General features: G+C 35.9%; 3 protein-coding genes across 5 annotated transcripts; 2 read left to right on the top strand and 1 right to left on the bottom strand.

The window, feature by feature from the left end:
* Positions 1–44,161: 44,161 nt before the first annotated feature.
* On the top strand, positions 44,162–103,442 carry PAN3 (Poly(A) specific ribonuclease subunit PAN3). Its single transcript, XM_081727951.1, has 13 exons — positions 44,162–44,557; positions 57,907–57,995; positions 60,342–60,437; positions 61,702–62,016; positions 65,490–65,742; positions 68,037–68,195; positions 72,450–72,566; positions 75,220–75,384; positions 78,672–78,889; positions 83,555–83,694; positions 86,706–86,900; positions 88,868–89,030; positions 97,346–103,442. Exons 1-13 carry the CDS (start codon positions 44,341–44,343, stop codon positions 97,469–97,471), a joined length of 2,253 nt encoding a protein of 750 aa, XP_081584077.1. The 5' UTR covers positions 44,162–44,340; the 3' UTR covers positions 97,472–103,442.
* Positions 103,443–121,278: 17,836 nt separating this feature from the next.
* Positions 121,279–144,186, bottom strand: LOC145662408 (uncharacterized). Of its 3 annotated transcripts, none has more exons than XM_081727949.1 (4): positions 143,713–144,186; positions 134,738–135,171; positions 126,315–126,407; positions 121,283–123,911 (listed from the first exon to the last, which is right to left on the bottom strand). In XM_081727949.1, exons 2-3 carry the CDS (start codon positions 135,131–135,133, stop codon positions 126,336–126,338), a joined length of 468 nt encoding a protein of 155 aa, XP_081584075.1. In that variant the 5' UTR covers positions 135,134–135,171; positions 143,713–144,186; the 3' UTR covers positions 121,283–123,911; positions 126,315–126,335. The 3 variants fall into 3 exon arrangements, with proteins under 3 accessions (XP_081584076.1, XP_081584075.1, XP_081584074.1); XM_081727948.1 differs by having other exon boundaries at positions 121,285–123,911; positions 143,946–144,185; XM_081727950.1 differs by lacking the exon at positions 143,713–144,186 and having other exon boundaries at positions 121,279–123,911.
* A 98-nt stretch (positions 144,187–144,284) lies between these two features.
* Nup205 (nuclear pore complex protein Nup205) lies at positions 144,285–270,747 on the top strand. The gene is made up of 34 exons (XM_081727946.1): positions 144,285–144,441; positions 149,150–149,307; positions 159,333–159,501; positions 162,696–162,914; positions 164,972–165,152; positions 166,449–166,585; positions 170,407–170,583; positions 174,628–174,731; positions 176,846–176,968; positions 179,949–180,119; positions 182,222–182,415; positions 183,397–183,533; positions 189,387–189,625; positions 191,024–191,233; positions 194,424–194,603; positions 197,699–197,946; positions 206,856–207,042; positions 208,295–208,457; positions 211,861–212,106; positions 213,187–213,399; positions 215,239–215,363; positions 225,980–226,126; positions 227,833–228,015; positions 233,849–234,080; positions 235,839–236,098; positions 238,954–239,145; positions 243,458–243,576; positions 248,087–248,225; positions 253,664–253,796; positions 255,654–255,962; positions 258,076–258,242; positions 260,303–260,516; positions 265,102–265,217; positions 270,242–270,747. Exons 1-34 carry the CDS (start codon positions 144,423–144,425, stop codon positions 270,323–270,325), a joined length of 5,895 nt encoding a protein of 1,964 aa, XP_081584072.1. The 5' UTR covers positions 144,285–144,422; the 3' UTR covers positions 270,326–270,747.
* Positions 270,748–274,431: the final 3,684 nt, after the last annotated feature.

The raw sequence follows: 274,431 nt of genomic DNA, 5'->3' as shown, positions 1-274,431 counted from the left end.
TCAGAATGAACGTAAAAGACCTTACGTAACAGTGCTGTATACTACTGGATTTTGAAAAATGAAATATTTGAGTTTTACGTCCCACGTTTATTCCGTCTAGACTAAAGAGAGCGGTGATGATGAGACATGAATGAAATGGCGGAATGAAGAAAGTGGGAGAACCCCAAGAAAACACACACACGGTGTTTGTCCACCACAAATTCCACTTGGCGCGAGTTATGATCGAACCAGGGATTCCACGCACCAGAGGTAAACGCTCTCTACCACTGAGCCTCCACGATCCGTACTGGATTCTGAGTTACTATATTTTGTGAGAGTTTAAAGCATTGTGTATCACTTTTAAGAAATAGATGCATTATTATGTAAGCCAATTAACTTTGTCGTGTCTGCATTTACGGATAAACAAAAAAAAAAAAAGTTACCCTCTGGTTTTCAGATCTGATGTTCAAATGGAGAATAGAACAATTGTTTTCATTTGTTAAATTTTTTAAAAGATTCCAAATCTTTAATACGTACGGAAAGAGAAATAAATATTTCGTGCTAAAGGTCTCAGCTTAAAGATCAACAATAGAATATCAAATATATTCACACAAAAGTAACAATATATTAGATAGAAAAAGAAAAAAATCACAGCAACGAGAAACTTCGAAGGACTCAACTGACGATAACGTGCAGAAGTAACAATACTTGAAACGAGTAAGTAAAACATAAATAAACTCTTGAGTATTATTGGTTACCACAGCTATATACATATATTTGTTGCAACAATTGAAAGCTTTTATTATTACCAAAAGGTGCAAAATGCATTTTAATGTCAGTGCACAGTTAATTCTTCCGTCAAAAGTACCATTTATCCAGAGCCCTATGTTGGTTAAAAAAAAGAGGGGAGGGATTACTGTTGTGGCTATATTCTTGTTAAATATAGTTGTGGTTTCTTAGAGGTTATTGAATTTTAATATGTCTCCAAGGAACTTTTCATCGTGATTGAATTACCTTTAGTAAAAATGAAAACAGTTGACAATATTGCATTGATTTACATAAAATTGTAATGCTAAAAGTATTTTCCCGCTTTATTTAGAAAATACTATGAACAAAACTGCGGAGTTACTATAAGATCGTCCTACACTATGGGGGAGGAGGGGGTTAGTACTGCTATTCTGGTTATCATCAGACAGAAAACATTTGGAATATATATATAGTATTTGGTCAAGTGTTTAAATAAATGTACGCGGATTTTGCAACAACTTTTTAGAATTGATATTCGTAGAGTAATAAAAATTTCAAATTTAGTGTATTTGTAGTCGTATATTTGATGGACGTGGAAATAACACACACAATGCAAGAGGGATGGCGAAGTTGGAAGAAAATATGTGGAATTCCGTGTGGTTGCAGAATCACAGTAAAAAATAAAGGGATAATTTACAAAACAATGGGTTGCCCAGGAATGATGTACAGAGCATAAACATGGCCAGTAAAGAAACCACGGGGAAAAAGGTTAAATGTTACCGAAATGAGACTGCGCTGGTTATGTAAGGTAACAACACAGGAGTGAAAGAGTAAGGGGAATAGCCAAGGTAATAGAGATATCCAAGAAAGACAACTGCAATGGCATGGCGATCTAATGAGAGGAACAAATGACTACGTGTATGGTCAGAAAGAGTGATAGCAATGGAAGTGAATGGCAAGAGAAATAAAGGAAGACCGAGAAGGAAATGGTTAAGAATGACTTCACTGAGAAGGGTCTAACAGGAAAATAATTCCGGGACAGGGCTTTGTGGAGAAGACTCATCAGAGACGTCAACTCCACATAAGTCGGAAAAGACTGAAAGGAAGGAATTTCTTATACTTTATGAGTGTTTCTGACCGTACAAGTTTTAAGTATATTCAGACCAGTACATGTGAAAAACTACGGAAAGCAGCATCAGTTACGCAATCATCATGGAGTTGAGTACAGACAATTTCGTACTACGATCAATAATTTCATAGTGAGGATAGAAGTCCGAAACATCTGTGACAGAAACTCCAGCTTCAAAAGCAACAATTTATAACTGGTTTGGAAAATTGCATAATAGAGAATGTTCGCTACATATCCGACCATTTTCGATTTGGTGCTGCCACCTGGGGTATCATGCTGGAATTATAGGTTTGGTGGCGGAGCAGTGTTGTGTCTGACCTTGAAGGTGCATAAGTGTTATTAAATGGCGCCGAAAATGAACAGGTATTGGGAGGGTTACGTAATGTCCCTTTTCCATGTTGTTTTCGTACGTACCCATTTTGAAACAATATCGGGAGAATGGGTTAACACTCAGGGTGACTACTGCGAAAGCTATCGTGGCCTGTTGTATACAACAGGCTCCCACTGCGAAACATACCCACGAAAACCACCAGAACGTCTGTAAGCAAAGTGACACCCGAAGTGCTAAGGGGAATAAGTCGATTGACGTGCCCCCCACGCAAGGTAGTATGGGCCACAAATTCCACCTCACACCATCAACTGTAAAAAAAAAAAAAAAAAAAAAAAAAATTCTCACGCGACTCGGGTTGAATTCTGTACGGAAGACTCGTGTACACTACCTGCTACCGTGTTACATTGCCGAACATAAGACGAACTGCAGGAAACTGTATGAAAAGTACCTGGCCTGTTCCAAATGGAAGAAAGTTGTTGCAATGATGAATCATATGTCTATCTCACTGCTGGTGGTCACATTCGGGCGATCACATACCGTGATATTGACGGCATGGGGCGCAGCAACTTTGTTCATCAGTGCAGGGAAAGTTCCCCTCGTGACCTTAATGTTGTTACGGGATTCGGATATGAGAGTAAGTTGATGATACGCAAGGGGGTCAAAAACGTGAAGATGAATGCAAAATACTTTCAAGAATCCATTCTGATACCTATGTATCAGAGAGGCATCCCACACTTCTATGGAATGGGCGCGAACCAGGTGATGATCCATATGCACAAGGCTTCGAGTCTTACCGCCATAACATCACTATGTTTTTATCACGACAAGACAGAGGAATTAGGAATTCGTGTCATTCCGTTAAAAGACATTCCTATGAAAAGACCTGATGCCAGTCCAATGGATTTATACGCATTTGGACTGTTGAAACTACGTTTTCAATATCGCCGCCAACACACCCTCGATGGTCTATGGCAAGCTTGCAGGGAAGAGTGGGACAGAATTACCATGCCTGTCCTGCACCGGAGCTTGCTGCAATGTAAACTGCAACGCCATGTGATAGTACACAATGTTGGGGGTTCAATAAAACATGATCGGTGGTCGCAGCGTGATATTTCTTAAGGCGAATACCCGTCAAAATTGAGCGAACAACCTTCTGTAGTAGGTGTTATGTCTAAATGGATGGCCTGTAAGGACAATAAGCCTTGAAAATACTGTTTATGAAAAGTTAATGAGAAAAATATCGAAGATGAAGCTATCAAAAGTTAGAATAAGAACTAAGTATTTGATATATAGCATTAAAACGATATTATATGAGCATTTGAAGATGTTAAAAAGAACCTACGCGTTGGATTTGCATCTCTTCAGAGGCCACAAAATAAGATGCAAGTTTGTGTTAGACAAGACTTAATGTCGGAAAATCACAACTTCTGTTATCGCAATTTATGAAATTTCCGCTTTGATCCCCACCTTCATGCCTGATAGCAAACTGCAACTACAGGTACTTCTCTCAATTAGCCCAATTTGGCACAATGTTACTACTTTCTATTCACAGAAGTTGAAGAAAGAATCACAGGGATCAAATTGAGTAGTGACTAGGGAGATGTTACAAATTTTCAGTTCAGAAATCAACAATGTATGTGTCTAGGGGACTGGAAAGACTGCTTCAGACGCTAGTTTACAAAGGATGTATAAATTATTACTGTATCCACATCAGCTTTAATGAGATTCGGACAAATGTATTGTTCAAAACCTTGGCTCTTTTACAAACTTCTGGAGACTATTCCTAAGCCCAAATTATTGATACATAGGCTGAAGAAGTAATGGAATCACTGCTATAATTCTTACCTGGTTTTATTGTCGAAGTAAATACCAGCTACATTGTTCTCCCTCTAATCGACCACCATGTCCATTACTTGCTGCGTCTGTAGCAGGTGTCCATCGTCAGCATTACTATCTTTAATGATATTTGGCAGGGACCGCCCTATGGCTTCTCTGATCTCTTAATGCTTCTCGCAAAGTGATTTTTTCATCTTCGCGAAGCGATCGTAATCTCATGTCCTGATAACATGGCCAATGTCCGAGTACTCCCGTCAGTTACGTAGCTCTTTCAGAGCATTAGTTGGTATGATATCTAGCATTATTATTCAAGATAGGCATCTTTGCTAGAAAATTGTAGTAGCAGGGTGCATGGACCGTCTGCCCGCAACGTACAGTGGTGCAGGATTAGTATGCCAGAATGAACATTACCTTTATATTTCTACCTTGGCGCAGGACGCACTGTCTTTGGACTGGATTGCGGCTTCAAGCGTGGTTTATACAGCTGAGTCCAGGTTTCACCCATAGTAACGACCCGTTCAAAGAAGTCATTTCCACCTGCTAGTGATGCAGCAAATCCTGTGTAATTGCATACCGGTGTCATTTTTTGCACCTTGGCGATTTGTTGAGGTATTCACCACGCCACACTTTTGCACAACCCAAAATGTTGTGCAGGATGGGAAATACAGTTTTGTGTCATACGCCTACTTCCACGGCTTGCTCATACGTTGTCCGTCGACATTCCATCTGTAACAGGGAAGAAAGAAGTTGAATTATATGGTTGTCAGTTTGGGGCCCTAAATGGCATCCATGCCTTCCCGAAACACTTTTATGCATGGTGGCACTGTTAGATGCGACGAAGGTTTCAATGATGTTCATCTTACCTTTGGGACTACGTATAACTTAAGCAAAAATAAAACCTACCTAATCAAACACTTATTATTTCTGACCTGTAGTCGTCCCCCTGGTGTAGTGGCAAACACATAGTCCCGGGTACGATTCTCGGTATGCAAAATTAATTTCACAATCATATACGTGTCTCCTCTAGCTTAAAGGGATTACCCGTGGTACCTTAAACTACCAAAAATTTCATTTAATTTTCATACTAATCAGTGTTACAGTTTTTGATATATCTGATAAAAGCAATAATATATTACCGAAATTGTAACACAGTGATAAGTGTTTGTTTTAGCCAAATTTTAGTTCTATTTAAGGCAAAGGGTTCGTTACCATACGCTTTACGCAGTTCCTGAAAACAGTCCTGTGCATTTTGACCACGTACCACTACAATTTTGATGCAAATATGTTATTCCACTTTCGTGAACATCTCATCAGGGCTCTTGAACTCTCGTTAGGTCGCTTAAAATCTCGGCCTCTACTTCACGATTCTACAGTATTTGACTGAATAAGATCCAACCGTTCCCATTCGTCTAGATATTCGGTAAACTACTGAATACCTTGGCTATCTGATTCATTTCTCGTGCATGTCAGAATGGTTCCCGCTATTTTATATACTGCCTATATGCATAAAGTGTAATAAACGTAGATCGAGCAAGAGGTTTCTGGAATATGTTAAATAAAGACGTAGATTTATTTCTAGTTTGCTAGTGTTGGCAACACTTTAGAGTTTCCACAGATGTGGAAAATCAGTGAAATGGATTGTGGTCAAGGAACTGAGGTAAGGAAAGAAATAATCAGAGAAATTTACTAAAGTTGCTTTTTACGTATAAGAAATTAAGAGTATTACAACAGGCAAGTAGGTAAGGAAAGCATATTAATAAAGAAATATCTCGTAAAACGTAAAACTGAGTGAGTTGTCTGTATTAAACTGAAAACTAATTAAACACCCAAGTTACGTCAAAGTAATGTGGAGGTAAACTGAAAGTCAATGTTCGAAGTGGAAAAAAAGCAGAGGCGGTATGTTTTATTATGATTTTGACTCGACATACTGTCTATCTAATTGTTAAAATGCAATGAGGATATGTTGTCTAAAAGATTGCATTTCTATTTCCATAATGAATCAGAACCATGGGAGAACTTTTCGTAGCTACGAGCAGAGTATGGCTTTGCCTCCGCCTGCAACATTCTGCGAATAATAATAAAAATTATCCACATATGTTATATTATAGAGAATTATACACGAAAATGCTCTTAAACGGATCTATATATATATGACTTCCCACTCGACTGAGGTATTCCAGACCCGCGGGAGGATTTTATCCAATTATTAAATAGACGCAAAAATACGTTTCAATGAAAGTACATAAGCTCCATCAATTTGATGTTCTTGACACACCAAACAATGACAGAACACTTAAACAAAATAAGATATTTTTATTTCATAAACTATATTTTTCTTGTAGTTATGTATTTCTTTACCTTTGTAGACAAAATGAGTTCCGGCGAACTCATAACAATATTTTCCGACTTCAGTTTAAACGAATCGCTTCATACACTGTCTTTTGTTGGATTGGGCCCATGAGTGATTTCTTTCTGTCATGTGATCTTCGCAACCAACACAAGTTTTTGCGTAGGAGCAAGGAGTAAACTTCTTTGTAGACAACTCTTTTTAAAAACAAAAGATAGGAAAAATATAAGGAAAATGTTTTTTTAACTTAGAAATTATTTCTACATAATAAATACAATCTTTTACGTGCAAAACAATTCTTCAGTTACTGTGTACAAAAATTGATTTGTTAAAGGTATATTAGCATCCACTTTCCAATGACAGTATGTCTTCATCGCTGAAAAACCAGAGGCGGTGTGAAATACCACCGTATACCGTCTCACTTCGACCACTGCAGTGACATACTAACAGCCAGTTAAATGACTCAATAACAAAGAAAGCCAGAAAGCAATAGTGTGCTCCTTTTGTTGGAAGCATCCAGAATTCAAATCATAATTCCATATCGATTCTATAACACTTCAGAAAGAAAGGATTAATGTGTTTAGTCCAAATTCTATTTATGTAAGTGATAAATCAAAAAATTGTGGAAAGTCATGAAAATATGGCTTATTTTATCACATAGAAAAACTACCGTTAAAAGGAGGTTTTCTATTCACAAGTCTGTACTCAGAAATCACACTTGAACAAACTTGACTATTATGTCAATGACGTGTACATAATACTAGGCACTAGGAACACATAGACAGAAATTAGAACTTGAATAACAAGCCTAAAACACAGAAAAGAGAAATTACAAACTGAGGTACAACATATTCGAGAAAAGAAGAAATAAATGAGAAACAAGTTCGGGATTGTTAATAAAGTGCATGAATTTCGAAAGAAAATTAATCATTGATAATAATAAAGTACATGAACTTCGAAAGAAAATTAAGCATTGATAATGAAATGCGTGAACTTCGCAAAACAAAAAAAAAAAAAATTAAGCATTGATAAAGTGCGTCAATTTCGAAAGAAAATTAACCAGAACTGCTATGTGTGTTTTATGCATATGGCATGTTTGCAAATTGTTGTAGTGTGTATGCAATCCATGAAGCAAATGATATTAAACAAATTGTTGTATTTAGAAAAATACAGTTAGGAGAGGTATAATTGGTTAGAAGGGAAAGAGAAGGGCGACAAAAATAGTGTGTCAGTGTAAGTAAACTTAGAAGTCAAAGAAATAAAATTAGATAATTGTAGAAACCCTGAACAAGTCATGCGTATGAGCTGATATATACGAGATACTTGTCTTAAAAAAAAAAAAAAAAAAAAAAAAAAAAAAAAAAAACATACATTATTTTCCATTATTTTACGAACGTATCTGTTGTTAGCAACAACTCCTTGTTAAATTAAAGTACGACGTATAATTTCTTTATTGTTATTTACACAGAAGGAGGAAAAAGTAAAAACACTATTTGTAAGAAATGATTTATTTATAATGCTTATCTACAATGAGAATATAACCTTGTTTGAATAACTTACATTGAAACAACATTACTCAACTATACTTTTGACTAATTACAACAATATTCTTTCAAGTAATGTCTGCCATGCGGCAGTGTCATGTCGGACAAAATCGAATACCGAGTTAAGATTAGGTTCGTCCATCTCCAAGGAAAATTGGAGCAATCGATGAGCAACGAGGTGACAGTTGTGTATGATGAGGAGTACCTGTCTTAAGACACAGTAAAACGCTGGAAGACAGAATTCAAATGTGATCGCACAAGTTTACAGGGTCACCCAAGGGAAGGTCTACCTTGACTACAAACCCAAGCGTGATGGCGAAAGTTGAGCAGCTGGTCCCTAAAGATAGACATTGTGACTATTAATTGTTTAACTAGGGAGGATCCGTCCATACCATGCTACATGACATTCTGCACATGAACAAACTGACATGGTCATGTTGTTCGTGTTGTGAATTAATTACTTATGAAAAAGGACTACGTTACGGGATGCTCTGAAAGCAAAGAGACGGGGTTTGCTCTCGAAAAATGTTGCTTTTAGCGGACAGTGAAGCGGCACGCCGAACAGCAGAAACTCTCTTTTGAGCGCCAATGTGGTTACGAACTTTTGCTCCACCAAACATGTTCATCTGATCTCTCTGTCCGATTACTTCCTCTGTTCAAATATGAAAAAGCGTTTGCGATGTTAGGTTTTGCGGATGATGAGGTCATTAAAGCTGTAAAACCTGGTTTGCTTCCAACTCCTCAGACCTATTTTGCGTATGCTTAATGGACTGGTTTTTACAGGTCGTCTTGAATTAAACATAGATGTGAGAAATGTAAGGCAATACGAGGTGAATATGTCGAGAAGGACTCGGTCGGAGACCAAATTGCAGATCCCTAGCTCTATTATAGTAAAGGCAAGAATTTTTCGCCTTACCTCGTATATTATACAGATAGCACCTCCATGTGCATTTACACAAAACTTCTCAAGTTTTCCCGTGGTGACATTCAATCGAAAAGCCTTTTCCGGCCAGCCATCCTGAGTGAGGTATTTCCAAGGGTTTCCTCATTCACACCAGGCAAATGCCGGGTTGGTACCTTGCATAAATATTGCAGGCCTCTTTCTTCCTTCCCCACTCCCCTGGGCAGTGGCGTCGGAAGTATTTTTCAGCTGGGTGGCAAACTGTTGTCTTGAAAATAGACACTGGAATGTAACATAGGTAAGATAATACGAATATATGTTTGTAATGTAAAAATAATTTGATTTGATTGGTTAATAATAATAATAATAATAATAATAATAATAATAATAATAATAATAGTAATAATAATAGTAATAATAATATTAATAATAATAATATAATGAAGTTGTAATCAGTTTCATTAGAGTGAAATTTCCATCTATGAGAGGCATCTTAGTTTACATCTTTAGATTAATTAATCCCGTGTCAGTTTTGTGCTGGATTTTGGTCTGGTGCAGAAATTTTCAACCACTGAAATCAGAATTAAAAACATATAAAATTGTAAAATTTGTACTGCTCACAATGACTATTTGTAAGTACATTTTTTTTACCATTTTATATACTGGTATATATTTTTTAACTGTATTGGACGTGGTCACACGGACACTATTAAAGAATCTTAAAGTTACTTAAATCGCTTGGAAACGAGGGAATTAAAATTATATTTTTTAAAATTCTGTTCTAGTGTTGCAGTACACTTTAATATTAGAAGTTGCTATTTAGAACTACAAACTTTGTAGTACTTTGTAGTAGAAAGTAACTTGAACATTATAAAACAATCTACATAATTAAGTAAAAAAAATAAGAAAACAATATTTTTTCTACCTACTTGACTTCGTGCCAGAAGTGGAAAAATGGAAATGTCACTAAAGACTTAATAAAATTTATATAGAAAATTCAATTACACTAATTATCCAGAGTTATTTGTGTTTTTTACTACACTTACTTCAGTATATCCAGTTTGTTATTACATTCACCTCTCTTCCTAATCTCATTATATTCACTTCACTTCACACTAATAATAAGGTACGACACAATTAATAAGGAATAATTCAGTTTATATTGAATGTTAAGTGCTATTTTGTAATTTAAATAATTGGTTATGTAACGCATAACATTTTCACTTACGTAATTCTACATTTATTTCTTTTCAAAATTGACCAAAAGTATCTTTTCTTTCGCTTGTCTTTGATATTAATTCTCTTGCAATGGTGTTTAAATCTAAGTCTGGTCGCTACACATGTGCAACAACAGCAGATGAGCCAATCTTTCCTGCGTCATGGACGTCCTCAAATATGTCTTTAGACGACGCAAATAGCTGAATGATCTTTCGCAAATGCTCAAGAAGCTGGCATTGTGAGAACGAAAGTCCCTAGACGAAGAACTTGATCGAGAAGGCTGCGAACAGTTGGGGTTTCAGCACTAATAGATTTAATTTTCTGGTGGTCGTCAGCGACTCAGTAGTCATCAAAATAGGTGGAAGCAGCCTGAGCTGAGCTCATAATCTATCCAGGTTAAAATCTGACGCATGAACTCCCAATTCCTGCTTCAAATAATCTCTTGAGAGAGGCCCACCAGCACATATAGCTCCTTCACAAAGTATCTTCTAGAGTTTTATGAGTTGTTTGAGGCCTGGCTAATTGAAGCGACGCTGCACTTCATTCAACAAAAAAGTCAATGATTTCGAAGTACATTTTTTAAGATCTGATACAGGTTCTAGGGTACGTGCTATAGAAGGAGTATTAGTCTGCTCCAACCTAATTGGTGTTCTGTTTCACCTTGATGAAGGGGGCAATTTTAAGTGTAGTCTGTTTGCATTTTCCTTTGCTTCCTTATAGATGTTTTCAAATGCACTGTCCGTTCGTAGGTTTCTCAGAGTATCCTCTAGATAGAATTGCTGCTGATCTTTTAGTTCCAGAAGCAGAAGCTTCAGAATTTTTAAGCACTTTCGCCAGTTGTCCACAAGGTACAAAAACACGTATACTGACTATCAGAGAAAATATCATTCCGAATTTGTTCATTTTTTTCAAATACCCTTTTAGGATTACTTTTTTTTTTTTTTTTTTTTTTTTTTATCATCATTTGGACCACTTGTACTACTGATGATTCTTTTCCAACATGATTTAAATTCGTTTGTAGTAGATTATAATCTGCTTAGAGATTTTCGCCTAACATACCAGCGAGTAGGACAAAGAGGCAGCAAATGTTTAGGATTACTTTCGTTGATAGTTTTACAGGGTTCAAGAACAATGTCGGCGTATGTTGTCTATCGTTTTGCAGAATCCAGGTTGATGCTTCAAACGTCTTTCACTATAGCCCGTACGTCACACAAAGATTCCCATTTTCGTGCTACTTCCTGCAATGGAAGATCTAATGCATGATTGTTACAATGAATGTATACAGCTTTCGGATGTTGAGTCGAAATTATCTTCTGCACACTATTCACTCGTCCTGACATAATAGCAGCACCATCATGACACTATTCGCGTATATTTTCTGCATTCAAGTCAAGTTTCGTTAGAATATCTTTGATCGTGATTTTTGTTTGTGTCATGTGATCATTCCCATAAATATTTTGTTGGGTTTGATGAATCAGAGTCAATTCAACTGTTCTTTCTTTGAAATATCAGTTGTGGAGTCGGCAATGATTGCATAAAATGGAGACTCTTTTAACTTCTGCTACCAAGTCTCTCTATATTGCATGTCTCATAATCTTTAAAATTTCATTCTTTTAATCAGCACTAAGCCAATTAACCCGTCGATTAATCCATTGATTGAGAACGGGCACATCCATTTTTCTTTCAGCCAGGAGCGACATCAAATTATCCGTACTATGCAAATGTCCACTGATTGCTTCACCACTGCGAGCTAAATATCTAAGACTACTAGTTATTATAAGCAGTGACTGCCTTCCTTATTCTTGTTTACGAATTTGGTCTGAAAGGAGAGCTGAAACAGGTGTTCTGTTTCTGCACTGATATCTTAACCTTTCACTACCACTGGGACATATGTGTCTCACGATACATTCTCAGAGGACCCGTAGTAATTTACCGCATGTTATTGCTATGAATCGATGTTCCACTAGTAAAGAGAAGCCTGCAAATGGTTCACAGTATTGTTATGAACATTATCAAATAGACAGTAGTGGAAGTGAACGTGAACAATGAAAGTGAGGAACAATGTGCTAGTGATAAAGCAGTGGTTGCATGTACTATTATTTGGGAAAGGATGCCGAAATGTAAAATATTTGTAATCATAAATACGACCTAATTTTTATTTTACTTTATTTATTTATTTATTATTTTTTTACAATATACATATCATAATTGAAAATACAAGATGATCATTCATGTCACTACCACTGGGACATATAGGTCCCACAGTGGGATACATAATGTCCCATCCTTTCCACGTCGAAAAACGAAACGGTGGATTTTTTTTTTTTTTTTTTAAATATTTATATGGTTGAAAACAACTTAAAGTAGTTATATAATAATGTTTTTCACTCCGAAAAAAAATGGTAGCGAAAGGGTTAAATGAACGGAACGACAATGGAGTTCGCATTTTTCATGTGCTCTGAATTATTAATCCTACCTTATACATTTTTCCTCCTCACTATAAAACTTACTGCACTCTGCATATTGTTTGTAAGAATATTAATTTAACTTTATGGAAAATGTATTTAGTTCCTAAATGTCTTGTTACTCATTTAAACTGTTATATTTTTCAAACTTTAAAATGTTGCTCGACGATTCGTTTCATATTGCAGACTTACGATTACTTAAACAACAATTTTTAAAGAATTTACAGTGTTTTGAGAATATACATCAATGGAAATAAAGAAAATTTTCAATTCTTTTTCCTAACTCTTTCTAACATGGGGGAAGAAAAAGCGCCCGGTCCCTTGTTTCAAAGAGAAAGATGAATCTGGAATAGATAATTTTTTCACATTACCATAAAAAGCAAAATTTAGTTCTTATAATCAGTGTTGTGCGATGTTTCTACAGCCTGAAAGTGAGGGGGCAAAAGTATTTTGGCCCCTCTGAAAATTTCAGGAGGGGCAACTGCCCCCTTGCCCCCCCCCCCGGTTCGGGCGCCCCTGCCCCTGGGTAGTGTGATCGCCGAGGGACATCATCTCTCAGACGTGATGAGCTTAAAAGGCCATAGATGCCGGTAATGCCAAGAAATTCTTGATCCTTTAAAAAAAAAAAACCTGAAAAAATCTTTCGAATTTAATAATTTTCACTAAATGTGGAAACATCAAAATTGAAAAAAAGAAATCATTTTGTTTAAACGTTATATCGGTTTGCTTTGAAATTTTCCACATACAGTGCGAAATACTGTTATTTTTGTGTTATGCATAAAGCAATCCAATAAATGTTAAAGAGAGAAAAATAAAACAGAATCTGCTATAGTTTTCAGAAATTTTACTTGTAGAGTAATGAAGTTTTATATCAAAGATTTTATGAATGTCAGAAACTTATTCAGTACGTACATGTTCATGAGCTGTGTATGTTAAAGAGTTCAAATATATTCTCTAGTGGAAAGGCATATCTAGACAATGATCGCATGTGAAATTTTGTAAATACGTGGGTCGTTCAAGATATAAGTTTCCCGAAGCTGTAAAATATTTATTTTTTAACGTACATTTGTAAACTATACATACATATGTAAATGGGTTCTTCCTCACTTCTCCACATAATCCCCATTGAGATTTAGGCATTTGTCTCATCGTTGCACCAATTTGTCCAAACCCTTTTCAAAAAGTCAAGGCTCTGGCTATTTAGCACTTTCCTCATATTCTGCTTCACTTCTTCATCAAAATCAGGGCTCTGGCTATTTAGCACTTTCCTCATATTCTGCTTCACTTCTTCATCAAAATCAGGGCTCTGGCTATTTAGCACTTTCCTCATATTCTGCTTCACTTCGAGCTCCTCCGTGGCTAAGCGGTTAGCGTACGCGCCTTTGGCGTGGGAGACCCGGGTTCGATTCCCGGCGGGAGCTCATGTGGTTCGGATTCCACGTTAATCAGTAGGTCCACGTCTCATATAGCCTCGCTGCTGAAAGGGACGCTAAACTAACAACAACTCAACAACTCTGCTTCACTTCTTCATCAAAATCAGGGCTCTGGCTATTTAGCACTTTCCTCATATTCTGCTTCACTTCTACATCAAAATCAGGGCTCTGGCTATTTAGCACTTTCCTCATATTCCGCTTCACTTCATCAAAATCAGGGCTCTGGCTACTTAGCACTTCCCTCATATTCTGCTTCACTTCTTCATCAAAATCAGGGATCTGGCTATTTAGCACTTTCCTCACATTCCGCTTCACTTCTTCATTTGTTTCGAAACGTTCACCTTGCAATGCAGACTTCAACACCGGAAAAAGATGGAAGTAACTCGGGGCTAAATTGAAGCTGTATAGAGAGTGAGGCAGCTGTTCCCACCCTGATTCTTCAATTTTGTGTCTTGTTTGCTTGCTGAGTGGAGGTAGGCGTTATCATCAAGAACAAGAGAGCAGGTCCTTTATGTCGAATTGCGTTTCCCGGAATAAGAGTTCAGGTTCAACATATGCGAGCTGGTCTTCTGTCTACTGGTGATAAAGAAGTGAATCAGAATGTAAGGAGAGTGATAAATAGCCAGAGCCTTGATTTCTTTGCAAAGAGTTTGGACAAATTGATGCAACGGTGAGATCCATCTGCACATATATGTATAGTTTACAAATGTACCGGTATCTTAAAAATAAATTTTTTACACCTTAGAGAAACTTATCTCTTGAACGACCTACGTAGTAATAGTTTCAAACATTAAAACTATAATTCAGATATCTATAAATTTGAAAATGCCCTATCTATACTATTTCGGTAACTGATTGAAACTTATATAAAGTAGTTATTATTTGTTTAAAGAATTTGTTGGTATTGCGGACATAATTGGATGAGTAAACGCAATATGCACAGGCTGATAGAATCTAATAAGTATCTATGTTACCTAGGGTAATATCAGGAAGTAATTATACTTCAATCAAGCTGTTTCAGTGTGTGCTGACATTTTTGTCGATGATTACTAAATGTTTCTAAACTGCATCCATAAGTGAAAATTCCTGCCTTCCTATAAAACTTTTCTGAGAGAAAAAGTAAATCACTTTACTTTCTGAAAAAAGTAACGATCTCAGCTTCATGAAAAAAGTAGGAACCACATTGTATAGGTTTACTGCTATTTTAATTCATTGTCCTTACCTCTTTTCTATTGTCCACCAGCACATATTGATGTTAACTGAAAATCAAAAGTTTTATATAAATTTCGTTGTTCTCAGAGATTTTTGTGTTTAAGTTAAATGAATTAGTTTTGTGGAAACACGTACCAATTATTATTCAGGAAGGGCAACAAGTTAAAACAATGATAAGCCTGTAAATCGTACATGATACTTTTTCCTACGAAACCGAGTTTTTTGCAGTTTTGAATCTATTCTTTTTTCTCTCGGAGAAGTTCCACACGAGGGCAGCTTCATCTTCATATATAGATCCAATTTAGTAATATTAAGAGGTTACCGACAAAAGTTTCAGCGTACATTGAAACTGTTTGATTGAAGTTAAATTACTTCGTGATGAGAGATAAAACTGATCATCATGTATTCTATAATCTCTATCAACAAATATCTTTACGAATGTTCAAATATGGACCATCTTGTCTCCTATCTTACAAGAACTATCTATCTTCTATTTATCTTATAGGCTACAACAAGAATCATCTAAATAATGTCATATAGTGCGATTATTTCCTCGCATGCTTTCATCAGAATTTTAATTACAACTATCGCTTTGTGTGCAAACTCGCAAGAAGCGAATGTATCACCCTTGTCTGCATTAGACACTAAGCTCCAGAGTATGAAGAGTGAGTACCCTAATCAACCAAAGAAGACGTGGCAAACACTGAAACATTATCTAAGTCCTGTGGTTCAGGAACGAACTACCAGGGTTACAATTATATTGCTAGTCTCAAATAAGACCGGAGTCACTACATCTTCTAGTTTTGCCTTGCGACTTCAGGACTTAGTCCAAGAACTGTTGTGCACTCCTATTATGAGGAAAGGTGCTCTAAGTATGGAAAATTTTACCGGTACAAATTCAGGTGTTAGACTGTATCGTCGTGTTAAGAAGTACTTAATATCTCAGAAAGTCTTGACCGTAATATATATTGAATATCTAAAGCCAGCTACACTTCATACAGCTCTGAAAAGATTAAACTCAATAATGAACAAACTCGTGAATTCTGTTCTACTTGTACCTGTGGTAATAAAAAGTCATGAAATCCAATCTCTACAGGATGACGAAGAAGTTTATTCCTATATGAAGAAGAAGTATTTGACAGAAGTGCCTCAGAATCTTCTTATTTCTTTAGCTAATCATGTGAAAGTAGTATCGATTGCGATCATTCAAGAAAAATCTAAAGAGAAATCACAAGTTCATAATATTTTCTTTAAATATAGTAGACAGCATAAAGTAGGCCAGCCCGAAAGATACTGGACAGAACTTGAAAGAGGTGAAACGCATCATGATCATAAAGAGTCCAGTCGTAACTTGCAAGAAAAGAGTCATGTTGTTTCAAGAATGTCTCGACAATTTGCTAACTTCGATTACTGTGTGAATATGACTCAACTAGAAAACAGAGAAACATCTAAGAAGATGAAATCTCAAGATATACCCTTAAAACAAAGTGAAAATAACTATGAAGTCAACGCACTACTTTCTTCATTCCTAAGAAAATCTTCCAAAGATGTAAAAAGCAAAGATTTGTTCCTTCAAGATGGAAAGAAAAGTATAACCAAACACGAGAACTCTTTAAGAAATGAATCCAAACGCAAAGAAAGTCATAATGTAAATAAAAGGAGACTATTCAAGAAAAAAATTCTAAAACGAAAGAGACCAAAGCTTGCAAAATTCCAACCAGTGATTACAAACGAAGAAGATAATACTAACAAGGGACATACGTGCTCTATCGATTCAAAAAATACTGATAAATTGTTACCTGATGTTTTCGTGACCAATATGTTGCGGAAGGATATTACTAAAAAGAAAAGTGTCAACGCATTACAAAATCTTGCTTATTACAGGAAACGAGGCCTAAAGAAAGATAATCAGAAAATCAAAAATAATAGAAAGAAAAAATTAAACACATTTGAAACTGCAATAATAGCACAAAACAGACAACGAAAACGGCTAAAGCGCAATCAAATTTTAGAACAACAATATGACCAGGAAACTCCATCTTTTTGCAAGAGACAATTTTCTTCACTATGTGTAAGTAACGGACAAGAAAATGGTAATTTCTTGGATGACAATTCAATTAACGGGTCATTCCAAATTAAATCTATCAGTACAGTAATAAGGAAAAACTCACGAAGAAATCCGAACGCATCCAGAGTACAAATCTTTGCAGCTAGATCTGTATTACCTCATGGAAATATCATGAATAACAACGTTAGTAAATTCAGACACGAAATGTCACATTCAAGTAGTACTCGATATAAAAGCTCAGCCTTTCATCAACGTCCTAAACGGAATATATCCATAACATATGTAGATACAGTTCCGAAAGTGAAGAAGGTGAATAACTTTCACATGAAACGACGAATTGATAAGAGAGAAGTGAAAGTGCGAGAAGAAATAACAGAAAATACTTCACTGATATCTAAAACTTTAAGACACAAATCTACATACGATTGGTTACATTCACAAGTTTTATCTCAAAATGGCAATTCATCTAGAGGTAGTTCCATGATCAATCGAATTAAACAAAATTCTTTCAGGAGTGAACTCTACAAAGTCAAACACACGAGAAAGTTTCTTCCAGAAGCAGGTCACAAGACAGAGCTATATGATGGAAAGAGACGAAAAAATTCGGGTTTATTTCATGGTTCCATAATACATAAGTCTTTTCACAGAGGTGATCATCCACAAGGAATGAGGAATAATATACTCTCTAGAATTCTTCTACACGACATAAAAGCCAGAATCAAACCACAAGATCAATTCTCAAAAATTGAAAGAAGCACAAGCATGAATAATATTATTGTTAATGGAAATTTGAACTCGAGAAAACGTAGAATGTTTCTAAACAAACGGAATCTAAGCAAACTCAATCTCTATTGGCAACGGGAATCCGTACTGCACAGTCCAAAAGTGAAAAATCAAATAAAGAAATTAGGAATTGAACAAAATAATAAATATTTTTTAGAAGTTCGTCGCAGAAAGAGGAAACGAAGTAATTTGTCTCAAACAGAAATTAAACAATTAAGAGCCAATAATCCCCCTGAGATTCGTAAACTATTCAGAGATCTATTTGTAGAAGGAAAAGACAAAGATAATGACTTTAAAACGGGAAGTACTCAAGTTTTCTATCTGCAAAACCAACAAAAATGCAAAGTGCTTAGGGAAAGTTGTTTCTTATCAACTGAAAATAAAGTGGATAATAGATCACTTATACGAAGTCGACATAAGGAAATAAATCAACATGATGTTTTCCAACGTAAAGAAGAGTCATATGTACTGAATAGTAAAACAACACCTTTCGTTTCCTTCGACTTGGAAACACGTAATGCTATAGAAAGAATTCAAAATAGGATATCACATTCAGATACTAATGACTTGGAACGGATCTCTGTTTTTGACGAATCACCAGTCCTTCTAGGTGGATCAGTAGTACCCAGAGAATCGCTTAAAGTGAAATTTATTTCTCAAATTGGTCAACGAAATGTAGATTATGATAAACGATTGAAGATTAAAAATAATAATGCAATTAATCAATCACCAACTTCATATTCGTACAATTCAGAGAAAAAGAACGAAGAAAATGGATATTACTTTAATCAATTTTATAGAAAAATTCCTTCATATAATTTAGATAAGAAGAGTGACAGTATATCAAAAAGATTCATTGGAAAGGAGAAGTTTAGTAGACGGAAGATCTTGTTTACAAAGCCAAGTCGCAACATGAGAAAGAATTTTTTCTGGAACCAAGATCTGAACAAATTTTATTTGAATCGACGAAACAGGTATAAAAAGAAAGCAAATAAATTTTCATTGCCTAACATTCAAAATACGATTAAATATACCTTCAACAAACTTGGCCAGAATTCGTTCATTCAATCAAAGAAACAGCACAGTAATTTGAGAGATAGAATATCTACGAAAAAACCTCCCATCAGAAATCCTCATTTACCAATGATTTTGGAGCGCGGTGCGTTCTTTGAAGACGGTACGCCAATACTGTTAGCAGGATCCATTGTGCCTAGAGAGTTAATCAAAATAGGAATTTATCAGGGTTGTCAACTAAGAATTGGACATCGACTAGTGCGAGTTTTAAATACTCGTGACTGCATTACAAGGCTTTCTCCTAATATTGAACACAGAAGTAATAACTTCGTGACTAAAAGGCAGGACGACATTTTGGAAGACAAATATTTTAATAAAATGTTATTTCACATAAGACGGTCAAAATCAAAAGTACTAGATTATGCAGTACCAAAATATTCCAAAATGTCTGACAAAAGAACATGTAACATAAATGAACACAAAATAACAACCAAGCATATAAAATCCAAAACAGTGAAAGAAAATACCAACGATGAGGAATATGGGAGTTTATTATCAAAATCGCATAGTGTAAGTTCTACTCCTACTTTAGGACATTTAGAGCAACTTACAACTTCTATATCTGAAGTCTCTTCCATGTTAAGTCCAATTAACCGTAAGAATAAAATAAGAAATCGAAAGAAACTAATTAAATTCAAATCGCATAATCGAACAACGGAATCTAATACAGATCGAACTAATGTGTGCCATGGTGGTGAAACATACACCTCAACAGTGTCAAACGAAAAGTGTGTGAATGCGAAAAGCAAAGTTTTAAGTTTTGATTACAGAGTTCCACTGAAAAGTTTTATTAATACATCTTCCACGTCTTCGTATGCTACGCTACCTTTATCGCGATCAGATGACAAGTGGCAAACTTCTGTAGATACTTATAATATAACAACAAAGAAAACAAATGTAACTGATAGTTTAACCTCCAATCCAATTGTTATAATTATAAGAAAGGTATTAACATCCACACGAACAAAGGAACTTGCATTGAGAAATAGTGCTACCTCAGAATTAAGTATATTTAAGAAAAAGTTTCCTTCTTTTGCCTTTATTAATACCACTACTTCCAAAGCAACTACTATTACTACGACTTCAGTTGCTACCAGTAAATCCAGAAGAAGAAGAAGAACCACCAAACGTAACATAATTACATTTCCATCCGCAACAAGTAGTGCAGAAGTACTTATTGTTGTAATGCCGGACGCTAGTAAAAAGCTTAAAACATCTGCAAGATCTGTGTCTCCTTGAAGGTTTGCTTTGTAAATATGTATATATGAATATGCAATACAAGTAGTCTAATCAGCAAGCAATTTTCTTATTTAAGTTAAAATGTGTTACTGGACACTGTTATCGTTCTCTGCAATTTCTACCAATTTAATCTCTTTAATAAAATACAATATAGATCGTTTTTTATATGCTCTTAGGGACAGCACATTTGTATTTAATAACACATTATCTGCAGGTATAATCAGAAAAATATAAAGCTTAGGCCACCTGTATGGTATATCGTACATTTATCATGGAATTGGTATCGTGGCGGACATAAGTGCTTTACCAGTTAATGGTCACTGCTTTGACACCAAATGCAGAGTATGAGAATTAAATCTGTCATATCTGTAGTTTGGTGTGGAGAAGAAACAAAACTGTGAGCCAAAGTTTAAGAACAACTCGTTATTAACATAAACTATGCCAAAGATTACTGACTTTTATCATCATAAGAGACATACGAAGGAAGTTTGGAAACAAAGAAAAATAACGTTGAAACTTCTAAGTGGAGGCAAAGAAACTTAACTTAAACACACTAAAGACGAATCCTCTAGCACGTAGGGATCGTAGTTCAGTGGTCAAGGCGCTTGATCAGTAATCTGGAGGTCCTCCGATCCGAATCACGATGTATTTATTTACTTTAGAACTTTTGGTGGCGATTGGTTAGTGATGACACATTTTATTACCTTAAGATATGAATATTTGGATGTTTCAATATTTGAATTATCAAATCGTCAGTAATAATAATAATAATAATAATAATAATAATAATAATAATAATCTATATATATAATAAAAGAGAACGCACAAAATCCTTTGTCCGCTCATCACGCTAATACGGCTGAACCGATTTCTTTCATTTTTGGGGGGTTGTTAGGATTTGGACCCTAGATGGTTTTTATCATATCACTTTAATTTTCAATTACCAGTGTCTTGAGATAATTGACCAATCAGGTGTCAATACGTACAAAAAATCCTTTGTCCGCTCATCACGCTAATACGGCTGAACCGATTTCTTTCATTTTTGGGGGGTTGTTAGGATGTGGACCCTAGATGGTTTTTATCATATCACTTTAATTTTCAATTACCAGTGTCTTGAGATAATTGACCATTCAGGTGTCCATACGTACAAATCCTTTGTTATTAGTTCATCATAGGTATAAAAATAAACGTATTTATATGCAACCCGCATGACCCTGTGACTCGGCGGGTTAACATAACTGACAGGCGCTATAAATCACTTGAAAGCGAAAAAGTAAAAATTATCTAAGTAACAAAGTTTATTGCGTTCCGGGATGACCGCAGCGAAGCGGGGCGGGTTGGGGTGACCGCAGCGAAGCGGGGCGGGTTAACATAAATGACAGGCGATATAATGTTAACATTAGTGCAATCTTCTATGGTTTTTATCATATCACTTGAAAGCGAAAAAGTAAAAATTATCTAAGTAACAAAGTTTATTGCGTTCCGGGGTGACCGCAGCGAAGCGGGGTGAACGCTGCTAGTAATAATAATAATAATAATAATAATAATAATAAATATTTTTATTAATTAATATTAAATATTAATTAATAATAATAATTAAAATTTATTACTATTATCTCGTAAAATATGAAAAGTTAAGAGCTCATCATCACTCTGGTCATACTATTCAAGCAGAAACGTGACATCTGGCAAGAATATTCCGGTTTTGTTTAGTGTTGCCCACGAAAAGAGGAATTTCTCATCTCGTTTCTAAAACAAAACAATATCGAGACGAAAATTAAATTTTAAATTTGAGACAGGAAAAGGCTAACTCAAATTATCGTCTAGCTTTGGAGATAAGACTCGAGACAAGACGAAAAGTATCGTAAAAATTTCTCTCTTATCTCGATTCTCGAAATAGTATATGTCCATTCTTTAATTAACAATTCTCTGTAGATTGAATCTTATATCCTATTTTGTTACTTTGTATTTCGGAGCTTATCGAATTATGGTCTGTATAGGTATTTTTGAAGTAAAGCTTTCTTACTTCTTTCTGCATATCTTAGCAATTAGTTCATTATATGCCTTACTTTTCAGTGATATACAGTTATTTTTATTAAGTTACCTTTTCTTAAAACGTAAGTAGAATACTTTCTACATTAAACTTTAGTGAAACGTTTTCGTGTACTATTTGGGTTAGTTGCAGGGATATACGCAGATGTGGGTCCTGGAGTTCCCGACCTCTTCCCCAAATTCCGACTTTTCTGTAAGTTTTGCTTAATTTTAAGACAACTTAAAAATTTTAATACACTTATTATTATTATTATTATTATTATTATTATTATTATTATTATTATTATTATTATTATTATTATTATTATTATTATTATTATTATTATTATTATTATTATTATTATTATTACTGAAGATGTGATAATGCAAATATTGAAACATGCAAATATTCAAATATCTTAAGATAATAGAACGTGTGATATCGCCTGTGAATCGCCACCAAAAATTCTAAAGTATATATATATATATATTTACACGTGTTTCCGATCTGAGAACCTCCGAATTACTGGTCGAACGCATTGTCCACTGAACCATGTTTTTTTTTTGGGGGGATAAGAATTATATGGTACCGCCATGCTAAAAAAAATGTCGTATACTGTAACTCGCATTTTTCGCATTTATTCCATTTTCGTTACGTTTATGGATAAAATAAAGTTATTAGTCAGTGGAGATAATAGAAAGCAATCCATCTATGGTGATATTTCCAAAAAATATATATAATAAAATAATCAAACAAGAAATAAAATTATGCTCGGTTTTGTGCATCATGGCAATCATGCTTTCGAGGGATTTTTACTGGAGAAGAGCACGATTGCGAAGGGAATTTGACAATTTGCAGTAAAGAAGTTGGATCAAGGAACTGGAAAGTGGAGTAAAATATTGCATTTATTTTTTAAAACCTAGTCTCTAGATTGTATGCCAACTATAAATTAGCTTCTGTAACCAAGATGTCGTACGCAAATATGAAAAAAACCTGGAAAACTTTTCTTGAGGTTGGAAATGACACGCGTCATGGCTAGAAAAGCTAATATGTTAATAAAAAGATAACAAATATACAGTAGTCTTCGTGACAAGGTGAGTAGAATGACGGACTAGAATTTCTTCTACTATTTTGATATTAAATCGAATCCCATCCCATCCTCTCCTTTTTTTAGAAAATACTTTAGGAACTGTATAATTTTAATATTAATAAGAGACGAAACAATATAATAAGGAAATAGCATTGATATTTTTCTTTAATCGATGTGTTTGTCCAGGATTATAGTATGATTGCTAACAGTGGTTTCTTTTCAGTTTATGTACTTGTATGCTTACTCCTCCCCTCTCCTTTATCGCACAGCAGGCCAACTTCAATTCACTTCGGATTTGTGTAAGTCAATAACAGAAGAAAAGATACGCGGCTTGCAACCTTTCCAATCTTAGCATCAAACATGACCTGTTCACAGCGAGTGAAATAGAAAAGCTTGGTGTCATGAAAAAAAGAAAAGCTTAAGTCAAATTATTGTTCCTGTTTTTTTTTTTTTTTTTTTTTTTTAAGAATATTAAGTTTTTGGATGATAAACACAAGTCAAGAAATGCAATCACAAGTCCGTGTAAGGAATAAAGAATGCTTAATTTGAACAAAAATAACATGCAGGTCAAGGTGCGTGGAACACGAATACTTCCAAAGGATAGCATGGGTATGGTCGATAATCATACCATTCTTCTAAAATATACAGTAGCGTGAAAAACTGATATTAAAATGATACAGCAAACAGGCATAAGCCATTTTTCTATCATGACGACACATTAAACGTAACTCATTAAATTTTGGGGATTACAGATTATCACCTTACTTGTCGGTGTAGGCCTATTCATTTTCACATTCGAGTGACGAAAGTAGAAAGTATGGTGATAGTGATAAAAATGGAACTCGAGATTTCAATCAATTCAAGGTTCATGGTCCCTACATATCGAAAAAAAAATATTTTTCGATATCTGACCATCTGTCGGTTTGTCACGCTTTTACATGCACTCAATTAGAGTCCATACCGTTCAACGTATCTGGAACAAATTCTAAACATAAGGCTATTATAATATATCGTTTCCAAGTTTCCTTTGACACCTAAAAAAAGGGTAGTTTACTGAAGGATGAAAATTTAAGATAAATTTTCTCAAAAACAGCTGTAACGATTTTGTTTCTATTTTATAAATAAGTATCTTATTAACAACCCTACACAGTAGTATGAATCATTGCTCCGAAAGATACAAACGGTTAAATTTACTGTATGAAGTAAATTCTTTTCGCACAATTTTCTCAATCTTATTTAATAAATAAATATGTCACTAATAGCCTAACAATACGGCATAACTCATTCGTCATGTAAACAATCAAAAGGGGTAGTTTATTCTTAATGTGAGATTTCCCCATTAACGCCTCAGGCAATTTTGTTCATATTTCGTAAAGAAATATTTCATTAATAACCTAACGATACTACATAACTCGTTGGTCCAGAAAAAATCCAAGAGGGGTTTTCTCAAGAGGTAAATTTTTGACAATTTTCTCTAATAACTGAGAATGATTTGTTCATATTTCAGTAATAAATATTTCAGTGGTAACCTTACAATATGGCATAACTTGCTTGTCCCGAAAAAAAAAATCCGTAAGAGGTAGTTTACTTTGAGGGTGATGTGCTTAAAAGTGACTCGAGCTACTTGGTTCATATTTCATATATAAGTGTTAATAAATAATTTACAATATGGCATAGATCGTTTATCCTCAAAATTACAGATAGAGTAGTTTACTTTTGGAGGAAGATTTTCCCGATGATCTTCTCAAAGACAACTCAGAAGATGTTTGTTGTTCATATTTCATAAATAAATTTTACATAATAAGCTAATGATATGTATAATTCCATCGACTTGAAAATTCAGAAAGGATATATTACTTTTGGGAGTAAGTTTTACCCTGCGATTTCTCAACTACTTAGGCGATTTTGTTTTTATTTCATAAATAAATGATTTATGAAAACACTAGCATCAAATCATAACTTGTTTGTTCTGAAAATAACCACAAGCGGTAGTTTATTCTTGGGGGTGACTTTTTTTTGAAGATTTTCTCAAATTACTGACACTTTTGTTCATAATTCACAAACGTTTATTTCTTTAATATTTCTAATATATGGCATAAGTTATTTCTAACAAAAATATGCTATTTTTTTGGCGTAAAGTTTCTTCGAACAAAGTTGTCGAAAAAACATTATTTTATTCGTATTTCCCAAATAAATGTTTCAGTAATAGCTGCTGCCTAGCATGATTCAGTTTAAGAAATTCGAGCTGGAAAGTTTAGTGCATTTGGTCCGTACCCTTTCTTAAATATATTTTTAAATGTTACATCTAATCGCAATTTTCCCAACAAAATCGATTTTTTTTAAAAAAAAATGTGCCTTATTGTGGCCAAGTGGTTCAAGTGTATTGGTCCTGGATTTGATTCCCGGTGAGAGCTAGTGTATTTTCATCCAACGTTAAGGTACAGGTGACATGTCGGTGCAAAAAGGGTGTTTAAATGAGCCTAACTAATCTGATCAATCATACAAACAAGTTATACAACGTTATGAAAATATTTTAAAAAGTTAATATTTGGGTAGGTGCTACTGAAATGTCCAACCAATTCCAAAGGTAAACAAATGAAAAATACAATATCAAGTTAATCAGTGGACTCTAGGTAAAGCTACTCTATTAAAAGTGATTGAGATAACAAAAAATCTTGTAATCGCTGGGAGACATGTTAGTAGAATATAATGGATGAGAGAGAGTTTAATACTGCAAATCATGCATAGTCTGCACCTTCGTTTGGAGGCGAGTATTTAGGTGCTTATATAGGCGTGCATTGATGGGAACATTAGAACACAATGTCTGCTGAACATTGCTGGGGGTTTGCGGACAGGTTTGCAGTGCGTTTCACGAGGTTCGATATTGTAACGATGTTAGCGAACGCCTGAGCCTTCACTGAACACTACAAGTTAAATTCGTGCTTAATTAAAACTTTACTTGTTTAAATTTAAGAAATGTATAATAATAATAATAATAATAATAATAATAATAATAATAATAATAATAATAATAATAATAATAATAATAATAATAATAATAATAATAATAATAATAATAAACAGAAAACGAAACTCACGACTTTGGGGTGATGTGTGTTCAGCACATCGACTTCCTTTGATGTTGGTCCTAGCTTTCTAGACCGTATGCAGTTATTCTCGGTAGAAAATACAAGAAAATAGACTTTTCTTCCACTATTAAAGTAAATAATTTTACTCGTTCCTCAATGTGATCCTTGTGTCTGCTTAACTGTATACAGAAGCTGATCTATGGAAGAATTGTTGATAATAATAATAAATAAAGCAAACTCAACAAATATTATTGTAAATAATAGCTAAAAGTTTGTGTCACGTTGTTCACTTCGCTGGCCACACCAGTGTGCCGCGTTACACCAGTTGCGGCACACTGGAATGTATAAAGTATGGCTTTCTCATTTTCCCAACTATTTCAACAGCTCCTATTGAAATGGATCTGTAATAATACATTGTTCCTGTCATCAACAATAACATGTATTGTTCCATTCTTTGTGGTGGACAAACATGTGCGTGAGTTTCCTCGGGGTTCCCCCGTTTCCTCCCACTTTCTTCATTCCACCATTTCATTTATTTCTCATCATCACCGTCTCCTTTAGCCTAGGCGGCAAACCGTAGGACGTAAAACTTAAAGATTTTGTTTCATTTCTAAAACAATTCTACTATCTCTTTAAATTCTACAGTAGAATTAATGTACAATAATTGTCCAAAGATGCCATATAGTAACAATCGATGAATCCCATTGTGGCGGCACGATGATCTACTTGTTCAAAGTTGCCGACCTTTTGCCGAGGCGGCAAGCGGTAGAAAATCGTAAAATAAAATGCTCTTTGCCGATTGATGCCGACCGTTAGAGTCGGCAAAACAATCGGAAGGGCCTCTTTCCGACTCCTTATACCGACCTCTTTCCGACGGCGGCGCCGACGCATTTAATGCTCATTTCCGGCTTTTTGCCGACTGCTCGGTAAGGCAACTATTCGTCGCGGTCGAAAATCGCGCGGAAAGACGCCGGTGTCCGGCGCCGGCAATCCGACCGCGGCATCTGGTCGGCATGGACAAATTGTCCGACTATAGGCGGCAGGTCCTACTGGGGTATTGCCCAACAATAACAGGCTGTACAACATTACACCTATTAAAGTGAAACTGATATTTTAAATCGCCATAAAGCCTTTCATTACGACAGTACTAAGGGATCAGCACGCGCTATGGTTAAAGATACAATAACCTAAAATTATTATTAACTATTATACTTTAATTTTAATGGAATACCGTGAAAACTCCGGATTGTAATTGTAATAATGTGTCCCCTTGATTTGGGATCGTATGAGTCTTACGGCCTCGGGCAAGGTACTGATAACAATTATAACAAATATGTTGAAGTGGTCTCTTGGGACAAAAATTAAGTATGACTAACTCACCAGAGGATGATATACCCATTGGCGTAGAACAATTTCCAGTGAAGGAGCAGGTCTGATGGAAATCACGATAAGAGATATGTACCCTTGAAATGTGATTTGCCCGAATGTTTCCTTCTCATGTAAGTGGAGAAGGACTTAAACTCTGTTGCTTTCAATATACGGAGAAAGTATCGAACTCGCAAATGATTAGTTACATAAAACGTTCTAAGCAACATCATGTAGTATAGTCTTCATTTCTAGGTTGTCACTTTTGTTTTAGCACAGAAAGGAATAAAATAGAAAATGTTTAGTTTTAATGCATACAGAGTTTGTTTTGTGTTTGTATGTGTTTGACCCTTCACACAGGTAGTACGTACACAGAAAAAGAGTGAAAGAAGAAGAAAGAATACCAGCAGGCTGTCTTTGTGAGATTATAACTCAAACAACATATGACTACCAAAAAGTGTTGTCCTAGTTGAAAGACTAAAGGCCACATCATTGTCAAGGTTTTAGCACTGAAGTATGTGGGATTCTCCCACGAACTGTTCAATGTTGGTTACAGCAGTATCGAGAGACAGGGGAAACTGTGCGCCGTCCTGAAGTGGGATAAAGCGTATTACCTCTTCTAAAGAAGATCAGACGCTTGTGAGGACTGCTGTAGAAAGACCATTCCTCACTTCCAGACAATTGAGGCAAACAGCAAGGTTTCCTGCATCTCGCCATAACGCGAGGAGGCTGCTAATCTCTTTGCAAGGAGGGCGGCAGTCAAAGAGTCCTGTCGGAAGGACACATTCAACGGCGTCTTGCATTTGGTCAAGAAAATGTTAGCTGTGACTGAAGGTTGTCATCTTCAGTAACAAGTGCACATTTTCTTCTTCGAATGATGGTCCCGTTATTGTGTGTCGCTCAAATTGAACGAGATATGATTCATGATGCGTTTATCAAAGAAGATTCTCTGATAGGGTATCTGTGTCCGCTTGGGGATTTATCTTCTCTCATGGACTTGGGTTACCTCATCGTGTAGAGGGGAGATTAACAGCTGTGCAATATCTACGCATCCTTCAGGAAATAATGCAGCCAGCTATTTGCATCCTCTACCCAGATGAAGTAATGCGTTTCCAACATGATAGATATCCGATCCATATGTCTCGATTGGTTCAAGGATGGCTTTCTGGTGAAGAACATCTTAATGTCCTAGATTGGCTTCCCAGAGGAACTGATATGAACCCAATCGAGAGCATGTTGTCTGAAGTCAAGAGAATAATGAGAGATATGTGCCTCTCACCGCAGTGCTTAAAGTGACATCAGATGAGGTGACGGTATGGAACAAATATGACCACTTAAAGCAGTAATTTTGACAGAACCCTAAAGAGCATCTCTACTCCTGACAGTTTTGCACCATTTTTGACATGAAAAATCTATAGAAAGAGAGAGAGACAGAGAGAGAGAGAGAGAGAGAGAGAGAGAGAGAGAATGAATGAGGACTAATATGTAAATGTTTTACTTCCCACTATCATCAGCCTAACAGAAATAAATATTTATAAAATTAGTATTCAATGAATATTGTTCTTCCATTGTATTCCATTGTATTGTATATGTATTCCATTCAATAATATGGAAACTTGTAATATTGCTAATCATCACAATATTGGATAAACAATTACCAGCACATAATACAAATCTAATGAACAGAAACATGTATTGTGCAGCCGGTTTACGATAAAATAAAAGAAAAAGAAAAAATGCAATTCACTGTTGTGACAGCGATACAACACTTTAATGCAATTTCAACTAAAGAACTTCGTGACAGCTTACACAGCCAAGCAGGCCCGAAACCAGCCACACAAGTTTGGGGGCTATGAACATGTTAGGGGGGCCAAGTCATCAAACATGATCTTACAAATATCTAAATTATGTTTTTTGTATTAAAGTCTAGAGGAGCCACGAAAATTTAGGGGGTCAGACCCAGGCCCGTATTCAGGGGGGTCTAGGCCCCCCTTAAGTTTTTATTGGCCCCTCCTAAAATTTTCACGGTAGGCTTACAAGTGAACTATAAATGGTGATGAACTATAATGTGGTTGAATCGGGCCCCCCAAACTTAAACCACCACCCCTAAATTTTTGGGCTGGCTACGGGCCTGGCCTGGTCTGGCCTCCCTCTCCTTGCGGGCCTGCAGCCAAGAGTATACGAGACAATTAACCAACTGAATGAAGTTAAAAGGAAAGTTTTTCAATAGCCAAATATAAAACTATAAAAGGTAAGAGGCTTGCAAGGCTTAGGCTTACTATTGTTGAACCAGCTTTTAGACTTCTGCCACCAAACTGATTATTGAGCAATAGTGATTACGAAGTGGGGAGAGGGAAGCAGAGGCGGTACGCTTTCCAAAGATTTTGCTTGAGCATATCGGCGATCTAAATGTGGAAGAACACGGATGGTACGTTTACAATATGTTACGTCGCATTTACAATAACATAGTGATCCAACACTCCCTTTAAGTGGATCTAAACAAGAAAACAAGAAAACACATACACTATCGCTCAAAAGTTTTCGAACACCCCGCATTTTTGTAAGTATTTACTGTAATCCTATTACGTATTTTGGCACGAGAAATTTACCACCTTGCATCAGATATACTGCCTAAAGCAGCGTTTCCCAACCGGTGTGCCGCGGCACACTGGTGTGCCGCGAATGGGCCGCTGGTGTGCCGCGAGAAAATCGAAACAAATTATTAATTCTATACGAACCAAATTGCAAGACAGGGGAAAATGTATATTTATATTTCACATTACTATGAACCTCTACTATAAATCTACAATTTTAAATTTCATACTGTGTTACTTTTCTGTACATTTTTAATGTTGAAAAACGTATTTATCATTGTCATGACCATTATTACTTCTTTATTGTTGCAGACTATTTCGTAACTTGAAATTTTAACATATCATTCAATAAATTCAACAAAGCAAGCATGCATACAAATTACCTACATTTGTGTTTTAAAAGTATAGGAGATTTGTTTATTTGTTCGTTATTTAGTGATCTTCCCTTTTAGTTAGAGGTTAGATACAGTTTTCGAAAGAGAATGTGGATTTTTAAAAACCCGAGTCCTATATTTCATTGCTATTGTTTTCTATTTTAAAATTAGAATGAAAAATAAGTATAATGATTTAGCACGGGGGGAAATCAGTGATCGAGCTTTCTTCTCTGTAAGAAGGAAATTAGTAATCACATTAAAATACCACGGTAATTATATATATATATATATATATATATATATATATATATATATATATATATAGATAGATAGATAGATAGATAGATAGATAGATATAGATATAGATATAGATATATAGATATATAGATATAGATATATAGATATGGGTGCCGCGAGAATTCAAGTTACACCTGTAGTGTGCCGCAAGTTGAAAAAGGTTGGGAAACGCTGGCCTAAAGCATAGAATTTGACAACAGTTAAATTGAGGTCTGAGAGATACTGCAGATGATAGGCGTATGTCACATCGGTCCTTAAGATAAGTCTACGAATTGGAAAGGTCTCGATCTTGACCTCAGAAAAAGAACCATCCCGGCATACACCTGATACGACTGAGGAAAACCAGAAAAACTTCACTCAGGATGGGTGGTCTGAGCAGGGATCGTGCCCATGCTCGGATTATCCAAATGTTGTGTTGTAGGTATTATAGCCTATATATCATATTTGGTAGGTCTATAAGACAAGTACACAAAAAGTTACATAACATTCTTAAGATAATTAAAATATAAAACAGCAGAAATACCAGAATTTTACGTAGTACAAACATAATTATCGAACTTGACTTATTCATTATGAGGTCTATGTTTGTAAATTGCTGTAATAGGCTATAATATCTTCTTATTTTAACTTTTGGAGTAGCTATAATATCTTTTAACTTGGAATAAGTATGTTTACTAGCTACAACCAATAATAAAAATAATAGAACGAAACATTCGGGGAATCAAATTACGTGCGATAAATAAAGTAAAAAAAAAAACTATATAAAAGAAAAAGTTCAAACATACTGGGTTAGCGTGTTTTAAGGCGTCTAAATTTTGATTACTTTGCAGAACAATGGCCACAAACATATTTTCTCCACCTTTCACGGAAGACACATAGTGGGATTATCTTTTACAAACTGGGCATTTTAACCAATCTCCCTCCCCTGTACTGAGCGACTACAATTTACCACAATGTCCGCTTTCCTCATCATCGTCAACATCATCAGTAGGATCACTTAAACTGTCACTACTTTCGTTCAAGTTTTTCACTGACTCTTCGGATTAACTATCTAATTTGTAGTAGTGTGAAGTCCTTTTCTTTGGCTGTTTCGATTGGATTTTGTTGGGTGGGGCTTAGAAAGCTAAACAACTCTTTAATTACTTGCAATGATGAGGTAAAAGCCCGTTGTAATGAAGTAGAGGCAGCTTCTAAATCGTTTTTGTGCGGAGTACTCGTAAGTACTTTTTCCAACCTGGCTTTCGACTACGTGTGCTGCGATGCTGTGGCTGTAGTTGTGGTGGCGAACTCACTACTTCAATCGGTACTGTCGTGCTATTCTTTTCACTTAGCACTGTAGACGACACGGCAGTTGGGACATTTAAACCAATAATTAATCTGTGAAAGTTTTATTCGAATTGGTTCATGCGTTATCGCGAGACACACAGACGCACACAAACATATATCCATATACAGGGTGTCCATAAAGTCTGGGCAAATAGGGAATTCTAGTAATTTGTTTTTATTTTTCCAGATTTAATGATGACTGACTAAAGTAGAACGAGTCGAGTTGGTACTCTTAAGTGGACGAAAAGGATGATCGTATCGCAAAATTGCGCAAGAATTTAACCTTCGACACCCTCATTGTCAACCTATTTGTTTTACTGCCGTCGGGAAATTAATCACCAAGACTAATGAAACAGGCAGTATGTTGGACAAACCCCGTTCCGTGCTAGGACCTTTCTTCTTTGATGAACATATAACTAGTGAGACTTATCTAAACATGATGAGAGACAAACTGATGTCTCAAATTGAGCGTTTGAGTGAGGGACTTCCAGACTGGTTTCAGCAGGATGGGGCCCCTGCACATTTTGCTGCAGTTGTTAGAGATTGGTTGAATGACAATTTCCCTCACTGGATTGGGAGAAGAGGTCATGTGAAGTGGTCCCCTTGTTCGCCAGACCTTTCTCCACTTGTTTTCTTTTTCTGAATATGCTGAAAGAGAAAGTTTATTCGATGAAGATTAGAAATTTAAATCACCTGACAGAACGCATTACCAGTCGGTGTGCTGAAATCGACGGCAATTCAGACTTATTCCATCGAGTTCACTTTAATCTTGCAAAGCGCATAAAATTATGCACTGAACAACACGGAAATAATGTAGAAAATATTATTAATTTACATTAAACTGACTAAATTGTGCTTTTCCCCATGTATCCAGACTTTATGGACACCCTGTAGACAGATAACACTAATGCGAAACATTTCGACTAGGAGATTTCCCTGATGCTCGGTCTAAAATAATGTCAGGTCTAATATAACTTATAATTCAGTTATTCTTCTTCACTTCTAGTTCACATACGTATGAACCTATTTAGGAATATTCCATATTAGGATCCTGCTGGTATTCCATATTAGAAAAATGGCCATTTTGGATAGTTATCTTCCTACACACACTTACGTGATTCTCTGTGTACTGAATCTTTATGCCCTTATGTTACACTATATATGTAATCTAAATATCACAAACTCAACAATAATACATGCCTCTTTGCGTATATTCAGCAGCCTGGAAATGGTCGTCCGAAAAATTCAAGTTCTTCAAAAAACTATTCTGCAACGAAAGGAAATGTTATGTTATTGTTCGGCAGCAAACCACTCATGCGCAGACTGAGGGTGTCACTGTGTACAAGTTTACGTAAAGTCTATTCGGTGGCAGCACATAGCAGACAAAATAGACTAGTATTTCATATTAGGAACGTATTCCATATATGGCGCACCCACCCTATATATATATATAAACAACACTGTAGAAGGTGAGTGACAATTGAAAGTGAAAACAGCTTTCCAAATTTTGCAATACCTTATAGATATGTTGGCTTTAAAAAAGTTAAAAACGCCATTCTTTGAAAAATGTTTACGACGGTCAATATACATCATTCTCTGCTCAATTGTCGCTCAGTGGAAGCGTATATGTAATGCTCGTCGTTACTATTTTAACAAGCAACAATGGAGCATATGAAACCATCGTAAGCATTATTCAAAGTAGGGTATTTTTGGTGTTTTAAACGTTAGCATATCAAATTTTTGGCACTATATTGACCCTCTATGTCTGCACTTTCTAAACAAAACTAATATCTTGTCTCGCCTTCCACACTTTTGTTTATACTATGCAATATCTATTGAATTGTCTTTTTTGGTTTCAATTTTAATAATTATGATTTGATATATCATCTGCAGTACCTCTCAGACCTCGATTCAACTGTCGTCAATTTAATGCTATAGGCACGAGTACTTCTCTTGCAGGGCGGTAAAGTTCTCGTGCCAAAATAATAGGATCACAGTAGATGCTTACAAATACCCGGAGTGTTCGCGACTTTTGAGCAGTACTGTATATGCTCATATGCTTTTTCGTCTAGTTTTCAAGGTTTTGTAGGCACTCTCGTCTCGTCTCGGCTCTAGTATCTAGTATTTAATGATTCTTTCCAATCTCATTTCCATTTTCAAAAGCTTATTCTGGTCTCGTCTCGTCGTCAACACTAATTTTCTTATAATTGTAAACTCAGAAGTCCAGACAATGTGAAAAGAATAATTTTGAACACCACTTATCCAAGCTTTGGAATTTTTGTATAATGTTTTAAAAAAATGACCAAAGCGTACATTATTTATTAAAAAGTATATGTTTTGGTCAGAATTCGTTTTTTTACTTTATACAAATAATTTTAAATTAAAAAAAAATTACCATGTTCAGATCCAGGTTAAACGTTTTAGTCGGGTGGTACGGTAGTTAGAATTTTTTGAGGGGGTGGTGAAATTGCTCGCACAAATGTTGAGAAAAATCAAGAGCACAAATCCTGCAACTTGAATAGGGTGATAGGAAACTGTTATTTACTTTCGTAGCAGCAGCAACGAAATCCTTGATAGTACAAACATATTTGTCGACTTAATGCTGAAGTCGTACTTATTTCTATGTGTAAAATCGGTTTTTTCTACACACAAAATTACAATTTACATTTGTTATTTTTACTGGTATGCCATACCGGCCGATTTTCTAACTTTGGGATGCATAACCGGCTCATACCGGCTCACTTTAAGCACTGCCTCACCGCGTCCAATCACACAAGACGTACTGAGGGAGTTATTATTAGAAAACACTTGTGAAGAATTGGCAGAAAGCCGTAACTAGGAATGCAATGGATGTACCCGATTGCAATGAAATGAGCTGAGCGAGGTTAAACTACGTAATCATTCCTGGCCATTATGCAATAATAATTGCCATTTTTAATTGTTGACAAAAAAATCGCGTGAAAACTTTTTCCTCATGTTAAGTCTATGCAAGCGTTTTTCGGTAATTATTCCTCGATGGTGCATCGGATTTTTGATTTCGACCTATGTTGTCACTCAGCACGACATACTCTATCAGCGTGCTAAGTTTGGTTGAGATCGGCCAAACGGTCTAGGAGGAAGCGTTTTTCGGTGATTATTCCTCGATGGTACATCGGATTTTTGATTTCGACCTATGTTGTCACTCAGCACGACATACTCTATCAGCGTGCTAAGTTTGGTTGAGATCGGCCAAACGGTCTAGGAGGAGTTCGCGGACAACCAAACGGCTAACCCGAGTATAAGAGCTTCGCTTCGCTCAGCTCAATTATATCAAAAAGTTTCATACTGTAATTGAGGCAGAAGTACGTTGGACTTCATACTGAACTCTCCGGGACAATTAATCAGCCATTTTAAGGGCTAAAATTTAAATTTCAAAATGTTAAATTAGAACAGAAATAATCATGAATCCGTTATTCTAAATAATGTTAGGTAAAAAAGATTTTTTTTTTTAAAATTCTGAGAGTGGATTCGAACTACTGAACTTTAGCTTGAAATACTTGTATCTTTCCGCTACTCCACATCCCATTCCCAACATAAATCACTTGGAAGGGAAGATTAAAAAGCAGAAACTTAAGTAGAATAATTCCTGTGATTTTTAACATTGTAGATAAACAATAGTACTGTAATAGGATCAGAGTCGGTCTGGTTAAGTTGAGGGCCCTTGGCGCGGATCCTTAAAGGTCCCCATATATATAAAATTATGTATGTATATAAACTTAACACGTCAGTTGCAATACATGATACGTGACAAGACAAAATCATATTTTCTGTATTCAATAAATATGTAGTGCAAAACAATCGCAAAAAAAGTTACAATAATACTCAGACAATCAAACGTAATCGTGAAGTTAATTCAGTTACTTTGACAGTTTTTTACGCAGTTCTTCACTTGATGAGGCAATCAAATCAATTACTTTTTCTTTGTCTACATTCTGAAATATATTTCTCTATAAACATCACGTTCATTTTCCAGGGGCAATCTGGAGAGGGGAGTTGGGTAGTATACTGTATATGAACGATGTACGCATGTGACAACAGATGAAAGTGCATAAGCTCAAGGGGAAGTTACGGACTAGAGGGGGCCGTTGCTGAGTACGACGTTTTACTGGCTCACGAGGCCGTACTGATATGAGCAAGGGAAGCCCGCTTTCGGAAAGACAAACTTAGGCTTCCGCAATCTTTTTGATAGGAAGATTCAAGAAAGCACCTGCGATCGCGAAAATTCGACCAAGGCCTACAAGTCCTGCGCCTCGTGATCCCTGCGGGGCCCCTCGGGCCTCAGATCATCCTTGGCGATCACCAAGTAGCCAATGTGGCCAGTCCGACACTGAATAGGATTATTCTTTTTTCATCTTAGAAAAGGAAACTCAATAAGGGGCAGAGTTAATGAAGAAAAATTTACAGAATTGTCGAATATTCAATGCAGTTCTGATTAATGAACTAAGACATGTTTAAAATATACTGGGAGTGACAGAGTCTTTACTCTATGGAAATATCGAAAGAGATACGTTAATGGTGTTGCAAACTGTTAGAAGTGAAAAATTTAAGAAAGTCTCTAAAACTCTGAAATCACAGATGCAAATTGATCGATTGTTAAGTAAAACTCCAAAATCTGACTAAAGCAAAAAATGTATTAATAATCTGTGTAACATTTTCAGGGATATCATTGTCACATCAAAACGACGATAGAAATAAATCATGTATATAGTTGAATTCACAGTTCTGGAATATCAGCAATTACTTTGCTACATGTAAATTTTAGGATTTTTTAAAAATAAGGCGTTAGATTTATTTATTTATTTGTTCATTAGCTTCTTTCCTCACACGTGAAACAGATTGTAATCGGCCAAGTATGTTTTGGAGAAATGGGGAGTATCTTTTGACTTCGATTGCTGAATAATCCATTTAGAATCAAGTCAAATCAAAACTGCCCCACGGGTATAGATAGGAAAAGTGAGGCAATCGCTCCAAGCTCCATTTGGGTTCAAAATATTTTGCGATAAACCATTGTTTTGTAAGATTTTTTTTTTTCGATGGAATACTATTAATTTCGAAAATTGTACTCATTATGTAATATCCTATCAAGGATTTGAAAAAAATAAATCAAAGTTCGCATAAAGAAAATATCTCATGTTTAATATCGAAGACTTATCTTCATTATTGACCCCCCAATTTATTTTAGTCCCAGTCAACGCGAATCGGCGGAATGGCGGAGTGAAAACATTCATTTAGATGGTTCAGAAAATGCCTGCTGCTATTTTCTGCGGGAAGTTTATTGAGATCTTCGTTGAGAAATTTTATACCTCTTCACCACGCGGTGTTGGTCTTCAAGATTTAAAAAAAAAAAAAAAAAAAATGTTGACCATTACCCCTACAGATCGTTATCAATTTAATGGAAACACGCCAGATGTTTGGTTGCCAACGCATAGTCGGTAATCGAAGCAACAGATAGTCAGCGACCAGTTGGTCGCGGTGTGCTAGACCACACTGTGTACTACGAGAGAAGCAGTAAAACGGCAGTGTACAGTGATCTAAGCATACGTGATAGTGTAAAATAGGCAACCTCTGTGATTTCGAAAGTTATTGTTGCCGGTCGGTTATGTAGTCCGAGCGTGACAAAGATGACAAATATGTTGGGTGTGTGACGTTAGATGGATGACGGGCTACAAACTCACAAGACTTTATCAGTTAAGAGGAACGGAGTTCAAAGAAAACTTTCAGTGACAGGTCTCTCAGAGCATTAAAGCAGATCGTCGCTCTAAACCATCGTGCGACTTCAGTATAAGAGAGAGAAGAATTCAAGCAGCACCTCCCAAAATCTTTCTTCCCAATCGCAGTCCGCCGCGAGTTACATGGACATAGAAATACGGAGTCGGGTTGTACGGGCGAAACGGTTGATAAAGGACCAAAGCGGCTTACCAAAATGTCAATGGTGCCGCGAACATGCAACATGGACTGCTGATAACTGAAAACGTGTGATATGGAGTAATGAGTCACCATTCACTTTATTTCAAAGCACGGGCAGTGTTTATGTGTGACGGATGTCCAAAGAAATGTATAACACGTAGTCTCTCTCCCCAACGGTGGAACATAGAGACGACTCTGTGATACTGTGGGGTCACAATATCAAGGTTTTCAGAAGATTCTGTGCTGACAGTTATTGGCATGGGCGCCGATCCTGGGGAGGGGCAAGGGGGCCCGGCCACCCAAAGCTCATGTGGGCCCCCTTATTGTATTTAAGAATATACAATATTTGGCATAATTTGAATGCAATTTGTCTTAAAATCCTCATATATGCCTTCTGCATCTGAATGCCCCCCCCCCCAAATTTACAGAGAAATCGGCACCCTTGCTTATCGGTGGCGTCACTGCCCGTGATTATGTCGCCATTCTAGGAAACCATGTGTATCCTATGGTCTAGATATTATTGTTGCAATAACGCCATATTTTAAGATGGTAATGGGTCTATTTACACAGCTCAAGCTGTTGATGCATGGTTAGAGAAACATCAGGATGAAGTTGGACACCTGCCCAATCACCGGATCTGAACATAATTGAATATTTGTGGTCCGTTTAGGATACACGAATCCGGTGCAAATTTCCGCCTACATCCTCTCTCAAGGAGCGTTGTGATGCACTGCAAGCGAGGTGATGTGATAGGTCTGTTCTGAGAGCAAAGGTGGTCTAACGGCTATTAATTCGTTACGTTGTACTTTTTCAAGGTATTTTTGACACAGATTTGTATGTATTATGCATGGCCATCTCCATAGGTTGAAATAGTGGGAAGATATTTTTGCGCATATTCTGTAATTCACAGCTCTTAGAATGTATTACATTTTCCTTCCATATTTGATTGAAGTTGCGCGATTAGTAAGTGGAGATGATAGAAAGCATTCTATGTATGAAAATATTCTCAGAACGTATTAAAAATAACAAAATTACAAACAAAGAACAAATTTCTGTCTGTATCTCTATATAAATAAAAATGAATGACACTTTGTATGTTGCCGCATCTCGCAAAAACAGCCTGGCCGATTCAAACAAAATGTTCAACACAGATGAAAATTGGACCTGCGCAGAGTTTTACCAGTTTACTTAAATGGTTGCACTTCGGGTACCGGAGATAATTGACCATTCAACTCGGCCTGAGAGGGTCGAATGGGCTTGGATTGAGAACCAAAATCGTCACACTTGAAAGAGTGTTAGAAAATCTGTTTTTTCAGGCACGTAGCCAGAAATTTATTTCGGGAGGGGTTCAAAGCTTTTGGGATGTCAAAATTCAATTTGTAGACAAATTATATTAAAATTTGCCGCTAAAATTAGATTTATAGAAAAATAGGGATTTCTGGGGCACAGGGTCGTGCCGTGGGGGGAGGCAGCGGGGCGACGGCCCCGGGCGCCGAAGTAAGGGGGCGAAAAATTCGGGAAAAAGGAAAAAAGATAAGAAAAAATGCTTGGAATATATGTATGGTTGCGCCGTCGTATACTCTCGCCCCGGGCACTGATTTTCCACGGCCCTGCTGGGGCATCCGGACCCCAGGACCCACCTCTAGACTACGACCCTGGCGTTTTACCTCATCAACCATTTATTTACTATTTACTCAGCAATCCAATTTTTTAAGCTACGAGGAAGATAAGCAGTGGTGGCTTTAGGATTTTAATTTTGGGTAGGCCCACTCCCTCGCTTATGGATACATATACAAATTTGATTGATTAATGACAGTAGGAGATTTCTTTTACAGTGGTTGTTGATGCTGTTTGTTAAATAATTATCTATCATAAATATAAATAGTGGAAAATATATTTACTTTTTAAAATATTTTTCAAGATTTTTGGGCAGGCCCGTGCCTACCCGGCCTACCCGCTAAAGCCGCCATTGAAGACAAGCGCCCTGAATTTATAAATTCGGAAGAACATTGACACTACATCCAAACGTGTTTCCGAAGACGCTCTAAACTGCACAAGCCTGTCCACTAACAAAGAAACCAAAACAGCTCCTTTCATGACTACCAATTGATTGTTATAAGGAGTTATGCATTAAAGCTTATATTTATTTATTTATTTTTTTTAAATTTTAACCCAGCGAGTCGGGTAACCAGTGCTAGTGTAGAGATAATCATTTCCAACCGTAAACGATTCTGAGATCTAAGCAGGGTGCGAATTACCGGGGGGGATGAGGGGGATTTTCCCCCTCAATCACATTTTGTTCCCCCCCAAAGAAGTCAGCTGAAGTATCCCCACCGGGGATGCTCGCTTTCCCCCTCAAACTATGCTTAGTATAACTCCAAATTTCACTGATTTTTGTTATTTCTTGTAAATTTAATCTTCTAGCTGTATTTCGAAATGATCGATGTAAACTGTTCAGTTTTGGTCATTTCTACTTACCACCTAATTACCCACTATTTTCAACGTTGTTCAGTAGAACTATATTATTATGACTACGGTTGTTCCTTGCAACTGTACCATCGTACCCTTCAGTTCGTCATCGTTTGTGAATTTGAATGTACTAATTGCGTATAACAAAGCCACATATAGATTTATAAATGTTCTTAGCGGTTGGCCAAGAAGAAGTAAACAAATAGCTTCTTCTACCATAGTTGGCGAAGTTCGGATATGTCATATTCATCCGCTATATCTGTATCGATTATCATCTTATTTTAATTTTTGTTATAACATGTTATTTCATTTTCCAGTGTACTCTTTGTTAGCAGATGGTCTTCATTCCCTAGTAGGTTGTGTGTATGCAACTCAAAAGTTGCATTTAATTTGTGATAATTAGCATAGTAATCACTGCTTTTACAGTTTACGGAAATGAACTTTTGAAACTGTACTCAAAATCTGAGATATAGGTATTCTCTCGTAAGTATATGTTAACGTACACGCTGGGGGATACGCTCCTAGTGAGCAGACATGTTAATGAAGGTGATTTTTAGGTGAATAAGCGAATAATTCAAGATTTGTTTCAGCATTTGTTAATACGACTGGTTCTCCGTGTCATTGTCCGTGTCGCTATAAGCATTTCAACTGGAGCGGGTTTTTTAAAAGTTAACCCTTCATTTTTCCATCTTTTCGTTGTACAGTTTGCTGTCCACGCAATTAATGTTGTCTGAAAAACTTCAGTGTAATGTTTTACTTTATTTGAATAACGTAGCCCATAGTGAATCAACTCACCTTCAACCTAACAGTAAAGTAATTTTTAAGTGTTGACTTTCCGTGCCCATCACGGAATCGATATTTGGAGAAAAAAAAGTCGTGATGAGCACAGCTTTAGCGGGAAGTAGAAGCACAAGCTCGAAATTTGAATTGAGAGATTTTGAATATTTGGCCTTCGATTTGACCTTGATGTGAGAAATCGGGACCAGCAACAATCCATTTATTTGATAGGCTAATATCTAGATTTTCCTAAAAAAAAAAAAAAAAAAAAAAGTCCCGTTTAACTGATAATTTTAGTGGTTTTCACAAGACTGAAGTAGGTTTCTTTTCGCAACCTGTATGTATTAATGCAAAGTGGAAGCTTTCAATATGAGTGGAAAAATTAACATATGCTTGTGATCATGGCTATCGCTCGAGCCGAATTATTAACTAAATAAATCTTAGTGAGCTACGGGGACAAGAGTGAGTACAACATTAAAACACGTTCAGAAAGGTTTAGTGGGGTGTGTGTATGTCACACAATATATATGTGCATAGTTATTGTTGGTAGATTTATTAAATTAATAAATCTCTTATTTATTACAGATGCCACACACACACACACACACACACACACACACACACACATATATATATATATATATATATATATATATATATATATATATATATATATATATATATATATATATATATATGGGGGTAAGGCATTTATTGTCTCATTTTGAAATTTGAACCTTCAGACTATGTCCTTTGGCCTAACTTTATCCCCCCCAATATAGGTTACCTAATTCGCACACTGGATCTAAGACTTGAGCGAATCAATGTTACTCATGAGATTCGTGAAATTTCTCGTCTCGAAAATGAGACGATAATCTTATGTTTCTTGTTTCGTCTTGAATTTAAAAAAGTACTTCTCATCTCATGGGCAAGGCAACACTACCTGGCCTATACATAGGATATAAAACTAATTTTCTACAGAATGTATTACGTCACTCGTAAAAATAAAGATCAATCTTAATTGAATAGTCCTCGTATAACGAGCCAATGACGTTTATGGTATAGGCCCTATACATACATTTAAGTTACAGTTCTTGGCTCAATATCCACTGCATCATTACAAATACGAAATATGTAAGTTAATTCAATGACTTTGAAGAGAGAGAGAGAGAGATTGAGGATTGGAGATTTCTTATTAGTGAAAGCCACTTATTTTGACTGGAGAAACATGCTCCTTGCACCCTTTACAAGTCATGGGGAGGGAACTGTAGCACCGAGTTTCCTCGTGGCAATATAGCCACCGTACATGCCTTCGATAGGAGACTTAGATTCCATTCCCGATGGACGCTCATGTAGTTTAGATCCCACGTTAAGCTATAGGTCTACGTCTTACATAGCCTCAGTGCTGAGAGGTACACTAAACTCAAAATCAAATATGCAACTCTAACTGCAATATAGTTTCTCCTGAAACATAATTTGCCTTATGCAGAGTCATTTTGACATATGATTAGCGTCATACTAAAGGCCTGAATACTGCAGGAATCATATGTTAGTCGAACTCTTTAGTATGGCACTAATCACGCGTCAAAACGATTCTGCATAAGGTCTTACGAATCTCTTTCTTATCGTCTTTATGACTGTCTGCTTTTCTCTTTCTCTCCATCTTTCACAAATACTTCGTAAGCTTTTCGTTCCGCCCTGCGGCGTACACAGAAATTTGTCTAGGGGTTCAAGCTACCAAGTCAATATGATTTCAACGGTTTGTAAACATATTTTAATATGGTAAAGGTTTATTTTGCCTATCTTGCTCAAGGAGGTTAAAACTCCAAACTCCCTTGCATACGTCACTGGTTCCGTCCAGTTGTTCCCAATTCTTCCCACTATTCGTGCACCTTTCATTTTTCATTATCGTATTGTGTCCACATTTCTGTCCCACAGGAATCGAAATGAATCTACTCAGTTTTATGTATTGTATATGAAATAATAGCATAACACAATTATATATCACATTATTATTATTATTATTATTATTATTATTATTATTATTATTATTATTATTATTATTATTATTATTATTATTATTATTATTATTATTATTGTCTGGTTTGGTTTGTGAAAAGCTAGTCCCTTATTTCAGACTTTTACTTATCTTACAGAGTGATGAAGTTTTAAGATACTGTATATAGCTTCGTGGAAACATTGTGAACAAGTTAAAATACAAAAAAAGTTAAAATTAATTTTAGGTGGTGTCAATACTGACCTCGGTATCAAGCTTTTTAAATTGATATAGCTGATATCATAATAAGTGTTTATTGTTCTAAACTCATAATAGATATATTTTTGCTTTACTCTGTTATCTGTACATCTTTTATTACTGTAGATTCCGAAATATTCGTAAAATAAAAGTGAAAAAGAGTGGCTAAAGAACGCTTGTCGCTTGTCATTTTGCACTAAAACTTTCCGTAGATGGCCCTGCAATAAGGGATGCGCACGCATCAATAAAACAAGAAAGCAGAGTCGGTTTGGTTTTGGAAGTGCAGGAGTTGGTTGTTTATCGAAAATTATTTTTATTAACATGAGCAAAAGTACAGTATTTTTGTGTGTCAAATGAAATCAAACATAAGTTTACGTTTTCTACTCATTTGCTCTGCAGAAAACGAAGGCTTTAGTGAGAAATGGACAATTTATCTGGTGGGATTAGAAAGCCAGTTGTGGCTGTGAATTGTAGGGGAAATTTCTTGGGCACAGCTGGAGGACCTATTACAAGTGCGGGAACATGTTACCATGGTGATGACAGTCAACTTCTGCAAGGGTCTCGAAGTATTAACAATGTTATACTGCCAGGAAATATCTCCTTTCCAGAAAATAGGGGGAAAACACCCGATGCTACATGTAAGAATTAGCCATTTGATTCTTAGTATAGAATCACCATAATCATTAGTCTGAGTGCCTTACGCATTGTCTTTATGTAATAGCATGATTGTTCATGTAAAAAGGTATTTATGCGTGGGTTAAGTTACGTAGTCAAACAGATTTTTATAACATAGGCTTTGTTTCTGCGGCCATGAACCTCCTGGTACTTTGAACTATAGTTGCACTGTTATACGCTTTGTCTATAATGACTTGATGTCTGAAGCACTGATACAGCTGTGCTTTGTATGTTGAGGCAATATTGCATAATTATCTACTTACAATATTTTATAATAAATAATCTGCCTTTTATTACTGCCTTTTGCATCTGGCAGTATAATGTCTTTTTCCATGTTTTTAGTCTTATGAGATTCTGACACCGATCAATTCACCGTTGTTGGTATATACTTTATACATCACTTGATTTTGTATCAGAGCACCGAAGAGTTATTTACTTTTCGTATTTTTTTCTTTCATTTTTACACTGATGGAATATTGAGCAACGAGTACGGTAGTTGTAACTACCTAAGATACTAGCATGTATGGTATCTGCCAACTCATATTCAACGTTTGATGTTAAATATACGAGCCTACTTTGCTGAAAGCTCTTGTCATTCAATAATGATTTACATACGAAATTTCACTGATTATCTCAATGTTACATTTGAAAATTCTGTTGGCAGTAAGCTGCTTCGTGAATATAGGACAGATGACAGCTGTCATTGAAATAACAAATCATGTAAGTTGCCACAATGTGAAAACCAAAGTTTTTCGTGAAGTAAGTCGTATTTTTTACTTTATCATGAGACATTACACTATTTTTCTTTAACGTTCCACGATTATTCACCCTGGCTGAGGGAGATGGTGATAATGATAAATAAAATGGCGGAATGAAGAAAACCCATGCTCTGGTGTCTGTCCACCGCGAAGACAACTTGGTGCGGTCTAGGACCGAACCAGGGACCCCACGCCCAATTGGTGAGCTTCTCGCCACTGACTCAATGTGGGTCCCTTGAGCTGTGTTGATTGACATTCAGTTTTAATTTATAGTGTTGCCGTGTGAGAGGCAGCTGCTAGAGAATTACCGGAATTCCATCAATACATGAAAGTCAGAGTTCGTTTAAACCATTCTCAATAATCTATTCAGCATATTCAACTAGCTTGATTTATACGGTACTGTACTAGTCCTTACCTCAGTTCGTGTGTATTATGATACTTCACCGAAATTGCTGTAGTGTTTATGTAATTTTTTTTATAAATATGGATTCGAGTTAAACATTTCTAGATCATCTCGTAATGTGATCTTTATTTGTGATAGTGGAATAAAGGGATAAGTGGTGGCTCAGTGGTAGAACACTCAACTTCATGTGCATGGGGTCCTTGGTTCGATCCCAGCTCGCGCCAAATAAGCTTTGTTGTGGACAAACACCGTGTGCGTGGGTTTGCTTGGGGCTCTCCCGTTTCTTCTCACTTTCTTCATTATTATTTCATTCATTTCTCATCATCACAGTCTATTTTAGCCTAGCTGGCATAACCATGGGACGTAAAACTTAAGAGATTTCATTTCATAGAGGGATAAATTTCTTAACATAGTTGGGAGGATTGGGGATTAGATAATAGAGGCTGACTGACAGCATACACGCTCAGTTGTTCGTAGCTCGCTCTAGTAACTTGTTGCAGTAAAAAGAAAATATACCGTGATGTTGTTTTACAGGGTCTAAAATTGCTAAGGTGCTACTTTCTACAATACACACATAATTAGTTTGCTATTTGTGATGAAAAGGCATGTTAATGGACGAGTTCTCAAGTTTTTTATGATATATTCTTCCATTATCTCTGTATAAAATCTTTCATGTGAGTAAATTTTGCAGTTTTTTGTTGTCCTAATGTGGAAATAGTTTCCATTTAATTAAATACCGTACTACCTTACATTTTTGCACACATTTATCAGGAGAATATTAAAACCCCAACCATCTGGAGCTTGATGTATATACTCTTCATTTATTTCACAGTTCCAATGCAATCTTTCTGCCCTCTACAATTACATTATTCAGTAAATTTGCTCTTGTAGACTGCTAAAGTATTAACATACAGAAAATTGAGATGATATTGAATAGGTAAATGGTAGCATCGTGAAAAACTAAACTTGACACATGATTGTAAATTTTCTTGGACTAATCTTGGTAATGTTTGTGATAATGTAGAAGTAGGGTAATTCGTATGTATGTTTTGGTTGAGTGTTCTGCACAGAGGTAGGTTATAGTCCACCTATTTCGTTGTTAGTAGGACCATCAAGACAATAGAGTAGGCTAGTTCTTTTTCTGAATAGTTCAGATTAGTATGTGGGATGCTGGAAATTAAGAATTAGCAGCGGAATAAACTGAGGATTAGGAGTAGGGATACAACGTAATAGACTGAGGATTAGGAGTAGGGATACAACATAATAGACTGAGAATTAGGAGTAGGGATATAACATAATAGACTGAGAATTAGGAGTAGGGATACAACATAATAGACTGAGAATTAAGAGTAGAGATGAAACGTAATGGACTGAGAGTTAGGAGATAGGATACAACATACTTAAGAACTGATTAACTAGGGCTACATCACACATATTCATTTGCATATAAAACAGTCTGAGACTTCCGTGGTGCTAAAAGGTCAGATTCTTGATAGAGATGCTGTCCTGCCATTTTTCTGCTTTGATCAAGAATAAAATATGGGAATATTATACGGTCTGTAGTCGGTTCCAAACCATTTCTTGCAAGTTGTAAATTACTGTAAAGCGAAAACATTACAAACTAATAAGAAAAACGATTTGTAAGTGCAGGTACTGTTACTTTTAATTCGTCATATTTTTATGATGCCTACAGCTGAAACAATATTAATTTTAATGAATTATATATAAGTATTTCGGGACAATTACTTTTTTAAATTTTTTTGAACGGTCCTGAGCACTATGGCGTAGGCTGTATATGTCTTTTATATACGATTCTGAATTTGTTATATTTTCAGCTAGAATGGGCCAGTAAATCAGTAGAACAGAGGTTGAATGACCTTTACTTTACCTTGTTCAAAATGATACATGGAATACTGAAGTGAAGGACTCTTATTAAGGATCAGCAATACTTCGCAGGGGATGGGAACAAAAAAGAGTTCGTTTACAACTTGCAAAGTATTTTTTTATTATTATTATTCACAATAATTCGTACAAAATGTTGCATTATACGTATGAGGGGAAAATCTTTTGCACCTTCTGATTTAATGCCACATTACAAACCATGAATGAAAAGCAAGATATACAAAATATTCTTCGCACCTTTGTCTTTTTTTCCACATAATCACAACATCTGCTGATTATCCTCTCGTCATATTTACCACGTAGTTATCCCTTCTGGTACGGTATTGATTCACTTGTCCCACCGCGCCAGAAGTTTCTCGATGCCCACTGCGTAGAAGGCGGCCGTCTGATCACGGGATCAAGACGAACAACGTTCTGCACTTCGTTATTGTTTATGAACTTCTGTCCTTCCCGGAACTTCTTCAATGGACAAAAAATAATCACTGAAGGTAAAGTCTGGACTGTAAGATGGATACAGCATAATCTTCCATCCCCTAAGAGTAAAGTTTGGCAATTGTTTTCGTCCCCATTTGTGGTTTTGCGTCGTCATAGAGGAAAACCACATCGTTAAAGTCATGCATTTCCTGACGTCCATTGCAAACTTCTTGCACCGCTACTGAATACTTACCCTTGCATACTGCGTTAATTTCTCTGTGGCTTTCTGTGCTCTTGTCCTTTGCACCATAAAAAATGATTAACACTTCGCTGCTGATATGGCGTGGATGTCCTGAGTACTCCGGCCATTATTGGCAACTGTTAACAGTGCCGTGCGCTGGAAGAAGTCAGAAGCTATACTGAGACCGTTCCAAGAAAAGCCTACCGAATCGATATCTCTATTTTGTATTAAAATTTATTACAAATAGAGCAAGGACTTATCGATTTTCCTTCATTGATTGGTATATTTGATTTTAGTGTCTTTCAGCACCGAGGCTGTATGAGACAAGGACCTACTGATTAACGTGGAATCCGAACCACATGAACTCCCACCGGGAATCAAACCCTGGCCTCCCACGCTAAAGGCGCGTACGCTAACCGTTTACCCAGAGGGAGCTCCGATTTTCCTTAGTATGTGTATATGAAGGTAAAGTTCTGTCGCTTGTTCACCCACCACCTTCGAACATCGATATGTCACCTAATACGTACCTAAAGATCAAAAATAGTACCAATCAGCATCGACGATCTTCTGCCAACGTTCTGAAAGGGCGTAGTTTCCATCGCGGTATAACTTTGTGGGCCGTGAAGCGAAGAAGGTATCAAGTACATTTTGCACCTCTACTAGGGATTTGAACTGGCGTCCTACAAGGTGATTGTCCAAGAAATGGAACAGGTGATAATCGGACGTCCTTGGAGTATGGCGGATGCAATAGTGTTTCCCATCTAAGGCATAGAAAGGTGTCTCGGGACATCTTAGCTACGTGGGGATTAGCGTTGTCCTGTAACAGGAGTGCTGGACAGTTTTAAGTTTTTTCTTGAACATTGTTCAACTACTGACAGTACACAGTTGCATTGATGCTCTGACCAGCTTATAGCAGTTCCCGATGCACGATACCGTGAGCAGTCCACCAAATACATAGGAGGACCTTGTTCTGGTGCAGTGCTGGTTTCGGCTGTTTTGGAATCAGTTCATGGGATGCTAACCAATGATGACGGCGCCGTGGAGCTTCTCATCACATGTCAGCAACCTGTCCAGGAATGGTTTCTTCCTCAGACGAGACAGCAACGAAACACAGGTGTCTGCTCGCGTTGCCTTCTGGCCCTAAATCAAATCATGTGGGATCTATCGACCCAACTTGTAGTGCTTCCCAAGTTGATGGAGGTGCTGCCGAATGGTATCTCCACTCATATTGACTTGTAGTCCCAGTTCCTCGCATGTCTGGCCACTGTTCGCCTCAATTGCTGCCTGAAGATCTCAGGGTTTGAAAAAACCTGGGTGTTTTTTTTTAAAAAAAGCCTGTGCCCATATGGGTTTTTTCGGGTTTGTTATTTTTTCGAAATATTTCAATGTCTTTGGGGTAAAAGTGTTAAAATGTGATTTATATTTTAAGATTGTCATTGTCGCAGCTTGCAACAATTTTCTGTTCACTACTGTTTTGAAAAAATGGCCGCCATTTTGAAATTTTATATTGAATCGCCGAGAAAATCTATACAGCAAATTTAGAATGTCTCTTGCTTCTACCCTCAAAGTTTCAACTTAAAAAGTCCGAAAATTGCACCCTGTAGCGTGGATACACGCTAGTTGAAAAATGGCCGCCATTTTGAAATTTTACGTTGGATCACCGCCAAAATACATATAGAGCTAATTTAGTGTCTTGTGCTTCTACTCTGAAAATGTGTTTTTAAAAGACCGAAAATCGCGCTTTGTAGCGTGGATACCCGCTATATTGAAAAAAAAGCCGCCATTTTGAAATTTTAAGTTGGTATGCCGCCAGAATCTATGCAGGAAATTTAATGTATCTCGTGCTTGTACCCTGTAATATGTGTGTCGTACACGCAGACAAACGAACAAATGTAGATCAAATCATTCCATTAGCTTCAGTAACGTTCGCCAAATACAGTATGAATACCAAATATATTAATTTAAAACAAAGATATTATTCATGTATTATAAAATAAATGTTTCAAAATATCTTATATGGCAAATATTCCATCGTAAAATAAGTGGTTTTATTGTTGAAGTCCACTTCCGATACTTTGCGCGTTCAATGACAGGAATTCCCCTAGCACTAATAAGACGGTTCTTTCTCGAAAATGAATTTGAAACAATTAACAAAGAAATAATTCCTATTTTATAAGGTAAATGTCTTAAATGAAATTAAATATTTTCCAGCTTAAAATAAATAGTTTTATTGTTGAAGTATTCACTTCCAATGCTTTGTGCGTTTCCCGAGCACTTTTTCATGATGGGTTTTCCCCGAAAATGCAACTTTCTTTACTGTACATCGACACTTCAACTAGTACGGAAGTTTAAATTCAGCACCTGAAATACTAGGGTTACATAGTCTTCGGAACTCCGAGCGTAAAGCTTCTTAAATTTGATAAGAATTTTTACGCTGTTGCTGGTGTTGATTCTCCAGAATGCTTATTTGAAGAGTAGCAGCTAATGACTGAACTAAACTGTTGTTGTTGGAAAACCAAATTTTACTGAAGATTACATGTGTTACCATCTATCTAATGTATGAAATAATACTATTAGCTTTACTAATGTATATATACATTTACTGGTCTTACGGCACCTATGACCTTATATTCGTCAAGTGTATGAGGGATAACGTTCCACTGCGTCGCCGAGCACACTATTCACGGAAAGTATTTCCTAAAATATAAAATTGCGTATTTTACTCCAAATAGGATATAAACATAATCTACACATTAATTTGTTCTTATAATTATCTCAAGCTAAGGTAAGCTTTTTTATTCATTCGGTGCATTCAGAACTTTATATAGATCTAACATTGAATGTTGTATACTCTAATATAAAATCATCTAATTCGCCCAAGGGAAGTCCAGAATCTGATAAAAGTCACTTTCAATGTGATCACCTTAGTTGTACCAATAATATACTACCAAAAACCCAGGTGGGCTTTAAAGTGGGTTTTTTCAGGTAGGTCCAACCCGAAAAAAAAGCGGTGAGTTTTCTCGGGCTGGGCCCATTTGGGCAAACCCTGGAAGATCTTCATTTTGTACATGTATTGGTCTTCGGTATGTGTTGCGTCTTCGAGTGTTTCGTCACCATCCTTAAACTTGTTAACTACCGCTGCACTGTCCGTGTAGCCGCGACACCCTCACCAAAGGCCTAGCATATCTTCCGCCCCACTGCAGCGGTGTTTGACCCCAGTTTGCACTTTTACAGCATACACGCCCTTATGACGCTCTGTGGAGGTCTCATGTTCACTGTCCTTACACAAGTTCACGGTGTAACTGAACTGCCACAACCAGGTAGTATGTTGGATATATACACACCAACAACTGAGTTTCGCATTATCTCTATTCGAATTCAACTGACGGTGTGAGGGCCAGTGGAACACAGACCTCCACAAAAAGCGACAGAACTTTCTTGGTTATATATATATATATATATATATATATATATATATATATATATATATATATATATATATATATATTAGTATGCAGGTGTGACATAACCAATATCTATATCTATCTATATCTATCTATATATATATATATATATATATATATATATATATATATATATATATATATACATATAGGGTGTTAATGAAGTATACCGACAAATTGTAAGAGGTGATTCCTGAAATCAAAACAAGGGAAAAACTTCATATGGATCTGTGGGGAAAAGTGCATAGTTTTCAGAGCCAGGGCTGTTCAAAGTCATCAAGAAGCTAAATTTCAGCACACGTTATTTCGAATTCGAGAAACCGTGAAGTAGCGGTCCATATCAGCTTAAAGTAAGACATATACACGCAATCCAAAATTGCATATTTTATCAGTGTGCACTAGTTGTGCAAGGGATTCTCTACAGGATATAATTACCAGACATGTTCTCAGCAAAATTCGAAGATATGCTCTGATTTCAATATGGACCCAAAGCAGGTAAAAGACAAGCCTTGACAAAAGTGAACGTGGAATGCTTCAGTGGCAAGCCGGAAGTGTTAAGGACCACCAGCTCCACGGTTCCTCGTGTTCGGAATAACACGTGCAGCGATGTAATTTCTTACGGTATGTTTCACTTTTCTTTTCACGTATCAGCGTAAAACAAAACATCACAACATGGGTTATTCCGAAAATGAAAGACCGTGCAGCTGGCCCCTATCACTTTCTACTTTCCGCGGAAGCATTCCGTACCCACTGTTGTCAACACTTGCCTTTTGCCTACTTTGAACCCACCTTGAAATCAGAGCATATCTGGGAATTCTGTTGAAAGCAGATCTGGAAATTATATCCTGTAGGGAATACCTTGAACATTCATTGCACAAATATGCATTTCGGATTGCGTGTGTATGACTTCCTTGACGCTAATATGAACCACTACTCTACGGTTTCTCAAATTCGTAATAACGCGTACTGAAATTTAGCTTCTCAGCTATTTTCGCCCTATTTTTTTTTTTTTTTTTTTCAGTTTTTCCTCTTCACTATTCAAGATCATATATTCCATGTAGCAAGTCTGCTTTTGTCTGGCTCATTCATCCTTCTCCCAGGCTCATTTTTCCACTATAATTGTAGTGTAAATAATTTGTAGTTCACTGTGTGGCAATGTCATATTTTCGAGTTTGTTGTTGAAGATTAGTGTCCCTTTTGAGCACCGTGGCTATGCGACACGTGGATCTACAACTATAGGTGGGATCCGAACCACGTACCGTAATGCGTTGAAAACTCTCCCACCGGGAGTCGAATCCAGGATCACATGTATTCCAGTCACTAGACCAACAGGGAAAGCTTCTGTTTTCAGTTGTTATATCCAGTATTAATTTCACATCATGAAGTCAAATGGCGCTAGGTCTGGTTAGTACTTGGATGGGTATCCCTCCTCATTGGTTTAGTGGCTAGCTAGTGTATCTTTAGTGCACGTGGTCTCAAGGTTTGATTCTTGGTAGGAGAGCATAAAAAAATTAATTCTACATTCATTAATCATCGGTTGTTCATTGATCAAGATTAACCATCATTCATTAATTTTGAGCTTAAAGGACATAAACGGAAGGGGGGGGGGGAAGGCATGAAACTAAAACAAAAGATTGTTTGCTTTCGTAAGAGTGACTGGTGGTGAGAGCCAGATAGTGTTAGCAGTGGAGCGTTAGGAAGCTCTTGAGTGAAAGAGATTAGGTCAGAAACCCGACGACGGAGAGCAGATGTGCTGGCTACACGTAACTTTTAAACATAACTGCTAAAGCCGGTTGGCCGTCTGCTCTTCTGCTGAGCAAGTTTTGTATATAGCACACCTTTGTAAATAAGTTTCCACCAATTTCGGTGTTTGCAAGTGACGTCAGACGTATGACATTGTTGTTAAACGTACTCCTTTTTACGTGAAATGATTTTGTGTGTGTGGAAAGTTTTCAAGAAAACAAAAAATAATGAACCTAATCAAATTTGTGTAAGAGCAGTCGGTGTTAAATATTTACAACTATTTAACATGAGATCAAACATTAAACCATCTGTTTTGACAAAATATATTTGATTTAAATTAACAGTTCAGAGAAAAATCATTCGAATTAAATCATGATTTAAATCTGATCTAAATGAGCCAACCCTGTTTAAAAATCTTTATCGTTGAATTATAGCGACTCTCATGTCATATTCTTTATAGAGATTTTTTTTGAGATGACAACCTAAAAGAGAAAGTTAATCTTGGTTCATCCATGTATTCATTGCATTATTCTTACAGCTGAGACCAAATTCTTTTAAATAGAAATGGATGTTCAATGTTTCTGTATACATAACTAAGCACTTTAAAGATATGAAAATGAAATGAGATGAAATCGTTCAGTTTTACCCTTTAGGTCAAGAGAGACGGATGATTAAGGCAAGTAAATGATGATGGAAGAATTGATGTAGTGAGGATGTGGGAGGAAACGGGAGTACTGCGAGAAAAACTACGAACACAATGTTGTTCACCACAAATCTACTTGGCGGGGTCGAACCAGAGATAAGTGGCCAACCACTGAGTCACCGTACCTTCCACTTTAACGATATGTGAGAATAAATTATTAGCTATGAGTTAGTAATACACAAAGAATGGAAAAGTGCACAACTGGACCGGGACTCGAGCACAGAATCTTCGGTATACCGTGCCCATGGGTTAACCAGAACTCTACCCAGTCTTCTCCCAGAACAGCCATACACTTTCTCACTCTTGAAGTCGGTGTTCTTTCTCTCAGACCACATGTTTTGTATCACAACTTCTTGTTATCTTGGACAGTCCAGTGTCCATATTGGGAACACTTCTGACAGTTGTATTATCATTATATTAACGAAAAGAGAAAACAGCTGATTTTTAACACATCACCTCCTTTATAGATGCGAATTTAATGGTACAGAAAGAGTAAAAAAGTGGACTGGGTAGTGTAGTGGTTAACGCATCGGCATATACGCCGAAGATGCTGGGTACGAATCCTGGTCCAGTTATGCATTTTTCACTCTCATGTATCATTGAATTCGCACCTATAGAAGAGATGGTGTGCTAATCGGTTAATATGGTGTGTTAATCGGTTAATATGGATTTCCTCTTTTCGTTAATATGAATTAATAATTTTAGTGATCAGCTTCTTGCTTCGCAATTCGTAGATGCAGTTTGTGTGCAGACTGGACCTGACGCTCAAATAATTTGTTGCTGTTTTATTTGATTCTGGAGCCTTGTTTTTTTCTTTTTTTCTGTGCGTTCTCTGTTTCTCTCAAGCTGATGTGTATAATTATTTGTACCAGTAGTTTATTTTCGTTTTGTTGTGTGGGATTTCAGTTTAAGCAGTTTCTCAAAATTCTTTATTTCTTCTGGTTGTGTGATCACTTTACCGCTATTGGCTTCAATTCGTTATTTGGTTCCTTGTTCCTTCGTATTCTTTATTAGTGCTTGCAGCACTTTCTTGTACCCTTCCACACTATTCTAGTGGCTGGCGCCCGTGCCATTGGTGCACTAGTTCTCGGGTTCGATACCTGATGAGGGAGCATCGAACGCAGTACCGTGGTTAATATCCCATTTGAAACTAGATTCTGTTCTGCATAACCTCGCTGCTGACAAACGGCGTAAATACATATCAGTCAATTATGTTCTTGTTCCATTCAGCATCTTTTTGGATATTTACATTTAATTCTAACCACACTTTTGCCTTTTTCTTACATTTCCTTTTCTTCGATTTGTATTTGTCTTCAATATTCATCGATCTTTTCTAAATCGTTCTCTACTAGTCTTTATTCTTTCCTTTTATTCCACCCTGCTTGTCTAGTGGCTATGCGCGCGGTTTGGGTTCACGGACTCACGGGTTTTGATTCCCGGTGGGAAAGCTTTGAAATTTGAACATATTGCGGCTTAAACTGTAGGCCCTTGTTTCATATAGCTTCCATGCTAATAGTGGGTACTAAACTTAAACAAACAAACGATATTTCCCTTCACCTCCTCTATCACTCTTGTCATTTTGGTACTTACTTTTCTTTAGCGGACGTCTTTCCACATATTTCGTGCGTTGCTTTTTTCCTTTATTTTTCAAACGCCTTCTACTCCTCACCTACTGATTTAATTTTATATTTTGGCATTTGGCAGCTTATTGTTCCTCCGAACTTGTAGCTTTACATGCTTCTAGAACTTCTTACTTGTACGTTTTCCTCTTATATTATAGTATATGATTTACTTATTTCTGTGTTTTTTCGAAGTCTCAAACTAATAATGCACATTCACTTTTCATTCCTACGTAGAAGTCACTTGTATATACCAAAGTGCTTTCGCCATATTTGGTCAGTAATAGTGACCGCTATGGCTCAGTGGTAGAGTGTTCACCTCTGGTGTATGGATCCCTGATTCGTTCACAGCTCGCCACAAGTGGACTTTGTGGTGGGCAAACACCGTGTGCGTTTGTTTTCTTGAGAGTCTCCCACTTTTTTTTTTTATTCCACCATTTCAATTCATTTCCCATCGTCACCTTCTTTTTTGTCCTACACGGTATAATCGTGGGACGTAAAACTCGAAAATTTTATTTCGTTGGAATTGGTAGTTATATAATCTGTCACTAATGATCTTTCCGTCTGAAGTATCGTGTTGTGTATAGCAAGGTAAATAATAATAATAGTAATAAAATTAATAATAATAAAAAAGCGCTAAGCATAAGAAGAAACGAAGACGTAGTATATATGGTATAAATAAGAATTCGTACATTTCCTTGTTAATCAATAATCTAGTTCACCTTCCTATCATTAATAACCTAAACCAACTTCGGAGTACTGAAAATGTTTGCTGTGTAATACAAAGTAACCCAAAAAGTTCTTGCCGTTTTGACGTCCCATTAATCATGCACTCATAGAGAGGAAGCGAAATGAACGCATGTGCCCACGAAGCGATCAGGAATTAGTCTGACTATCGGCCTTCATGCAGAGATAATGCGCACACATAGCAGTCATAGCTCGTCCGATATCGAACGGAAATGGAGGTATCGAAGCAACTTGTTCGCGTATGTTTGTTATGCCAAGCATTTGGGGAGAATGCCGTGAACAAACGCACCGCCAGGAATTGGTTCCAGAAATTCCGTTCTGGAGATCGGATGAACCTCATAGTAGGAAACCACATGTGCCTGAAAGCAGCCATCGAGGAGGACAGTGGTCTAACGTGTGATGAACTTGCAGAAATGTTCCATATTTTCGCTGAAACAGTCAGACTGCACCTGCATGGGATAGGGAAGTCATACAAGACGGATGTGGGTACCCCACACACATTGTCGGCAGCCAACAAGGAACAATGAGTGATAGCCTGTTTTTCCTTCCTCACTCGGCACCTAAATACATCCATCTTTGATCCTTGCTCACTAGTGACGAAAAGTGAGCCCTCTGTGACACTCCCAAACGTATCGGGCATTGGTTGTTGCCATGTGACGCTGTTCCTCACACCTCAAGACCACCTCTGCACGCACTAAAGGTTATGCTCTCTCGGAAAGTGGTACATTACGAACTGCATCTACCTGGTCAGACCATTATTGCTTACCTCTACTCTCAGCAGATGCAAGGGGTGCACCGTACATTGTGGCAGAAGGAGCGGGCATTGGTAAATTGCAAGGATGTGTTGTTCCTGCACCACATATGAGAAAGAGGACCGGGGAGACCCTTCACCAACTTGGTAGGGAGATACTGTGCCACATATTCGCCGAACCTTGCGCAAATAGGTTACTCTCTGTTTCATTCCCCCGACAGTTACCTCCGTGGGAGATCCTTTGAAATGAGACATACAGAACGCATTCATGACCGCCGAGTTTTATCACCAGGGTATTGTGCAGCTGAAGGAACGTTGGCAGAAGGTGGTGGGTGCTAATGGAGATTACTTTGAAACCTGAAGATAAGTACCGCCCGTCCACTGTATTGCTCCTCGTTTATCACTGTTTTAGAACGGCAAGAACGTCTTTGGTTATCTTGTAAATAAATAATTTCAGTGTATCAAAATTACCATGATTTAAGTCTTCGTCTGTTGTATTTTGTTATTTAAAAGTAATTTCTGTTTTCGTAAAGATAATAATATATGGATGTTTGTATACTTTTTCAGATGGAGGTACTGATAGGATGGACCCCTTGTTCTTAGCATTTTCTCAAGTCAATGGAGTTCCTCAAGAGTCGAAATTGAACACATATATGGTAAGCTGTATTTGTATGTTAACTCTTAAGTTGTAGTCTCCATTTGCCCACATTACTTGCAAGTAAAACAAAGAACTCTTTATTTTGCGAGTATTATTTTCCATTCGCAGGAACTGTGATTTAAACTTACTTTTGTTTCTTAATATTTTGTATATCATACAATTTTTGTGCTGGGATGTAAAGCTATGCTGAATAATGAAGATGAATTTAGGGAGTTCGGTGCCGAAATGTCGTCAAGACGCAAAGTCAAATAACTAATGTGTTTGTCGACGTATTCTATCAATTTGGAACTAAACTAAATGTTATAATAATTAAAACTAAAGTCCCCGGTGCTAGAGTTTACGAAGGTTAATAGCCAAAGTGCACGCTTTCAACTGGATGATTTATAGTCAGCACATCGATCGTAACAGTTTTTCCTGATTTTCTAAACTGAAATTCCTTATCTCGTAATTCAAGTGCCAAAAACAACAGTAGATACAAAATATAGTAAATTGTGCCCAAGCGTCACAAAATAGAAAATATTATTGCTTAGAAATACCACCTAGCATATAACGAAAGACATAAACGTATTAAAAAATAAAATAAGTGAAACAATTTCAAGGTGTCACTTACTTTGTTTTCTACAGCGACTCTTCAAATGATGATGCGTGGTTCATAATAGATAATTAAATCTTGATTATTTAATAGAATGAAAACACTCTGTATAATGTTAAGCTGATTCGCCTGTGTTTGCCATGTACAGTTTGTAAATCTCAATTGATTTCCATAATTTTTATTTTATGTTCAAGTGCTACACAGTTAAGTTGTATAAGATTATTAAAATCTGTTTTAGAGAACTTCATAAGTAGCACTAAATAGAAGGCGTGATAGTTAAAAATAACGTCAACGAAATAATGTTAGATGATTACTAAAGTTGCAAAATAAAATTTATATCTTCTGTATGGAGTAAACGATTTTTTTTTTCTTTCTTTCTTTAATACTTCGGCATTCCACGGTTATGCCCTTGAAACTAAAGGAGACGGATGAATTATGAAAGCGAATGATTGTGAAATTAAGTTTTTGTCTTTCCTACTGGGAATTAAACCCAGGATCACGTGCTCCACGCTTTAGCCATTAGACTAAGTGCAAAATAGGGTTAGCGGGCGGGGAGGGGAGGCTGTTTCACGAAAACGAGCCTAGAGCATATCAGCCATTCGTCTATTGAGGAGTTCTAATGGGATGAATAATTTCTGAAAATAACAGAGAAGATGAAGATAGTTTGGTTTGTAATTTAACGCACTTTCATTATCGAGGCTATACGAGACATGGATTTCTCAGCGTAATGCGTGATCCAAATTACATTAGCTCCAACTGGGAATCGAATCCTGGTCACGAACATAGAGGGCGCGCATGCTAACCATGTAGCCACGAGGGAACTCTGGTAGATGAAGTGTAGATAAATGTTGCATATTTCTTCCAGGTAGTGAACGAACTTTCTAAGGGGTGGAGGTAGGTGAATGATTGTGATGCCAGGTTTTGAGAAAACAAAATTGTTCTAGCTATAAATTTTAATGTTACTTTGTATTTTGTGATCATTGCTAGTTTTCTTACGTGTACACTAAAATGTAAATACAAATGTTAGGCCTCATAATTAAGGTTCTTGTCAGGAGAAATTTTTAATGGGGGTGAAGTAGAAGCAGCAGTGTATAGACATAATGGAACATTATCTGACATTTGTTGTTTGAGTATTCTGTTTTTGGTTCAAACGCGCTTTTTTTTGGGGGGGGGGGGATCTTCTAGTAACTAGTAGCGGAACGTTATCACACTTGGCACTTAAAATTATGAGTTTCCGGGTCGATTCCCGATGGGAACACTCGGTCGAAAAAGCGTAAAAATCTTTTTCAGGCTAGCCGTCCTGAATGAGGTTTTCCTGGATTTTGTTCATTCATACCAGGCAAATACCGGGATAGTACACAATATATAGGTCCCAGGGTACTTCCTTTCTTCCCCAATCCTCTCTTCCTTCCTTCTCCCCGGATAGTGTGATTGCCGAGGGACGTCGTTTCTCTTACGTGACGGGCTAACATGGCCATAGATGCCGAAAGTCCAGAAATCTAAATCCTAAATCCCTTAAAAGGATGCGTATTGTGTATCGGTGATGGATTGACATACGTTTGGTACATCAGTGACACTAATTACTTTGTCCTGTATTGTATACTCAAAAGTGGTAGAGCGTTCACCTGTGTATCTGTTCGTTATATTCACTTGTGTCTGTATATAGAAGCTTTTTTCTCTAGACTTATTTCATGTTACTTTTACTTAATAAATTTTGAGCATGTAATATAGTGCTTTTATTTTTATTTCCAGAACCGCCAAAGTACAAACACTCCAACTGCTGCAATTAACCAATCCCTTACAAAGAACCTTGCAGCCCTAAGTCTAGATCCGATGTCTGGAAAAAAGGTAAAACTTACAGTTAAATAATTTGTTTCTAAATTAAATATAGCTCTCGTGTGGAAATGGTATATTATTCACCTATTAAATCGAAATTTTGCTCTCACACTTTTCTTTCGTCTTATATTTCATGTGAACTATCGCTGTTTCATCAGGAAGAATAATTAGGATAAATTGTACAAGGGAGTAAATATTGTTATGTATGTAGTACGTCATGGAGTTGTATTTTGCTGCTATATTTCACAAACTTCTCTGTGTGCTTTATCCAGCAGTCTTTTTGAACTGTTATATTATGTTCATATTATTTCTCTTGTTTTCGGTTAATTTAGGACTGTGAATTTAATTAAGATTAGTACGCTTTTTTCCTTCTGAGAATTAATAAACTTTTCACAGTATATTGCTGTAAACGCGTGGTAGCCGCCATTCCCGTAAACAAGACGAACAACGTGAATATGTAGTGTTTTAAGAAATAATCCAAAAATTATTAAGACTGATGATCGGAAACACTAATTCGCTGATTGAGTCTGTAAGATTTTTAGTGGATGGTTTCGGCCATTTAAGCTGTGGGCTTCTCAAATTTGTCTGCAAGCTGCAGTCAGTTTCAATAATTACCTAAATACTGAAATTAACTCATTTTTAATCAATTTATGAAGAATGGTGAGTGGAAGCACTAATTCTGTTAATTGCGCGTGTAAGATTTTTACTCAAATAGCCTAAATTACGAAGCGAGTCAAGGTAACAGTGAAACCTCTGGACTCTGCATCGCCAATTCCAGTTTAAGTGTGTAAGTTGGTTGCATACAAAGGCTACCTAAGGAAAAATTAAAGAAGGCCACAGCTTAAGTGGCCGAAACCGTCCAGTAAAATCTTGTAGACGCAATCAATGGAATTAGTGTTTTTACTCACAGTTCTTCATAATTTGATTTAAATTCGTCAGTTTCAATCTTGAAGTAAATACTCTAGAGAAATAGGACTGCTGGGTAAAGCAAAGAGTGAGATTTGTGAAATATTGTAGCAAAATACAACTCCACGACGCACCACACAGGTTACAATATTTGCTCTTTTAAATCAACGCGTTAAAATGCATCCATGAATATATGAAGATAAATTAGTTAAATAAGGTAGAAACGGAGTCATAATTGAGTTCATGCTTAATAGGGATGTTATTTAAAGTTGCTATCCCTGTATAGATTTACGTGTTATTCTTGCGACTGTATTTGTTGCGTATTATGTGTTGACACCAGATATGCATATTTCTGTTTCTCTTATTTCAGGTTACCGCAGTTCCCAACTCTGCAGAGTATCTCCCCCATGTTTCTACTCCCGTCTCCCTGTCTCAAAGTGCCAGTTCTCCCAATTTTTTGACGTCATTCCCTGCACTTGTTGCCCCGTCTCCTTCTTCCACGAATTCCAGCCCCTTCACTGCCAGCTTCTCGTTGGTGGGGAGCCCAGGGTTTGGTCGGGTGGAGAGTCCAGGAGTGCCGCTGTCACCTCGGCTCACTCCGCAACCATCTCCTCCATTGAGTCGTTGTTCCTCAACTCCTACATCACAAGATAAGACTCCAGCCTCTTCTGTATCTACGTATCAGGTAAGAAAGTCTTAACGTTACCAGGATCTTTTCCACTTATGAACGCTGCAGGATACATATTAAATAATTGAATGAATATTCTTACCTCAGGATCCGGGGGAAAACGAATAAACGCTAAAATCATTTCGATATTCTCTAGCGCCTTTATTGGTAACCCATCACCTAGGTACAACAAACTCCTTAAAATCTCCTTGTGTGAGTTGTCCTAGAAAAATTAAAGGAACGTGAAAGATCGGAAAATAATTATAGTTTGAAGTTTAGACAGAATTCCCAAGAACTTACTGATCACATGATCACTTTTTGCAATTAAACCTTTCTTTTCGCTTGAAAAGCACTTTGTCCGGAAATGAATCTCATTAACTTTGAGAACTCTGAATTGCCAATTAAATTACATAAAACGATTTTCTGAAATTTTGTGTAAACTTCAGCTATAATTATTTCCCAGTTCCTTTAACTCTTCTACGACATCTCACAGAAGACCGATTTTTGAATAGTTTGATGTAGCTAAGTGATGGGTTACCGTTGAAGCGGGACAGGACGTTTGGGCGCCACCATTTGGGCGCGGACGTTTCGGCGCTGCCGTTTGGGCGCCGGACGTTTGGGCGCAAAGCCGTTTAGGCGCCAGACGTTTGGGCGCGAGGTACATAGTAAAAATCACAATTTACGACATATAAAGTAAGCTAGGCACTGAAAACTAAGCGCGAATCAAGATATATACATTTCCTATACTTCTGTTTTTATCTCACCTCATTTATCTGTATATTTTCTAAATTAAATAGTTTAATTCGTTTGTGGTATTTGTTGCCTAACCTCGTTATGGACTGATTTTTCGCTTGTTCACTATTCTTGTACTTCTGATCTAATGATCTAATTTTTGTATTATATAAGAAAGCTAGAAAACGAATGAATCAGACGAACTGTTAATAGTGCCGGGATGGTATCTAATTTATAGGTCCAGGCCGCTTCCTTCCTTCCCTTTCCCCGGATAGTGTGCTCCCTCAAACGTGACGGGTTAAATGGCCTTAAATGCCGAGAACCCAGAAATCTAACAATCCTAAATCCTAATCGAGTTGAGGGAAAGATGTTAATACAGGATGTCTAAGACATTGAGTTTAGGAACTGCAGTATGCCGTATTTCTGGTATCACTTTTTTATATTAACATTCCAATATAAAAATCAAAACTTAACACACTTTTTTTTCGTCCCATTGTAAGCATTTAATCTGCATTAAAGAAAGTGGAGAAAGGGAAAAAAGAACGATTTCAAAGTGAAAAATATTGTTAAGTGTACATATATTGGTCATTTAGCCACTAGAAATGTGTTTGACATTCACACTTATTGCATAACCAGAGTAGAAGGCCTGTTTAATTTTTTTTTAATGGAATAGGCTCACTATGTATGTAATGCAGTCAATCATATCTAGTCTGGTCTACTTACTTTTGGCTTGAAAAGTTATCAAATAAAAAGCACACTTAACTTTGGCTGAAACTTAAATTTACAAAATTTAATTGTTAATTCAGTTTTTAGAATTTTGAAATTCCAGTATTTCTAATATGTAAAACAAAATCCAGTATAATTCAAGGACTTCCACTACAGTAGACACCTTGTGATATCTTGATTGGAACTTAGTACTCAGCGCCTAACATAATGACTTTTTAATTTAACTCGCGCCCAAACGTCTGGCGCCCAATTGGCTTCGCGCCCAAACGTCCAGTGCCCAAACGGCGGGGCCCAAACGTCACGTACCGCGTTGAAGACGGAGAATGTCAAAGTGATTTAATTTTATGTGAATAAGGAAAATTGTGACAATTTTAAGATTATGATCCGAATTTAAATGAAATCTTTGAGTTTTACGTATGATCCGAATTTAAAAAGTATGGTTCTGTCTGGTATCGTCACGTAGTATAATTTTATTACGTAGGAGAGGGGGGTAGGGAACCCTTCAGGACTCAAAACTACATAGTATTACAGCAGAAAAATCACTAATAGTATCAAAGTATAAGAATAAATCAAAAGTTTTGTAATTTTTCTTTCATTTACTTGCTTTATGCGTCAAGTTACAACGAAAGCTGCCAATGCATACGAAGTAAAAGGCCATCGTGTTGCATCAATTGAGCCATCTTTCGGCTAGTTCTTCAATCCTATCCCGATGCCGGTTTTTGTCCTTCGAAGCGAGCTTTCTGCACTGGAGTGTCCACCACTTTGTGGCTCTGGAAGCATAGCGAGCCCAGAAAGGGAATCATGACTACTTATAATCAGATGGTGCAAGGTCCCGAGTATATTCTGCATTAATTGTTCTACCTAGTATGTAGATTTTATTCTGGGTTGTTAGGCAGATATCGGTTTCTCATTGTCTTATTTGCAGAAGTACTCGGTTTCTGTTCATCAACGAAGGCGCACAATAGCATACATTCACTGCAACTGTTCGGAGTACAGATTGGCATTGAAATTGAGAAACTCCTTTATAGATAGTAGCTTTCAAGCTAATAAATTAATAAACTGAAGTATACATACAGAAACACTAGTAAGTACTTCATAGTTTATAGTGATGTGTTTATTGCTTATTTTAATGAATTATTAACTGTATTCCCAGAAGTAGGATGTGGTATTCAACGCAGCACAGTAAACTTACGAATACTTCTTGTATGAGACTCACTTAGGAGTATGTGTAAGTAATTCTATATATTAGTGCATTTAAATGAAATGTCAGGGCGTAATAAGTAAAAGGTCTCCATAACAAAAATCACTCTGATGTTATAAAGGGTCATCATCATCATAGGTATTCTGCCTTTATTGGCAGGTCACTTGCCGCAGCTGAGAATCTTCCATGCTCCACGGTCCTCCGCTAACCTTTTCGTCTTCGCGTATGATCTTTCTGTTTTAATATCATCCATTAATTGTAGTCTCTTTCGCCCCCTCCCTCTCTTTCCCGCCACCATACCCTCTAGGACGTCCCTCATGATACAATCTCTTCTTAGGCAATGTCCCAACCAGTTTCTCTTCCTCTTACTAATAATATCTAAAAGTGTTCTTTTCTCACCCACCATTTCTAACACTCTCTCATTCGTTTTCCGCTCGACCCAACTAATTCTTTCCATTCTTCTCCACGCCCACATTTCGAAGGCTTCCAGTCGATTTTCGTCACTTTTACGTAAGGTCCACTATAAAGGGTAACTAAGTGCAATTCCAGTCCATATGAGTTTGTGGTTTGTGTGAATAACATTATTTTCTAGAATTTTTAAGAGATTCTCTCAGTTTTCTCGCACTCTTTTTATTTCCCTAAGTTTTCCATCAAAAGCACTTGCATTTATTGCCGCTCAGAGAATAGTCATTGGGCTATTATTTTTTATATGGTTAATATAAATCATCTAATTGGTTAAGATATTTTCAAATGTTCTGCAACGCTAAGGAAATGAAAAGAAGAAGTATTTTGTTACCACTTTGTAACCAAGATTTATTTTACATCTTTACAGGAGAATGTTGGTGGAACGACCTATTTTTATCCAGCTGGGGAAACAGCTCCTCTCGCCAACAATATTCCTCCGCCACCACCAATGGTGCTGCCAAACTTCCATGTGTATCCTGGAACACCCAGTCACTTGGCCAATTTAAAATCAAAGCAATCAACAAATGCTTCTTGGTTCTACGTCTCAGATGATCTCCGTCTTGAATGTCTGCAAAGACACGCTCTAACTTTAGCTCAGCCAGATCCTGAACAGTATCCTGGTGAGATTTTTATATTTTTAATTGTAGCTTTTGGTATCTGACATGAATACTTAAAAATAAGTAAATAATTTTATTATATATATAATATACGTATATATAGCATATAAATTACCAGAAAATGTTTAGGACATAATCACACACGCTACAAATGCACACTTTAAGTGCTGCCACTGAAACGCTTCATCAGTAAGGAGAATGGAATAAAAAATCATAAAAATAAAAATAACAATAATAACGGTGAATCATTCAACGGTTGCTATCTCGCAAGGCAGGATTACGTGGTTACGTGATAGATACTACCAGGATGTAAGTACGGTACATAACACTTTAATGGAGAAAGATAAACTACAGGATGGTAAGAGTGTAGGAGGAGAAAGAATATTAAATGAAGGAAACATTATTTGTATAATAGGAAATAAGGATTGAAAAACAAAAATTAATGAAGAAATTAAAAGAACGTGTCTGTAGTTGGAGAAGGACCATGTGAATTTGACTGAACACTTGTTAATTAGGAACTATAGGAACTAATTCAGTGTTGGTTGGTCTTCAGTTCATATTAGGAAGATTTGTCTATGATGTAAGCCAAAAGCAAAGTTGAAGTGGTGATGAGCTGAATGTTCGTTGTTCCCAATATTGTTCCATGAATAGGTTGGTGCATGAGAGGGGAGAAGGTGGGAGGTGACTGTACGAGTGCCCTTGACGGTTACTTTGTAACATGAAATTGTTTGTGGTTAGGGTAAATTGGGGCAGTTGGATAGGCAGTTCGGAGCACATGTGTGTAGGAATTATTCAAGGACACTGAGACTGTAGGTAAATGGAATGTTGGCGCTTAATGAGGTTACGTCTACAGAGACTAAGATGGTATTGGGAGGTAAATGTTTTGTGACAGAGCTAATAATGGATAGAAAATGATGTATATCTTGGAGGTATGATTGGAGAACCTGTACGCGGATTGGAAGTGGTAGTCGGCGAAAGAGATACGTTGGTAGGTTTACCAGTTCTGGAAATAATGGAAAACAAAACCTTTTAATTCTATGTTTATGTAGCTCATCGTTAAAATGTTTACTTTTCCAAAGTATCTTTAACATGTAATATGCCACTGATGATTAATAGCCAGTAGCGAAATATGACAATTTAATAAAATTTTCTTATTGAAAACCATAAAGTATTTCTAGATATTTAATTGTACAATGCGTAATGATTTGATTTTTAAAGAATAATATAACATTCAAATCTGTTCGATTAGTGTTCTGTAATGTGATCAGTCATCTATTGGATTGAAGTTTTAAGTACGTTTACTTTAATAGAGATAACATTGGTACAGTTCATAGTTACCTAGGGAAAAGATGATTAACAGAGAGAATCGGCAGAAATTTTTAATAGTTTTTTTTTTTTTTTTTTTACATTGTTTTTATTAGGTTCTTTTTCTGTTCGTTAGTGTCAAATCTTGCAATTTAAACTCACTCTCATACTAACTGAAGCTTTGAAATTTTCTACAAATACGTACACCTGGTGACAATATCTTCACTTTATCTTATTGTTTTCTTATAAAAGTAATTCTTTATAAATAACTATCTAGCCCTTGCTGTTTATTATACAACCCAAACCCTCACAGAAGTTCGGTTGGTTACAGACGACTAGGCGTTCTGATGGCTTCATAGCAACAAGTTTGAGCATTTTTCTTTTCGTAATAAGGGGACTGTTGCCATCCACAAGGTAGAGTAAGTATAAAAAGTAAAACATAATAATCATGAAAAAGTTAAAAACAACGGTTTTATAAAATGTGCTATAAAAGAAGGAAACAATTTTCTTTGGTGGAGTAATGCAGTGTTATTGTCTTATTAACAAAAGTTTAGAAAGATGCACATGAAAGAGGTTTATTTATTTAGGTAATTTTCCTTTTTCTTGCTTTTTTCTTTGTTTCTTTTTTCGTTTGTTCTCTTTCGTGCTTTGTTTCTTTATTATCTCCATTTTTTTTTTCATTTTACTCCACAAGAAAGTCTTCTTTCTAGTACATTTTATACATGCATTGCTTTGAAAATGTTCTTATGATATTTATTAGTTGCGGCGACTAGTAGTTTCTTCACTCATGATGTGTATTTGGATCAAAAGGTATGTAATGTAACCGATGCAAAACATTTTAAAGCACTCCCAGTCTATCTATCTTGTCTGTAAGAAGTATATGTCCTAATGGATTTATATAAATTACAAATGAAGAAGACATTCTTCTGGCGGAGAAGTAAGTGCCTAAATATTACTAATTTAGACAAAAATTTTGTTCTGTTTCTTTTCAGACTTACCATCAGAGTTGGACAATTACCATGAATTGTGCCCTCTTGAACCTATACCGTCAACGCCAATGCACAAATCTCAACTGCTCGGCTATCCAGCCTCAACATATAAAGCAACAAATACTAAAACCGGAACAAGGGTTTGCCTCAAAAGGATACATGGTAAACTTGTGTCGACTTTCTTCTTCATAATATTTGTAATTTTTTGGACGAAGGTATAGGATATTTTTATTTTTACTCGTACCAATATCCTATAAGACTATACCAGACGCATGAAGTACTTCAATGCAGTCGGTTCAAAGTTCATCGAGAATTGTTAATTTCTAGTTCTTGCCAGCAATATTTCTGGTGAACTCTGTTTAATAGGTTATATACTGGTATAGTGTGCACAGGATGATCTGCTAGCAGTAGCGTACTCAGTGGAGGGTTTCCGGATTCTACCCCATTCTCTTCAACAAGATACGGAAACAATACCATATTAAAATAGGTATAAAAAATTCTGAAACGATGACTTTGGAAGCTTGAACGTTCCTCCTCCCCCCATCTTGGTGAAATTCTGTGTACGCTACTGCCTGCTGATATGGTTTCAATAAGTAAAATTGCACTTTTGAGCCGATTGTACAGTATCATTAAATAAAAAAGATATTCAGATTCACCCAGTTATAAATTAAGTAGGCTGATCGAATGGAATCATAAAAGAAAGAATGAGTACTAAAATTTTATTAGCATCTCAGAAACGTAAGTACTTATATATTTTCACAAAGATTTTAACAGTCAAACTTTCAAGAATTTATGTTCTGTTTATTTTATTAACGACTTCCACTCTTTTTCTTTTACTAACATTGTCTGGAAGTATTAGCTCTTTAGTTATGAAGATTTAATATATATAATGTTCCAAAATTCTCCATACGAAAGGAGTTTCAGTTCAAAATAGAAATAGTGTGGCCGCGGTGGCTCAGTGGTAGAGCGTTCACCTCTGGTGCTTGGGGTCCCGGGTTCGATCCCAGCCCCCGCCAAGTGAACTTTGTGGTGGACAAACACCGTGTGTGTTGGTTTTCTGGGGGTTCTCCCGTTTCCTCCCACTTTCTTCATTCCACCATTTCATTCATTACTCATCATCACCGTCTCCTAGCCTAACCGGCATAACCGTGGGCCGTAAAACTTAGATTTATTTTCAAAATAGAAATATCACACAATGAGACCCGTCTAGATATAGTCATAGATAACTGAATTTCCTCCACTCCCGAGATATTCGGCCTAACATGACGGTAGGTGTTTACGAAGTGGCCTACAGATGATGCAAGTCTTGGGTTTTTTCTTAGTAATTAAACGATCAACTTAAGTTAACCCTAGAAGTGAAAATGAAGAAGTGTAGTACTTGGGAGACGAGGCTGCCATTCAGTGGGTTGTCATCGAAGATCAAATGTTTGGGGAACAAGTTTGGTTAGTTTAGAGTTTAATATCACTTTTAGCACGTTGAGGTTCCACCGGGAATCGAACCCGGATTTCTCCCAATCTGCGTGTGCCAAGCGTATAGCCTTGAGGAGGTTTAGAAAACCAAGTCCTTCAGGTATTAACGCACAGAACAGACGTAGTGAAAAACGAACAAATTCTTTTGAAAGTATACCGGGGTGCCTCCCTCCGCATTCAACATCAACCGCGTATTATCTTCTGTAGCATCGCAAGGCACCGTTCCTTATTCAAGACTCCGTCATAAGCATCGTACTGTTAGTTCTGAACTATGTATTTTGAAACCCACAATTCGTAACGATTTTGTTTGCACCAGTAACTCATGTTCTGGTGATTAATCTCTTCGCTGACATAAAAGTAATCGTCCGAGATGATAATACCAGAGCCCGACAAGAAGTACTGGTCTTATAAGCATGTCAGAATTCGACACGCCGATCCTCGTTTCCACTAATCAGTGAATGCTGGTTTTGTTGATGCTGAACTCCGCAGGTTTTTCTTTTTCTTTTAATTTGTAGGCTATAACAACTACATACACATACTATACACCACACACACAAAATAAATAAATAATAAAAGGAACGAGATAAATTATTCTGAATTACATCCTTATTTTTTTTACAACGCTCAATACTGCAACTGTTACCGTTGATGTTATTTTGTCGGTAGCATTCCGTAAGCATCTCGAACGGGGCTGATCTATCAATGCTGGCTCTAAACTTGCTTATTAGTTCAACAGTGTTTCCTAAAACATACGTCTTGTTGAACGCCTGTGCAACATTCCTGGTGCTAGCTGATTCTCCCAGGAAGGTGACCAGGATTCTGATGATCTTATCATAGTCTTACCTGCAAAGAGAGAATGATCTTCTTTAGTCTTATGTATGTGGAGACTTTTTGGACATATTGTAATATTACATTAAAGGAAACAGTTTTACCTGTCATTTATGGGTAATTTTCTAATACCCATTAATTTGTTAGTAGAAAAATTAGCGAAACTATCGAGGGAAATCAAATCTTTATTGAATAAAATAAGCACGAGTTTAACTGACGACAAGTTTTGGTATATTTGCTAAGAATGGATTTATTGTTATTAAGAGCAATATATTCATTTTCTGAACGATTCTATGAAGAGAAGGTAATTTTTACTCCAAAGAGTTCATGAATTTTTCCCTAAATAATGAAAGTACTTCAGTCATAAAGACCTCCAGGAAAAAAAAAAGCGATACATCGAAGGCAAGTTTTATTGTATTTCAGTATTACTTGACAGTTCTAAAGCCAAATTTTTCGTACTTTGAGAAATACAACAATCAGAGGCCTCCTGTCTGGTCCATCGTTTGATCTTTTGACGAAGTGCGGTCAAGTTGAAAGGGCTCCTGATTTTTATTTCACATACTATTTACCTCAGAAAGTTGAAACTCATGTTATTTTTCAAAGTAATCTCCCTTTAGACGCACATGTTTTTCGCGACGTTGACGCCATGATTCCTTAGCCTTAGGGATGTGTTTTGTCTACTGGAAAATCGCTGATGCTGGAGAGATCCAGCAGGAAAATGAACACCCATGGAGGGTGTTCTTCATTGTTGAAAATAGCCAAAAATCACTAGAAACGAGGTCTGGTGAGTAGGAGCGTGAAGCACTACTTCATGGTTGTTACGAAGAAACTTTGAGTTAGGTGTGTCCGATGAGCAGGAACATTGTCTTGATGGAAAAGCACATGAACAACCTTCTCGATCGTTTTGCTTGTAGTATTGGAATAAGCTTAGTCTATAAAACATGTTCGAAGATACAGCCATTACTATAATGCTTTCTGAAACATAGTGAGTGAGCATTAGGCATTCACTGGCCCAAAACCGGTCATTACTTTCTGAGCGCTAGTGGTAACTTGCAATTTCCGTGGTGGCCAAGTTGCTGCGTGGTTTCATTGTGTCGACTGCCATTTCATTTCAGGATTGAAAAGTGGTATCCATGTCTCATCCATTGTTACATTTAACGGAAAGAAAGCACCATTCATGTTCACATTGATTCCCACATTGCCACCTGCGCAGCCTTGTGTTTTCATGCAGAATGATGTCAGTATATCCAATGGAAATACTAACCCTAGAGGTGATATCACGCACACTTAATCGGCGGTCCTCCGTAATAACGACCTACTGCCTCTCCACACACGCAGTTATATTGTCGGTCCGGCTGGTTTTGCACACTGAACGTCGCCATTTTTAGTCCTACCTGCTGATCTAGTGACTAGCGCGTGTGCCTGTAGTACACGTGGTCCCGGGTTTGATTCCCGATCGGAGAATACAAAAAAAAAAAAAAAAAATCTTTCACTAATCATCAATTTCCTTTAGCTTGAAGGGCAAGATTGTGGGACGCCCAATCGCCATTAGGAGTATCGAAAACACTGCTCACTAGCGGCGACTGTAGAAACTACGAGCACTGCACGGTGCTGCCTTCTGTATCGCAAATTCGCAAAAAGTGTTCGCGTATTTTAATATGAACTGCATTCTTAAAACTTGAACGCATCTTATACAGATTTAATATTCTCGTTTATCATGTATAGGCAATATAATTGTCATTAATATATCTAACAGACATTGAATGTTACCAAGTTTTGTATTAACATTTTTACGATAAATAACACATTGTGTTGGCCAACACAGCTAATCAAGGAAATGTTTACTCCTAGACACAAATTCTCGTTGTAATCTATTTGAATTGAATGAATGCATTACAGACTTGGGATCCTTGTATTAAATATCAACACTTTGGCTTTAAAAATTAAGAAAGAAAAAAAAAAAAAAAACCATCGAAATTAAGAAAGTTGATTCGAAAGAACATATTGGAATTAAGTGAGTTGGTTCGATAGTGACATTTAATGGGATTAAGTAACTTTTCGTTAAACTTGTATAGTGTGTCATGATCGCAATAATGGATTTTTTCTTTTGTTTTTTAGGGTTCAGATTAGCAAATACAAAATGTATGGTATTTGTGGATATGTGGAAAAGACTGCAACATTCCAATATTATACAATTGAGAGAAGTGTTCACAACCAAAGCTTTTGGGGACCACTGTAAGTACTTATGTTGTGATATTTTCTTCTTCTTCCGTTCTTAGTGTAACAATCATAAATTACAGCATTTTGATTGGGCTACTTGTTTAGAAATGTTTATAAAAAAAGGGCTACTTTTAAATGTTGCATCAGAAACATATTATACATTATAAGAAAAGGCTTCACAAATATACAGTGTTTGATCAAGTAATTTTTGACGTTAATAGCCTAACTTTATTGTTTCTCAGTCCTATGATACTGCAGCAATCATGTTTCAACAAACCCCAAATATCCTGATGTACACTCATGTCCAAAATGATTGTCGCATATCTATAACGGTTTTCTTGTAAGAAGATAATTTGATAATGATTTTACAGGGTACTTTTAACACTGATACTATGTGTATGATCGGAAAATGTATATTTGTGGTAAATTTCATAGGGAAAGAATTATAAATACGAAAATTAGAATGAGTAAAACGAAATGTTGCTAAATGGACAAGAAAGTTTTATTTTCGTTGTATATTGTTTTTACTTACTGCTCTTTTGACATAAAATTTGCCACATACACGTCTTTGCCGATTATACACATACTAACATTGTAAGAAATACCGGGCGAATTCGTTATCAAATTATATTCCTACAACAACATGTTTATAGACATGCGACAATAATTTTGGACATGAGTGTACCTGCAGCTTTCCCGTAGCTTTTAATTTTTTTTTTTGTTTAAAAAAAAAAAAGATCTAACGGTTTCTTCCTTGAGAATGAAACACATCAAAGATTCGCATGATATGAGCCTTGTGGAAACTTGTGAATATATAAAGTGACCTTGTATGATATATAGTAAATGGAGATGATGACCGATTTTGTGTATCGTAAGTTTTTATCAGTTTCTCACGATATGGTCTCCCTAGCGATTTGATTTGAATGAATTTTTTTTTAGTAGTTTCCATATCTCTTTTGAAAGCAGATTGCGGAGGAATTGGGTGAATTAAAAAGTTGTGAAAAATGTATTTAAAAAGAATTATCCCAGTAAGTACTACTAAATGCTCGTATTCGCGAAAAAGTAGTGCAGGACTCGAAAGGTTCAAGAAAGCAACATTTCTCAGGTATTACTGAATAATTATTTTAATATTTTGTGTGCGTACGTGAACATTTACATAAATGAAATTCCAAAGAAACCAGCATATCTAAAGGATCGCATATTACCAAACGTCAGTACAGGTATCTCATTATAATAAAGCCTTCAATAGACTCATTATATTAGGTTGTCTAGAAAGTATTGAGCCTTTCGAGGTTAAAATTGAGAATACGTTTATTGTGATTTTAAAAGAACATTATGAAACAAGTACACCATTTTGTTTGATGACCTGCTGTTTTGCGGCAATACCAAATTTTGCTGAGAACTTTTGCAGTTTCTGAACGAAAAATTGGGACAAAGAGGTGGTTTTCACATGCCTCTTTTGAAACTAACTTAAGACCATTCAGGGCGCTCTGTAGAGACCGAAACAAATGAGGGGTCTGACGGTGCCAGTACTGGGCTATACATTGGATGCATTAGAACCCTCCAGCCAAGTTTTCTTAATTTCTGACGGGCCGTTAATGATGTATGCTTTCTGGCGTTGTAGGCGTGGTATACGACAACCTGTCTGTTGACCATTTCCGGCTGGGCTGGCGGCAGAAGTTCATGATGCACGATGCCCTTCCAGTTCCACGAAATAAACAGTTTATTGGTGTCAATGTGAGCTTTGCCATAGACTGTGGAGCTTTCCCTCGCTTCAACCTTGATCTATTGTACATAGTTGTCGTAGGTTTTTCGTTTTTCATCACTCGTGATCAACTACTTCAGAAATGACTGGAGCTATTGACGCTTCAGTGGAGATTCGCAGATAGAAATTCGATCGAGTAAATGTTCGAGTCAGATTATGTGGGATCCAAATGTCAAGTTCCTTTTTGTATCCTGCTTTCTCCAAATAGTTAAAACATTGTTTGGTTATGGATATCTAGGTCATTGGCAATGTCATTATTGAGTATACCTACAAACCTATTGCTCTTGCTCGACTTTTTCCAAAATATCGTCCATTTTTGCTGTGATTGGTCACCTACTGCGAGGAGCGTCTTGGGCATGGAAATTTCCAAAACGAAAGGTATTGAACCCTATATTGACTGTTGCTTTTGATGACGTATCTTACCCATAAAGAGCACAAATTCTTTCAAGGGCTTGAGCCACAATTGCGCCTTTATAAAAATAAAATTGCACTTTTGCGGAAAGTACATTCATCTTTACGGCGCAATACCTTACGTCTGATTATACGATATGCAACACATTTTGCAAATCTACTAATTTCAGCTGTCAGATAACGTTAGGCCTGACCCGCTGCGACTCGTATACTCTTGAGATTTGGGACACTAACGCCATCCCGTGTGTAGTCTCAATACTTTTTAGATTACCTGATATAAATCTCAGATGACTGATAACTGCATTGTTCTAATACTGAAACTGTCATTCAGTTTGGTAATATATTTATTTAATTGTATTACAACATTCGAAATTTTATTAATAAAAAATGACATGAAGTTACAATATAAATTTGCAAGTACACGAGCATGAATTTATTTTGCGTACTTTATAATAATACTCATTACATCTTTTTCTCTCTCATTTATTTCAGCAATTTTGTTTGTTTATGATTACCACCCGGGAGCAGAAACACTGATGTCGAAGCATTTTTCTCAGCCTGATCAATTGAATGGATATGTGGATCCATTTAGCACTGATCCTAACGCACCTCGACCGTATAGTCACCAAAAAAATGCTCTCCTACGTCAGCATTCTAGTAAGTTTTCATTAGGCGTAAAATTCAGGGTTGTCAGTAAACTTAAAGTGTTCATTTATTGTGTTACTTAGAAATGCTGAATTTATTATTATTATTATTATTATTATTATTATTATTATTATTATTATTATTATTATTATTATTATTGATGATTATGTAGATATTGTTTCAGACAATGATGCAGGATTATCGTGAGGATACTCCTGTTTCTACCACCACATCGGACTCTACTTGTTTTATCATCATTCGTTTACAGGCTTTTTTGTCTGATTTATCTTACAGAAAATAACCCCAGAAAATATTTTTTAAAAAATCATTACTGTGTTCTTTTATATAGATTAATCGAACTTCAGTTTGAATCATAGTTATAAAAGAACACGCCTTATATATTGAAATAGTTACAAAAGGATAAACCTTGTATATTTTTAAAAATCATTCATTATGTTCGTAAAATGTATATCTCCGTAATGAAACTAAACAAAAAATGCTGAGTCACATTCGGTTGGAAATGGTTCAGATACCCAGTCATACCGGCTAAAATGTGTTGTTATATAGATTATTGTCAAATTTGTTGATTTTGAAACATGTGTACATGGATAGAGCAAGCGCAAAACTGGTTATGCGGCACATAAAAGGATCACAGGAGTCGCGTAGAAATTATAGCGTAGGAAGCTTGGAATGGTGAAGGGAACAAAGCAGATGATAAGGTGTACAACAGGATTGAGTAATATTGTTCGAATATAAGTACATTCGTCATACCTGTCATTACATAGATGTATTTTTGCGATAGATGTAATGAACGAAAGCAGTGACTTTCATCTGGAGCTAGAATAATCTATAACGACGATGCATGTATTGTATCCTCTTCCCTTACTTTGCACGAAGATGTGTTTGTGGTAACATCGGATTCCTTTTGTAGTACTGTCTTCGTCTGCTGAACATTGAATGGAGCACACAGGGTCTGTATAAAAAGTAATGAGACCAATTTATTTTTGACGCGACTGTATGTTGCAGCGAGCTCGCTCCAGGCGAGTTTGATGTAGGGTGCGGAGGACTAAGCTTCAAAATACACCTAGCGTCAGTTGCCTACGAACTTCCGTGCGGTTTGTATCGTGGTTTAAGTGGATCCCTGTCTATAGGCTCGCTCGAAGCTTAAAAATGAAACCTTCTTTCGAACAGTGCTACGCCATTAAATTTTGTGAGGGAGTCGGGAAATTGGTTATGGAGATGATCTAGCAAATGTTCGGGAGTGAAAATCTATCAAAAACCACCGTTTTGAGATGGCACAAATGCTTCAAAGACGGTTGAGAGAGAGTGGAAGACGAACCTCGCACAGGACGCCAGTCTACGAGCAGAACCAAGAGCAATATGCAACATGTGCGTGATGGGCTGAAGTCAGACCGGCCGTTATGTTCGAATGATCGCTGACCGCGTAGGAATTATGAAATGATTGTGCGCATAATCATTACGAGGATTTAGAGACGAGAAGAATTTGTGCCAAGCTCATCTCGAAAATTTTGTCAGACGACGAAAGGCAAATCTGTGCTTGTTTGCGAAGATCTTGTGCAGTGCGTTCAAACAAACATTGACTTTTTGAACAATGTGATACGACCTGGAGAGAAAACACCAAAGGGCCGAATGGCATACAGTAGCATGCCCTCGCCAAAAAAGGCTCGAATGAGCAAGTCAAAGATCAAGACCGTGGTCATTGTCTTCTTTGACGCCAAAGGTATGGTTCATCCGAGTTTGTACCTGAAGGACAGATCGTCACGGTTGCTTTGTATGTCTAAATGCTTAAAAGATTGAAGGCAAGGGTCAACCGAGTGAGGCCAGATATTGCCGCAAATTGGAAGTTGCATCATGACAATGCAGCAAGTCACACCTGCTTCGTGTCAACGACTAACTGGCCCCATTGGACTTTTTTCTGATCCCCGAGTGAAGACAGTCCTCGAAGGACATTGTCATGGGACCGTAGCAGAGGTCGAAAAAGCGACTTCGACACGCTGCTTGAAGGACATTCCAGAAAAGAACTTCCAGGGCACCTTCACAGCATGGAAAACTCGTTGGCAGAAGTGTGTCGACGCTCAAGGCTCCTACTTTGAAGAATTTTAATGATTTTTTTTTTTTTTAGCGATATCGTCAATATTGCCCCCCACCCATCTCCCGAATTTGGTCTCATTACTTTTTGTAGAAATTCTGTATGAGAAAGGATTTAGCATCCGACCTCCTTCCAGTATCAGAAGTTCTGTATCTCTATTTAGCATAATACCTTCCAAGATAAATGAATTCACTTCAACTGCCCTATCGGTTGGCTTTGATGTTTGGGGCTTAATATTATGTTCCATGTTCTTGCAGGATTAGCAGACGACTACCTGAGACTAAATCTAGTCGATGGTAAAGAGAATTGCTCTGCTTCCCAATCCTTGTGGTCTCTGCACCAGTATAAACAGTGCCGCGGATGGCTTCGTGTTAGTGAAACACATCGTACTGCTCTTTAAGCGAGAACAGTCTGTTACTTGCTAGTCATTTGGCCTTATATACCTCGATATCGAAAGCCTTCTAGCTTTTAGAAACATACATAGAGGTCGTCATCGTTTTTCGTGGATTAACCTCGCGGCATATCTTCAACAGCTGTTTCTGTTGTTCTGAAGTCTTTTGTACTCACGATACAATGCGGTACGGTGAGATGAGTGAAACTCTGGGTCATCCTTCTTACACTGCATCCTTCAACCTTCACAATTGTTGGTCCTTTGTAAAGGTATTAAGATATTTTATATGCGTCATTTAGTCGTTTGCAGCATATTATGAAGCCAAAGGTTTCAATACTTGTTCACCAGACTTCCATTTGAATGCTATTCTGAGACGACTCACTGGCATACTACGATTGTCATATGCTTCATATGTTCTTACGCATTAGCAGTTTATCTTTCTCTGTCAATGTCCTCTGCATTTTTCCTTTTATTTCCGATTGGCGTTTCTGATGTGGTTCTTAAGTGTTGTTCACAACTGTGTGCTGTGTAATTTTTAAATAGCTTTTTCTGTATATTACACTTGTCATTTTTTTTTTTAAGTAGCGTAATTTTGAAAATTTATATTTTGACTACAATACTACTGATTTTGTGTAATGTAATGAAATAGACTCCTAAAGTCTGTCTCCATCATTTGGAATTACATTGTGTAGAGGTAGGAGAATAACACAAGGAATATTGTATTTTACAACCTCTGTGATATCTATTACGTATTTGCTTCTCAAATTGTTATTCATTAATGTCTTCACTTGTTTCCAGGTTTATTACCCGAGGGCCTAATATGGAATTACATTATCCAGCTGACTTCTGCCTTGAGAATAATCCACGCAGCGGGGCTGGCGTGCAGAGTATTAGACCCTACAAAAATCCTACTAACGGGAAAATCCCGACTCAGGCTCAGTTGTTGTGTGATTGCGGATGTGCTTTCATTTGATCCGAATGCTTCCAATCCACTTGCTTTGATACCTCATTACCAGGTAAGGCTTTTAGAAACTTCAGTTTATTAAGTACTGTATTTACATATTGTTGTCAGTTATTCGTTAATAATAGCTGTATTTTAAAGTTAATTTGACCTTTCATTTACCTAAATGTAATAGGTAAATGAAAGGTCAGTTTAAATGAAGTTCCCCCCCCCCCCCTCAGTACTGTCTGTGGTTTGTGCCTTTAAAATACTTACTTGTTGGCCTACTTGATCGCGTTATTGATTTTTTTCTTTTTTTGTAATTAGTTTGTTGGCATATATGTTTTTCCTGTTGGTTTCTCCTGCGTTTCTAAAGTTATAACATGCGCCTAGTTTCAAGGAATAAATTTCTTCACTGTGTTTTCGTTTGCCATTACGGAGCCAGGTCTAGATAGACCTAAACTTTTACGAATCTGTTAAAAATAGCAAGAGGAAGTTATTGTGTTTGACAAAAAGTGTATCGACATCACTGGGAAATGGAGGCGCGGTGAATAGGTAATAATCTCCCTTTTTAAGATGATCTATTAACAAAAACATAGAAAGTTAACTGGCTAGAATCTGTATATTTAGTAGTATCATCTGGTCGTTCAACTAGGAGTATTGAGAAGAAATTGAACTTCCCTCAGAGTCACGGAATGCGAATCCAGAACTCCTGATTGCGAAGCAAGAATTGTAGTATTATCGACGTCCGTTTAGGGTCGTGATATCGATTCCAGTCTCATCATGAGAGCAATGAATGGTTTGTGATAGTTCAGGAGAAAGGAATTGATCTATTACATGGTGAGTGATGTATTATATTTATTAGAAATCACTCATACATATCACCACTTTCCTTAATTCCCTATTTTCAGGCGGAAGGGTAACGAAAACTCGCATGGTTGATTAATCTGCCAACAGTATTAATTAGTACTTAAATAATTGATATGGTATTGCAGTTAAAGACATTTCTTGGTTGGAGGATTTATGAGCTCATTTCGACGCCATGGTATGAGTTGTTGAAGATCAACGTGGAATGTGAAGTACATGCATTACTACCAAGAATTGAAGACAGGTCTCCACAAAGATGCCGAAGTATAAATATAAGTTGGAAGAAAAATTTGTCCATATCGACCATTAAAGCCCATTTCATAATGCATTCATCATGTAATTTTAAAAACGTAAAGAAACTGAGGAGGAAAGAAGTTTACTGGTTCCCATTATGAAATCAGAAATTAAAAAAATAAAGTAGCATAAGATAATATATATACACAGGGCGCAGAATTTCGAAGTCAGACGCAGTCGCCAATCCAAAAATGATAATCGCCAGTATCTCTCACCCCACATACGGTATCACATTGTGAGAGATCCCCGACCCCACACACAGCCTTGGGTTTGACAAAGAAAGAGATTACATCAGGGCATAAAATTTCAAAACCAGTTAATTAGATGTAGGATAATCAATTTTGAATTGGACAATTCATACATGTTAAAAATATCTTACCTTTTCGAACCACTTTGATTGAGGGTGGAAAAGGAGAGGTGAATTACAACGTTGTGAAGACTTGACTTTCCATGACCGTTGTGACGATTTCACATTCCGTGTATTTTCTCATTCAGTGTCATTTATTTTCGTGCGAAACAGAAATTGCGCAGCCCTCTAAGTTTACGCAGAAACCATTCCTACTGAACACTGGTCGCCAGCCGGAAATTTTTCGCTCTCTATATGCTTTCTTTTATATAGATGTAACTTACTTGGTTAACGCAGCGTGCTACCACTGTTAGCTTGCAGAACAGCTCTAATTCATCATTAAATGGAGGCTTCTAAGTTGAAATAGCTTCCATGAATGTTGTACCATCCCTTATGCAGTGCAGTACACTGGTCCATCAGCGAGGATGGAGGAATTCCATCTGCTTCATATTCTGAGCTCCAGATTTGACCACAGGTATTCAGTAATGTTGTGGTCGAGGATTAGATTGGTCAGGAGGTGTTGTAGTTTATTCTGATGTTCATGCAACCACACCCTAACATCTCTAGGAGTGTGTATTGGCACATTATCATTAATTATTCGTCGGATTCAACATTTGGAGCATATGATGGATATATACTTAAAATGTTAAAATAATCATTGAAAGTAATCAGAGGGATCACGGAATACTAGGAATTGGCAACCTACGTCTACCGCAATGGTTCATAGTAGGAAGGAGGGTGCGGAGCATAAGCTTCTTCGAGCGTCTGCCACACACAAATCTTCTGACTAAGTTACGAGAAGAACTAGAGAAGAAACGTCGTGGATTGGTCACAAAAGGGGTGCTGCTGTTGGAGACAATGCACCAGCTCATTCTGCCCATGCATCCTTGATGAAGGTAGTGAAATTACGATATAAAATGTTGCCCTACCCCATACTCACCGGACTTAGCATCAAGTGACTTCTTTCTCTTCCCAGAAATGAAGCGTCCACTCAGAAGACGCCATTTTGACAGTAGGGATGAAGTCATTTTTGAGGTTGAACTGTGCTTTCAAAGCCAAACTGCAGACTTTTACAAAACGGAGTTGCAGAAAGTGAAGAACCGCTGACAAAAATGTGCCGCTAGACACGGTGACTGTAGATGTCATGATATCAGAGTTCTCCCAAGTGGATTTCTTCTTGCAAACAAAGTAATTGCACAAACTTTTTAATACTTCCCCGTATTACATAGCAACAGCTCAGACAATGTGGAGTACAACGACTACATTTAGTTTAACACTACTACTATAACATCTGTCTCGCCGTGTCGCTAATCACTATTGTTGGAGGATTCTGCATCTGCGTTTGCGTGTGTATGTGATACTGTTACTCCTGTTCACATATTGGTTTTGATTTTTATTTCGATATGCTAGTAATGTCAAATGTGTTTGTAACTAACCTTCTATTTCAGAAAATGTACATTAATTATAAGCACTAATTGAAGTGTCTTCCGTAATTTGTTGTGTAAATCCGTTTATACGAGAGTCGACTCTTTTTCGTGTCGGGCTGTATCCTCAGGAGAGAAGTTACTGATACGACCAAAACACGGGATGGAACACCACGTCGTATGGGCATGTCACTGAAGTGGAGTGTGACGGTGAGTAGCTTCGTGTCCGTGTTTCCGTCCGGGAGATAGAAAATCGCAAGAACTACTTGATGGCTGCCCTAGGATGTATGGGGTAAAAAAAAAAAAAAAAAAAATGAGAATGGAGTTCGTTGATAGAGGTGATCCATCTTAAAAATGGTTCCCCATGAATTTCTATTGGAGTAAGTATGGATATCATCCTTGCTTGATAGACTACCCGCAGTGCTGTTGAGATTACGGGTTAGTATACTGCTCAGGGCGCAAAATACTAATGTGTTCGTGGAATACAACGCTAAAATGAAACCAAATAATCTTCTGCTGGATAAATCTCAAGGCTTTAATATTTTATATTTTCAAATATTCATTTATCTCACTAAAGTTTTGAGTAGGGTAAGGAGAAATGCAAAAATTCGAAATGCATTTGCTTATTGTGTACACCGTGAGAAACCAAACCCCTTCACGTGGTGTACACTTTGACGCTGTTGCTTGTTATACCACAGAAATAGTCCTAATTTTTCTTCTTTTTTCTTCGGAAATTTCAATTATAAAATGTTCCCAAGTTCAGTGTGTTGATAATGATGGAAATATAAAACCAGCATTTGTATTTTACCTTTTTTTTTTGGTGGGTCGGTGGGTGGGGGCTTATTCTTTACACCTAATTACAAACCTGGCTTTGAAACATTAAAAGGAAATTGAGGGATCTCAAAATCACTTGTTCTCTGTGTATGGGGTCCTTGTTCGCTCCCAGCTCGCGCCATGTGAACTTTGAGGTGGACAAACACCGTGTGCATGGATTTTCTCAGGATTCTCTTGTTTACTCCCACTTTATTCCACCATTTCATTCATTTCTCATCATGTCTTCTTTAGCCTAGCTGACATAACCGTAGGACGTAAAACTTCATTTCACTCGCTATATATTACTTCAGTCCATCATTAATTAGTGATGGTCCATCACGACTACCCCATTTTTTATGTCCCCTTCTTGTTCTATTTCTTAATTCATATTCTTCCCATTATTGCTAAGTTCACTTTCAGAATCATTTATGGCAACTTTCAGATCACTTCTCCCTCTGAAATCGCTTTCAGAATCATGTAGAGTTTGATGATCTGCTATCTCATCATTCTTCAGCGTTGTTCTTCCTGCTAACGTAAAAACATAAAAAAAGCATGTTAGGATTTCTTTCAATCGGAAGATAAAGAGCGCGAACGTTACGACTAGATTGCAGATACTAAGGTGTTTTGAAAGCAAAGAACTATGTGGAAAGTGAAAGCAAGCGTTCGAGATAAGACATCAGAGTGCAAAGGACGATAAACTGCAGTGTGAGGATCAGCCCGAAACAGGAAAGGAAGGGAAATTTTGCAGGGTCAGCTCACAGCCAACACAAAAACTCGAAGTGTTAATAAATAATATATATGAAGTAAAATAAGATTTTTCTTTCCACCATGTATTCAATAATTGTTTATTTGCATTATCATTTTGCTGTTTAACCTACGTATCTTTATCATTATCTTTATCATTGGACATAATTAAACTAAAGGTGTCTATTTAAAACCATGCATAGTTAATGCTTTCGCGCAACACACGTTTTACACTTTATTTGTGCTTTTGCAGCAAGAAGATTTGACAGCACTAGGAAGACTAGTATTGGCACTAGCTTGTAAATCTCTTCTAGCAGTGCAGCGTGAAAATTTACAGACATCCCTTGATCTTGTAGCGAGAAGCTACTCAACGGACTTACGTAATCTCATATTGTAAGTAAATGTTATTTTGTATGTAAATATTTATTTATGGGTTTTACCATTAACATAGGATCCGAACCACTATCACTCGGGCTTTCATCTGGGGCATTGTATTATTAGCAGGGTTTGAATCTGCTATTATGTGCACTGGAAACAAGTGCTCTTGCCCATGAGAATATAAAGGATACATTTGTAAGTACTGTAAATTTATTTTATATTATAAGTACGGATGTGTGAAAATCAAACAGGTAAATAATAGAACATAAAAGAATGTTTCAAATATAAAGTAAAATATACAATCAGTCAATATAGCTTTTCAGTGCTTGATAGCGATGGGTATTTCTTACCTTCGATACTCAATATTTTCTCAGCAGTTGACTATAATGCATTTTGTTTTCTTAAAGACGAAAAGTGATCAAAAAGTTCGGTGAATTATTTTATTATAAACAAAGTAATAAATTTACATAGAATTTGATTTAATCTTGTTTAAACTACTTTCCTTGGCTAGCAGTCCAATGCTGAATTCATGACTGGAACCATTTCTGAAAAGCTCCTTTTGGATGGGCGTTCAGCTGTTCTGTCTGTGATCCTCTCCATCTAAAGAATGGTGTCAAAACGTTTCCCTTTAAGCAGGTTTTAATTTTTGGGAAGAGCCAGAATTGCATGGTACTAAATCTGGTGAGGAGAGCGGATGTGGACAGACAGGAACACTTTTTCCGTCCAAAAACTCGCGGATCAAAATTAAAGTGTGGCACAGCGCGTTTTCGTGGTGAAGAAGGAAGCCATTTGCCCATTTAATCGGCAGTTGAAATGCTTTTCACACACCCATACGTGATATTTAGTTGTTAGGAAAGCTCTCGAATAGTCATTTGCCTGTTTGAATAAATCATTTGTGCCACTTTTTGCATGTTTTCATGTGTTTTTGACGTCGAAGAACGTCTCGATCGTTGCTCGTTTTCTACCAACTCCTTGACGTTTTTTAACCACTCATACCACTTATAAACAGTCTTTAATGTCATCGCTTCACCGCCATACACTGATTTTGACACTGCTTGAGCTTCTTTGGCATTTTTTGCAGCTTACAGAAAACTTAATGTTGGAGTGAAACGGACACCCTTAACACGTCCTCACTCTTCTGCTTCTGGAAGCCAACTAACATGTCACAACTCGTTCAAACTCGACACTGACTGTACCAAAGGTTTAGGGTAACGGGCTTACTAGTTGAAATGGATACAGCATCGGTAGATGGCACTATGCAACTACATTCACCGTACTTTTTGATCATACCTTGTATATCAGTTCTTAAATTTTAGATAGTAGTTCAAGAAGTTAACTAAGAAGTCAAGAAGTTTAGATAGTAGTTAACTTCGAAGTTACTAACTTCATGTTCCCAATGACAGCCAAACAATTAACTATTTCTAAGTATTTTGGATAACGATCCAATTATTGTTCATCGGTAGAACGAGATTTATTCAATTACATGGAAAATATGAGTCAAATTGTTTTCTAATTTCAGCTTCATGTAAAATTCCTTAATCAGGGAAACATTAATAATGTAAGATTCTGGAGCCTTTGTTTCTTGAATATCGTAAACGAAGTCACTTATTAGAGAAGACACTAAAGTTAAATTAATATTCTTTATGTTTCGTCAGTTCACGATTTGTTACTGTCTTGTATCAAAAAAGGAAATAGAACAACTTATCTTGTGCCATGAAACAAAACAACTAACTGAGTTAAATATATTTCTGTAATGAAATAAATATTACTGGAAAGTTTTAAGACTGGGCTTGTAATTTAAAAATGGCAGTACTTACAGGCTATTGTGATGGATCTCCTTCAAAGTAGTTCCCTGCTGAATGAACACACCGATTCCAACGGTGTTTCCACTTCTGGAAGCATTACTGAAAATTATTGTCCGTGATGGTGTGAAGCACTCTTTCTGTATTTGCTTGAATGTTCTCAATTGAGTCAAATCTCTTCCGTTTCAGTGACAATTTTAATTTAGGAAAGAGGTAGAAGTCAGTCAAATCTGGGGAATACGGGGGTTGCGGAAGCACAGAAATGTTGAATTTGGCCAAAAATTCCTGTGCTGTTTCTGCTCGTGTGACAACACTTTTGAAATAAATTTCGCGGACACTCGACGCATGTTCAAATTATCAGTTAAAATTGACTGAACCTCATAGAAACTTAAATTCAGGTTTTCAGCCATCTCCCTAATTGTAAGTCTACGGTTCGAGCGCATTAAAACGCCAACTTTCGCAATGTTTTCGTTAGTTTTTGATGTTGAAGCCGGTCAGACCGGGGTCATCCTCTACTGACTCGCGGCCATCTTTGAGTCTGTGAAACCAGGTAAACGCGTTTGACCGGCTCAGACATTTGTCTCCAAAAGCTGCTTTTAAGAGTTCGTAAGTCTCCGAAGCAGATTTCTCAGTTTTAAAACAAACTTTCACACAAATGCGTTGTTCCAATTTTTCATCCATTTTGCGCACTTAAAAATCCGCCAAGACACACACACACACACCCGCACTCAGCTAGTTGCTACGCCGTTCTGAATAAAGATATCTCGGTGCATGTTTCAACATGTCTCAAGGATATACCAAGCCAGCGCTTCCATGCTAACGGGCTATTATATCTACGCCTCCTGAGCAGTACTGCCAACTGTCTTAAAACTTTCCAGTCACACCACGTGTTTGGTTGAGAAACATTAACATTCTCCTATCGGAATCCTTACTTTGTCATATTTAAACTTCTTTTTACGTTGCATCGTTTCCTAAAACATCAGTTGCTAATGTGTACAGAAATACTGGAAGTTTTATCTTTGTTCTTGATAAGTGGCAACGAAATAATATGAATGGAAGTCTCTTATTTGAGTTGTCGGTTTTTACAAATATGAATGTTGAGAATTAATCGATTGTTAATTTAAAAAATAAATAAATAAAAGTAGAATCAATATAGGAATCCGTATTGTTTTTTCTGATTCCTTTTTTACCCGGCATTTAACTTTTTGTATGCATTCGTTGAAGGTACCTCCTCTCTGGAAGCCAGAGAGCAAGAAGTGTTACAGATCTCATGCCAATGATAGGAGCGAGATTCTACACTCAGTTAGATGCTATCCAACTGCGTGGAGATGTATTGGAAAATGAGCTAGCAAAAGAGATAGAGAATGGACGCCTCTGTCGATTGCTAGTGAAGCTTGGAACGATTAATGAACGTCCAGAGTGAGTATTTAAATTGAGTCGATTAATTCGATTTAAAGAAATTGCTTTTAAAATTACTATGTTCCGACATTTTATTTGGGGGCAATGGTAGTGCTGGAAGCAGCCTGTTTAGAAGAACTCACGTTCAACTTCTATGGCCGGCCTTGCTTTCTTCCTTCATTCCAATGTCTTCTGCTATTGTCGAAACTTATTTTTAAGGGTGGGTGGGGGAGAGTAACATTGTGATTATCTTTCTGTTATAGTATAGAACAATGATAACCACATGGGAAATAAAAATGAAGAAATTATATATATATATATATATATATATATATATATATATATATATATATATAAACTGCATGCGTAACAGGAACAGTATAGATTGGCCATCGTAATATATCTGAATTGAGATCATTTCTTAACTATGACGAAGCTCATTTTGCTAAGTAAGGCCGTTGGTACCGGGGCGATTGTTACAAGAAGTGTATGTTCCATAGAGTTACTTTGAAGTGCTTGTAGCTCAGGTTTTAATTGGCCGAGATACATTAAATAGGTACGCAGAATGGAGGAAAGATTCAGAAAATCTATGACTTATGCACTTCGGCAAGCTGTTGCCGCGGGTGGGAAGGAAAATGGCCCTCATGTATGGTTCTTATTTTGTCCAGCTGGCAATGTGTTATTGGCCATTACGGATGAGAACGTAATATATGATACTTCTTTCGCTGTTTGAAAGTTGAATATAAAACGAGGAAAAAGTTCTGCAAAATTTTTCTTTAAAAAAAAATATATATATATATATGAATGGAATAAGTGTATATATGGTATTTGGTAAGGAAGTGCAGATGTTTTGGGGGCTTATAAGGGAGGCCAATCTAAGAAGAAAGAAAGAAAAAAAAAAAAAAAGAGAGAGAGAGAGAGAGAGAGAGAGAGAATATGGTCTATTTTCCTCTTGGTTTCCGAGGTAAGGGGAAGTATCCTTTAAGCACCCGAAACCTACTGAAGTTGAAATTAAGAAATTATAACACTCTGTAGTTAATGTGTCGTCGAAAATAATATCTCATTCGAAAATTTATACAGTAGGCTTTCAGATGGTGTACCGATTATGTCAGTAATGCCGAAGGTAGGGAAGTAACAGAGAAATTTTAAATATTTCCCGTGTTTTACCTTAAACCGCCTATTATTGAGTGTCAGGATTGTCATTAGGTGAACTGAAACATTGCGTGGATACTACCTTTTATACGTAAGATGATGTGAAAAGTGAACGTCGTGTTGGTATCACACTGCAGATACTGTGCATTTACATTAGTGACTGTCTCTGTGTTACCAGTTTTGTATTGTAACGTATGTTTGCGTTGTGTATTGAAATATTAATGTACTTTACATGATACTGTTATTGTAGGTTAATTATTCTTGACATAAATGAATAGTTTCATTTGGCAAATGAACGGGCATTGATACATTGCTCTTAAGAACGTAGCATGTCGTTCGGATTATTTTTTTCTTGAATATTATTTCACAGGCCAACATGCGTCTTTAACATCTTAAACGTGCAGTAGTATCCACTCAGTATGTTTTTGTTTGACTAGTGACAGTATTGCCACTCAGTAACAAGGGAAATGGTAATGGAGGGGAATTTTGAAAGGAAATTTTTAAAATTTGCCACTGTTACTTCCGCCCTTACTGCATTACTGGAGTAATCAATACATCATTTGAAAACTTACTATATAGTATAATTTTTCGAGTGAGATCTTATTTTCCTAAGGTATTCTGTGATTTCTTAATTGCAGCTCAGCAAGTTTCGGGCGCTTGAAAATGCTCCCTTTCCCCCATCTCGGAAACTAACCTGGCCTGCCTTATTACCTCTCAAAAATCGACGCTTTCTCATCGGACACCCTGCATAAATAAAATTTAGTGGTTTTAGTCTAGGCTATTATATGCACTACCATCAATTCATTATTTCATTATTTTATTTATTCTGTTTTCAGGTTAAATCTTGATCCCACCTGGGCTGAAACAGGTGATCGGTATATGCTTAAGCTATTTAGAGATTATATCTTTCACCAAGTAACAGAAGATGGAAGACCGTGGTTAGACATGGCACATGTAGTCAACTGTCTAAACAAGCTTGATGTTGGAGCACCAGATAAAGTAAGATTTTTTCTTTTTTTTAGTTTTTGCTAATATATTATATAAATAGGATAATTCTTTAGATGTTCTCCTTTTCCAATTTCTTTTTAATACTGTTTATTTTAATAAACGGTAAATTAATGGTAGGGAAATTTATAAATACAAGAGTCATCCCAGAAGTAATGTCTCGTTGTTAAAGCCTTTTTTATTTCAGGTGTGCTTCTTCTGGCGCTGCTGTCGATGTGTGTTTTTTCCGTACCTCCCTTGAAAAAGGAGGGACAAATTGCTGCGGCCCAGATCTTTCAATTGTTGGATGCGGAAATTTTCTCCGTCAGAGGGTAGAGGGGGTAGAGCCGAAGTATGTTTCTCTGTTTTCCAAGGGCACACCTGAAATAGATCGTTTCTAATAATAGATTTGTTTTTCAGAATAAAATGTCAACATTTCTTGTGACAATATCTTGAAGTATTGGGAATAAATCAAATCTATTCAAAGTATTTCCCGTAGCTTTGTATATATTTGCGCCATCTTTAAATCCACTGTGTGAATCTTTTGGAAAACTTCTTCTGATTGTTGTTTGACCCAGAATTTGTTAGCCTGTATAGCCCACAATATCGAAATGTTTTGCACGGAGACTGTTTTTCTAAGGGCTAAATCCGGACTGAAGGGGTATGTGGTATCAGGGTAACCCCCGCTCATTTTTGCAATAGTTTGTGAAGTCTCTTCTGAGATGTGTGGATGTGCCTTACCATAGCGCAATAGTACAATATTTCATACAATACTTTCATGTGGATTTTTTTTCTTTCTTTCTTTCTTTCTTTCTTTCTAATGAGTTCTTTAAGCTTTAATAACGTCTGGGCATGGACCACATCTGTTGTTGCTAGTTTTCTACTACGCTCTTTAACTGTTTTGAAGTTGTTTTTCTTCTCGAAACTTTTTCGCCCACCTTCGGACATTACTGATATCAATTGTGGCATCTACATATACAGCTTCTAAAGTTCTGTAGATTTCTGGAGTCTCACGTTCTTCAAGAACTCAGTCACAGCTTTCTGTTTTTCTTTTATATGCATGTTTTTTATTCATTAGTCTGAAAACAAAGTATTCTGGAATTCAATAACATATCCTACATTTGTATGCAGTTTTATAGAAATTAAATAAACACAAGATTTATTAATGGGGAAAGATTATTTTTGGAATGGCTTGTAGTAGTTTTTTTTTTGGGGGGGGGTATTTAACTGACAAATATGGTTTTACAGTTTTAATTAAAAATAAAATATTGTGCAGAACAAAGTTATTAGAACTGTTCTAATAACACAATAAAGGTATTAGAATTGTTCTATTACACACACAAGTTTACAATGTCAATTTGTAGACGGAGAATATGTGAACTTTTCTGTAAAATCAGATATTAATTTTATCTTTCATGTAAAAATAATGAATAATTAGGATTGACACGAGAGAAAAAAAGTTACAGTTTTTGTAAATCAGAATTCTATTTTGTCAGTGGTTGGTTTAAACCACACTGACATTAATTACGCAGCTCTTCTCTTTGTACTTTCTACAAATTATTCTGTTCTTTTGTGCTCTTATACTTCGAAGCATCATGTTTGTTAATTTATACCTTCATTTAAGATTATTATAGAAAGTCTTCAAATAGAAGCAACGTAATTCCCAATTAATTCGTTCATACGTGATTTTATTTTTTAAGTATGTAAACAATGTAAAGGAAACAGAAGTGTACACAATATTATAGTTTCAGAAAGTAAGTCGTCTGGTGGTAAAGATTTATCAAATATTCGAAATAAAGAGACAAAGGATGTAGTTAATGGTAAACATGTTAATGTCTCACAAGATGACCTTCCTGTTTTGAAGATGACTACCATTTTGTGCACCATAAGCCACTTACTTTATTTCTTTGTAAGGACCCTTCGTGCAGAATAAGTCGTGTGTGGATGTCAGGCGAGGCCTATTTTCATCTCAGTGTTTTCGTCAATGAGCAAAAGCAAAATTTCCGATATTGGGCCCTTGAAAAGCCCACGATTTCAGGAAGTGCTCTTACTCATCAATGAAGTAATTTAATAATGTGCAAAATGGTAGCCTGTTTGGAAGACTACCTTGTAAGTGATCAACATGTTCACAACTAATTGCATACTCTGTACTATTTATTTGCTTTCGAAGCTCATCTTTTATTTTCAATTTCAAAATGGTATATATTTTTGGGATACCTTTTACTTCTGATACTGGAGAAAGAAGGAAAGGAAGGAAAAATAGTGAAACATTCATAACAAAATATCACTAAAACAAATTCATTTCGAAGGTCCCCCCAAAAATTGTTATACTGGCATTTTACTGTATTAGTGAGGAAGTCTGGAATAGAGGATATTACAGTGGCAGGTTCCTTAACTGGATTTTTTGCTGATAAGATTGGGGGGATATCCCGAGTTGGAGAATGCTGACGAGAATCTTGAGTGATTATTGAGGGGACGATGTGATGGAGCAGAAGCGGGTTTCTCGAATGGGCAGGATGGATATAGAGAAGGTAACGTCTGACGTGGTGAGAATGGGAGATTTTTAAGTGGAGGTAATGTATATTGTTCAAGGTCAATGCGAACAGCAATTCTCTCAAGTTTAATGCACATCAAGGGAAATAAAATTGGTGGGAAAAGGATCACATAAATTTAACTAGGGCTTGTTATTTAGGGCCTGTAAGAGCTAGTTCAAGTGCTTGTAGGTGTATGTCCTTATTAAGAAAAATGTTATCTATAAATCAAAGTCAGATGAAAGTTGGAGTCGTGAACTCGAAGACCGTCGTTTTAAGCGTTCTATTTTAAGGTACCTTTGATTTTAAGGTAGTGGTTATTTTCCATATCGAAGAGCATACAGAAGGTTGCCCACGATAAAAAGTAAATTTTCGTGGTCCTCCCGAACGATGCATTTTACCGCTGTTATGTCCCAATACATTGCTGGTACACTAGGGTCTATACTTGATAACAGTATCAGTTGAGCATGATCCATGGAACGATGAAGACAAAAGTGACAGCTTTCTGGAAGGGTTCATTTGTGGACTTTCCGTCGCCCATTATATCCACTTTGCAATAGTGAATCGGTGATTTAAAGAAAAAATCTCATAGGCTCACTGCTGAAAGGGTTGTTAAACTCAAAATCAATTCAACTCAAGGTGCAAAGAAAGGGTATAATCATCAGTAAAGCTAATGCTAGGTCTCATCATCCGACAATGTGCCCAAAGGACCCTGCAGAGTGGAGTTGGCGGGTAATTGTGAGAACATGGCCCAAGGCCGCTCGAACTCGCAATACAGTACGCGCCATTACGCCATTAGGAAAGCCGTGATACTGGATCTGTCAACGCAGAGAAGTTTGGTCATACGAGATTGATCTCGAAAGGCATAATTTCCAATAGCATCGGATCGACAAGAACCTCGTATTGAAAGCGCGTCACAGAGCGCTGCGTCGAGGAGAGGTCTACAAACAAAATTGTATGAAACATGCCTCGCAGCGGCAAGTGAAAATGGATGTGTATCCGTAATAAGGGGCTGCTCTAGCTAGATGAAGCCAACAAGAGTTCGATCTATTTTCTACCGTTAAACATCACAAGAGCCGTTCTGACTTCGTGCTGCAATGCATGGAAAAATTTCTAATGGATTTCCGGTGGTGACGGGTTATTGAGTGTAGGAACGCTGTCAGTCGTCAAAGTGCTTTTCTACACAGTCAACGCAACTTACTTTCAGAACAATGTCATGGATCCTCTGTGTATATTCCACTTGTACGGTGACGAGAACACAAATGTATAGATTCACATGGACAAGACCTCCAGCCATACCGCTCGATGATTCCAGGTGTTCTACACAAGGAAGGCAGAAGAGGCAGGACTTCGAGTGATTCCATTTTTGTTCACCCTTGTGATGTCTCATCAATAAACTACTGTGGGTTTGAACTCCTCAACCAGGCACTTGGTTGATTTCGTTCCCGGACCTTGCAGTTTCTTCGCAAAGTTGTCAAAGCGGTATTGTGGTTCATTCCTCTTCCTATTCTACATAGGAGTTTTATACAGTGGAAATTACGCTGCCGGGCGATCATTCGGGTCCTTGGCTCTCACATCAAACACAATCAGAGGTGGAGAAAGAGGATTTACTAGGCAGGTAATGGTTCAGATTTGACAATTTTTATCGTGGCCAATCTTCTGTATTCCGATTTTGTTAGCTTCTGTTGTTGTTAGCCGTTTTCTTGTTTATTTTTTATGTATTTTTGTTTTTTCGAGCTGCCTGCTTTGGAATTTCTTTCTTCCAAATAATAAAACTGAGAGTACAACGTGGTTGGAAGTTTTTAAGGCGATTCTTCTTTTCATGGTAATGTGTAAAACAAAGTCGAAAGGCAAGACTCATTATCCATATATCAATTATAAATAAATATATTTCCAAGCCAAATCCTAAGAGATTTAGGGAAAAAAGACTAAAAGCATCGGCCGCAGAAAATGGTTGTGGAGAAAGCAGGCATGCATCCATCGCGAAGGGCACAAACCGCTCTTTATTTAGATATAACTGCCATCATGCATACACTATTAGCTAGGCCAGGTCTTTAAACTGAAAAACCGATATATTTATATGATGTGGCTAGGTTTCAGTTTAAGCTTATATTTATCTCCTAAACATTGCTGTAGTAATAGCTATGCTTACATGGTAGAGAATAGGCTTAAAACATAATATCTAAAACATAATATCTAGAAATACAGGAATTTAATTAGTGCAGCATGCGAAAGTATTAAAATACACTTTAACACTATGTACACTCATGTCCAAAATTATTGTCGCATGTCTATAAATATGTTATTGTAAGGAATATAATTTGATAACGAATTTGCCCAGTATTTCTTGCAATGTTAGTATGTGTATAATCGGCAAAGACATGTGTGTGGCAAATTTCATATCAAAAGAGCAGTAAATAAGAACAATAAAACGAAAATAAAACTTTTTTGTCCATTTAGCAATATTTTATTTTACTCATGCTAATTTTCGTATTTATAATTCTTTTCCTATGAAATTTACCACAAATATACATTTCCCGATTATACACATAGTATCAGTATTAAAAAGTATCCTGCAAAATCGTTATCAAATTATATTCTTACAAGAAGACAGTTATAAATATGCGACAATCATTTTGGACATGAGTGTACATTGCCAATTTAATGCAAATAACAAATAAAAGAGTATTTAATTTACTTTACAATTTACATATATTCCACAGAAGAATTAATTTTTCTCTAACCAGGGATGAGTCCAAAATTGAATCTGGGGATAACCTATTTATTTCCTGAAAGGGTTTGTCGAGTAAGCTCCAAACCAAGTTTCAGTTCCTTGCATGGAAGTGAGCCCACCCCTTTAGGATTGGAAACATATAGAATAACTTGACCTATATGTCCTGTATATCAAAGTGATCTGCATGACTAGTAGATCAAGAATATAATATACATTACTCAATTATAACCTAACATTTATACTAATGAATAAAACCAAAAAACATGATTATTTCACTATAAATATCCTATATTAGTGAACCTATAAAGTTGAGAAAAGCATATCCATAATATCCAGTCGGCAGTATTCATTTGGTTTCACAACTAATGTAACTCACTGTTATGGCTAAATATGACACAGTTGGTGTACGTATTTCCATTTTCTATATTTTCCTCGATTCCACCTATTTACGTTGTCAGACCAGTACGTTCATTATATATTTGTCAACTGCTTATCTAGACGAGTTGTTTGATAAGTTACGCGGTACAAAAACGTTCAATAGAATTTGAGTTACTAATTAGGGAAAACTAGTCGTGGTGGTAATTTGATCTCATTTACTTGATCCGAACAGCTCTTTCTACGTAGCTATATCAACCCGGTTGGTCACCCTTCAGGGTTTCAGCTCTTTAGCCACAAGGCACGGGTAATGAGAGCGAAGGCGGCTCCGGCTGGATGTTTTTGCCGGAGTTTGACTTTAGTATTTGGCTATATGTGAGAGTCATGTAACTCTCACGTCACGGTCCTGGCGAAGTTGTGCTGCCAGGATTTGGTCTTTGTATTTAGGGTGTGAGGGCCACGTAACTCACACTGTCTCACGATCACTGTACAGCGTGATAGTGAGATTCACTAATATAGGATATTTATAGTGAAATAATCATTTTTTGGGTCTATTACCTTGATATAGGATATAATTGGGTAGTGCATATTACATTCTTAGTGACATTCTTAATCTACTAGTCATGCGGAGTATTTTGATGTATAGGTCAAGTTGTTCTATATATTTCCAATCCTGAAGGGGTGGGGTCACTTCCGGGCAAGGAATTGAAACCTGTTTTGGAAATTGCTCGTCAAATCCTTTCAGGAAATATATTTACAGATGGTAATCAGAAAAATGGAAATACCTGTAGTTGGCAACACGTCAGATGTATGGGTTGGCAGTGGTGTCGTGGCGCCCGCAGCGCCGGACCGCTCGTGGTGGTGTGTTAGGTCGGTCTCCATACTACGTCAGGCACAGTGGTACAGCAGTGTCCAGTGGCTGCAGCAGACGGAGGTAGTGTAAAATGGAAGACCTCTCAGATTTTCAAAGAGGGCAAATTGTTGGTGCGCGGTTATGTGGAGTGAGTGTGACGGCAGTGGCTACTGTGTTAGGTATGTCGCGTGGGACAGTGTCGAAGGTGATGACGGCCTACACAACACACGGGAAAACCACATCGGGGAAGCGGAACAGTGGGCGGAAGAAAATCATGAGTGATAGGTCACGCCGGGTATTAAAGCACATAGTCACGCAGAACCGTCGTGCCACTGCGGAGCAAGTGACGGAGGAACTCTAATCAGCACCTCCCCCACCCTGTTTCGACAATCACAGTCCGCCGCGAAGTACATGACATGAACTTACGGGGTCGTGTTGCACGGGCCAAACCGCTCATCAGGGACCATAACGCTTTCGCACGCCGCAAATGGTGCCGCGACCATGCAACTTGGACCGTTGAGGACTGGAAACGTGTGATATGGTCGAATGAGTCATCCTTCACCCTATTCCCAACCACGGGCCGTGTTTATGTGTGGAGAACGCCCAAAGAAGCTTATGATCTGCAGTGTCTCCGCCCAACTGTGAAACATGGCGGCGGCTCGGTGATGCTGTGGGCTGCCATATCATGGTTTTCATTGGGTCCTGTGGTCACACTCAGCGGACGAATCACTGCCAACGATTATGTCGCAATTTTAGGAGACCACTTGCATCCTATGGTCCGGATTTTGTTCCCGGACAATGACGCCATCTTTCAGGATGATAATGCACCCATTCGCACAGCTGGCGTTGTTGGAGCGTGGTTTGAGGAACATCGGGATGAAGTTCAACACCTCCCCTGGCCTGCCCAATCCCCAGATCTCAACATAATTGAACATGTGTGGTCCGTCTTGGAAACACGACTCCGGCGACGATTTCCACCTCCATCCTCTCTCACAGAACTGCCCGATGCCCTGCACGAGGAATGGTGTAAAATTCCACTTGCTACCATTCACGACCTCTATGCCTCCATCCCACGTCGCATCAAGGCTGTTCTGATGGCGAAAGGTGGCCCGACACCATATTAATCTGGTAAGTTGCAATTTCGTTCAGGTGTTTCCATTTTTCTGATCACCATCTGTAGATTATCCCCAAATTCAAGGTTCACTTCGGAGTCATCCTTGGTAAGGGTTCCTTTGTTGCGTGAGGCAATTATAACATTCTAAAAAGAAGTGATAAAATGCGTTTTCACTATGAGCACCGCTTTCGATATTTCAACAGTACAGCGATTTTTGTCTTCAGTCCAACACATGTTCATTACACTAAAGATGTATTTTGGGAACACAGTAAACGAACTCTGTCATTTTGCAGATATTATCAACAGTGATGTGTAGTTCATTGCACTGTTGAAATGTTTTAAGTTTTTCGAGCAAAGTGATCATTTTTAAAAACTGAAAAATTTAGACGTACCTAGATATGTTCTCAGGACACTGGGACAGCTAGCGAATGTCCCAGGTAAACTCGGGACGTCTGGTCAGCGTATCACTTCCATCAATAACATCTGGCCAAACATTGCTGATAATTAAATATTATCATACCTTTTAGTTTTCTTCGTACATACACGCTGATGACAGTCATGGAAGCTTAGCACCTATTTTCCTTAATGTGTTTATATTCGTAACTATAATATAAGTAACAGTTATTTATTTATTTATTTTTTATTTTATTTTATTTTATGCGACTATGCTGGGTATTGTATGTAGAAACTTGTATTATGACGAATGTATTTTTTCATTGGCAGATCTGCTTGATGTCTCGTGACGAGCAGAGTATTCTAGTAGTGAGCTATGCAGAGCTGAAGCAATGCTTGGAACAATCATTTAGTGAGATTCTTCACGCTGCTACGAGCAAACCTGAAATCTCATAGTAGCAACTGCAATTCCGTCGCTGCCAGATGGCTTGAAGACGATTTTCCACAGATGATCATCGGATAGATTTTTTTTTTTATGGTTATAGGCATCTGTGTTGAACAGTGGAGCCAATAACAACGTGTAGGGGAGCTGTGATCATGCATGTATTCTGTATGCATCACTTTTTTTTGTTGATCGTCTAAACTACATAATGTAGCTTTCTTTTAAAACAAAATATATATATTATATATATTTCATTCCGTGAAAAAAGAAAAGTACCTCATCTCCTATAATTGTGTAGCCATTTTTTTAAAAAATTCAATCACGGGAGAAATGGCATTTTGTTTTTCAGAAAGTACAGGAAAGCACTGAGAAGATCGTGTATTTTAGGTATATATTTTTTTCCCCTTAAGATGATTCTTTCTCTGAATGTAGCGCGTACTGTACCATAGATGACGATGCGAATTACCAAGTCCTTATTTCGTGGCCGTTAGTTTTACAAAGAAAATGCAGTGAGAAACAGTTGTGATAATTAATTAAAAATAAAGCCTTCTGTGCAGCTGCGTTTTTGTTTTTTGAGTCGATTTATAACGTGGTGATAATGATGTCGCTGGTGTGCTTTTTGGTGAAACGGTATCTATGGTATATACATAAAATATAGTGCTTTTTTTTCCTGTTATTTTCCGAAACATTCTAAGTAATAAAATATAACGAAACAAATGAACGATGAGAAACGAACTCATAGAAACATCAAGAAAGAAAGAAAAAAGACGTGGCACCAAAGGTTCTTTTGCCAGTGGGAGGCTAGGTGAAGAATCATCTCTATATTTTGGTTTCAAATAATGAAAATAAAAAGTGTGTATATAATATAGATATATATATATAAAAAAAACGAGTATCGTTGTCTGCTAAGCTTACCTATTTTCAGAAACTGCATATTATTTTGTGTTGTGACTTTTTTCTCGAGAGCAACATAATGTTCCAGTGTTATTTTTTTCTTCTCTCGAATGAATTAAATAACTTCCTGGCTGTTAGTGTGATCCAACCCTGTCCTGAGGCTTTTTTTTTTCTTGTCAAGAAAATCATCAATATGATAAAAATGTTTGTGGAGGGAGAATCTACATACACACATATAGGGGAGATATTTTTTTTTATTGAAAAAAAAGGGGGGAGAAGTTACCATTTGTGAACGGTTGCAGTGTTCTGAGTGCTGGGAAGATATTCTGAATTGTATTTGGTGCCTTGAGATGTCAAGATGGGAAACAATGATGTGCTGCCTACATTCCATTTTTTTTTTTTCGAAGTACTTGACGGAAAATGTCTTTCATTCATATGCCAGGCATAATTTCTCAGTTAAGCGGTCACATTACTTAGAAAAGGGAAATTTGAAATGTTTGGGTTATTATTTTTCATTATGATTGAGATGAAAGAAAAAAGTAAAAGAAAACATCGACTTGTGTGAAGTCAAGGGACTTCCGGTTTTTGAAGGGAAGTGGAAGCAAGCAACAAAACATATTAACATGGAAGCAAACAAGCATGATCTACTTTCCAAAGGCTTAAAAAAATGAATGAATATTATTATTAAGGCACAATAAATATATTCAACAAATAAATAAATTTATTATAAAAAGAAAAAACTTTTAAATGCGATAGAAATATTAAAAAGGAATAATTACTTAAGTTTAAATGTAAGGAAATAAGTAAGCGATTTTTTTTGTTGTTGTAGTAGTTATAGTACTGGAAGTACATATCAGTGGATTGCAGCAACGTATGGCGTCACAGACTTGAAGACTGGTTGTTGTTGTTGGCAAAAGATAGAAGAGACATGCTTCGGGGCATGGGTTTAAATGAAACAAAAGGCAAAAAATAAAAAACAGAAAACGATGTGTATATATTTATACATATAAATATATATGTATATACAGCATATATACATATATATAAATATGATGCAAAGAAATACAAGTAAGTCACTTTTTTTCTTCCATGAAGAAGACCCAGAAGCCAGGTTTAAAATAAAACAATTTTCATGGAATGGAGCCGTAAAGCTAAAACAGTGCGGAACATTCCTTATTATAAATAGCCAATGCAATGAAACATTTTAAGTTCAGAAGTAATTTTTTTTTGTTTTGTTTGTTTCTGGTTATTAATAACATGGTACATATTCAGGTTCATATAACAAGATTCTGGGAACTTTTTAGGGGTTCATTGTGAATAAAAATTCAGAGGTAAGAAAAAAAATGTACAAAAATACACAAATAAATGAAAATATAGACTTTCCTTTAGTAATACTGTTGTATATTATTTCCTGCAGAGAATTATATTGTGGTAACAGGATTTTATAAATCTGAGCATAAGAGAATATTTGCCAATATTTGCTTTGTTCATTATTATATCGTCGAAATTATAAATGAACCAATGTTAGATGTTTGCTTGCTTATCTGCTGTCTTTTTTAAAGGTAATTTTTATAGACCTTTTTCGTTATAAAACAAAATCTTTCATTTATATTTTACTTATTTTTATAATCTTTATTATATTTTTTTTTTATTATGTAAGGTCAAATTCACTATTTCTTGGAGGCTGGGGTGGGATGTAGAATTAATATAGAGTTATTATCTTTATGTTCTGTGTAATTACTCTAATCTTGAAAAGTAGAACTGTCGTGTCAGAAGAATATGTACTGATTTTTAAAACGGTATGTAAGACATGTTTCTGTCTGTTTTATTTTTTCCTTCTTGGAATAACAGGTATTAGTTCAGAAATTATATAGTCATTAAAATTTGAACAATCAGTATTATCATATTGAAATTATTGTAGATTTATACTAGATCTCTTAAGAAGCTACAGTAATCTAGTAAAATTAACAGCTAGCATGCTTCAACATGAATTTCTCTTTCGTTTTTGAAACTACAAACAAGATAAAATAGTTAATCTGTTAAAAGTCTTGTTTACTGTGTATCATATATTCTCTGCAGGTGCAATTAGTATCATTCCACCCATCGTTTAAACACGAGTGTTTGATAGCAAATGTGACAGAAAAAAAGGGTGAATTTTGAACAATCGTTATATAAGTTGGTACCAGTGGCAAATATTAAGATAAAAAATTAGTTAAGATTTCAACTGAGCTTTGTATTTTGGTGTTTAAATAAATAAATAATAAAAGAAGTATTGTCAATGCCCATTAACAATGTTTTTATTGAGCATATTTGAAGTTAAAAATATATTTACACGTATAGTTAATTCTGTTAAATTTGATAAATGCAAGCAATTTTCGTGATAGTAACTTTTAATACCGTGATTTGGTTATCTTGTTTCTTCTTTTCAAATATACATATGCTAGAAAATTATTGTAAAGAGATCGTTAAACAAATACAGCATTATTGTATCTGGTGTGAACTTTTACTTTTCCTATCAATGTGAGTAGTGCCACGGTCGCGGAATAACCGAAGCCAAAACTGCTTATTCGTTCTAAATAAACGTCTTAGTAGTGCAAAAAATAATCACTCTGATCCATTTCGGAACCGTAATGCAGATAGATATAAATTACAATTATAAAATTTCTTTAGTACAGTTGTACATAGAGAATAGAATTATGCAGTGCAGTATTATGCAATAAAAGTAAAATTTAATTTGATACTAATGTGAGTTACTCGCACCTATTGCTGGTAATAGAAGAATAAGGGTTATAATTATCACATTCCAAGAAGAGTATATCACTTAAAAACTTGTGAATTAAAAATAATGTCTGGAATAAATCAATACATAAGAGGGATCCAAATTTTTCCGCTTGGTAATGCTTAGTATGAAATTCTTGTCACTGTTTTAAGTGTCAGCATTAGTAGAAAGATGTAGTTCAAGCATTTATTTCTTTTATTTTACTTATTAATGTTTTCAGGGTCAAACGGAAACTATTTGTTATTACTTGTAAGGCCGAACATGTTTCTGTTAATTTTTAAATTCACTTACAAAGTTATGCCTTAAACATCATGGGCTGCATTCAGAGTCATTCTGACGTGTGATTAGCGTCATACTAAGAGCGTGACTACTGCATGAAACGTTAGTCGGACTATTTAGTATGGCGCTAATCACGCGTCAGAATGACTCTGAATACGACCCAATGTCATGTTCAACTAGTTTTCATTTTGATCTATTGCTTTCAAAGAATAATTAAAGAATCGAGTAGTAAGTTGGATGTTCTAGCTTATCTGAACAAAATATAAAGACAATACTTCCGTCCTAGCTACAGTATTAAGATCCACACGCATTTTTAGAATTAAAAGTAGTTTTTTTATGCGTATTGTTTCTTAATTTTATTGAAGATATAGAATAGTTATTTTTTTTAAAAAAAAAATGCATGTACGAGGGTCATCCAATAAGTTATCTACCTAGACAGGAAGGAATGCACATAGGTTCACCTGGTCATCACTGTTTCTCGATAGTCGCCATGGAGGTCTATGCATCGTTGTCACCTTATGATCTTCCCTGCAGAAGGCTGTGTGCGGAACTTCTATGGGGCGGAGAATCGTGGTATTTCCACTGCATGAACTCCTGCTTGCTCTTAGAATCCCAATGGTGGATCTAGGTTTCTTCCTCTTGTCACCAGTTGAGCCAGGAATTTGTCCTGGTCCTCCTCAGAGAAGTCCAAGTCTTCACGTAACACACAGTCTGCTCACGACCACTGCGTTGCTCCGATTGACCTCAGATTGCGCAGTGGGGTTCCCCGCAGTAGTCTTGGCGTTCGTGTTAGGAGCTATTATGCTCCGTCCCTCCCTTCGTGTCTAGGTAGATAACTTATTGGATACCCTTCGTAATTTCTTCCAAAAGGATCAAGAATTGGTAAAGCACTCCAGTTTGCAGGTATCTTATATCAGTGCTGTTACTAAAACAATATGGGTCATTTAATCATCAATCATTTAATAGTCACTATATAAAATAATGATATAGTTCAAACGAAAGAATCTACAACTTTTTTCAGACTTGGTTTGTGGTATACATTTCTGAGATAAATGCACAAATGTCAAGACCAAATCAGGCTTATATCATTATAATGTTCATTGTAATTGCAAATGTTCCGGATAAATTATTAGGAAACTAGAAAGTTCCTTTTCGACTAAGTGTATATATAAAAATTCATTAAAACTACTTTGAAGTCAGAGTGAAAATATAATAGTAATTTCTAAATTTCTAGTTGTTTTCTTATTCTTGTAATAGTCTTTATCATATTAAATTGGGTTCCGAAATTCAGACTAATGTGTTAAATGGTACAATAATGCTAGTATAAATATCGACAGTTATATAAAGAAATATTGTAAATGGAGGGTTTGTTGTTATTACTTAAAACATTCTGTATTGTTAAGAATTGAGTTTTATTGTTATTATTCGAAATCCTTCGTCATTGAGTATTATTGGGCCTTTCTTTTTTTGTGAATATTACAATGATTTTCTATTATGCAAACACGTACAGTCTCGCGCAAAAATAAGTGAAAATGTATGTTAGATTTGCTATCTTCAGAGGTGCTATCAGTTGCATTTGTTGAAAGATTTCTTTGCTCAAGATTCGGAATAGAGTGCGTGATGCATTCGAAAATTATGAAGAAAGCAAAACTATTGAATAGAATTTTAAGTATCTTTGTACGCGACTGCACTGTCAGAACTTCCGGAAAGAGAGACATGATAGCGAATTTACAAGAGTTTATTGTGATACGCAGTTCAGAAACTTGCGCTGTCGAGATGTTATTTATGTTTTAAAAAAATATTATTTAGCTATTGTAAAAGGAATGAATTGTAATGGAAAGGTATGTAGAGAACAACTTGAGGGAGTAAAATAATAAATTGACATACAGTGAAATACAAAGCTCAGTTTAGTGTACAATGTTTGTTGCATTGCAATAAAAGAATAATCATCCTATTTGTTTGACAGTAAACCTGGCCAAAATGTGTAACAATGTATGAAGATTTTTTTTCAATAAAGTATTTTAAAGTATAAATATTGTAAATGCTTTCATTTGTTGCTAAGAACCTCGTTCGCCATGCTTTGTTAAGCTATTTACAGAAGTTGATGAAAACGGAGATATATCCCTCTTTTTCACTACTACCCTTCATTTTCATAAATTTTTATATTTACATCAATATGCTATAAAAAGCAGTTATTAATGATTAGAATTGGGAATTTTAGATGCTACACTTTAATTTTGTTTTGGTATTAAAATGTCCAAATTAGATTGTCTTGCAAAGAAAACATTAAACAAATACTCCTAACTGTTCTGTGGTTGCACCTTGTTACACTTCTTCAATACAAGCATTTTCTTTGGACCTTTCCTCAATGTCATCACCTTTTCACTTTTTATATTTTAATCTTTCTTTCACATTTGTTCCTATCGTAGTTAAACAGGACACACCAAACGAATGAGGCATTACATTACTTTCGCTTCTACAGGGTGTTTCAAAATAACACCGACAACGTTTAAGACCAAGATAAGACAAAAAGCATAGACCAACCTGGATGCACAAATGCTTCCTTCCTATAGGCTGTCGAAAACAAACAAACAAAAAAAATCTTTAAAGGTCCATAGCTCCAATATTATGGGACCTAGTCGGGTCACGGCTTAGGGGAACTAACATGTACTCTATCCAAAAATACGTTTCAGAATTCTGTGATATGCAGCAATTTTCATAGAGGGAGTTGGGCTACGGGCATAGAATTTGAAATCCTCACTAACTCCCTTTATAAAAATTGTTGCGAAAGTACCGCAGATTCTGAAACATGGATATTTGGATAGGGTACATACTACTTCCTAAGTGAAGTCTTGACTCGACTACGGTAGGTCCTATAGTATTAGAGTTGTGGACCTTCAAAGTTAATTTTTTTCATGTTTTTAGCAGCCTATAACTGCGAAAGGAAGCATTTGTGCTCCTAGGTTGGTCTATACTTTTTTTTGTCTTACCTTGGTGTCAGGAATCATTTCCCAAGCGTTGTCGGTGTTGTTTTGAAACAACCTGTATATAGTCCTGTTAGACAAAAGCTATTGAATAGAAAGTTGTGGAAACATCTATGAAACTGCCCGATCACGGCTGACCCTAATTGGTATTATTGATTGCTTCGTTACATACAAATATTTAGTTAGTGTCCGGATTGGTTGGTTGATTTGAGCTTTTAACGTCCTGTTTTAGCATCGAAGCTATATGAGACGTAGACGTACATCTTAACGTGAGATCCGAACCACATGATTCCCACCGGGAACCAAATCTGGGTCTCCTGCGCCGAAAGTATATACACTATAACCACAAGCCTTACTTACTGACTGGAGACACGGCCTCATATATATATATATATATATATATATATATATATATATATATATATATATATATATATATATATATATATATATATATATATATATATATAAAAGTGAAATGTTACCCGTTTTTTTAACAATTTTGTGAGCTTGTGACTTCAATAACATTGTGCTTTGGCGATGACCAAAGATGAGAGACGTTGGAAGCATTGAACTGCAGTACAGAAACTATTTGCCACATCTCCGGGAAGCTACTAGAGTATTACGACAAGAAGTAATTATCTGCTTTCTTCTACTCCAACTTTTTATAGTTGACACATTTCATTCCATCACAACTAGCCTCCCCTACTGTTCTGATGGCTAGTGCGCGCCTTGGTGCATGGGATAGCATTGAATGCACTATGGTAGTTTGGATTCCAGCTTGAACTGTAGGTCTATGTCTCGTATGGCCTCGGTGTTGAAAAAAAGGCTCACCTCTTATAAAAATAATTTTAAATACTTTTTTCCGAGAAAAGTAATATATATGTCGAACTCGCTAATTACACTTTAATCTACCAAATTATTCTGTTTTCTGTTGTTTCTTAGTACATCTACGCGTTTTTTAAAATAACATATCCAACCTTTAGTATTATTAGCAAACTGTATTAATTGGTTCCGTCGAAAAGCATTTTTTAACTCAACTAATACTACAGGATGTCCTAAAAGTAGTGAATAGGTATGAGAACCCCCCCGACAGGAGATTATATGTAAAACAACATTGCGTATACAGTAACAAATTTGAGAAACCAAACATTCAATAATCTTGTTCAAAATATCTCGAAGAGATCACTTAATGATAAGTAGCTTTGTGTAAACAAACAAGACTTATCACATTTGGGTACGTGAATGGCCACTGTGTAGGTTCGGATTTTAACTCAGGTAGTTGGCTCTTTCTGCTTTGAAAATGACGAAGGAATAGCTGTCAGTGTCGCCACATATTGGATACATTGGGAAATAAATCCAAGAAAATGGAAAGCTGTTAAATTGCAAAGCAAATGTCTGCATTAGATGGCCTCCAAACTCTCAACTTCTGATTTCTTCCTCGGAGGTTTTCTAAGGCTCTGAAAGAACACATGCACATCAAGTATTGATATCAGACTAGTGTAGATTGACTTCTCGAATACGTTACTGTCATAACATAAATAGTGACCATTTGCTCAGTGTATATTTCACACACAACATTTCAGCTTTTCATGTCTCGCCTTGTACATATGCTTCTTTCCCTTATTCGACAAGCATTTCACCAATTATCTCATACTAGTTGAACCAGCACATCATTCATATATGAGCATGAATCTCCTTGTCATTGCTCACAATACCTGTACATGTCCCTTTACAGACACAAGTGAAAGATATCTTGATAAAAATCGGCAAGGGGTACCATAAAGGGAGGATTTTTTCGATTACCTCGCACCGTTCGCAAGATTTGAGCGTACTTCCGGTTGGAGTTTCTAATTCATGTAGGATCAGTTTTTTTCTTTGTTTTTGCATGCAGTATGTAATAAGCAAATACACTACACAATTAATTATAATGTCAGTGATATATGGTGTTCATTGGGCAAAACACTCCAAACAATAAAGATTCATCTTAGACTGGAGAAATGTTTATCCTTCGTTTTTCTTCATTTGGGCATGAAACAAACGCCTGAGAGATACTACTCCTATATACAATTATGTAGTGTTGGAATGTATAACTCGTAGGATACGGCGCTTTACTTTAAAAAAAATTAACACTTCCAGTGTACCAAAAAAAAATAATAACGGCCGTTTTTTTTAAATATTCAATTAGAACGACAATGAAAACCTTAGCGCTTGGGGTTTTCGAGATCTCTGTCGAAAGGAATGGAGACAAGCATATAAATCTAGCATTTTAATATATAGATTGATGGCGTCTCGTCCCGTTTTTCTCCTTTACTCTAACGGATTCTGGTATATAGTACACATTTCAATATATACAACAAAATTTTTGCCATACGTATTACGAGAAACATTGAACAAATATAAATACGTATCGTACCATATTCGTACAAAGCACCACTCTGAACACAGAGATCCGGGTTCGATTCCCGGCGGGAGCTCATGTGGTTCGGATTCAACGTTAATCAGTAGGTTCACGTCTCATGTAGCCTAGCTGCTGAAAGGGACGTTAAACTCAAAATCGACTCAACTCTGAACACAGTTGAAAGCAACCTTAATAGGAACACGGCAACATTAGACAGATGTAAGCATCATTTTCAGTAAAACAACTTACACATTGGCAATTTAATTATTTATTACCAAAAATTTACAAGGTTTTATACACAACAAATTTGTTCCATAACATCGTTCATTTAAAGAATTTTTTGTTTTATGTCTGAATTGGAAACTACTATAACCTGGCAACAGTACGTTCGATTTCATAAATAGAGATAAGATGGAATAATTTCTGCAAAGTTACAAGCCTAACCGGGAGACAAGTTTAAGTGTTAGCTATCATACAGTTTTACAAACTGTCGTTCACTTTATAAAAATATTTTTACATTACTTCTCTTTTTTTAAATATTATTCTTGTGTATCCTTATGTTATTTTCTTGGCGTATGGTCAAATAAAATGTGTTTCAGATCGATAATATGCCTGAAAACTTACACGCCATTAAAATGATTATGCGAAAAATACGCACTACCATGTGCTAAGTAGTCACTACAAGCACGAATTGTATCTATTTCCGTTCAGAAGAGGGCGAAGCTGGTGGACCCCCGCGGAGGTGTGTCCATAGGGAGCACGTGTGAAGCGATAGTGGGTATGTGCGGAATTTTTTTTTTCAAACTGTAGTTACTACTCGTATTACAACTTATCTAACATTTATTTTTCCTCTCCCGTGCTCGCTTTGCGCATTACCAGAGAAATTTATTCATAAGCTTACCTGCTGAAATTAATGCCATGTCTTCACCAAAGTTATTTACTCCTGATAGGTCTTTCAGTAGACCACATTGAAAACTAAATATCTGCAAAGTGTTGACAATGTGTATCGTGCAATACTGTTGTAATCATGGAGTTCACGTACAATTTGCATGAACTGATCGCGTTTGTTTCTATTTTAATGTGTTTTTTCGCAGTGCATGACATAGAGAAAATGTTTCGTAACAGTAACAAATTATCTGCTTCAAACAGTAATGTACGTTATTACAATTATGAACAGTAATACGACTTTCTATAGTACTTGGGGCCGCGTTGTCTCAGTGGTAAAACGTTCACTTCTGGTGCATGGGATCCTTGGTTCGATCCCAGCTCGCACCAAGTGAGCTTTGTGGTGGACAAACACCGTGTACATGGTATTCTCGGGGTTCTCCCGTTTCTTCCCACTTTCATCATTCCATCATTTCATTCATTTCTCATCATCACCGTCTCCTTTCAGCCCGGACAGCATAACCGTTAGACGTAAAACTTACAAGATATAAAGATCTATAGTATTTTTATTGTTTCATACTGGTAACTTTAAACTGAGTCAATCATGTCAAGTCGAACAATGTGGGTGGCACATGTGTTTCCGATTTTTATTTAAACAATGAAAGTATATCATAAAAGGAGCACAAACATGGAGTTTTGGCCCTGTCATCCCGGTGGTGACTGCGGGAGAGGTTGAAGGGGTTTAAAATAGTTGACCTGAATATTTTGACTTATTTTCAATATTTTACAACTTCGGATTTACGGTTGAATTTAAGTGTCCGAGATATCGCTGGCAAGTAGATGGTCAATAGATTATATTGTGACTACACATTTGAGATACACAATTGCAATTACACCGAAAATTTGTGAAAAATATAAAAAATGTCCCAACTTGTACAAAGTGTTCATAATCTACGCATGTCACACTTCGTAGTAGGTTATTACTAGATATATTAATTGGAAAGTGTTACTTCTCTGGAAAAACGAAATATGACTCTCAAAAACTGAAAAATCACGCAGGTTGGAAAGACTGTATCTCATGTTTGAAACCAGTACCAAGGACAAAATCCAACAGTTACTTCAATGCCACCTTAGCTCAGGACAAAAGGAATTGGTTTGCACAAATACCGATCTACAGAAATATGAGTTTTTGTAGATAACGCTACACAAATTATACAATTTAAGCGAGTCTGCTCACCTATACTGGCAAAGTTCCCCATCTTACCTACAAAACGTCGGAAACGTTCTCGGAAAGTCAAAAGTCGTAGCTGCTTTTTCAAATAACTAGAGTAGACTAGAATGTTTAATTGTCTTGCGAAAGTTCATAGAATATTCGAGTATTTTCCTGAATTTTCCAGAATGTTGGAGGACTTACCTGAAGTCTCTAGAATGTTCTAGTATCTTATTCTCCCCGTTTTTACAACGTTCCACGACTTTCTCGGAATTTCTAGATTATGGGATGATCCCAGTGGACACTAGATATGCATAAAATATTTTAGGAAAACATTTCTAACGTTCGTTCATTTTCCTTTGCTTTTCAAAAGGATACATAAGGAGCCGTTATTGAAGAAGTCTGGCACTTCTTTCCGTGAAAAGGTTACAGTGCAACAGACGACCCATGTATTAAATAGTGTCTTATAATAACTTTTAACTGATAGAATTAAAAAAAACATACAACAATAAATACCGTTGCTAACTTAATTCTTTGAACCTGGTTTTGTGTGCCATCAAACATCATATCTCACCAAGAAACAAATGCCCATGTTTCCAATAAATACGTTGCCAGCGGGTGAACAAACGCTACTAAATTTAAGGTGCAGGCATGTGACTAATCCACAAAACACTTGTTTACATCACAAACAAGTGTACTTTGAATATTTTGACAAACAGATTAGCTGAAGGTGTGACATTTGAAAGAGTTGTAGTAATCAGTGAAAGGAACTAGAAAGATCACTGTAAAGCTAGCTAAAAAAATAACCTCATCTTAAGCTCATACCTGGCTACAAACTGTGTTGTAAGTTGTACAGAAAATATGTTATGGATTATTAGTCATCTATTATTATTATTTAGCATATTTTGATATATTCAACTCAATTTAATATTTACAAGAGGTTCATATTGTAATTCTGACTTTTGTTATGTGTCTATGGACCCGTGATCCATGGATTGAGAACTTTACAGTCTTCAAGCATGGGTTACGTAATATTAAACCATTTCCGAGTAATGATTTCTAACTCTTAAGTTCGATATTGTATCCGAAAATGTATAGCGGGTGGTACAGGATGAATTTTGAGGCTCTATTCCTTCAGTAAATTAGCCTTGTCCATAACTCTAACTGAGGATCGAACACACGTACCCCAGATATTTGAAATTAAAGGAACATGAGCGATAAAGAATAACATTTATGTTTCCGGAAATCGTGACCAAGTTAAAAACATAGGAAGTTGCAGCAAGCTAACAATTTCACATCTGTATAGTTTAGACGGGAGAAAATTAGGAATAATGATTGGGAAAATGAATGACATAGTAACAGGAGAAGGCATTATACTTCAGAGAGTGTCGGAGTGACATAGCCATTAAAGGACAACATTTAGTCGACTGTACTGAAATAGTGATTGGAAGTGTCTGGGTTCGACCTTCGATTGAGTCCTGTATATACAGAAAAGGCTACGAAAGGAAGGATAATATATTGCTAAGGAGGAGTACAAATAGTGTATAAGTGTCTACCGCAGCGCAAAGAAACCTCGACTGATTGTATGAATGGCCGACAGCAAGTATGTGAGTAATTACCTACTCTGGCCATAAATACTGTCACAAAAGTTGCAGATCGGAACCGAGCGTTTATACCACATAGACTGTAGTGAATTCACTTCTGTCAGTAGTCTGTATTGTTCACTGTGTAATACATGTTTCCTTGCACGTCCATAATATTGTAAGGATGGAGTGGGGTCAGGTACAGGACCGTGTAGCTGTGATTGCATTACACAAGTGTGGTCACAAAGCATCGAAGATTTTCAAACTTCTCCAACCTCCGAAAATCACACTGAGATTCGTCTATCGGACCATAGCAAGGTTCTGTGAGACTTCCTCTGTACGTGACCACCAAAGACCAGGCCGACCGCGGTGCAGTAGAACACCAAGTCATCTAGGCTGTCAGGCTCGAAACCCCCCTCGGAAGAAAGAAAGAAAAAAAATGTCCCGGGAAATGAACATTCCGCAAAGGACAATGTCAAGGATACTCAGAAGTGACTTTAAGGTAGGTGCTTTCCGCTGATCAACGGGACATTTCCTAACATCTTCACTGAAAGCAATCAGGAAGGTGAGATACAAGGCCCTGCTTCAGAGGTACGCGGATGGAAGACGCAGATCAATTCTCTTTTCTGACGAGGCCATGTTGTACCAAAAGCTACCTCAATTTGGAGTCTCTCAAACGTACCCTCACCAAAGCAATGTACACGTTTCCAATGGACTGTGTGCGTACAGCCAGCTATTGATCACTGGCCACGCCGTTTAAGGGCTTGTGTCAAAGTGCATGGTGGTCATTTTGAGTAATTGCACTTTTTGCAAGTAAATTTATTTCTCTGGATCTGCTGTCTTCTTTACATTAGGACTGCCCTTCCTGTGACAGTATTTATGGCAAGACTAGGTACTACCAGGTCCCTGAGACTCGATTAATTTCGCTGAAACCTGTTGTGTTAATGACCAGAGATCCTGGGATGGTTGCCTGGTGAACCTCAACAGGTCCTGAACTTATCCCTGAACAAATAGTACTTGGTTCATCAACTTTATGTGGGTGTGGAATGGAAGGCAAGCAACGTGTTGGACGAAATAAGTATTCGTATTTGTAAGCGTCGGCACTGGAAACTGATGGCTATTGAGAGTGTTAAAGAAATAGAGGGAAAAGTACTATAATGAATACTATTTAGTCTACATAATACTTAGTGTAACTTCGCCTTGTTGAGACATTGAGACCATCATTTTGGGGGCTCAGAAGAAAGAAGAAAAAAAAGTTTTTCAAAGTTTTATTCAGTTTATATTCTTTGTACACTAAATTTTTAGTCGACGGTAACTGGACTGTGTGAAAGGCATTTTTGCACTGTGTATGCAACTTATTTTTTATTTAAATCGTCTAGTTTTTTCTATATATAATTTGCATATCACTATGTTAATTTTCAATTAACATATTGATATATAAATAATAAATCCCATAATTCTTTGGTAAATAAATGTATCTATAACGGATCATATCTGCATTATATTGTTGTATTCTAGAATGCCATTTTAATAATGAAACAGAAATAAGGATGACTGTTTTTGGAAAGTACCGCGAGTGTATATTTGTTCCATTTCCGATACTTGCCCCTCGTATTTGTTTTAATACTTCTTTCAGCAGCTTGAAAGAAATAAAACTACTATTTTTCTGGTATTTGTGAATTTGATCCGTTAGCCTGCTTGGGAGCAGATGACTGTATACCGCCACACAACTCTATTTTTTATTTTTTTTTCCTTTTAGAGAATGACAACTCCACATCTCATGAAAATAACTGTATACATAACTATTTGTATTTATACTTTGTGTATTTCAGAAACCTTTTTATTATATTAGTTAAAATTGTGATCTTAGCAGAAGTCTCCTATGATAAACCGCGTATTTGCCATAAGAAGCAGAGAACCCTCAGCGAAAGGATCCCATTACTTTGTAGGAAGACAGAAACAAGGAGGGGGATAGAAAGGTCCCGTTCCAAATTAAATATGTGTTAATTTAAAATTCTATATTGTAATTCTACCTCTTTTATCAATTAATTAGTTATGGTAATTCATTCTATAAATTGAGATGATTTATTTGCTTAAGTTTGTTGTTAAGCGTTTGTTCAACTGCGTGACATTAGTCACTAAACAATAATATTGAACCACGCATTAATTAGCGTATTGTTAATGGAAAATGTTGAAAGTTTAGACGATAATTGATCTTGTATATTGATGGTTTACGTCATCTGGTATTTCAGGTATCTTTAGACGTAACTGTAAAATTGTCACCTAGTTTTTGAACACCCTGTATTAAAACGTGTTCCATATAAATTCTATCTAAAAGGGTTCATTTTGAAAAATATCATAATCTGTTTCATACTGAATTATAATTGTTTAAAGGATGAATGTTATAAAGGTTTTAAAAGTATATGCGAACCTATCCATTTTGCGCTAAAGGAATTCAGCCTTAATTTCATTTAAAAGCTTAGTTGAAAGAATAGAAATTCTTTTTTTGGCCATTCACTATTTAAAGGAAAACTTGGCCCTTCCCGGACAGGGCTGTCGTATAATCTCTTTTTCTTCATACCACTCTGACCTCAGCGTCGAGTGTAGTAGGGAAAAAAACTGAGTGTCAGTTTCCAACTACCCTTAGGTAGTGGGTAACCTTTCGACCCTTCCATCTTAGTAAGTCTTAGTAACCCAATTTCGGTTAAAAAAAAAAAAAAAAAAAAAAAAAAAAAAACTGGCTCCACTTATCATATATTTAATGGTTTGTTTTGATGATTTTGGAGTCTGTTATAATGTGTGTATTTTTAACTAATGTAGCAAAACTAAACGTAGTTTGTATAAAAATAATAATAATAGTAATAGATAAATAAATAGAAAAGGATAAATTAATTACTTCATTAACTAATGTAACTATATTCTATATACGGTAGACTTGCGATTCTATGTAGTGGTGTTATAACCTCTAGATTTTAGGTAGTTGATTCTTGTGCTTTTTAATAATATAGAAGTCAATCAAATCTTTTGCTAATTCACTAACACTGTACATATATCTAGTGGAATTTCGTTCAGGAAACGTGCAGTTCCTTGAATGTTTAGTTAGGTTAAGGACACAAATACCGTGAGCGATTGTAGAGTAGTAAAAAAATGTGTAAGTATTTATTATATATATATATACATACTTCATTTTTTGTTTATAATTGATTTGTATAGTATAATTGCATGTTTTTTGGGTTTTATATCTAATTATATTATTTTATTATGGGTCATCCATTTCCTTTATATATATGTATATCTTTTGTATATATAGGAACTCGTATAATAATAATAATAATAATAATAATAATAATAATAATAATAATAATAATAATAATAATAATAATAATAATAAAATTGAGTTAAAATGAACTATTTTGTATGTGTACTGTATATTTGTATATATTTGAGATTATTTATGATGTTATCCCTCGATATAATGTTTTAATATGTATTATGTAGATATATATGAAACCATGTTGTATTGGCCTTGATAAGCTTCGTATATCTCTATAGATAAAGTTTAGTTTTGTAAATATGTAGGAACAAATCATATTAGTTAGGGTATTCTTTGTATTATACGTATATAATCATTTATAGAGCCACGTAGTTATTCCTTAATTTGTGATTCACTTACAATCGAGATTTTATATTGGTGTCCCAAAATTATAAGAGGATAAATATTTTCATCGTGCGAAAGTAGCTACTAGGTACCTACATGTCTTCTACGTCTTTGTATTATCTTGTCATATGAAATCCTATTACTTCCTTACGTTTTTTTTTTCATATCCAGTAAATTACGCTTAATTAGTCATTTCAAGTACTGAAAAAAGTTTCTTTTTCATCGTATGTGTGTTTATTAATGTTTATATTTTGTTTCAACCACTTCTTTACGAATTCCTCAACGCTGAGAGAAAAAGTGGGAATTTGAGACAGCGTTACCATCTTCTACAGCGCAAAATTCTCAGCTTTTACAAAATTCCGAATATCTCGGTAAGTACTTGACTTATCGACTTCAAATAAACGTGAGAATGCTTCTTACGACATACCAAATTGTCCTATAAATTTTAAACCGCAATGTACTTTTGGCCTTTTTCGAGTTATTGCACCATATCCGAACTCGTCTTTTCTGTTATGTCAACACTGTTTAACGGACCCATCTAAACTTGGTGTCAATTTAAACCGTTCTGGCCAATATTTAAATTATTGTGCAAAACTAGTGTGTACCTCACTCCCTGTGTGTGCAAAAGGCGTTTAAACGTGACAGATATTTAACGTTATTTGTCGAGAAGTTTGCAACACTGACCTGCGGGTGGTATATCTTTCGTCTTCCTTTTTAGTGTTGAATTCAATTATGAAATACAATGTAGGTCGTCCCATTTAAAAAATCATAACTTTATATTGGGTTGGCAACACTGTTCATCCGGTGATGTCAAATAATACGTCTACCAATGTGTCCCTTTGTATAGTTGCTTCGGACAAAGTTTCGCTTCTCTCTCTCTTTTGATTTCTCCGTCATCAAGGTTTGACATCATAAAGGACACACCCGGTATATATATATATCTGTCATTTGAAGTAGTCCTTAATATTTAAGTTTTACTATGTATGTGTTTTGTAGTTTACGGGTCCAATTATTTATATATATATATATATATATATATATATATATATATATATATATATATATATATATATATATATATATATATATATATATATATATATCTTATTCTTTAATTGCTATAGATAATATGTGTATCGTTAGTGTGATATTATGAGTTCACTCTGACCTTTATATATCTCTTACCTAGTATAAGTTTGGATATATATTAGCTTAGATAAGTGTTTTAAAAGTTATTCTTATCGGCATATCTAAATATTAGTTACGTAAGTGTTTTAGTTAAAATTGTAATCACGATCCTAATCTTACATAATTTTGTGTTCAGAAGTGTTGCAAACCCCCTTTAACAATTTCTTACTATTTTTACATCACTGATTATTTCAAGGTAGTGCTGCCAACCCTACATTTAATTTAATAGTAGTTAACAGTGTTTCTAACTCACTTTACAAAAAATTCCCTTTTTAAATCTAAATATGATCCGTAACGAAATTTTGTTGACTACATTCGGACATTAAGTACAAAATTTCTTTCCCAAAGGGCGTCGAATGTCGTGGCTAAAATTTCGACCAAACTTTTTGCGGTGTTTTTGCAAACACCCTGTACATCCACGACAAGTTCTCCCCTACATACATTACGCTAATTTGTTTAAATCAGTTATACGAGTCTCGCCAAGACTTATTCTTAAACTTCTTCATTTACGAATTCGGTGGAATAACTTTATTTCTTAAACCACTTGTAAAGACGATAGATATTCAGAGGTGTCTGGGTCACTTCCATTGCAGACACCCTTACGACCAACTATGATAAGTTTTTTTCTCTCCTTTCCCCCCTTTTAAAGTAACTTTTCTGTTTTACGGTGAATTATCTGCCTGACATTAATGTTACCAAACCCTCTTAGAGTATTACTCCTGGTATTAGCTCAAATTCTATATTTAGCGCTGACTTCATCCACTTTCACAGCTGCTAGACTGACCCTTGACCCGAACACTGGTGGTGACTATGTGTCATCCCCTCTTTGTATAGTGTTGTGTAATCTTAACTGGTTGTAGTTGGAACCCTTTTTCTGTATTCTTTTTCTTGTTACCCTTGTGAAGGTATGTGTATTGTGGAACTATCACAGTCATCAGAATCGTCGCGCGCCTATCATAAGTAGTATGAGATCACCCCTAACCAATCAGATTTCACCAAGTGGTCCAAACCATTACCTCATCAAAAGCCAATTAGCGTATAGAGAATTTTTTCTAATTATTGCATAATCTGAGGCAAGACTGACACACCCAAACTCGATACACATAAAACCTCGGGAATGAGATCTCTTGAAGTTCATTACCTCTGAACTACGCGATGAGCACATAACCCGTGCTCCAGTTCTTCCCCCTTCGTGGGAGGCAGGCCTCTGCACTTCTTGCAGTTAAGCTACTTAGATACTTCAGCGATACGTCAGACTATGCCGATGTCTTGGAGTGTCCGTCTGCTTATAGTTGTTACTCCGGGACTTCTTGTGTTCTGTATAGTGAAGTATGAAAAACTGGAAAGTGTGTGTCAATTCAATACGTGAGTGATGACGTGAAGATGTAAGAATGATTGTTCTATTTTGATTTCCTTCGAATATTTTGAATTACAATAACACGAAGATATAAATCGAAATGAAATCACATTCATAGTTGTATAAATAGTTTCCCTTCTTTTGTTTTAGTTATATTGTTATTATTTTACTTTCTAAACTCATATAATGAAGTTTAAACTGCCTCCTAGTATAGTTCTAACAATTGAAGCTAAAATTTCCCCGAGGTAATTGAATTTTTTGTTGAAACTCTTCCGATCTGGGTCCTTATGAGAGAGGACTTGGGATCGTGACGCTTCTGTGACACTGGGTGATTTGCTTAATTTACCCTACCAGATGGAAGATGCTGTTTCAGTGGTATCAAAGAGGACTACAAATGTTTGCTGTCAAGAGTGGTTTGCAACATGGACTCCAAAAATGTACCTTGTGTACAGGTGTGGATTCAGTGGTTGCTTGTCGTAAAGATCTGTATAAATTGAGTGAAAATGACGATATTAAATTCAAGTAATGGGTACATGTAGACTAAACTATATTTGTAATTCTTGTAGTTCAGTGGAGTGTAGTTCAATGAGTTTTCTGAAGTCATTTATAGAAAAACCATTAGTTCTGCAAAAGCACTACTATGTATGTAAAGCATAATCAGCATTAGTGTTGCTAGACCGATCAGTTGGAAAAGCAGGAGACTCGAAGATAGAAAACAGGAGAAAGCAGGAGACTCAAAAATAAAAAAGAGAAGAAATGCAGTAGACACATATAGTGGCGGCGTTTGAGTGTTTGGTGGTTTAATATTCGTGGTTTGCTATAATGCATATGTTTTCGTGAGCTAGGAAGCCCGGATACCCTGCCGCTTTCGGGCCCCATGCCCTCTAATTGTCGCCACTGGACGTGCATATTTAACTAAATTATCTAAATTCAAAATACAGTTTAAATAAAATTTTAATAAATTTACCATCAACGGTGGTCCCTCCCCCACCAACAAAGGAATTTATATTGTCACATCGTCTGTTCAATCTTCCTCACTGTCATACATTTCACTACTAATCTTCTTTAACAACGAGTTTGTTATCGTAAAAGAATGGCAGTCCGATTTTGCCAAAAAGCTTTTTGTGTGCAGTAGTCGACATACTGTTTTCGTGCTTAAGCAATTTCTTAATTTTGTTTTTATTATATTCGTAGCTGAGGCACTAGAATGAGGAGGACTTAAGGGGCACAAGATAAACTTTGATTATAGAGGAAATACCGGCTTTAAATCAGCGTACGTTTTTTTTTCTGACTTCATTCCAGAAGTCTGTTATTGTACTTCTACTACCACAAGCAATGTCTGTGTTAGGCAGAATCGTCACTCTAGATCAATTTTTTTGAAGTTCATCATCTTTCAGTAAGTGTGGGAAAATGGAAGCAAGTGGGGCAATGGATCGAACCTCTTGAATTTTACTAGGATCCAACACCTCCAATGACTTAATAACTGGGTCATCGATTGGCAAACAAGCTAGTATTTGATGAACTGACTCGATATAGAAATCAAGACACCGTAATTTAAATGCTTTTATGTGTTCAGCTGGCAATTTAAATTTTTCTAAGGATAGTTGTACTTTTGCCCCAAAATACATTTCTTCTACAGGAAGAAAAATTCTTGAAATTTTTACAGAGTTGAGGATAGAACCTTTAACATAGCAATCGAGGATAGTTCGCAATGAGGAAACTATAGAAGACCTAAGATTATGAAGTCGAGGTTCCTCACTTTGCATCTGTTTGTTTAAAATATTGAAAATGGGTAAAGCAAATTGAAAAAACTCAAGGTACAATTTATTGTAAGGGGATTTCAATTTTTGAAGAATAGCATCGGATACGAGCAATTTATCTTCTGTAACCGCGTGAGTAAAAGAAAAGAATGAGAGCATCATATTGTTCTAACACTCGACAAACAACTAACCCAAGAGACAACAATCTAGTTTGGCTTGGATGTAACAATGAGGTTTTACATTGAGAAAACTCTGAAATTCTTTGAAAGCTTCTATACGCTTTGCACTCGTGTGGAAATCATTGAAGATGTCACGAACCAAATCGTCTGGTTCCCGTGGAAGCTTGGAACAAGCATAAGATGAACATAAGTTAAAAGAATGACAAACACATTTCATAACAAACAGATCTGGTATGTCTTCCTTTAAAACAACTGAAAGAGAATGATGTCTTCCCATCATGCCACTAGCCCCGTCCAGCGAAACCTATAAGATATTCCTTGTACGGAATATTTTTTGATTCGAAAGCTTGAACGAAGCAGTCATATAAATTACTGGCAATTGCCTCGCTTATTGGAATAAGGTTAAAAAATGCATCTGTTACATTACCGTCTTCTGAATCGACTCGCACAACAATGCACAAATGTTTTGTACAACTAGCATCTGTTGATTCGTCTACAATTGCCGAAAAATTTTTTTCCTTAGTAAATCACATAACGTGGCTTTGTTTTCCTCCCCTGAAACGTGTTTTACAATCGCTGTAGCTTTTGTTTTACCACACATAATCTTCTTGGCAATATGTGAATCTGGGCAAAGTGATTTAATTAAAGGAGACAAATGTTCCTTAACATTAAAAGAAATGTTATGTTCGGCTAAGAAAGCCGTCTGCTTCTTTCACGTTATTATTTAATGTGACAGACTCACATGTTAAAGGTATTCAAGTTTTCTGTCCCACTAATTCTTCGCGTTGTCAATGTGCTTTTTAGTTTCTGCATGTCTTTCTAGTGTAATTTTCCCTTCAGATGCAATATTAATGTCACTGACACATGCATTGCAAAAGTCATAACTCACTCCCTTTTTACTGGATTTTAACCAATCCTTAAATGTTTCCTCGCTCTACCACTCTGATTTATAGTTTTGAGTGTACTTTACTTTCTTACTCATTTTGTAATGCGCACACAGTAACACTTAATACTGAAGTAAGACGTAGTGAAAGAGCAAATTGGGGTGGGAAAATGTCTTACCATGCACGTAGCGATAGCATAGGTATGTGATACAGTTACACGTGATAGTGACATAAGACGATTTCTTGCTGACGAGGTGATCAGGCTACTCTTGCAACCCAATTCCCAATCTAAACAACACGTCCTTGTAATCTTACAGTAAGTTATAAAGATCACCAACCATCATTCATATAGAAGCTGACGTACAGTTGTATTCTTCTATTCAAATTGTATACAGCAAAACTCTGTAACTACGTGCTCTACAGAGCTTTGTGAATACATACAGAGAAATTGCCTCTTTTTGTGTGAGGAAAAAATGAAAATTCAATATTAATAATAATAAATTTCTTTTAACTTCTCGAAGTAAAGAAAAAGCAGGAGATTATTCACTTTTCTTTTTCTCTTTTCGCAGTAGATCAGTAGAACGTAGAAAAAGCAGGAGATCTCTGCAAAATCAGTAGATCTGGCAACACTGATCAGCGTATCTCAAGATACTGAAGCAGAATTTACCAGTTGACCATACAGTATACCTCGTATACTTTTCTGAAAACTATTCCTTTATAATACAGGATGCTGCACAAGGAAATTGAAATGAAATTTTTGAGTTTTACATCTCACGCTTATGCCGGATAGGCTAAAGGAGATAGTAATGATGAGGAATGAATGAAATGGTGGAATGAAGAAAGTGGGAGGAAACGGAAGAACCCCGAGAAACCCAAGCACACGGTGTTTGTCCACCGCAAAGTTCACTTGACGGGTGCCGCACAAGGCTTCCACTGGGACTCTTCACAAGCCATAATACATCCGTTTGTTGTGGCCTTTAAAAACGCTTTCACGACAATACTACCACGCCTTTAAAAACGCTTTCACGTCACATTTCAGCAGACCATCATCACAGAAATAAAGGAGTTGCCTCATGTATCGATGATCCATTACTTTAGCGATGGAGGAGTTTCGCATTATACGAGGGCAATCCCCAAAAAAAAAGTCTCCTATATTTTTAAATATACAAAAAACCGTTTATTTTCTATAATTGCTACATCACTTTAAAGGTTGAAGAAAGCTTTATTTTTCTACATAATCGCCATTTCGGTCGATGCATTTTTGTAGACGCTGTGTCAGTTTTACAATGCCCATGTCATACCAGCTTGTCTCCATGCCCTTCCGATATTGCAACTTTTCCGTTAAAATCCTGTGGATGGTGTTTCTGGTAACCTCAGGAACCAAAATGCAGAGAGCATCCAGAGTGATCCTCCGATCTTTACGCATGAGTTCCTCAACTTTCGCGATTGTCTCGTCGGCAATTGATGGCCTCCCGCTCCTTTCCTCGTCATGAGTTTCAGTACGACAGGCTGTAAACTCTGTACACCACTTGCGAACGTTTTTGACATCCATGCACGACTGTTCATACACTTCCGTCAATTGGCGATGAATTTCAACTCGTTTAACACCTTTTGCGTTCAAAAATCGAATAACTACGCGAACTTCGCACTTGGCGGTAACGTTCATCGGGAGCTCCATTTCGAATGGCTGCCAAGCCAAGACTGAGCATCCGAGCGAAGCGCCTGCGTGCTTAAGTGGTAGCGGAGAAGGCACCACCCACAACAGTGTTGCCAACAACCGTATTAAAAATTTCTGTACGTCCCCAGAAAATAGGAGACCTTTCTTTTGGGATTGCCCTCGTAAAAACAAAAGTAATTTCAGAAAATCTGTGCCATCACGAATCGGACTTTAAGCTGAAAGCAAGGTATAACTTTTTTGGTACTAGCCAAGGTAAAAACCCATACGATGGTACACGTGGAATAGTAAAATCAGTGGCAAACAAGGCTAGTTTACGTGGTGAAGTTATTTTGACATATATCAATGAGCTATGCAGAACGTTAGATGGTATTATGTTCGGTTACATACTCCACAAAACTGTAACAACAATACTGAACACTATCCTGCAACAAATGTACGAGAACGCTACTACAATCGCCGGGACAAAGGACACACACGCTGCTTTGTTACGCTTGACTCGTAAAATGCCAGTAGTGTGTGGAAGTATTCGTTATGCATCAAGAATTGTAACTGTGGCAAATTCTTCACATCAAAATGTCCATGTCTTATAAATCTGGAGAATGGCTTGTAGTTCATTATGATGGGTACTAATATTCAGGTGAAGTTGTAGAGGTACAATAAACCGAATGCACTAAAAGTTAGTTCACCGATTCCATCTTTAGAGAAAACATTTAAGTGGCCAACTAGCCAAGATGTTATGACGTATTCTTTATGTGGTGTAAAACGAAAGATTACGCCACCTATACCAGTGAGACATCGTGTTAAGTTTGTATTCACAGACTTCTGATTGGACAACCATCATTCTTACGATGATTATAATACACATATACAACTTTCTTGTTTTCTTTTGATAATTGTACAATGCCGCTTCATATATCTATACATAAAACAGACTGTTGATGGAGATACCAAAAATACTACCTTACACTAAGAGGTAGCAGTGATATTTACAAACATTCTATTTCAGTAGACTGTTATTTGTACAAACTGATTCCTCTTGTCCTGAGCTAAGGTAACTGTTAAATATTATTTTGTCCTTAGTACTGGTTTCAAAGATGAGACACAGTATTGCCAATCTACGTGATTTTCCATTTTTTGAGGTATCATATTTCGTGTTTGGAAAGAGGTAACACTGTCCAATTAATATATCTAGTAATCACCTACTACGTGTGACTTGTGTAGATTATGAACACTTTGTACCTTTCCTTCAAAAGAAAGAAAAACAATTGAAGTTGGGACATTTTTCATGGTTTTCATATATTTTTTTTTCGGTGCGAGCAACTGTGTATCTAAAATTTGTTAATCACAATAAAATCTACTTTCAGAGATATCCAGTTTCTTTTCAGCACCGAGGCTGTATGAGAAAGTGACCCTACAATTTACGGTGGAATTTGAACCACTGTAATGTGTTCACACTTCAAGCATGCGCTGCCCATTGGACCAGCGGGTAGGGTTATACATAAATGCTCTTTTTGTACGGAATTCAGTGTGTAGTGCAACCGTTCAGGGTGATTTGATTCCGCTGGGCTTACTTATGTGAAGCGAAAAACAGCAATTTAAAAAAATAAGAAACATTAGTAAATGGCATACAACCTTGAAAATAAATTAAATGCCAATAACTCCATGTATTTCACTTACTACGTCCTATATAAATGTAAAAAAGATACACGAAAACTTCACAATGCGCATAGATCAAAGGATGACACGAATATTCTCGAAATTTTACAATGTCACGGTGTTTGGGTACATTAGATGTAGTAGATGATTTCGTCTACCTTGAGTCAAACAATCAGTTGTAATGAAGACCTTACAAAGAAAAATGGTGAATTGCTCCAAAACGTGTCACTTTGAGGAAGTTGAGTAAAATATGGAAGACTCGAACAATAACACACTACAAATATTCGTCTAATGGAAGTCCTCATCTTCTCTGTCTTCTTCTACGCGTGAGACGTGGACCAAAGCTAGTGCTAAAAAGAGGATCCAGTCACTCGAGATGTAGTGCTGGCGTAGAAACCATGGACGGCCAAATTAACAAATGAATTCATTCTCAAAGAGCTGAAAATAATTAAACTCTTCTCTTTCTGTATACAGGAGAGAATACTACTGTCTTTTACGCACATTGTAACCTGGAAAAGATCTAGTAAAGATTATCATTGAGGGGAAGACTGAAGGTACGAGACCAAGAAGAAAAAATAGCTGCCCATTGGATTGGCCAAGCGAATACAATCACTAGCCCACCATTGTAGAGCCCTCAGAATAGCTGAAGGCCGTACAGGATGTGAACACCTCATCAAAATTACAAATAAAAACGCAACCAGTAAGGTCACGACGCTCACTCATGAGCAATGATTGGTGATGATAATTGTATTAACGAAACGCATATGATACAGTGAAAACATTGTAATTCTTGAATATCACATTTGATACAGTGTCCATTCACGTGTTAGATTAGACGTTTAAAACTGTTTTAAACTCATATATATCCTTCCATTATATATAAAACTGTACATACACACATTACACACAGTAGCATTGCAGGCAATCATCTTCGCATATCATCTTTCTTTATCCGAAAAATTCAATCTTCGAATATGGAGTCCACAGAATTTTCTTGACACTTGTTAAATAATTTATGCTCCACATGTATTGTTGGCACCAAATGAATGTATTTCTCTTTCTCCAATGATACTTCTCACCTATAAAGAGGAATATTTCTTAAAAAAATAAGTACGTATCATGTATTTATATATATTTAAATTACTTTTAATTACATAACTAAGGAAACATTTCACATAAGGAATTATAAATGTGTATAAATTTTAATTCTTCTAATGGAGATTCGCTTGAGACGTCGAGCTGACAAGACTTATTTTTGTAAGCTCTGAGTGGTCAGATGTAGTGTTGCCATCGCGATAAGAATTTCGATGGAGAGCAAGGGATAGAAGCGATGGCTCTATTAGCAGGTGTAGAATATAGTGTACGAAGTTATGCAAGCAAAAAGCTATTTTTGGAAGAATAATATGTCTGGTGGTTGTGATATCTCTAATGTGTATCAGAAATATAGAATGTTTGTCTTCGCCCATAGCGGCCTCAAACGGGATCGGTTACACTCCGTAGCTCATAGTATCCCCGGAAGTAGGTATTAATGGATATCTCCGTCGCTCATATCATCCTCGGGAGAAGGTTTTAGAGGGTTATACTCCGCAGTTCCTAGCAGTCCCAGGAGAAGGTATTAAAGAATATCTTCCTAGCCTATGGCGGCCTCGGAGAAGGTTTTGATAGGTGGGCGATCAGCACTGGTCTGATAACCTCTTGGTTCCGTCGTCCTCTTTTGTAGCCATCCTCTTGGAGGAAGGACCTGTGGAGGGGTTATCGGCTTTCTTCGTAGTTCTCCGAATGATCTTCGTTTGTTCCTGAAGGTATAGTCTTATTTTGTTGTCTGCCACCATTTATTTATAATTGTAAAAATATGTGTTTGTAGTGAGAACATGTGGCTTGCAGTACGTGTGGGTATATGGATCTTTATTTTTTATCATTATTAATACATGTTGAATATTTCCAAAGCAATTCATATATGGCGAGAGCTAGAAATGCTACATCATTCGAACTTCATCGTTCAGAGGCCTTCCTGTAGCAGTGATTCCATCATGATGTAGGCTGGTATCATGATGAATGGAGAAACAGACGCCCATATTTTTAACAGAGTATTTAGATAGGCTTAATATTTGACTAAGAAAGAAGCTGGTCAGGTGCTATATATATATGGAGTATTAGACTATATGATACAGAGGCCTGGGCATTACGGAAGTTAGAGAACAAATATTTAGAGGAATTCGAAATGTGGTGTTGGAGGAAAATGGAGAAGATAAAATGGACAGAGAGAGTAACAAACGAAGATGTTTTAAGACGGATAGGAGAGAAGAGGACACTTTTAGCCAGCATCCTTTGCATGAAGGCCAATTGTATTGGACACATCTTGCGAAGAAATTGTCTTCTTCATACCGCTATAGAAGAAAAGATGGAAGGAAAGCGAGGAATAGGAAGAAGAACAAATAGATCGATGATTTGAAAAACAGAAGAAAGTTTTGGGAATTAAAAGAGAAAGCTCAAGAAATGTGGAAAAAAAAAAAAACATTTCTAAACTAAATTACATATTTAAAAAAATAGCCCCAGGACCTATCAAAGGGCAAAATACTTAATAATAATACTTAGATAACACAAGGCCTAGATAACATGAAGACATTCTGCACCCACAAGTTGGCAATTTCCCCTTCCGTATAACATTTTTCTTTTCCCTCTCCAACCCTTCTATTCTTTCCCAATCTATTTCATGAACATTAAAATCCAGAGTTCATGTTTATGGATGATAATGCATGTTCATACCGCACACTTTTTGTCTTATTTCTGAAAGTAAAAGACATTACCCATAATGAATGGCCTGCAGGCATTATATGTTTGAGACACTCTTGTATGATTAATTACGCAGCGTAACTCACCACGACAAGCTCTTTTTCTGAAAGGACTCTGAGAGGAATATATCTCTCAGGAAACGATTAAAAATCATATCCAGAGCATAAAGACCAGATAAAATAATTTTCTGTTGGAGTTAGTTACACAAAATATTGAATGTTTTACTGCTGTCATAGACCAGGTCATTCTGACGGAATTTATTGCTTTTCATATTTGTGGAGACAATCTTTATATCACATATATAATGTCGCTATTCATTTTCGTTGTATGTTGCATCTGTATCTTATTAGTATTCATGAAACCAAATGTCACATGTTTTTATTTTGGTTTACTTCTCTTATCTTGGAGTTGCTTTTGTGCAGGAGTGTATATGCAAATATGTCTTCTCGATTATATTGTATAATAATAATATTTACATTATTTTCTGGTAAGTAATTTGCTTTCGATATATTTTCGTGATTTCTTTGTTCCAACCTGTATATATTTTCACTAAAGTCTACCATTAATCCACTCATTCCACCCCCCCCCCCCCGAGAAAGTGTACCTTCTATCTTTACAATATTTACTGATAAAGAGAAACGCACACTCTACTATGAACTCTACCACAATTACAATGTTCAGTTACCTACCTTGCTTTCTGGATAACCATTTCACTTTTCTTCTTTCTTTACAAAAAAATGTTTACTTAGTAATTGCGTTACTTCTTCGGATTCTAAAAGAGCCTAAAATAAAAGCCAGATAATTGTATCACCAACTTCATTTTATATTATTAACAAACAACATAGATTTATCATCCTTGAATTATAATGTTTTCCAAATTATATATATTTTGTTTCTTGTAAAATGTAAACAATCCGAATAGTAAATGGTGTAAACATCTCGGTCTGACCCACCCCGAAGGTGTATATATATTAGGGTGTCCCTTATATAAGGTAATTTCGTGTTACGATACGCACACCCGCCAAATGTATTCTTTGTGACCGTAAACATGCATTAGTAAAATAGCAGCTCCCTATGAGAACGTTAACCCGTGCCGACTTGACGACAAAGTCATGAAATGACATTTCCACATTATAATATAATTTAGAATGTCCAACTATGATAACGGAGAAACCAAACGAGACAGAGAAATGAAACTTTGTGCGAAGCAGCTAGAGAAAGGAGGACATCTGCCTGTGTATTGACGAACATCGCCGGATGAAGAGTGTTGCCAACCCAAGAGAAAGTTATGTTTTTGTAAATCGAATGACCTAAATTGAATATTGTTATTGGAAACAGCAACGAAAATAAAGACAAAAGAGATAGTAAACGCAGATCAGTGTTGCAAACGTTTCGAGAAATAACGTGAAACATGTGTTAGATGCAAACGCCGTTGGCGTATGCAGCGTTGCCATCTTTTACAAACAACACCTCTCAGCTTTAACAAGATACCACATACCTCAGTCCATACGAGAGTTATTAATCTCATATAACCACAGTACTGCTCCTCATGCTCTACCGCTTGCATTATAGATTTTAAACCATACTGCACTAGTTACCTTTTCCGAACTCAACTTTTCGCTTCTGTTGATAGCAACACTATCAGCGGACCCTTCTAGACTTGGAGTCAGCAGAAACAGTTTTTGTAAATATTTAATGTAAGGTATACAAAACGTTAACTACCTCACTGTTAGTGTGCGACAATGGCGTTTGCATTTAATATATTTCACGTTATTTCTCGAAAAGTCTGCAACAATGGTTTTTATTTATCATCTCTTTTGTCTTTGTTTTTACTATTGATTCCAATAATGATATTCAATTTAGGTCATTCGATTTACAAAAACATAACTTTCTCTTGAGCTGGCAACATTGTTCATCCGGTGGTGTCCATCAATACACGAGCAGGTGTCCTCTCTTCTCTAATTTCTTCGCGGGAAGTTTCGGTTCTCTGTTTCTTTTGGTTCCTTCGTTATCACGGTTGGACATTCTAAATTGTAATGTGGAAACGTCATTTCATGACTTTGTCGTCAGGTCGGCACGGATTAACATTCTCGTAGGGAGCTGCTGTTTCACTAATGCGTGTTTACGGTCACATAGAATACATTTCGCGAGCGTGCGTATCTCAACACGAAATTACCTTATATAAGGGACACCCTTATATATATATATATATATATATATATATATATATATATAATATATATAGGGTGGACAATTTATCTGGAACATCTGTGATAACGGAGAAATCAAAAGAGGAAGAAAAAGGAAACTGCATGAAGCAACTATGAGGGGACATCGTTTTATGTAATAGACAACACCCCTCGGTGAATGGTGTTGACATCCCAGTAAAAAAAGTTATATTTTTTCAAATGGCACTACGTCAGATTATTACATATTTCAAATCAACATGTTAAGTAAAAAATTAAAGTACCACATTTATTATTCAGCGTTGCAAACTAAAGATGTTATAATATCACAAACATTCGAAGTTTGGAAGCCTCTATTACACATACAGCACAACGGAGATGGACGAGACAATGCACATCGAAAGTATCTTAATGTTGGATACTATGGTCATGGTATGACTTGTTTTGAATGAATAGCAACGAAGTTACAGGGGCTTGAAAATTTGAATTTTTTCAAAAAGCTTTATTTCGAAAAAATGCTTAGATAAGTATCATATCTAGTTACTTGTGTGGTTTGCAATTGACAAACAAATCATTTTGTCGTTTACAGAACTTCGATATCTCAAACCGTTTCGGATATATGATAAACATTGATGAAGTTCGCAACACTGCTGAAAATGGTATATTTCTGGACAATATTTAAACTGATTGTTGTTTTCCTTCTCTTTTATAGCATTGCAGGAATAACTTTTAGTAGGTGTAATTACAACAAGTCCTTGCAATTGCGTGATTTAAGCAGTGTTACAAACTTCAGCAATGTTTATCATATCTCCGGAACGGTTTGAGATATCGAAGTGCTGTAAACGACAAAATGATTTATTTGTCAATTGCAAATCACATAAGTAACTAGATATGATACTTATCTAAGTATTTTTTTTCAAAATAAAGCCTTTTGCAAAAATTCAAATTTCCAAGCCCTTGTAACTTCGTTGCTATTCATTCAAAACAAGTCATATCCATGACCATAGTATCCAAAGCTAAGGTACTTCCGATGTGCACTGTCTTGTCCATCTTCGTTGTGCTCTATGTGTGATAGAGGCTTTCAAACTTTGGATGTTTGCGATATTATAACATCTTTAGTTTGCAACACTGAATAATAAATGTGATATTTTAGTCCCCCTTCTTATAGTTGCTTCATGCAAAGTTTCGCTTTTCTCCCTCTTTTGATTCTCCGTTATCACGGATGTTCCAGATAAATTGTCCACTCTAAGAGAGAGAAAGGGAGAAAACGGCGCCCGATGGCTTGGACAGAACAAGTAGTATAACTTAACATCAAAACATTACATTAAAATATAGGGTAACTGTCCCAGTAATTGACAGTGTACCAGTAATTGACACTGTCGTATTTTTCTCGCCACAACAAAACTGCGGGGCTAGGTACGAGCAAATGCTGTCATCTTTTATTCCTTTGTAGTGTTTTGAATCCTACACTACTGCTAATATTTGCCACTCGGTAGTAGTACTTCAAAAGTAGCAGAACATCGATGGAAAGTGAGAAGTGAACTGTTTTTCAGACTTCTACTAACGGTTTATCTTAAGGTAGGTTGTTTCTGTATCCGGTGCATATCAAATAGATCATAATTAAAAATGACGAGTTGAAGATGTTTTGAGGTAATTGAAGGACTAATAGATCAGACTAAACCAATAAATATAGCTTTTTGAAAGTAAAACCAAGTTTTCAGGGGGGTGTCAATTATTGGTCACAGGTTTCCTGCAATGACTAGTAATTGACACCCCTGTCAATTATTGGTGATGTGCCTAAGCTCAATAAATATCAGTAAAAATTTGTATACCGCGTATTTCCTTCAAGTTAAGTTGACTGATAAAGTTAAAAACATTATTTCTTATAAAATCCCAGAAGTTGACAGGGGATGTCAATTACTAGATCAAGAAATGTTAATTACTAGGCTACTGCAGAAAAATTGTACGAACTATTTACCAAGACACACCTGAGTTGTTAGTGTGATTTGTTATAATTCGAAAGGTCCTGGGTTGACACCTTTGTGATTAACAGAGAACCGACCTTGCTTTTTAAATTTTTTCTTGAAGTGGTAAATACCTCTTGGTACGGTGTTACGTCCTCCTACGTCTTCTTTATTTTTCTTTGTTTGAGCGTTAAGTGTGACTTTTAAGCAAGTGCCTTCCCTTAATCTGCATTACTCTTACTTGGCACGTTGCCACGGGTAGAGTAGCCTACAGTTACCATTAAGTTTAAAAAATTATGCATACTGTAAATGCTTTACACTGATTAAACTAAGGAAAGTTTCTACTTTGTTTCTTTACAATTGCCAAACGTGGATAAGCCTAGAAGAAAGACGAAACCATCAAATGTAATTCCAGGTAAATCGAAACCTTTCTTCGAGTACTCAAGGTACAATATCGAAGGCAACCGCAACAGAGAGAGTAGAATGTCATATGCAACTGCAAGCAAACAGTTCGAGGTTTCTAGAACAATCTTATTAATACAAGTGTTCAGGAAGAACCCCAAAGGGTTGGAAAATGAGGCAACAGACAGTAGTTACTGAGACCGAAGAAAACCGTATTGTTGATTGGGTACTTTCGATTGCAAAGCGTGCTATCCTGTTAACGAAAGATGTTCTAGTAACAGTTCAGAAAATTATCTTGAACACTAAACGTCAAAATCCATTCACCAAAACCTGGCCGTCATTGGTATGAATCATTTATGGGGCGTCACCCCGAATTAGCTTAATGAATACCTGAGCAGCTCACAAGCCAGCGTTCGAATGTCTCCGAAGAGCAAATTCGAAACTGGTGTAACGAAATACAACCATAAATGGAAGACAAAAAGCTGATTGAAGTTCTTCAGGGTTCCTCTCGTGTTTTCAATTGCGACGAAGCCGCATTCCAGTTGAATCCAGAGACTATTAAAGTGATTGGACCACGAGGGAAAAAAAGTATAACATAATTTAAGGTTCAGATACAGACTCCATCACCGTATCTCTCACTGTGTGTGCCAATGGTATTGTCCTGCCATTTATAGTGTTCCCGTATGCTTGCATTCCAGGTGAGTTGGGGAAAATGTGCCTAACGACTGGCCAATAAGAAAAACTTCGACGGGATAAATGACTGGAGAACCCTTTTACGAATATATAACCAATTTACCTGTGTTGACCCACAGACCCTGTGACGTGTGTAGTAGGACTGACAAAATAGACTCCAGTTGTGTATCCAGCACAATGGAGGTCATATTGAGCATATGCTGTAATGCCGACTCTAACAAGTGTCCCAAACTTTAAAAGGTCATAACTCCTACACAAATAAAGATTTCGGAAAACGGATTGCACAGGTGTATTCCCCAGAAAAAGACAGTGTAAAATGATATGTGACATGACCCCCTTCCTATTTCAAAAACGTAACCCAAATCCAAGTTGGCCGCCGCTGTCGCCATAGCCCCTATAAGTTGTGACTCTACTTATAGACACTCCATACCAAACGACATTATGATTCCTCACACCGTTTGACTTTTATAAGGGTGTATCCAGACTTTTGCCTCACCCTGTATTTTACCGATGGCTTCTTAGTCATAAAGTGAATTTTTCAGTAAATTTTCTTTTTCTGTGCTATGAATATTTGTATTATTTCAGTATTAACATCCATTCTATACAAAAATACTGTAATAACTCTATTAGGGAAAGAAATAAACATATGTTTATGTAAGTAAAAACTTTTAAATCAACTTTGAAGAAAATTATATGGTTCATTGGGATAAGATATTAAGAGATGTCAATTACTGGGTCACGATGTGTCAATTACTGGCGATTCTCTCAAATCACAGTGTCAATTTCTGGTACAATGATCAACCCTTCATATACATATATTAAAAAATAATAATTATCAGTCTATTGTTTTTATGGTGGTGTGTATGGATGAAAGAAGGATGCCTTCGTAACTATACGAGAGATCAGTATGACAGGCCCATTTAAAGGGTGAAAAAACATGCAACTTGTCAAAGACTGTTCTTATATTGTCAATTATTGGGACAGTTACCCTACATTTTCTTTTCTTTTCAAGTTTAATTTAAATTCCTCGACCTATCTATTTCAGACGCTCCACACAGTTTCCCCAAATATAATGTACTAAGATAGCTGTATACAGTAAGTCATACAATATGCTATCTCTCATTGCCCCTTAAAGTGAGTCTAAGACTCGTTGGGGCCTGGAGTCTGATATAAATAAAAAATAAAATCATCATTCACTTGCCTTAATTGCCGTCTCCCTTAGCGTAAAGGGAATAAACGTGGGACGTTAACTGAGAATTTCATTTCATTTCTTTTCTTTTACTAATTTCATTTTTGTGGAACCAAGAGTGGTTAACACGAATGTATTTTACATTGAAGTAGAGTTATTTTGAATAGCATATAGGAGAGAAAATCCAAAAACACGTGACCTCAAATAAAATAACTCCTCTCAGAACTTCATATTGAATATTATATATATAATTAATTTCGAACCGGAAAACAACGACTACAGAAAAGTACCTGCTTCAGTAGCTTCTCAGTAGTTTGTATTCTTCAGTTTAAATGTTTTGGTGCTAACGATAGAAAGCGAACTGTTTCAAAAATTAGGAATAGGGGCCGCGGTGGCTCAGTGGTAGAGCGCTCACCTCTGGTGCTTGGGGTCCCGGGTTCGATTCCAGCCCCCGCCAAGTGAACTTTGTGGTGGACAAACACCGTGTGCGTGGGTTTTCTCGGGGTTCTCCCGTTTCCTTCCACTTTCGTCATTCCACCATTTCATTCATTCTTCATCATCACCGTCTCCTTTAGCCTAACCGGCATAAACGTGGGACGTAAAACTCAAAGATTTCATTTCATTTTTTTTTTCAAAAATTAGGAAGTTAAAAAGTGAGAAAAGGAAAGTTGTTGAGGTAGATGCTAGCTACAATTCCTGTTATAGAATGTACTTTTCAAGTATATCTACCAAACATCATACTATTAACATAATTATTTTCCTAGAGTTTAATAGTCGAGAAAATACGACATGTCAAACAATAGTGTACGCAATCTGAATATTTACTTTTACAAGAGTTTTGATCAACATCAACAAAAATATTGTGAATGTGATAAAAGAATGACGACATGAAATGACTTTTACTTTAACGTCTAACTAAAAAAAAAAAAAAAAAGTGAGTGAATAATTTTTTTTGAAGGCAGTGGCAGTCAGATCACTATATTATCCAGTAATAGATTAACTCATATGATGAGATCAAACGGAATATGAGCACTCTACCACTGAGCTACCATTACTCCAAAGAGATGATAGTAAAAAGAATGCACACTATAGATGGAAGTCCTTTCTCACAAGTGGCACAAATTATTTATTGTATTGGCTGGTATCGACAAATAAGGGTTTCTACACGTAGACAATATTAGTTGTGATGTCTTGTTACTAGCAGCCGCTTCCTCCTCCCATTGAAACGATCACTTCCATAGAAAAAAAAAAAAGGAATTATGATGAACTAATGCTGTTCATATGTGCTTATGTGTACAGATGGTTATTTTATGCGGCCAGTTAACAAAATGCATTGAAGTCAAGACGGTGGCGACTATAGAAGATAAAACCTGGTGGGAGGGGGGGGCAGCAAGAACCCATACTATGATAAATATAAGTTTACTGTAAACTTTCAAAAATATATAAATAATACCTTAAATTATTTTTGTCACTTAACAATCTGGGGGAGGAGCTAGGCTCCCTGGCACCGGATTCGATCTGCCAAGAGTCAAGAACGAAATAATATTTGACAAATTAATATAATTTATTCCCTACAGTCTAAATCAAATATAATTTGAAAAAAAAAAAAAAAAAAAATCCTCACCCTTAGTTATCTATAAAAGGGTCATGATTTTTTGCATTATTTTTCGTACTACTGAAGCCTTCATAGTTGGCTCTGTGGCTAGTGCGTGTGCCTTTGTTGCACGTGGTTTCCTGTTCGATTCTCGGTGAAAGAGCACAAAAGTTTAATTTCACAATCATTCACTTTTATTAATAATCCGAATTCTTTAGACTACAGGGATTAACCGTGAGACGTTAAATTAAAAATATTTATTTTAATTTCGTACTACTGAATTCTAATTTTTCAATGATTTTATTCAAAACAGTGCAAAATAAATAAAATATTAAAATGATGACTTTTAGTACTTGCAAAATGTTTAAAAAATTATCAATGTATCTTTTATATTTATTTTGAAATTCTATTTCCTTAAGTATCATTCTTAAATAATATATTTTTAACGATAGAATGATTGTTACGATCAATTGCCAGAAAGGAGCAAAGTTTGATTTGATTTTGAGTTTAGCGTCCCTTTCAGCACTGAGACTGTATAAGACGCGGACTTAGAGGCTAACATGGGCTCCCAACGGAAATCGAAGCCGGGTCTCTCACATAAAAGGACTTTCAACATAATAAACAAAAGTACGACTTCTTAAAACAGAAAATAAAACGTTCGAATATGAAATAAAGCAAAATAAATAATTACTGATAAAAGTTAGAAAAGAAGTCCCGAAAAAGTTAGAATAAACAACAAAAAGCAAATACAAAACAAGAACTAACAAACAGTAACAACAATTAAAACAAAACAAGACTAAAAAAGAAAATCCTTAGAGAATGTTAACTATTTCAATCGCATACATAAAAGCGAGAATACTGTCTTTAAAAACAACGTCATCTCTTGAAACTTGGCTAAAATTATTATTTATTAGCATTTACAGAGCCTCAAATGTACACGATGTTAAACCTAAAACATTTCACTACTCTAATCTAGTTTTTGGACAAGAAAACAACGATTTATTTAATGAAAAGAACTTCCTGAAATACTAAGACGGTACACGATTTCGAAATTCTTATGAAGCAACGTAAAATATATACATACCCTCTTTTTCTCGCTCAGGATTTCGTCGAGAATCGTGTTGTTAAAAAACCATATTCCACCATCTCCTTGGTGAGACTGTGATGTCGTTTCCACTGCCTCGACATGGTCTTGACTACTGGAGGAGACGCCGTTTTTATTTACACTACTAGAATACTTAATTTGTTTGCCACACTTCGCCATTTTTATCCGTTTCCTAGTTTGCTTTGAGATTGATTTCCTTTTTATTCTCTTAGTTCGTTTTCTAGGAATCGTAGCAGATAATTTTGAATAGAGGCTATCTTCTGATTTCGAGGACTGCATTTCTCCTGAAAGCCTTTTCTGAACGTGCATAGTTAAACGATCTCTAACATCTGTAGTAGTGTTTGTTGGATCAGGTGGCTTGTTATTATTACTCATCCTTCTAGCAATTTATTTAACGGCCGATTTAAAATATTCTGTAATGAAATAATTAATATGAGGAAGATTGCTGGGAAATTTAGGCAATTATATCAAGCAATTATGTAAACAGGTTATATTGTGCTAAGAATAATGTTACTACGTACAGATTTACTGTTTTTTGTGTTCTTTCAACTCCAGCTTTACCATTTATCTGGCGAGCACGAATACTGACTTTTCCACGTCACGATTTACATATTTCCAGGTCTATATATAATGTAGAAAAACAACTAAATTTTTCCGACTAGGGGGTCATTCATCTACTATGCAAGGTAAAGAAAGTTTGCAAATCAAACTAACTTAGTTTATAAAATATTCCCTAACAATTAGCTGCATAAAAGAGAAATGAGTTCTGAGACGTAAAAATTTATACTTAGAATTCCTTGACTTTACAATTTTTTTCAGCTTTTCATGCCATACCGTGACTTTTCTAAGACCTTTCTTAGAGTAAACTGAATTTCTTGACCTTTCCACGTTGGTGGAAAACCTGATCTCATTTCAGGTAACTGTCGTGCCCCAGAGAAGTGAGGTGTAGAAGCAAACCATGACGGAGAAAAAGAACTGAAACTCTGAGTAATGATAAAAATTCTTGATGCCGGAAGAGATACAACTCAAGAACCTTATACCCGTTTGGCCAATATACAAGGAGTATCCAACGTTCCTTGCCATTGTCTGTAATTGAGTTAGGATTTCAGAGACGAAGAAAAGAAAAATGAAGAATTCGCATCACCGTCATGAAGTGTCAGAAATTTAAAAATAAATTAATAAAAATAAAGGAAAAATAGTGATGCCAAATTGAAGATTCATTTTTCTTATTTTCTAGTTTAACGACCCACGATTATGCTTCGAGGAATGAACGAAATGGTGAAGTGAAGAAAGTGGAAGTAAATGGGAGAACCCCAAGAAAACCCACGCACACAGTGTTTGTCAACAACGAAGTTCACTTGGCGCGAGGCAAGCTGGGATCGACCCAGCAACCCAACGCACAAGAGTGAGTACTCTACCACTAAGCCACCCCGACGCTCACTAGTAGCAAAATGTGCACGATAGCGAAGACAATGGTAATTCCGAAATTGATAGTTCAATTAAGAACGAAAATTTACTGATGGGAAAAATGTCTATATGGTGGCTACCAAAGACGTTTACACTACTTCAAATGCAAAATCGCACAAATATTATAAATAAAAATTTAAAAGTAGGGAACTCTGGCCAATGTTTATGCTTATTTAGTGTGATGAGGGTACATTATTATGATGCAAATAGGGATGAAACTCACTGCGGTGAAAGTACTACAGCACTTTCACCGCCCTAGAAGGCAAAAGTTTAAAAATTAAAACTGGAAGCTGTGTTGATTGTTTTCAGGACTACAAAAACTCACTACTTACGAAGTTCCATACTAGGAATCTTACCATTATATGTTGCGTGATAAACTAAAACTTTAACAAAACTGGAATTGTGAGTCGGCCACCCAAATGCGAAGGATATATTAACAGGATTACACTGAAAAACAAATCAGACTTTTTTTAATTCATGCTATTTTGTGTAATTTTCTGAATTTGCCATTCCCTTGCAAACTAATGACAATTCAAAATGGTCTGGGCTGATTTACACAAATAAATCGTAATTTGTACTCGATTTACTGCGTCTAACGTTAACCCAATGTCGTTGTTTTCTGATACTTTCCTCACCAGATCAAAGAACTTAACATTGCACTAGAACCTTTTAAAATTGCTCATTGCTTTGAAAAACTTACGCAGAAGACTTTTCTGAACACTTGTGTTATTTTGTCCATGTTTGTACAAACTTTGTTCACTTCTAACATACACTTTGTAAAGATGCTGTTATAATCTTAAATCTCTCTTAAAAGTTGATTATACGTAATACACTTCTTAAATTGCTGTCATATTGTTCAAAACATATGCTTACATAATATAGTAAAGTACCCAGCTAACTTATAAAGAAGTAGCACTATAACTGTTAATAAATATTTTTCTTCTTCTTCCTCTGTTACCTGACAAACATTTAAAAACAAAGCTTTAAGTAGAAACAATTGTATTACTAACTAACTAACTCTATGGCCTACGGAACCAGGAGGTTCAATGCAGCGTTCACAAAAGCTCTCCACTGACTTCTGTCCTTAGCCTACAAGATCCAGTTTCCACTATTTCAGTGAGATCCATCTTAATATTGTCCTCCCATCTGCGCCTAGGTCTTCCTAATGGTAGTTTTCCGATTGGTCTTCCAGTTAAGACTTTGAAAGCGTTTCTACTTTCTTCCATTCTGGCTACATGACCTGCCCACCTGAGCCTCCTAGATTTGATTACCCTAACAATGTTCGGTATACCGTATAAATTATGTAGTTCCTCGTTATGAAGTTTCCGCCATTCCCCATTCCCGTTCCTCTTGGATCCGAATATTCGTCTCAGGATTTGTTCTCAGATACTTTCAGCCTAGGTTCTTCCCTCAGAGTAAGCGACCATGTTTCGCAACCATACAGAACAACAGGTATGATTATCGTTTTATATATTTTAAGATTCAAATTTCTCGATAGAATTTGTGACAACAAGAGATTTTGAACTGAATAATGACACGAATTCCCTGTTTTTAGCCGACAATTTAATTTCTTCGTGAATATGGTTTTCGTCTGTTAATATTGATCCTAGAAATTTGAAAGTATCCACTTTATCAAAAGTATCATTTGAGTTTTTAACGCATCTATAATTTGCAGTATTACGATCCACACGAACTTCCATGTATTTAGTTTCCTCTGCATTTACTTATAAATCCATGACCCTGCAAGCGTTTAATACGATCTCTGCATTTCTTTCTATTGTTCTCCTAGAAATAATTGTATTCTGAATTAAAAAAAAAAGATAAAACATAAAAAGTATATTGATGCTAAACATCTGTAATGCTTTTCTTGAAACAAACAAGTTCACAACTGCTAGCTGAAATGAAACATGACCGTAAATCTGACAGTAAAACACTACTCATCCTTAAAACCAAAATATTTATGTTAACATAAAGCAGTGCATCTGATCTTGTTCTCGTTTGTTGAAAATAATAAGTTTTACACGCCGATACAGGTATATATAATATCTTATAAATTAAATGGCACTGAATATCTTTAATTTCCAATATTACTCTTTAAATAACGTTTTTTTTTTTTTTTTTTTTTTTTTTTGGTAGATAGATTTTCTACCAAAGCAAATGCATTATTTTCCCTGCACTTCACATATGCAACAACATCATACATTTTATTACAACACAAATTTGAAAATTGCCCATTTGGAGGGTTGAATGAATTAAAAGAGTTGAGAACTTACCCGTACGATAATTTGGTAAATATTAATTATTAATTTTCATTAAGAAGGAAAAAAAAATCTCCTGAAAATGATGGAGAATTTTCCGATTAACGTCGATCAATACAAATAAGTGATACTGTATAACACGTTAAATTAGCTATTTGTTGAGGAAAAACAGTAACAAAAGTCATTCAACCTATAATTCTTATACATAAGTCAACAAATTTCACACACACATATCACTCACATCAATAGTTTGTCTTGCACTTCACTGAAAGATAAAATATCGGAGCTATGGGTACGTGACAAACTACGTCGGCTAAATACATGGTATTAAAACCTAATTAGGAGAAAACTGACAAATTTTCTATATATATGTTTATTACATAAAAACAAGAAAGTTTTTAATTACATTATAGTTTACAGGTGCTCCATTTACATCTCTCATGTTACTGGTTAAGAAACCTACATTTAGAAAACTATGTGCGCGGAAAAACAATGTCGACTATCAAATGAACCACCGTCATAAAAAGTATCCGTAAAGAAACTGATCAATTTTTCACACATGACCCTCTCACCAAAACAAGAATGAAGTTTATTTTACACTTTGCTGAAAGAGATATAGTTAGAGAGCTATATGCATACAAAAAAATTTGTAGGTTAAATAGAACATTATTTCAAAAGCTCCCTTACAAAACTTTTACGTACATACAGTTTTATAACTACGTGTAGTTCAGCCAAGTACAAAATACTCTTTTTTTTCTTATAGTTACTAATGCTTGGTATAAGGGACATAATTCAGAATCAAAAATTCACATTACACCTCGGACTATCGTTCCCGTTAAGTTTTAATTTCCACTATATATATATATATTTCGGCCTCTCTGTGGCCATGGACTTGTGGCGTTGATATGAAGGCTAGAAATCACTAGAAAACCATTGTCATTGCCCTAGTTCTGTATCTGAAGAAATACCCCAAGTACTCTGAGCACTCACACTTTACAATTAAAAAATAAACATTCAATCACTTCCTATAAACGTGCATCTGTTTTTTATAAATTGCAGTTAATATGCTTTCTCTGTCTTCACCTTAAACTAATATATTTAATTGTAGTGTATTGGTTTTGAATCATTTATCACTTCTTGAATATATACCAGTTCTTCACTTCTTAAATATATATATGTAAATAAATATAAATATATAAATGGAAATCTACTGTACATAAAAAATCCACTAATATTCAGAGCTCGCACTATTACTAACAATTTCTACTTCTATAACTAGTATTCTTAACGACTATAGGAATAAGCAATATATTTATTTATTTATTTTAAGGATCACCAGATACAGCTCAGAGGCCATTTTATACTGGCTATCTAACAACAAAGGATTTGGGGAGATATCGGCCAGGGCTTGTGTTAGTTGGTACCATCCCGGCATTTGCCTGGTCGGACTGAGGGAAACCCTGAAAAACCCCAGCCAGGATGGTCGGCAGCGGGAATCAAACTCACGACCTCCCAAATGCGAAGCCAACGCTCTACCACTTGAGCTACTTCGCTCGGTAGCTATAGGAATAGGAAAATGTAATATAGGAATTATTGATACACAAACTCATTCTCCTCATTTGGAACAAGCAGAATTTGCCATAAAAGTGGAGAGAATAGATAATTATTCCAATTCAGAACAAAAGTGACAAGGCTAATTGTAATAGTTATCGAAGCACTTCTCCTTTGTCAACAATATATAAAATAGTCTCGAACATTCTGTTAGGAGACTGTCCCCACAAACAGATGAAATCATTGGAGACTACTAAGTCGGATTTACGCGAAATTGACCAACTATCGCCAGATATTTACCATTTGTCAAATATTCAAAATGAAATGGAACTACAATATCCCGGCATATCAATTATTTATTAACTTTAGAAAGATCTACGACTCGGTTAGGAGGAAAACATTGTATTCTCTGAATTTGCTATACCGAAAATGCTATATTAATTTAGGTGTGTTTAAATAAGTCCCAAGATAAAGTCGGAGTAGGAAAATACTTGTCCACGAGCTTTCGAATCGAGGACGCCCTGAAAGACGTGTTGTCACCATTATTATTCCATTTTGCTTTGGAATACATTATATGCATGGCTTGATAAACCTTGCTCGTAAATACTAACCAGTCAAAAAATCTACTGGCCAGACTATTTTGCAGTCACAATGTCTTTATTCGCCAAATGTAAAAAGTATTTGAGACTGGCGAGCAGGTGAGTGGATTTTTAAAGCCCTGATTATATGCAAATCGAAGATAACAACCAGGGCCTAGAACTGAACGGCTCTCACCACGTTATGATGATTTCCTTATCCTGATGATGTAAATCTGATAAAGGATGATATGAGGACAACAGAAATAAATTCAGAGGTTTTATTAAACGCCTGCAGGGCATGGTTTTAGAAATAAATGCAGAGAAAAGTCAATATGGCCGTAACTGTAATACTGCAAATTATGGATACGTTAAAATATCAAATATCTGGGATCAACATTAAGACAGCAAGATCATATCCTCGAAGAAATTAAATATCGCTTGAAGGATGGAAATTCATGTTATTATTCAGTACCAACTCTTGTGAATTCTGACGAAGTTGAAGCTTGAAACATATAACACGATAATTATGCCTGTTGTGCTGTATGACTGCGAAATGTGGTCGCTTACTTTGAAGGAAGAATGCAGATTGAAAAGATTGTAATTGAAATCCTGAGCCGAATATTCGGCCTCAAGAGAGATGGCGATGGGGAAAGCATCATAACGAGGAACTGCATTATTTATATCGTTTACCTAGCTTTGTTAGGGTTAAGTCTAGGAGGCTTAGAGGAGCACGTCATTAAGACGAACTGAAGAAAATAGAAACACTTTCAAAATTTTAAGTGCAAACTCAATTGGAAAAAAGACCATTTGGAAGACCAAGGCAGATACGAGGACAATATTAAGATGGGTTTCGCAAAAATAGGAATTAAAAGTGAAAACTAGATCCAGCTGGCTAAGGATTGTCAAAGGAGAGCTTTGGTAAATGCAGCACTGAACTTTTAGGTTGCATAGACTACAGAGTTAGATGGTAAAGAAATGAGACCGAATAAAACTGAACGTTATGTATGATACAATCCTTCATATAACAACCATTGTGGAACGTAAAGAATGAAGCTGTTTTAATTCTTTCTCAAAGAGGAAAGGATATATATTTTCCAGTTTACAAGATAAAAAGTACACCTTAAAAAGGAAGAGTAATAATAAAAAAGTTGTTTAGGACTACACAAGTGCCAAACAAGTAAGTAATCTGTGAGCATAAAAATAACGAGAGAAAAGGTTTTTTTACTGTGCAATCGTAATGCACTTAGTACAGAATAGTGAGTAGATTTCGTAGTTATTTTCGATTTCTCGCACCGTCACTAACGCGCCTGCTTCCTACGAACGCATCCCGTGCGGGCTTTCTAGAGTTTTTCCGGAACTGAAATAGATGCAAAGCTAACTTGTCGTGATCGCCTAGTACAGGATTGTGGTTGGATTACGGACTTGTGTGCTTTAAGATCTTAAGTTCTCATTTCAATAAGAAAACGATGTACCTATCTGTAGTCGGAAGACGTAGATTATGGATACATTAGTAAATTCATGTATATACTTTCGTCATTAGAAAATCGATTTCTAGTACCTTGGAACATAGTTTTTTATGAGAGGACTTGGGTTTATGGGTGGAGATTCGCTGAAGGAGAGCACAACAGTTATGCATGTAAATACAGCGTGTGGACGTAAACCATACAAAGTGCTAAGTGGAAATGAAAAGCAGAAATTGTAGTAACATGCAGAGCAGGGAAAAGCAGGTGAAAGACAAGGGGGTTCGACCGACAGGAGCAAGCGCGTCAGCATCGGTGTGTATGCGAATAAAACAGCATAAAAAAAGAAAACGGTTTACATAATTTTTCCGTACATTTTAAAATGATACTATCGCATATAAGACAAAATCAAGAACTTAGCATGCCCGTTGCAGTTTCCTACATTATTAAAGATATGTGATGTAAGATAGGCCTACCTATATATTTTGAATACTTACATTATATACTCCTTTCTTCAAACATTAGATATTTTATTTGGTAAATGTTTAGCAGACGCGGTCCAGAAGTACGTAAAAAATACAAAATTTACACGAGAAATAGAAGATGCAAGTGCTTAGACCTAACATAACCAAAATAAATGTAACCAAACCTCCATCAAACTAAAACTAACCTGAACTAGCTAAACTAATCTAATGTGAACAGAAACTACCGAAATTTTAACATGTCTTAGAAAAAAATGCTGGACCCCTTCTGCTAAATATTGTCCTTTTATTTATCTCTAAATTATACAAATCTATAGATCCCTAATCTACTGTATGTCAGCAGCCATAATACATATGCGCTTCCAAAGTTTGTCTTCACGGAGATACGAAAAGTTGCATGTAAAACAGGATTTTTGAAAGCATTAAAGTCGATTCTGCTTAAAAGGAAGCTTGAATGTGACCAGTTTCTAGCGAGTTTCTTATTGTAAATCTACACCCTTAAAACAGTAATTAGTATCTAGTGTATGAGTTATTCCGTGGAATCAGTACGATTGTGCTAAAAATGCATTTACACAATTTATGTTAGTAACACATTATGGTAGTTCTTAGGCACACCACATTTTGCAAAATTTATGAGTTAAAGTCAATACTCTGGATGCAAAGAAATGTTCATAAGGAACATATTTCTGCAGGCGGCAGAATTAACTGCTGAATAATACAGCTGTATTATAGGTTTACAAGCGTAAGGTCACTACTGTAAAATCATTAGGTCCATGTTCCATTAAGGGGGTCCAAAAGTACACTGGACCTCCTTAAGCTAAGCTAAGCTACCCTGACCTAACTTAACCTAACCTAACCTAATATAACGTTATATTATGTAATCAAACGAAAATCAATAGAAAAAATTGGTGTCAAAGTCACTGGACCCCCTTAACGGAACATTGACCAATCATTACAAGTATACAACAGTTAAAATTGGTGAGTGGATTTGAACGGTGACTTATTAGATACCGGTACTATTTTTCACCGGTGGAGTATTCCTGCAGTGTACAAAAACTGTATTTTATATTTCAATGTGTAGCGTTATTAAGGTACAAGCATGGAACTATATTGGAATTTGTACAGAAACCATAGTTTTCGCTACTTTTAAATACTCACCGTCACTAACGTGCCCGGTGAATTTATACACAAATCGTAATATTGTAATTTGTCAACAGTTATTTTTAGTGGCTTCCTTGAAGTACATTTATATTAAGTAATGTCCAGTATAACTTTTTTGTAGGACAACACGGAAGAATTATAAATTGTTTATAATTATTTCGAGTGCCATGCCTAAAATTGACCTGCACGTTGTGGGTGACCATATAACCTCTCGAATATATATAACTAACCTATATTGCTACATTTAGTTTCCTTTTAATTTACATTAATTTCGCAACAATGAAAACTGCAATATCCATATGCAATTACAAACAAAACTCATTTCCTCTTCTATCGTCAATTTACAAACTTCTTTTTTCCTTCTCTAAACCTAATTTTATAGCCTAAAGCTAGAAGTTCAAAAAATTGCTATATCTTTGATTAACATAATCTTTCAATTTTTGTTAAAAAATAATATACATCAAAATATAGCACATAGGTAATATAAAATATCAGAGATTAATTTTTTAATAAAACGTTTAGTACATAAATTAACCAGATTGAACAGAATGATGAAATTATTGAAAACGACCACCCCACCATTTGGTATTGTTGTCTGTGATTATGAAATGTGCAGGTCTGAATTGGGAAGTAATCTGTGATTAGGCGGTAGCGGTTGGTGCAAGTGAGTGTTTGCAGTTCGGTTTGTGAAAATTTGAGTGTAAAGTATGGGGTCAGAAGAGGAAGGTATGTTAATTTTTATTGATTTTAAGTACGACATTAAGTTCAGTAGCAAAATAAGTTGTGTGTATGTTGTTATATTTAAGATAATATCACATGTTAACCTAAATTCGAGATGAAATTTGAGCGCGGCAGCGAATTCTATTTGTTGACTTATTCCAATCCAACGAGAAAACATAACATATTCACGTGCTATCCTATTTTTGGAGGTATATTCGTAAAATGTAAACTTTTAACAGGAAATGCATACTTACTGCCTTAGATAATGTTTTTTTTTTTTTTTAGGTTATAATTGGATTAATCGGAACAGATTCACTTTAGGATATATAAACATGAACCAACTTGAAAACAAACCAACGTATGCTAGGTGGCCAATAAATGGCGGAAATGCTATGTAAGCGAGTCAGCAGGGGCACAAGCAGAAGTAAAGGGATGCATAGTAGGGTGCAGGCGCGTTAGCGATGGAGGATATGCGCGTAAACTATGTATGGGTTATAGTTAAGGAGCCGTACTTCCCATTTAGGAAATAATGAGAAACGCCATACTTTCAGGAATTATTCATTGACTATCTAGGATGTTAAAAAGTAGGTAACAGACTACTTTTAACTACATAACTTACGTTCCAATGAGATTTTCACAAAAATCATTTTATTATTTTCTCTGCATCTTTTCACTACCAGTTTAATTTTGTCTCACCTTACAGCAGTTCTATGTTCAGTAATCAACTGATTCTCTGTCGTTCATTTCTCTGTGTTAATGTCATATAATCGTTTAATTTCTGACAGTTTACATCACGTGAGTAACTCATACTCTTGCAAAAATTCAGTATAGATATGGAGAATTGAAGTTGTGGAATTCTTTGAAATTACAACATTTCATCTTTTCTCACTTCACTTGATTCGAATATGCTGTCTTAATTTACTTTGCTATTCGAACACGACAGCATTTATTTTCGCCAAACTTTCGCCACTTTAAGGCTACACGGATAAATTCTAATTACGGGGAGCCAGAGTTTTTTTTTCTGAGTAGAGCAAGGTAGGGATTAGAGTAAGGTTAGGAACCCATTTTCATAAAATTAATAAGATTGTAATCTATTGTTTCTGAGTGAGTATACCAGCTGGAGCAATAACACTAGGGTTGTATTGGCCCCCCGCAACTAGAATTAACCCCTCTATACTTGTAAACATCAAAGACAGTTTACCTAGAAAGTGCAGAAATGCTCCGCCAGTTGAAATTGGTATATTGCATACCGGTAATCGTTTTTCTTATGTAGGCATTTATTTTAAGCTTATAGTCCTACTATCCCGTGTAATGATTTCACATTGTAAAGATGAAATACTGGTTTCCTATATTATAAAAAGGGTAAACTTTACAATATACCCTCCAGTTGCGCATCGATAAGTAGCATCGCTTTAAAAGGGTATAGTAGAGTAGAGTAGAGTAAGATAGGGATAAGTAGGAAAGGAAAATGAAATCTTTAAGTTTTTCGTCCCACGTTATGCCGGTTAGGCTAAAGGAGACGATGATAATGAGAGATGAATGAAAATGGTGGAATAAAGAAAATAGGAGGAAACGGGAGAACCCCGGGAAAACACGAGCACGGTGTTTGTCCACCACAAAGTCCGCACGGCGCGAGCTGGGATTGAACCAGGGACCTCAAGCACCTGAATATGGTTTGAAATAGATTAAGTTTAAATGGCCATCGTTCAGTGCAACTCATGGAAAGTATGTGAAATGACGAATATTGAATCTTATTAATCTAGTCATTTCCAGTTGGACGATGTATGACGTGGAAGCCTGCTTTTACAATCTGAGGAATAGCAAAGAGAAATATCAAAGCAAAAGAGGAGAGGAGCTTGAGTACGAGAAAGGAATGCACAGGTGTTGGCAGCGTAGTTGTCAAGGATCGACGAGTAGTATGAGGGAGTATAAAGTTTTAATTATCATAGTAGAAAAATCAGGATGCAGAGATTGTTAACCTCTCTTTATGTAGTCACTATCCAGATGTACACATTTCTCCCAGCTTTCCTCACTATACGAATACCATCATTGTAAAGTCTACACTGTGCATTAAACTACTCTTCTACCTCATGAATGACGTCATCTGTGTTGTGAAAATGGCGACCATGCAACGGATTCTTCATTTGGGGAAACAAAAAGTCATTGGGTGCGAGGTTGGGAGAATAAGGTGGATGTTGCTGTACCCGAAAGCCACACGTCCTTGCTTTGTCGACAGCAACTTGAGATGAATTAGCTGGTAGTTCTGAAAAGGTGTCAGCAAACGAGGAACCTAGTGCGCAGATACCTTACACATCTAAAGTTCGTCATGGATAATTTTCCGCACTTCCATGATAGAGACCAGTCTCATAATCGTTTGGATAGTTACACGTCTGTCTTCGAGAAATACACAGAGAGGCCGCATCGTTCGTAAGGGATGGCCTTCCAGGTCTTGGGTCGTCTATGAGGGACATATGATCAGTTTGGAATTTCCTTTTCCACTTTACAATGGTGGCATAAGGTGGACAATTATCGCCATACAGAGCCTTCATCTCCTCATGGATTTATGTGGCATTATTACCCTTCAAATGCAGGAACTTTATCACACTGCGAGCCTCAATCTTATCCATCTTGCACTTTGGTTACTCTTGGCACACCCTATAAAAAATAACAGTCATTAGGAGCTAATTTCCTTAACTTTATGCACAATAGAACCAAACACAACACTGTCAAGATTTCACAATCATATCTTAATAACTTCCTGGTGATAATTAAAACTTAACGATACTCCCTCGTATACTTACTAAAAGGCAACTGACAACAGTATGCATGTTTTTTATTTCCGTTTCCTCTCCGTGTGGGTTACTGAAAAGATGAGTACCAAACTGTGACGTTATTGAGTATTCAATTAGGAGTGAAAATCTGGACTAACATTGTATCTATGAATGTAAGTGCATCGTTCATTATACAAGGACCCAATCCACGTAAGTCGTTGGCTGAAACCATTTCATTTTGAAGGGATCTTCGAGCGAAGTGAAGGTGATTGTCTTCGGAATTTCAACTGAACACCGCTAATTTTTATGTGAAAAAAAAAATAATCTTTCTGGAAGTTTTCTCTATGGGTGGTACGATACTCTATACATTAAATGAGGTTATGTTAAACTCATTTAATGAGGTTACCATATTAACCATATTAAATGAGATAACTTATACATTATGTTCACCACAAACTAATTTGCATCCAAGACTGGGAACGCACTACGAGTTTGCGCGTACAGGCATAAAAAAAACGCATTATGCGTATACATTAGGGGTCAGGTACTCTTACCCAGAACCTATCCAGAGGGCGCAAAACAAGAAAAGAAAGGAATTTTTGGAGATAAATTCCCCAATTTTTCCTCAAATTTCATCTTTCACGTATATCGTGTACACATTAGGCATGGCGCCATTGGAGAGCTTTTTTCATTCCGAAGAGAACAACTTACGAACCATGATCCTAGAACATATACAGATGATGCAGTAGATACTGTTATTTTGACACGTACAAACTCCTTGTCGCTCGTTACCCACCAGGCCAAAATTAATGTACATAAATTTTCCAAGGTTGAAAAACTAAACTTGTGTAAAAATGCCGTAAGTTGACCATTTTATTTCTGCGTAATGTTATGTTCGCATTTCGGGCCCTCTTCACTGTATTCTTCTTTGTTGCCCGTGCCAAGATAAATATATAAAAAGAAACATCCAAGCCTAGCCTTGTGCCAAGAACGATCCAAATTGATAATTCCTACATTCTAGGTCTCCTTGTTCTCGAAATTTTATTATTACCTTTTGCTGTACAGATTTTTTAGAACATAAAGTTATATTCGTTTGTTAAAGTTTAGTTTCTCCTTTCAGCACCGAGGCTATATAAAACTTGAACCTACAGTTTAAAGTGGGATCCGAACTACCTTAATACGTTCAATGTACTCTCCCACCGGGAATTGAATCCGGAACCCAGTGAAACAGAGACGCCTGCGTTAGCCACTAGACCAGTGGGGAAAAGCTAATGTAAAGTTGCGTATGTTATTATTTCAAATATAAACATAAGCCATACATGACTTTGTTCTTTAATTGTCCCAAACTGAGATGAGAACACTTTTCATTCATTCAGTATATTCAGAATTTCACTATAGTCGTAGAATAGTCTTAGTATTCATTTTGTTGTACGTAGTAGGGTGTATCTTAATAATATTCGAAAGTGTCCAATTCACCCAATAAAGTCTCGTAAAGAAAAACACAATGTCATACAAAATGGTTGTACAGTCAGATATAAAATTTCTTTCCGTTTCGTGAAATTAGTTTCGTAAATAACTTCACAATTGAAGGACAATTTGAGTACAATTTTCAGTAAATTAAAAAGCATGTAATTTTATGTACGTTCCAGCTATATTACCATTGTATGTTCCAGTCATACTACCATTTATTCCCAAAATATTTCCACTATCTAGCCACCAAAATAACTTTTTTTTTTTTTTTTTTTTTTTTTTGATTGGATCCACTTAGGCAAATCCTGCTTTCCTGTTCATAACTAAGAACCGAACATTCAGTTGTAACCCTATCAAAACAAGAATTTTTATATTTGTTAATATCTTTTTTAAAGACAATCACACGGTCTTATCGTCATTATTATTATTGGTTAGAATAGATTAATAATTTTATTTTGCATTTTTTTTTCCAGATGGAATTAAGCGAGAATCAGAAGATTTATGGACACCATATAAAGAACTACAAGATGTTGTGGAAACAGTCGTTACGCGCTCTGGAAGCAAATTGAGAGAGTTGCAGACTGTTCTTTCACGTCACAAGCAAAATTACATAGCGCTTCTTAAGAATTCCGTAAGTAGTGATTGTTATAGGAGTAAAAAAAAAATGAAATCTTTAAGTTTTACGTCCCACGATTGTGCCGGTTAGGCTAAAGGAGACGGTGATAATGAGAGATAAATGAAATGGTGGAATGAAGAAAGTGGGAGGAAACGGGAGAACCCCGAGAAAACCCACGAGCACGGTGTTTGTCCACCATAAAGTCCACACGGCGCGAGCTGGGATCGAACCAGGGACACCAAGCACCGGAGGTGAACGCTCTCCCACTGAGCCACCGCGCCCCTCTGTTATAGGAGTACTAGTAATATCCACTGTAATAATACAACAGGTCTTTTTTTTTTCATTTTTGTATGTGATTACTACTCTTAGTTGAATTAAATGTGTTCATTCTTAGACAGAAATTATATTTTGTCGTGTGTGCTAAATCCTTAAATTTGTCGCATGTCTTTAGAAATTGCATAAATATATATCTCTTTCTTAACGAGAGAAACTGTCGTATGTACAGAAGAAGAAAACATACTAAAAGGGAAAAAAAGCGAGTTATAATTAGGAAAAGAAATCTGTGAAACGTTTATCGCCAAATGCTAAGTTCCGTTTTCGTGAAAACGAAAAGGATGAAAATTTTATACTTTATTAGAAATACAACGTAAATCTCTCATGTTATTAGTTATTATAGTTACGGCACACTTCTAATGTGTATAGGTATTATTCATTTTACACATAAACAAAGGACTAAGTAGAAATAAGTCAAAATATACGTAAAGCGATCAGGCATTTTGTGTTAGTGATTCGTTTGCCAAATAACAGAAGTTCAAGGTAGTTGGTTAACATTCAGCCTCTAGTTGTTTATTTTTACTTATTTATTTTTTTAAAATGATTTTCAAGTCCCATAGTCTACAGCAGTGATCGCCAAACCGTCGATCGCGAGCCAGTAGTAGCTCGCGGAGATATTTTCTGTAGATCGCGTTAACGCTCTGGTTGGCTTTGATTCCTCCACTTGATTGACAGTAAACAAAGGTAAAATCTTTTTTAAAGAAGTTGGTAGCTCACAGTAGGATTTAAAAATGGTACGGTAGCTCAGAAGCTTCGTAAGTTTGGCGATCACTGGTGTACAGCAACGTTTAAAGAAAGAAACTCAGAAAAAAAAAAACGCCTATGTCAATTCATAAATAACAATCTTTGGTGCAGAAATGTTTTTTTAGTAGTGTTCGCTTCATTCTAATATATATGACTATTGGTGAATAATTCAGAATTATGTCTTTAAAAATGTTATAGTAAAAGAAGAGAAGTATAGTTATGAAGAAGAGAAGTATAGTATAGTTATGAGAAGTAAAAGGAGAAAACTTCATTTCTAGTCATTGTCATAATTTGAAATTGAAACTTTTATTAGAATATGGTCAAACGTTAATGAAATATTACTGAAATACAACATTTACTCCGAATAGTGTTTGCTAGTAATCTATAGAAAATGGACAGAAATAATGATCTTAAAGTATTAGTTGTTGATTAAAAGTGTAGTGAGTATGGTTTTCAATCCAAGTAGAACATATAACTTTTGCTTCATGAAAACAATAAATATTTTACAAAAATAATTCAGAAAAATACTTTAATCACTACCAAGCGAACGTAGGTTAGGAGTTAAGCATTGACTCTTCATGATCTGGTGTCCCCTGGTTCGAATTTCAATACCAAGCGTCCTGACTAGTGATTTTTCAGTTCCAACAAGCGAATGCCGGGATAATTTTAATTAGAGAGGCATCGGCTTGAAAAAAAAATAAAAAGTTTTTTTTTCCACGGCTTTTTTCGCTTGGAAAAATTTGGACTTTTTTTTCAGTTTTAATTAAATCCAGCACATTTCACAGCTTTCTTTTCTCATTATAACACGAAATAGATATTTAATTACTGTATTCTGAAGAAAAATCATGGGAAAATTTCTTAGCTTCGGTGCATAATCGTTATATTAAATTTTTAAATATATTTTTATTATTTTTTTTATTTTTATATATACATATAGTATTAGCAACTGTTACGAAAATGTAATAAATTTGGGAAATAAAATTATCATTTAAAGTTTATGAATAAACTAAGATTTACTTATTATTTATAAATAAACTGAAACTTCACGAACATTTATTGAGGACATTCAAATTCGAAGGTGAGAAAGTTAAAGTCACCCAAGAAGTTCTTTTTTCAAACATTTTGACACAATACAACAGTGAAGAAAGTGGCAATTCTGTGAATAATGTAGTTTATCTACCATGTTAGCTAACATCATACATAAAATAATCTTTTATGGCTTTAATTTTGTACACTGAACTTCCATTAGTTTCTAACAGTACCTGAAGGTCAGAATAAAGTGCTTCCCGAACGAAGAACAAGGTATAAGGAAAAGTTTATATCAAATTTTTTTTTTTATCTGGTCTTACAGACTTCCGTGACATTAAAAAAAAAATGATTTGTGATTAGATATTATGAGGAGTTGTTAAATATCTATTCATCGTTACAAGTAGGGAGTATAACGTCACAAGGTTCTCATCAACTGAAGAACATGGAAAAGTTAGGGAATTTTATGAAAATAAATCACCTTGTTTTGCAAAACTTCTCTGTCTATATATATAAAATACACATACACTCACACATATATGGGTGATTCCACGAAAAAGGGAAATTTTCTGTCACGGGCATTTCTTCAAACTACTACTAAAAAGAATCACCTCATTTTTATTTTGTTTGGTAGTAACCGTCACAAAGTAGGTATATCATGTATAACAGCTTGCAAATATAACACGAAACATACGTAAAAAATTAATTATTACCCAATTTCTCAACACCGTGGGCTGTCACAGACTACAGTTGACTGATTTTACTCAATAAATTACAACTGAAGTCGCAAATCAAACATCATTTAATGGTAATTAAATGGAAGAGAACACTTCAATGTTTCGGTTTTGTGGAAAGTAAACCTTTATAACGATTAGTTTCGGAAGCTTGACTATGCGTCGTTTCTGTCACCTCTATTTGGTCTCAACTCCATGGCATGAAAAAATATTGTCATTGCTCTCAACAGATAGCATGGTCGTCCACATTGACAACACCCACAAGAAGACAAGGCAGATATGTTTAACTGAAGAACAGAAAAAGTTGTGTGCATGTGTTAAAAGCTATAGGAAAAATATTTTTGTGTGTGGAAAGCAGGTGCGTATATTAATTGATACTCAACACCATGGTATTTATTACTGAATGTATTTGTATGGTATATACCTTCTTTCTCTTGAGGAACCTGCGCCTTAAGGTAGGAAATTCGTACACAATTACTCACATGTACTGGTTAAAAAGTGGGCCGGTAAAGATAAATTATATTCGATTTTTTCAACTCCATGGTTCTCAACTCCGTGTCCATCTGAAAACTAAGGAATCCACGGTGTTGAGACAAGTTCACGGAGTTGTTAATCCTATAGTGTTTGTTATGCTCATGCTCTTCCAAATATTTGTTCTTTCAATATATTGATAGAAATAAAGCTCGTTCATGATCTAGTGACTAGTATGCTCGCCTTTCGTGCGTGGTTCTGGGTTTGTTTCCCGGTGGAAGCTCAAAAATTAATGGTGTTTACTTCGCACAGTGAGGCAATTGAAAAACTCATTTGAGTAGAGATGTACTGAAACCTGATCGCGCAGACCATCGCAACGGTCGTAGGAGCCGACACGCTGACCACGTGTTATCCACACTCAAAGGCCGGCTGGTGGGTCCTAGCCCATTTAAGGAGTGTTTCGCGGAAGTTCAGATTTGGTGCTGTAAGGTAACCGGAGGTAAAACTTCAGTCAAGTCAAGATGGATGGTATCTGTTTTTAACTTATTGACGTCTCAATCTTATGATCAGCTAATTGTTTTCTTTTCAGGGATTGTCGAAGAGTCTGAGAGCAATGTAATGTACGGACAGTCAATTTTATGACGCGGATCGGGAGGAATTTCTCCTGGCCTACTAAACCTGACGTTTAAAAAGTGTTGGCAGTTGTCATTCTGTGTAGACTAGAACAGCCCCTCCCTGTTTCCTCAAGACATTTCCTTCATTGGAGTGGAAAATGAGGGCTACTTAACAAAGAACATCGAATTATCCAAAGAAAACAGAAATGATGAGTGCCTTACACTGTCATTTAGTGTGCATTATACAGGGTGTTTCAAAACAATACCGACAACGTTTGGGAGGTGACCCTAACACCAACTGCACGGTGATTCCTAACACCAACGGTATTGCACTTTCGACGTGTTGACTTGATCACACAGAGAAGACAGACGGTTTACATAAGCTCAGAAAACAAATGAAGTAGACAATAGACAGGTTTAATGACTACTTCATCTGTTTCGTAAGCTTATGTGAAAAGTTTGTCCTCTCCATATGATAGTCAACATATTGAAAGCACAATAATTTTTCAATATTCGATAAGTGTATATGTATTTCTTTTTTCTTATTTACGTCACATATTCATATATATATATATATATATACACTCAATTTTGGAACCTTCATTAGATATATTTTCATATGTTTGCAGTATTTTCTGGAGTATTTTTGTATAACAAATTACGTGTCATCTAGTTTGTTAGAATTTTATTCAACATAAGGAGAATAATTCTAACACAAAAACTATTGGAAAATTCTTTACATTTTTATGTAAATTATAAGCTTAATCACTTATAAACCAAAACTTATCATCCAGATGTATCACGTTTCTCAACTCCACAGCAATTTTCAACTCCGTGTTAACTAATCTCAACTCCGTGGGTGCTGAAAAGTTTATTATTTTTTATTTACTACACCAATAACGATTCAGCTCTGCTGAACACCTAATTAACATGGACTTAGTAGTAGTAAGTGCATGTGATATTTTTATCGAAATAGGCGACCATCAACGGAACAAAAATTTTCCAAGTGAAAATTTCCCTTTTTCGTGGAATCACCCATATATATATATCAGGGTTTGAAAAACCCAACCCACCTGGGGCCATATGGGTTTTTTCGAAATATTTCAATGTTTTTGGGGTAAAAGTGTTAAAATGGGATTTGTATTTCAAGATTGTCATCGTCGCAACTTGCAACAATTTTCAGTTCACTACTGTTTTGAAAAAAAATGGCCGCAATTTTGGAATTTTATATTGAATCGCCGAAAAAATCTATACAGCAAATTTAAAACGTCTCTTCCTTCTATCCTCAAAATTTCAACTTAAGAGTCCGAAAATTGCACCCTGTAGCGTCGATTTACGCTAGTTTAAAAATGGCCGCCATTTTGAAATTTTACGTTGGACCTCGCCAAAATACATAAACAGCTAATTTAGAGTGTGTCGTGCTTCTACTATAAAAATTTGTTTTTAAAAGACCAAAAATTACTCTTTGCAGCGTGAATACCCCCTATTTTGAAAAAAAAAAAAAGCCGCCATTTTGAAATTTTACGTTGGTGTGCCGGCAAAATCTATGCGGAAATTTTAGTGTGTCTCGTGTTTGTACCCTGAAAATTTAAACTTAAAAGACCGAAAGTTGTACCCTGTAATATGTGTGGGGTACAGGCAGACAAACGAATGAATGTAGATCGAAGCATTCCAGGAGCCTCAGTAACGTTCGCCAAATACAGTATGAATACCAAATATATCAATTTAAAACAAAGATATAATTTATCTATATATATAAAAGAGAACGCACAAAATCCTTTGTCCGCTCATCACGCTAATACGGCTGAACCGATTTCTTTCATTTTTGGGGGGTTGTTAGGATTTGGACCCTAGATGGTTTTTATCATATCACTTTAATTTTCAATTACCAGTGTCTTGAGATAATTGACCAATCAGGTGTCAATACGTACAAAAAATCCTTTGTCCGCTCATCACGCTAATACGGCTGAACCGATTTCTTTCATTTTTGGGGGGTTGTTAGGATGTGGACCCTAGATGTTTTTTATCATATCACTTTAATTTTCAATTACCAGTGTCTTGAGATAATTGACCATTCAGGTGTCCATACGTACAAATCCTTTGTTATTAGTTCATCATAGGTATAAAAATAAACGTATTTATATGCAACCCGCATGACCCTGTGACTCGGCGGGTTAACATAACTGACAGGCGCTATAAATCACTTGAAAGCGAAAAAGTAAAAATTATCTAAGTAACAAAGTTTATTGCGTTCCGGGATGACCGCAGCGAAGCGGGGCGGGTTGGGGTGACCGCAGCGAAGCGGGGCGGGTTAACATAAATGACAGGCGATATAATGTTAACATTAGTGCAATCTTCTATGGTTTTTATCATATCACTTGAAAGCGAAAAAGTAAAAATTATCTAAGTAACAAAGTTTATTGCGTTCCGGGGTGACCGCAGCGAAGCGGGGTGAACGCTGCTAGTGTACTATAAAATAAATGGTTTTATTGTTGAAGTTCACTTCCAATACTTTGCGCGTTCAATTACAGGAATTTCCCTAGCACAAGCAAGACGGTTCTTTCTGGAAAATGGAGCTCCCTCGTGGCTAAGCGGTTAGCGTACGCGCCTTTGGCGTGGGAGACCCGGGCTCAATTCCCGGCGGGAGCTCATGTGGTTCGGATTCCACGTTATTCAGTAGGTCCACGTTTTACATAGCCTCGCTGCTGAAATTAACGCTAAACTAAAATCAACTCAACTCAACTTTCTTGAAAATCAATGTAAAACAATTAACAAAGAGATAATTACTATTTTATATAGTAAATGTCTCAAATGAAATTAAATATCTTTCAGCTTAAAATAAATAGTTTTATTGTTTGAAGTATTCATTTCCAGTGCTTTGTGCGTTCAATTGCGGGAATTTCCCGAGAACTTTATCATGATGGGTTTTCCCCGAAAATGCAACTTTCTTTACTGTTCAATGACACTTCCACTGGTACGGAAGTTTAAATTCAGTACTTGAAATAGTAGGGTTACATAGTCTTCGGAATTCCGAGCATTAAGGTTCATAAAGGGTGTTCCCTAGTAAGATAGTGAAATCGGCCCTTGGTCCAAATTAGGTCGCTATTGACCCAAAAGGTTACCCTTGACCTAAAACTACCTTTAAAAAATTGACTCCTTACCCCCTCCCCTTACCGAATTATCGTGTCATACATGCTCAAAATTGATTATTTTTAAATTTTGGTGGAGGTGGTCGAAAAATTTTGAAAGTTTCTCAGATTGAAGGTACTATCTAGATGTAAATGTGCATTTTTTTTTCCAAAACTATCGATGCGTATATTCTTTATTTTTTTGCGTGTTGAAAATTTAAAAAAAATTGTAGGAAAAACTTTTCTTGGGGGGAGGGGGTGAACGTCGCTGATTTTTTGGTTAAAGAATTTGTTATACCCTTATGTACAACATATATTTTTTTCAGGGCGTGAAAGTGATGTCAACAGTGTCAAAAAGAAATAAAACTGAAAACAAACGTGTTTATCGCACAGTTTTCCCACCATTTTAGGGCCTTCAAGGCGAGGGCTCCTTCAAACAATCCTTTGCCAAAGTTCACAATTTTCATTTCTTTTGCGTCCCTTCCGCTTCTGTCGTTCTTCCGCTGCTTCGATTGTGTCCGTTTCGGAATAGAAACACCAAATATATCTCTGTAGCAGTGCTTCCACTGCAACCGACTCTTGCACAACCAAGTTACACACACCTCGCGTCGGCTCCTCGTATCTGTCAGTTCTTGCTTCACTGGCCGCACACAGTGGCGCTCTCTACCGCGAGCTGTGTAACTTTGTTATGCAAGAGTCGATTGAAGTGGAAGCACTGTTACGAGATATATTTGATGTTTCTATTCCGAAATCGACACAATCGAAGAACGACAGAAGCGAAAGGAACGCAAGAGAAGTGAAAATTATGAACTTTGACAAAGGATTGTTTGAAGGAGCCCTCAAAATGGTGGGAAAACTGTGCGAAAAACATGTTTATTTTCAGTTTTATTTCTTTTTGACAACGTTGCCTTCACTTTCAGGCCCCGAAAAAATATATGTTGTACCTAAGGGTATAACAAATGTTTTAACCAAAAAATCAGCGACGTGTCCCTCCCCCCATTTTTTTTCTACAATGTTTTGAAAATTTCAACACGCAAAAAAATAAAGGAAATACGCATCGATGGTTTTGAAAAAAATTGCATATTTACATCTAGATAGTATCTACAATCTGTGAAACTTTTACCCCCACCAAAATTAAAAAGTATTCAATTTTGAGCATGTATGATACGATAATTCGGTAAGGGGAGGGGGTCTTTATAGGTAGTTTTAGGTCAAGGGTAACCTTTTCGGTCAATAGAGACCCAATTTGAATCAAGGGCCGATTTGACTATCTTACTAGGAAAGACCTTTTGACAAGAATTTTTACGCTATTGCTGGTGTTGATTCTACAGAATGCTTATTTGAACGGTAGCAACTAATGACGGAAGTAAACTGTTGTTGGAAAGCCAAATTTTACTGAAGAATACTTGTGTTACCATCAAATGTATGGAATAATACTAATAGTTTTACTAATGTGCTTACATATTTACTGGTGGTACAGGCACCTATGGCCTTAAACTTATGAGGGATAACGTCCCACGGCGTCGCCGAGCACACTATTCACGGAAAGTATTTTCTGAAATATAAAATTGCATATTTTACTTCAAATAGGCTATAAACACAATCTATACATTAATTTGTTCTATAGTCATCTCAAGTTAAGGTAAGCTTTTTTATTCATTCATTGCATTCAGAACTTTATATAGGTCTAACATTGAATGTTGTTACCTACTCTAACATGGAAGCATCTAATTCGCCCAAGGGAAGTCTAAAATCTGATAAAATTCACTTTCAATGGGATCACCTTAGTTGTACCGATAATATACTTTAAAAAAGCTCAAAAACCTAGGTGGGTTTTAAAGTGAGTTTTTTCAGGTGGGTCCAACCCGAAAAAACCCAGTGGTTTTTTTCGGGCTGGGCCCACTTGGGCAAACCCTGATATATATATATATATATATATATATATATATAGGTAGATAGATAGATAGATAGATGGATAATAGATTAAGAACTCCCTAGTCGGAAAAGTGTATTTTGTTTTTCAAGATAGATCTGACATAGAGATTTGTAAGTCATGATCTGAGAAACCTGTAAATTTTAGGAATTCATGCTCGCCAAATAAGTGAGAACCCTGAGGATGCGTATTTAATACTATAATATTAATCGAACTTACTTCAGCACTCATATAATTACTATTTTCGTATACGTTGCATCCTCGTTAAAAGACTACGTAACTTACACTAACGGCAACTTTCGTCTCTGTAGAGAAACTATCACTGTGCTGTTGAGTGTATAATGTTAACGGGTAATATGTGCTGAAGTAGTTGGTACATACTTAGATCAATGGTGGAAAACGACTTCTATCAAGACTGTGATATAATGTAGCGTACATGTACCTGTAGTTTATTGAGACATGTACATACATAATAAATGAAAAACTCCTTAATTGGGAAAAGCATAGTTACATTTTTACAATAGACTTGAACGTGGAAATTTTGTAAATCGACCTGAAAAACCTGGAAAAATTAGGGAAACTCCTGCTCGCCAAGTAAGTGAGAACCCTGCATGAATTCACATAAAAATAATTGTACCTTGTATCCAGGGAATTTTTATTTCGTTAGTTAATAACCTTAGTTTGAAACTTCAAATTGGCAACTTAGCTAATATTGTCACTTGTTTTTCGGCTGTTTGATTTTATTGGTTCTACATTTACAATATCAAAGTGTTTATACACATACTTATGTGTTTATTTTAGCTGATGGAATGATTATATTAGAAATTATTGCAGTTTAAATCTGCAGTGTGTTGTAATATTTTGATGCCGATAGGACTTTGATTTTTCTGATTTGGAACATGTATTAAAACCTTCGTCATTTTGTTATACAATTATTGCTGTAAGGTAGACTCATGTACTAACTTTTGTAAACTATAAGTATTTGATTAATTATTATTATTTTAAATATCTTTGTTTAACAAGCTTATCATGTTACTTGTTAATGTTTTTTGTACAGCCAAAAAATGAAAAACACAGAGAGGATCTCCAGAAGGGTATGAGGGAAGGAATTCACCTTCCGGGCATTGGTCATCAAATTCTTTCCAAAGAACTTGTGAACGAAGCAATCATTATTTCAGACATGTACGATTTAAATGAATTCATGGCGCTAGACCTTCTGTGCACAGGTAAGACATTTTTATAGATACTTTTGTAAGAGATTTATTGCTGTGGTTGTCTCTGTTTAGAGTTACAACGGGATGGGTTTAACTGGAAAGCTGACACACCCACTTCCATCAAGTTTCCTCTGCAGTATTTCAATTTCCATGAACAGACATCAGACTAAACCAGTGGTTCTCAACCTAATTCCTTTCACGACCCCATTTTATCACATCTTCTTGCCAGCGACCCCCTTACAATTCCTGGTTTGTAATAAGCTTATGTATATAGTAACTTTCCTAAAAGCGAATGGATTAAAACCAAATTTGGTCAGTCATTCATATTACAAATATCGAATCCGATATGTCGTACTGTTTCAAAATGGAAGCCGTTTGAAAATTTTAAAACTTCATAACTCCCTTAATTTTGGGTTTTATATATATATATATTAAAAAAAAAAAAGTGATTTCTAATTTTGGTTAAAAGAACTTGGACAGTTGTAAAAAAGTTATTGATTATTTTAATTTTCGAGAGGCCGCCACTATTGTTCTGAATTTGATACATTATTGTGTTTGTGTTCAGTATCACCAAAAACTGTTTAAACTAATTTGTTTACATTTAAAATTTAGGGAACAAAATCCCACACCAAAAACCTACCTTCATTGTGGCCAGCTTGTTGGTAAAAGACTATTCGCTCACACGCATACGTGTACAATTCTGCAAAGAACAACAAAGGATCCTAAACAAGAGCAATCTCTTTTATTGCGGACAGAATAATTTGTCCGTTGTTGATTTATCAACAAACGCAACACGGCTATTGCGGATTAGTGTTTTCAATTTTAATTGTATTTCAATATGCAGGTTTTGTTTCAGTTGTATTTTTCGGGTGTTTCAATATGCAGTTCTCATTAGTTTCGTATTGTACATCATTCATTTAAATTGATTTTTAACCTACTCTGCACCTGTGGAAAGTCTTTAGCTTGTAGACCTAATTTTTACTCTTAACAGTTCGTATAAAAATAAAAATGTGCCTATCAGAACAAAACTGAAAATAATATTTAAAAATATTTTCCGGTGTTAGATTCTAATTATATTTACCTCTTCCGCTTGTCTTCGGGACCCCCAGGTTGAGAAATCCTGGACTAAGCATATGTTCTGGTACCAAATTCTGAATGAAACAAAGCATGAAAAATACTAATTTGAGATTAATTACGACCGAAATCGAAGAAAGAAAAAAAAACTGTAATGATCTTAGCTATTTATTCTGAAAACATTGACTAATTCAAAATAAAAGAGAACACTAAATAAACGTTTCCCCAATATTATGAAATCACGATAATTCGATCGAAGAAAACACGATAATTCCGTCTTTTCAACTTACTAAGGAAAGGAAAAACACTACACTTATTTACAGTGACGCGGATTAAAAGAGTTTGGAATAAAAGAAATTCAAAATATCAAGATTTACAATTATTAATCTTCTTGTGTGCTCTGTGACTCGGTTATTAGTTATTACTGAATCACTTCAGCAAATGATTCTACTGTTATCAACCAAATAGTGAATTGAAGAACTTTGCATTTGCTTTGACTTGTATGTACCTTAGTCCTTTGGCGAACAACAATAATTCGAAAGTCACTGTTTTAATTACTCGTCATAAACTTTACACGAAAGTTAAAAGACTTGAAAATTACAGGTATTCAAAAATTAAACAATGTAAGACGCAACTTTACACACACACTATTCACAATTCGAAATTTTCCGTGTTGTTTCTATGAAAGGATGAACGTTACCAAATCTTCGTAGCCACCAGATTTCAATCATAGACAAAGTGCTTCATCTTGTGGTTTCTGGGCATTTGTGGGAAATTGAATTATTTATTTAATTTGACATGATTAAGATTAGCATTGTAAAATGAAGCTGCGTATAATACTATTCCGATTCTTGTCAATGTTGTTTTCATTCAAATATAACGGCAGATGTGTGGTTCTAATGTAATATCGCTGAAACATTTCGTAATCTTAAACTATGCCAGTTTTTCTTACACTTATTATTATTGCATTGCTAGAAAATAAGCTCCTATTTTGCACCACGAACGCTGGTTCAATTTAGGGTTTCATTTACATAATATTTCGGTCATCTCCGTGACCATGATTCAGTACGTATGCGATGTGAACGGAAACTATCACTTTATTTCATTGAAGTCACAGAGATGACTGAAATATCGTGAAAATGAAATAGTAAATAGGAACAACATTTGTGGTGGTGCAATGTGAGAGTTTTAGAAGAATACACCTTAGATATATGCAAGTAGTTACATTGTTAGAAGATGTAATTCAAGTTCACCTGCATTTTACAAACAAGGTGTTATAAAATAAAAGGGTTTTATTTACAGGATGTTTTCATAGCTGTGCCAAGAGTTTGTGGAGTAATCCAGTACATTATATAGAACATATAATTCTAATGAATAAAAGTTTAAAAAGTAAAACGTATTTCAGATCAGTAGAATACCGAAAGGTTTGTGCACCTTGCTTACTTTGTTATTTTGTCTGCCCGTTGCTATGTGTGGGACATAACATTGTGTTCCATATGATGATATGGGAATAAGATAAAATATGTGTATATTAGTGTTGAATAATAATAAAATGATAGATATTTTCAACTTTAATAAATTACACAGCTGTTGTTGAAAGGACGAAAAGACAGGAAAATTAGTTTCAGGAGATAAATAAAAATTCTATAAAGAATCAAAAGTAAATAATAATAATAATAATAATAATAATAATAATAATAATAATAATAATAATAATAAGTTACTTTAATTTGAACACTGGAGTTGGGACATAGGCTGAGAAGAAATATGATGAGGGACATGCTAGAGAGTATAGTGACAAGAAAGAGAGGGAGAGAGCGAAGGAGGCTACATTTGATGGACGGTATCAAAACAGAAAAATCATGCAAGAAGACGAAGAGGTTAGCGGAAGACCGTTGAGCATGGAAGCTTCTCAGTTGCAGCAAGTGACCTCCCAACAGTGGCCGAATATCTATGATGATGATAAGTAGAAAAATGTACGTATTTATGGCATTGGTTATTACTGGTAATATTTATTTATTTATTTTTAAATATGATGTAACAATTAACAAAAAACAGATGTTGGTTAAATTACATTTACATTATACAAAAAGTGAAACCATAATTGCATTTTTGTGTTTTTCATTAAATAGCGCAGCAACAAATGCCATACCATCCTGGGCTAACTCGGGGTCTAGTAGCTGTTCTGTTATACTACGACGGTCGAAAGGCTCTAGTAAGCTCTCTTCGAACTTTAGTGCAAGCACGAAAAGGTATTACATGGACTGTGGAAACGTCTGATGAAGTGATTGAGTATGTTACAAAGTACACTCAAGATTTGATGGATGATGGGTTAATAAATAAAATTTTGGGTAAGTAGATAGCCTTTAAATTCTACTCTGTAGGTTAACTCTCTGCCACTAATGTTTCATTAAATCGTATGAACATTGAAACACGAAACTTATAATGTACTATCGCGTGAAATACTTTGTAAGTATGGCTTACCTCTTTAGTTGAAAGAGGATTTGATAGTTAATATATTCGTTTGCATGCAGTAAACTTCATCAATGATAGGAAAGATAAGGAAAGGGTTTTAGGCTAAGTTGAGAAAAATAAAAGCCTCTGTTGTAAAGAGCCCACCTAAGGATTCCTTATACCAACTGTTCGGGAGCAACTAATTTATTTCACGATGTGGGCAACGCATGCTATGTGCGACGTTGTTTCTGGCTCAGTTTTTCAGAACTAACTTTGATCATGAACACATATAATGATTCTACCTCTATACTGAATGTGAATAGATATGGAGCGAAAGATCTCATTCTTATCAGTTGCCTTGAAATAATTAGCTTCAAAATAGCATTTTCGTTTGTTGTTTTCTGTATCTTTAGAAGAGGCTTAACTTAAACTACAGTTACTTGACAGTTTACAAGAGGCATGTCGAGACTTTGCTCCATCACGAACGCAAGTATACCTGTAGTTTGGCATGATGTGACATTTTTGAGGAACAAAGTGAGACCTGGCTGGATTGTCACGTCAGTGACCTACAAAGCTAGTCCTGGTTTTGTCTGTACTGGGCATATCAGCGCATAGCGTGGACTCTAGGGATCAAATCGCTATTAGGGCACATCATTCTTCATCAGTATCTTTGTGCGTGGAAAACTTATTTCTGGTGGGTGCAAATTCGTTTACAGAGTGCCAGTTGTATCTTAGGTGAAATAGCGTTGCTACATGATCCAAAGATTTGAAAGCATAATGTATAGCAGATATCGTAACAGATAATGGAAACCTGGGTTTATCAATGTGGTCCCAAAACAAATCTCAGTCAGCTATTTGAATCCAGGTGAGGAACCTCCTTTGAAAATAAAGTATACTTGTAGTATCAGCAGGCTAACGGTGGCTACTTCTGCCCAGTAAGACGGGATAGCATACGTTCCTCTGGTAGGCAGAGAGACCAGCAGTACCAATTAATATGCTTGCCAGAAGTTATTTGAGAAACTTCGCGAGAGGAACGAAAGACGTCTTCGTAGTCTTTGCTGCCATAACAGCACTTTCAGGGTGTCTGTCGGTGATGAAAGTCATGAAATCAGAAAACGGTCATGAAAGTCAAGAAATTTAGTTTTTGGGTCACGATTTTTTTATCTGTACAAATATGAGTATAAACTGGAAAATTTTTTCTATAAAACGTCAAAACTCACCACCAAAAGTGGCTGTGGTGGGCTTTAGATGCTACCAAATCGCAAGCAAAGCACGCTTCTATCGCATGCATGAAAATTCGGCCCAATTCTCACCCAAATTCGCTCTTGAGAATGTGACTAAATTATATGGTTTGGGAAAGAAAAACTCACGAAATTTCATTTTGGAATTTTAGTAGACACCCTAGCCTTGCACAATTGCATTTCTGGAGGACCCACGCATTTAGTTTGTTACTTGCTCTACCTACAATGCAGTTCTGGTGTCACGCAATTACTTCTTATTCCCGAAAGTGACAGAATCTTACTAAGAAGCAACTTTCCGTAACACACAGAAAAGACAGTTGAAGCTTATCGATAGGAAGCGTTAAACATCCAAAGAAAACTGATGGAGGTTTTTCCAGGCATAGTTTCAAAGAATGCAGAATTATAGATCATAATGGCAAGTACTTTTAGAATATGTAATAGTTATTTGGAAGTTTCCAATTCAAATTACATGTGTCCAGAAATGTATAGTGAGCCACGTACATATATATATAACATTAAAAATTGGACTCCACCTGGCTTGCTTTCTTTTCTTCCTACTTTTTCCCCTTCCTATCTGATGAAGCTTTAGCGGAAGAACTGATAGTGTACCCTTTTAGTCTTATGTTTTCACTGTGTTATGCTAAATAATTTGTTTTGCACGCCCGGTTCGGGATTCCTTGTATGTAATACGTTCTGTTAATTTCTTTATTTAGTGTTGTTAGATGAATTGGATTTATCGAAAGAGATTGAGCTACTGCAACAGAATAGGGCCCTGGGCGGTCCTCGACACCATAGACAAGTGATCGATCTTTTCGTGGATACTCGTCAAGCACTTGCTGACATAGTGTACTTATGGGCAGCGCAGGGTGGTCTTCCTTCCGAAGCAATTACGAGGTAAGTTGAGATGTTAACTCTTTTTGTTCATTACGTGTGTGGTAGAAGAATGTTAGCTACAGTGTCTAGCCTTGTTTATTTATTTTGTGTATCAGTTCTCGATAGCGCTCTTCAAATGATAAGTTACATGGCCTTGAGTGGGTTGTCTGCTTTGTTCGATCGCTGTTAATTGTGACAGGCGGTAGTATATATTGACGTGCGAGTTATCAATACTAGATAACACTACCTAGAAATATTATATTACTGTATTAATTGCTGTTTTTGGCAAGTAGCAGAATGAATTATGAACAGATACTTGCAAACCGCATGTTTCTATGTCAAAAGCGCGACCGCCTGCCCATGCATGGACGGGCATTATCATCTTTTGGACGAAAGCTAGGCAATATGCAGCACGGAAGAGTCGCACATATTGCAGGTTAACGTCCCCCTAGATTGCACTCGTCACAGCACCCTGCAGAAACACATGCAAAGATGTCTGCACCCCCTAATATGACGCCACCCCAGACCATAACTCCGGGACCGCATGACTGATTTCATTTCACCAAATTTCACTTTACTATTTTTGAGTTCACTCATGCTGGGCTAGATACCATGTTAAGCGGTCTTGACTGTGTCGTGGTGTGAGTGGTACTACTTGAGCAGGTCGCTTTGCATAAAGAACACGCGTGTAGCTTTCAGTATCAGTTTGACGGGGGACATTGAACTCAGAGGCAACTGAAAGATTTCGAATTAAATGTAGATGTAGTGCTGGTTGGATGTCGTGGGGCATTTAATTTCAGATAGCGATCCGTACAGTGCTTGTAGTACGTGGGTACCCTGCCTTAAATTATCGAATGTTTTCACTCTCCTTAAATTTTTTCATAGTCGCGATATTACACAACGAGCCACATTCAGTTAATACTCACAACTTCTTGACTTTGCCCACTTTTGATATTCCGATGATATGCTAGAAGTAATGTCCAGATACCTTCTTTGTATTATCCTTTCCATGCCCATGATGTATACTTATGTAACGAAAAACACCGTTAACATTTCATTATCAAGATAGCTTTTCATCGACCACCAACTAATGAATAATCAGGCTCGTAGAGGGAACCTGTGTCACCCACGTGATTTTAATTTATGTCATGGTGTAAAGCATGACGAAAATTTTCTGGCATGAACAAAATCGCTTTTGGTGTCATGTAGATTTCGAAAAAGTAGACCCCTTATCTTCTGGACATGAGTGTATTTTACCTTTATTTCTGATGTTGATACAGTTATCTTTTGTGTTCATAATAACTTAACTTATTTTAGGTTGATTGATCATCTTTCCCGAACGAAGCTTGAGACCCAACCTACAGGTGGAATAGATAATGTAACATTAGCGCTTCAGATGGGTTTGCTGTATGGTTTGGATCTAAGTATTTTACAGAGGCGAGAAGATGGCGAAGGTATGACGCTTTGATCTACAAAGCAAAATAATTAAAGCTTCCAAAAAATAACATTTAAAAAATATTTTACTTATTACAATGCATATGAGATTCCTGATATTATTTTTGTAAAATTAATGACTGACTATATAAGGAAATAAAATGAAATCCTTTAGTTTAAGTCCCATGATTATACCCTTGATAGCAAGGGAGATGGATGATTAAGGTGAAGGAATGATGATAGAAAAATTGGTGAAATGATATTAAAAATATTCCAGTATCTGTTGATACAATTGAAGTACAATGCATAAATCTAATAATAGTGCATAAATCTTGGTAAATAGTGTTAGTTCAGTTTTCACTAAAAACAAAGGGTGATAAATATCATATTGTCTTTTTTTTTAATTAATTAATTTGAGCGGCTAAACGATATTCAGTATAATAATTTACTAATTTTCGGTGACTTCAAAACTTGATTACAGTTTGTTACAGGGCGATTCCATTTGCATATCATTAGCCGATTTCTTAACATTACATAATTTACAATCATTTAATTCAGGAAAAAAGCGATAGGGGAAGAACTTTAATTCTAATTCTTTCTAATATTGAAAAATGTATAAATGTATCTGCATTTTCCCTTATTATCTAAAGACGCACATCACCCTTCATTAATTTGCCAGATTTATTTAAAGAATTAAGAGTCGACTGTTAAAACAAGTTCCATGGTAGTACATAATTACAGTAAAGCTGACTTTTTTCATTATATATATATATATATATATATATAAACTTTATAGGAACAAAATTGGAATAAAATCATGTTACCAACAATGTTGATGAGGCTGTTGATCTTTTCTGTGAAGTTTTAAATTGTGTTATTGATAGATTTTACCTAAGAAGAAATTATTTAAAACCACACACCTCTTCTTGGTTTACCTCTAAAATTATTATTATCCTAAAACAAGATTAATATTATAGGAAACAAAAGAATCAATCGGAATATAATTACAATAGATTTATTCAACTTCGTAGACAAATGAAAAGTATATGTGAATACTGGGTACAAATACATACTCCAAACAGAAAATACCTTGAACAAGTATTCTGAATGTTCTTGGAACTCTATTAGATCAAAGAAAAAGAATAATTTTTATAAAAAATATGATTTATAACAATCAAAAATTATATTCAGTAGATGTATAGTAGAGGTTTTGTGCATTATTTTAGAAGGTATATACTTCAGATCGTATATTATTCCAGATACAAGTACACTGGAAATTTCACATAATTTAACGATTTACTCCATAATTGAATTTGAAATTAAAGAGTCGATCAATGTACTTTAAGTCTTTTAAAGGAATTAGTCCAGACAACCGTTGTATTTTATTTTCATTTTAATATTGTAAACGTCAAATTTTCCTATATTATGGAAAAATCAGTAAAGTGTGTTCAATCTTGAAGAAAGGCAATCCAAATGTAATAGAATATTATAGACCTGTATGTCACTCATATCAACTCGAGCTAAAATATTTGAACGTATACTTTAAAATAAAATTTTTGATCATGCTAAATCTGTATATCCATATGTTAACACAGACTCTGTCCAGGACGTTCAACAGTGACGACTTAGTTATACCTGTACAAAATGTTTCACAATCAATGAACAACAATTTCACGGTTAATACTATATATACGGATTTCGCTAAAGTCTTTGACAGGCTTAGTCACTGTTTGTTACACAAGAAATTGTCGTGTTTTGGATTCGTAAACAGATTATTGACATTGATTTCGCTTTATCTGAATCATCTCGAGCAGTGTGTATTATATAATCAATTAAGTTCGCCACATTATAAGATTATATCTGGTATACCTCAAGGTTCGAATCTTGGTCCGAATTTTTTATATTGATCGTCAATGATTTACCCCAGGTTATCAGGTACTCGAAATGTTTGTTGTATGCATATGACATGAAATTTAATAAAGAAATAAAAATCACGATGATGTATTAAAGTTGTAAATAGATTTAGATAGCTGTTTCACGTATTTTGTAGTGCCGTTTTCAAGAAAGGTTAACTTGTATTATTTTGATTATAATGTGGTACGAAAGAAATAGTGAACGAACACAATAATAAAAGTTTTTAAGTCATTTGTATTTTGTACCTGAAAATGTACAGGGTAAATTCCTATGACATCACAATTTCGAACAGTACAGTGTTGAACATGTTTAAATTTTCGTCATTATCAACTCGGCGGGAAATTTCTGTTTAATTTTCTTGTTTAAATTGGTGAATGGCATTATAGACAAATGTTTAACCATAATCAATTTTAAGCCAACAGAACTTATTTAAGAACTAGAATGCCATCTTATAATGCAAAATCGAGAATTCGTACGAGTATGCATACGGAGTCTTTGACTCTAACTTGTTGAAGCTATAATAATCTGTCCATTAACAATACAGAAATTGATGTCTCTCTACCGCTACCGCGTCCAATATATGTAAAACTTGTAAGGCAAGTATAAGCAAGAAACGCGTCAGATGGTTTTATTGTTGTATGTCACTGTTGTATAGGTATAATCTTATTTCTTGTCAATTATAAAGACTTATCTATCTATCCATCTATCTTAATTAAAATAAAGAAAACTAAAAGAAAACGAACTGAATAAAATACATAATGTTGGCATCATTGTATATATATATATATATATATATATATATATATATATATATATATATATATATATATCGTGTAAGCCTACTGTAATAGGGACAGTGATCCTGCTATAGATGTCAAATAAATAAATATATACTAAGCTTTCCTGTATGTCCAGGAATTTTCCTGAGTTCTCCTTCGTATTGAATTCGTGCTAATGAATGTAATATTTTCATACTTGTTGCCTCTTCATATATTAATCTTTCCTGCACGTCAGCAATTGGAAAGAAGCACATAATCTTCCTGTAATTCGGATTGGCGACACAATAACTAACCTGCAGTATGCCGCAACATTTGACAACGTGAAGAGTTTTCGAGAGCTGTTTCTGCTCACTTCTTCAGTCACCAATAAGAAGCAACTTTTCAAAATAGTTAATTTTGTTACAAGTTGCGGCATATTACAACTTGTAACAAAGTTAACTATTTTGAAAAGTTGCTTCTTATTGGTGACTGAAGAAGTGAGCAGAAACAGCTCTCGAAAACTCATATTACAGCCTAGTTATCGTATTACATTAAAACAAAATATGCCCGACATTTCTTTTACTACATTATACTTTGGTTATTATTCATCCAAATACAAGTACTAAATTAAACTCCTTTATATTGTATAAGTAACTCCATATCTAGAAACTCCGTGTAGTATGTTTGGCTTAAACTAATACGAATACTTTGATCCATCTAACTGCCATTATTATGTTATTTCTAAACACAAATGATTAATAATAATTCATTCTTCATCTGACATTAAACTTCCTGCACATAGGATATTTAAAATTATGGCGTAAATTCAAACTGATCATATGCTATTCTTTCTACTAGAATACATTATTATAGCAACAACTGTGTAAGTAAATGATGTACTACAACAATGTAGCTATATGTATTACCTATACTACTAACACTTCTTATATCAATATTCGTCTTTGCTTTCTAAATTCAAACATATCATATAGAAAATCTAAATGCATTATCCAACATTACGTATGTTGTGCTCTTTTGTTAATACAGAATTTTATGATAGATCGTAACTTAACGTTAAAGAAAAACTTGAATACTAGAAGTTATGTGTGTATGAATATTTTCCATCGTGAATTGAAACTTGAACTACACTTCCATCTTTCTTGTTTCAGAGGTTGTCCAAGGATTGCCCTTATTAAGCGACAAACAGCTCATTTCTACGCTAATTCAAAAATTGAATCCTGATGGTGCAAAATGGGAATGTGCAGGACTAAAATCAATGGCGCATCTTGCATTAGGAATTGCTCTTGTTACACTAAGAGGAGCTCCTTCTAACTTGTATCCAGAAGGTAAGATTAGTAAATTATATTCTTTGATATTTCCCCATCCAGTTTTTCGCCGTTATCTTGCAGAATTAAATCTTCAGACTTCTTGGTCTTTACCTTACTTGATGAACCATCGTAAACTGCTAGTCTTTACCTTCATGAACCATCGTATACTTGTCAGTCTTTACCTTACTTCATTAACCATCGTACACTTCGCAGCTTTTACTTATTTCATAAACCGTCGTACACTTAGCAGTCTTTACTTATTTCATGAAACATCTTATACTTAGCAGTCTTTACTTACTTTATGAACCATTACACACTGTCAGTCTTTCCCTTACTTCATGAACATTGTACAATTGTCAATTAAGGAGTTTGATGTAATAAGGGCGTAAGCGAGTATACGCCTTTTTTGCATCAAACGGATTTATGGCTTTTTCCATGCTTGTTTAGCGTCCTTGTAACATTTCAATTCAGTATCGGAATAAAATGCTGCATATTACATTGTTTTATGTAAGAAAAAAGCACTACTTAAATTGTCAACATCGTTTTTCTCCAACTGCATGTTTCAGACTTAAGCCCTTATTGCATCAAACTACTCAATTTTTACCTGACCTCATGATCTATCGTAACTTGGCAATTGTTACCTTACTTAGTAAACCATCTTACACTTGGCAGTCTTTACTTGTGTCATAAAATATCTTACACTTGGCCGTTTTTACAGCATCCTCTTACATTTGGTAGTGTTTATTTCATGAACCGTCGTATACATGGCAGTGTTTACTTACTTCATGAACCATCGTACACCTGGCAGTCTTTATCTTTATGAACCATCATACATTGTCAGTCTTTACCGTTATGAACTATCGTACACTTGTCAGTCTTTATTTGATTTCATTAACCATCGTACAGTTGTCAGTCTACTTACTCCATTAACCATCGTACATTGATAGTCTTTACCTTCATGAACAATCGTACACTGTCAGTCTTTTCTTTCATGAACTGCGGTACACTTGCCAATCTTTGCCTTACTTCATGAACCGTCATTTACTGTTAATCTACCCTTACTTGATAAACCGTCGTGCACTGTCAATCTTTTATAAATGTAGGTTTTGTAAAGTGAATTATAATATTCTGATGTGAACGTAAAACTTTAATAGCAGGTACGTTCAAATGTAACCGAGATTGGACCTAACCAAGGAGATCCGTACTTGAGGATACGCGATTTAGGATTTTTCTGATTTTTTTTCTCTCTCCTTTGCATGATTCTTGGTGATTCCGTGTAGTTACACATAGTGGATTGGAAAGTAAGCGTCACGAGGAGGATCATTATAAAAATACTCAGAGGATTACTGTAGTATATGAATAACGTTAATAAATGAAGTAAAATCTTTTGTTCGGTGGATTGAGGTACTGAAAGAGCTTCCTACTGATCTTCTAGCCGTGTTGTCTTATGTTTCTTTTATACTTTTATTTCTCTTACTCCTGTTTTTAACCTCGTGAACAAGGCTTCAGAGGAGGGCCCAAAACTTGAAAGTGAATGGATTTATTTTTAAGGAAATAGAATTTAAAGTAAGAAAGATAAATATAGACAGTTAATCAGGGTGTCTATCGGGTCACGAAAGTCATGAAAAAGTCACGAAATCAGAAAACGGTCATGAAAGTCAAGATAAAGTCTCGCAATTTTGCTTTGGGGTCACGATTTTTTAATCTGTACTAATATAAGTAGCGACTGGAAAGTTTTGTTCTATAAAGTGTCAAAATTCACCGCCAAAAATGCCTATGGTCGGCTTCAGACGCTACCAAATCGCAAGCAAGAAAAGCACGGTTCTAACGCATGCATGAAAATTCGGCCTAATTCGCACCCAAATTCGCTCTTGAGATTGTCCTGCAGCTGGCAAATCGCATCGCATCGCCGAAACCACCTATGCATTTAATCAATTTATTCAACTGTGAGAAGACATCAAATTTTTGTCGCTTCAAGGAACAGCTTTTGAAAGTAGAGATAAGATAAAAATAACTGCTAAAGAATATAGGTACGTTCTAGGTAGGTTCTAAAATTTTATTGTTTGGTAAGGTCACGAAAAAGTAACGAAATTTAATTTTATAATTTTAGTAGACACCCTGTTAATTAACAAATTCCTTGGCATTTCCTTGGGATCGGAGCACTATCTGAATTCTTTCTCAGACCTTAAATTCATCAGAAATGTGGTAATTACACAATTGTGCCATAATGTCCGTTCCTTGTTCTAATGGGCTAAATTAAACCTAAGTTAAAATAAAATAAAAAAAAAAATCTTTTATTGTCACTTGTTCTTCAATAACAAGCCAAAACAAAAAATGTCTACATTATTCAGAATGCTTTGGCTTTCAGACATTTCTTCAAACGTTCGGGCTACTTGACAATGACAGGACGTACTAAATCTTGGGGAATGGAAGCTGTCCTATTAAACCATGACTGAAAATGAATGGTAATCTATTCACATCTTAAGAATATTTTCGGCAGCTTCTCGACAGCTGTGGGCGTAAATCCTGTCGTTTTACCTGTTGAAATTTTTCATCTACCGTGCATATTTTTTCATCAGTGAATAGGATTCGATTGTCTTTCCCGTTCGCGTGCCACTGGAGTAATGGCTTGCATGTTGTGGCTCGTATCTTCCTCAAAGCTGGTATCAACTTCTGTCCTGTGGTTCTTCTATAAGCCCCAAACTTTGGGTCCTCTCTTAGGATGTGAGATATGGTTCTTATAGGTATTCTTATCTTTCGTGCCATGATTTTCTATTTGCGGAAAGGATTTCGACTAATTTCCTCGACTACGACTTTCACAGCTGTTGTCATCTTTGAAATGCGCGGGCGGCCGCTTCTAGCAGTATCGGCAATAGAGGATATCTGATGAAACCGCTTAATGCACTAATAAAACAAACTTTTGAGAAATTTTCAATGGCTTTATTAGATTAAATTTCGACTGGTGATCAGTCGCACTTGTGAAGCGCAATCGCGTCATACGATTGTCCGTAACGCTTCACTTCATGTTAGTTGTACGATTGAACGACCCAAAGTGAGGAGTTTTGTGCTCAATGTGATGTAAACAAAGCCGTTTGCTAACAGTAGTCGAATTGGTCTCACGGATTCACTGAAATTAAAGTCAGAACCGACGGTATCACTATGTATGTGAACAACTGCTGTGAAATTACAGAAATGGTAAAATCGTAAATTTTGAGCTATTACAAACCCACTAAACTTCTTGATAATGATGTGACTTGTATTTCTTGAAATGTTTAAACCACTACGAACTATCAAGTGTTTTCGTAAATCTATGTGGTACTAAGTAGTTTACGTGTTCTTAGTCCGATGCTTTCTAGTTTGTATATTTTTTCATATTGTGTTTATGTACTCTATTAATGTATGCAGAATAAAACTGATAGGTTTTTCATATACGGATTTTGCCCTATAAGTAACCAGACTAGCTATGGCGCGTCAAGCAGCCGCAATGGTTGGGAAGACTCGTGAGGGAGGACTGTAGTGTGATGTCCAAGCAACATATCGCAACCAACCACAGTTGGTTCCGAGTAATAAGAGTAAATAGATAGTGAATCAATCGAATATTTGTGCAAGTGGCCAGAAAAAATGCTGCCATAGCCGCCCTACAGCCTAGGCTTGTCTCCTTGTGACTTCTTTTGGTTTCTCCGGCTGGAAAGAAATGAAAGGACACTGTTCAGGGTGTTCAAGAGGCCGTGAGGAGAAACCTCCACAACATCCCGCAATAGGAGTTCTTGAAGACGTATTACCAATGCAATTGGCTGGGAGCGGTGTGTGGCTGCACAAGAGTCCTGTTTCGAAGATTATGAAATATATTTGTTCATTTCTTCAATAAATTAACTTTGCTAGTATCAATCCGGTTACTTTCAGGACAAATCCTGTATTATTGTTTAATATATGTAATGTACATGACACGACCTATTCCCAAGTGTCCATCGACAACGAGAGAGAAATGATTTTACTTATAAAGTATTATCCTTATTTTTTAAAATTTGTTACTAACTTTAAATTATCTTTTAATCTTTCTAGACCTAAATGATGAGGACGAAGTTCATATTGATTCAGCTATTGAAATGAAAGTTTTTGAATTCATGTATTGCACATTCCTTGAGAATGACAGTATATACAAAGAGGTGAGAAATTAAAAATTTTTGAAAAGTTTGTAACAATGTACGTATTAAATAATACTTCTTGTTTAGTTTAGAGTAGAATATTAAATAATACTTACAAGGGGATTACATATCGAAACCTACCGTAAAATTTCACTCAGAGGAAGGAAGTCCCGCAGAAAGACCACACACAAAAAAGCAGCTGCGTTTTTGAAGTGGAATTAACCAAAATGGCAGATTGAAATGTCGCGTATCCATGTCGACAATTGCACAATACGTTCAGTACCACCCCTTGTAAACTGCCTGTTAATAATAAAAAGTCAATAATAACAATGTAGGTACATACTATACCTAAGGGGAAGTCGTACGGTAAGGTGAACCTTGACGGCAGCCATCTTGAATGCAGGTCAAGCTTTGTAAATAGGAATAGGGCAATATGATACAAGATTTAGAACTAGAATTTGTATTATTAATTTTGTACAAATTCAAGGTTTATTCTCGTGTCCATGGAAAGGAACGAATCCTGGCTCGGAGAAGCCACTTTTGTTGTACTCCTTGATTTTATTTCGACCTTTTCACGTCATAAACAAAACTACATACTGGCTATAGCATTTCGCTATTCTTTCCAGAAACCAAATAATTAGACTCATCAATCCTACAGATTTCCTTACATTCCAAATAAATATGCTATAATTTAGTACTATTAATGTTATGCGCAACGGTTACCCATTTTAAAGAAAATTAAATTGTTTTCCTGTACATCCAAGAACTTGTGGTAATGGCATTCCGATGAGCATTCTATAAATCTTTAGGCTTGTGTCCAGTCATCCCATGAAACTACCATATTATTGTTATATATATATATATATATATATATATATATATATATATATATATAAATGAAAGAGTGAATTTTAGTAAAACATTTATTTCTTTTGTTAACAGACAACTAAAACTCAGACATCAACGATGGCAGAAAGGAAGAAAAAAAATAATTATTCATAACAGTGTTGTTAAATTCAAGAGGAAGATCATAATTTGGAGAACAAACAATTGTTATTACATTTTTTTTTTATTATTATTCTCTGATGCTGAACTTATATGTATAGTTCATTGGTGTATCTCAATGTATATAAGATCTTACAATAAATTGTAGCTGTTAAATATATATTTCTAATCATTTAAGTATTTAGTTGTGAAACTACAGCCTTTATCGCTTTGGTCAGTCTAGGTATTCTTTCATTCAGATATTTAGTATATTTTGACCATATATATCAACATTAAATTTCAGAGTAAATGTTCACGGTAATACCAATTCACAGATTTCTTTATTATGTCGCATTCATTTGCCACGCTGTTCACATTATTTAAACATATTATAATTATTTCTCAGTATTCAAAATTAAAATTATTGTTTTCAGTAAATAGCGCTCTTTCAGTAACAATTTCGTTAGTTACGCAACAGCAGTAGGTTGCGTATACGTGGTACTAGTAAAGTTGCACATTGACTTCGGATCAACTTAAATGACAATCTTTGTATTTCTTTCAGTTTCATACAAATTACAGTTGTTTTCAGGAAACATACTTTTAACTCTGCATTTGTCTCTCAGAGCTTAGAGACAAACTTATCAGGGTTTCAGACATGTTGATTGATTGATTGAGGATTAATAGGTACGTCAGTATCGAGACTGTTTGTCCCCGTCGCATCCGAGATATTGATTATTTTACATGCATGTGCTAAGTTACTTACATAGGAATGATTCTGAGTTTGGAATTCTGCTTACGTTTAGAAGATAATAAAGCAAAATTTTAATACACTTGCCGCTTATATGAATGTTATAATAATAATTTTGATATCACTGTCTGTGCAACTGTAGAATTTTTATATTACTGAAAGAGATTATAGATAGGGTTAAGTATTCAAGAGCATAAAATAGAAGAGTAATCGAATTATTCAACCATTAGCACGTTGATTGGAAATGCATTAAATATGAGAAAGAATATCGGTAGATTTTATGAAAAACTGTTATAAATTCGATTATAGCTAATAAGTTTATTTTACAAATCCAAATGTATATAAATGAGGTTTTTAGTATTAGCAAGAACGATATTTAAATATACTTTTTCTTTACCATTAGGAATTTTATCTTCGTAGAATACATACCCTTGTCACAGATTTCGTCGTGTTACTGCCTTTGAAAGTTAAAGATTTGAGAAATAGAGCCGATGAAGCTGCTAGAACTACCTTAATTTATTCTCAGGTAAGTGTTAATTTGGCATATACCAAGTATCACTCGGATTAGCATGGGTTCCTGTTGGTAATCCCTGCAGACAATACAGGGTGGCCCAAAAGTAGGTATACAGTCCAGCACTGATTAGCTCACTGCATTTTGTATAATTTCTTATTGTTATCCATAGTTTCTTTATTATTTGTTCTTAATGTCTCTTTACTTATATCTTAAGCTCGGAATAGTCGAAGTAAATAAACCTATAAGCTTGAATATTGTACTTGATCAATGCAGGGGTATATACTTACTTTTGGGCCACCCTGTATAACTACTTAATAGTAAGAGCCGTACAGAATCTCCCGTATGAATCTTCTTTAATCACTATAATTGTGACACAATCACTTACCAGATTAATAGTAACTCCGATCTACAGTAAGCCGCCACAGTTCTCTAATTCAATATGTCGGAACATATTACACGATACAGTATAATTAGATAAACAACTTAGATAAATTTCGCTTACTTCTTCATTCGAAAATATATTCCATATGCTTGATGCTACATGGCAGTTGTCATCCCTTAACCATTTATTTTTACTTCCCAACAGTGACTAATGGAATCTTATTTTCAAATTTGAATATGTTCGTAAGTTTTCATTAGTAGTGTTAAAAACCTAAGCCATCTTTTTTCTTTTTCTTTTTTTTTTTATCCCATTAATTTATATATGGAAAGTTATTTGTCTGTTTTCTTTGAAATGAATTTTAGCTATGTAATTTTACTGGTTTCTTTTGCAAATTTAGTTAAATGTTCCGTGCTGTTGCAAAATGAATTTCTGTGATGTTTCAAAATGAATATAATTTTGTATCCCCGAAAACAGTGAAGTGTATTTCATTATCATCTGCACGCCATCATGCCAAAGTTAACAATGATGAAGCGAACTTGGTGACTAGGAAGAAAAGAGATGGTCCAATGTAATGTTCTCAGACGTATTACAACTGTTGTGATTCTGGACTTAACATGGTGTGAATGATCAGGGAGCATGATTCGTCCACAGCACATCCATGAATTTGACGGTATGTGAGTTCTGAAGTTATGATGTGGGCGGGAATAATGAAAAATGGAAAACTCAATGCAGACTTCGTTACTGGGAAACGGTATGAGACCTTCAGATGATATGATGATTTTCGTGGTGCAATGAGTCCTGATTGTCTGCATGGATGGCAATGTGCACTGTAAGAGAGACAAGATTGGAAAATGAGGAATCAACCAAATCAACCATATGGATTGACAGATATTTTCGAGAACTTAATTTTATCCAGCATATCTAACATACTCTTGGAAGACGAGTTGCACAAAGGAATCTACCGGACCTTTCTGGCTCTCCTGAATACTAACCATCAGCATACCAAACAGACGTGCAGAATACTGTGTTGTTGAAATGAAATATTGGTTTTACGTACCACGTTTATGCCATGTAGACTAAAGAAGACAGGATGATTAGGATGGTTGAAATGATAGAATGAAGAAAGTGGGATGAGCAAACTGGAAAACCCCGAGGAAATCCGCGCACACGGTGTTTGTCCACGACAAAGCCCACTTGACGCAAACTGGGATCGAATCAGGGACCCCATGCACCAGAAGCGAACGCTCTACCACTGAACCATCACGGCCCAAACTGTGCTGTCGAGATAGCCATGTGCCTTTCTGATATAATCAGAATTCTGTACATTAATGGCTACCTGCATTTCATGTCCTCTTTCCGTGTCAAATATAGATCACGTTTCGATGCATGGCTGTGAATCGTAGCCAACTTCCCACAACAAAGCTGGACTGATATTTGTACTTATATATTGGTCACGAGATGTACCTTGATCCTCTTCCCAACAATTATGGGTCAATACGTACTTGTTTCCTGGTAGTTGTCAAGAGGTGTATGTGAGAGTAGTATTACCTGTCGGCTTTTAAAAGGAATAGAAGTCTGATGGAAGCAATGTTGGGGTCCAAAATGTATTAAGAATTACATTTTCTAAAAATTTTCCCATAGCTTTGACATAGTGAAACTGAAAGAAGAGAAGGTGGTAAATAAAAGGTGAAGTTGTTGGAGAACATATAGTCACCTGAGACCCAACACCGCGTATCTTCAATGTTGGCGAATTTGAGTTTTTGATACTATTAGAATCAGTAGAAGATGGTGCACAATCTGGTTAAGTAGTACATGCCTATATCACGACAAATGGCTCTGTTATTCCCTCAAAGTGATACCACGTATATTGAGGCTGAAGTTAGTTTTTAAACAGTTTTTTGTCTCTCCTGTAAAACTGGTAAAGTGTTATTTACGCGATATTGAACCTCAGACGACGATATGAATTCAAATGGATCAGGATATCAAAGTTTCTAGCAAGCTTCACTAGCGTTCTGGTTGAATATAAATATTTTAAAAGAAAGTAAAAGTTCTTATTACTCTTCTTCTTCTTCTTCTTCTTCTTCTTCTTATTATTATTATTATTATTATTATTATTATTATTATTATTATTATTATTATTATTATTATTATTATTATTATTATTATTATTATTATTATTATTATTAATTTATTTCATTTAATTGAAATATGCATATTTAAAATTTATTTTGAGTGGAATTCCAAAGTTGGCAAAAATAAAATTAATTGAAAGAAGAAAAATTGAAATAAAACTCTAGTACACATGCTAATAAGATAAAGAAGTTTTTTTTAAAACAAAAAAAAGTTTCATGAAATTGGAAGAAAGAGAATTGGAAAGGGAAGAAATATAATATAATTTAAAATTCATTGTGACATTTCGTCCTCCTATCGAATAAGTAAATGACATAAATATTAAGATTAATATGAGAGCGTATACGGGAAATGTCACATGATAAATCGAAGAACTACCCTGTGTATAAAACATTTATTAAAGAGTTAAAATGACAGGTGTGACAAGATTTTGTAGATGTTATTAATCAGTGTTATCTTTTGTTATTTATTTATTTTTAGCAAGGCCTTGAACCTCCATCTCATTTACCTTATCATTTTGAACATCTGCTACTGACTATTCATAAGCTGTATGCGAAGGATCCACTGAATTTGGAGTTGTCATTGGACTACTGGTTGCCAGGAGAAGGATCACCGTCTCCCTCGTATCCATTTCGAACTCCTCCACGGCAGGTTTGTAAGAAGTGTTATTTAAGGTTATTTGTAACTATTCAAGCTGCAGGTTCGTACAATAATACATTGACATTTTAACGCGTAATGATATCAATATTTATTGTTTAGTAATCTGTAAACTCGCAGCTACTTAGTTACTAATGAGTCAAAATTACTTATTCTTTTAGTAATATTGTGATATTCTTTAAAAAAAGGGAACTAATTCCTTTTCGTAGTATTATTTCTTGATCTGAAATTTGTTTGCAACTATTTATAAAAGGAATCGAAATAAACTGAGGCTGCGCCTCCAATGAAACCGAATGCGAATGTAAAATTAAGAATCCGTCACTCGGTCCGAAAATTTGCGAATGTGAGTTACTTGAACATTTCCCTTTCAAATATTCAATTTAAAATTTTAGGCTTGAAAATTCATATGTTAAGCTTTTGAAAAAGTGATATCAACATATTAACACTTGTCACGGGACTACAAAGAAGTCTTTCATTTTCTGTTATACTGTTGTGCTGTGAATAAATATCATTTTGCTACCGATTAAGGAACTTATATTCCCTTTGCGGGGGATTGAGTTCCCTCTTGAGAACCATATAGACACCATTGCCCACTTTTTACATATTATCTTGCAGTACAATATGTTTGTATAAATGTGATAAAATAATATATAAAAATAAGAATAAATAAAATGCTAAAATTTTAACAAGGGGAATGGTGTAGCACACATACGTGAACATATTGGTTCTTCAGTGGCGGCCTGTCTTCATTATTAGTATTAACATTGTTGAATTCAGATTCTGAAAACTGCATCTCATCGACTGAAGACAACACTATTCTCACGTCTTCGGGCAAAAAATCTCAGCATGTTGGATCATTCTCGTCTTTTCATAGATCTTCACAATTCGTAGGTCGGAACTTGTGAAGCCACCACAATTCGTTTACTCGTGCTGAGAAATTTACATTCGAGTTCAGTGGAAGCGCCTGCTCACGCAAAAGTAACTAATGGGATTTAAGAAAGTTTTGCATGTTTTATTTTAAATTTTTAATCTAAAATCATCATGATAGACCATAAGCAAAACAATTGTAATAGATCAGACGTAGTGGTGCCCATTTTTGACCTGTTACTCTGTACATGGGTGGAGTTTTTGTTAAGGGGACATTTATTTGTTACTGTTTCCGTCTCGATTCGAGATGGTTACCTGATTCAAGATAGTGATTGATTCAAAAAGGCAGTTCGAATCGTTTTCACACCTCAGATTCATTTTAGTGAACAGACGATACATCTTATGTATAGACAACCTGAAGACAATGCTTGTGATATCGTGCAATCAGAAGCAGCTATGTATTTACCTAATATAAACTGAGTTTTTTTTTTTTTTTTAAATATAACAAATTCGGTCACGGTATTAATTTTCTTTTTAGTTTGTTTTGATTTATTCTGGTTATTGATATTTTAAGTCATTCTTACCAATTAGCGCTATTTACAATACTTTATGTAGTGGTGGAGAAACATAATGTGCATGGCTTTTTTTCGGGATTATCCCGTTTCCTCCCACTTTCTTCCTTCATTTCACTATTTCGTTTATCATCATCACCGTCTCCCTTGGCCTTAAAACACATTCTTGAAATGTTAAACAAAACAATCCTTAATGTATATTACACCATATTTAATGTGAGCTTTTAGCAAAATTAATGAAAAATGCAATGAATATATTAATTTTTGCAATATAAACTGCCACTTTTTAGTGCCATTTGTAAAATTTATTTTTCCTGTAGTTTCGGTCCTTGATTTTGCCACAACTGCTGGTCTTGACTTATGAGAGCACAAAATTTTCCATGTTGACCTAGTGTCGTGAAGCAGTTGGGGAGCTACTAGAATTAAGACGTAACGAATGGTCTAGAAAGTAAGAAATAAGCCAAGGACCACGTATCTCCCAACCAAAAGTCGTCTGTCTGGCTATATCTCTTCACGGTTGGTAACGTCAGTATAGCAGAACATGTGCCAATTTGTGATAGTGGAGACATTGTAATTCTGGTACATCTTTTTGTGTGCTGCGTCAGATTTTCTTCAATAATATTAATATTTTACATATTTCTCTATTTAAATTTTTAGGTTTATCTATTCAAGTTTATCCGTTTATCTGGTGATCTTTTACCTGCATCTCTCTTCGTGCCATATATGAAAATGTTGTGTAGTCTGGCATCCAATTCACATGCAGCCCGTTACGCATTTAATCTTCTGAAGCATGATGGACCTGGTGGCGTTTCAACAGTCAGCTGGGATCACTTTTTTGACTCATTGAACCGGTAAATAGAATATTCATCTCTTTATTGTTATTTGTAGTGTCACAATGGGTGCTTTTTTACGATTATTTTTTACTGATTTCTGTTCCAAAAAATTAACTTCTGCAGTAGTTTTATGAACAAGCTAAATTCCCAAAGTTTGTGCTAATTACTCAGATAAATTTGTATTACTTATTTATTTTTTCTTTTTAATCTTCCAGATTTTTTAAAGGGTTAATCAAATTCGAATATTTTTGTATTGTGTTACATAATTATAAGGATCTTTTTTTTAAATGTATATTTCGGAGAAAATTCTCATTTAGATTCGAAAGTAGCTTTATTTTTGTGTTGAGCCATCGTATTTCGTCTAGTGGCCAGAGCACGTACCTTTAAGGCACGAGTTCCATGTTCAATTTTTGGTGAAGTTGGAATCCACTTTAAACTGTTGGGTTAAGAACACATTTTAATATAGCCTCGCTGGTGACAAAGAACGCAAACGCAAATCGTCAATGAGGGCTATGATGGCTCAGTGGTAGAGCATTCACCTCTGATGCTTGGGGTCCCTGGTTCGATCCCAGCTCGCGCCAAGTGAACTCTGGTGGACAAACACCGTATGCGTGGGTTTCCTCGGGGCTCTCTCGTTTCCTCCCATTTTCTTCATTCTTCTATTTCATTCATTTCTCATCACCACCGTCTCGTTCATCCTAGCCGGCATAAACGTGGGACGTCAGACTTAGATTTCATTTCATTTCATTTCAATTTTTTTTTTTTTTTTTTGAAAATCGTCAATCAATTTTATATTTGAATCTTTATTGTGAGATTAGAAATTCTAGAATTCTAACAGCTTGTGTAGTTTACAATTGTAACAATAAGTTGAATTTGTATCTTAGTTTAGCTCTAAAATGTAATCAGTCATTAGTTTTTATAGTAATTTATATGATGTAGATCTGATCTATATGATGTAGATGATGATGATCATTTTTAGCACTCTATTTATTTTTAAAGATATTACTCGAATTTGCGGCAGGAATTGCCTCCCAGTTCTGACACTGTGTATAGACAGCGAACATTTTTGAGGGGTATTACGCCACATGAGATACAAGGTTTGCTTGTAGTTCTTCAGCTTACTAGAACCATTGCAGGTGAGTAGTTTGACAGACCATATTATCTATTTTCAGTAGAAAAGAGTAGACTTTGACTTAAATAACATATAGATTAGAAAAAGAAACCGAAAATTTTTATGTGTTATTGAGACAGTCATTTTTTGTAGATATAACAAGTAAAACGTGTATAACTAGGAACTACCAAAAGCAAATGAATCTATATATGAAGGGTAAGAGAAAAAAAGAAGGAATGTCACAAAACTGCATTTTCTAGAAAACTGCGATTTAATATTGAAAACCGCGTAAGAAGAATAGGATTAGAAACATCTTTTGCCCCTTTTTTCATGGACATTTTTACATCTACGTATGCATGGCATATAGTCAAATAGTACCAAGAGTCACCAATAGATAGGACAGAGCACGCGAAAAAGCACCTACATGGACATTCCTTGTTTTTTCCCCTTACCCTTCATATATATATATATATATATATATATATATATATATACAGGGTTGTAGGTAACTCCACAGACAAACTTTGGGAGGTGATTCCTTATATGAAATGAAAGAAAAAAGTTCTTATAAACATAGGTCGAAAAACGTCTCATTTCAGAGTTATGAACCGCCGAAAATTCGAAAAATCATGTTTCGAAATGCCCTGCCTTAGAAACTATAGGACCTATAACAAGCGGTTTAAGGAATTACACAGGAACTAGTATGCGAACTATCTAAATATCCATGTTTTACCATCCTCCGTTATCGGCGAAACGAACGCGTTATTAGTACTTAAAGAGTACCCCTATACCTCAATTTCCTTTTTACAGTTCGTTTCGCCGATAACGGAGGATGGTAAAACGTGGATATTTTGATAGTTCGCATACTAGTTCCTTTGTAATTCCTTAAACCTCTTGGAATCGGTCCTGTAATTTCTAAGGCAGTGTGTTTCGAAACGTGAATTTTCGGATTTTCGGCGGTTCATAATCCTGAAAGTAGACGTTGTTCGTCCCATGTTTATTAGAACTTTTTTCTTTCATTTCATATAAGGAATCACCTCCCAAAGTTCGTGGGTGGAGTTACCTACCACCCTGTATATATATGTAAACATTAATTCAGGATAGTTGCATAAACAGTTCTGAGGGAAAAGTAGCTGAAAGGCAATATTCAAGGTATATTTAAATAAACTAACTAACTAACTAACTAACTCTATGGCCTATGGAACCCGGAGGTTCAATGCCGGTTCACAAAAGCTCTCCACTGACTTCTATCCTTAGCTAACTGCATCCAGTTTCTACTCTGTATTCCAATCTCTGCGAGATCCATCTTAATATTGTCCTCCCATCTGCGCCTAGGTCTTCCTAATGGTCGTTTTCCGATTGGTCTTCCAATCAAAACTTTGAAAGCGTCTCTACTTTCTTCCATTCTAGCTACATGACCCGCCCATCTAAGCCTCCTAGACTTGACGACCCTAACAATGTTGGGTAAACCATTGTATTTAAATAAACTCTACTAAAAATTATAAACGTCTCTTAATACTGTACACAGCGATAAAATGTTTCGTCTGCCCAGGTGAAAAAAAAAAAAAAAAAAAGACACCTGTACATGCTATGTCTTACAGGCGCCTGTAATGCTTTGGAATTAGAACACTGTTCTCCACGCATACATTATATGTACAGAGTTGCAAAACATGTGCTTCACAGGTGTTTAACAGATGTAAAACAGAGAAAAAAGAAATCGATCTTGTAATGGAAATACTCGGTACATCACATGATAATCGATGTACATGAACTGTATAGTGCGTGTTCATACCGCATGAACATGAACTGTCACTGACATCTGTACATGCAATGTGCACACAACGTTAACAGTCGAAGTACAGGATATCAGAATATGCAATGAACTGATAAGTTTTGTTCAATGACAAAACAGTTTCTTCAGTGCATTTCGAGCGATGCAAAACTAATTTTTGGCCATTAGGCCATTTAACTAAACATTGTCTTTAGTTGTCCATTATACTTGAGTCATATATAACAACTAATCGCTGACTCTTGGCTCGTTCCTTCGTTCGTTTCCGCTATTTTTTTTTTTTTTTCGTATTCCGATCAAAGGAACAGCAAATACGCGATTCCATACATCATTGGCTGCTGGATATGTGACGTCACGCCGAAGAGTGGAAAATCTTGTCTTCTGCTTTCGAAATGCTTTTTTTACACTATGAATGCTACTTTAGTTTTATTAAGTAGACCTATTAAAGTTATTTCACTTTTCTTTCATTTCTTGAAGAATATAACGCGTTTTTTAAAAAGCACTTCATTTATGGTTTTCAAAACCAGGTGCCCACAATCAGATGTGTGCTTACGTGCCTCAGATATTCTGTGTGTGTATAAACTACGTACTGTACTGTAACCTCAGGGGCAAATCCGGAAAGGGAAGGGGGGTACATGTCCGCCCCAAGTTAGAACTGAGAAAGACTTTTCCCCAATAATTCCATTTCAAAAGTATCATATGACGAGAAGCAATGTTGAATTCAGGAATTTTCTCCAGGGAAATAATTGCATGTTGGGGGTATGTCGGAAAAAATCGTTATTAGTATTAATAACTCGTGATTTTCTTATGTATCTTGGGGAGGAAGTCCATATCTCCGGGGGAAGAATACCACCGGGGCACCCATAGATTCAACAGTGGGGAGAAGTGTGATTTCTGAGCATGAGTCTCATCTCCCCCCAGAATATAAGCCGCAAAATACCCGCTTCCAATGCCCAAGATAGCTTTACGCCGATGGCTCTAGCCATCACTGATACATGCACTATGCATGCCACATGAACCGTGCATGTACAGTACTCGCATACATTTATCTTGCAGCATATGTTTTGCTACGTTTCATTCCTGAAACACACAGCACACATGCTACATGTAATCTGTATGTTTTTCAACTACAGACATATACTGTTGCCATCACCGATACATTCACTGTACATGCAACATGTACTGTGCATACAGCACTCGGATATATGTATCTTACTGCATATGATTTCTTTCTTTAACATAAACTGTACATTAAACAGGTTACGTACATGTTCAATGCTCTCTGACATGCACTTTGTTTTAACAACCTGTACACTACATGTTTTAGCAACGTTCTTTACATTTAATAGTGAATAATATAGCATATACATGCGTTGTACACACATTGTAATCGGTAGGGCAACCCAAGAGCATAAAAAGCATAACAGCAATTTACACATATGGTTGGTACCTTGAACATGATTGTGGTTGTCTAAGGATCCAGAAGAAACTAATTTTTAAAGCATAATTTTAGAAAATTAATCATAAAGCATAATTTAAAATATATAGCACAATTCTTGGAAAATTCTGTTTAAGTGCAAGTTTAACATACTGCATTAATATTTTTTAAAACCAATATTTACGATGCAAAATCATTGAGAACATAATGCAACAATGAAAAGCTTATTTTTATTTCTGTAAATTTTACGGTGTAATCCTTTGATGTGGAGGAAAGAAAAAAAGGAAAAGAAGAAGAAAACTTTCCACCAATAATGAATAGTACACAAGAACTCCACACTATATTGTGATGTGTACCTCTTGAACTTGAGCACTTTCTGTATGTTTTGGTGGCATCTTTTACTTTCCCTTTCTGTGCATATGCACCTCTAAGGCGCACACAAGTGATAGAAAAAACTGACTGGAGTAAATCATATCTCTGTACAGTGCATTAAATAGAAAGTTCATTAAATATGAAAGAAACTGGTTGTATAAAATATTAATAAAAACAAAGATATTTAGATTATTTAATGCATAGTAAATATTATACATTATACACGATTAATGTAAAACAATGATTGAAATTTACAATAAAGCATAATATGGGTTCCTCTAGTAATCAGTAATCTGTACAGCAAGTGTACGTTCAGTTTAATACAGGTACATTACATGCAACATGTGAAAAGTAGACTTCACGAAAGTCACAAACATGCATTATACAGATGTTTCAGAGCCTATACAGTGCATGTACAGGAGAAACATTTTCATATGGTAGGGCTCATAGCGAGTCACTTTTTTAACTAAAAGTTATTTGTTTGGGAGGTAAAGTGACTTTCTCGTGTGATTTATGTTTTGCAATGGCAGTTTTCTAAGAAAAATATAAAAATAAATGGAAAAAGCAGAAACTTGTTGCTCATTACTCTTCTGAAAGCTTCAGTACTTGCTGCCACATGTGAAACAGTCAGATTTTATTGTTTCTAAAGCACAGTGGATAGTTGGTGGATGCTTAAACTCTCAAGGTGGGGTTGAGAACCCTTCTGTGTTCTTTCTTCTATCATAATGGTCTTTTAGTTTTCTCTCGTAATAGTTAACGCTCCGGCTCAACATTGTGTGGTTCATCATGTTCGTCTTGTGTTATGCTTCTTGTATGTTCTTCTTAAGTGTAGATGATGAATTTGAATATTTCATGACTTTGAGAACTCTCAATGTCAAGTTGAATATAATGTCTGGAATGAAGAAATTCGGAAATAAGCCAGAACTGGTTCCACTCACTGAAAGCTTTTTACATCTGCTAAGTCTGCTTACCGTAAGTACAAAGCATACTTAGGAAACCTAAGAAAGGAGGAAGCTCAAAAGAAGAAGTAAAGAAGAAAAGATGAAACAAAACAACAAACAGAGAGGTAATGGAGAAATTGACAGAGGATAAAAGGGGCATGATGAGATTTTGGTCACTTTTTCGTGTGCTTTTGGTCACTTTTCAACTATTTAAAAGAGACCAGACCACTGTGAGCCCTGATATGGAGAAGCATCGTCATCCTCGCCAGTGTGATTGAAAATAATAATAATAATAAACACTTCAAGCTTCTGAACACTTCACATTATAAACTTGCCTCCAACTCATAGATGATGGAAAACTACTTGTAGACGAAATGGTGATTCCTTGAACTGAAGATAAAATCTTGAACTCAGCCATGTGATCAATCTTGTACTACTTCAGTTCAAGGAATCGTCCATTTCGTCTGTATCTAGTTTTCCATAATCTGTGAGCTGAAGGCAAATTCATAATGTGAAGTGTTCAGAGCTTTTAAGTTGTTTGTTTTCAGTCACCCTGACGAAAACGCCGGTGATTCGTTGAAACAGTTTGTCTGTCTACAGCATTACAGGATGCTTATAGATGAATTCTTGAATAGGTTTGAGGGAAATCTGATACAAAAACAAGCAAAGAGAAATTTCATATCACAGAATTTCTCGCTATGTATTCGTTATCTAATATAGTACGGATGATCATTGACATGTCTAAAGTTGGTAGACATTGTAAATCTCATGGCGATCAAATTCAGGATGCATAGTTATTAGTTCCCAGAAATCATATGGGAAAATAATTTGGATAAGCCGCTGATAACACGTTGAGAGATCGTAGATACGAAAACTACGAAGCAATTGTGATTGGGTTGGTTTGAAACGAGATAGAAGATTTCTATATCTCGGACGATAAACTTTTGGGTTTCTTAAGCCATATAGTTAGTTATTAATTCAGTATGAATCAAAATCAAGAGTTTGAGATCCATATAATAGACTGTGGGACATAGATCGAAGTTTGGTTGAGTAGTAGAAATAAGTCTTAATTTGTAATTCAGTGTCCATGTGGAACTGCAGAAGAAAGTAAAATAAAAATTTCAAGTAGTATAACATTGAGTAGAGCCTTAGCCGTTTTTACAAACTATCAGGTTGTGAGGTTATCCTGACTAGAACCTGACATCGTATTGAGAGAATTGAAGTATAAAACTGTTTTGAATTAGCAACTTAATGAAATTGAGGAGCTTAAAAAAATGTGCTGTGTTCTCTTTTGTAATGCCTTGATCTCATTCTCTCATTATTTTAACTGTTTTACAGAACATGATGAATTTTCTCGACTAGCGCTTTGTGAAAACCCAACATGGTCTCCAGTGTCTGTTATGTTAGGATTGGTCACGTGTTCAATTCCTATTGTTTTGAAAGCTGAACTTCTATTGACACTCGCCTCCCTTGCACGTTCTCCGGATGTAGCAACATCTTTGTGGCATAGTTTAGAAGCCTCGCAGGTTTTGTGTACTATACCATCTACTAGCAGTTTCAAACCGAGAGGGATACAGGTAAGAAAGTTACTGAAATATTTTTGAACGTAGCTACCCTATTGTTATCATTACAGAACTTGGCAAATTTACAAAGATGCAGTGTGACAGACAGAATCACATCTTTCCTCTTAGCTGTTAAGTTATTTATTCTTCCTTACAGTTTTCGTTCAGAACAAGAGATAGGCTTATTTTTGTTATTGTTCTAACGTTTTAGTGAGTAACTAAGTTAGTATTACATTTTGAACTATCAATTGAAAGCAGTAAGTTCTTGGTAGAGAATCAAAACGATTAGTTTGTATGTGCTTTACAAACATTTCTAGGCTGAAGCTGAAATGGAACATCCGTTGTTGCGATACCAAATGTTAGTAGCACCCAGCAAAAATATTCAGTATTTAGATTGGAACTAAGCAGCTCATTGGTAAATTAGAAAGTATAACTGTAAAACGCAGAAATTGTGCATGATTTGGTAGTATATTTCATTACTGTTTTCTTTGTCTTTGTTCGCGTAGACTACATGCGAACGTGTATTTTCGGCAGTATAAGAGCAACGTCGCATTTGCAACGGATACCTCTGAGTAGAATTAGTTTGTCTTGCCCTGCGCAGTAACCTGTCAAATTACAGGGCACTCATAGTATATTGACTCATTTAGAATCTTACACATACACTTAGAAAGAAATATCCGTCATATATCAGACTTACGCTGAATTATGTGAATTGCCTGATTACAAGAACGTTGTTTGTATATACAGGGTGTTCGGAAACAAGTCCAAACTTTGGAAAATGATCCTCACAGGAAAACATGAAAAATTATAAACTTTCAAAGGAGTGCACAAATGCGTCAATTCGGATTTATAGCCCGGTGGAAATTGGTCGGAACTATATAAAAATGGTAATAACTCGAGAACGAAATAACAGATTAAGGTCAGGTACATAAATGAATAAATAAACAGTTCTGTGGCTAGATATCAGAATCAGTGAATAATGATTTATATATAGACATGGTGAACGAAAAACTACGGGGCATATTGTTGTGTTTGGCGTCTAGAGATGTGCAGTGATACGTTTCACGTTCAGAAAGGGTCCATCAGAAGAGGCCTGTTTAAGGACCCGAGTACCATACAGTCAGATTATAAACAGTTTTTACTGTGTTTTATATATTAAAATATGGGAAATCCTCTTCTCCATCACGTCGATTCATCTTTAGATGCGAATTCAGTGATACGCTGTGATGATGTAGCATTCAATGATACTACGTTCGTACATAACGTATAGCTTAGCGATTTAGCTATTAAGCATCTATTTTTTTTTTCAATCTTTGTATATCATAGAATCCACTGTAGTTTCTATCTGTAGTTGTATTTTTTTTTATCCTATCGAAGTTCTTTACTCATTGTTTTCTTTTTTGTTCCATTTAGACTGAGTTAGAAGAAACAGAATCACGTAATGAAGAATATCCATTATCAAAAGCTATGCTGCATTTATTAGATGTGTTGACTGATGTAGCTATTCCCAGGCTGCTAGGTGTGGGGACAAGAACTCCTGGTTTCGATCCGTACTTACATTTTATCATAAATTCAGTTTTCTTAGGATTCAATACCAGATCATACAGGATTCCTGCAGAGAAGGTAGGTAGTATATTTGTTATAGGGTGAATGTAAAGTTTGAAACCAACAAGAGAACTGTTGAACAGGTTATTACCGTAATATGTAAATCCTACTCTATATTTCTGGGAGTCCCTGGTTCGATCCCAGACCGAACTCATGGTGAACAACATCATATCCGATTTTTTCTGCTTTCTCCCACATTCGCGTTCCACTACGAATTCTTTCATCATAATTAGCTTTCATTAATCATCTGTTAATAGTAGTTCAATGAATCTTAACAAATATAATGTCTAACACATGTTTTTTTTTTTTTCCTTCAAGATACCTTTCGTATTCAGGTGCCTGAATTTGGGACCTTGTTAGATGTGTCCAAATAATAATAATAATAATAATAATAATAATAGAAAAAAGCTCATTTCGGAATATTCCAGTGTTCATTTACCATTATTTATTTACTTATTTATTTATTTTTAAATTTTATTTATCGATGACACGCAGCACACTTCTGCGATCCTTCCAATTTGTTTGAATTCGGTTAGATGTTTGAGAAGTCAGAATAATAGTTGCAGTGTTAATGTCTACCAGTGACAGTTTATATCCTACATTTTGACAGTATACACCTTTAATTTTTAAAATTCTTCATGTAGCAAAAGTTCGTGGGAATGAGTTCAGATGACTGTGGTGGCTATTGCACTATTCATTCAGTTTTCTTCAGTGGTGCCACGGTTCATCTGTTCGCAGAAAGAATACTGACATTGCTTCAAACTTTATTGCCACTTTAGAGAACAGTAATGTAGATTTGGCAGCAACAATATATCCTTCCCTCTTGTATGTGCTTTCGTCAAAAACTTGTGTATTAATTGATCAATTTTAGTATGGTTTTCTTTTCATGTAGATAATTACATTCCTCTCTGAAAAAAAAAAAAAAAAAAAAGTCAAATAATTCCGAAGCTATAGACAATAGAAGAGCACAATGAACTTTTGCTACCCTCAGTTCAATCAACGAGTAACTTCCTCAACCTCATAACAAAGAAATTTGTAATAAATCTTTTTTAAAATATGTTGGGTTTACGAGGACTTAGTGGTTGAGCGCTCACTTCTGATACAAGGAATCCCAGGTCCTGTGAGTTTCTGGCTAACAACATCGTGCCCATTTTCTTCTACATTCTCACTCCACCAATTCTTCCATAATGGTCCACTTTCATTAATAAATCTGTCTGTTTTAGCCTACAGGGCATAACCGTTGGACTTCGGCTTAATTTATCTTGCTTTTACACAAGATTTCTTTGTAATAAAGTAAAATAAAATGATTTGTACATTTTTCTTTTTTAAATTTGGTAAAATAGAGATCAGATAATAGGGAAAATGACATTATTCAAACGGATTTGGACAGTATACACTACCGTTTGCGAAAATTTCAACAGCAGGAAGGAGACATGTGATTGAAATGAAATTTGTGAGTAGTTACATGACAATAAACAAATGATCAGGATTACAGACCTGTACATGCTCTCTAACCGTGAGAATTCAGTATGATGTGAAGCTCTCATTTGCTGCAATCAGAGCCTCTACACGTCTTGACATGGAATTAAAGGGGTCGTGGATAAGTTCCTGAGGAATCTCCCTCCACGCGATTTGAATATGAGTCCACAAAGCATCAACAATAGTTGCTGGACCAAAGTCACCGATCAACTGTGTTCCAGAGATGTTCGATGAGCAACATGTCAGGAGAATGTGCAAGCCAGGGAAGCAATGATACTGTCGTTCTCGAAGAAATCTTGCACATTCTTCGCCACATGTAACCGGGCATTGCCTTGTGAAGTTGCCTCAAGAAGTGGTAATATCTCGTGTTATAAAACCTCTTTGATGTAGTGGTTGCTGTTCAGATTGCTCAAAATACGTAGCAGTCGAGATCACATGTTGTAGCTAATGATACCCCAAATCATCACACTTGATAGTCTGCTGTGCTCTTCAATAATGCAATCCGGCAGATTCTGCTCCCTCAGTAGCGTATAATACGTATGTGGCATCACTATAGGATATGTTGAATGGGGGACTTGTCCGAAACCACTACATTTTATCTCAGCACGCCAGCGACAGCGTTCTCAACGCTGATTGCAGTCTGAACCGTTTGTAACTGCTGACCAATGACAACCGACGCAATGGCATGCATGGCACCAGTACCAATGGCAACCCGTATCAATCGGCGTTGAACCATCGACACACGTGAGTCCGCACCCGTTACAGTGCCCCTGCGTCGAGCCAACACTGCACGAAGCTGTACCATGTGTGACGGCTATGCAAACAAGATGGAGCTCATCCCATGCTGTGGTCGCACTTCTTCGTCCAGTATTCTCTTGCTGCGTACGGCCCTTTTATGTTCACTGTTTCAACACTGTTGCACATCACTGTTGCAACAGCATCCCCTGTACGAGCCTAAATATCATGATATTACACTCGTTTACCGGAGACCGATCATCTTGCCTCGTTCGAATTCACAGTTTGATGCTGCGCCCTTTGACGTTCACGTTTCAACTTCATTTGAGGGCTCTGTGGCGTAACACTACCATAACCGAAGGTGCAACGGTAACACAAGAGATGGCGCTGCTGGATGTACACTCATGTCCAAAATGATTGTCAAATATCTATAACTGGCTTCTTGCAAGAATATAATTTGATAATGATTTTGCAGGGTACTTTTAACACTGATACTATGTGTATAATCGGGAAATATATATTTGTGGTAAATTTCATAGGAAAAGAATTATAAATAAGAAAATTAGAATGAGTAAAACAAAATGTTGCTAAATGGACAAGAAAGTTTTATTTTCGTTTTATTGTTCTCTTTTGCTGCTCTTTCGACATGAAATTTGCCACATACATGTCTTCGCCGATGATACAGATATTAACATTATAAGAAATACAGGGCGAATTCGTTATCAAATTATATTCCTACAAAAACATATTTATAGAGATGCGACAATAATTTTGGACATGAGTGTACCCATCCACACCATCTCTTGGCAATTCTAATCATTTATTGCTGGTATATTGTTTCATTCTTGGTGTTATTCTTTCGGTGTTGCAATTTTTACCAATAGTGTATATTTTAATTAAACTTTTTTATAATATTTTATTAGTGGTTATGTCACTATGATTATGCCTTACATATCCGTCGTTTTATTATTTATTAATTGTAATTCCATTACAGTGGGAAGTTGCTCATGGTTGTTTAAAAATGCTTGTCAAACTACTTCGACAATATGAACCTCAACCACAGGATTTTGCTACAGTTATTGAGATTCAAGGAGGTGGCTCAGTGCAAGTGAATGCTTTACCAGGTTATCATATAATGGTGAATCTTAACTCTCAGTCAGAGGTGCTGAGACTGGTAAGTTAGTTTTCAGTTTATATTATTACTAATAATATTGTGTACTAGTAATGATATGCAAACATTAAGCTTCCTTCAATTCCAGGATTTTGGATTTACTAAATTTACTAAGAAATGATGTTTGCTACGGAGCGCATGCACACTAACCACCTGAATGCACTTATGTCTTGACAAGTTAATTATTATTATAATAAGTGTTCTGACTATTACTGATAACTTATTTACCGCAAACTGATATATTTCCATGCGTTACTATTTTTAGTGAAACTCTGTATTGATGCAAGAATTGGCCTCTGAAAATATTTGTGAATTACCGTATTTACTTTCGTTCTTTCACGCTTTTTAGCAAACGATTTTGGAATTTTTATTTTTATTTTACTAGCTTTCTGTTAAACGGCCTTGAAAAAATAGTAATGCAGAAAAGGAGTCAATTACCACATATCGAAGTCTTTTGATTTCGTAACTTTGTCCTCTAGTTCCTTCCGTTTAGAATTCAATTCCCCACGTCTATTTTCATCCTCGATTTTCGTATGCTAAAATTAGTGACAAAGAGGGGAATATGTGAGAAAATACGGTAATTATTCTTTTTTTTTTTTTTTTTATCATTTCAATACACTTTTTGTGATATTCTCAGAATACAATTCGTCTCATTCAATAACTTATCAAGTTACTTGGTCTCTTAAATATCTGTAATATCATTTTTCTCCCATTATTCCAATATTTATTGATATTTCGATTCTTGCAACTATTTCCACTGTTCTTCATATTCGCTATACAAAGTACTTTTAGTCATTTCCCAAGGCTTTTTCGTAGAGTTAGGTTTATATTTCATACTTTTCATTGTTTATACTTCCGAGTAGCTGTTTTTCGTAAGGTTTTTTTTGAAGTGTTCAGCCGAGTTACACGTAATTCTCTTCCCTTTTTTTCTATCCTATATGCTTCTGTAGCATTCCTATTCGTGCATTTACTTATCATTCACACTTAATGTATGTACCTCAATCTAATCACGTGCTTTATCAATTGCTCAAGAATATATATATAAAATAAAACATTAGGTTAAATTCTACTTTGTACAAGTCTTGAATCGTATAGAATTAGATGTCAGGTATGAAGATGATAAGTTCATATTTCATATTATTGTAGTAAGAAATGGCCCATTTTTATAGGACATGAATATGTAAATACTTGTTAGGAAGGTCATTACTGCAGAATAATAAAATGGAACAAGTGACCTGTAGATTTGAGGATTTTCTAGGTGTGCTTCCTAAGATATTTGCCCCACCAATGAATGTAGGGGTTTTGAGCATTACCAAATGATGGAAGTCTCACGCCGATAGGAAAAGTTCGACATGCCTCTTAATGTAGTGAGGCAAGAATAAAAAGTACGATATCACTAACTTCAGTAGATTCTCGATTAAGGCCCTGAAATTCGGCTCAGGATATCAAAAAGGGAAAATTTTGGATAAAAGGGAGCATGTTTATCTGAAGTATCTGCTCTTATCAGTGAGTGGAGGGAACTGTTGATTATTATCCAACAATTAAAGCCCTATGCTGTTAGATGTAGTGGCTCGGAAGACCTAAAACTGACCTCACTGTTGTTCGTCCCATCTTCCCCTCACATAATGAAGAAAGAAAGAAAAAAAAATCAACTAGTTTTTCTAGTCTATTGATTGTCAATGATAAAAGTTACATTCCGATAGGTCAGGCAGTTTTGAAGTAATACGTAAATACTTTTTCGAAAGGAAGCTCGTAGATATCGAGTTACCTTTGTTCTAAGAGTACTCTATTAGGTGTCATACAATGATGAAAGTTTAATACACCAGGTTTCGGTTTTCCAAGGACAGAACGTTGAGAAAGGAAAACCTCTACTAGGGGATGTAGATATTTTGGATTCCCGTCCCTACCAATGAAATTAGGAAGCTTTGAGAACTTCTGAGTGATAAAAGTTCGATTCCAGTAGCACAAAGTATTAAGAAGATAAACGTTATATATATAATGGTGAGGAAGGAGGAGACTTTTGAGCACTACCCAATAAGGAAAAGTCTCATTGTGATAGTCGTAACGATTAAGAGGATCTGGTACAATACTTCATGCAGTAAGGTAAAATATAAACTATTGAGTGGATAGTAAAAATTAGTGCAGTGTGCACTTTAATAAATAAAAGACTAAAGAGTTTGCTTACCTATTTGCAAAGTAATTTAATTTCTTCGAGACGATTATTTCGGTCACCTGCCTGCAACTAAATGTTGGTAGTACTCAGAAATTAATTGTAATCCAAAAGATTTTACTCCATTTTTTAAAAAAAAATACTATAATACTATACTTGGTATATTATTATCATTTTGAATTTACACCATGGTTTTAATGCAATTTTTTATATCGCTAAAGTAAAATAATAATAAATAAATAAAAATGTTCCGAACACTGCAATTATGCACAGACAATTATTTGAAAATATGAATTGACAAATGCTTATAAATTTGTGAACGTACTTTTTTATTTACTGCGTCTGATATTTAATATAACATTAACTGTACTGTTTCGGCATTCCTTAACACTTTCCTCAGAAGACCTGGTCAATTCAAGTGTTACTCCTTTCACTTCTTACACTTTTGTTCTGCGCTATTTAATGTAAATCATTTGCACTAGAATCCTCTTCTTCTGAAAATCTTGCTGTTATAAAAGAAACTGATGTTTAATTGTAGATCAACAGCATCTGCACAAAGTGCCTGTTAGAAGTGAGGAAGCCCAGATCTACTGAAAAAGGTTTCAGGGAATACCAAAACACTACAGTTAATGGTGCATTAAATATCAGAAAGTAAATAAAAGATTACATTTACAAAGTGTTATATACAAACAAATGCAAGTGGAAAGCTTACATAAACTTTACAGCATCGTCTTTGAAGTTCTTTTCCAAAACTTCAATGTTACCAAACTTAAATATAGAAACATTCTTACTCAGTGCGCAAGTAGTTAAGCAACTTATAACAACTTATAATCTTCCATTTTTGGCTGCCTAACTTTCTGTGGGTTATCCATTAGAAACCTGCAAATGTAATTTTAATGGATTTTTTTTTTCTTTCTTCTTGTTGCAGGTATTGTTCGTTATTGATGAAGGTTGTCGTCTGTTGGACACGCATAGTACGTTCCCAGGTAAAGAGGAGCTTGAGAAGACTACCTTATGTGCTCTACAACTGCTTGAGAGAGGTTTGCAGTTACAAAGGACATTCTTCAATTTAGTAACGAGTCAGGACAGTCCATTATTATTAACTGGTTTGGATCGCCTACTTTTGGGAATGAATCCTCGGAGCGGGAAACCTGATCATTTGTTAAACGTTGCGAAGTAAGTTGTTAGAAAAGCAGTATTTATTAAAACCTTACAGGGAAATAATGTGTTAAATATGTGTTACGTCGCAAATCGAATATCATTGTTTTTATGTAATGTACTTCCACCTAGCGGTATTGGGCAAATTCCAATTGAATTAACAATTAATAATTAATCTGAAAGTTTAATTGTTAGTTGCAATAAAACATGAGGAATTGTCAATTGTTAATTGGATTTGGTCATTAATCAGAGAGAATCAGTTGCAAGAGAGTAATTGCTGAGAAAAGCGATTACAATTAAATGTAGTCATTCAATTGCAGTTAAATGTAATTTTCATTTAGTTGAGTTGCAGTTAATTTTCACAGCAATAATTTTCAGTTGATTGATTCATTGCAATTGACTTTCATTGACTAATGGCCAACACTGTAATTACATCATACAGATGTTTTCATATAACAGGATAGAACAACACTTGACCTCGAAAGTGAAAAGGTATGGGGAGAGGTAAGACTTAGAAGTACAAAATAGCGGACAAAAATGGCCGGAGTTTTGCTGCCTCTGTTGTGCCAGAGGGAGAACGGAAAATGGTAATCACGGGAAGGAAGGAGTTTGAGATTGCTGAGTCAGTCAGGTTACAAAAGTACGGATTAAGAAAAAATGCGGAAAGTGAAACCAAAAATGATTGTTGTAGTATTAGCATAGATTCCGAGAGCAATGTTTGCAATGGACGTTGAGATAGAGCCGTCCAGAGCAAGATGGAATCATAAACATAATATAATAGTGTGTGATGGTTACCCTTTCAACCTTTCTTCCCAGCTGGAGTGGGAAGATGGTCATTATACACCATTGCACATAAGTACCTTATTTCAGATCTGGGAACTGACTAACGGCAAGTGGACAACGCAATATAAATAATCTTACCTGCACTTTTAATTGCTGACTTTTAATTGCAATTAACATTAACAACTACAAGTTTCAGTTGCTCCTGCGATTAGCAATTAACAGTCTCAAGTTTTAATTCCCTGACAACCAGTTAACAATTTACTTAATTTTAGTTGCAAATTTTAGAATTGAATTCAATCATAGTTAATATTATTTGCGAAGGACAAATTGAAATTAAGTGCAATTGAAATCATTTGCAATCCGTTTCCACAATATTTATTTTCAATTAATTTATTAATTGCAATTGATTTTAGCCCAACATTGCCAGCTAGTAATTTGCTCCCATATGTCCGTCTCACCCTAGAATTTTTCGAATACTTGTAAGTTTTAAAGTGGAGGTATTATAGCATGTCGTGTAAAATGCTACACGTATGAAGCACGATGTTTTCGAATAACCATAGGGATAATTTTATAATGGCTTTCATAATATAAAAGTTGAATTTGTGATTTTCGACGTTTCATGAGCCTTGTATATCGAAAAATATTTTTCAGTTATATTTTTAAAATTTACTCCTAACCCAGTCATTTGAAGAATATTGTGCCTTCACCGTTAGTCCAGTGGTTAGTACGCACGCCTTCCGTGCGTGGAGTCCTAAGTTCGGTTTCCGGTGGGAGAGCCTTGAAATTTGAATGATCACTGTGGTTCGGATTCCACTCGATAGGTCCACGTTTGTGATAAAGGGATTTAAAAGTAAGAGTTCCGGTATTGTCTCTTGCACATACGTAGCTTTTCAAAAACACCCAAAGAAGAGATATACCTAAGACGGATAACTACATCCGGCTTACTCCGAGGCAAATAATATATTTTAAAAAATTCTAAGGGAAATTAAATGTTTGATTAAATAATAACAATAATAATTTGGTTAGAAGTTAAAATCGTTCATTAGTTAATTCTAACAAGTTGTACTGTACAATGTGAGTTGGATTTGGCAGTTTAATCTGGCAGGGAACTGTTATGTCCGCATATATTTTCGGGATTTCAAATAGAGAAAAAAAATGGTTCTGGAAGTTTGTGTGAAATACAGCTATTTGGAATTCGAAAATATGGAATATTGTCAAAAGTATTGTTTGGTTTGAATAATCCTTTGTCCGCATTTCGCGCTAATAATGTCCGACATGAGTTCGAATCGCAAGGTTTGAAAGATTCCAGGAAAAAAAATACAAATTAAAAATTTTTTCTAAGTATAAATATTAACTGACTTCAAAAAAAGCACTTAAAAACAAAAATATTAAAAAGCGATAAAAGCAGAAAATAATAAAAAGCTCTAAAAAGCAGAAAACAATAATGGGAAACAGAAAATAATAATAAAAGCTCTAAAAAGCAGAAGATAATAATAAAAGCTCTAAAAATAAGAAAATAATAATAAAAACTCTAAAAAGCAGAGTAGGAAAAGATCTAAAAGTAATAATAAAAAGCTCTAAAAAGCAGAAAATAATAATAAAAAGCTTTAAAAACGAGAAAATAATTCATTACCATTATCTATAAAAAAATTTAAAGCCTGTGCCGAACCAAATGAATTAATTGTGTAATATAAAAATCATAGTTTTAGTGGTGATGTAATGGGGCATTAATTTGTTTGATTTGGCGCAGACTTCAAATTCATTTTATAGATAATGGTAATGAATAGAGACCGGATGTTAAGCAAAATGCCTATTCTTTAATATTAAAGATCTTATCAAAAATAACGTTTTAAAGTTTATATGGGAGGCTATAGTTTCGATTTAAGACAATTTTATTTTGCCTATTCTGTGCATTTTCTTCAAAATAAACCTTCATTAAAAATATATAATTTATATAACATAAATAATATATACATATATATGTATATTAGGTGTTCGTAAACACAAGCACATGGTACATTACAATATATATAGAGTGAACCTCAAAGATGTGCACATACTTCGGGAGGTGATTTGAGATATCAAATTAAGACAAAAAGTCCTGTTCCATGTTGTCGAATTCCGCGTCGTGTACGAGTGACAGGGGTGCCAACTTGGAATCGAAAATCGAATCCTGACAATTGAAACAGAACCGAAAGATATGCACATACTTCGAGAGGTGATTCTTGACATGAAAAGAAGACAAAAAGTCCTTTTGAATGTCACGAATCACCTCCAGAAGTATGTGCATACTTTTATGTCTCGTTCAAATTATTAGAATTCGATTTTCGATTCCAAATTGACCCTCCCCTCCTGTCACTCGTACATGACGCGGAATTCCACAACATGCAACAAGACTTTTTGTTTTTTCATGTCACGAATTACCTCCCGAAGTATGTGCACATCTTTCAGGTTCACCCAGTATATATGGAATGCATAACAAGCTTCGTTTTTATATATATAATAAAAGAAGATATTAACAATCAAGTATGTTTCTATATTCTTTGAAAATTATCTATGACTTTAATATGTTTTTTTAATGGTATTATAGTAATTATCTTCATTATTTCGAGTTACACTTTAGCGCCTATTTTACTGCCTATTTTTTAAATTTTTAGTGCTTATTTGCCTGCCTATTTTCTAGGTTTTTAGTGCATAAACATCCGGTCTCTAGTAATGAACTTTTTTTTTCGTTTTTAGAGCTTTTTATTATTTTCTGCTTTTTAGAACTTCTTTTTTTATTATATAGAACTCTTAAATGATTATTTTCTGCTTTTTAACGCTTGTATGGTTGCAAAAAGAGATCGCTTACTTTAAGGAAGTTTGCAGACTGAAAGCATTTGAAAATAAAATCCTGAGGCAAATATTCGGAACCAAAAGGGACGAGAATGGAGAATGGCAGAAACTTTATAATGAGGAACTGCATAACTTTATACGGGAGATCTTAAGTTGACAAAACCAGAGCACCACACAATATGACGTCACTAAATGTGATAGTAAGTTGAGCAGTGTTTGCAACTGATTTGGTGTTAACTTATTAATTTTATACTAGAGTAACAGACCGGTAAAGAAAATATGTTTAAAAATGATTATTTGTTAATGAAGTAATATACTTAAAGAGATATTTGTATATTTGTATGAAAACATAGCATTTCCACACGCGATATTTGATGATGTGCTCCGCGAAAGATTTGTTGCCACAAAAAAATTTGGAGATCCACAATATATAATTGACATAAAAATTAATGATAGGTCTACATCATATTAATATGTGACAGGCCCTTATCCATGGGGTCTAGGGGGGCGGGCCCTTCTAAATTTTTACGGTACTGGTCCCCTAAAATTTTCACAGTACGCTTGCAGTCAGACGCACTCGCCAATCCAAAAATTATGGTCGCCAGTATCTCTCACGTACAAATTGAGATGTCCTCCCCCTCAAACGGCCTTTGGTTTGACAAAGAAAGACTTCACATTCCGTGTTTTCTCTCACTCAGTGACAATTATTTTCTTACGAAACAGAAAATGCGCTGCCCTGTGAGTTCAGGCAGAAACCATTCCTACTGAACACTGGTCGCCAGCTCTAAATTTCTAGTCGAAAATTTGTACACTGAGCTAAAACATGATGATTAACTATAATACGTTTGGATCGGGACACCCTCCCAAACTTCTACCGGGCTTCCCCTAGATGTTTGCAGTGGCTACCAGCCTAGTATGTGATAAGTGACAGGACCGTAACTTGAGGAAGGAGAGGGCAAATGCTACCCATTTTAAGACAACATTTTCTTACTCCGTATACGATACTAACATGAAATTATAAATGATGCATCGAATATGTCCACTATATTACATAAACAAAACAACACATAAAAGGTAAATAAAATAAAAATGAGTCGTGGGCCCATTTCAATAAAAAAGTTTCTATTAGAGTCCCTAGAAGTAATGTTTATTCGTATGGCTTTGATATTTGTCAATATTGCCCCGTTAATTCATTTGTCATGTATGGAACGGGATCAAAGGTGTAACTAACAACCCGGGCCCATAAAAAGTAAGAGAAAGATGGAAAGAGGGAGCCCAAGATTAGAGAAACAACTTTTTTCTAGGAGCACCAAATACGCGTATCAATGCTTAACCCCTCCCAAGAAAACAATCTACGTTACGGCGCTGGATAAATGGATGCAGGTGTAGAATACATAAACATAAAAACAGTAATTTATGATTAAAACGAATGACTGCGTGTGAAAAAAGACTGTACTACTAATTTTTAAAAATTATATAACGTTTACTGTATGTAGAAAACGATGGTGCTGTCCTATTTTATGAGTTTGAATTTGCAAAATTTACGAAAGAAATATGTAATATATTTCTCGGGTTCTCTAGGATTACGGGGGACCAAAACTGCGTAAAAACACAATGTTTATAGGCGGAATGAGTTCATGTTGCGGAAAGATAATTGATATTGATATGTGAACTGAGTAGACTGGAAATGCCGTGTGCTGAATGGAAAATTTTGCAATTACTATTTGCTATTAATTAGAATGGACAAATATAACGTGCATTGCGGCGTTCTAACCCGACTTTGCTTGCTAGCGCTCGCTCGTCAATATTTATTTATTTATTTATTGATACAAGTCATGGCCATTACCGGCATCTATGGCCTTAAGCACGTCAGGTTGGAGGGATGACATTCTCGACGAGCACACAATCACGGTACGGGGGAGGGATATAAGGAACGGATAAGGAAAGAAACGGCCTGAGGCCTGTAAATTAGATACCATCCCGGTATTTACCTGGTGTGAAGGAGGAAATCCCAGGAAAAACCTCATTTAGGATAGCTAGCCTGAAAGAGCTGTTACACCTTTTCGACCGACTGACCCTGCCGGAAATCAAGCCCAGGACCAAAGGCGAGAGCATTAGCGACTACTCATGCTCAGCAATACTGTCTGAAACTCTTTAGTTAGTGGTATGTTTGGCTTTAGGTAGATTAACCTCAAAAACATTTAAGAAAACAGCAATGATTTTCAACAAAAAATGCTTACTCCCAGTAATTCGACATATGACTAGTTTTCAAAGCACATACTGAGAAAAAAAATGTAGGTAGCATACTCAAAACGGTAGGTTACATGCGTAATTCCTGTAGTGTTTGGACTTTACAGCAAACGTATAACTAAAAATGCATGTTTTATAATACTTACTTTCCGTATAAGTGTTCCATCTATACGTACTTTCCGTATGAAACAATATAGGCGGTCAGGATCTCACATACAAATCGACGCAGAATGTCCATAGTAGAATTGAATATAGCTGCAAAATGTAACATAGGTGATATACGGAAAACTGTTAGATCTCAGACATCCTGCAATGGCATGATGTAACATCTAAGGGCAGTGCGTATGTAGCATATGCTACATACTGATTTCTGTAGTAAGCAGGAGGATTTGTATATTTGTATAATATACCGCTGTCCGGAGAACGGATTTTTCTTAGTGTGCAGTTCATAAGCAAGGGCGCCCATGTTCTGGTTTCCAAGGGGGGCAAGTATAAGCGACGTTCCAAATATAGTTTCAAATTTTGCTGTAAGTAATGTAAAAATTCTATTGGGTTTTCAGTATTCCCAAGTGCAATTTCCTCTTAGGGGGCGAGCGCCCCACATTGCCCCCCTTGATGGGTGCCCTTGTTCATAAGTAATGCAGTTATGTGGGTGCTGAACCTGTGGGTTTAGTATTTCTTGATAAATCCATTAAATGTTGTGCGTGTAATCCACAACGCACACAGATATAGGCGGGAATTCATGACACTTAAGGACCTCCACATTTTAAGGCAGTAATAAATGCGAAAATTGTCGATAAGTGATTCGCCTACTTTGATTTTGCGAATAGTTCGTACTATGTGCGACTGCGGCGCCTAGGGTATGGTCGACGTCGATAAGCTAAAAAACGAAATACTTCAAAAGTTGAAACGGTGGGTGCGTAAACGTAAATCTCGTGTAGCTTAGGTATAGGCTGCATAATTTCTTTATTACATCAGTGTTAATGTGCATCCTTAAATTGGGATAGAGCAGTTTCCACAGTTCAGATCAATAATACGTGGACAAATTCATATTAGTTTGAAACCCACATTTCTCGATGAAAAGTGTCATCACGCCTTCTAGACTGTACATGTGTTGGCGCATACCAGTGTTCCACCAGGAACAGGTAAAATTCGAGGGCGCTACAAGAGATAAGTGTTCAAAAATTACATTTTTTTTTAATTTATGGGTGCACACTTAGTAGTAGTAATAGTAGTAATGATAGTAGAGTAGTAGTAAGGCAGTAGTAGTAGAGTAGTAGTTTAGTAGTAGCCAGGCCCGCAACCAGAGGGGGGGCCAGGTCCCTCTAAACTTTTTGTGGCCCCTCCAGACTTCAATACAAAATTTTATTATTAATACAAAAACACAATTTAGATATAAGATAATTTTAAAGACTTGGCCCCCCGTAACATATTCACGGTCCTCCCAAACCTTTGTAGCTGGTTTCGGCCCTGGTGGTTGCAATGATAGTATAATAATAGGCTAGTAGCAGTAGTAGTAGTAGTATAGTAAGGCAGTAATGGTAGTAGTTGAGTAGTAGTAGTAATAATACATGTAGTATACTAGTAGTAGTAGGGTAGCAGTAGTTCGGGTTAGGTTAGGGTAGGTTCAGGCAGCGAAATAGTCATATTTCAAGTCCCTTGTACATTAATTTGCAGCCCTGGAATAACGCCCTTATGGAGAGTTTCATAGAATTAAAGCAACATCTTATTGCTGTATCTATGTTCACAGATGACTTACATATTCTGCGCCTTCATAAATAAATTCCCTAAACATTTGTCTTTTGTTCTGAATTAACACCTTTTACCTGTACATTGTAATTTTAAAAATGTCCATGTATTCTTAATCCCGTTTCTGCTACTCCAAACCACTTACTAAACCTACAAGAGTTCATTTGGTGCTAAAATAAATTGATATATCATGAATGTCAGTACACTTATAAAATAGAACATAACTGAGGAAACCTGAAATTTCAATCTTGATACACGTATCAGTGCGCAGCACGAAATGAGATTTAAAAAAAAAATAAAAAATAAAAAAAAAATAAAAAAAAAATAAAAAAAATAAAAATAAATAAATAAAATAAAATAGAATAAAATAAAATAAAAATCCCGGCGTTCTTCCCGCCTTTGATGGGACAAACCGCAATTATTTACGCATTATTCAGTGCATTGTTTGTGTATAATTTTGTTCGTTTGTTCAATGTAAAACGCAACTCACACAACCGCTGTAACAACATAATGTGTTTTTTATTGTCCACCAGTACACGAACAAATTCCAGGTATGTCTTAAATTATAATCAACCTTGGCATATTACCTCAGCAGTAATACGTAATAAGAGCTGCCTTGCTTATGGATACACTGCGCATTAAGTGCTCCAGGGTAGTGACGACATTAAGTGACGTCATGTCCTGTTGCTGTGGTTATGTCAACTTAAGAACTCCCAACTTTATACCGTGCTTCTAGTATTATTAGAGCCATTAAATCTAGGAAACTCAGGTGGACAAGTCATGTAGCCAGAATGAAGGAAAGTAGGAACATTCTCAAAATTTTAACTAGGAACCCAATCGGAAAAAGACAATTACGAAGATATAGGTGTATATAAGAGGACAATATTAAGATATATCTCGTAGAAAGAATTTCAAAGGAGAAATTTCATCTAGTTGGCTGACAGAAATCAATGAATAGCTTTTGTGAACGCGTCAATCAACCTTTGGATTCCGTAGGCTATAGAATTAGTTTTTTAAAGTCCTTTTTGAAATCGGTTAGTATTTTGTAGATAAGCTTTTATTTTCTTATTTTTTAGAAACAGTTTTTTAAATTTCTTTTAGGTTTAATTTTCCCACCTTTTTGTTACCTTAATAGTTTAGTTACCTCAAGAGCACATTAACTTTTTATACGAGTTCTCGTAAATTGTCTTACATGTTTTACTTTTCTTAACCAATTTATGCATAATCTCACACACAAAGTTACAGTATAAACATTGTCAGTCATTGATGAGTTCGTATTCATGTATTTATTATTATTATTATTATTATAGGTACGTTGGTTACAATTGGTGGCTACCTTACCACTCTTTGTCAGCTGTGCAGATTCTGTTGAATGTTACGTCGCATCCTGCTTCGTCCAGCCAACTTGTAAGCGTCTTTTCATCAACCACGACAAGTACTTTAGAAATTAGGCATGGATTCGTGGAGTGTCTGGAAGCTGAAGAAGAGGATTTAGGGGTAATTAAACTTTTTTGTTTAATCTTTCTGTGTAAGTTACATGAAATTAAAATATTGGAGTACAGAAACTAATGTATATGTAGAAAAATTAAAGTAATAACTGATTTAATACCTAAGTCTATAAGTAGAAGTACAATAGAATTTAAAAAATATTAATTTGGAACTGGACTGAGAAACGAACCCTGAACTTCCAGCTTACTGGGACAGAGCGTTAACCGTGCGGTACTTAGTCCTTTCCTATACACTTTTGAGTTGGTATTTAGCTAACTTACATCACAACGTATTTCTGTTATTCTGTACAAGAAATTACAATATATAAGAAGGCTACATATGGATCTGGGAATTTTTTGTTAACATATAATTTTTATCAGAGGCCTTCATGGTTTAAGTTCTCGAGAATTGTTTAAAACATTAGAAGTAGTACTTTTTATAGTCCCCTTTCGGATAACAAGGGAATTATCCTGGAACACCTCTTGGATTGTAATTGTTGCCTAACCATTTATTCTTTGAAGCTACAGAACCTTTACAATAATTTTAACTATATAGGAAAGAATTAGTGTCATATAATGTGATTGCTTTCTTGAAGGTGTGGGCAAACTTCAGTTTTAAAAAATAAAAAAAAGAAAAAGAAATCTGTAAGTTTTACATCCCACGGTTTTGCTGACTAGACTAAAGGAGACTGATAAAGTGAATAAAATGGTGGAATGAAAACAAGCGAGAGGAAACGGGAGAACCCCGAGAACCCACCCACCCCCACACACAGTGTTTGTCCACCATAAAGCTCACTTGGCGCGAGCTGTGATCGAACCAGGGACCCCATGCACCAGAGGTGAACGCTCTACCACTGAGTCACCGCGGCTCAACTACAGTTTTAGTGATGGTAAAAATTCCTTAAATAATTACGAAGTATCTAGGGAAGATCTAGGGAAATTCCTTTTGTAGAAAACTACTCCTTAGACACACAATATTGTCTCTGCTGGACTTCCATTGAGTTAAGAAACTTGCTTGGGACAATTGAAAAATTAAATATTTACAAGAATTGTTATTTCTCTTTGCGGTGCTAAATAAAAAGTTTAAAGGTACATGTTTTGGCATATGACAGAGTTAAGCGCATTATTGTACTATTGAAATATTGAAAATCCAAAATCCTTTAATAAGACACATTCTTAATTAGTATTGTAACATAATTAAAGAACAGTGAGTTTTAAATATTTGTTTCTAATTATTTTGTGTGTATTAATATTACTCTCAGGGAACAGAAGAAGACGACGCAGTGAGTGTGCAAGGCAAAACAAAGCTCACGATCATCAAACTGCTTCAACAGTGTCTGAGTCATACGTCACCCAATATTTCACATTTATTGTTTGGCTTTGATCTCACTAAAGACATACAGAAAACAGTATTTCAACAACCAGGTAAATTAGAAACTTAAGATTCTAAAGGTAACTTATACTTGATATAGATACTGTTATCATGAATTTGTAGTTTAGGATTGATTCAGAACTGAAAAAATACCTGCAAGAGCTTCTTCGTGGCTAAGCGGTTAGCGTACGCACCTTTGGCGTGGGAGACCCGGATTCGATTCCCGGCAGGAGCTCATGTAGTTCGGATTCCACGTTAATCAGTAGGTTCCGCCTCATATAGCCTCGCTGCTGAAATTGACGTTAAGCTCAAAATCAACTCAGTCAACATCAAATACCTTCAGGCATGCTTATGTTTCTTTAAACATATGTATAGTAAAATAAATAATACGAGGTGTATCTACAAATGTGTCACAGAATTTAGGTGCAATTTCTGTTGTTTGAAAAGTGAAATAAATGGTTTCAGTGCACTTGACTACAGATTCAAATTTTTACCGGAGTAATCATCTCGAATACAAACCAGAAGTAAGTACTTAGCAACTGAGCCACTATGTTGTCCTAGATTCTAACGTTTGAGTAAAAATAAATGTTTAATTTGTTTAAAATAATATCAACGAAGAGCAAATGCTTTGAGGAAGTAGTATGTTTGTCACGGAGCTAAGAAACACAGAACGCTACGAACTAAGATGCAGCAATATTGCTGTTTCCATTGTATTGTATCAAACAGGATCATTCTGCAAGAACTTTTTTCTAGTATCATTTCTTAATATCATGCATTCGACAAAAAGCAGCGTAAACTGGTGTTATGTGCGTTATTAATAGGTAAAGTCGTACAGAAGATGGTTTCAAATTCATGCAGCCAAATGTAGTGGTTCACTGCTGTCTGCAAACCTGAGCTGTAGCAATGCCACTGAAACTGAACCATTGTTGCTACGGGTATGTCATAGTTCTTTTCCAGACAGAGTTCACCTAGAACAGAACTGTGAGTGTCGTGACAATGGTTTGACCGTTTAGAAAATGTGTATTTATAACTCCTTGCACCACCCACGAAGGGCGCCTGCAAGAGGTCCCATGTGAAAGTAACGAATAAATTTCTACGTGACATACGTCGGATGGCTTGGCGAAGAAACTCATCCCACGAAAAGAGATAGCCTGAAGATCTTTGTATCTCCAGCTAGTGTTAACAGAACACGGAACGACCTCTAAAGCTGAAGTGATATCGTAAGCTTCGGCACATCGCCAAATGAACAAACCTAGTTTGTGAAAGGCGGAAGTATGAGGTCATATACATGGAACATACACATTTTCCTATCTGATAGTACATAAATAAAACCCGTTACTTATCGCGCTGGCAATGCACAGAGACGTTGCGACTTCATGCGTTCCTGTGGGGAAGTGATTTATTAGATTGCATAGAAGGCCTTATTGAAATATGGAGATTCCACAGTTAGACGAAAAAAAAAAAGCAGCTAAAATGTATGTGTATAGGATTAGGGCAGAATAACGTTTATGATTCATGAGAGTTGTATCCGTGTTATTCGGATGTAACGGTAATCATTGTGTGATGATTTCAAGAATAATAAAATATCGAAGAAACAGAATCTGATATGTTGGTTGTAATAAGCTGTTTAGTTATAGTATTATGGTACGTTGCATTGACAGTTATCGGACCAAGGTATTAAGGTACTAGTTGCTTTATTTTGATGGAACAAATATACTTATTGGTGGTAAACGTTCATTCACTGTAAGTGTAATCTACATTTTTAGCTGATATAGAATATGAATTAAGTGTTGCATTTTTATCATCATAACATTTCCTAAAGGGATTGGTTGTTGTTGCGGGATTTGGGTTACTAGGAAATTGGTGATCCTTCATAAAACTGACAAAAAATTGAAAGTGAGTGCAGCATACTTCCAGTCAATCATTATGATTTACATTTTCTGCAGAAATATTCCCCATAGGGCATTCTGGATGTGCCCATTCATACGGATATGGCATCAGTCCACACCGGTAGAATATCCGACCAATTGTATCGCCAAATGAAACAGAAATAGGCATCATTTGTTCTGTTGACTAATCCAATGAAGGATCCTAACAGTAGTTTGAAGATTATTGTCCTGTGCCTTTCTAAAATGACATCTCAGAGACATTGCCGTGTCCACACTATTCGTGGTATGTAGAAAGCTTGCAGAAAGGAATGAGAGAGAATTCTCATACCTATTCTCCAGCTCAGTCTTCTACAATGGAGATTACTATATCGAGGGATTGTTCACAATGTTCGTAGTCCAGCCGAGTGCCACCGCTTGTGGAGATATGAAGTTCCATGATTTGAATACCATGTCAAACGTATTTGCACATATCTAGAACATTTTTTCCGTATTTTTTAGTGAATGCGATCAAATTTCCGGTGCGTGTTGTACAGGGTGATCAGAAAGTCCCTTTACACCCGCACTTATTCATCCCTACTTAATAATACTTAAATAATTCTTGCAGTTGTGTGTTCAAAACGTCCGTATGTGCACCTCCAATGTTCCTACACAGCTTGATACGTCTCCATGTCATCCTACTCATCCGTTTTAGCGGCTGCGGGTCACAAACTGGACAAACCATCATTGACCACGTATCACGTGTTCCTGACGTATGATTTCATGATATCCTACAGAACATTGTCTGGTGTCGTAAGGTCGTCCAGACTTTGAGGCGGCACGGATACGGGGCTGGTGAATTTGGGGACCCACATCTTATCCACCGGCTAGGGAACAGAACGTTCAGGCGTCACGAACAGCAAGTGCAAAGTGGGCTGGAGCTTCATCGTGTTGGTAAACAGCCGTGTTGTTGATGCTCAGATTCTGCAGCTGTGGAAGCAGCCAGTCATTCAACATGTCCAGATAAGTAACCTGGGTCACGGAACACTCAAAGAAGTACAGACCAAAGATGTGTTGTTGAGTCATTCCTGTCCAAAACATGATATGAAGAGGATTTGTTACAATTTCTTGATAAAACTTTGAGTTTTCCTTTGCCCATATGAAGACGTTCTTATACCGCAAACTCCGATAAGAAGCACATTCATCAAAGAAAAGAACACACTTTCAAAGAGGAATGGTGGTCCCACACACTTGCCACACCTTTAAACTTTCCTCCAAAGTGAAGTCACTGGTTATCTGCCATTGTTGTTCACCAAACCTGAAAAGGTGAGACAATGAACTGGTCAATGCACAGACACTATTTTTCGTTCCTTCGCTGGCAGTCACGTGACAATTCACGTGAGGAGCACTGTTACCGTATCAATGATCAGGATAGGAGATACAGATTTTAAATATCTTAACATCTTACATTGTTACAGGCGTTAGTTCGAGTGTAAATGTACTTTCTGGTCACTTTGTACAATTAATCACATAAACATTACGGTATGAAAAGTTAATATGTAATTGTCATATTTCTCATTTTTCTTTCAAGGGATGCTTCGTTCTCCAAGGAACTGTCTACATTCCATATTATCAATTTTAGATGGTGCAGTTTATTCAGTGAAATCATCGTTTGCAGCCAATGTTCATCCAAAAGTAGTTGAAGCGGCGTATTGTGTCTTATATTTTCTTTGCTCCAACAGTAAAACTTCAGAACCTGTATTACGATTTCTGCGTTCATGCAATGACTTTTTGTCCCGGCATCTTTCTTGTTTGCCATTCAAAGGAGAACCTCAAGGTACGTGTAATTACGTTAGTTTCCCAATGTGCATTTAGTTTTCAAGATAGCTTGTAAAAATTTACGAACGGAAGTTGAATTTCATTTAACAAATTTGTAGTCTAGATTTCAATCATGATTGGACATTGTGGAGGTTAGAGATGGGAACTTACAAGTTTCTATAGGTTAATAAAAAAAACATAATAATAAAAAAAACTCAGGGGAATAGAAATCTCAGTTTTCTCAAAAACTTCTTAGTAAACCTCACTGCTGTGTTTATCCGATTGTAAACCGACCACTTTATATTATTTCTTCGTTCAAAAAATACCCCTTGACATAAAATCGGTATTTAACACGGGCGATAAAGTAAACGACATTTTTTTTATCGACACAGTAGGTAAAATTCCGAAAAATATCACCAAAAGCTATCACAAGTAAATTTTCTCAATGTTACCAAGCCAGTCGAATTTCTTCTAATTATAGTTTATATATATAAGAAAAATTTAAATTCTGTATTGTTCATGTTTGAATTTACAGATATTTGAAGTATTCACAGCAAGAAAAGTAAATGTCTTTACATAAATAACACATTAATTTAGCAGAATTCATTAGTATTTAGCAAGAAAATTTACTTCTATTGCTTTGTTTTTCTATTTTAGTTTTTGATTTTCAAGGGTTCAGCTTATAATGGAATAAATACATTAACTGTTCAGAATCAGCTCAAAAGTGTTGCTTTGAATTTCTGTTAAGGAATTTCTTATTTTCAAACAATACATAGATTTAAATCAATCTAAATATGTTTTTTTTTTTTTTTTTTTTTTTTTCAATTATGAACAGCCATAGCTTCGTAACTCGAAGTAGTTAAACTTAATATGTTTTAGTGTACACTTGTCGATGACTTCTAAGTATTGCTAAGAAACTATCAGCTACTTCGTGATACAAGATGAACTATTCATATTTGTGGTTCTTACGTATTCTATAGCATCTTATCAGATAAACTGTATGCAATTGCTTTGTGACACAAGGTGAGGCTGTTCATGTTGTTGTTACTCATTATGTATACTACAGCATATATCAGCAATGTTATTCTTGTTCTTTCAGCTCACAGAATGAATCAAATGGCTTGGTTGCTAAAGACAATTGCTATTGAGTTAAAAGCTACAGCAACAAATCATCACTTTTCCCAGCTTTTGGTTTTGGTCTACTTATTTATTGGATTAGAAACAGAGGAAGAGGAAGAGGATAAAGATTTATTATGGCCAGACAAGAAAATGACGATATTATCGTTGAGTAATTATTTAGCATCAACTTCACGTAAGTACATAGTGTATCTATTGTGTGATGATTTTAGTTGAAAACTGATTTTAATATTGTCCATCTTGATGCACATGATGTTTGATATTTCGATAACTTTCAAAATTTTAATAGATTTCAATATGTCAGTCAAGCTTCGGTATTATTCGAATCTGAGCAACGCACAGTTTTACGTGTTCCTTTCAGGTCGTATTCATAATATATAAAAGTGCAATATACAGGCGGTATATGCAAGAGATTTATCGTACAGAAACTACGTACCTTGCTCTACTTATCGACATGTTTACCATACACATTTAAAGACTTATAAATAACATGATAGTAGTATTTCTGTACCTCCATTGAATTCTGCTCCTGCCAAAGTAGTTAGTCGTGTATGACAGCGCCTTTTGAGTTCATCAGCAGTGCAAAATTACTTTCCAGAAAGAAAGAAGATTCTATTGTAGCACGTAGCATACTTCCATCCATGACTTCTCAGTTTCAACCAAGCAGTGAGACAAAGATGAACGCTGTCGAGTTGTGAGTCACGAACATGTGCGATAAAATTGAGAATTCTGCCAACTGTGAGGTGGGAAGTGTGATAGGATTCCTGATTTCTATTTGTTCCGGGAATAGAAAGACTCTCTATCCGAAAAGCACTTTCTTGTTGCTAGTAAACTCAAACACGCTGTGAATATGTTGATGGCAACAGACTACAATGCTGATATAGAAAAAACTGGTATCACGCTATAATAAGTGCTTAAATCTCCATGGCGAATATGTTGAAAAGTGGAGTGAGGTAGGATGTTTCTGTGCCATAAATCTTTTGCATAGATCTTTCGTCGTTTGTGTTCTACAGCAAAACGTTCCTTATTTTCTGGATGACCCTCATATATTTGTATTTCTAACATAGCGTGCAGCCTTATACACACATATAGAAAAGAGAAATGTAAGCATTTTTGATATTTTGAAATTTACATACATGTAATTGAGAAGGGAATCAGAGAATCATTACATGACAGTATATTCAGTTTCTCTTCGTTTATACTGAATTGAATAATGTTGTTTCCATTTCAAACATTTTCTTTTCTACCATGAAACGGTTCTGACTGATCAATTGTGGTCTTGGATTAGAGACTTTGCTCGTTGGATATTTTCAGTCACTGATGTAACTTGTTACGTTACGTTAATGTAAAAGTTAACTATATTGAGCCGCTTTCGATTTTCCCACTACACGAGATACAGAAATGTTGTTCAAGCAACGTATTACTCATAGTCAAAATTTAGTGCGGTGGTATTTTCATCATTATGATGTACTCTTAATGTTAAGTATGTATTCAGTCTTCCAATTTCTTTATCCTGCATATAATTTCTGAATATATAGCATAATGTAACATCAGCAGGTGTTAATATAAAAAAATAACTACAAAACTTCTTCTTTTTCTAAGACTTATTATGGTGTCTTCAACTCTAATATGTTGGTGAAAGTCATGTTTGGTGATATCTTAATTGAGTGTCTCTGCGTAATGTGACAATCTTTAATACTACATTATGAACACTACCGTGAAAGCGAATGTATACATGAATTAGTGTAACATACAGAAACCATTGTATTTCAGTTTTTAAATTTATTTAATGTGCTATCGATTTAAATGTTTGTATTCTGCATTTTTACTAATGTACTTGTATATATGGACATTTCATTGTTTCCACTTTATTTCGTTTGCTCTAAAGAATTAAAGAAAACATTCTTTCATATATATATATATATATATATATATATATATATATATATATATATATATATATATATATATATATATATATATATATATATATAATTTAAATCTTGTTTTACAGGCGTAACTTTGGGTGAAAAACCAAAGGATCAGTTGCTGCTCAAACTCCTTGACTTTGTCGATTTTTCTGTTCGAACAGTTGGGAAACCTGAATGGGAGTTCTTTGAACCCACAATGATAGATCAGGTATTTATGAGGAATTGTAAATTGTACAAACCAATTTCCTTTAGTTTGTTTCACAATTTTGTTTTACAGCAAAGGAAAATTCAGAATAACATATAAAAAATCTAATATGTGCCAGGGTGGATTGATTTAAATCATTCTGATTTAAATCACGATATAAATCAAGATTAAAATCACTTGATTTTTTAAATAAAAATCATTGATTTAAATCGAATTCCGAAATAAATTAATTTAAAGTGAGAATAAGTAAAATCCCATAACAAAACTGTTATTTCGATTATCGAAGTTAATATTCATAATACAATGAGACTCAAATGTACGTTATAGTATAAAAGCAAGTGTCATGCAGAGGATGATTAACGAAAATCCCGTTTTGAACAGGTAACGGAGCAATCCTGCTTTCTTCCTTTCGTAACATTAGATTTCTGTTTTAAAATCGTTAACTATTCCAATGGGGAAATCACCATCGACATTTAAGACGAAAATTCTTTTTTGTGCGTGTCTGTTTGTTCCCAGATAATAGGGCGTATTTAGAGGGGTCCTATCTCCTATCCATTTTTTTTGTTAATTTTATAACTTTAGGCGAAATTTATGTATTTCATGCCGAAAGCTAGTTCTGAGTTTTTCAAAATAGGACCCTGCCAAATATCAGTAACTTTTGTGATAAAAAGTGTCATTTTGATAAACGTTGCTGTACTCTTTCCTTAATGGTTAACCTTTTAAATTATATCACCTATTTTTAGGTGATAGGGTAGAGTCTTCATTATTCGATTAAAAAAGTACCAATAAGGCCTTTTACTTCGTTTTCTTCAAGACTGGAGGCATTTTAGAACACGTTACATATGCTTTCACGCCTTTCTGTGTTGAGGCATAGTGTGTGATGACGTCATAAATTTAAAGATATTATTTGTTATGCGTATTATTATTTTTTGGCGGTTTACATTTTGCATTCAGAAGACTGAAATTTTGCACACTCGTTCAGTGCATCCCTTAATAATTTCCAGATGTTTTCAGGTCTCTGCGTGGAAACCGGGGTCCAGAAGGGCAAAAACGTTTTTAAAAAAAATATATTTTTAACAAAAAATAGCTTTTTTCATGATTTTCCCGTGTCAGATGGAAACATATAAATGGTACCGTTTGAAAGGCTGTTCTATTCTGAAGAAAATTATGTACATACTATGCTCCTAGGATAAATAGGGATGTCTCAAGAAACTGTTACCTGAGATTCTGTTTTATACGGGAATCTGGAGTATTTGGGGAATATTATTTTTCGCGGGCTTACTTTTGCACCTACAAGATTGAAATTTTGCACATTTACTCAGTGCACCCCTCAGTATTTTTCAGATTTGTTTCAGATCTCTGCCTTAAAACAGGGGGAGGGATCCACAGAGGTAGAAAAATTAAAAAAAAAAAAAATATTTTTAACAGAAAATGCCTTTTTTTCGTGATTTTTCCGCCCCAGATACATGATGGAGACATTTGAAGGGTACCGTTTGAAAATTTGTTTTATTCTGAAGAGAATAATGTACAAATCATGATCCTAGGATAAATAGGGATGTCCGAGGAAATTTTCATATTACATCCGGGTCATCTATGACATTGTAGGGATGTTCTTCGCTCATTGTTAAACAGTTTCCACACCCTTACTACTCAAGATAGAAGCTTGAAATTTTGTACACACATTTAGTACACCCTTAGTATTTCCCAGTTGATTTTGGGATCTGTACATTAACACAAAGGAATCCAGAGGGGATCAAAATTTAAAAAAAAAAAAAGTTAAAAAAATACCGATTACTCTCAAAATTTCCCACTTCAGGGACATGATAGGGAAATGTGAATGTTACCGTTTCAAAAGCTGTTCTATTTTAAAGAGAGTGATGTATGTACCATGATCCTAGGATAAATAGGGATGATGCTAGCTGCTTGACTGAAAGTCTATAATTTACCTTTAAAAAGAGTCAATTTAAAAGGGGTAAGAAACATTGTTTGGGATTGATATAGGTTAACGATTAGGGATAATTCAAAATTCAACCCCAATACTTTCACTTAAATGGCATAATTAGCATTTAATACTAATTCCTAATGCTTTTGCTTCAATTCGCGACTTGTATTATAGGAGGAGAAAGATTTGATTTAAATCAAAAAAATCAACAAAAATGATTTTTTTAAGAAAAAAAATCATGATTTTTTTTCCACCCTGATATGTGCAGATTATTTCTATTGAAATTACTGTAGATCCTGCATAATGATTTCAGTTTATATATATACACAAGGTGTTTCAGAACAACGACGACAATTTTTGGGAGGTAATTTCTGACCAAGATAAACAAGAAGTATAGAACAACCTGGGTGCACAAATGCTTCCTTTCGGAATTATAGCCTGCCAAGAACATGAAAAAATGAACTTTAAAGGTTCATAGCTCCAAAAATATGAAGGGCTTGTGGGATAAAAGGGATAAGTCCACTTTTAAAAATTTTTCAGGAGAGCAAAAACAATGCTCTGAAACCAAATAACTTTTGTCTTTGATAATTGATTTTTAATTTTTCTTAGTGATTTAGTAGTTTTAAGTATATAAATTTACAATTTGTAGTAAAAAGTACAGTACAAAAATGCTACTAGGTATGTTTTCTTCCAAAAATAGTTTAAACTACAAGCTTTTGTGGGAAGAAGGGGATTAGTCCGTAGGACTTATTCCCTTTATTCCAATAAGAGAAACTATTTAAAAAATAATAATGTTTCAAACGACGTTTATTTTTTATTTTTTTCCCCAATGTTATTACAATTAAATCAACTTTCTGCTATATGTTACAAGTTAAGTAGTTATATAAACTACGATCAGAGAGTGTTGTCTTCCTGCTTAATTGTGTGGAAGGTTTTCAAAGAAGATCCTAGCTTAGGTTCACAGAATTTGGCCAAACTCTGTAGGTCTTCATATTTTGCTGCACTTATCGGAATGGGCCCTAAAATAAAAACAACGTGATTATAAACCTAATTGTTTCTTTAATGAAATTTATAAAAGGTTCCTATGAAAATAAACTTACCATCATAGGAGAGGCCTGGTAGAGTGAATTCTTCATTTTGTGGTGGTCGATTGTTTCTTTTCACAATGACTGCTTTTCCCAGGCTCCGTTGTACGTGGTCCGGTAAAGAATGTCTTCAGTGTTGTTGACGGTCCTTACCTCTCGTATTGGTCGAATTGGAAACTTCCTCTTTGCGTAGAGTGAAGTTAGGTGTTCTGTTCATTTTCAGTTATAAGTTGAACTACAAAGGGTGAAGGTTTTCGCCGAGCTGAATCAAAGTATTCCTTCTAAGCTTCCGGTGTCTCAAGCCAAGCTTTTGGGTTTAATAAAGCCATTTGTCTGTCACAGTCTAGGTAGCTGTGACCACAGACTGGATAAGTGAAAGTAATTTTAGTAATGCGCTTCTCATGGTGGACCAAATAATGCATAAAACGTAATATAGTGAAATTCTTATTTTGGCCGCCACATGCGTCACAAAAGAAGTGTATTTCCTTGACTTCTAATGGAAGATGGTTATAAAAGAAGTCGTGTAGAAGAGAGCACACGTCATCGCTTCTTCGTTTTCCCACAGTCTCGGTGTATAAGTAGAAATAACTTTGACCTGGTGATAATACTGTGATATTGAAAACATGCAAAGACAGCTGTCTTTTATAATATACATCATTAGTCGACACATTTGGGATTGGTAAGTTTCTGCCATAATCAAAGCAAATGGCTTCTTTTGCTACAGAAGTCCGACTATCACGAACTGATGCACTTTTTCTATTGTAAAAAGTTTGAGCCCTTCTTTTGTGAAGTGTGTTTACTGTCGTTAATCGACCTGTTTCATTTTCTATTTCTTTTATTCTGTCCATGTTTGTGCGGGTTTTTTTTTTTTTTTTTTTTTTTTTTTTCAGTCTCCAAACTGTTGAATTAAATTCGTCACAAGTAGAACAAGTGTCTTCTCGTGGATAACCAAAGCTGATATTAAATTCTGTTACAAAGATTTTTCTGTAGTAGTGGTAGGACACCTTTACTCCTTGATTTTGTTCCTTAAACAATTCAGACATTCTTTTTACATTCAAATCTTGTTGCAGGTAAGTGCATTTGGAATCTTTCAAACCATAATGATTGTTCCTGGAAGGAAATGATTTAATGTGGTTTCTGATTAAATTTACATCATAATCCTTAATCTTGTGAGGCCTAACATCGTGCTTTCCTTGTTTGCTTTTTGCACAAAAGCCAGTAGCTGCAAGACCAGTGCAAACACGTTCTACTTTTTTTTTTTTTTTTCTATTCCATGAATAGAACAAAAAGCCTTTTTGCAAACGTCATACTCTACTGTCTGGCCCTCATCATTTTTACCACGGACTCTGTATTTAAAAGTGGCCGAATTAGGTCTAGCCTCTTCTTCTGGTTTCTGATTACGTCGACGATGTACAGGAAGAACAGATATCATGCCGCTTATGTAAATGTCTTGCTCGTCTTTACTTTCCATGAGATTAAACTGTTGAAGTATAGACGTTTTTACTAAATCTGGTACCACTTCAAAACATCGAAGTCGACATTCACAGTCTTGGCCAAGAACATGAGTCATTAGATTAATTTTTTTCCTTACATCTGACATTCTACCACTTACTTTTCTTTTTTTCGTTCCTGAACTTCTTACAAACTCATCAGCATCATTCTCCATTGTTTGTGAATCCTACAGACTTCTCAACTGTTTTAGCACTGAACTTTGATGCACTAAAAACAAGCTAAGTGCAAACTATCACAAACTAACTAAACAGTATTGTGCATTATACTCCACTTCCCGAGTTTAGCAGCAGGAACTGCAATGAACACACACACTATTGTACACTAACTATCGAACCTTCTTATTCACTTGCGTCTTGTTGAGAGACAGGACAATATTGTGGGCAAATCTAGAAACAAGTCTAGACGTGCCTATGAGTTATAGTTCACCGTGCCACAAGCGCTTGGACTGATCCCAGTCTTCACGCAATTCTCATGACTCTTTGGACTGATCCCTTTTATTGCTCAAACGGAACGGACTGATCTCCTTTATTCCCGAATTGAGTATTCTTTTGTTTTATTTAATTTTAGAAGGACTGGTCCCATTTATCCCACAACACCATTCAAAAGGCATTGGTTCAATGTATAGTTGGGCATAAAAACATCCCTTTTGCGAATTAATGGACTTATCCCTTTTATCCCGCCAGCCCTTCATATGAGACCTGCCGTAGTCGGGTTAAAACTTCACGTAGGAATTAGTATGTGCCCTATCCAAATATCCAAGTTTCAGAATCCTTCAGTACTTCCGCAACATTTATTATAGAAGTAGTTGGTGAACACTTCAAATTATATAACTGTAGCCAAACTCCTTCTATAAAAATTGTTGCGTGAGTACCTTAGGATTCTGAAACATGTATTTTTGGATAGGGTACATATTAGTTCCTAAGTGACCCGATTATGGTAGGTCCCATAGTTTTGGAGCTATGGATCTTTAAAGTTCATTTTTTCATGTTTTCGACAGGCTATAACTCCGAAAGGAAGCATTTGTGCACCAAGGTTGGTGTATATTTTTTGTCTTGTCGTGGTGTCAGGAATCACCTCCCAAACGTCGTCGGTGTTGTTTTAAAACACCCGATATATATATATATATATATCACCCACTTCTAAGAGGATCGTATTCTTGCAGCAGCTGTAATTTCGAAATAATGATTCTTTGCCATACAATGAAGATTTCTATTGGACAAAAGATTCGTATTTGTTCAATTTAATTCAATACATGGATTTATTTAATACAGAATTTTTGAAAGAGGAGATGGAAAACCTTTGTTTTTCTTTCTTTTAACAAGATTCGACATTCATACAACCCAAGGTTGGAAAAAAATCACGATTTTTTAAAATAATATTTTTGTTGATTTGTTTTTATTTAAATCATTTGTACATGATTTTTTTTTTTTTAAAAAACTTAATACAATTTAAATTATATTTCTTTTTTAACTGTCAGACTATGGTGTTTTCAGGTTTCTTTTATTATATGATAATAGAATAAGAACAAAATCGGGGGTTTCCTGTTACTTATATTATGTTTTTTCCAAGGTGTTTCTCACACGTGACAGTTACACAATATTGTTCTCCCAACTTATAAGAACGTGCGGTCACAGTGATCCTAGGAACTCACTTCATAATAATTGGACGAAAGAAAGATAACTATGATACTCTTAGTACATATTCCTTCTTAAGCAGCATAATCAGTAAAATCATTATTAAGTTTTACGTCCCGTCGGTATGCCGGCTAGGCTATAGGAGGCGGTGATGAGAAATAAAGGAAATGGTGGAATGAAGAAAGTGGGAGGAAACGGAAGAACCCCCCACGAACACGGTGTTTGTCCACCACAAAGTTTTGGTGGCGAGCTGGTATTGAACCGAGAACCCCATGCACCAGAGGTGAACGCTCTACCACTGAGCCACCGCGGCCCCTTAATCAGTAAAGAACGAAAGTAAAATATGCACGTGTAGTAGAATATGCTCCATTTCGTGAACTCCAAATATTTTGCATTCCGTTGCAGATCGAGTATAAATTCGTTTTCAAAGCTCTCTCTCATATAAATTGAATATATTTTTTATACTTTTTCCATCATAAGTTTCTCACAATGAATATGACTATCTTTTGCTGTAAAATTATGCAAGGTAAACTTGCCTGTCATCATTAAATTATGAATATAAACATTTGATTTGACAAAAACATAGTTTCATGATGCGTAAGATCTTTGAGGTGTTTCGAATCAAAATGTCTTTTTCTTTTTAAATATATTTTTAATTTTTGTTCCTATTTATAGTATTAACAACTAGCTGAAATGCTCGTTTTTAGCACGGGAAATATAGATTTATGCAAATATATGAAATATACATTTCAGTCATCTTTTCCACTCCTGTTGGATTCGTTTTGAATCGAAATGGAACGTTAGAAACTCAACTTGACCCAAGTGTTAACCACCTTCAAAATTTTTTCAAAGGTGCGGCCGTTATTGTTTGCGAAAAATCTACTATTCCCCCTTCCTTTCCTGCCGGTTAGAATACCCATTTCAACCCAACAGTAGAGTTAAAGATAATTGTTAGCTGAACCCAAATTATGTTTAACTTGTTTACACAGTTCAACCTTTACCATTTTATTGATATAAAACTAGCTGAAACTACGCTCTCTACACAGCGCATCATTCACATATGAGCATGAATCTCCTTGTCATTCCTCACAAAATCTGTACATGTCCCTTTACAATCACAAGCGAAGGACGTCTTGATAAGAATCGGGAAGGGATATCATACAGGGGAGATTTTTTTCGATTATTTTTTCAGTATCTCGCACCGTTTGCAAGATTTAAGCTTACTTCGAGTTGGAGTTTCTAATTCATGTATTATCAGTGTTTTCTTTCTTCTTGCATGCATATGTAATATGCAAATACATTACACAAACAATTAATAATAATGTCAGTGATTTTTAGTGTTCATTGAGCAAGACATTCCAAACAATAAAGATTCATCTTAGACTGGAGAAATGATTATCCTTCGTTTTTCATTATTATTTGGCCATGAAACAATCGCCGGAGAGGTAATGACTCGTAGGATATGATGTTTTACTTTTTTAAAATTTCAATACTTCCAGTGTACCCCAAAAAAAGGTAATAAAGAAATAACGACCAGTTTTGAAATATTCAATTAGAACTGAACAATCTACTTAAAGTTTGCAATCGATCAGTAAAAACAGCATCTTTCTAGAGCTTGTGGTTACAGAGATCATTGTCAAAAAAATTGGCCACAAACATATGAACGTCCACAAACACATAAATTTTTCTTGACCACAAACATAAACCTATCATTTTAATATATAGACTAGCTGAACCTGCGATCTCTACACAGCGCATCCTTCACATATCAGCATGAATCTCCTTATTATTCCTCACATCTGTACATGTTCCTTTACAAACGCAAGTGAAAGACGTCTTGAAAAAAAATTGGTGAGAGATCCATAAAGGTGAGATTTTTTCGATTACTTTTTCAATATCGCACCGTTTGCAAGATTTGAGCCTACTTCCAGTTCGAGTTTTTAATTCATGTATGATCAGTGTTTTCTTTCTTCTTGCATGCAGTATGTAATAAACAAATATATTACACACACAGTTAATTATAATGTCAGCGATATATGGTGATCATTGGGCAAAACACTCCAAACAATAAAGATTCATCTTAGACTGCAGAAATGGTTATCCTTCCTTTTTCATTATTATTTGGCCATGAAACAAACGCCTTAGACACATGCAACCCTGATATACAAACCGTGTGGTGTTGGAATGTATAACGCGTAGGATATGATGCTTTAGTTTTTTTTTCAACGCTTCCAGTGTACCCTAAAAAATGTAATAAACAAATAATGGCCATGTTTTTTAAATATTCAATTAGAACTGGACAATCTACGCAAAATTTCCAATCGATCAGTGAAAACGTCATCTTTCTAGAGCCTGTAGTTTCCGAGATCTCATTGTCGAAAGATTGACCACAAACATATAAACGTTCATAACATATAGTTTAAAAGAACTCGGAATATGGAAGCACAATTCACGTGCATTGATTTTAGAGAAGGCTTATTAAAATACAAAGGCTTTGAACAATAATTTTATATCATAAACCTTATGAAAAAGATCTAGATAACTAATTTATTTAAAGTACACCTAGTTTAAAATGTTTGTCTGTGTTAAACGTGAAATCACACTTAACCGTAAATGAAAGATTTAAAAGCCAAAGTTATAGGCTGGAGCTCAGGCGCTTTTAATTGCTATTGTAGCATTTTAATAGATAGATAGGAAATTAAAATATTACAGAATTGTTTCTCATTCAAAAGGAGAATATTGGAAAATGCTTTTCAATAAGCATTTTATGTACCGAGTTTCATCTGCTTTAGTTGAAGGACTCGTAAGATGCATACTTTTGTTATAAATTGTCCCCGCTTAGGATATGTATCTTGTTGAAAGTGACAAGATAAAATCTCGGTTCGAGTCAAGTGCTAACTATGCTAACTTCTGAACGTGAGAGACATGTGAGATACTGTATTTTTGGAATAAATTTTAAACCTCCACTTTTACTCCCTTTAGGATACACATTTTAATAAAAGTAACACGATAAAAAATGGGTTAAAGTGATAAATATGTTCAAAAATTCATTTTAAGTGGTTCAGCCAAGAACAGAATATACCAAGTTTTATTTTCCTAACTTCAGAGACTCCTGACACACTCATTTTGACATAAATTTGGTTCCTCTGTGGGATACCCTTTTTATCAAGGTAATACTATTAAAACCCACTTTGAGGTGGGGACTATGTTCAAAAATTGATTTCAAACGGCTCAGTTTATTATGAATATATACGTACTAACATTTTGGTTAATGTAAAAAGGATACGAAATGCATTACCACGATAGGTACAATTCTGAACAAAAAGTTGTGAATATTGAATGTGAAATTTGTTCAAGTTTTCTTCTCAAGTCTCCTGTACAATATATGATATGATTAAATCAGTATGTTGTCAAAATTTTTAGCCCATTAATTGTAATTTAACAAAATATACTTTGTTCAAATTTGTATTAGTAAAATCCTACCATCATGTGAATTAAGACACATCCGATTTGGGCCCAGAACAGTCAGAAATATCAAATTTTATTTCTCTTCGAAGCATAATAAATTTGATTTTCCTAATCGATTAAAAAAAAACACTCGAATTAAATTGCGATTTAAATGAATAAACTCTGATAAAAAAAAAAAATCCTTAAATATTACTAGTACACACTCTATTCCAGAAAGAGAACTGACCAAAATGATCTTATCCAGACGCTGACATTCGTTTGGTGTGATTAAGGAGAATTATAAGAGAATTCAGTCTTCTGCAGAGCAACTTCATCCGATTTTCTCACGGCGAAATTATAGACAAGCACAGTACATCGTATCAGCCCAACTTTTGAAGTTTGAATACAAACTGAACAAATCTCGGTTAATGCACTGGTTGTGTTCGATAGGCAGGCTCCTTTTACTGACTATTGCCCGGCATCGGAGTTTCCGTCGTAGTTGGACCATGGGTATTGCATTACGCTTCTCTTTCTTTCTTTCCACTGGCCGGGAGACATTTCGGACTCGGCGATGGGAAATACGCCGCTTAAGGAGTCCGAAAGCGCAATAGTCCATTAGGCTGACATTTGGACTTCTGACTAAATTTCAGTCCACACATATACATATATGTGTAGAAATTTCTGGTATATATAGAAGAATCTAATCGTGTCTTGTCGGAATGTTATTTCCGACTGCAAATTCTAGCCCATTTACCTAACGAAGCTCGATGGAGCTCTAAGCCAATGTGGAAGGGATACGATGGCCAGATTCTTTCGTCCGTGGTTCAAAAGGATGCATAGAAAGTTAAGAAATGTAGGAGCAGAGTTTGGGTGGAACAAATTGAGAATTAAATTTACTTTTACTATCTACACAGATGTTCACTTATACATGCCAGCTAATTTTTCTCCAAATAGTATTATCGTAAACCCAGATTAGTCACATTTTGTACTATTTTTCAGGTTATAAAATCCTGTGAGTCAGTAATTAGTCCTGGCTTAAAGCTCATTGACGTACAAAAACTTCATCAAATTCTTATGGCTGAACTGGCCGCTATTCAAGGAAGTTCAACAGCTGCTCAACGAGACATGATTATGAAAGAAGTCCAGGTATAGTTGTAATTTAGTGTAGTATTATAAGTTTTATTATTATGTTTTAAAATAAAATATTCCTCTCTCTCTCTCTCTATATATATATATATATATACATTCTGAATTTTAATGAATTAAATTTCACTGTATATATACATTAAAAAATAATTAAAATGCATGTTTGGCACATTGTTTCTGATACTGTGAAGGTGAGTAGATTATTAGCCGTAAATAAAATGTAATGACTATCCTAGTATTTACAATTTGCCTTATATATCGGCGGCTTTTACATAAAACACACGCATACACACATTATATATATATATATATATATATATATATATATATATATATAATCAGTCTCTTCTTTTTTGCTGAGGCAACAGTGAATTCGAACAATTATCTAGACAAAGAAAATATGGGAAAAGAAAGTAACCATGTTGCAGCAATATCCCTTGTCCTAACTGTCACCCCAAGCCATTCTCCAACAAAACAGAGATCCATACAATTCTTCTCACGTCGTCGTAAATTTCCTCAATGATCATTTCAACGGAAGATGAATTAGAAGAGGTTCAAAGTTCATAGCCTGGCCCCCACAATCATCAGATTACTGGGTATTGTTGTTTCTTATGGATATTTGTTAAGGACTAGTTTTATTCTACTCATGTTCATGATCTGGGTGAGATGCGTGAAAGAATTATGGTTGCAATAAAGCAACATCACTACACAGATTTTGTTTGGATTGAGGCGGGATACCGTTTTGACATTTGGCGCGCATCTAACGGTGCACACTTAGAATTTAGAATTTTGTTAGTATTATTGTTAGAATTTTGAAAAGAAAGAAAAAAAAACCTTTCCGAGTAGTTTGTAAGTAACAAATTTGGACTATAAATCTTTGTGAGCAAAAGAGCCACTTTCATTTGTTGTAATTCTAAGTAATATATAAAACAGCAAAATCTTAATATATTTGTTCCAGAAATTTGCAAGTTTCTTTTCATTAATAATTTAACAACCTGACCCTCACGTTGCATTGTGATAACGTGAATGACCTTGGGATTTTATTTATTTTTTGTTTTAAATGGTTAACAAAATTACCTGCTAGCAGGATACTAATGTTTTTGTTTATCATATTGGTTCAAACAAGAAGAAAAGCGTTGTTTATATTTTATATGAAGCAAATCGTAAACTTCTCTTCGCTTAAATTGAGCGGATCTGGGGAGGACAATAGTAAGTGCCACTTTCAACGAAATTGAGTTGTTAGTTAGGTGAAATGGGTAGAGATTGAACCACAGAACAGTGTGTAGGTAGTTTAAGTTGTGAATTGTACCTATATACGGCAGGGAAGCTTGTTTAGTATGTGTCATTGCATTGCATTGCATGGGAATGTTGAACTTTCTTTTCGAGTTTTAACGAAAGTTAGAAAATGATACGGTTGTCTTCCCCGAACCACACAATTATGCACATTTTTGTATTGGGGCACAAAATTATGATAATTTGTTTATTGAACAAATTCCCAGATGCAGCATAATTTTGCCATTTTACACAGGGAAAATAAAAAACATAAATTACTTTCCTAAAGACGGTAACTTAAAGAAAATTTACTTTCCGAAAGACGGTAACTTAAAAAGAAAATTATTTTTTCTAGTATTCTTTCCTTATTAATTTAGTGATTTTTAGATTAGTATCTACGAAAAACATAATACAGTACTCTATTTATCTTACAGGATGTCTGTTTGTATGCACTGAAAATCAACCAGTGCAGAGAAAGAGCTGCTGCATCAATACGCTACATGGATGGTTGGGAACAAGTTACTGAAGTTCTGTTTACAGTGGCTCCTCCAGACGTATTTACGTACGAATATCGCCACCCGTTGTTACTTGCAGTTATGCAGAATCTTTTAAAAAAGGTGTGTTGGTTAAATGATAAGTTTATGAATAATTTTATTATATTTCATTTTGAGATAAGGTATCTACGTGAAAATTATTAATGAAACCACACTGAAAAACTAAATATATTGTAATGTATGATAGAAAAGTGGTACATCGGTTTTCCCCCCTCACCTTCTTACTATAAAAGTTTCTATGCAAGTTACGTACACTGAGTTACAAATAAGTAATGTTTCTAATAATCCTTTCTCTCTGCCCAGAGCAGCGCGGAAGTCTTATGGCATATTGACTAGGAATCTCCTGCCCAGTGGAGTGCGGAGATTGGGAAGGAACTTATTGCCCATAGCAGCGCACAACAAATAATCTGCTCATCAGCACTTCAACCTTTCCCCCAGCTTTGATTCAAAGAATATACCTTCTTATTATAATACCACGGCTAACCAGCCGTGGAACAATTCCTATAGTCCTTAAGGAAGTGCCTAGTAATGTACACACGATCCTTTTCCAACCATACAGTCATCCTCATGGATGTTATTATACTTGAGAAATAACGTCTCGAGACTAATATAATTATCAAATCTAATAACAGTATGTGATATTTTCACTTCAGCAGCTTTCACTCGGGGCTGCGGTAGCTCAGCGGTAGAGCACTCAGCTCTGTTAGGTGGGGTCCCTGGTTCGATCCCAGCTAACGCCAAGAGGGCTTTGTAGTGGACAGACACCGCGTGCGTGGGTTTGCTCGGGATTTTATAGTTTCCTAGCACTTCCTTCTTCCACCATTTTCATTCATTCTCATTATCACCGTCTCTCTCAGCCTAGTTGCATACATGTGGAACGTAAAACTAGTAATTTCATTTCATTCGTTTCAATAGCTTCTACCCTCATTACATGCTGAGTTGAGTTGATTTTGAGTTTAACGTCCCTTTCAGCAGCGAGGCTATATGAAACGGGACCTACTGATTAATGTGGAATCCAAACCACATGAGCTCCCGCTTGAATCGAACCCGGGTCTCCCACGCCAAAGACGCGTCGTACGCTAACCGCTTAGCCCCGAAGGAACTGCCTCACTAGATGCAACGTTCCCTATATTCTTGCTCATTCGGGGAACGTATGTGTCCCACCACGTTATTGTTCTCAAAAACTATCTCAGGATTTTCTCGTCAGCACTCGCTAACCAAAGGTACCCTTCAACCGTACCAAGGAACAGTTGGCATGCCAAACCCCACCGAAAACAAAAAAGTCTGCTACTCTTAAAATTTTCCACTCCGAACTTCGTGGTATATGTGTAATTGGTGACAGAAATTTAAAACTTAACTTTACATGTTATTACTACTGTTACTCGAACACTTACTACTATTGTTAACTACTAAGACTAGTGTTACTAGTAACCAAACTTATACTGTACCAAACTAAATGAAAATAACATAAATACTGGTGATTGTAGGTGCCTACCTTGTTATTCATATTTTTTGGAGCTCCTCACTGCTGAAGAAAAGTTATATTTCCCAGAAAATTTTGTAGAAACATTGGCAAGTCACTTTCATCTGAATACATATTTCAACCATCATAATCTACCATCTGATCATAAAACTTTCAGTATATTAAACACTCGTTTGACATGAATATTACTGACTGATATCGCGAGAATATATTGCATTACTTTGATTATCTTTGGTACATTTGCTTTCTCAAAAGGCACTCCATAATCCGCAACAGTTATTACTATCCTTCTCATCAAGTGTTATAGATTTCTAGTTCTGGTTCGAGTTATTTCCCTTTCGGGAGATTTATAAAGAAAGTCCCAGCCTTATAGCCCAGTGGACTGCTTCACTAAATTTGTTTTAATTGTTTTTGAAAACGTAGATTGTTCCAACATGGACGAATTCGCCTGTTCTAAGTAAATTTCTTTTTACACTATTGGTAAAATTACTTGAGGGTTAGAGGCTCAGGACATATAAAAAAGATGTAATAATATATAAAAATTGTAAAGAAATTAAATTTTGTCAAAATTTAAAATTATGAACAAATTCACAATTGCATAATTGTAAGAGCATGACACTCCAGGTGTAAAGATGTCCGTCGCCATCTTGTTCTCTCAGTTATTGTACGGTTTGTTTCCATCGAAACTAATTTTATTTTCCACCTTTGTTAAATCATTATATGAAAACAATATTGTTTACTCGTAATAATACAGACGCAACAATGAAAGCAGTTTAAACATGTCTTTCTGTTACAATAAAAATCTAATTCTTGTAAATAGTAAGCAATCGCAGCATATATAAGTTGTAAATGGCGTAGATAATTTAATATTTAAGCTCGCAGATTTAATCCGTTGGCCGCTAGATCTGTAGAATGTATTTGCAATCTGGGCACTCAGAACGTTACCTAGAGATCTGTCAACCTCACCCAGGCCATCGGTTTTCTCTAGTTCTTCCGTTTTCTTCCAGTTTCATTCTATGAATTCTTTTATAATTATTCACTTCTATTAATCACCAATCTCCTTTAGTCCATAAGCTATAACGTAAGAAAAAAAAAAAAAAAAAAAAAAAAAAAAAACACCTCCATTTCCTACAGTAACTAATGAATCTTGCTCGTCTCATACTCACCAGTTTATCTAAAGCCAAAATGCCTTTCACGACCTACCCTAGGGCTGAATTCCCAGCTGGAGCTCGTGTGGTTCGGATCCCTTGTTAAGTTGTAGGTCCACGCCTCATATAGTTGCTGAAAGGAGACCCTAAACTTGTATCAAATCCGTCTCACCTTAATAAAATGCTTGACCGAAGGTTGCCCAGCCTCCACATCCACATTACGGGTATTATCCCGCTAAAAGACCCTATATCTCCACCGAAGAAATGCCAGAAACCTAGATGTAAAGGCTGTCCGATATTTGATACTAGTTCGACATTCCAACAACTCATCTCGAAAACAACATACGCTTTCTGCCATTCCGGGAGTTGTGATTCTGCAACCTAATTTTTACCCTTTAAGGAACCCACTGTTCAGCCTTAAACATTAACGGAACTCCAACTTCTCGTATGATTCTCATCAACAATCACCGAGACTCCATCAGTGTCAAATTCTCATCAGCTTGTTACGGAACACAAAACTCATCACAATAGTACGTTTGACCACACTTTCTGCGTAAAAATTCTTAAAATTCTTCTCCCTAGACTTTTCAGAAAGTGATAGGAAAACCTACCATTCTGTCTGTGAATCGCCCTGTCGTCTTAATCGTTTTCGCCCATCTCATTGCACTGTTTCTCATACATTGTTTTTTATTATTATCTTTGCTAAATCACAACGAATAACGTTGTATACATATTTCATGGAATTCGAGAAAATTTGTTCTGGGCATTGTTCCTCCCAGAGACCAGTTTGCCAGCACTTACTATAAGGAGAAATGAGTCTTTCAGTATGTGTCAGTCATACTCCGTACAGCACTTTATTCCACTGGTAATTGAGCACATTCTAAAATGTGTTATGGATATTTATTCTATGAGATGCTTCAATTATTTATTATTATTTGTTAATTTTCAGTTGTCACTCCATTTTCCCTGATATACATCGACCACCATAGTGGGTAGGCTAATTGTAATGTCTGTAAATAAGTGCTACTAACAGTTTGAAAGTCGTCGGACAGCACTACAAATGTAGTTGTGTGTGGATTACAGTCTGTATCTACAATGCAAGGACGTTGCCAGGGTACACATATTGTGCAATTACGTGACTTCGAGCGTCTCCGCGTAATCTCACTGCGACGGGTCAAGTGCTCGTTCTACAGAGTTACTGCTCGCGTGGGTTCGTGACGTGTCAATGGATGATGGGAAGCACACAGGCTTCTCACAACAGATGTAGCGCACGACGCATTGGGGACCATCTCGATAGAAGAATCCGACCGACATGATAGCGACTGCCAGTGCAATCAGAGCCACTGAGCGCCTTCCCGCTGGCCTTCATGTCTGACACTATAAACAATGACTGTTGGAAGCAGGTCTACATTGACGCGTTCCCACTCGCACGATTACCTCCGGCACCTGCTCATTGCTAAAAACGTGTGGCCAGGCCGTTAGAAGGCGGCAATATTTAGCAATGAAAGCCGTTTCTGTCTCTGGCAAAGGAAAGCTAAGTGCTTGTTCGTAAACGTCCAAGTGAGCAGAATAATCCAGGATGTGTTTGCACTTACCAAGCAGGTGGCACGGCTGCCATTCTAGTGTAGATGGCATTAAACTAACATCTCACTCGCCTTTGGTCTTTAGGAAGTAAGCTATTGCGTCATACATTCGTGAAGTCGTTAATCCCGTCTTGCGACCTTGCCTGGACACAGTGTGACCCATCTCTCAACAAGATAACGCGTTTTTCCATGTCGCTAGGACATACAAACGGTGCTACTGGTGTATGCCTTCTATATTGAGATCCTAGATCGTCGAGATTTAGCCCATCGATTAAATGTTAGACATCGTGATACGGCGCCTTACCGCAAGCCGGGAACGGTAAGGAACATCTCCCAGCTACGCAAAGAACTACAGTGAGTTGTGATACAATATTCAAGACGGCCATTTAGTATCTCCATAAATAGCTATATACGCGAACAACAGCTTGTTTGTCCGCTCGGGGTGGCTACATATGGTAAGAGGGTGACTCGGTAGTGCATGCGAAAGAATAATTTCGAGCTCCTAAGTTCATACCATTTTAGGTGTTTGTATACACATCTTGATATGATAAATGCTTGCTAAAACCGGAACTCCCCTCGCGTACACCACTGAGGTGAGTAGACAGTGATTTTCCTTTTTAACACTTACGTTATACTTAAGTAATTAATAAAGAAGAAATTAAATGTACCGCAAAATGAATTGGAGAAGAACATTGATAGAGATTCTTTTGACCATGTTCTTTAACATTCATTAATTATTATTGATATAAATGCATACTAAATCATTTAAAGAATACTTAACTGTGTGCTTTTTCGAGAAAACGTATTTATTAAATTGGTTCCATTTTAATTTTGCTGAAAGCTTCCTTACCCATAATAATAGATAAAGAGGACAAGTTTGAATAGAAAGGTTTAACGGTATCAAGTACAAATATTTCATCGATCACTTGAAAGAGAAGCGATACAGATTATTACTAATCTTTTGCTGCATGTGTAGAAATCTTGCAATTTATATATATATATATATATATATATATATATATATATAAAATTTAGGGTACAAGGCTTTTTCTTTACTTTCTATTTGCACCAGAAGAATAATAATACTTACTTGTGTAATTTGGTTCTGTTCGGAGTATAGTATAGCCTCGATTATCCGAGTTCCGGCTAACCTAGTTCTGAGTTAACCGGGGTGATCCTAAAATAAGAAAAGAAAGAAAAAATGTAAGAGCCACCGACTCGCATTTTAAATGGTGCGCCTTGTAGTGTACGAGAAGAAGCCGAGGAGACGCGGCAATTGGTATAAATTAGCAAAAATAAGAAAGAAAAAAAATCGAGAACGGTTCGTATGCCCAACCCCGGAATCACTAACATAAAGCTCTAAAATGCACTGCTAGCGAGCCGCTCTTGCTGTCATGTACGGAGAATGTAGTCATTCTTTAGCTAGTTCTTCTCCGTTATATAAATATTCACGCTCCTGTGGGTAGTAATAAAACAACTTCGCAAACATGTATGCTGCTGTCAGCAACCATCTTCGAAATTTCAGGATTGTTTCAGAATATTGTGCTGTATTTTTTTTTTTTTTTAAATATTTTTTTTATTGATTTACTTTGATGTACGTGTAGTTCAAATAAAGTTCCTTCTGATGAAAATGTATGAAATTTATGATTTGTTGTTTTCATTTTCTTAATTATTTATTACAGGTTGTTTCAGATCAAACTATGCCTGAGATAGCATTCCAAGCATCAGGGGTAATTCTACTTCTTATGGTCAACCTGAGACATTGTTACACAGTTGGCCTTAGGGATTCTAAGTTCGATTTAGATGCTTCATCATCTTCGGATAATATTGTGAATCCTCTGGTTGCCTTGCAGTCGAATGCTGCAGCACTGAAAATAATATTATCTAAAATATTAGAATGGATATGTGGTACAGGTAAATGCTCTATTGTAGTATATGAGTTGTTTTTCACGTAAGTGTAAATAGTTTTTTTTTTCTTGTTGTTGTTGTTGTTCAGTAGGTCATAATAAGATGATTATACATATTAAACATAATTTGTATTTTGTGTGACGTAACGGATTTATATATCAAATAAGATAGAGATCTAGTAATAAACCTTTTTAAAATTTAATAATATAAAATTAGTAAAACATTCTTCATGAAAATCGTCAATTGGTTGTCAGCCTCCTAGAATGTCTATACTTCCGTCTTATTGTGGGTTATGGAAGAAAAATCTCGTCCAGTTCTTTACCAGGAGGTAATGTCCCTAAGATCGATGACACATTCCCGCTCTGGATGGTGATGCTGATACGTTGGAAAAAGAATCCAGTAGCTCGGGGATCACCAGTTTTGATCGCTATTCGATTACCAACTTCATTAATGAAATTAAATCCTTCGTGACCCCCAAGACCCATTGGTTTCTATTGCTACAGACCAATATTTGTCCAATAGGTGTGTATTTTAGTCTTTTGTCTGATTCTCCGTGAGCGGCGACGAGACCTGCCTGAATTGAAGAATGGGGTATGTTGGAAGGAGCAAACGTATCGGAATATGTGAAATCCCAGACTAGTGCTTTTCCGTTTTTCCACGGTACCAAGGTCATGCCGTCAGGCCTTTTACCATCAGAGCGGCAACAACCATTTGGTTCTTTTATTGAAGGAACTCCCACTGATACGAGGGCTCTACAAATGATGTCGTTCACATTAATGATGTCGAGATTGTCTTCCCGCACTTTATTACATGAAAGACCATGTAATCCTTTATTATCAACATATACGTTGCAAGCAGGACAGTAATGAGGCTCATAAATAATAGCACCTAAGCGCAGAGCTGTAGCAATACGAAAGCTCTCATTAGAAGGGTGTAGGCCGAGTATGTGAGAAGGTGGGGCTTGAAGCCATGCTCCGTTTTTGGAGGAGGAGACAGCTAACAGCCTGGCTTTGTCAAGTGGGTTATTGATGATAGGAGTGAAGATAAACGAAGCTTCACTATAGGTTCATCCCAAACAGACTGGACATGTCTTTTGTCGTTAGATGAGGGATCCATTCCAACCAGACTAGTCCATTTATCGATGCATTCTTGTACATCTCGAGTCGAGTCTAAGTCAACCTCCTGTTGAAAAAGAGATCCAATTAGTTCTCGTGAGCCATAGAATGATGTGAGGAAAGAAGGTATGGCGATATCCATGGCTTGACGAATCCCAAGGCCTCCATTCTCAACTGGTAAGGAAATTTGTAACCATGAACTGTCTTTCAAAGAACAGTTTAGAATGGATTCCAGTCCTGTTCTAAGAGTGTGGTCGAATTTGTCAAGTAATTTATCATCCTGCCAAGAAGGGGAGCAACGGAGGAAATATAGTAATCTTGGAAGTGAGTGTGAAGCTCGTAGTAAATAATAAGCGGTGTGTGCAGAAATTTTGGATAATTGAGAAAAGAAGAATTCTAATTTTGATATCTTGTCCAATAAAATTTTGCTCTTTTATTCGGCAGAGATGGCAGCGCCTAAAAGTTCCGCATTGGTAGGTGATAAGAGGTGCAATAATACAAACATGAAATAATAAAAATTGGCAATAATACAAACATGAAGAGGCAGTCGATTTTCAGTTTTTGTGTGTGATGGCTGATCGCAATTATGTTAAAAAGAACCTTTAATAAATCATATTATTTTGATTTTGTGTTTTCTGTTTTGTTGCAGTGAGAACTTTGCAGAAAGTACGTGCCAATTTGTATGGAGCTTTACTTAACTACTTGCACATAACGTGTATGGCTGAGGAAGCAGAGCAGAAGAACATCAATGCAGACACTACATTTGATTCGCGATTGGATGTAGTAGGTCCACACTCTCGGGTTCCCTTCAGCCTGCGACGAGGGAATTTGGAAATAATCTCCAAGTTTGCAGAGAGACTTGTGGCTATTTTGTGTCACGATTGTTCAGGTGGACATGATATCTGCAAAGTGAGTATCTTTTTAGTGTATACATTTTGTTTCCCAAAATATACTTAAGGCTTGTAATTTAAATAAAATTGACCAAAGAAGCACTTATTATCACTAATCTTTGTTATAGTTTCGGTAAAATATCGTTGACTTTATCAGACAAATTATATGATAATGTATCTGATGAAGTCAATGATATATTGCCGAAAAAGAAACACAGATTAATGACATTCTAGTAACACTGATGTGATCAGAATTTAGTTTTATTTAAGTTATATGTAGTTTCGAAACTAGAATGAGTGGCGTTAAGGCCTGTCAGTTACATGTTTTCCGCTTTCTGAGTAATCAACTAATAAGGATTTCAGGCTCCCGAATAAGTGCCAGGATATTTTATGTTAACATATAACGAAGGCTCGAAAAATCTCAGGCACCAAAAATAAGAGGTTCGCAAGTAGTTTTTTCTTTTTTTTTAACGTTACTATTTCGAGTTTTTATTTGTCAGTAGTTTTAATTTTTGTTCTTGGATGGATTAAAAATAAATTACAATAAATTCATTATAAAGTTCAAAGTTTCCAATTTACCTTGAACCTCAAAAATATTTAATTACAGTTTTATTAATTTATTGTATTTGTATTTGTTGAGGCTCCTACTTTTCAGAACTAGTGCTTGGATGTACAACTCTGACTATTGCATATGAAACCTAGATTGTTACTCACTGGGAGGTATGATGGAGTCTCTTAAATAACCAAGATAAAATACAAATGTTTTATAATTAAATAAAAGTAACTTAACATGTGACTGCGTCTTGTTAACACTGTACTAAACAGTTTCGACAGATACGTGTGTCTTCCTCGCTAGGTCGGAGTTGCCGCAAAAATATTTGATAAGTACTTAAATATTTGATCTTACAAATTCTACAAAATTATTAACGTTTCAATTACAGATTCTACAAGATTATTAATGTTTTACGGAGAAAATATGTTCAAAGATTATGGTCGACATACTAATCGATATATCTTATCGAGCTGAACAAAATGATTTGGATAATGAAAATTCTCATGCGTAATTTTCAAGTAGAGAAAAACTATTTTTATACCTAAAACTTGTGCGCCATCCACGCCACCTATTATAAAACTGATTCTGAAGTATCAATACTCTCTTCAAACTCTTCATTATAACACTAGCAAGATAACAGTACATAGCATGGTTAATAGGATGTAGCCCAAAATGATTATTAACCTTCATCTTTAATTTTTTCTTATCTATAATATTACCCAAAGGTAAGACATGTGCCGATCGATACATCATATTGAGTTCAACTAAATGACATGCTTGAGGGTAAATTTTCATGCGTAATTTTCGACAAAAACGAATTTTTGTGGCGTTAAAAATATGCCGTTCGTTGCCAAGAAGAATTGGTAGTTTTTTATTTTGCTTTAATATCATTTATTTATTTATGTACTATACCGTATACGTAAAAAATACACTTTGAGTACGAATAGTAGATTGTATGTATTGTCGTTTGTTTTCTTTTAACGGTGACACACGTACTCTAACAGTGACATACATACCTCTAATACTAACACACAATCCTGACAGTGACGTACATACCCCTAATAGTAACTCACATAATCCTAACAGTGACATACATAATCCTGATAGTGACACGGATAATCCTAATAGTGGCACACAATCCTAACAGTGACATACATACTCCTAATAGTGACACATTTAATCCTGACACACACAACAGATAATCCTAACAGTGACATACACACTCCGAAGTGACCACAAAATCCTAACAGTGACATATATAATCCTAATAGTGACACGTAATCATGACAGTGGCACAGATAATCCTAATAGTGGCACACACAATCCTAACAGTAACATACATACTATTAACAGTGACACATGTAATCCTGACAGTGACACAGATCATCCTAATATTAACACACAATCCTAGTGGTACAGATAATCCTAACAGTGACATACACACTCCTAATAGTGACACACACAATCCTGACAGTGACATATATAATCCTAATAGTGACACACACAATCTTAACGATAACATACATATGTAATCCTGACAGTGATACGGATAATCCTAATAGTGGCACACACAATCCTAACTGTGACATACATACTCCTAATAGTGATGCATGTAATCCTGACAGTGACACCGATAATCCTAATAGTGACACACACAATCCTAACAGTGGTACAGATAATCCTAACAGTAATATACACACTCTTAAGTGACCCACATAATCCTGACAGTGACACACTCCTATCAGTGATATACATACTCCTAACAGTGACATACACACTCCTCCTGTGAAACATATTCCTAATAATGACACACACAATCCTAACAGTGGCACAAATAGTCCTAACAATTTCATATACACTCCTAACAGCGACACACTCTAGGAGTGTGTCACTCCTAATAGTGACACACAATCCGAACAGTGACATACATATTCCTAACAGTGACACAGATAATCCTAACATTAACATATAGATTCGTAATAGTGATAACTACTTAATGACATTTTAAATTTTTGTGGTATGGGAAGGGCTCCGAGGAAGACAGAAGTATCTCGAATCTGTGCAGAACAATTTTAACAAGACTCAGTCCCTGGTGTATATATATATATATATATCGAATTATTTAGAAAGATGCGTCTCTCATTAAACCATTAGGGAGATGTTCTATATTGGCTTAATATATATAGCATTATTAAATTAAAGGTGTAGTATCATCTGATGAATGTCGTGTTCTTGCTAAACAAAATATTGTATGTCAAGAATTACGGTATATAATCTCCTTTCCTCACATGGTGTTTATTAATATATTTTAAATATTTCAGATGCAGGCATTGTCTTGTTTAGACATGTTGATTGAACTTGATCCATATAATACATGGGTATCATTTTTATCTACAAGGGGTTACTTGAAACATCTCATTGATAGTATTCGAGACGATGATCGAAGGCTTATAGCCATGTTGGAAGTGCTGCCTGAACCACTGCGTCCTTTATATGTGTATGAGTCCAAAATGGTAAGTGTACACAAAGTTTTATATTTTATATTCATTCGGAAGTTTGTCGTAGTATCGAATTTTTTGGTGTTCCGTTGAAGTACAGGAATGGGAATCTTGATCCACTCCTCCTTGCAGGCTTTGTTGAGGCCCGGACAGAGGTGACACGATGAAATGCAAATGTTTTTTTCAATAGGCCGAACCCTCGAAAATACATAGAACTGCAATCAGGTGACTCCACTGGTATGATCAGGAAGGGAATAGCCTGGATGCAGGTGTCTACCGCCATCTGTTGCAGAAATCTTTGTGTGCAATAGGATGTATTTGATGAGGCCTTATGCATGTGCATACAGACTTGATTTATTGCATTTTCATACAAACGGGGCAGATCTTACATATGAATCGGTATGAGAATATATTGCTGATAAAATGCGGAGTTGAATTTGCAGTTTTTAGGTATCTGCCAAATCGTGAACTTGTCTTCATAACAGTATCCCGCGAGAACCAGAAGTCGCTTCGAGAAATTTGCTTTGCGTTGACAGATAAAGTCAAACTTTATTTTATTTTATTTTTTTTTTGGGGGGGGGGGGCACAATCCGATAGATAAATCCATACTTCATCGAATGTGGCAACGAACTTGCACGTTTCCTCGAATAGATAATGTTCGTAGAGGCTCCTGCATCGAGTCTCTCTCTCCCTCTGATGGGCCGCAGTGAGTCACGACTTTAAACACCATCCGGAGCTTTAATTTGCAATGCAGGTTGCGGTTCACAGTTGACTGTTCCACTTGCAATCATCTTTCCATCACACGTTGTGTAGGAGGGTTTCCTGCAGGGCCATTCGGCGCAATTTCCGAGCTACAGGTGGAGTCACCGCAGTACACGATCGTTTTCTACTTCTCTTACTGGCTGAACGAAATGCTGGAACCTCGTGGTGTTTATGTCGATTATGTTCGATGGTCATTGATCCTAATGCACATCAATGTTACCTGTACTGTTTTGGAATCTGTGTCACGGAAAATTTAGTATAAAAAAAGTACTACCGCACACAGTGGGTCCAAAGCACTGAATTTTTGGCAAAAAGTAGGAATGCGCAATATGAAGCAGAAAATTATAAGAAAACCAGTTAATTCGGTGTGTGCAGTGGCTACAATAATGTACTCAATATGTAGAAGAAAGATTTGGACATAAAATAAATTTTCAAGCAAACAAAAACAACAAACAAACAAACAAAAAAAAAAAAAATACATTTTAGGTGGCACGCACCAATATGCACTATATGAACATGTCTTTGAAAGTGTAAAAGAAGATCCTTGGACTGAAATGTTTGTTATTTCGACATTATTTCATCAAAAATATATAGAGTTTTACATTGCGAAAGGAAATATTCCTTATATTCGCGCCTAAGTTATAAAATTATATAAAAGATTATATGATTGGCATAAGCACGCACGTGGGTAATATGCTTTGATTTGGCAATTTACCATTGGCTGACATTCTTGCGCGTGAACGGAAAAAGTGTAATTATACAGTTCACAACTGAAGAATAGTAAAACTAAAAAAAGTTCTTGCTTCTCAAAATTATTTCAAAGTTGTTGAGGATCCGTTATGACAATCAAGATGCAAGGACGCTTCAATACGTAAAAATTATCACAAGTTCTCAATATAAATATATTATCAGATATATTAAATATATCATGATTTACACGCATTCGTAACCTGTTCAGGTTGTTTCATATATTGCATCGTGCAGTACGTGGGCTCATTTCAGGGCTTTGATTGGAGCACTCTGAGCTGGAGCCAGCGGAGGCTCATTACAGTTGATTCCAATGTCATTTCTGTGCACGCATCACAAAAAAACAAAACACTGAATTGATCAACACCATTTTTAATATGATGCTACCTTATGGTCCATATATGGATTGTTTAGCAAACATTGGCGTTTTAAAATGTCACCACCATTAATCAAATATGATTGATAGAATTTAGTTCTGTTGGTAAATGCCAGAGAAGTATGACTACATGTTGGGTACAAGATAGGGTCTGGGGGCAAAATTCCCAAAATCGACTTACATTCAACTTTGTCAGTGCGTGCATGAGGATCACACATCTAATAACTTAACACTTGTTCTCACATTCATCCCAGCTCAATTCAAAAGCAGCACTACATCCAGAATGCGTTTTTCGTAAAACATTTTCAAGCGCCATATTTCCCAAAAGTGCAAATATGTGCAGGTTTCCTTTTTGCATACAGTAAAAACAATGTTTCCGTACAACATATTAAAAAATGACAGACATATTATGCCCAATTTTCTACTAAAATGCCATTCCATCGTTTGTCCATAGTTTATATGCTTTCAGTACCACAACGTTTTCCAAATATTACTATTTCATAAAGTAGTACTATTATACATCACATCAACATTCTAAATATACAAAACGATACATACTTGTAGGTCGTGTCACCATGTTTACCAGCCACTAAATATCTGTATGCAATGTAGGGATAGTCACATTTAAAGTCAACTCCCTATCTTCTGTCACTAAGCAGCGCCTCTCCGGCTTCGGCGGATAACCAAGTTTACACGTCCAGTGAGCTCATTGTAAGCTGCTATCACTTTCTTTCCTGCACACTATCTTATGTGTACACTATTAAGGTTTCATTATAACAAATTATATCGAGTCAATCTTCATTTTTCGAGTTTTTGCCAAGAATTGACTGGTTTGGCTCCACTGTGCGACGTAGTTTTCCCGGAACCTGTTCATCTTGGGGGTCATAATGCACAAACAGGGTGTCTGTCGGTCACGAAAGTCACGAATGTCACGAAAAAGTCACGAAATCAGAAAACGGTCATGAAAGTCACGAAATTTAGCTTTTGGGTCATGATTTTTTTTTTTAACTGTACAAATATAAGTACAGATTGGAAACTTTTGTTCCACAAAACGTCAAAATTCACTACCAAAAATGTCTTATGGTCGGGTTTAGACGTTACCAAATCGCAAGCAAAGTACGTGTCTATCGCATGGATGAAAATTCGACCTAATTCGCATCCAAATTCGCTCTTGAAAATGTTAGGAAATTTTATGATTTGGTAAAGAAAAGGTCACGAAAAAGTCACGAAATTTCATTTTGGAATTTTAGTAGACACCCTGACAAACCACACGCATCCGAACATAGCGCGATAGTAGAGGCCTTTCGCTTTCTCCTGCTGTTTGAATTATTTGGATTAGTCGATTTTGTGAACAGGGGTGAAGGTTTAAAATCGGACCTACATAATCGAATCAACCTTCTGTATTGCAGTTTTAAATGATATAATCAATAATTTGCTAATATAGTTCAGCAGCTTTATTAATTTTATTAGTTATATGTTTTACCAATATTACAGTATTCTATATTTTGTTATTGAAGGTGAAATCGATAAAAATAAATAGTAGTATATTAAAAAGATTACCGTATTTAAGGGATTAATTATAGGAACACTGTTATTTAAATCGGTTGTTCCCTACCGGTGTGTAGGGTGTGTCACGAAATTTTAGAATTTAAAAATCATGAAACATTTAATAATAAATTAAAATCAATTTTGAGACAGATTTTACGAGTCAACGCCACCAGCGGCAGGAACAGTGCTCAGTACAACATAGAGTCACTACTCTATAAAAAATTATAGACTTACACTATTATATTATTATCAATAAAAAAACAAGCAAATGTGTCACGATGTCATGGGAGTTCAGTAAAGTATGTCGTCAGTCAAAAAAGGTTGGGAACCATTGATTTAAATGACGTAGATAGATAATAGCTAACTTGTGTACAGAATTATAGCTATTGATTCGTCTGCTCTTTGTGCCATTTGCTTTGTCGTAAGAATAAAATGTTCTAATCTTCTTTTGTTTTCGTCAGTTTTGGGTAGTGTACATCATATATCGTCGGCGTTCAAGCAGAAGTCACTAACTCCAAAAACATACGAATGGAGTTGGGCACTTCTTCCAATACGAGGACGATATGCATGGTGAAATATATAACGTTGTGATACGTATTATGAGGCTAGATGTAGCAGATGACATTGTTATGCTAAGGATAACCACGCTTAGTATCACAATTTCACCTGCTACGTCTAGCCTGACAATGTTAGAACGTTGTATATTTCACCTTTGTATCGTTATCGTACTGGAAGAAGTACCTAATCCATTCGTTTTTTGGACTTATTGACTTCTGCCTGAACGACAATATATATACAATACCTTAATTTACTGAAAGCTTTATAAACTTCGTTAACGGTGGTGTATCCATTGCGTCTTTTTTTTTTAAATAACGGATCCGATCTTTGTTTCAGACTTTACTATGCCGTATAGCTTCATCTCATTGCGGAGCTGAACTTCTTTTAGAATATAGAACGCTAGCGTGTTTGTCGTCGATGGAAGTTTTTGGTCATCGGCCAGAAATACAAAGAGGGTAAGCCAAAACATCAACTATTAATTTTAGCAGTATGAATTTTAACTTTCAATCTGTTATGGTTTGTTTTTCCCTAATTCGCAACATTACGTAAAATATTTATAGTAGTATGCACTGACCCTTGCACTATGCGTTAACCTCTAAGTGTTAAGGTGCATAACAATGCCACTGATGAACTTGTTCTTGTTAATGTACTATTTAAACTTATTTGAATAATAGTAGATAGAATTTTCTACTATCATAACATTTTTTTCTTTCCTTTGAGGGAAATATAAGTTCACCATACCTCATTTGCTATTTTCTTAAGAATATCTCAGATCTTTGTTCTTATATTCGAAGTGAATAAATGAGATTGATTTCATGTGTGATGTATCTTACATTTGTTTTTGATTTTATGTGTAATGTATCTTACATTTGTTTTATTTTTTTTTCCATGTGTAATGTATCTGGCATTTGCTTTTTTTTATTTATTTGTTTTTCCTTATGTGCTAATTATTTTGTGTCTTATGTAATCTCAAATTGCACACATTTCATTCTTTCGTCAGGTAGATTTAGGATTTAATTTGTCGTGGATGTGTTTATTCTCTAGTTTTTCTTTTTCCTGTACAGCGTGGTCCGGAAGTGGGCGTACCCCCTAATTGGCATGTTCTGATGGTTTTAGGTTTTACCCACATTTCTTTGGTAACATTGTTTGGTATTGTCTGGGTGGTGTCTCAACTAGAAGTAAATGGTATCAAAGACACTGTTGTGATACAGCAGGATGGAGCACCAGCGCACTTCGCGATTCACGTGCACAATTAGCTGAATCAGATGTTTTCTGGCCGCTGGATTGGAAAAGATTATGCTTCACCAGCTCCCTTTGCCTGTCCTCCAAAAAGTCCCGATCTGACGACACCAGACAATGCTCTCTGGGGGTTTCATAAAGCAACAAGTAAAAAACACTCAACATCACACAACGCAGAAATTACGAGCAGCTGTGGAACACGCCTTCACCTTCGTGACTCCGGAGTATCTCAGCGAAACATTTACGAGAACTTGGCGCAGAATCAGCTGTGTTACGACATGGATAGTGATCATACCGATGTTTATGACTTTTAAGACTTCAAGGTAATTGTATACATTCTACCATAACTAACACTAATGTTGAAACTAAAGGGGGTACTCCCACTTCCGGACCACCCTATATAATGTAAAATAGGTAAAAATGTAGTAAAATGTCCTTATAAGAAGGATACATTTAGCATGAACGCAATCATGCTCATAATTCTAAAAGAATGTGTCCTGATATATGTGTTCTGTACCTGCTCGACTGTTGTAGCAGAATCAAAAAAGGCCTAAACCAGGTTGGTCCACAATCAGTAACCGATGACTAAGCTAAATGGAGAATCTATTCAAATAAAAGGGAAGTGTAATCACACAAATTCGTAATGTAGAGCTTAATCTCGAGATTTGAACTGTTCTTGTACCTAACTATAAGAAATAGCAAAGGAGATTATTTAAATGTGTGTGATGTGATCTAAGACTGTTACATGAATGAAAAAGTAACAGTGTGAAGATTTAATCTGTCCTCTCTTTTATTAAATGAATATCTTTCATTCCAAAAATACAATACAGTGCAATGAGTGTTTGTAAGGACAAACATTTGCTTTTCTTTTATTTTCTTATATATTTGTTAAAACTTTTTTTTCCTGTCCTGTTGCTTGTCGTACAGCAAGTTATATTAATGTTAGTTCTCAAACTTACTTTAGTATTTTATTTTTATTTACTTATTCGGAATACCTGAAATAAATAAAGATATGTTTTTGAATTAGAACATTTATCATTTAATGCGAAGTGATAATACAATGACATAACTGAAGATAGGTTAAAGTAACTAAAGAAATGTATATATATATATATATATATAATTTCTTACTGCCTATATAAATTGAGAATCCAAAAAGAAATTTCGTAGTTTGAATGTCACTTAAGGAAGGTCCTGGAATTCTGATGGTATGGAATAAATCAATCGTCAAATGCTGCCACGGTTAAGTTAGTTAAAATTCACTACACTTTGCTATTACATGTAGAAATAAGTTAAGAAGCACATAGTCGCGGATTTTATTGTTAGTTTTTGGATCAAAAGATCCAGTATATTTCAACAAAAATTTTCTTGTAGGCCTTATATCTGAAGAACTAGTCCTATACATTGTGTAGCCAAACCCGAAGTATCACTTAGCTCAGTATGATGTGCTTACTCCGTAGAAAATACGAAAACTCGATTTAGGGTCCGTTCAGAAATTTTGTGGCCTCTGATCCAAGATCTAATATATTTCAATCAAACATTTTCTTCTACACCTTATATCTGGAGAACTACATATAGTGTAGTCAAACTCAAACTATCAGTTAACTCAGTATGAGGTGCTTATTCCGTAAAAAAAATACGAAAACTCGATTGAGAGGCCGTTCAAAAATTTTGTGACCTCTGATCCAAAATCTAACTATTGGCTCAAATCACAATCTTTTGATCCATTTTTAGTTTTCCTAAAATTCCTGTTTTACCTCCTTTCTTTCTTCGAACCTTAACTAACTTAGTGTACGATTCTCAGCGCTTATTACCAAATTCCATATTGAGTAACACTACGCATTTATTTATTTATTTTGCAATTATTGAAAAGATCGAATTACAAGTCTCTATGTCAGTTCCAATGTATATGTAGGTTACCGTGTTAGTTTTCATTCTTATAACAAAATATATAGGCAAAGAACATCTGGTACTCTAGATGGACACCAGGTGGTGGTATCAGTAGGGTAGCTTGACTCGTATTAATGGGTTGTGTTATGAAATGAAACAATCTAATCTTATTACATTTAAATTGTGTTGTTTGTTTATTCAGTATAATAGCAAATATAAAGCGCGCCTCGTTTATTGATACTATTGCACTTATAAATAACATAGTAACATAGCTGATTCGACTTGCATTAGTTATCTTATCGTTAACGATAAATAAATTATGAAGATCAGGTCTTACTTATTACGAGGGAGAATTGAATGAAAACCGCAAAAGTGCCTTAAAATACTGTTTTGTTCTCCAGGCGTTTGGGTATTTGCAGACAGTCGTTGACAGTTTTCCGAGCTGATAGTACGAAGCCGTGCCGGTAGATAGGGTTCGAGCTGAGTAACAGATGATTCACTATGGCGGGGCCACTACGCAGTTGTACCAAGGAGGAACAGCATGGAGTTATTCGTTTTTTTATGGAGTGAATGTGTGAAACCGGTTGATATCTATCGGAGAAGGAAGACGAAGTATGGGACGCTTGTCTATCACAGCGGCAAGTTTATGAGTGATGCAAGAAATTCATAGAAGGTACGACTTTGTTGACCGATGATAAGCCTAACCTAGACGGGAAGCGAGTTGGGACAAAGGAGTCCATAGCCACAGCAGATCGACCTATTCAGAATAAACGGCGTGTCACCTGGCTGAAATGGCTTCCTTGCCGAATATGAGCTTCGGTTCAGCACAACACGTACCGCATGACGAACTCCACTACAGAAAAGTGTCCGCCAGGTGGGTTCCTCGACGGTTGACGCAGGAACTGAAAGATCGTCTGGTTGATACATGTCAGAAGCTGCTGAGGCGTATGAAGAGGAGGGTGAGAATTTTGTAGCTCGTGTTGTCACCGGGGATGAAAGTTGGGTACACCATTTTCAACCGGAGACGAAACGAAACGTGCAAGCAAAGAATAGCGACATTCGTCTTCGCCGCAACCAAAAAAAATTCGCAGCCAATCCTCTGCAAGAAAAGTCATGTTGACTTTATCTGGGATAAGAATGGTCCTATTCTAGAACACTACATACCCCTTGTACCACAGTGACTAGTGCCACCTACATCGATTTTCTCGAAAACCATTTGAAGTCAGCAGTACGCACAAAGCGAAGGGGATTGCTGCGTGTAGGTCTTTTGCTTCAACATGATATCGCCCGTCCTCATTCTGCTCGTGCAACCATGAAAACTATCGACGACCTGGACTGCAAGTGCTTCCCACATCCGCTATACTCGCCGGATTTGGCACTATCAGATGTCCACTTCTTTTCCGTTAAAGGAATACCTTGGAGGGCAGAAGTTCAACTCTGACAATGACGTCCAAGCGGCGGTCCACGAGTAGCTATAGCGTTAACCAAAAAACATGTTTCATAAGCGGTCTTGAAGCACTTCCTATACGGTGGCGTAAATGCATGCAAGCAAACATTCTTCTTGCAGTATAATATGGGAAAATTAAGTGCTGTTTTCTTTTAATTCTCCATTGTAGTATTAATATTATTATTATTTACGAAAGTTTCTTTTCGAGTAAGAGAAAAAATTGATACATCGACTGGCGAGGACTCAAATCACAATCTTCGAATCTCCGCCAGAATAGTGGTCAGGTTTCTTTCGTTCTATTTTTCTTTGTATGTGTGACTCCAACGTTGTTCAGTGCATGTTGATATTAAATGTATACACATATATAATTATTATTATTATCTTTTTAGGTCAGTAGCGCACACACCACAGATTGAATTTTTGCCTTCAGTCAGTAGTCGATACCTACAAATATTGTTTCCTGCATTCAATCTATGTAGTGCAATTCTTATGTCACTCGGAGCAGATAATCAGTCTTGTGTTGCTCAGGTAAATATTATCTCTTAATATGTAATTTTCTGATTAGTCTATTTGCAAGATACCTTAAATTGATACGTATGTAAAAAGGTGGCTATAGTGTCAACCATAACTATAACTGACAGCCGTGCGAACAATTCGAAAATGTGGCTCCACTGTAATTATCGGTTGTAGGGAGAAAAAGTTAATCTGGATGACTTTTGAATGTACTGAATTTGAATCCCAGCTTCTCTGCAAGTTCTTGCACTGGAGAGGCTTAGTGGTTAACCCGTTAACGCCCAATGTCACCTACAGATGACGCCACTTTAAAGGCGTCTTCTTTCTTGTACAACACCTCGACTTCGAAACTTTTTTGTGTGGTGATGCAACATTCATAGCTAAGTAGCTGGTGCTACTGTGGCTCACTAGGACTCTCTGATGGACGATTGGTGAACAAGAAGACGCCTTTAAAGTAGTGTTACCTGTAGGTGACATTGGGCGTTGACGCGTTAAGTAGATATACCTAGGTAGTATGCAAAAGTACCAAAGCAAGATAATGCAGTTGTCTTTTCTCTCCTGCCACGTCACAACAGAGAAGAACATCAAAAAGAAAAATGTAAATTTGGAAACGAAATTTTAGCATTATTATGTAAACAAAATTACGGTTCGATTTTTTCCAGTGTACACATACACATGTGCATGTACAGCTCATTGTCAGCTGTAGAATTTAATCATACAAACAGTAAATCACGCTTCATGGGAGCAACCATATGAGAAACACGGTTGTTGTTTCAAGTACAGTGTTTAAATTTTTCTGTGGTTCCATATCCATACATTACCTTCAAGGTATTAGGAAGATGTGAATGTATAGTCTTGTTCAAAAAATCTTGGGCATCCACTTTGCTGTAAAAGGCTATATTCCGGTAATCGTAAATAGGAAATTCAAGTGCTTTGACTAAGATCTCAATTTGCCCAAGAAAATCGCCATAATACATTAAATTATCATGAAACACTCATCATTATTGTCTTGTCTGTTCTATGGCGGGCAGCCAAGTCCTCGTATGTTTTAGCGGTAGCACTTCCTCACATGACTCTTAGTTTCTCGTGCACGTCTCTTGACGTCACAGAGCTCCTTCGTGGCTAGGCGCTTAATATACCCACCTTTGGCATGGGAGATCCGGGTTCGATTCCCGGCGGGAACTCATCTGGTTCGGATTCCACGTTAATTAGTAGGTCCACGTCTCATAGCCTCGCTGCTGAAAGGAAGTTTAAACTCAAAATCAATGCAACGTTTGACGCCATATTCTAGTCTGTCGTCCAAACTGATTACGTCACAATGTCCAAACACGGTGAAAGAATGAAGTGAATGACGATGATTTGCTGGGATAAGAGTTCGAGTAACTGTTTGCGTAGGTTGCATGGATAGACAGAACAGATGTCCTCACAATTTGATATCACCAGTAAATCAAAGGAATAAATTCAGAAAAGCAAATAGCAGCATTTTTTCACTCGCGCTGCACTCCACATTTTCGTCTCATAATAAGCCATGGCAAAATAAGGCTTATCAGATCAGTATACTTAACGAGTCCACATGAAATGAGAGCATATAATGAAAATGAATGTGGATCATGGATTTGTGTAGCCATTTGCTGCAAGTTATTGTTTTATGTTAAGAGTCGCTGACTTCTCATCTCACAGCCACCAAGAAAAGTGATCGGAGACATTGTGTAAGGGCATTGTTACTCACTATCATAACGTAAGATTGAATGTTGTATATTCAGTCTGAACATTGCAACTTCCGTTGCTGAGAAACACTTCATGTTTACCCATATAGTCATGTGTCACAATGTAGTGTAAATTCCTTCCTTAAGATGAAGAAGAAACTGATTCAAAATAGAATGTAAAAGATACGGTCGCATGCTTCACCAAAGACACCGATAAACTAGTATGCTTTGATGACTTGTGTTGTCTTGATACTAGGGATGATTGTAAAAAATAAAATATTTGAGTTTTACGTCCCACGCTTATGCCGGCGAGGGTAAAGGAGACGGTGATGATGAAAAATAAACGCAGTGGTGGAATGAAAAGTGGGAGGAAATGAGAGAACCCCGAAGAAACTCAAGAACACAGTGTTTGTCCACCACAAAGCCCACTGGCGCGAGCGGAGATCGAACCAGGGACCTCACGCACCAGAGGTGAACGCTTAATCATTAAGCCACCGTGTGCCCTCCCCCTGGGGATGATTGTGTAGAACTTTCGGCTTATGTTAAATATACACGTTGTTGCGAGTATAATGAAAGCTGTTGCGTTATAGATCTATTTATTATTATTATTATTATTATTTGAAGGCATCTTATATTTAGAAGGAGCTCATAAAGTATAATCTTTTATGTTTGATGTTATGTTTTGTTACGTGCGGAAGGTCCATGCAACAAAGCTAAAAACTAAACTTTAAAAAAAAAGGGATACCTTATTCACGTAGCTGCTAATTTGCTATTGTATAATAAATAACGTATTTATTGTACGCAGATTTTATGTCTTTTGGATGTTTTAGGTATCGAGAATTTTTAGTGACATTTACAAGGGTGAGTCACAAGTCTTACAATATTCAGATACACAACGTACCTGTATTTATTCAAGAACTATAAAAGCAGGTTAACATTCAAAGTGTAGTTCGTCGTGTTTATAGCAACCTTGCTGCTAGTCTTATCCGTAGAGGCAAAGAGATCAGTCACTACTGTTTGTACCTCCTGCCGGTTGATGAAGCATCATGATTTCAGGAAGTGCGCCAAGGACCGAGACAGATAATCCGAAGGGCAAGGTCGGGACTATGTGCCGTGTGTGGTATCATCGAGACCACCAATTTTCTGCATTTTTGTTGCGTTTTTCGAGCGAAGCGTGGGTTTGCGTTATTCCGTTGAAACAGGACGCACTTTCGTTTCACCAAATACAGGATATTTTCGGTGTAGTACAGCATACGTCCGTTCAAACTGTTCGGAATAAAGGTTAACATTAATGGTACGACCGTTAGGAAAGAACTCAAAGTCGATCATTCCTTTCTAGTTCCACCACATATAGAGTATGTGTCGTCAATGGCTCTTTTTGACGACCGGTTCTGGAAGTTGATCCGTGCTTAATCATGGATTTTTTTCACATTCAGATTTCGGAAAAGCACTCACTTTTCATCGCATGTGACAATCCGATCCAGAAACGCGGATTTCGCAGCAGCTGGTGGCACACATCTACTGTCCTCTAGGCCTGAGCTGGGTTACATAATGCGACATCTCCTGATTGTTTTCCCAAGTTCATGAAGGTGATGCAGTTCAGTGGACTGAGACATACCAAGTTGGTTTTACAATCGTTATGTGTTAGTGGATGGATTTTCCTCAGTGGCGTATCGTATGACCTCAGAATCTGTTTTCCTGGATCGACCAGACCGTGAGTAATCGATATTTTTACAACCTGTACGAAATTTCGGGGACCAACGAGTTGCTGTGCTGTGGTTCACTACATCTTCCCCTTTTGCATGACATGTTTTGGGTTGCTGTCGCAGCGTTCTGCCCGAGTTCGAATTCACGTTGTTGAACACTCACCGTCACTGCTACTAAAAACTGACTGGAGATACTGACGGAGTGGCGGCCTACATGTTAAATAGTTTGCTTGCCGTATTATCTCTTGGACCAGTTTTATCTTGTACTTACAATCGATCATGGCGTATACACGCGCGTGCTGTTTGGCTTGTAGAAATATTGCAAGACTTCCGACTCAACTTTGTAGTAGATATGGATCCCATCATATCAGTTAGTAAATTGCATAGTTATTGAATGTTTAAAAAAAGCAAGCCCTTTTTGAAAATCATGATACGCTACATAGTTTTAATAACAATTTCTAGATTTTGTAACAAAAAAACAATTATTTTGTAAATGCAGCCTATACTATTATAATTGACGAAGTAACGAAACATCGATGAAGTCGTGAAACTACGTATAAATGTGTTTATCAGTATTTAGTTAATATTAGGAGACTTGTTTCGTTAATAATCGTTGCTTCCATATTGTTAATATATTATAAATAATTATTTATTCGAAAATGTAATTCTAGTAACTAATATCAAAATCCTGTGTAGGTGTTAAGAGGAAGCAGGTGTAGATACATTTAGTACGAATTGAAAGCTTCGATTTAATATGGGCCATAAACAATTTTCATTATATATATCTTGGGTTTATTATATTCTAATATCTTAATGTTACAATAGTTTAGTGTAAATGGCAGATACGTTAATTCAGCTCTACCGATAAAAGCTTTATGACCAATAAATTTGTAATTTATTAGCTTCCGGCGTAAGCATACAGGAACTTACGTAATTTTTCACTTCAGATGCCTGTATATATATATATATATATATATATATATATATATATATATATATATATATATATATATATGATCTAAATCATATTTGGCGGCCAAGCTCGATCAAGGACAAGCTCGGCTCACCTTGTATATGGTACTTTGTCTCTGTAACTAAAAGGGTGAACGAAACTTGGTGGGCAAGTACCTCATCTTCTAAGGAATAAAGATCACTGTATTTGGTGACTGAGCTCGGTCACGAATGCTTGGCTCGACGTTTGTGTGGTACTTCATTCCGTGGAAACTACTGGCCGGATCTGAAAGAAATTTGTTGGGTAAGTAGCTCGACAATAGAGGCTGTATTTCCGCAGCTTTGCACGCCAGGAACTTCTGAGTTTGGCTGACTGACTTGTATTTCACTTGTTATATCAAGAATCGAAAACTCCATAAGGAGATCTGTTATTAATACAGGGCAAGTCAAAATTATGGACCCAATTTCAGAAATTTATTTTGTGAAGTCTAATAGATGTACTGGCATGTTAATGTAAAACATGCGCTTCGAAAGGTTAATTTTCAACGTATAGTTTTTACGTATTATTTCCACTTTCTACCGCTAAGTTGGCAGCGAGCAGTTACGGAAAATGGCATTGACTAGAGAACAGATATCTTTTTTTTGTCAGGAGATAGAATATTGGGCTGATGTGCCCCGGATTACACGAAGTGATCACATAGAACAGATGTAATATGTTTGAAGAATACTTTGACAGTTTACCTTCCTTAACACATGTCTCACAATAACATATGTTTATTAGATTTTACAGAATACATTTCTGAAATCGGATCCATCATTTTGACTTGCCCTGTATAATAAATTACAATACTCATAAAGCTTCTTTCAGTACAGATGCATTAACGTATTTGCCGTTTACATTGTGTTATTTTACCATTAAAAATAAAATACCTGAGATGCATAATGAAAATCGTTTATAGCCGATGTTAAATCGAAACTCTTTCATTCATGCTAGCTGTATCCACTCCTGCGTTTGTAACAAAATAATTGATACGTGTAATTCATAATATTTGCAATCTAAAAACTTTCTATTGTTAAAATTGTCTTTCAGGTTATGCATTTCATTATAAGCCATTGCGAAACGTTTGGATTGATTCTTCGTTCTGGAAACCCATTCCTATCTTTAGGCCATTTGAACGAATTAGCAGCTTTGACAAATATCATTGCAAATTCCGTGAATGAAGGTAAGTCATAAATTTTCGTTCTTCTTCTTCTTCTTCTTCTTCTTCTTATTATTATTATTATTATTATTATTATTATTATTATTATTATTATTATTATTATTATTATTATTATTATTATATCTAAAAATACGTATTCGGATGATGATCATTCCTTAGCTAAACGAAATTCACGTTAATAACTACCCTTTCATTCCTAGTGCCACTATGATAACTTCAGTGTTGAGACGTATCAAGTACATTAGATAAAAATTAACATGGAATTAGTTACTAAATGGAATTAGTTACTTATAAGTGTTCTACGCGAAGTATCACAAACTTTGCAGAAGATGTATTTTATTTCCATTTGTATAAAATCGGCACACTTCTTCCAAACAAAGTTAATGTGTAAAATAAAACTTCATTTTTAAACACAGGATTCGAATTTATATCGTCAACAGAAGGATATAAGCCGCAGGAATGTGTGACATTGACTTTGGAGAATAGTTGATTTGTACAGCTTTTGAAAATACGTCAGATACAGAGTTTCACAGACTTACCAAATAATAATATGACTATCCAAAAGAATGACGGTACAGCTGGATATGTACTATATTTATTCGATATAAAAAAATGAAATTTATTAATGAAGCATACGGTCTGGCCACCGTACCCCTTTGAAGGCTGGAAAGTCTGGCCCAGACTATGCTATGGATAAATATAGGAAGTCTAATAAAACAATCGTCCGTCTGGCGACAGGTATCAGAACAAAAATAATTCCCAAGCTTGTATAGCAAATCAAGGTCTACCACCACACCAATTTTGATCTAAATTGGACAAGTTTGATTGATTTCGGATGTTATACAGTGTAGTGTCCTTGCCAGTTATTTTCAAGGAAAATCAAATGAACGAGAAGGCCGAAATCACGAAAAATAGGAACACTGTGTCTTCTTTGTTGCGGTAAAGGATAAATGCGCGTGTTTGTTACGCAACGTTTGTGTTGCTCTAGGAAAGAAAGATATTTTTAAAAAATCATATGCTCCAACTTTCCTTCTAAAAAGTGAATTCATCATCAGCATCATCATAGGTATTCTGCCATTATTGGCAGGTCACTTGCCGCAACTGAGAAGCTTCCATGCTCCACGGTCTTCCACTACATTCTTTGTCTTCACTTATGATATTTCTGTTTCGATATCGTCCATTAATTGTAGTCCCTTTCGCCTCCTCCTCCCTGCCACCATACCCTCTAGCACAGTCCCTCATGATACAGTTCCTTCTTAGCCAATGTCCCAGCCAGTTTATCTTCCTCTCTGAATAATATCTAAAATTGTTCTTTTCTCCTCCACGATTTCTAACACTCTTATTCTTTTTCCGCTCGATCCAGCTAATTCTCTCATTCTTCTCCACACCTACGTTTCAAAAGCTTATAGTCGTTTTTCATCATTTTTGCGTAATGTCCATGTTTCTGACGTATACAGTACAATACTCCACACGAAGGACTTTATCTTTTCCTCAGTTCTTTATTGAAGGTCGCACAAAATAGTATTTTTTCTTTCTCCTAAATGCTTCTTTCGCCATTCCTATCCTTACTTTTATTTCACGTTCACACTTCATATCATCACTAATAATACGACCCAGGTATCGAAAACTAAAAGTAAATTAATGAAATTAAATATGCAGTGCCAGCGGCAATTGTCCGTAAGTACATCGCCAAAGGAACGTGGTAGATCACTAAAATTAAAAAGTTTGACCACTTCTCCTTAATCGTAATGGAAAGATATAGATCTCGTACTTCTGTTTCAATATTGAATTCTCATAATCTGTCAGTCTAATGTATTTCAACAATGCGAAACGAAACTCATCTGTTACTTGTATTTACAGATACCAGCGGGAAGGCTACATTACCTGATTCCAACACTCAGGCCCATGTGCAACATATCCGGAAGATGATGATGGCGCTATTTTCCCGATTTGTGCTAACAGACACGCTCATTAGAGAAATAGAGAACAACAAAGACTTAAAACCTGATGAAAAGAGACAAGCAGTGCTGTGTTATTTTAAAATAGCGTCTAATCTTATTCTGTATATCCATAATATATGTTTCATAAGAAGTTCTCCAAGGACGGGCTCTGATATGGTCTTCACACTTAGTTTGATAGATTCCCTTGGACTCGAAAGGAGAGGGAAAGGTAAGTGATCATGGTAATTTTGTGCAGAAAGAAGAAATATTTCATGTTTAGAAGAATGTATTTAGAAGAAAAATGAATGTCGTAATCTTTATATGCAGAAAAAAAAGGAAATTTCGTTTAACGCCAAATTGGTGGTGAGCTAATATATAGCAGACCGCATTGTTAACTGAACTTGCTGTTTCATAACTTTTTTTTTCAAATGTAATTACAACATAAGAAAATATTTATTTGTTTATTTATGTATTAAATAACTATATAATTTATTGTTGTGAAGTTCAGTAAATCAATACATATTGTGTAAGAGCGAAATTTTTATCTGAAAAGCATAACTCCTGTTTTGTTTAATGTCGTTAGCTGAAGTTTTGGTAAAGTCCTCGGACTGATTCAAAGGCGTAGGTGTTTTTGACTACTGCTTTATTCCATCCTGTATTTCGTCTTCTTAAGTTGAATTATAAAGTCTCTTGATTTTGCGAATCACCAGCAGTGCTACAAGGTGCAAGAATGAGTCAAGAATGAATTGAATTGAAAAGGTTGGGGTGGGTGCGCCGACGACGGAGGTCTTTTAGCACCCATCACTAGATACTCAGTCTTGCAATATTCTGGTAAGCATCGCACATGCATTTATTGAAGTCTAATAAAGGTAGGCTAACATTCAAAGTATAGCCCCTTGTATCGGATTGTCTGCAGCCATCTGCCTGTCATGGTGTCTATTGGTCACGAAAATCACGAAAAAGTCATGAAATCAGAAAACGGAGATGAAAGTCAAAAACTTTAGCTTTAGGTCACGATTTTTTTTTTTTTAATCTGCACAAATATAAGTACAGATTGGAAAATTTTGTTCTATTAAACGTCAGAATTCACCACAAAAAACATTCAGCTTCAGATGCTACCAAATCGCAAGCAAAGTACGCTTCTATCGCATGCATGAAAATTCGACCTAATTCACACCCAAATTCTCTCTTGAGAATTACGAAATTTTATGGTTTGGTAAAGAAAAGGTCACGAAATTTCATTTTGGAGTTTTCGCAGACACTGGTTATCCTCGAATTCGAACTCTCACAGTAACGGTTCACGTATCAGACGTTGTTGAGCAGTGATCGTCACAGCCACTAAAATCTGACTGAAGATACTGGTAGAATGGCGGCTTCCGTGTTAAATAGTCTATTTGCCACACTTTGGGCCTATTTGACCTTGTACTTACGGTTGGTGCCGACATATATACGCGCCTGCTGTTTGGGTTGTGGAGATATTGGACGACCTTTGACTCACTCTTTTAGTATAACTAAAAGAATCAAAAATTGTGTGAAGTAAAGTATTTACATTCTAATTATTTAAACAGTGACTGTTATGTTTTATTCCATTAGCCTGCAATGGTGCTAAACTTTAATTTAATTTGAAAAAGAAAAAGAAAAAAAGAAAACTATAATGGACATCGAACATTCGATCAAAGAAGTAGAGACACATTACATAAAACTTTATCATTTGTGGAAAGAATTATTAGTTACATTTTATAAAGAAGAAGAAATCAAAAGTTGTATTTAGACTAAAGCAACCTAGGTAGATAGTGGGAATTACTAATGACGAATTCGAAATTTACTAAATATAATGATGCACCTGTATATCCGAAAAAAAGAAAGAAACATTTAGTACATTTAGTAACTAATTCCATTTTTTTTCTTACAAATTAAAGTATGACAATATTTCTGGCTAGCGGAAGAAAACATGGCAGTTACTAAGTATAAACAAGTAGTGTGTAAATACTACCTTAGAAAACTCTTGATTCGTTTAGTTTTATTAGCACAGTTCAACATAATTTATACTTCAAGCTACGAAGACATAAAACAGAGTGGAATAAAGTAGCAGAGAAAGTCATGCTAAGGAAGTTGGCAGGTCTTCAGCTAACAAAACTATCGCTAAAACAAAACAGTAATTTCGCTATTAGCTATAAAAAAAAAAAAAAAAAAAAAAAATCTTATCATTTAATAGAATGAGCTTGAAGACCCAAACGTTAATACGTACATTGTGGAAGAACATTTACATGTTAGAAAAAGTACAAACTTCACATTGCTTGATATTCATTACAAGGTTACGTAATCATTTATTCTTTCTTCAGATTTTTGGTCGCATGGTGAGTCGACGTACAAATCTCCTGACTTGGGATTGCTTCTACATCAACTCGTTCAGTGCGTTGCCCGCTATCGATCGAAAAAGAGTAGTCTTGACAAATTGCAGTCCAAATTCACCTCCATTCCCGTGATGAATACACAAGAACTTAAAGAGGTAATTTACAAGAAATTGCTGCTTTATGCCACTTTGTTGATTGAATGTATATTTATTTATAAACATTGTGGGTAGTTGATAAGCCTTTAAGGAGGGAGTGACGTCTCTTTTATGTATATTCTACTTCAATTTCAATTGCTTTATTAGTATATATACAATATATATTCAGTGGCGGATCTAGAAGGTAAAAACAAGGGGGGGCAGCCAGAACCCAGACTATGGTAAGTATATCATGAGTTTAGTATAAACTTTTAAAAATATATAAATAATAGCTTCAATTATTTCTGTTACTTAAAAAACGGGGGGCCTAGGCCTTCCTGGTCCCGGTCTAGATGCACGACTATATATATATATATATATATATATATATATATATATATATATATATATATATATTCATATTCGTGTATTCTTTTATTTCTTCCTTTGCAATAAATTTCTCATTGGTTGAAAAATATTACATTTAGATTACACTGCATACACATGTCTCTTTCCAAATATTATGCATTTCAAATTGCGCACGATCCAAGTCTCAGAATCAACGAAATTCCAAGCAATTTATGAATGATCATTCGTGTGTTTTAATACAATAAGGAGAAGTTAGATTCTTCCCTGAACATGATAGAAATGAACTAGGGATGTGTGGTTTGATCCACGGACGCTTCCATTTCTACATATTCACCTCGTGGTGCCTTACATTTCTTGCATGTATGAATCTGTCCGTTAAAACCATTTGTATAAAAGTGCGAATTTTGGAGGCAAACCGGGTCTTCACTGTATCAATGACCTTATCCGTGAAATATTTACCCTGCAAATGTTTCCTCATATTTGGGAAGAGGAAGGAATGAAGTAATGGCATAGACCCAGATTGGGTGAATATGGTGGGTAGCTCAAAGGTTCGTAACCACAAAAATGAGTGTGTCTGCTGCTCCGTGTGCCAGTGCATTGCCCGCTAGCACCAACATACATTTTGAGAGTAATCTCTTCCTGCGCTTTTATAGTATCCTGCAACTTTTGCAGTAGATATTAGACCAGCACTTAATTGGAAACTGCAATAAATGAAATAATATTTGCCAAACAGTGACCAAGGAAGCAAAATAATACTTGAAATTGGTAGCTGTGGGTTTCACATTGTTCACGGTGCCTTTTAAAACGTCGTTCTAGAATTGTGACTGAATATAGTATTGATCGTAAGAGCTATTATAGAACTTATTCGAAAATGTTCCAGCTGGAAGAGCAGATTTTATGACAATTACTTAATTATTTACTAATATATTCCCTCAAAAGTTTTGCCCGATTCTATGAGAAGAAAACGTGAACATTATTGACAGAGTACAGCTATTATTGTAATATTTGAAGAAGTGCATTGGTTCATTTTCAGCTCCTAATAAAAGACTATCATGTGACTAACTGTCCAGTCATGTTCGAAATATCCTTTCTTAGGAGTTAAATTAGCTTCTTCCAAACTGTTGCCGCTGACATTCAACCTTTTCTTCTTTTTCTTATCAGATTTCAGGAGACTCATTAGAAATTCCTTTTCTGTACGGTGAAATGTAAGTTTCTTTGAATCCTCATTACCAGATATGTAAAGGAAACTCTTGATTGAAGCAGCTACTTCTGAAGACTTTATTTAAATCCGTCTAAATGATGATAGTAAAGATTTGTATTCAACGAAACATATTTCAATTGTGTTCAATATTGAGCATGTTTTTTTTAGGACAGCGAAAGGTTACCTTTTTGTTTCAGAAACATAAATGTTATTCATCTACACGAATTTAATATGTATACAGTAGTGGAAGGGTGTAAAATATTGAATATATTGTTCGCTGTAACAATGCTGTACCATTTGCTAATTTGTTTCATATCAAGTCCACAAAAACGTGTAGAAAAGTGCTACCGTACTAAGTGAGGCTGTTTACTAGCATGTTAGTATTATTATTTTAAGGCCTTAACATTTTGTGTGGAATCTATGAGCTGTAACATTTTTTTACGTAGGTTGTAGTTCATATAGAAATAAATATATAAATTATATGTACTATTACTTTCGTTTTTGGAATTAGTTCCTTCCAGAAGGAACGAGTCCCGCAACTTCAATCAAAGAGTGCCGAAGACTAGCTGCTCAGGCTTTGAACAAATTCATCACAGAACACGAAACGGAATTGGATTACTGTTCGTTCATCATTGAAATGGCGTTGTACCTGTTATGGTATCATCTGGATTACTATATGTTACGTGCGCTACCCAAAACAAAATTAGAATTATCTGCTCTTGAAGGTAAGTGAATTCTTTAAGCTTTTTATTAATTTAATATACAGATTTTAGTTAAACTACAGATGGTGATCACAAAAATGGAAACACCTGTGGTTGGCAACACGTCAGATGTATGGGTTGGCAGTAGTGTCGTGGCGCCCGCAGCGCCGGACCGCTGGTGGTGGTGTGTTAGGTCGGTCTCCATACTACGTCAGGCGCAGTGGAACAGCAGTGTCAAGTGGCTGCAGCAGACGGAGGTAGTGTAAAATGGGAGACCTCTCAGATTTTCAAAGAGGGCAAATTGTTGGTGCGCGGTTATGTGGAGTGAGTGTGACGCCAGTGGCTGCTGTGTTAGGTAAGTCGCGTGGAACAGTGTCGAAGATGATGACGGCCTACACAACACACGGGAAAACCACATCGGGGAAGCGGAACAGTGGGCGGAAGAAAATCATGAGTGACAGGTGACGCCGGGTATTAAAGCGCATTGTCACGCAGAACCGTCGTGCCACTGCGGAGCAAGTGACGGAGGAACTCAATCAGCACCTCCCCCACCCTATTTCGACAATCACAGTCCGCCGCGAATTACATGACATGAACTTACGAGGTCGTGTTGCACGGACCAAACCGCTCATCAGGGACCATAACGCTTTCGCATGCCGCAAATGGTGCCGCGACCATGCAACTTGGACCGTTGAGAACTGGAAACGTGTGATATGGTCGGATGAGTCATCCTTCACCCTATTCCCAACCACGGGCCGTGTTTATGTGTGGAAAACGCCCAAAGAAGCTTATGATCTGCAGTGTCTCCGCCCAACTGTGAAACATGGCAGCGGCTCGGTGATGCTATTGGCCGCCATATCATGGTTTTCATTGAGTCCTGTGGCCACACTTAGCGGACGAATCACTGCCAACGGTTATGTCGGAATTTTAGGAGACCACTTGCATCCTATGATCCGGATGTTGTTCCCGGACAATGACGCCATCTTCCAGGATGATAATGCACCCATTCACACAGCTGGCGTTGTTGCATCGTGGTTTGAGGAACATCGGGATGAAGTTCAACACCTCCCCTGGCCCGCCCAATCCCCAGATCTCAACATAATTGAACATCTGTGGTTTGTCTTGGAAACACGACTCCGGCGACGATTTCCACCTCCATCCCCTCTCACAGAACTGGCCGATGCCCTGCACGAGGAATGGTGTAAAATTCCACTTGCTACCATTCACGACCTCTATGGCTCCATCCCACGTCGCATCAAGGCTGTTTTGAAGCGAAATGTGGCCCGACACCATATTAATCTGGTAAGTTGCAATTTCGTTCAGGTGTTTCCATTTTTCTGATCACCATCTGTATATTGTGTATATATAATGTACGTAGACAGTAAATAATGACACGGCCCATCCTGCATTTCATATAGTTTATTCGCTGTTGTTTATGAAAATTGCAGCACCAATAGGTAATATCAGTAATGCGCCAGATTTGTACGCTAGGTTCGGCGTGTAAGGCGTGTAATCAGTTTGTCTAAAAGTATTGAGCGTTTGGAGATCATTTGAGAATACGTGTATTGTGATTTGGAAATAACAATGAAACCATAGATGCATTATTTTGTTCGATGACCTTCTGACATTTTGCCGATATCGCCATAATCGTGTCGCCGTAGAATTTCCGTGCTTTTTAATCAAAAATTGCAACATTTGGTTTTAACTGGCCTCTTTTGAAACTAGCTTAACACCATTCAAGAAGTTCTGCAAAGACCTAAATAAATGATAGTCTGACGGTCTCAGTTCCTGGGTATAGGGTGGATGCATTAAATCCTGTCAGTCAAGTTATCTCAACTTCTGACGGGTCGTTAAAGTTGTATGCGGTCTGGCGTTGTCAGCGTAGTACACGAGTCTCTTTCTCTTGAAAAAAATCCGGACATTTGTTTTGAATTACTTTGTGTACTGGGACTAAATGTTGACAGTACAGGTCCGAGTGAGTCGTGCTACCTGAAGACAGCAACTCATGATGCACGATACCTTTCCAGTCCCATCAAACGCACTACATAATCTTCCTAGGCGTCAGTGTGGGCTTTGCCACATACTGTGGAACTTCTCCTTGCTTCGATCTTTCGTACACTGTTGTTGTAAGTTATTCATTTTTCATCACTCGTGATCGACCGCTTCAGAAGTACCTCAAGTTCGTTACGTTTCAATAGAGATTCGTAGATAAAAATTCGATCGAATAAATGTTCTTGAGTAATCATGTGGCACCCAGACGTCAATTTTTTTTTTCCGATACCAGCTTTCTCCAAATGATTTAAGGCTGGTAATGGATGGTTCGGTCCTTAGTGATGTGACGGTTTACATGCCAATTTGGCTGGACTTTTGCCAGAATATCATCCACTGTTTCTGTGATTGGTCGCTCACTGCGAAGAATATTTTGGACATCGAAATTTCGAGAACGAAAGGACTGAACCTTCTTTAAGTTATTGGTTTTGATAACGTACCATGCCTATAAACAATACAATTCTTTACGGGCTTGTGCAGAATTTGCGCTTTCATCAAAACTAAATTGTAAAATGTACTACAGTTTTATGGAAAGTTCACTCATCTTGATGGCGCAATACCTTACGTCTGATTATAAGAACTCCAGCACTTTCTGCACATCTACTAGCTTCAACTGTCAGCTGTCCATTTACGTCCCACGGTTATGCCGGTTAGGCTAAAGGAGACGGTGACGATGAGAAATAAAGAAAGTGGGAGGAAACGGGAGAACCCCGAGGAAACCCACGTACACGGTGTTTGTCCACCACAAAGTTCACTTGGCGCGAGCTGAGATCGACCCAAGGACTCCATGCACCAGAAGTGAACGCTCTACCACTGAGCCACCGTGGCCCCAAAGATGAAACTAATTCTTAAGTAGACACTATAGTACTCGCGCCGAGTCGTGAAGCTTGGGCTCTAAACCAATCATAGAAATATCTTGCTTGAGCTCCAACACATCGGAAAACTTCGGTACAATTCGTGGAGCCGCTTCCCGAGCGCACACCTGGGGAAACGTCCAACAGCTGAAATTCATCAACAATGTTGCCAAACTTTGAAGACATAGTAAACGAGTATATAAAAAAGGCATTTAAAAATTACCAATAATAACACTGCACAAGAATAACTACTGTAACAACTATTCTAAAATGGTAACAATAGCACAAATAGTAACAACGAAAATATAACGCAAGAGAAAACAATTAACAAAACGGAACTTGACGCCAATCCGACAACACTGTACTCTCGGGAGATGTTTTCCGTGTAGCGCGAGAGAAGACACAAAACTTGATGGGTGGGGGTTGACGAGTGGAACACACCCTCGTGTTCTATTGGCTGGTGAAATCGGTAGATCTAGGTCAAGCTTCACGACTCGCGGCGAGTACTATAATCAAGCTCTTCAATATGACAGTACATAGTTTGGTTAATGAGATAAGATTAAAATTATTAATTCTGAAACTTTAACTTCTGTTTCACTATAATGTTGCCCAAAGATAAAACCTAAATCAATCGATAGATCATATGAAAGAACAAAGTGCCATGCTTTGAAGAGAAACGATTTTTTTATGGTGCTAGAAGTATGTCGTTCGTTGCCAACAACACTCCCTGGACTTTTTGTAAGAAAATTAAGTAAGTCATGTTGTTGAATTGTTAATGAAATATAAACAAAATTACATGAGTCATGTTTGCGGAAATGATCCGAACAACATTCATCTCCTCCAGTAAACCAAGAACAAAATCGCCTGAGTTGTTCTTAAGAAAATGGTCCGAATAAAATTCTACCTCTAGTAAGTTCTGTCTTTATGATTTTCCATGAGGAACGAATGGTGCCTTTGCACTCTTCTTATTAATGTAACATTTTATTGATGAAATATAAACAAAAAGGTTAGAACTGTATTCCCCTGAGAATTCTTACATGAACTTTCAATTTAATATTTTGACCAGATAAATTGAATAGTTGCTTCTTAGTTTGACGTTATATGATCATTTAAAGATTTTTTTTTTTTTTTTAAATCCAAGTTTTATCCATTTCCCTCTTTTGATAGTGTAAGGCATTCCGGAAAGTAAGGGAAACTCAACGAAAGTTACGTGCAATTTGAAATTTCAAAAATTAAATTTGAGATGTGCGAGTAATAACACTAAACTGCCCTGTCAGCCAGCTCTTGTGCCTATACCGTATATACTTTCTTTTTTCGTAGAAAATACAGTTTGAAAATAAATGGACGATTGTTTTGACTTGAGAATGCATTGTGAGGAAACAAGCCTTTGTTGAGTTCGCCCTTACTACTTGGAACGCCCCATATCATTAAAAATCAGTTTCTATTATTGAGCACTTACCATAATGTACACAATTTTGTATATCGAATTACCTTCAGAGACTACATGCTTAGTCTTTTCAAACATTTGTAATAATACTAGGATCGACTCTTATTTATCTCCGAGATGAAATCAAATAGGCATAGACTACATTGTTAGCGAATCTATATTCCCCCCCCTTTAAAAAAAAAAATTAAAACTTGTCTCTAAATTCAACTATATCTTGCGATGTATGTTATTGTAAAGTACACCTTCCTTTGTGTTACAGCTGACCATCGAGAAGCTGCCTTGAATTTCTCGCCCCAGCAGTTGAGTCAAGTGAAACAAGCACTCTTAAACTTACTCAATGATGCCTTTTGTAAAAATCTTTTGGATACAAAGCAGGTAATTAGCGTTATTATTTTTTTTTTTTTAAATTTTGACTTATACGTAGAAAAAAAAAACTTAATTTTTATGTAGTTTCTTCCTGTTATTATTTTTTTTTCTACTAATTTTGCAAATACTTTAATGTTTATAAAAGAAGTAATGAAAGGAAAGCCAGTTAAAACTTTTTTTATTCGTACTAATGACAGCCATAGAAGAAAACTTTTTTTTTTCTTTTTTCAAATAGTAGCAGTAATTTTGGGATTCGCCTACAATATCCGTAACTGATTTCACTTCAAGCAATAGAAATATTTTTTTTTTTTTTTTTTTTAGCGTCAGAGAAAACTCCATATTTCATAAAAATTTGAAAAGTTTTAGGAAAGTTTCTCTTAATTTTTTTAAAGTTAATATATATATATCTTTGACCAAATTCAAATTAACCATTCCTGATTTCAACATTTATCACCATAGAACAAAATGGTAATTGCGAAAGCGGTTTTTTGCAATCGATTCAGGGTTTCAAAGAAACATATCATCACAACTCCGCAACACTACTAAAACCGGAAGTGGTTGGAATTTACTAATAATCCCGATTTTAATATTGATTTCATAGAATAAATACTGCAAGAGATATCAAAAAGTGTTTTTTTTTTCAATTGATTGAGCTTCGCAAGGGGAGGTTCTGTCTCCTCCTTTAACCCCCTATGCATATCGAAAGTGGTTCGAATTAAAGATTTCTGGTTTTAATGTTTATCGCCACAAAACACAAACAGTTAAGAGATAGCGAATAATGGCTTTTAGATATGGATTCAGCGTCCGAGGAACAGGTTCTATCTTTGATCTTACTAATCTATTGGAACCAGTAGTTATAGATGTTCTACTTTAAGTTTGATTATTGAATTCACATAATTTCGAAGTCTACCGTAGTTTCACACGCGAAACGAATCTTGCTTTTTTTTTAACGAGTTAACGGTTTCATTTCCACCCGTATGCATATTTGTACAATTTTCGACTTCACTATTATAGAGGAAAAATAGTAAAGGGTCGTGATTGAACTTCCCAAAAGTAGGTTCCATTTTCCCCGTTATCCTTCTGTTGAAAACAGAAGCGTTAAATCTATTGCTTTCGGTTACAATATTGATTCCTATAATTTGGAAGTGTACTGTACCACACTTCGAAAAAAATTAATTAACCCTCTTCAAATAATAATAATTATTATTATTATCCCAGGTCGTATGGCATAAGATACCATAAATAAGTAAGTTGGAATAATTGAATATTTCTTTCACGAGGGAGGATCAGAAACTAAGGTTCAAAGCCGATATTTTTGGAGTTTCGTTTGTTATAAAGGAGTGAGAACTGTGCTCTCATTTTAATACATGGATTTGGCAACCGTGCAGAGTTTCATCCACCTGCCACCTACGGCGCTAGTTGTAGGTAAACATAAATGGCAACTCGTTTGGAAAACTGGTCTTGGGAAGACGTTCGCTCAGTTATTTGATTTCTGTGGACGAAACATGCAGCCGCGGTTGAGATTCACCGGCAGCTGGTAGAGGTTTACGAAGAGCCTGTAATGTCTTGTCAGCATGTCGCAGAATGGTATCGAAATTTTGCGGCTGGTAGAGAAAACGTCACCGACGGGGAACGCAGTGGCCGTTCTAGCATCAACAGATTTGAACACAGCTCGCGTGGAGGAGCTGATTTAGGACAACAGGAGGGTCACGTTATGGCATCTGATGGCAGAATTGGGAATGTCGTTCGGAAAGCAACAGCACCGAGGAGACCGTCGTTTCGCTTCAGATCAGAAGGTGAAATACTTCGTGATAACGTGTTGAATACACGCAAATATAGTTTTTTTTTTTTTTTTTTTTTTTTTTTTTTTTTTTTTTTTTTTTTTTTTTTTTTTTAAAACCAGGAGGGAATCTTCAAACACATTCCACGATTCGACAAGTGCCTCAACCAATATGGAGACTATGTCGAAAAATGACCTAATGTATGTAATATCTGTTGGTTGTATGGAAGAATATATACACATTTCACTGCAGGCTTTGTAACATTACTTTGTATCATCCCTCGTAATATATAGTGTGTCTCTAAAAGTCTTCATCTCGTTTCAAATGTTATAACTCGTACATAACATCTCATGCTATATAACTGCTTGAAAACTGCTAATCGCAGGGCTCATAGCGAGTCACTTTTTTTTCACTAAAAGTTACTTTTTTGGGAGTTAAAGTGACTTTTTCGTGTGATTTATGTTTTGCATTGGCAGTTTTTCTAAGAAAAATATTATAAAAGTAAATGAAAAAAGGCAGAAACTTGTTACTCATTACTTTTCTGAAAGCTTCAGTACTTGCTGCCACGTGTGAAACAGTCAACTTTATTCTCACTTCAGCTTTTATTCTTTCTAAAGCGCAGTGGATGGTTGGTGGATGCTTAAGCTCTCAAGGTCGAGTTGAGAACCCTTCTGTGTGTACTCTTTCTTCTATCATAATAGTCTTTTAGTTTTCTCTCGTAATAGTTAACACTCCGCTCAACGTTGTGTGTGTGCGTTTGTGTGGTTCATCTTGTGTTATGCTTCTTGTATGTTCTTCTTAAGAGTAAGTGATGAATTTGAATATTTCATAACTTTGAGAACTCTCAATGCTAAGTTAAATATAATGTCTGGGATGAAGAAATTCGGAAATAGGCCAGAACTGGTTCCACTTACTCACAAGTAAACCTTACGTTTGGGTGAATCGAGTTGCTGACTGAGACACATATGAGAAAGTAGTACTAAATGTGGTCAGTATTTCAGTGAAGTTTTAGGTGCGAAGCTCCAGGGGTTTAGGAGATACAGCTACCAGAACATCACATGGAAGTACAGAATAGTCTTCATACAGTTGGAGGTAAAAGCTCTCTAAGACCTCTTGTAACGACAAAAGATAAATAACAAATATATGGGTACATATTAGGACTAGGGGGAAGTCATATAGTAAGGGTATATCTGACGGCGGCCATCTTGAAATCCGCCATTTTGAATTAAGGTTAAGTTTTTAAAATAGGAATAGGGTCATGTGATACATGATTTAAGGCGCAAATTTAATCAGAAGAACAATGGTGACGTTAATTTTGATTTACGCGCAATTGGTAAAAAGTTACAGGGAAATTAAATATTGTTGCAGCATATGTATTAGTCCTTTACCCCACCTTGTAAATTTTGTTTTAATGATAATAATTAAATAAAAAGCAGATGGATAAATATTAGGTCTATGGTAAGAGTTGCCTTGATGGCGGCCATGTTCAAATCCGCCATTTTGAATCAGACAAAAGTTTTAAACAAAACGCATAACAGTGACACCTTATTAATAGCAAATTTTACCATAAATCCAACGGTATAACCATTTTTGCTTTATCATTAACCAGCATTTGTTATCACATAAACAAGTTGCTAATTTAAATAAAAATGACCAAAGTGGAACTGAGTCATAATTGAACTTGGGTCTTTGGTATTTTCCAGAAAAGTCCTCAATTAGTACAATCAATATGTAGTTCAGAAAAGAGTGCATGACTTGCACAAATGCTCTGCTCACAGTGAGCACACCTGACACAGGCAATCGAGTTACACTTGACACATTTGTCGTTAACAATTCCGTCAAAGCAGTAGTCGTAAGAAGCGATCCATTTAACTTTGTGCTGGTTAATGATAAAGCAAAAATTGTTAAAAATGGTTATGGTAAAATTTGCTATTAATAAGGTCTCACTGTTATGCGTTTTGTTTAAAACTTTTGTCTGATTCAAAATGGCGGATTTGAACATGGCCGCCATCAAGGCAACTCTTACCATAGACCTAATATTTATCCACCTGCTTTTTATTTAATTATTATCATTAAAACAAAATTTACAAGGTGGGGTAAATGACTAATACATATGCAGCAACAATATTTAATTTCCCTGTAACTTTTTACCAATTGCACGTAAATCAAAATTAACGTCACCATTGTTCTTCTGATTAAATTTGAGTCTTAAATCATGTATCACATGACCCTATTCCTATTTTAAAAACTTAACCTTAATTCAAAATGGCGGATTTCAAGATGGCCGCCGTCAGATATACCCTTACTATATGACTTCCCCCTAGTCCTAATATGTACCCATATATTTGTTATGCACCTTTTGTCGTTACAAGAGGTCTTACAGAGCTTTTACCTCCAACTGTATGAAGACTATTCTGTACTTCCATGTGATGTTCTGGTAGCTGTATCTCCTAAACCCCTGGAGCTTCGCACCTAAAACTTCACTGAAATACTAATCACATTTAGTACTACTTTTTCATGTGTGTCTCAGTCAGCAACTCGATTCACCCAAACGTAAGGTTTACTTGTCAGAAGCTTCTTATATCTGCTAAGTCTGCTTACCGTAACTACAAAGCATACTTAGAAAACCTAAGAAAGGAGGAAGCTCAAAAAGAAGAAAAGATGACGCAAACAAAGAGAGAGATGATGAAGAAATTGACAAAGGAAAAAAGGGCATGATGGGATTTTGGTCACTTTTTCGTGTGCTTTTGGTCACTTTTCAGCTATTTACAAGAGACCAGACCACTAGGAGCCCTGTAATCGTATTTAAATGAAACTCCTATAGTTCGAAAGACATTCAAATACACACACTTATTACGTTCATACACGTATACACACAATATCCGATTTCAAATTGGTGCATTGGCTTTAAGTAATAATTTGTTACAGAATGCAAAATAATTGTAGTCATATTAAGTCGATAGACAACCTCTTGTCAGACCTTGAACACTGGCAGGAGTAGTCTGACTGATGGCAAGGAATGTCCCTAGCTGTATCGCTCATGCATACTAATGACATCTCCCGCCAACCAAACAAAATTTGAATACTTTCGTTCGAATGATAGGGGTTGTATTTAAATACGATTAGTAATTTTCAAGCTATACTAATAAATTTTGAAATTGAATGAAGATTTTATGACACATTTAACACTTTAAGGAATATGCTTTAAAAAAAATCTATTTGGCTACTAATGCATGTTTTTGTGTTTAACAGGGTGCCCCAGAGATTGAGAGAGGATTCATAGAAGCATTTCTAAGAAGAATCAAAAGACTCATTCAGTTTGTTCCTGTACAGTGAGATTCTGTACACTGTGATAAAAACTGTTTTTGTTACATCGTGTTTTGTACGTATATGCGTGTTTTTAAAAAATAACATTGAATGGCTGGCGCACAGTGTATTAGAGATGTGGTGAATGAATAAAATAATTTTATTATATATATTTCGTAATGTGTTCATTAAGCTAATTATTTAATGGTTCTTGCAGAATTTAAAAATATCAAAAAGAACTTTGATCTTTTTGGTTATTCTCGTTTTGTCCATTGTTGGATAAAAGTTGTGTTAATTGAGTTTGTTCGTATTCAGACTGGTTATTTCTTTCTTCCGTGTGTTTCATTTGTGGTAGTATGCCGTGCTATTACTCGAATGATTGAAGTGTTAAATGTGTTCTAGAATGAAATAATGCTCTTTATGAAAGAGTGAATAAAAAATGAATTTAACTATCTTCTCGTTTCTTTTTCCTTATGCTGTTTGTTTTACTTTAAGGGATTGAATTATATATTCGATAAGCCAAACTAGCCTAGTCTGCTGGCTAATGTGTGCACCTTTAGTGCACGTGGTTCCAGCTTCGATTCCCGAAGGAAAAGCATTAAAAGCTTGAACGCATTATAGTGGTCCGGATTCCACCTTCACTTTTCTATGCAAGCTAGGGATTCGAACGAAGTCGTAGACTCTCACGTTAGGGACCCTGGTGATCACCCTAATTATCACACAGTCATGATTGATAAATCGTTGGAAAGCTTATGGAACACAGATTCCAATCAGCTAATATTTGTGCAATTCCTGCCCTTTTCACAGAAGAAGAAACCGTCCTGAAAATAAATGTAATTTCCATTTGAAATTGAAACTCACATACCAGTTTTTTGAGTGTACCCCAAAGGGAAGCGGAATCGCACCCCCCAAATAAACCTGATGGAAACTTCATCCTTCAGGAACACATTGATACCAAAATTACCTTCCTAGCTTAGTTAGGGACTGAGTTATATTGACATTTTAAGCCTCAAAGTAGCAGTTGCCTTAATGGGCGTTTTAACTCTTAATGGTTCACTACCTTCTCTGTCTGCTTCCGGTACTGCTTGCAAAACAACAACATATCCACAGACTACTTCCGCGTAAAATTCACCAGAGTTGCCACTAGGGGGCAATAGCTGCTCTACTATCGCGAAAAGTATGTACACAAATAACCACAACGAACAATACCTAAAAAAAAATAATACTCTTCAAACGCAATAGGCAAGATCAAAAAATGTGTAGCCAAATGGTAATGAAACCTCGTTAAGGGTTAAGGTTAAACTCAGATCCACGTTTCATACAGCCTCGGTTCTAGAAAGGAACGCTAAACTTTAACAAACACAAATAATTTAAGAAAAAAAAAAAACAATCTGTTGCTCATATTGTATAAGAATCTTTCTAGCCAAATTAAATATTTGGAAATTAAAATAATACATTAGATACAATATAGACGATTCCGACATGATTCTGCGTCAGATTTTATACCTTGAGGAGAGGTCAAGAGCACAATCAACTGTAATAATTCAGTATATCAAGGAAGCACAACAATGGTTAAGAATAATTAAACATTATGGTGCCGGTGTCATTTAGTTTCAACAAGACCAGTCCCCACTACACACTTTCCGTTTGGTTCAAGAATGGTTCGCAAGGCAGCTTGAGACTGGTACAATTGACTGGCCGCCTCGTGGAGCAGATCTCAATCCCATGGAAAATATGTGGCAGAGGTGAAACGTGCTCTAAGGGCCAGTTGGTCTGAGGCACATCCACAAAGAACTCGAGATGACCTGTGGAGCCTCCGAGGCAAAGAAAGTAGATAAATTTGTCAGCCATCTAATAGATTCCATGTCCAGAAGAATGGAATGTGTAATAAATGCACAAAGATCTTGCACACAATATTATTGTCCCCACCCCAACTCCCAAAACAGTCCTCTTTTTAGGGCTACCTAAACTTTTCTGAAAAGGTTTGTCGTAGCAACCATTCCTTGTATCATATTTTAGTGCCATTCTAGTGATAAAGAAAAAGTCTATTCAGAATTTGAATTCAAGACCCGACGATAAGGAATCCCGCACCCTACCAGTGAGCTAACATGAATAATATACTTACAAACCCATTCCGAAGAAACATGACTTTGAATTTTCGGTGTTCGATGACAATGATACTCATATCCGTTGCAGTGTTGTATTAAACTTGGGATATTCCGAAACCCCGGGGTCTCGATGTAGCAAATGTTTGAACACACTAAACAAACAAATTGCAATAAATTTACTTCCATTAGTCAATTAGTGACACTTGGATTTATACGGTTTCTTTCCTACAATTCTGACAGATTTTTATGTCGTTTCATATGTTTGAATATGGGATTTTTACTTTCGACAATTGCAAATTCCGAAATTTCGACATTCTAGATTCAGAAATTGAACTAATGATTTTCTAATGCCATCTATTCGACCACCATTAGTTCATATACAAGATATATCACAAATCCTTAGGTTGAAAGTATTTAACGAAATACAATTGTGTGTGTTTCAGTCTCTCGCGTGAAGTATAAGGGGGAAAAGCTAAATTCAAGAGTAGAGCGTACCGGTTTACTCAAAATTATGCAATAAAAAGTACATTTTACTCTGCATGATTGTGATTATGCATCAGACGAATCAAGTGCATTTATAATGATACACAAATTTAACAGTCAATTAAATAAACACCAGATGCATATGTCTGATATTTAGCTATTATAATACTATATTTAAGAACATAAATCCTATGCTATAATTAAGAAATAACTTCCGTATAACAAATAGCTGCAGACCAGGGAGTAATCTACCCCCCAACAACCACACCCAAATTTCTTTACACACACCCCTGGATGGAAAAGGAATACTCCCCCAAATCCAATTGTATCAATTAGTATCATATAGGTTATTTATTACATCAAGTTAAAAAAGGTTTAGCGTTTAGGAAAGAAGGCAATATTCTTATTTATTATTTATTTCACTTCAAAATACGAAGCGACCACGTTCTCATGTACGGCTTCGAGAACCACATGACCTCATTGTTTCGGGCGGTGTTTCGATCAAAACAAATGACAAAACAAACTCGCTCATACCTACCCTGTGGGCTCCGCGGTCGTTTCCGATAAAAGAGATTGATGGACAGATGCAGATGACTGAAATTGGCAACGTCTTGAGCGGTCATTCACTTACCTCCTCCTCAATAAGGAAAAATATGACAATATAGTAATAAGCCTATACCAGATTCAGTTGGTAAGTGCTACTCTGCAAGTGGTGTATCAACGGACGGAAGTTAGAAGGGTATAGTCAAAACGTTTTTAGAAATGAAGAAATCGATCGAAGTAAGAATTATATATATATATATATATAGAGAGAGAGAGAGAGAGATACTAGCATATATTACCCGCTTCGCTGTGTTGAGATAAATAATTTAAATGCACATCTATGTATTTCATGTATTTTATTGCCATTATTTTTTTATTGTTTATTGCGGCAAGCATGTTTACACAGTTTTTGTTAATGTTGGGAACGTTATGGTGTAGTAACTATCTTTTCTCATAGTTGTAAATTAAGTGATTCGTGTTCTAATACTGCAGAAATAACTATTTTTTTTCATAATTCAATTACTGTCACTGTTCATCTCGGTGACGGCAAGGACTCTTTTGGTTTTAAACGGGATCGGAAGTGTCACTCTTCATCTCAGCGACTCTAAAAACTATGGATCAGACACTAATATCGGCCATTTTTGATCATTTTTATATATCGCCCATGTTGCGGGGCATGGCATCGGAAGTGTCACCGGTGATTTCAGCGACCCTAGAAACTATGAATTCGACACTAATATGGGTTATTTTTGATTAGTTTTATCTATTTCCCTTACCCCATCCCCCAAGATGAAAGGCTGAATTTCGATTTAAACATCATCAGAAGTATCACTGTTCATCTCGGCGACCCTAAAGACTATAGATTCAACACGAATAACGGTCATTTTCGACCATATATATATATATATATATATATATATATATCCCTCCCACAAGTTACGGGTTTGAGTTTGGATTTAAACGGGATCGAAAGTATCACTGTTCATCTAAGCGACCCAGAAA

Source organism: Thermobia domestica, chromosome 10 (genome assembly GCF_964235325.1).
Source record: "Thermobia domestica chromosome 10, izTheDome1.hap1.1, whole genome shotgun sequence".
Taxonomy (NCBI): domain Eukaryota; kingdom Metazoa; phylum Arthropoda; class Insecta; order Zygentoma; family Lepismatidae; genus Thermobia; species Thermobia domestica.
This window is presented reverse-complemented; position numbering and strand designations above follow the sequence as displayed.

Coding starts and splice junctions, on each gene's coding strand:
- PAN3 (XM_081727951.1), top strand. CDS start 44,341: ATGGACAATTTATCTGGTGGGATTAGAAAGCCAGTTGTGGCTGTGAAT. Junction 68,196..72,449: donor TTGCCTCAAAAGGATACATG/GTAAACTTGTGT, acceptor TTTGTTTTTTAG/GGTTCAGATTAGCAAATACA. Junction 86,901..88,867: donor ACGATTAATGAACGTCCAGA/GTGAGTATTTAA, acceptor TTCTGTTTTCAG/GTTAAATCTTGATCCCACCT.
- LOC145662408 (XM_081727949.1), bottom strand. CDS start 135,133: ATGAGTAATAATAACAAGCCACCTGATCCAACAAACACTACTACAGAT. Junction 126,408..134,737: donor TCCTGAGCGAGAAAAAGAGG/GTATGTATATAT, acceptor CTTTTATTTTAG/GCTCTTTTAGAATCCGAAGA.
- Nup205 (XM_081727946.1), top strand. Junction 162,915..164,971: donor GTTAATAAATAAAATTTTGG/GTAAGTAGATAG, acceptor TTCTTTATTTAG/TGTTGTTAGATGAATTGGAT. Junction 248,226..253,663: donor ATCAGTCTTGTGTTGCTCAG/GTAAATATTATC, acceptor ATTGTCTTTCAG/GTTATGCATTTCATTATAAG.